The sequence below is a fragment of the Myotis nattereri genome, assembly GCF_964212035.1.
Source record: "Myotis nattereri genome assembly, chromosome: 2".
In the NCBI taxonomy this organism is placed as follows: Eukaryota; Metazoa; Chordata; class Mammalia; order Chiroptera; family Vespertilionidae; genus Myotis; species Myotis nattereri.
The window spans coordinates 189,260,232-189,548,589 of NC_138076.1; the positions used below are offsets into that span (position 1 = coordinate 189,260,232).

At 40.6% G+C, this 288,358-nt stretch overlaps 2 protein-coding genes and 1 pseudogene across 4 annotated transcripts; 2 read left to right on the top strand and 1 right to left on the bottom strand.

Annotated features, from left to right (window-relative positions):
- The first annotated feature begins 23,630 nt into the window (after positions 1 to 23,630).
- PLBD1 (phospholipase B domain containing 1) lies at positions 23,631 to 76,493 on the top strand. 2 transcript variants are annotated; one of them, XM_081082963.1, is made up of 11 exons: positions 23,631 to 24,221; positions 33,330 to 33,549; positions 45,471 to 45,554; positions 46,923 to 47,061; positions 50,009 to 50,149; positions 50,903 to 51,047; positions 67,551 to 67,751; positions 67,860 to 68,000; positions 71,257 to 71,442; positions 72,110 to 72,216; positions 75,032 to 76,493. In XM_081082963.1, the coding sequence occupies exons 1-11, from the start codon at positions 24,131 to 24,133 to the stop codon at positions 75,212 to 75,214; spliced, it is 1,638 nt and encodes a 545-aa protein (XP_080939089.1). In that variant the 5' UTR covers positions 23,631 to 24,130; the 3' UTR covers positions 75,215 to 76,493. The 2 variants fall into 2 exon arrangements, with proteins under 2 accessions (XP_080939089.1, XP_080939090.1); XM_081082964.1 differs by lacking the exon at positions 67,551 to 67,751 and having other exon boundaries at positions 23,955 to 24,221.
- Positions 76,494 to 79,673: 3,180 nt separating this feature from the next.
- ATF7IP (activating transcription factor 7 interacting protein) lies at positions 79,674 to 183,229 on the bottom strand. Its single transcript, XM_081082962.1, has 16 exons — positions 183,090 to 183,229; positions 145,873 to 146,001; positions 125,560 to 127,211; positions 116,443 to 116,526; positions 114,435 to 114,580; positions 112,871 to 113,008; positions 108,947 to 109,012; positions 107,028 to 107,107; positions 105,251 to 105,339; positions 101,804 to 102,436; positions 100,604 to 100,665; positions 95,415 to 95,493; positions 92,471 to 92,626; positions 90,491 to 90,670; positions 84,906 to 85,018; positions 79,674 to 80,759 (listed from the first exon to the last, which is right to left on the bottom strand). Exons 2-16 carry the CDS (start codon positions 145,911 to 145,913, stop codon positions 80,340 to 80,342), a joined length of 3,939 nt encoding a protein of 1,312 aa, XP_080939088.1. The 5' UTR covers positions 145,914 to 146,001; positions 183,090 to 183,229; the 3' UTR covers positions 79,674 to 80,339.
- A 77,532-nt stretch (positions 183,230 to 260,761) lies between these two features.
- Positions 260,762 to 261,090, top strand: LOC308514484 (large ribosomal subunit protein eL30-like; annotated as a pseudogene). The gene has a single exon. The product of its transcript is annotated as a large ribosomal subunit protein eL30-like (transcript).
- Positions 261,091 to 288,358: the final 27,268 nt, after the last annotated feature.

Sequence of the window (288,358 nt, forward strand, 5' to 3'; positions counted from 1 at the left end):
TCTATCAACAAGTGAATCTAAGAATCAAGTGAATAAATAATCAGATGAACAGAATGAACTGGTGATTATAATAGAATCAGGGACATAGAAAGGGAATGGACTGACTATTCTTGGGGGGGAAAGGGGTGTGGGAGATGCGGGAAGAGACTGGACAAAAATCGTGCACCTATGGATGAGGACAGTGGGTGGGGAGTGAGGGCGGAGGGTGGGGCGGGAACTGGGAGGAGGGGAGTTATGGGGGGAAAAAAGAGGAACAAATGTAATAATCTGAACAATAAAGATTTAATTAAAAAAAAAAAAAGAATTATCAAAAACTAGCCCTGACCGGCTTGGCTCAGTGGATAGAGCGTCGGCCTGCGGACTGAAAGGTCCCAGGTTCAATTCCGGTCAAGGGCATGTACCTTGGTTGCAGGCACATCTCCAGGATTGGTTATAGAATTTTTCAAATGTACACAAATTTAGAAGGACTATAGCTAATGAATCCCTTTATAGTCATCATCAGTTTTAAGAATTATCAAAAACTAGCCCTGACCGGCTTGGCTCAGTGGATAGAGCCTCGGCCTGTGGACTGAAAGGTCCCAGGTTCAATTCCGGTCAGGGGCATGTACCTTGGTTGCAGGCACATCTCCAGTAGGGGGCGTGCAGGAGGCAGCTGATCGATGTTTCTCTCTCATCGATGTTTCTAACTCTCTATCCCTCTCCCTTCCTCTCTGTAAAAAATCAATAAAATATATTTTTTTTTAAAAGAATTATCAAAAAATAATGTGAAAAGGAAATTTATATTCATTTACAGCAATATGATTGCTTTAAGGTAACCTAGGATAATTGATATAATTGCCTCATGCTAGTAAAAAAAATCTCAAAAAATCTTTCCAATATTTATTTTTTAAAATCCATGTGTAAGTGGACCTGTGCAGTTCAAACCCATGTTGTTCAAGGGTCAGCTGTAGTTGCTAAAAATACCATTATAGTGGTCCCCCGTTGCCTGCAAGAGATGTGTTCCAACACCCTCAGTAGATGCCTGAAACCATGCATAGTACCACAATCTATATATCCTGTTTGTTCGTATACACACAGGGGTGGGCAAAAGTAGGTTTACAGTTGTAAGTTGCACAAAGTACAGTTTATTCTTGTATTATTATTCATTAATTATTGTATTATCTTCTATACACACAACTGTAAAACTACTTTTGCCCACCCCTGTATATACCTATTATAAAGTTTAAGTTATAAATTAGGCACTGTAAGAGATTCACAATAGCTAACAATAAAATAGAACAATTATAACAATACTAGAGGCCTGATGCACGAAATTCGTGCAAGGGGCCCAGCCCTCGCAGCGGCAGATGCTTGCCTTGGCCCTCACAGGCCCAGCTTCTACCACTAATATGCTAATTAGACCATGATGAATGTGATCTCTCTCTCTCTCTCTCTCTCTCTCTCTCTCTCTCTCTCTCTCTCTCTCAATATCTTAATGTACTCTGCTCACCCTTCCTGTGATGATGTGAGGTGCTCATGTGATGAGATGAAATGAGGTGAATGACACAGGCATTGTGACATAGCATTAGGCTAGTATAAGGGTTACTTGAACACAAACCATGCCAGTCAATCTGATAATCAAGATGGCTACTCAGTGACTAATGGGGCAGGCAAAGGGATAATTTGTCCATACACAGCTGGACAAAGGGATAATTCACATTCCAGATGGGACAGAGTGAGGTGGTGAGAGTTTTTATAATGCTACTCAGAGCAAAAATTTAAAACTACAAATTGTTTATTTCTGGAATTTTCCATTTAATAGTTTTGGACTACCATTGACTGTGGATAACTGAAGCCACAGAAAGTGAACCCATGAGTAAGGGGAACTACTGTTTTTATTCTGTACTTTTATAGAATATAAACCTTTATTCAAGTGCTTACACATATGCATATACTATACAATGCAATCCCAGTTTAATGCATCTATCCCAAGATAAAATGCATCTTATCTTGCACCTTTAAGTAACTGCAATTTTATATCATGTAGCTTATTCCATCAAATTATTTAAGGTATTAACCCAACCCAGGATAGATAGAGTTATTGGCAAAAAAACAAACAAAACAAAACAAAAAAAAACAACAGTAACATGCTCCCTTGATTGTGTCCTAACATTTGGACAGAGTCATGACACCTTTGTTATAGAAAGCATGAATTATCACTTTCAGTTCTATATTTCTTTGGAAATAAATAAAAACTTGAGGTTTATGAAAGAACAGACTCTTGTAAAACTGGAAATTGTACAAGAGCTTCTTGCATCTTCTAAAGAGATCCTGATTATCCAGTCACCCATTCAGCTCAGGCACAAAACCAGCAAGGAGCAGTGTTTCTCCAAGCACCCTGTGCTTACCTGCCTCACAGCACTCACCACACTGGCCAAGTGAACTATTAACCTTCTAGACCCCTCAGACCATGAACTCTTCAAAAGCAGGGGCTGTGGTTCATTCATCTCTCTATTCACAGAGCCCAGCACAGTGCCTGGAATACAGTAGGCACTTTGCACATGTTTGTTGAAATCTAACTATGGTTTAAGCTATTTGATTTTAACTATCCTTTAGCTTAAGGTGAATTGGGCCTGATATTTGCCAGGAGCCCCACTGGGCTGGAAGAGAGAGAGCTGAGCTGCCTGTTGTTGGTATAGCTGATTAAAGCAACAAACCAAAAATGAAAGAGTTAAACCTCTAATCACTGACTGCGATGATATAAGCAAGAGTCTGAAACCAAAAAACAACAACAAAAATAAAATACTGCCTCCCCCTGTTCCATTTTCCCCCATGGAATAGCATGCTGGTTGAGGGTCATATGTACCAGCACAGATGTGGAGGTAGTCTCACTATTCAGGGAGCCCCAAACAAAAGGCTCTGGCAGTCTTTAGGACTCTGGGCTTGAGAGAGGGTATGGGAGACGGCTAGGAATGGAAAATTACTGGGTCGTGAGTCAGAGTGGGGAAAGGTGTCTTCAAAGTTCCTTCCTCCTGATGAGGAGGTCTCCACAGAGGCACCTGGAGGGGATTCCTGGCCAAGGCCTCGGATAAAAGACCGATAGGAATGAAGGAAGCAGGGCTTGGAATGAACTATACCAAGAGCATGCCTATCCGGGGGCCAGAGTCCTGGACTGCACCTCCCTCCAGAGCCTGGAATGCATGGGCTGTTACCAAACCAAAGTCCATGTGCCCCACTCTTTGAAAGGCCAAAATTCAAAACATTTGAGTTTGGAGTAAGGAAAGGTTTATTGTTTGAAAAGGTGCCAACTGATAAGATGGGAGTTCTAATTCTCAAATCTTACACACTGGACTAGGTGACGGGTTGTTAAGGGGTTGGAGGAGTAGGTATGCAGAATAGCTGGTGGGCAAGTTTTAACTGGAGGACCTTGGAACTTGGCCATTTATGGTAAAGGGATGTCGACACTAAATCTTCCTGGACAAAAGGCCCTTGGCTTCTGGAAGGATTCCGGCGTTCAAGTTCTGGTCCTTTGGTTCCCTGAGTGGAAGGGGGAGCACATGAGACTGGTTCCGGGCACAGTTGGAGATCAAAGTTCTCTCTTCTACACATGCATGGCCTGCAGTGTTGGTCTGTTGTCTCTGAAAAGCAACTTGGAATCTCATTAAACAGGATAGGACCATTTGAGTTGGTTCTGCAGTTACATGGGGAGGGCAGCTTTCCCTGTGAGGCCTGCTAGATAAAAAAAAAAAAGTCTCTGTAATCGTGTAAGGCAGTGGTTGACAAACTCATTAGTCAACAGAGCCAAATATCAACAATACAACGATTGAAATTTCTTTTGAGAGCCAAATTTTTTAAACTTGAACTATATAGGTAGGTACATTATTATTAACTTAATTAGGGTATTCCTAAGGCTTAGGAAGAGCCACACTCAAGGGGCCAAAGAGCTGCATGTGGCTCGCGAGCCGCAGTTTGCCGACCACTGGTGTAAGGTCAGGTCTGAAAAAATCGCACACAGGTTTTTAACCAGAAGCTTACTTCCTCAACATTAAAAGCCAAAACCCAGAAACAATGACCTAGAGGGAGCATGCTCTGCTTTTGCTGCTGAGAAACGAGTCAAGTTAGGAAAAAATAAGGGGGTATTTTCCCAGTCTTACTGCTAAATTATCAACAGAACCTGAAGCTTGAGAAAAAACAATAAATATATTTTTGAACTTTCAAACTTTCCTGTAACTTTTCGATCCCACCTTAGACATTGTATAGATTATCATCAGTATGATATGCATTAGTGCCTGGATTCCAGTCCAGCATATGGTCTCCTTAAAGAAAATTTCTACATTGAGACAGGCCAGGAAGCTAGGACAAGTGGAACAGGGAAACTGACAGCTGAACAAACTGGCCGAGCAATTCACAGCCAGACACAGAAGGTCACCTCCCTGGAGATAACATCCAGGCCTCAGTTGTATGTCAGGTTCAGGCCCAGAAAAGCAGCAAAACCAGGTGTGCCACACCAGGACCAGCAGCAATAACTAACGACCCCCTGCCCTGACACGGACCAATCAGTGGAGACCACGACCCAGAATGAGCACACCCTGAAAATGGATGAATATTTTGCTGAAACCTCCCATAAAATTCTCACCAGAGGGAAATAAAAGCCTCAAAACAAAGGACCCAGGGTGTACACTCTCCCTCTGGGGAGCAGCCCCTGACTTTCTCTTTCCCCCTCTTTTCCCCCACAGCTCACGTCTTCTAAACGCTAAGGGACCCCACAAGACTTGCAACTGAGGGAGCAATAGGCAGTGGTGGCTTGTCCCAGGCTAACCCCCTGACCCTGTCTCCATAGGACCCTTTTCTCTGACTTCCCAGTGAGCTAAGGCAGCCCAGTCTAGGCTCTCCTGTTGCTTCTTCTGTGTTAAGCCCTTTCTGGTTTTGCTGTCCCCAGCTTTAATACACATACCCTCATAGTCACCTGGAATTATGTTATGAAATTTTTCCTACACAAAGTAAAAAACCCACACACTACCGGCTGGCCCTAGGCAGACCTACTCAGGGCCAGGTCCCCTGTCCAGGAAACAATATCATCTCAAAAAGGAGGCACAGGCTCTCTCTCTTTTACTTTATTCATTCCCAAGGCAGAGAAATTTAAATCTGGGTGAAAGCCAATGAGCAACTAGAGAGTCTTGTGGTGTTACTAAACTGAAAGAGTTCATCTCCCCCAGGCTAGCAGAGTTAAACACTGGAGAAAAAAAATTGCAGTGGAGAAAGATTGGTTATTTTATCATGAATGGGGCCAACCAAAATAATGGGAAGTGAGTACTCAAAAGCCTGAACCCTTTGGCCCAAGCTTGTTTGGCTCAGTGGATAGAGCATTCGCGCTCAGACTGAAGAGTCCCAGGTTCAATTCTAGTCAAGTGCTTGTACCTCGGTTGCAGGCTCGATCCCAGGCTCAGGGAGAGTGTGGGAGGCAACTAATTGATGTATCTCTCTCACATTGATGTTTCTCTCTCTGTCTCTCCTCCTTGCTTCCACTCGCTCTGAAAATCAATGGAGAAAATATCCTCCAGTGAGGACTAACAAAAACAAAAAACAAAAAAAGCCTGAATTCCCCAATGGCATGTAGGTAACTTTAAATAGGTGAAACTGCAAGACACTGTGGGTTGGGTGTATGATTGTCACCGTGGGTTGAGAATCACGCTGGGAACTGATTGGTGGGAAGTGAGATAAGTGTAATGAGTCATTTCTTCAGGTCTTGAGGATGGTCTGCTCTGGTGTCCCTCTGTCTGGTTTGATGAGAAAGTAGACTGGAGGTCATTCCACTGTAGGGCTCAGGAATTGAAACACAGTTTAGGTCAAGATGTTATCTTTAGCCTGCCAGAGGTCTGAGCCATCATGATCATTAGCCAGGTCGTGACCATGTCAGGTCAGCTACTGGTATGTGCTGCCCCAGGGATTTCAGATTATCTGGGGAAAAGGCTAGGTCTCGGGGGGTGGGGGTGGAGAGAGAGTATATCTATAGAGAGAGAGAGAAGATTTCTAGAGCTAGAATTTAAAACTGAATTTAATCAAAGTCATAAGAACCCTCAGAATAAGTGAATGCAGATCCTTGGTCTTCTTTCCCCCCGCCTTCTTGACTCTTTGTTCCAGATCTCTGTGACCAGAAAGACCCAGAGCACATGGGTAAAATCCATAGGAAAGAACCACAGTGCTGGCTGCTGGCCATAGAAACTTAGCCTTTAGAGGAGAGGGCAACAGAAATTGAGATTCGTTAAGTTCAGCTCAGTTAATACGAGTGGCAGATTAGATAGAAATTTGAGCTCCTCTTTGGCATTTTATCATCATTATCTCATAAACTCCCATGGAGATACTGCATTTTGTAACTAGGAAACTATGACTCAGAGAACTTACAGCTATTTGCCACTACTTATTGGTGGAGAGAGGATTTGAAACCAGGTCTGCCTGGCTGCAAGGTCTCTACTCTTTCGGTCAAGCCCAGCAGGGAAATTAAATAGCATTCTCTGAAAAATGGCTATACTCAGCAGAAGTAGCTACCTATGCTGTTGTAAGGGAAAACCTCCTAACCAGGAGAGTTCTAGGACTGTGGGAAAGTCCTCTCCCTTTTTCTGGAGATCCCACAGAACTAGAAACCTTTCCCCAACTCATGCATTTCTCTCTGTGACTCCAACTTTCTTCTATGTTACTGTTTATTAAACATTACTGGGTTCTTGCCCTGGACTGTGTGCTCTCAGTGGTTAGCATGTCAGCCCACCCACTGAAGGGCCACGGGTTCCATTCCTAGTCAAGGGCACATACCTGGGTTGCAGGTTCATCTCCAGCCCTGGTCAGGGCACGTGCAGGAAGCAACCAGTCCATGTATCTCTCCCCACCTATAATGTGGATACTAGCATTATTATTCCCATGCTGGAAACAAAGGCGCGGAGATGTGAAGTCACACTCCTGCTTTGTGGCACAGTGAAGGTTTAAAACCATATGATTTGAGTTCAGTGGTTGAGCATCTACCTATGAACCAGGAGGTCACAGTTCAATTCCCAGTCAAGGGCACATGCTTGGACTGTAGGCTCGATCCCAGTAGGGGGCATACAGGAAGCAGCTGATCAATGATTCTTTCTCATCATTGATGTTTCTATCTCTTTCTCCCTCTCCCTTCCTCTCTGAAGTCAATAAAAAAAAATATTTTAAAATAAAACCATATGATTTGGTTCTAGAAATCAAACATCTTACCCACTGTGTTTCACTTGATTAGGGCAGGTAAGGAGAGAAGTAAAAATGTTATCTCCTAAGCCCGTGGTAGGAAAACCGTGGCTCGCGAGCCACATTCGGCTCTTTGGCCCCTTGAGTGTGGCTCTTCCACAAAATACCACATGCAAGCGCGCACGTACAGTGCAATTGAAACTTCGTGGCCCATGCGCAGAAGTCGGTATTTTGTGGAAGAGTCAGTAGAGCCGCATGTGGCTCGCGAGCCGTGGTTTGCGGAGCCGCAGTTTGCCGACCACTGTCTTAGGCCATCAAATCCTAGTGTCAACAAGAGGGGAAGCCTGGAGAGCAAAATGGATCAAAAGCGAACTGTCATTCTCTGAAGGGCATCAGAATTTCTCTACATGGTTGAGAGGAAGAGTCTTGGAGATTAAAGAGCAAGTGTATTGCTCTTCTTACCCTCTGTTGTTAGTCTGGAATGGCTTGGTGGAGCCTCTTTTTGGAGCATGTGCATTGAAAGTCATTCTCCTGGTGGAGCCATTGCATGTCCATCACCCATGCTGTTAGATGATCCACCTACCCTGAAATTCAATTCCATATCCCCACATATCTCACTGTTTAGGGCTGCTCTGGGGGAAAACTAAATTCATTTAAGATGTGCCTTCAATGTCAAGGTATTTAAGAGGAGTACACACACGAAATAGAGACGAATGGCCAAAATTAGTGTATAAATAATAAGTGCAACAATACTTCAGGGAAGGAAATGTCAACATGGGTCAACACAGCTTCAGGGTAGACTCATTCCTCTCTGAGCCTCATAGAACTCATCCTTGTTGTGTGGCACTAGTATTATTGTCTTTCATTGTGGCAATCTGTGTCCTTAGCTAAGTCCTACTACCAGATATTGAGTTCTTCCACCAGGGCAGTTACCACAAATTTTCTAATTGGGGATATTATATTATCTAGCGTAGTGACTTTTTTTAAAAAAAAACAAACTAAGCCCTCCAAAGTGCTTCTTGAACTTATCTAAATTGGGGCTAGAGCTGAGCCTTCAGTAATAGATTGATTTGTAAAAGGAAGTGAGGAAAAGAATAAGCTAGGATAAGAGCTTCATCAAAAAAAACGGAAAGAAAAGGTAAGCTATTTCAGACCCAGTGGTAGCCCAGCATGAGGTTTGCCCAGGAGAGATAAAATGAGCTAGAAAGGCATCGAGAGTCATATTGTGAAGGCTAAGCTGTAAAATTTGAACTTTCTCATATAGGCTGGTGGCTTTGATTCATGCAGACTAGAGGGATTTTTTTTTTCTTTTGGACTGACCCTGATAGTTCTTATTATGTTTGCAAGATGCCCTTAAGCATTAACCATTAGGAAGCTTTGGAGAAAAAAAAAGAGTTTATTACTTATAGGCTCTAGAATTTACAAAGTATGCCTGGGGACACATAGCCAGGATAGCTTAGTCTGGTCATGAGACTCAGAGACTGATGAAGAGACAGCTAGAGAGATAGAGATAGAGATAAAGATAGAGGTAGAGGTAGAGGTGGAGGTGGAGATGGAGTTAGAGACAAAGGCATAACAGTGACAGTGACAGAGACAGCCAGGCTAGGGGGAATTTGAATCTTCTGGGAAGGTTGTTAAAATCCCAGCCCAAGCGTCTCCCTCCAGGGAGCATGCCCATGCCATTCCCTTCCCCCTCTTCTTCCCACACAGGCACATGTCTTCTGACCTCTAAGGAACCAGGAGAGCAATGGGCAGTGGCAGCTCATCCCGGGCTAACACCCTAAACATGTCTCCAAGGCCTCCTTTTCTCTGTCTTCCCAGTCAGTTGGTCTAAGTATTTTTGCTGAGGTCAATAAATTCTTGCTTGTTTTTCTACCAAAAAAAAAAAAAAAAAAAAGAAAGAAAGAAAGAAAGAAAAAGAATCCCAGCCCAGAGAAGATCAGATAGTAGGGCATTAAGCAACCATGAGTATTTTGAAAATTCTTCCTGGATGATTTATACACCCAACTGTTGCTTTTGGCAATGAGAGGCTTTGAAGAAAAAAAAAAGTGTAACAACACCTACAAAAATGACATAAATTGAATTGTTAATTAAAATGTTTTTCCAAAGTGAAAAAGCTTTGATCTGAAATATACTTTATGTTGCCAAGTGTACAATAGCCAATTTAAAACTCCTGGTTATAATTACAGTTTAGTAAGAGGATTTATTTAGTCAAGACAACTTCAAATACTTTTATTTTGACTAGATAAAATAAAATATTCTATGGAGTTTTAAAATAAAATTTTTAGATGAGAAAACTACTCTTTTTCTATCATAGAACTTTTTGAAACTACTGACATGTGGGGAAAATATCACTCCAAATCCCACAACACAGAGACATCCATTATAATATGCTCACATAATTATTTCCCTTGCCAAGCCTGCTTCTCTTCCCCAGGCCCCCTTAAAAATTGTGTCCATTTACATATATATATATATATATATATATATATATATATATATATATTTACACACACACACACACACACACACACATATTAGAGGTCCGGTGCATGGATTCATGCACAGGTGGGGTCCCTCAGCCTGGCCTGCGCCCTCTCACAATCTAGGACCCCTTGAGGGATGTTGGAGGCCTGGTGCACGGATTCGGCCCGTTCCCTGCAGGCCAGGCTGAGGGACCCCACCGGTGCATGGGCCTCTAGTATGCATATAAGATCTTTGCTTAATTTCTTCCCACCCTCTCCCATTCTCTCTGAGATTGATCAGTCTGTTCCATGTTTCCATGCCTGTGTATTGAGAGTCTGCCCCCTCGTGGCCAGTACACATCATAGCTACCAGTGGAATGGTTGTATATATATACTAGAGGCCCAGTGCACAAAAATTTGTGCACTCAGGGGGTCCCTCAGCCTGGCCTGTGCACTCTCGCAGTCTGGGACCCCTAAGGGGATGTCCACCTGCTGGCTTAGGCCCGCTCCCCATCTGCAGTTAAGCAAGTTCCATTATGATACAATTGGCAATTGATACCCATCCTCCACCCAGCCACCATTTTTATTTCATTAACCTTGCAAAACTGTTTCTCTTATACTAAACCATTTAATTTTTGGACTTTGCTCTTAGAATTATGGTGAGGTTTCACCGTACATATTTATTTTTTTCTTAATAGGATAATGCAATTTGGCCCTCCCTGCTGGTTTTATATAGTGAAAGCCATGCTGACCTGGAAAGTTTGCTTCTTTTACCTCACTCCATAGCTCCTGCTGTCATCTGGCATCCGAACAATTCTCTAATGGCCCCAAGTCTCAAAAACTTCTTGAAATCTGATTCTTCTACCTCTGCCTGAAGGCCCTTTCTCTTCCAAGACCTCAAACAAGGGTAACAGGCAGACAAGTTATGTAAGAGACACCACACTTTTCTCTCCATTCCTTCTTCCTTTTTCCACCCACTCCGCTTTCCCCCAAGAGCTCACAACAAATCTACTTCTTCAGTTTCCTTCTCAGTACAAATCAACTCAGGTAGATTTATACATGTGAACACATGCATTCATCAGACACACCCAAATGTAAATCCTAGTTTAGCTCAGCCAAAGACCTAACTCTGCCCAAGTCTAGGTAACAGGATCATTCCCTAGATGAACAATAAGAGGATGGGCTTTCTGACTAGTAAAGATTGCCCCTGAGTCTTTTGTTTTTCATAGCCAATATTTGAAAAACATGATCTGTTATTCAAGAGGAGTTGTCAGGATGCTGGCTGGGTTGGTTAGAGCATCGTCCTGATACACCAAAGTTGCTGGTTCGACCTCCAAGTCAGGGCATATTCATGAAGCAATCAATGAACGCATAGATAAGTGGAACAACAAATCAATGTTTCTCTCTCCCAAATGAATAATTTTTTTTAATAAAAAGAGAAGTTGTCAGGATGTAGAAAATCATTGCTCAATTTATTTGGCAACAACGATGGCCACTATGGTTTTATGCAATTTTGATTTGATTGTGTAATCCTTGTTGACACAGTGTTTCAACCAAATAACTGGATTGCAAATGCTGAACAGGAAAGCACCCACAAGTGCTTCCAGTGGTTATCAATCACAACAAGGAACCAATCTGCAACATGAAGAATACAGCTTGAGAAACACACCTTGTGTCAGGAGGCAAGAACAGGAAGCGGAGGGAAAGCACAGTCCTGCCGGTGGAAGCACTAAGGAGCAAGCTGCCCCCTACGTTGCACAATATCCTAATAGAGAAGCAACTTGATTCTTGAATTTGAGGTCCTGAATTTACTGAACTGTGTGAGAGATTCCCCTCTACATCATGACTTCCCTATTCAGGCCTTGGCTTTGACTTGTCACTTAGTTGAAATACATTATTTAAAAGATTCAAAGAAGTTCTATTTTCTGAATCCTTGAAAATGTGTTACCCTAACACATGAACTAAAATTAACTCACTAGAAAATATCATGGCCACAGCCTTTTCCCTCAAAAAGTCTTTAGATGATTCTCCATGGGAAAAGTCAATCTGATTCTTAATACTTTCTAGGTAACATTTTCCATCTCCCCCCCCCTTCTCCCCTCCCCCCACCCCCCACTGGAATGTTCACAGTGTTTTTGCTTGTTTTGTTGGGTTTTTATTTTATTTTATTGTTTAAGGTATTACAAATAGTAGTACATATGTCTCATCCCCCCCCCCCCGCAATTGACTTTCCCTTGGCCTCCCCTATCTGCCTGCACATGCCCTCACTCCCACCCCCCAGTGTCTTGCATCCATTGGTTTTTGTTGGTTCATTTGTTTTTGTTGGTTCACTTTTGTACCAGTTCAGTATCTACTATTTTCTTACTAACTAGTATGCAATTACTCTTACTGAGAGACTCACCTTTGTTGAGAGAAGGCTTTGATAAGCCTGAAAGGTGAAGAAAGGTTTAGCTCCAGGGCCCCGGGACTGATGTGATGGATCTAAACTTGAGATACATTGTGCTTAAGAGAAGGAATGTGCTGACTGCTGAGAGAGGAGAGGTAGGAGGCTCCCAGAGCTTAGGTATTGGAGGAAGCACAGAAAGGGAGGTTTGGGAGATGTAAAAGCCAGCTCAGAAGCCAATGAAAAAAATAGCCATTAAAAGCTATCCCTTAAAAAAAATGTTTGCTGAAAGGATTCTTGCAGGAGGGGGCACATTTATTTTACGTCTTTCCATGGGTATATTTATTATTTTACCAAACCATTTGAAAGTCAGTTGCAGACACCATGATATTTTACCACACTTACGTATGTCCCCTAGAAACTAGGACATCCTTCTGCATATCCACAATACTGTTTTCACACCCAACAATTCCAGAAATATTCAAAACCATCTAATATATGGTTCTTATTTATTTAAGTCTTTCCAAATGGCCCAGCCAGTATGGCTCAGTGATTGAGTGTTGACCTATGAACCAGGAGGTCACAGTTCAATTCCCCATCAGGGTACCCGCCCCAGTAGGGGGCATGCAGGAGACAGTCAATCAATGATTCTTTCTCATCATTGATGTCTCTATCTATCTTTTCCTCTTCCTTCCTCTCAGAAATCAATAAAAATATATTTTTAAAATGAATAAATAAATTTCTCCAAATGTTCTCCCCAAAAAGATCTTTTATAGACACACACACACACACACACACACACACACACACACACACACACACACCATTCATGATCCAGTTAAAAATCACACATTGTTTGTCACGTCTTGTTACTGCCTTTAACCCAGACGAGTATTTCCTTTATGTATTTTTCCTAGGGGGTGGGAGGTCGGAGGAATGCCTTGTCTATTAAGCAACTGACATCTTAAAAAATAATATAATCTAGTTTTCTTGTAGCTAACAGTCTGGATTTACCAGATTTAGAAATGGGTAAATAGTTTGTGAGGCCCAGTACAAAATGAAAATGCATGGTGCTCTGTTCAGAAATTAGTAAGAATTTCAAGACAGTGAAAACAAACAATTAAAACAAGCATGGGTCCCTCCTAAGGGTGGGCTGTATTTGATGGCACTTGCCACATGCCCATGAACCTGGCTGAAGCCAGATTTTATCTTCATTATTTGATTCAGGGTTAAATATTTTTGCCAAAACTACCACATAGGTGATGTGCACCTTCCATTACATCATTTTAGAAGAAACACTCAGACTTGTTTATTTAGCTCTGGAAGGTTTTCTTCACAGTATTTTGACCAGTGCTTTGATTCCAATTAGTTCAATTTCATCTTCAGGAACACATATTCTTAGGATGATTTCTGAAGTCATTTGTGTCTCTCATCTTCCTTTTTGTATTTTTCTTCTCCCTCTAGTTTTTGGAGGCCTCATCAATCTGTCCTTCAAATTACTGGCTCAATTTTCAACAGTGTTATATTTTGCTCTTTATTATCACCCTCCAGTAGCAAATGTAAATTCTACTATTAAATTTTAGTTTCCTATCAACCAACTGTTTCTTATTCTATACATCTCCCTTTTCATCTCATGAACTTCCTTTTCAACCTGTTTTTCTTTATAAACTTTCTTTTTTTAGTAAATAGAGGCTATATATTTCTCATATCTTATAGAAGATGCTAAAACACGTTCTAAATTTTTTTTTGTTCCGAAAATTGGTAGCTTTTAGAAATCTGAGATTTAAAGATGACGTCCCCTACCCCTCATTTTGCAATATTTTTAAAATATTCCATGTTGTGCTGGTTCTTATTTCTGATCACTCATCTTTAAATTGAAAGAGCTAGCAGCATGTGGTTCTCAACGGAGTATTCAAATGTTCCCTGGCACCACTCCCTCCGAACGCCCTTCTCAGACTACAGTTGTTTGGAAGATTGATACGCACAGTTTTAACTCAGCTCTCTGTATCCAGGAGATGCTCATCTAGTTTACCAACTAAACTGAAATAGGATCTTTTCCTAGTCACCTTTTCTAGAATTTTGACCCTGGGTTACATTTAAATGTTAATTTCTAGCCACTTTCCAAGAATTAACTGCCTAAGATCTGTCTTCTTGTTGTCTTCATTTTAAAATATCAGTAGCAGGCAGATTCATTGAATACTTATCAAGAACTTAAAAAATAAAATCCTCCCCCAAGAACAACTTAGAGAGGAAAGGATGGGGAGACAGAGAGAAAGAGAGAGAGAGAGAATTAATTCGTGTGGTAATTACATTACTGCAACATGTACGAGTCAACGTTTATTTTTAAATTGCTGGTGCACATCATATGTACCAGCTGGTCAGTCAGTAGGACAGTTGGATGTACGTATGGTCAGTTACTTAGCCTTTTATATATATAGATTGTTATGTACCATTCAGGCTTTAGTCCTTTCCTGTAACCTAAGAAAGATTGGGGACATTTAATATAAGAATATTGTGCATCTACTAGTACAGTCAAGGTTGAACACCAATAAGAAAGAATTGCGTTTTGCTTATTGTTTTTATTTGGCATTTGTACTACTGTCCATAGAATGAAAGCAGATAGTAAGATATTAAGAGTGAGAGCCTTAGCTGGTTTGGCTCAATGGATAGAGCGTTGGCCTTCAGACTGAAGGGTGCCAGGTTCGATTCCAGCCAAGGGCACATGCCTGGGTTGCGGGCTCAGTCCCCAGTAGGGGGCATGCTGGAGGCAGCCAATCAATGATTCTCTCTCATCATTGATGTTTCTATCTCTCTCTTCCTCTCCTTTCCTCTCTAAAATCAATAAAATATATTAAAAAAATAAAAGAATTTTTTAAAAAAGATATTAAGAGTGGGAGAGAAGAAAGGTAAATAGAGGAAGTTGGTGGCAGCTACTCCAGGATGCAGCCACTCAGATTAGGAAAGAGGTGGAAAAGAGGAAGAGAAGTTATGAAAAAGGAACTGTCAGGCAAAAAAATTACATCCCTTAAACAATGCAGAAAATGCTTGTGACCCTAAAACTATTCCAGCAGTTTTTCAGCCTCTTGGGAGGTAAATGATGGGGACGAAGATGCCTATCAGCAGGGTAAAAAGTTCATGTTTGTCATGTAGAGAGAATCTATATATATAAAAGCCCAATGACCGAACAGCAGAATGACCAGAACAGGTCGACCAGTCGCTATGATGCACACTGACCACCAGGGGGCAGACGCTCAACCAGATGCCCCTGGTGGTCAGTGCCCTCCCACAGTGGGAGCGCCACTTGCTGACTGGGATGAGTGGCCCTCCCACAGCGGGCCAATCCCGCAGGCCACGCCCCCCACCAGTGCATGAATCCATGCACCGGGCCTCTAGTAAAATTATACTAAACCATCTAAGCAGTATTCAACTTGTACAGAAACCTCTCTTAACCAGCACCTTTCCTACTACAGTCAACCCATTCCTGGTTCACATCTCACCCTATACCATGGTCCTCAAGCCAGGACATGCTAGTGGCCTTACAGTCACTAACCAATGACAGATCCTCTTTTGTGTACTCAATTTACAAGACACCAGCAGTCTGGAAATTATAGTGGATGGCAGCTTATATAAGAGTTAGGCAAATAAAAAGCAGAGAGGTTAGCACAGTGATGGCGAACCTATGACATGCGTGTCAGAGGTGACACGGGAACTCATTTTTTTGGTTGATTTTTCTTTGTTAAATGGCATTTAAATATATAAAATAAATATCAAAAATATAAGTCTTTGTTTTACTATGGTTGCAAATATCAAAAAATTTCTATATGTGACATGGCACCAGAGTTAAGTTAGGGTTTTTCAAAATGCTGACACACTGAGCTCAAAAAGTTCGCCATCACTGGGTTAGGAAGTCAGTACAGAATTGTTTTATAATTGCTCAAAGCAAGCTCCACAGGCATCAAGCCCAAACCCAGGATTTCTGAAAAATGTCCATTCTTTCTTTGGTTCTGCAGCAATCTAAATGTAGTATTCTAAAACTTAAGGACCAAGCGCTAAGTTTAACTATCAAAACAACCTACACACAATAATGTAGGACAAAAACATAGTCCATAAAAGGAAAATTAATTACAGAAGTAAATATACAGAAGAACACTTGAACAGTAGTCTAAAATACTACCCTACACATTTTTCTTCTGAGAAGTTCTTGTTTAACTTAGTAAATCTTCCACCATCAAATTTGTCTATGGCTTATTGCTCAAGGGAAGAAAAAACAAAACTATTGAAAGATGAAAGAATAAAATGTGAAGCTTTCTGAGGTCTTAAGTGGAACGAAGCCATAGTGTGTGTTGAAGGCCATTAAAATGTAAAATCTATGCATCTAAGAGAGAAAAATATTTTGATATTCAAAGCTTGGCTTGGAAAATTGAAAGACACAGATTGAAATAAAAGGACATAAAGTATACTCAACAACATTACATTGGAATATGTGTTGGATTAGTTTCTAGCCAAATAAGTAAAAAGTTTGTAGCATTGCGAAGAAAATACAGCCCTGGCTTGGTAGCTCCGTTGGTTAAGAATGAAAGAAATTTTTAAAGTAAAAGAAAGAAGATACATAGTGGGTTGATGAAAGGGCCAGCACCACCCTTCCTCCAGGGCATGAGTTGCCTGCTTGATGGGTGGGGTGGGGTGGACTGGGGACATATTTGGTCATTGAAATTCAAGGTAGGTCTAGAAATACCAGAGCTGAGGAGATTGTGTTTAAACTTTCCAGAATGTAGCCACAAGCGTGCAAACCTTGAGAAAGAGTTCTGTGACCCACATGCTCTTGAGTTGTAGAGTAGCAACAACTGAGAGAGATGTTTGGGGAGATGAACTCTAAGGTAGTCTCACTGTTTGGCACACACTAAAACCAGAGTATCTCTAAGTTCCCACTGCCATACCTGAGGGCTCAGAAGGACCTGAGAATGAGCCAAAGGACCCAATAGAATCCAGGTCTGCATGAAAAGGTGGCCAAGAGTATCAGAAATAGCTGAGTGCCTACCAAAATGTGTGTTCTTGTTTCCATACCAAGAGGTGACATCCTGGCTGAAGAGTGCATTTCCCAGCCTCTTGAGCATATACTAGTAGGTATGGCAAGATGTGTGGTTATTGCCAGTAGATTATGAACAGAAATGATCAAGAAGTAGGAGTCCTGTCCCCATACTTCTTCCGGCTGGAAGAAAAGACTCCAAAACCATCGACTTTCAAACTGTAGACTAGGAGAAATCTATCAGACTGCAGCTGCCGCCTTCACTCCATCTGAAGATGTTCAAGACAGACATATAGAAATCTTGACCGCCTGCCTTCCAAACTCAGAAACTGAGATTATACCGGTAGTCTGCTTCAATCATTAACCTTTGTTTTTCTTTTATTTCCATAGAGATGCCTCAAATTAAATCCTCGATTGTTTGCAAAAATAAATAAATAAATAAATAAATAAATAAATAAATAAATAAATAAATAAATAAATAAATAAAAGACTCCAAGCCAGGCCAGTGTGGTTCAGGGGTTGAGCATTGACCCATGCACCAAGAGGTCACTAGTCTGATTCTTGGCCAAGACACATGCCCCAGTTGCGGGCTCAATCCCGAGTGGGGGGCATTTGGGAGGCAGCCAATCAATGTTTCTATCTCACTGATGTTTCTATCTCTTCCTCTCTAAAAATAAACATATTTTTAAAAATAAAATAAAAAGATAGCATGCTTGAAAGAAATAGATTGAATGAAAATAACACAACAGCCGAAACCGGTTTGGCTCAGTGGATAGAGCCTCGGCCTGCGGACTGAGAGGTCCCAGGTTCGATTCCGGTCAAGGGCATGTACCTGGGTTGCGGGCATATCCCCAGTAGGAGATGTGCAGGAGGCAGCTGATCGATGATTCTCTCTCATCGATGTTTCTAACTCTCTATCTCTCTCCCTTCCTCTCTGTAAAAAATCAATAAAATATAAAAAAAAAAGAAAGAAAGAAAGAAAATAACACAACAGATATTTTAAAAAAAGACTCCAAGCCCTAAGATCATGGCTCCTGCAGATAGTTTGACAACCACAGTGAATTCACTGGGGATACATAGGATATATTAAATATTGGCAGGAAAGTGTAGTATCAGTAGAAAACACTATAATGAACCAAAAGTGGTATTTGAGATACTTTCTAAGACCCCCCAGTGGATGCTTGAAATTGCATAGTACCAAACTCTCTATACATTTTTCCTACATGTGTAAGAGACTAACAATAACTACTAATAAAATAGAACACTTGCAACAATATACTGTAATAAAAGGTGAATGTGGTCACTTGTTTCAGGGGAACCCTTGCTGAAGTCTTCGTATGGGCTCAACGTTTTCTGGTCTAATACGTTGCTGTCAATTAGAACAACTTTTCTGTTCATACCTTCCACAAATGTAATGCCTGTTCCTTCCTAACTAAGCACTTACCATGCACTGTGGCTATAACTTTTGAGTTTGAGGTGTGACAGCAAAATTAGCAAGAATTTCTTTCTCCTTCTTCATAATTAGACAGATACAAGATTGGCACTTCCCATAGATCTCAGCATGTGATTTTTTTTTTCCTTATTAAGTTGAGAGCGTTCACCTTTTCACTTAAAGGAAGCACTTTACAGCTTTTCTTTGGCATATTCGAATTGCAGCATCACTGCTCTTGCACTTTGCGGCCATTATTAAGTAACATACGGGTGGCATGAACACAGCGGTGCTGCAACAGTCGATTTGATACCTGAGCAGGCTGCTGAGCGACTAACAGGTGGGAAGTGTATACGGCGTGCAGATGCTGGACGCGGGGTGACTCACATCCTGGGCAGGATGGAGCAGGATGGCATGAGATTTCATCACGCCACTCAGAACAGCACACAACTTAAAACTTAAGAATTGTTTATTTCTGGAATTTTCCATTTAATTTTTTTTAAACCATGGTTGACTGTAAGTAACTGAAACCATGGAAATCGAAACCACAGATAAGGGGGTATTATAAATTTTTGAGGAAAACATAGTACTACCCAGGACACTGAGCAAATTACTACTATTATTAAATTGTCCCTAACTATTTAAAGGAAGTGTTAGATATTTCTTTTTGCCTGCAGCCCCAAGAATACTATATTGAGATTCTAAGGGCACTATGAACCAAGAAAGATTGGGAACCTCTGCTTTAGGAAACAATGGGACTACAAGATAAAAGGAGGCTGGGTTCCAAAATTCCTACATGCAGGAAAGCCACCTACCAGTTAAGAACTCCCACACGGAGTTTGAATATCAGCCAGAAATTAACTTCTGTTGCATTAACCTAGGAGTTAGTGGTGACTTAGAAGAACTTTTAATGCCATAACTTGTGGCCCAACATATGGATTTTTGCAGCTTGAGCTCTGAAGCTGCTGACAAGGCATGGCCTTGCCCTTTGGGGCCCTGAAATCACCTGCAGGGCAAGCAGCCCCCTGGGCTGATTGTGCTGTTTAGTAAATCATACTTCCTGTGCAACTGATAAGCAATACTCCTTGTACTGGAACTGCTGGATCCAAGGCCTTTGTTCTGTGGAAAACAGTATGGAGTTTCACTAAAAATTAAAAGTGGAATTGCCTTTTGACCCAACAATCCCACCTCTGGGAATATATCCTAAGAATCCAGAAACACCAGTCAGGAAGAATATATATACTCCTATGCTCGTAGCAGTTATTTACAATAGCCAAGATCTGGAGACAGCCCAAGTGCCCATAAATAGATGAGTGGATAAAAAAGATGTGGCACATTTACCCCATGGAATATTATGCAGCTGTAAAAAAGAAGGAACTCTTACCCAGCATGGATGGACCAGGGATTATTATGGCAAGCAAAATAAGCCAGTCAGAGAAAGACAAATATCTATGACTTCACTAAATATGGGAAATAATGAATAATATAAAAGGACAAACAAAATAGAACCAGAAGCATGGATACATGGAACAGACTGGCAAATGTCAAAAGGAAGGAGGGTGCCCTAACCGGTTTAGCTCAGTGGATAGAGTGTCAGCCTGCGGACCGAAGGGTCCCAGGTTCGATTCCAGTCAAGGGCATGTACTTTGATTGCGGGCACATCCCCAGTAGGGGGTGTGCAGGAGGCAGCTGATCGATGTTCCTCTCTCATCGATGTTTCTAACTCTCTATCCCTCTCCCTTCCTCTCTGTAAAAAATCAATAAAATATATTTTTTTTAAAAAAAGGGAGGAGGGTTTGGGGAAGACTGAATAAAAGAAGGTGAAGGGATTACATACATGTGTAGCCCATGGATACAGATAGCCATGTGGTGAAGGCCGAGGGAGGGGGATCCGGGAGCTGAAGGTGTGCAAAGGGAGGTGGGAAATGGGGGACATCTCTAATAGTGTCAACAATAAAAAAAAATAATAAATACCTAAAATAAAAACTATGTTCTTCTCTCCCCTCCCCATTCCTCACTCCCCACCTTCCATCTCAGAGGGTGTCTTTGGTTTATACTGAGGGCTTCATTCTCTGATTTGCAAATCATATGTGAATAAAACTCTTTTAATTTCTTTTGGAGTTTTTGTTAACACTAGCATTACCCTAACTAATACACCAAGTATGTAGGAATCTAGACCTGAGGCCAAGGGCGGGAAATGTTAACAGTGGATTCCTGCACACCGCAATGAGGACAAGAAGAGAGAGGCTACATTTCACCGGAGGCCACTAAGCAAAGAGAATGACTCACAGAGTAGATGCCCTTTATCCAATATCAGGTCATGCATAAGCCTCTGAAACTAAAATCAACCTCAAGGAAAAGGGAGAAGGATCAGGAGGAGGCAAAGGATGCTAAGGATTTAGCCCAAACAACTTAAATTTGGCATTATAAAATGTCTACCATCAGTGGATAAGTGTTTGGGGGCTAAATTAATTATACCTTTTGGAAAAGAAACACATTTACATTATATATGTTGCATTCTGGAAATGTAAAATTTCGAATCCATCATATATATGTTACAGCAAGGAAAGAAGCACAGAGGCCGCTGTCTCTGTTCTACAACTGGTCACCCAGCTGAAGATATTCATGATTCTTCACCTTCTTTCCATGCCCCCCTTGCTTTGCATCAGCATTTCAGCTTATTGGGGTTCTTTGTCCATTGGGTGGACCCTAAGTCCCTGGTGGTGCTGCCTAGATGAGGTGACGGCACTTTGGAATCCATTTCAATAGGACATGGTGATACAAAGCACCCCCCTGAGCTCCTTTTATTGCTTCCTTCTCCTTCTGTGGAACAATGTTCATTCCATTCAATAGTCAGGCTCCATCACTCTAACACTATAATCCTATTCTTGCCCATCCCCTTCCCCCCTCCCCCACAAAAAAAACAACAACCCAATAGAGACCAGGCAGCGATTTTATATTCCAATTCCATGCAATCATTATTGTGTCTCTTGGTGGAAACATATTTCCTCCCTTGTTCGCTGAAACTTCTAAACCAGTGGAGTCCACATTCATGAAAAATTGGTACCCGGTGTAGGGTAATGGATGGTAAGCAGCCCCGAACCACAGATGTCTACTACGGAAGTAATAAAAACATTTCATAGTCAACACCTCCGTGGATCCTCCTCTCAGCTTTGGTATAAGTTTTGCTGTTCATTTCCTTTCCAGATATACAAACCCTGCACAATTTAAAGGAGGCAAGGTTCATCTTCATCTAATTCAGTCATTTTCAACTGAGGGCAATTTTGCCTTTTAGGGGAACTTGGTAATATCTGAAGACATTTTTGATAGTCACAACTTGGGAGTGGGGGTCATACTGGCATCCAGAGGACAAAGACCAGGTGATGCATAGGAGAATCTCCCACAACAAAGAATTATATGGACCAAAATGTCATAGGGCTGAGGTTGAGAAACCCTGGTCCAATTAATTTATTTCTACGTATAATTTGTTTCCCCCACTAGAATGCAAGCTCCGTGAGGGCAGCAACTTTGTCATCTACCGTCCTATGCCTGGACCATGGAAGTCAACAAATATTTGATCATTAAATAATAGATGAATAAGTGTCTCGTAGTTCACATCAGGCCTTCTCATATACATGATGGCATCTGAACACCAGGCTCCAGAGATTGGAAGGGTAAGGTAGAGAAGGGAGTAAAGGATAGCAGGACTACAGTATTTGGGTAGAACAACTTCCATGAATGCACTATTGCAGTTCTCTTCTCAACATGGCACAACCAAATGCTCATTATTTTCCTTCACTTTTATTTTCTGACTTGAAGGAAAATGTACAATTTTTTCAATGTCTTCAATTCCTTCATTCATTAAATGATATCATTATCCCAGTATTATGATAGGTTACTGAACAAAATTATGACTCAGGACTTGTGTTTAACAATTTGCTCCAAGGTTTGGAGTAATTGTTTTGTATCCTTTCTAACAATTTTTAAAATTGAGTCTATTGGGGTGACATAGGTTAATAAAATTATATAGATTTCAGGTGTACAATTCTATAATACACTGTCTGTATATTGTACTGTGTGTTCACCACCCCAAATCAAGTCTCCTTCCAACATATTTCCCGGTACAGGAAATAGGTTGTCTTTCCTTCACATCTCCCCTTAACATTTCAGTTAAGCTTTTGAGAAAGACCAAGAGAGAAGAGTGGGTGCCTAGGCCCCACCTTTGTGGTGGCTTGTCCCACCCTGGGTCCCCTCACTATACTTTCAGCACAGCTCTATTCTAACCTTTTGTTGGCCGTGCCCCACCTAAAATCTCTAAAACCCTGATGTGCCCCCGCCCCGTCCCCGTGACATATAATTCTTATTATTCAAAAAGTGAACTCCTATTCACGTGGAGGAAGCCTAAAAGGCCATTAACTTGGTCTAAACAAGCTTCCAGAGAACATGACATCCATGAAAGAGAAAAATAGAAGAATGTAAGGACAGTTGAAGTACTGAGGAAGAAATCACTAAGAAATTGTTTAAAAAAATAATAATATGAAGTGATATGAAAAATAGCCATTTCAAAACATAATAGAGAACTGAAATGCATAAAGTGTCACAATATATATTTATATACTGTATATGAGGCCCCTAGAACCATAAGAAGTGAAAAAAAACACTTATAATAACTCATTCTCGAATTGCCCCCCTGTGGGGCGTGTGCCCCACGGCTGGGAGCCACTGCACTAATGGCAGCCTTGGAGTACCTGTGTGTTTGTATGGCTCTGTCCCTCCTTGGCTGTGGTAGGGCATGCTCTTGTTATAAAACCACTGGCACCTGACCCACAGGTGGCCTCAATAAATGCTTCTTGAGTGAATAAAATACCTTTTGCCTACTTCACAATGTCACCCAGGGCACCCTCCGCCAACTTCACAATGTCACTCAAAGGCACAGTGTTTGCCTACTTCACAATGTCACTTGAAAAGGACTCTGCACCGAAATGGGGACTTCACCACCCTGCCCGGATCACTCTCCAGTGGTGACTCCAGCCGATGAAGAGAAAAGCCAACGATCTAAAGTCTCCAGCTGCAGCAGATGGATTTGGGTTAAACAGCCTGGGCTGGAGGGGCGCTAATCCCGGAGGGATCCGGGACCTGTGAAGACCTGTCCGGAATGGCCAAGAATCCCAGCTGCGCGTAGGCAGGGGCATGCCTTTCCCCATTGCCCGGGTGCCTCTTCCCGCTGCTGCAGAGGAGAGGCCGGCCCTGGAGACGGAGGCTAGCGGGGTTGGCCTGAACTGGTTTGTACCAACCTGGGGCTGCAAAACTGCCGACGAGTGCAGAGAAAGTGGTGCGTAACGTTGCCAGGTCCCACAAGTGCAGCTGGGGAACTTTCCCAGCCCGGCCCACTGGGCGCTAGAGGGTCTGAAAGGACCCGCCTTTCCCAGACTGGGGCACCCTGGGGCGAAGGTTGTTCCCAAGGCCACGTGAGGCTTCCTCGACCTCAAAAGCCACAAACCAGCAGAACTAATGAAAGAGGAAAGTTAAGGACGCTCCAACTCTGAGACGGGCGCCACGCTGCCGGCTCGCGAGCCGCTCTTCCAACAGCTGCCACTGCCGGCCGCCTCGTCCAGCCCAGCCGAGGTCGCGGCCGCAGAGCGATGTCCCTCCGGGTGCCCGCGCCGTCGGCCCCGCCGCCGCCGCTGCTGCTGCTGCTGCTGTTGGCCGCGGCCGTGCCGCCCAGCCTGGCAGGTGAGCCACGCGCGCCCCGGGAAAGGCCCCCGCGGCCCGCTGCCCGCAGAGCGCGCCCCGGGAAAGGCCCCCGCGGCCCGCTGCCCGCGGCGCGCCCTGATCCAGCGCCGCCGTGCGCTCCGGCCGAGCCCGGGGTCCCGCCAAGTTTACTTCCCGCGGGTGTCGGGTTCTGGGTGGGAACCAAGGACGGCGCCTCTGCGGGGGACTGACAGGGCTCGCTCCCGCGCCGCGTGGCTCCGAGCCGGCCCGGGAGAAGCACTAGGGTGTGTGCTCCTGCGAGCGTAAAAAGTGCTGGCCAGAGTTCTTGGCAGACAGATCGGTTCACTCCTGCACGACTCGGCTTGCTGAGCCCGGCTGGTCCTCAGAGCGCCAGCCAAAGGACATCTAAATATATGTATTCACCTCAGAGAGGTACGATTCCGGGCTGTCTTTCCCCCACCCCACCCCTCCCCCCTTAATTGTCAATAATCTAAATAGGATTATTATCCCCATGCTACAGATGAGACAAATTGAAATTAAGAGAACTTCAGTAATTTGCTTAAAGATACACAGCATACTACTCCCCTCTTAGTAAAACAGGTTTTATCCCCTACAGGTATTGGCAATTATCTGTACCTTTTGCAAAAAACACACACACAAAAAAAACCCAACCTTGGATCTGTCACTTCCACTCCCAATGAATAAGATCAATATTAACTAAAGAAACTTGAAAGACTTCAAAAGTAATATAAAGAGAGGATTGCTTTTGCTTTATTTCATAATGTCTTTTCTGCGCTGACCTTGGGCAAGAAGAGGGTGGCGTTTAGGAGTGCATACCCCTTCCCAAATGCGTGTACTGATTCTTGTTACATTGCCTTCCATCAAATCTCAAGACGTTTGTTTTCACAACTTTCCCACTTACTACTATTACATTTTCCCAGTCTGTTACACTGCCCAGGCTTCTGAGATCGGAAACGATGCACCCCCAGGCTCCTGGCTCTAGATTTACTTCCACATTCTGTTCTTTCCCTGGAGCTCTCCTGGACATCACCTCTTAGCACAGGGAGACTGTTCATTCACACGTTCCCGGGGCGAGCTAGAGTGCCCCAGACATGGAAAGGGTTTTTGTGCCTTGGACACTGGCTGAAACTTCCCTCCCTTTTCTGTTCTTTTGCACTGTTAGGATTGTTTTTAAATATTTCTGTAGATGGGAGGCGGGGCAGCCTGAGGAATGAGGAGGAGGAGACTATTTTTCTGAAGATGGGACACTGTTTATTCAAGAAGATATCGCCTGGCAAGCAACTGCTTCTTAAACTGAGTTCCCCAAATGATAGATAAGCTGACTCCAGGCCAGGTGGGTTGGGAGTCAAGGTGGAGAGCGAGGGCATTTCTGCTACTAGTCATCCTGCCAATCCCTGTGCCCGGCAGTACGGACAGACTTCTTAACATGGCGTCGCAGGACAGCTGGTGATGGCCACGCTGGCTGTTTCAAAAGATGTGATCTCTATTTCCTTTGTTTCACCCCATTCACCAGTTTTCCAAGGCAGGTTTTTGGCGCTTTGTCTTACCTTCTAGATTTCTAGCAACTGAGGACAGAGAACAGGTCTTTGCCACCACTTGCTTTTCATGTTTTCTCTGAAGTGCCCTGCTCAGTACTTTGAATTTAGTGAGTTCACAATAAATACTCAAGGGAATGCATTTTTACCCCCTTGGATTTTATATCCACTAAGATGCACCTATTTATCTACAAACAACCTCTTTAATTTTTAAAGACTACTTTGTACTTTCATTCTTCTAGAAATTGGCAAGCAATTGCACGTTCATTCTAGCTCTCTCTCTCAAACTATTACAGATTTTAGATGTATAATAGTGGTGGCTTCATCTTTCCAGACTGAAATGCTCCATATTTGTTTTTAATATCTTGGATAATTTTTCTAAGCTGTTTGTATAGTGAAGTCAGGTTCTCACTAGGGAAAGGGATGGGTTGGTTGCCAAGAGACTTGTAAGATGGCACGAGCCTTGGTAAAACTGGTTCCAAATCTGGCCCTCGCACTTGCAGGGCTAGACTCCAGAAATCCGTTCTTTCCAGTGCTCCAGAGCTTATTGGATACAAGGAAGTTGATTTCACCCTGATAAACACACAAGTCTACTCACTAAAATACCAGTTAATTTTTAGCAGACTGGATATTTGCATAGCCTGCTCCAGGCATGTTCTTATACTCAAATTGCATTGGACAGATAATATGAGGGATTCAAAGATGGAGGTCTGATTTGTCTGCCTCCCAGTAGGACTCGCCACTTCCATCAGCTCCTCCACTGGCAGTGCTCGCCTGGCATGCTAGTTCCTGACTGTGGGCACTGCCTTTTCCAGGCTTCCATGGCTCACCAGTGTCCACCCGAGACTAACAGACTGCCTCTCTAGGTAGGTAATACCTTTATGTGGCTGTCAAGGAGTTTACTGTCCTGTCAGTCTTTCAGTCTCCTTAAGGTGACTTAGCAGACCTTTGGTTGAGACCAATCTCAATTACTCCTTTAACTCTGAAGGCATTCTTATTTTGAATTCACTTACAGTGGTTGCTCCATATGTTAACTGTAGTGTTAGAGAGGTAGTATTGAACTCCACAGACAGAAACCGTGGAGTCAGATGTCCATGTTTGAATCCTGGCACCAATACTTACTGTGTGACCTTCAGTAAATTATCTAATCCTCTATGCCTCAATTTCCTCATCTGTAAAATGGGTATTATAACACTACTAAAGGCCCGGTGCACTAATTCGTGCATGGGTGGGGTCCAGCTGGTCCACCCCGATGCGGGGGGGGGGGTGCCGATCAGGGGTGGGGGTGGGATGGCCAGGGGGAGGGGCTGTGGGCAGTTGGCCAGCTGGCCCCACCCCCTGGTCAAACTCGCGGTTGAGGGGACAATTTGCATATTAGCCTTTTATTATATAGGATATCTCTTAAAGAGGTTGTGAGGAACAGTGCCTGCTATATACAGTAGGGGTTATATACAGTCATATGCCACATAATGATGTTTTAGTATACCACATAGACAATGGTGATCCCATAAGATCGTAATGGAGATGAAAAAGTACTATTGCCTAGTGATATCGTAGCCACTGTAACTCATAGTGCAGTGCACCACGCAGATTGCAATTGCCTACAGTATGCAGCACAGTAACATGCTGTACAGGTTTATAGCCCAGGAGCTGTAGGGGCGCAGAATTTGTCATAGGATTACTTTAGGTTGGTTAATTTAAGAAACAGTAGACAGAGAACTCATGGACATGGACAACAGTGTGGTGATTTCAGTGGGGAGGGGTTGGGTGGAGGCGGAAGAGGGCATGGAGGGGATAAATCGTGATAGAAAAATAAACTAAAAAGACAAATATATATTTCAAAGCAAAAAACAGAACAATGGATGAAGAAAGAAAGAAAGAAAGAAAGAAAGAAAGAAAGAAAGAAAGAAAGAAAGAAAGAAAGAGGGAGGGAGGGAGGGAGGGAGGGAGGGAGGAAGGAAGGAAGGAAGGAAGGAAGGAAGGAAGGAAGGAAGGAAGGAAGGGAGGAAGGAGAGGTCTGAAAACCAAATAAGTTACCCTTTCTAAAATCTGCTTTTGGAAAGGTGTCTCCCTCACTAGACCAGGAAGAGGGGCGTGACCTTATCTCTAGAAATTCTCATCAGTGCATCAGGCAACAACTTGAATCTGCGTAACCACCTGACCTCCTTACACTGTGCTTTCCCTAGCGACTTTCTAATGGAACCCCACTCCAACAGCATCTTTTGTCCTCAGCTGAAGGTGACAGTTAAGGTCATTGCTTTAGCCATTTTTGTGAATTACTCTGTTTTTCTGGGTCTCTCTCATATATGTAGGAGGTTTACATGTTATTAGATTTTTGTTTTTCTCTTTCTAATCTGGCATAAGGATTATTTCCTGGATGGCTCAGTCAAGAACCCAGAAGAGAGAAAATTATTTTTCTTCTCTACAGAGCCTAGGTGTGTAGTAAGGTCTCAGGGGAGATTCTCAATAGAATATTCATCAGCTTTCCAGGTGTGTCCTTTCAGGGTGGTGCTCTCTATTGATTGATGGGCACTAGGGTAGGGGGTCATTATTCATTGCATCTGGTCCTGATGTCAGCCAAGCCGTGACTTCGTCTGGTTTTGCTGCTTTTCTGGGCCAGGAGCTGAAACACAACTGAGGCCTAGATATCATCTCTAGTTTGACAAAAACACTCTTTGGTCAACAGACCAGAGGCTTTGTTTCTAGTATTGTTTGATGCTGATCAGAACCTCATTGCCCTAAGGGCTTAATGCTGAAGGGAGTGGTGGTACAGCGGAGTAGTAGACCGGTGGGTCAGGGTGTGGGATGGGAATCAGCTATCTGTCTCAGTTTTCCCATTCTACTGGCCAAGGAATTTTCCTACTTTTTACTATTCTGCCTCATTTGTACTACTAAAAAATAGGAATTTACTTAATGTGGTAAAAAGTGAAACTAATAGAGGTAGTGAAATTATGTGGAAACTTTAGTCTAAAACTTGAAACTGTGTCAGAACAAACCACAGGTATGTTATAATCTTCCAATAGAAAGTTGTGAAAGTCTCTTGTTTGAAAGGCACAGCTTGGCCCTAACCGGTTTGGCTCAGTGGATAGAGCATCATCCTGTGGACTGAAGAGTCCCAGGTTCAATTCCGGTCAAGGGCATGTACCTTGGTTGCAGGCACATCCCCAGTAGTGGGTGCGCAGGAGGCAGCTGATCAATGTTTCTCTCTCATCAATGTTTCTAACTCTATCCCTCTCCCTTCCTCTCTGTAAAAAATCAATAAAATGTATTTTTAAAAAAGAAAGGCACAGCTTGCTCTGAAATTTGTCATTCTTGCAAGTGCAATCACAATACCAATGTAAGGTAGTATCAAGTTATGCAAATCAGCATTTGCAAACCTAAGATACCAAAATTCTAATTCACAATTAGAAATCAAGATTTAGCCCTAACTGATTTGGCTCAGTGGATAGAGCTTGTGGACTGAAGGGTCCCAGATTCCTTTCCAGTCAAGGGCATATGCCCAGGTTGCGGGCTCAATCCCCAGTTGAGGGCGTGCAGGAGGCAGCCAATCAATGATTCTTTCTCATCATTGATGTTTCTATCTCTCTCTCCCTCTCCCTTCCTCTCTGAAATCAATAAAAATATATTTTAATAATAATAATAAGTAAATAACTATAATGGCTCACAAGTTAATAAAGGATTTAAGAAAATTAAAAAAAAATTAGCATGGTACTCGAAAAACCAGAAAGATGATACATGGAGAAAACACTGAGGAATGGAGGACATTAATTAGGTGTGAGTCAAGAAACTCAGATTTTGGCTTAGTTCTCAAAGCATCTGCTAAATTGGTCAGCTTGTTGGCAGTAAATTTTTATCGTTGAATTCTCATGAGGACTGGGTAAGGGTTTCTTCATGCATGGGGACACACTAGTGTCAAAAACCCCCCACAGACTTGCAGAAGTTTATTACTTGTGGTCAGGAAGTAGGAAATTAGGTAGTACCAGTAACAATGAAACCATGGCCCTTGAGTGCTTCAATTGAAAGCAAGCCAAGTGTATAACAAAAAGAGCTGCTAGAATAGAAGGTGAAAGGAAAGGAAGGCCAGGATGCTGGATGAAAAATGCCAACATTTTGGAGAAGGGAATAAAGCTAAAACCATGCAAAGTGGGCAGAGCTGAAAGAGAAGAAACTGACACATCTTACCTTCCTTTTTTTACAGTTCCTGTTTATGACCACACCCCTGCTGCCTCGAATTGTGGCTGCTTTTTATTTAGTCAGCCATGCTTTCTCATTTCCCTACCAGACTCACTGGAGGTGAGGTGCAAGAGAATGTGTGAGAAAGGCTGAGGAAGGGCTGAGGCTATGGCCTTTGTGGCCCAAAATCAATTTGGAAAGCATATTTATTGCACTTGGCAGGAGAAGGGAAGTTTCTATGGATATTGCCCACAATTGTCAAGCTATGGCCAATTTATGGCTTTATTAACAACTAGAGGCCTGGTGCATGAATTCGTGCACCAGTGGGGTCCCTCAACCTGGCCTGCAGGATTGGGTAAAAACCAGCTCTCCAACATCCTCCGAGGGGACCTGGATTGCGAGAGAGTGCAGGCCAGGCCGAGGGACTCCACCAGTGCATGATCAGGGCCGGGGAAGGAGGTGGGAAGTAGGCCAGCTAGCTGGGGAGGGACCGCAGGAGAGCTCCAGGGCATGTCCTGTCCATCTTGTTCAGTCCCAATCAGCCAGACCCCAGCAGCAAGCTAACCTACCAGTCAGAGCATCTGCCTCATGGTGATCAGTGATGTCATAGTGAGTGGATGAGCAGCCTTAGCATATTAGCATATTTACGCTTTGATTGGTTGAACGGCTGACTGGTTGGCTGGACACTTAGCATATTAGGCTTTTATTACATAGGATTAGACTATTTGTTTGGCACTGGGAGTCTGTTGACAAAGTAGTCTGCACCTACCTCTGATAGTCAATGTCATTACCTCCCCTTAACCATTTTTAAAGGAAGTCCACCATTGTGGTCATGATGCTCTAGGATTAAGATTGTACTTCCAGTGCTTATTAGATAGATAACGTTACAGCCAAAAGCAAAATGTTGAGTCAGCTTTGAATGTTGACAACAGATGCGATTACATATATATAAAATCTGAGCTGGAATTTCAAGTATCTTAACCACTAAAACCTTGGTATGTCCAAAACTATACCTATATTTCTTCCTAGTCCTTTTGCTCACCTGCTCCCTTTCTCAATGAATCATACAACATTCATCCACTGATTCTCAGCCTACAGCCGGAGTCATTCTGACCTCCTCCCGTCCCTCCGATGGCCTGAATATAAAGTTTGTCTTTAACCTGAGCAGCTATGCAATGGTTTCTTAGGCAGAGAAATTAATGCATTATATACCATTTCTTTTTTCTGTATGTTTTTTTTTCTCTCTCTACCTAAGTCTCTCTTCCTTTCATAAATATTTATTGAGTATCTGCTATGGGCCAAGCACTATTCCTAATGCTGAGGAAACAATTTTGGGCTTCAGGAGTTCATAGGCTAGGAGCAGGGGCAGACATATAAGCTACAGTACAAAGGGATAAGACCTAAGCTGTATACACAAGGTACATTGAGCTTGTAGAGCAAGTCAGCCCCTTTAGAGTGGGTGCTGTTTTCTGAGTCTTAAGTTGCAATTTTGAGATTGCTGGGTAGTTAACAAGACAGAAACTCTCAGGCAAAGGAAACAGCATATGCAAAGTCACAGGTGTTGGAACAGCTCCTGGCAGGTTGGAGCGTTGTATGTAATGGTTTCCAGATCGCAAAATGCCTGGGGTGGTGGATGAAGCTGGATAGGTAGGCAGAATCCAGACCATGAAGGCAGATAATATGAGCTGAAGAATTTTATTTCTAGGAAATAAAAGCCATTGAAGATTTTGGGTAGTCAAGTAAACAAATCAATCTTGTGTTTAGGAAAGGTCACTCTGGCAGAGGAGAAGTTAAGGCTAGTTGTGATATCTAAAGTAGCACAGAAATGTAGAGCTGGAGAATGGAGGGTGAGATGTTTAGGAGGTTTTAATTAAACATGAGGGGAGAGGAGAGAGAGAGAGAGAGAGAGAGAGAGAGAGAGAGAGGAAGCCTGCATGGACTGGGGTTTCAGGCTAAGAAATCACAGAGACAGCAGAAGATGGAGGATGGGTTGGGAGAGAATATGAGTTTCATTTTGAATAATGTAATTTCCTAATGCTTATAGAATCATCCAGACGGTGTTATCAAGTGTGCTGTTAGGTCTACAAGACAGTCAAAGAAGGAGGAGATTCAGAAGAGAGTGTTGTCCCAGATGCATGGGAGGAGTTTTAAGAATGACTGGTCACCAGGGTCAAACACTTTCAGGCATTTGTGTGATGTTGCGAGTCAAGGATTTCATTTGTGACCCAGCCAGTGGCATGGTGGGGGTGGGTGCCAGCCTGCCACAGGCCCAAGTGAAGAAAATGAGGAAGTGAAGTGGATGGGACCTGGAAGTGAACCTGTCATTGTCATAACTCTTTCACCAGCACCTAGCAGAGCTCCCAATACAGAATGCTCTATAAAAATTGTAATAGTTTTATAAAGGGAGAGATTCTAGCAGTAGCCAAAGCTGCTCACAGCATCTCTACAGAGAGCTTCTGTGGTTGGTTTGCTTTGATCTGAGACAGTGGAACACATTAATTTACTGAACAGGGAAGAGCTGCAGAGAGAGAACTTCAGGGAACAGGAGCAAGAAGATTTAGGATGGAACAGAGTTCCTAAGTGAGAGGGGTGGGATCCAGAGCATGCCTGGGGAGAGGGATTGAAGTGAAGAAGAAGAAAGACATGAATATAGGATTTGTGAGAACGAATTCACAAAATTATCAAGAACTTGAGGGGGTCACAGGTGATAACTTTTATTTTTTTTCTGCAAAATAAGAATTCAGCAGGAGAAATAGAATAAGGAGCCAGAGAATATGAATGCTTTGGCCCAACTGCAGAGGGGAATTGGAAGGCCTTGCTGAGCAGACATGAACCCTATCCTTGGCCCAATGAAGAGGTGGGCAAGGGTTCCAGCTCTGGCATTGGCCAGAATCCCATCTCTAAGGATGGAGCTCTTAGACACACCTCTATGATGTTCAAACCATGCCCCTACCTTTAGCTTATACTGTCTGCTATGGCAGCGGTTCTCAACCTGTGGGTCGCTACCCCTTTGGCGGTCGAACGACCCTTTCACAGGGGTTGCCTAAGACCATCCTGCATATCAGATATTTACAATACAATTCCTAACAATAGCAACATTACAGTTATGAAGTAGCAACGAAAATAATTTTATGGTTGGGTCACAACATGAGGAACTGTATTTAAAGGGCCAGAAGGCTGAGAACCACTGTGCTACGGGCTCATCCCCCTTGATCAAGGCTCTGGTTTTTTCTCCCATTTGCGAGGAAGACAAGCTATAATGGCAGATTTCCCAATTTTGATGGAATGGAATTCTTTAGAAAGCAAATGTGTTGGAATTGTCGGTTACATAGAAAAAATAATGCATCAGTAAGTCAGTTGAATGGCATCCTATCATTATTCCCTTTTCTGTTTTTTCAAGGAGTCGACTATGCAACTGCGTACTGGATGCCTACTGAAAAGACAGTGGAGATCAGAGACATACTGGACAAGAATGGAGATGCCTATGGCTTTTATAACAACTCTGTGAACACCACAGGCTGGGGCATCCTAGAGATCAGAGCAGGGTATGGTTCGCAGTCCCTGAGCAACGAGGTCATCATGTTTGTGGCCGGCGTTTTGGAGGGTTACCTCACTGCCTCGTAAGTACCGCAGTCCTGGTGGAGAACGATCAGGCCACCCCGTCTCTGGCTTTGCCCAGCAGTGTAGCCTTTGCTTCCTGGCATTTGCACATTAGTAGCTGAGGTCCTTCTCATATGATGGAGACATTATCAGAATTACATTTGTACCTATAATCAGTACCTGCTGATAAGGATCAAAGCCCCCAGTTATGGCACTAGTCAAATCTCATGGCTCTTACCTTTTTAAACCTTTCCTTCTCCTAAAAATATATTCAGAGACAGCTAAGCCATCTCATCTTACTAGTTATTTATTGTCTGGTAGAAAGCAAGAGGTGGAGAGAATCTTTGAGAATCACAAAACAGAGAAGATTTATTATAAATAAAAAGTAACAGCATTTGCCCTGGCTGGGTAGCTCAGCTGGTCAGAGCATCATCCCGATACACCAAGGTTGTGGGTTCAATCCCCAATCAGGGCACATACCTCGTACAAGAATCAACCAATAGCCTGGCCTGCATGACTCAGTGGTTGAACGTGAACTTATGAACCAGAAAGTCATGGGTTTGATTCCCGGTCAAGGCACATGCCTGGGTTGCAGGCTCCATCCCCAATAGGGAACATGCAGGAGGCAGCCTATCAATGATTCTTTCTTATCATTGATGTTTCTATCTCTCTCTCCCTCTCCCTTCTTCTCTGAAATCAATAAAAATATATATATTTTAAAAATCAACCAATGAATGCATAAAAAGTGAAACAACAAATCAATGTTTCTCTCTCTTGCTCCCTCTTTCTCTCAAATCAGTAAATAAAACATTAAAAGTTATAAGAGCATTTATTTTCAACAGTTTTAGAACAATACTTTCAAGTATGTTGAGATTTTAAATTGAAATTTTAATGTCTAACATACTAGTAAATGTTCCTTCCAGTCCTATTGTTACTTGATCCTTGTGTCCTTCCTTTGTCTTATAAAAGCAACAAAAATGTAGTTGATGATAATGTAATCAGAAACTGCCCTTTTTAGAGCTCTTTAAGGAAAAGAAAGTTGTAACTGATTTAATCAAGCTTTATTCTTTCTTTGATGAGTTGGCTTTCTTTTTTCATTCTCTGTGACCTAGATTGTTGAGTGCAGCTTAACCAAACCTTATTTTGCACTGTTACCGCCTTAGTCATAGTAAGTGCAATGAAGATCCTAATCTGTTTCTGCATTCTAGAGATTATATCAAATGTCGAATGACTAGTTATTGGGTTCTGGCTGCTCTTTTATAATTTAAAATAGAAATTCCTGTCTTTATTTTTATACCAAATTTTTGTTACCCTACCATTGGAGTCCCCTTCATATAGTATACTACTCAGAGATATATAAAACTTTATAAACTGTGTAAGATTTTTAAAACATGTTTAAGACTGTGGCGCATGTATGAATATGAACTTTTCACACTTCACTTCAAATCTTTATTCACATGTGTATCCACTCATTTGATTGCATTATTTAAATTGAGTTGCAAATTTGGAGAAATAATTTGGACTGAAGTTGTGTGAATATAAATATATTAGATGAACTCATGAGTGATAGACATAATGGGTTGGTAAGGAAACGATTTTTCTTTATTCGATCTGAAGGCAGCAGCTCTGATCTCAGAGTCTGTAGTGAGGATAAGCATGTCTGCCTTGGATGTTGGGGTCCCTACTAGAGAGCTCGGGTGTGACCGAGAAGGTTCTGACAAAGGTGGCACTTCTGATGCTCTTACATCTCAGGGAAAACATGTTTTAACATTTCACTTTTGGGGGTAACCTTATCATTTCACCCTTATTCTTACTATAAAGTGTTGATTTATCCTTGATCACCTTTATCCATTTGCCAGGAACATCCATAGGAAAAGAAGCCATTTTATGAATAACTTTTTGAATACTTCTATTTTAGAGTAAAAGTTACTTACATTTTATTTCTTAAAAAAACCACTTAGCTACTATCCAGTAACTGTTTTTATTGTTTGCTTTGCCTTTTGCCATGTCTTTTCCAAAACAATTCCACATGTATAAGCCAGTCTTTTAAGATTAAAATAAATAAACAGCTCCCTGCATGCTGTGGTCCATTTTGACGACCTGGCAACAGAGTCAGCCTCCCTTCCCACCAGTAGCAGCAGCCTGTGGGGGTGTGATCAGGAGCGAGGGAGAGACCAGCCTAGCAATCTCAGTCAATGCTGGTCCTTAAGGAAGAGTTGGGAAACTCTTGGCAGCATTTCTGCTGCACAGAACAACCTGAAAAGAGGGCTTTAATCCTAAACCATCGGAGCCCGAGAGGAAGGCACCCAGTGGGACAGAGCAGTCAAAGAAGGCTTTGTGGGAGGAGTGAGTTGTAGGTCTGGTACTTGATAGATGAGAACCATTTGGCTTGGTAGGGAAGAAAGAAGAAATCATCTGGGCAGAAAGCAGAACAGAGTACTGAAAAGGGCACTGAGTCTGAAATGCATACATTGCATTTACAATGGGCGAGAAGTAGAGTCTCCAATTGAGCCAGCAAAGGGCAACAGGGTTAAAAGGCAAGTGGGGGCCGTACTGTGGAAGGCTTGGATGGAAGCCCATTGGAAGGTCATTGACCACTATTTCAAGCTTAGAGTGCTCAGAGGTTCCTTGAATATGAAAGACGACCTCTCTATTCATCTTCGTATTATATTTATGACTGGTAATTCTCCCCGCCTGCTCAAGGATGGGTTTCTTGTATGTGTGGTACCAAGAGTCAGAGGGATTACTGCTCTGTAAAGACTCTGATGTATCTCATTGAACAGGAGATGCTGGTGAGCAGGAAGATGAATGATAAAGAACTGAAGGGGCTGGGAGGGAGAGAGAAGTCAGTATTTGCATATTTGAAGAAGGAGGTGGAAAAGAGAAAAATAAAGTAGAGGAAGACTGAAGGAAGGAAGGAAAGAGGGAGGGAGGGAAGGAGGGAGGGAAGGAGAGATGGGACGCTGAAGGGTTCATGGGATTGTGACTCCAAGGCCCAAGGTACCAGCAAGGACTTTCTGCAGTCAGCACCCCAGCTGCACAGCCCATGGTGGGGACTGAGCAGGGAGAGGCACTGTGGCTTCCTCTGAGCAAAGGTCCCGGCATTCTCTGAAGCAAAGCAGAAGAACTTCAATGTCAACCGTCTGGAAGCTGTTGGCACAGAACCAATAGTAGAGACGGAATACAAGTCACAGGCTAGGCTTTCTGTTCATTTGCTGGCCTGTTTTTTAGGGTGGCTTTCGTGTATTTTAGTAGTATTTCCAGTTTGGTCCTGGGAAAGTGTCAGTGTAGGTTCCACTTTCTCCACCGCCATTTTTAATCTCGTCCAAATTCAGGACTTATAAAGTCTTTATATCAGTTGAAGTCTATGGATGCTGCATTACTGTAGCTTCCTGGTCGGTCTTGCCTTCCTCTCTGCTCCCACACTTTTCAGTCTTTTTTAACAATGCAGCTTAAAGATGAGCAGAGACATTACCAAGCTGGACATGCCTGTTTGCTGGCTTGTTTTCCGCTACACATGGGCAGTTGTCTGCAAAGTAATAGCACCTTCATATACAAGTATCATTTTATCAACTTAAACCATGTAATATACTGCTGGGGACTGTTACTTGTGGTGCTTTGCCAGGTATGATGGGCTCCGCATACCAAGACACAGCCTTGGAGCAAGGACTTCTGAGCCTGAACTGGGAGATGGGGTAGGAGGGGGATTGTGCCAGAGGCCAAAAGAAAGAGCCATCTTTTCTCGTTTCCCTCTCAACTTGGAAAGCTGCTCAGGCAGCAGAGTGGGGGTGTAGGGCTGCCTCTTTTCCCCACATGGCCACATTTAAGATGGGGTGCTGTTCCTTAGATTCTTCTGATTCTTGGCAGGAGGAGGTATATGAGAAGATGGATATTGTGGGGTGAACAGTTGAGATATTCAGATAAAGAGAGTGGTCTACCCATCCCCAAAGATATAATTTGCTCTTTTCAACTTTTGACATACTTGAGACACCAAACAAAAACACACAGAGAAATATTCTCACATCCTCCATCATTTCCTTTGAAGTGTTCAGTAATTTGTTGTCTCCTTGAACTTTTACAACCCTTCCAGATAACAATTTGATCCTGGGCCCAGCCCTCTGTATTTTTCGTGCAGCTCAAGGCCATATACCTGTGCTGCTCTTGTGAGTTCTCCCATCCTACACAGCAGCAGCAGATTTGGCTGGACCACAGCTTGGATTAGGCACTAGATATTTTTAGAGGCTTCTATCACTGTCTTGCCCCTCGTGCTCTCTTCTTTTCTCCCTCTTCTTCCACTGTCCCCACCCTGACCCATCACCTGAGGAGTCACACCCTGCAAGCTATTAGCCTTACCAAGCAAGCATTCATTCCAGATGGGCTGCTGGGCTGTGCTGTGGAGTCCCTTCCGCCTCTCACACAACCCCTTCCTAGCAACTCTTCCAACCATGATTCCTGAGAGCCAGATGCTACCTCTCCCATCTCCACCGATTGAAACATTGCTCAACCTCCTAGATCCATCTCAGATGCTATCTTCCTGACGAAGCTTCCTGATTCCATCCCCACTGGATCAGAGCTCCATCTCTCCCCGCACCATCTGTTAGTGCCTGGAGGGCACGGTCCCTATCTTATTCCTCGTTGTATATCCCCAGACACCTGGCCCAGTGCTTCTGACCCCAGCAGTTATTTAATTACACATTTATTAGGTTTAACTGAATCTTGTTGCTGTTCCAATTTTGTTGGAGATGAATCAGAAGTGTGAGCTACATATTTCCATGCATTGCAGTGTCTAGCAACCTTGACCAAACAAACAGAGCTTCTTTCTTTGTTTTTAAATCTGTGGACTGGTTCCTAAGAGTTCCAAATTCAGAATCTCTGATGTTTCATTCATGATGTAAAAGCTGCTAAATAGTCATAGATTGGTTTTTAATAAAATGAGTCATGAAACCTTTCTGGGTGTAGGGACCTGGTCTGCTCTAGTTTTTAATGAAGTGGCTGATTCTTGTGCTGCTGAAGTGGCTGCTGAAATGACCTCTGGAATTGCCCAGGAAGCATGAGCCAATTCACTGCAACAAACACTTGTTACACTACCTGTACCAGGCTCTGGAAGTAGGGAGAAAGGTAGGGGGAGAGTTAGTTCCTAAGTATATTCTTCAAAGATGACTCCTTTTAAGTTTATATGTTGGCACAACAGTTGCTAAAACTATGAGTAAAAGAGGCTGTAAGCAAAATTATAGCACAAATAGAGAAAGTGGGCAATGGTGGTATCTTTTTTTATGTTTGCCTACCACCGAGAAATAGCTCAAGAATCTCTTCCACAGCCCCATCTGCTCCTTTCTATGTTAGAAACTGAATATGCTTCCAGGTCAAGGCTGTGGGCAAAGGAAAGGTAAGTAAGACACAGTCTCACCCTCAAAGATATCAGTAGACCCATCAATTAGTAATTATCTGGAACGTAACATGAACCACAAAATGATGATGATAATGATGATACTTAGCACTTATATAGCATTTAAAATACACCACACACTTTCAAAGCATTTTACACATGTTAAATTATTTAATCCACAATAATGCTATGAAGTATTTATCATTATTATCTCCATATTTTGATATGAAAGTCACGGAGCAAAGGTTGGAAACTAGGCTATCTAGTTGCAGAATTTATGCGCGCGCGCGCACACACGCACGCAGATTCAAATGGATTAATCTCTATGGGAGATACTAAAGAAGCACAATATAGTCTCTGACCCAGGAAGTCAGAACAATTAGAAAACAGGAGATAGCAGATGACAAGTGAACGCTACGTAATGTGGTATTAACATAATGCAAAAAGATTCAGGAAAAGGTGGGGGAACCAGTGTCTTCATGATTCTCACATAAGAATTTGTGTGAGAAATGTACAGGTGAGCAAAGTTTCATCCAACTTAGGAGGAAATTTACCAATTTTACACACCACAGGAGTCGAAACTAAATCTAACACCTCTATGACATAGATATTAGTGTTAGCACTGATGGATGAGAATTCATAATGTGGAGAAATTAGCAATCTTGCTGTGGTGACAGAGCCTAGAAGTAGTGGAGTCAAGCTTTAGTCAGAATTTAAAGCCTGTGTTTTCAGCCCAGCCAGTGTGGCTCAGTGGTTGAGCATCAACCTATGAACCAGGAGGTCACAGTTCAATTCATGATTTCTGGTCAGGGCATATGCCGGGTTGTGGCTCAGTCCCCTATGTGGGGCATGCAGGAGGCAGCCAATCAATGATTCTCTCTCATCATTGATGTTTCTATTTTTCTTTCCCTCTCCCTCCCTCTCTGAAATCAATAAAAACATATTTTTTAAAAAAGTGTAGGATCCCAGGCTCAGGGATCAGAGAAGGTCCTCGCCCTGAGGCACCTGCAAGTGGATTGTATTCCTCAGGGCCTTGAATAGAGCAGCATCATTTGAGGCCTCCACTTCAGATATCAGGGTATAAGTTTCACTTTCCCTGCTCTGAAGGTCCGAATTGAATAAATCTAGTCTCTGCTAAAAAAAAAAAAAAAAAAAGAAAGAAAGAAAGAAAAAGAAAAATTGTCAGTAGTTCTAGTCCAGTTACCCTCCCATATCACCATCTGTCTTGTCTACTGTTATATGCTGACATTTTGGGTTGAATTCTTCGTTGTTGTGGGAGCTGTCCTGTGCATTGTAGGATGTGTACTCACTAGATGCCAGTTGCACCTTATCCCCTAGTGCACTGGTTGGCAAACTCATTAGTCAACAGAGCCAAATATCAACAGTACTTCTTCAAAATAGACTCGCCCAGACCGAAAACCGACTTCTGTGCATGGGCCACGAAGTTTCAATCGCACTGTATGTGCGCGCCCGCAGGTAGTATTTTGTGGAAGAGCCACACTCAAGGGGCCAAAGAGCCGCATGTGGCTCGCGAGCTGCAGTTTGCCGACCACTGCCCTAGTGCGACAACCAAAAATGTCTCCAGACATTACCAAATGCCCCCTGGAGGGAAAAATTACTCCAGTTGAGAAACACTGCCCTGTATTGAAATAGACTGAAAAAATTGAGTGGATTGGAACTCTGGATGGAGCTAGGCAAGGAGACTCTCAGTAAAATGTATGAATTTTTTGTTTCCTTCCCTGAAAGAGCATGGTAAGTCAATAGCCCACAAATTGTTTTTTCCAAAAAATATTATTTTATTTTCACATAAGTCATTTTAAAAGAGCCCATTCCTTCTGATACCTAGAAAAATGTTACCGTAGTCATTCCATATAAACAAAATAATTTATCATTTCAGCTGAGTCAATTCAGAATTTCCTACTTTTTCCCAGAATGGATTGGTCTTACTGAGGCTTCTTGAAGGGAGGGGGAGTTGTTTAATCGGTGGGTGTCCTGTGTCTTTCTCTGGCATCCACCCAAGAGAAACAATCTCACTTAGTCTTTGGCTTAGATGTGTCCCTATCTGATATCTGATGAAGATTCCATGGTCTCCAGCTGCATAATCAGTGCCATTTGAGGTTGCAATATTCACCACAAGTGTAAGTCCTCTGCCCAACCAGGTCCATTAGCCCCCAGTGTCCACTTATTTCACCCTAGGCCATATAAACACATACACACACACACACACACACACACACATCATTTAGCTATGCTCCAAAACTCATGGAGGTGTTTAGGGGTGCTGTGTTTGGCTCATGAGCCCAGACAGCCATCTATACTTCCCCATGCTGTCTTGGAGTAGGATACTGTAGGTCTGTAGCCTCCCTAAGCAGCTACATCAAGTCATCAAATTCATTTGGAATTTCTGCATTTCATTCACCTGAAGTGTGAGACCAGGGCAGAGCAGTCCTTCATTGTCACCCACACACCTGTCTAGCTTTCTTGTTATTCTCTCCTCCAGTTGTAGAGGTGGTAGACAGGGAAAAGTGACCAACTTGATTATAGATTAGATGTAGCAGTATAAAAGATACATAAACAAAAGTTCAATGCGATCATTCAACTTAAAAAAATATATTTACAAATAATTTGAAGGGAAAGCTCTCGTGAAGTAAAGTTTGCTGAATTCAGGACCATAAAATAAAAGAGTTCAAAGGATTTTAATGTTGTTTACCTAACTGGCAATAAAACTATATTCTCACTCTATCAGTTTCAGTTCTGGAAACTATAGTAAGTACTTAAGGTCATCGATAGGTTCTTGGAACTGCAATGAAATGAATTATGAGGAAACCAATTTTACCATAGGCTAATGGACATAAAGTTAAGTTCCTTATACTCCAGAGAGTATAAGGGGTTCACAGTTTGACTGATTTTGCTCCAAACTTACAGCAAATAAGAGATAAAATATATAGAAAGAGAAATACAGCTAGATTAAGCATCTCTTGACCAAGAAGTGGAACAGAAAACAAAGTGACGAAGTATGGATCTGCTGGGCCTTGTTCTGAAGCAGGCAGAGGCAGCACCGCTCTGAGTGAGCTGAGTCACAGCTAGGAAGCGGAAGTTTCCTTGCTACTTTTGACTGTTTATAAACTAGGCAGCCACAGAATAACCTCTACAGATGTGCATCCTAACCTACAGATTTACAAGAAACTATGAGCTTGGAGAAGGAGGTGGGGAAATCTAGAACCAAATCATCCATGTGCTGGTTCACTTACAGATACAGCTGCTGTATTCCATAGGAAAGAAGTTCCCAAAAGTCACTCTAAGATCTAGTTCTCAGGGAGTCAGAGAGAGGCACTAAGGGGGGGAGGGAGTCTCAAACAAATAAAAATGCCTGCACACCGAAGTTCCAAAATATACAAATTGAATACTAAGAAAAAGTCAACAATAATATCATGAATACACTCCACATTAATTTCATAGAACATTTTTACAAAGACTTTAGGTCCCAAAGGATATTTTCAAACATATAAAGGAAAGTGTTTGATCACCCACAGACTTCCATTAAACAAAGAATAAAATTTTACTTTAAAAATTAAAAATTAGCCCTAACCAGTTTGGCTCAGTGGATAGAATGTCAGCCTGCGGACTCAAAGGTCCCAGGTTCGATTCTGGTCAAGGGCATGTACCTTGGTTGCAGGCACATCCCCAGTAGGGAGTGTGCAGGAGGCAGCTGATCGATATTTCTCTCTCATCAATGTTTCTAATTCTCTATCCCTCTCCCTTCCTCTCTGTAAAAAATCAATAAAAATATTTTTAAAAAATAAAAATCAAAATCATTCTCCCCTTGAATACATAAATAAATAAAAATTAAAAATTAAATGGTCATGAGACACTGGGAGGTAGGGGAGGCCAGGGGAGTGTCAAGGGCGGGGAAAAAAATGGAGACATATGTAATACTCTTTGTAATACTTTAAGCAATAAAATAAAATAAAATAAAATAAAATCAGCTAAAAAAAAATTAAAAATTAGAGCCCCAACTGGGTGGCTCAGTTGGTTGGAGCACCCTCCAGTATACCAAAAAGATTGCGGATTCGATTCCTGGACAGGGCCCATAGGTTGTAGCTTCAATCCCTGGTTGGGGTGTGTATGGGAGGCAACCATGTTTCTCTCTCTCTCTTCCTCCCTCCCTCCCTCACTTTCTTTCACTCAAATCAATAAAAACATATCCTTGGGTGAGAAGTTTTAAAAAGTTAAAAACTAGAAAACAATTTAAATAGAAATATATTTTTTAACTAAAAGAAGCAAACCTAAATCTTTGAACAATAATATGATGGGGGATGTCAATAGGCAGTTAAAGCTTGCTAAAATATGCATTATGTTTGGAGGAGGAGAGAAATATGAAATTCACTTAGACTTTATAAGGAAATGAATAGTTATAAGTGGTTTTTAAAATTTCAATGACTACTGAAAGAATAGAAATACCTTTTATGGCTTCTAAGTCAATAGAAGTTAAGAAAAAGATAATGAAAATATTATCTAAGCAAAGAAAATAAAAGGTGGGGGGGGTAAACAAAAGGATGGTAAATGAAAAACAGAAAAGATTATAGAAATAAATCCAAATACACAAAAATTACAGTAAATGTTAATGGATTATTTTCATCAATTAAAAAGTGTTTAATTGTAAGATGTTGTTAGGGGGACCAGCTTGCAACTAGCAAATAAATAAATTCTGGAAATCTAATGCACAGCATAGCGATTATAGTCAACAACACTGTTTTATAAACATCAAAGTTGCTAAAAGTCTATATTTTAATTGTTCTCACTACAAAAAAAGAAGTGATAATTATGTGACCTGATAGAGGTGTTGGCTAACACCACAGTGGTAATCATATTATAATATACTAGAGACATGGTGCACAAAAATTCATGCACTGGGGGGCGGGGGTGGTCCCTCAGCCCAGCCTGCCCCCTTTCACAGTTCGGAAACCCTCAGCAGATGTCCTACTGATGGCTTAAGCCCAGTCCTGGCGGGGAGTGGGCCTAAGCTGCAGTCTGGCCTCCCTGTGCAGGAGGTGACCAGCCAATCAGGAGAAGGCAACGCCCCCATCACACTGCTGCTACTACCACTGCCAGCCACAGCGGCTGCCTGAGCCTCGGCTTGGCCCTTGCAGCAGCAGCCGCTGCGGCTTTGTCTGGAAGTCAGGAAGACGTCCAGTCTAATTAGCATATTACCCTTTTATTAGTATAGATAAGTGGATCGAATCAACATGTTGTATACCTTAAACTTATAAAATGTTACATGTCAATTGTATCTCAATAAAAATGTTTAAGCATATGAGACATTTAACTTTTTTAAAGTAATTTTTAAAATAAGGAATATCAAATATCCAATAATCCTATGGTGAATGGAAATTAAAACAACAAGAAACCATTTAAAACCCACTAAATTGTTGAAAATGAGATCTGACCATATCAAATGTTGGTGAGGCTGTGGAGCAAAGCGAAGTCTAACATGTAGCTGGTGGGAATGTCAATCGGTACAGTCACTGTGGAGAACAACTTGGCAATATCTAGTCACTGTAGATACTTAGAATATTTGCCCCAGCAATTCTACTTTTATATATTATACAACCTAGAAGAACATCCAAGTGTGTAAAAAGAGACATTTTACAGCAATATTTTATGATACATTATGATAGTGAAAAATTAAAAACCAGTTAAATGTCCGTCAGGGGTATGTATATAGGAATTGTTATAGTAGTCATACCATGGAATACTACCAGCAGATGAAAAGAATAAATTTAAGCTGCAGGTGACAACATAGATATTTCTTTAAAAATGCAATATTGAGAGAAATAAGTTAAAGTGCTAGATAATATGATCTTATTTATACTTTGTTCTGAACCATGATAAATAATACTATACATTGTTTTTGGATACATCTATATGTGGTGATGGTATAAAAACATGGTGGTATAATAAATCACTGATTCAGGATTGTGGTCACCTCCAGGGAGAAGGGAGAGTAATTAGCGTCAGGAAGGTGTGCACAGTAACTTTAAGTCTATCTAAAGTTTATTTCTTTTTAAAAGTATATGGAGCAATAAATTTAATTAAAAATAAATGAAATTGTGCAGTTATTCAGTGTCTGGTAAGTTAATGTTCAAGAAAAACATATTAATTTTTATTAAAATGTTCTATTACTTTATGTTAATGATTACTCAATTATATTCAGCCTTTTGTATTCAGCATGTCTCTGTCAAAATAAACCTACGTTTCTGTGAAAAAAAAATAAATGAAAATAAAAAGTAAGTTATATAATGAAAATGCAGTAAATATGGCAAAATAGAGTGATTTAATAAAGTTATATAATGGATACTTGAGTGTTATATTCTATGTTTTTCTATATGTTGGCAATATTTCCCAATTTTAAACTGTGTGTTTGATTTATTAAAAAAAATATTAGAGGTTTGCAATAAGGGACATCCTAGTTAGCTAAAAGGTTGGGTCATTGATTATGATGGGGAAACCCAAGAAGAAAAATAGGAATGTAACCATTTTGATCTTTCGTTTCAGGCACATATATGACCACTTCATAAACCTCTACCCACAGCTGATTAAGAAACCTTCCATCGTGGATAAAGTGCAGGAGTTCATGAAGTATGTATAACAGCTTTTCTCTTCTCATTGTTATGAGGCTGCAAGATGTGGATGTGTCATTTCAAACAGTGATTTTTCCTTCGCCAGTTTCTTTTTCTGTCTCTGAGGCGGGACTCTGCAGTTGTCTCGTAGTGAGGTAATTACCTTTTAGTAACAGCATGAAAACTGGTGGCAGACAACATGCCCTGTAATTTGAGCCCTTTTGGAGGTCAGGTTGACTATCACATTGTCTATTGCTGGCACAGCTGGGGAGGACACCATCAGTGAAAGGAGGCAAAATCAAATCCCTGGATGTTTCCCTCCCTGGGAGGCCCCTCTCTTTCCTGCAGGGATTCCTCCTCCTCCCTCTGTAAGGTGTTTCCTTTTCACCAGCCAGTTGACTAATCTGAGCTGGAGTGTTAGCTCATATCTAAAGTCTTAATTCTTAACGTTCTCTGAGAATATTTCCACTTTAATAAAATTTTCTGAAGGCTAATAATTCTCAATATTCAGAAAATTTATATGTTTGTGGGATGACAGGCTATGAAATTAATTTGGGGATAGAAGAGCTCTAATTTTGGCCGTCCAAATTATACACTAAGGAACATCTTCATCGCCTGCTGAAGTCCTACAGAGCATCAGTTAAAAAGCACTGGGCTAGATCCCATGAAGTAAGAACATTGTATTCTAAAAAATTGATCTAGAGGTAACTTAAACAAATCAGAAATGACTTCCAGTATACAATTATGTTAAATCACCCCCTATGAAGTGCAGAGAACTACTAGTAAAAGAGGAGAGACACAATGAAAGCACTATGAAAAACAAGGCTTTTTCTTTCTCTTTTTTTTTTTTTTTTGTTAAGCATGCCAGGACAGAGGCATTGAGGCAGTTACTGGCAACAATTGAAATAGAATGAAGCAGAAACTATGAAATGATCTGAATGAAAAATAAACGTATGCAAATGATTCAGCTCTTAGAAGTTTTTATTTTTTCCTGTTGTTTAACTTTATCTCTTGTATACACCAAAGTAAAGTGAACTTATCCTTACTGATTTAATGAGGTGTTATGATTTTATATGAATGAGTTTGGACTATCTTTTACTTTCTTAGGTCTCAGTATCACAGATAGATAACATTACACCTGTGTTTCGGTTCCTGATAGAGCTTTGAGGGAGCTCTAAAGAAAGAGTCATAGTTCTAGGAGGAATTAAAAATCATTTCAGATTTTCCCTGATAGTCTTTCAAAGACTATCAGGAATGTTACAAGATCCAGGATTTAAATTATACTATCATAATTATCTGAATATATTATCTCTAAATGCCTGGGTTTAACTTAGCTTTTGATGAGCAACCATAGAGACCTATAGTACAAATCTAATTTGTCTTTCAGGAAGCAAGATCAGTGGACACGGAATAACATCAAATCTTATCAGGATGACCCATTTTGGAGACATACAGGCTATGTAGTGGCACAAATGGATGGGCTGTATCTAGGAGCAATGAAGAAGGCTATATTAAAAGGGGAAAAGGTAAGATTTTTAAGAAGCTATTTTATTAAAGATATATGAAAAGTGTGAGGAAACAAAAAACACCCAACCAGAAGAGCAAAAAGAAAAAAGAATCCAAAAATATGAAGATAGTGTAAGGAGCCTCTGGACAACTTCAAGCATACCAACATTCACATTATGGGAGTGCCAGAAGAAGGGAGAGAGCAAGATATTGAAAACCTATTTGAAGAAATAATGACAGAAAACTTCCCCTTCCTGGTGAAAGAAATAGACTTACAAGTCCAGGAAGTACAGAGAACCCCAAACAAAAGGAATCCAAAGAGGCCCACACCTAGACACATCATAATTTAAATTCCAAAGGTTAAAGACAAAGAGAGAATCTTAAAAGCAGTAAGAGAAAAGTGGTTAGTTTTCTACAAGGGAGTTCCCATAAGACTGTCAGCTGATTTCTCAACAGAAATTTTGCAGGCCTAAAGGGATTGGCAAGAAATAGTCAAAGTAATGAAAAGCAAGGACCTACAACCAAAATTACTCTACCCAGCAAAGCTCTCATTTAGAATTGTGGGTCAGATAAAGTGCTTCCCACACAAGGAAAAGCTAAAGGAGTTCATAACCAGTATTACATGAAATGTTGAAAGGTATTCTTTAAGAAGAGGAAGGAAGAGAAAGAAGAAAAGGAGGAGGAGGAAGAAGAGGAGGAGGAGGAGGGGGAGAAGGAAGAAGAAGAAATATGAACAATAAAATGACAACAAATACATATCTAACAATTTAATCCAAAAAGCAAAATACAAGGAATCTAATGAACAAAATAAACTAAAGAATAAAATAGAATCAGAGGCATGGAAACATGGAATAGACTGATGAATCTCAGAGGGAAAAGGGGCAGGGGGAGATTAACCAAAGATCTAATATACATACTAGAGGCCCGGTGCACAAAAATTTGTGCTCTCGGGGGGAGGTGGGGGGGTGGTCCCTCAGCCCGGCCTGTGCCCTCTCACAGTCTGGGACCCCTCGGGGGATGACCACCTGCTGGCTTAGGCCTGCTCCCTGGGGGATAGGGCCTAAGCTGGCAATCAGACATCCCTCTGGCAGCCCGGCAGCCCTCAGGGGATGTCCACTTGCCAGCGGGGAGCAGGCCTAAGCTGCAGTCAGACATCCTTAGTGCTGCTGAGGAGGCCGGAGAGGCTCCCACCACCACCGCTGTGCTGGCATCCGTCAGCCTGGCTTGTGGCTGAGCAGAGCTCCCCCATGTGGGAGTGCACTGACCACCAGAGGGTAGCTCCTGCATTGAGAGTCTGCCCCCTGGTAGTCAGTGTGTGTCATAGTGACCAGTCATTCCCAGTTGTTCTGCTGTTAGGGTCAGTTTGCATATTACCCTTTTACTATATAGGATAGAGGCCTGGTGCACAGGTAGGGGCTGGCTGGTTTGCCCTGAAGGGTGTGCCAGATCAGGGTGGGGGTCCCGCTGGGGTGCCTGGCCAGCCTGGATGAGGGGCTGATGTCTGTTTTCAGGCTGGCCACACCCCCTTTATGGTGGGGGTCCCCACTGAGGTGCCTGGCCAGTCTGGGTGAGGGACTGAGGGCCATTTTCAGGCTGGCCGGCGACTGAAGCTCCCAGCCTCTCCTTTTTTTCTTTTTTCTTTTTTATTCTGGGATTTATTTACCTTCTATAATTGAAACTTTGTTGCCATCACTGGAGCTGAGAGCCGGGCTCCTGCTCGCTCCAGCTCTGAGGCCACGGCCTGCTGAAAGCAGGTATCTGGGGTTTGTTTAGCTTCTATAATTGACACTTTGTTGCTTTCAGAGCTCAGGCTCAGAGCCGGGCCGTGGCAGGCGGGGAACCTTGGCTTCCTCCATCACTGGAGCAAGCAAGCCTCCTGCTAGCTTCAGCTGCATGGGTGCTGGCTGCCATCTTGGTTGGGTTAATTTGAATATCTCGCTGATTAGCCAATAGGAGGTGTAGCGAAGGTATGGTCAATTACCATGTGTGTCTATTATTACATAGGATGTGTATTTCCTATGTACAAAAACAATTGGGTGTTGAAGACCTGGAGCAGGGAAGGAACTGGGTGGAGGGAGGCAATGGTGGTGGTGGTGGGGTGGACATCTGTAATACTCTCAACAATATTTTTTAATTTAAATTCTTTATTGTTTAAAGTATTACATAAGTCTCCTTTTCCTCCCACTGACCTCTTCCAGGCCGCCCCCACCCCCAAACAATAAAGATTTTTTTAAAAATCAGTGAAGACCCTAAAATTTTTAAAGTTAAATAATTAGATTGGGACTTTTGTTTTTGTTTTTTGTTTAAAATGCCTTTTATGTTTGTCCTCCCACCACCTGTTCCTGAAAACCAGTTTGTATGTAGATGCCCAGCCCTGGGCTACTCTGGTGGATTGAATCCTGCTGGAGGAATGCTGTCTAGTTAGCACATGTTCAAGTCTGATCATTGCTTGAGGGTTAATGCTGTCAAGTCAGTTCTATGTTAAACACAGAATCAAAAGCATCTTAGTTGACTGTTTTTACTGTAAAGCAGTGATTCTCAGCTAGGGGCGATTTCCCTCCAGAGAGTATTGGGCAATGCCTGGAGACAGTTTGGTTGTCAGAACTAGGAGGTGCTATTGATGTGTAGTGGCTAGAGGCCAGGGATGCTGTTAAACATCCTACAATGCACAGTCCCCCCATCCCCACTCCTGCCCCAGAAAGAATTATCACTAGTGCCAAGACTGAAAAAACCTAGAGAGGCATGCTGTCTTGGGAGAATCTCCCCAGACTGTGGATATTAAAACATGCTAAAATACCTCATAAGCTATAACGTTAAGAAAATCATCATTTATAATAAAATCTAGTGCATCTGTTACATTAGAGACCCTTCACAAAGGAATGATTTAATGGGTCCCTAATGAGAGAAACAATGGAAAATGACACCTGTTACAAATCAGTGTTAAGAGCACACTCTGTCTTTTCCCAGCCCATGACCCTATTTCAGATTCAGTTCCTGAATGCTGTTGGAGATCTGTTGGATCTGATTCCCTCATTCTCTCACACAAAAAACTCCAGCCTGGATGTTTTTAAGAGATGGGACCAGGGACACTGCTCTGCTCTTATCAAGGTGAGACACACACAACAGCCTTTCTCTTTTTCCTGGTTCTGGTCCACACAGACTTTTTCCGTATGACACCCAAGTATGTCAACATCTCATCACTGCTAGGGCTGTAGTTATAGATCAGCTCATGGGTTCCTCTATTGTGGACTTTAAGAACTAGAAGGAACTGATGGAGGGACTTGGCTGTATGTGATGTTACCTCTGTTTCTTCCACCATTCTTCCCATGCTGCATGTACGTGCCACTCCCACTTTCCAGAATCTTCCATTTAGCATGCTAGCTCAGAGTCTTTTTTGTGCACATTAAAGGTTAATTTCTGGCAATAAATATAGCAATAGACACCTGAATTGACATATCCTGTACACTTGTTTCACTTGTAATCAGTTATCGATATATATATCTCCCTGTACACTTACTGTATAGCAGTGGTCCTCAACCTTCCTAATGCCGTGACCCTTTAATACAGTTCCTCATGTTGTGGTGACCCCCAACCATAAAATTATTTTCGTTGCTACTTCATAACTGTAATTTTGCTACTGTTATGAATCGTAATGTAAATATCTGATATGCAGGATGTATATAGGCAACCCCTGTGAAAGGGTCGTTCGACCCCCAAAGGGGTTGCGACCCACAGGTTGAGAACCGCTGCTGTATAGGATGGTGTCAATTTGTGTCACAGTTGTGTTAATCATTTATGACAAATATCTGTATGTTACTTGTAGTCAGTTATCTATATCATTCACTATGATTCTGACTATAGGTTCTTCCTGGATTTGAGAACATCTATTTTGCTCACTCAAGCTGGTACACATATGCAGCCATGCTCAGGATATATAAACACTGGGACTTCAACATCAAAGATAAAGACACCAGCAGTAGTCGCCTCTCTTTCAGCAGTTACCCAGGTAAATAAATTTAGAGGGACATCTGAGTACTATTTCAGGATGAAACCCTGGTGATTCAAAGTAACTGGAGTGGGAGAAGTGTTTAGTGGTTAATAAACATTAATGAAATTTAATTTTCAGAATGCTTTTTGAAGAAATATGGCTTTAATGCTTTTTTAATAGAATAACATAGGCTAGCCGGTGTGGCTCAGTGGTTGAGTGTCAATTCATGAACTGGGAGATAGAGGTTTGATTCCCAGTCAGGGCACATGCCTGGATTGTGGGCTCAATCCCCAGTAGCGGGCATGCAGGAGGCAGCCGATCAAGGATTCTCTCTCATCATTGATGTTTCTGTCTGTCTCTTCCTCTCTGAAATCAATAAAAAAATATTTTTAAAAAATAAAAATAGAATGACATAAACTTAGTTAATAGAGTTGACAAAAATTACTTCAACAAATGCAACTGAGTTATTTATTACGTACAAGGCTCTTTCTATGCTCTGCTGTGGAAGCAAAGATGAGCAAGACAGATCCTGCTCCCCTTATCTCCTTGAGGCTCTGTCTCTGCTTCTCTTATTCATAGCAGTATGCACAGCACCTAACCTAGTGTGTGCACCCTTAGTACTTAATACATTTTTGTTGAATGAATGTGTAAGCTTATAAATGTGACACTGACAAGATAAATACAATACAGATAAGACTAATATTATTACTGGAAAGGAGGCCAACTGCTCAGCTCCCACTGACTGTTGTCACCAGCAATGTGAAGATCAGTGTTTCCAGATCCTCCAAGTTCTCAAGAAAAAAACAAAACCCACTATTTGATCCCAAGAAAGTACATCTGCTAGCTGGAATTGCCCCCTCAATTGCAGATTTGCAACCTCTTCAGGAAACATCATGAGCAAAGGCAAGGGGGAAATTCTTACCAAACACCTGAGAGTCTGAGGAGGACGTGATTTGGGCACTTTTGACCTTTAATTACATATCTGTAACTTGTAGGGTAGTTATACCAACCACCTGTCATATCTATTTATTGCTCGTTATGACTTTCTATGTGTTCCTGTTGTCCTAGCCAGAATACTTGCGGGATAATTACCCAGTAAGAATTGCCAGAAGAGCACTCCCAAAATTGTACTCCAGCACAGAGGAATAGAACAACAGTAATCCTTTGCAATACATTCATCAATATTACAAAAGGATTTACTGTCCCCAGCACACCCAGACTTATCTAAGCCGATCTCATGCTCCGTGTGCACCAGAACCCCAACTGACTCCATGCAAATAGAGGTGGTTCGGCCAAGGAAATGCATTACTATAATAACCCCATCTTAATCTAGAAGGGACTTAAGTGATTCAGTAGCTTCATAGGCTCAGTCTTTTTAAATCTGTTTCCTTTTACCCTTGGGGAAATTGTTTCACCTAAAGATGCCAACATGAAATGTCCTGCGGAAGTCAAAAGCATACCAAAAGTGCACCAGGTGCTGATAACCTCCACAGTGCTCTTCAGCCTGGCCAGTGAATTTCCAGCTGCCTTCCCCCTCCAGCCCCCTGAGACCAGGCAGGCTAGAAGTACTGGGGCATCCTGGCTGCAGCCAGTGTGTCATGTGTACCTAATTTAGGAAGGACCTTTCCAGAAATTTTCTAAATATCTTTCTAGTACCTAAGACCAGCCAGCATGGTAAGGCCATCCAAGTGGGGCCAAGCTCAGAAAGGCCCCCATGTGGGTCCTCGTCTCTGTATCTTTCATTTGGGGGAGCTTTTTCCCTCTACCCACACCCACAGGCAAGTTCAACAAGATGCCATGAGGACTATGAGGGGGTCCTGGTGAGTAGATCCTTTCTGCTGGCCCTCATAGTGTAATTTTTATATCATTGAGCTGACAGAATGTTGGTAACATGTTGAGTTTGGGTGAGTCTCACGTCAGACACAGCATGTGTTCTGGGCTCTAAGCTACCCGAGGTCATGCTTACCCTTGTGCTTCAGCATGTGTTCTCATTGCAGTGCCACCTTCCTTCTCCTGCACCCAAGGGCAGCAGGGGAAGTGACTATTGATCTTCATTTTGTGTGCTCCACTGCTGTCACCTCATCCCGCTGCAGTCCTCTGGGGAGAGCTGGGCCAGGCCCCTGCCAGGGCTTTGAGCACCTTGCTCTATAGCACAAATGGGCCTTTCAACAGATCTCATGCCTTTAGTTAATGAGGTGGCCTCCCACTGTCACAGGCCAGTCTTAACCTGCTTGGATATTCCTTGTGCGAGTGGAACTGCTCTTCTGGCTCTGCCCACAGGCTTTCACCTAATTGTGCCCACTGGTGGGGGTGTGTGAAAGGTGGAGGTGTGTAAAGAGATCACAGACTAGGAATGCAAGGGTTACGGCTGAAAGAGGCAAGAGCAGAGAGTTGGAAAATATGCTGATCTAAGCTTATGCTGTAAAATTCTGAATTTAACTTTAATGACCATAAATAATCATTCACATTTCTCTTATCATTCTGTGTAAGACTTGAATTTGTGGTCATTATTAACAAATCACAGTAAAGACCTTTGAGACCTTCATAACAGCCAGTATTGACAGGTGGCACCACTGATATTGCAGAGTCATTAAGTAAATGGTGACGGAACTGCAGAGGCAAAGAAATCTATGTTTTTTCAGTACAAGTAGGTTACAGAGTCGTGGCTTTGTGAGCAATAACAGTATTGCTACCTTTTTCTCATGGTGGGAGATATAATAGATAATATAGAGAGGTGATACTTGGACACTATAAAAAATCTTTATATGCACTGATTGGACAAATACATTTTCTCTACCATTAATAAATCACTATATCTTACCTAGGCCCATGAATTTTAGAATATATTTCTTAATGTAATTGTTTATAAAGGCAGGGGTCCTGAAAGACATACTTGCCTGAGGTTCTGAAAACTCTAAGGAAGGTGGCCCTGGATAACGTTGTTCTAGAAGTTTTCCATCCCTTACAAGGGTTTTGAATAGCAAGGGCTATTTTACCTAACAACTGATAAGGCTAAGGAAGATAAAAGCCCCACACTAACCCTACCCCCAGGAACGCCATCCACAGTGTTGAAGGAAGTAAGAGATGGAGAGAAATCCCAGAGGGAATGACAGCCACTGAAAAGGTAGCCAATACCACTGTATGAAGACCTCATCACAAAGGTCTAATGATTTCAATTGCATTCAGTCCAACAGATTCAAAGAAAATCAGTGTCACTAATACTGAGTCTTCCAATCCATGAATATAGTATCTCTACTTATGTAGATCTTCTTTTATCTGAACAATGTTTTATAGTTTTTAGTATATGGGTCTTACATACTTTTAATTCATTTGAATCCTAAATAATGTTTGATGCTCCTGTAATCAGAATTGAATTTTTTACTCCCTATTTCAATTGTTCATTGCTTATATATATGCATTTGTTATCTATTGCTACATAACAGATCACCCCAAAAAATTAGTGGCTTGAAAAGACAATGATCATTTAGTATCTCATAGTTTCTGTGGATCAGGAATTTAGATAGGGCACAGTGAGGATGGCATGTCTCTACTTCACTATATCTGGGGCTCCTTGGAAGACTCACAGACTGAGGGGCTGAACTCTCTATAACTTAACTGAAGCTGGAAGATGCATTTCCAAGGTGACTCACATGGTTGACAAGGTGTGCTGACAAATTGGTTCCCACCACTTGGGCCTCTCCACAGGACTGCTTGAGTATTCCCATGCCAAGGTGCCTGGCTTTCCCCAGATCAAGTGATCCAAAAGAACAGAGCAGAAACAGCAATGCCTATTATGACCTAGTCTCAAAAGTCATATACTGTTACTTCCACCACATTCTATTCATTAGAAGCACATTATTATGATCAACCCACAGTCAAAAAATTTGTGGAAAGATAAAAATCACCACAGTATAGAAATAAGATTTGTTTGGTACATTTACTATTTATCCTGAGAACTTTCTAAATTTATATATCAGTTCTAATAGATTTTCTATAGATTTATTGGGATTTTTCTATATTCATAATCATGCCATCTTTGCATAAAAGGTAGTATAGTTCCTTCCCTTATATGTCCTTGATTTCTTGCATAATTGCACTGGACAAGATCTCCAGAACAATGTAGATTAGTAGGGCATGATAATCCTTTCCTAGTTCCTGATCTTAAGAGAAAAATATTCAGTCTTTCATCATTAAGTATGTTTGTTGTAGGATTTTTGTAGATACCCTTTATAAGGTTAAGAATATCCCTTCTGTTCCTATTTGCCAGCTTAATGTTTTTATTATGAGTGTTTTGTGAAATTCTTTCTCTGCTTCTATTAAAGTGATCATATAATTTTTCTTGCTTATTAATATGATTAAAGTTTTTTTGGTTAAACTTAATGCTATTTTGTTGAGGATTTTTTCATCTATATTCATGAAAGGGATTGGTCTGTGGTTTTCTTGTAATAGTTTTGGTGTCAGGGTAACCTCGTCCTTATAATCTGACTTTGGAATTAATTTTTCCTTTGATGATTTCTGAAAGAGTTTGTGTATGACTGGTAAATGTTTAATACAATTAATTGACTAAGCTACCTAGACATAGAGTTTTATTTATTGGGAAAGTTTTTAATTATTAATTCAATTTCTTTTATTGCTATAGGACTATTCAGGTTTTCTAATTCTTCTTGAGTCAGTTTTAAAAATTTGTGTCTTTCAAGGAATTTGTCTACTTCTTTTAAGTTATTTTTATTGTCAAAGTTATTTATAATATTTTTATTACCTTTTAATGTCTGCAGGGTCTGTAGTTATTTTATTTATTTATTTAATTGCATTTATTGGGTAACATTGGTTAATAAAATTATATAGGTTTCAGGTGTACAATATACATCATCTGTATATTGCATTGTATGTTCATCATCCCAAGTGGGAAAGAATTATATAGATGCTCCTCAACCTACTATTGGGGTACCTCCCAATAAATACATTGTAAATTGAAAATATTGTAAGTCAAAAATGCATTTAATATACCTAACCTACCAAACATCATAACTTAGCCTAATTTACCTTCAACTTTCTCAGAACACTTATATTAGCCTACAGTTGGGCAAAGTCACTTAATACAATACCTATTTTATGATAAAGTGTTTAATATCTCGAGTAATTTATTGAATACTGTACTGAAAGTGAAAACAGAATCTTTGTATGGTTATTCACCATTAACATACACAGCTGAAAGCACACTGGGCCTGAAAAATGTTTAAAGCATTAAATAAAATTAATTGCATCACCTGAGAGATCATACTGAATACTGTTAGCCTGGGGGGGAAAAAATTTAAATATTATTTTCACACCACTGTAAAGTTGAAATATCAAGTCATTGTAAGTCAAACCATCTATGTGTGTATATATTCATGTAATCTTTGGCTTTGTGATATGCTAGCTCTGATTTTCTTTGTATTTATTATATTCGGGGTTTGTTGAGTTTATAAGATCTGTAAATTAATGTTTTTCCTTAAATTTAAGAATTTTCAGCAGTTAAAGCTTCAAATATTTTTTCCATCTTCTTTTCACTCTTCTCTCTCCCTGTGATTCCAATTACTTATATGTCAGAATGCTTAATCTTATCCCACAGGCCTTTGGGGATTTGATCATTTTTCTTCATTCTTTTTTTCTCCCTCTAGTCTTCACATTGGATAATTTTATTGATCTACTTCACCTTTACTGATCCTTACTTCTGCCATCTCAAATTTACTATGGAATCCATCCAGTGAATTTTTTTTTTCAATTATTGTACTTTTCAGGTCTAGAATTTGCCTTTTGTTCTTTCTTTAGTTTCCATTTCTCTGTTAATATTCCCTCTGATAACTTTTAATACCATATTTCCCTTTTCTGAACTGTTTTAAGTTCAAGTCTTTTTCTGCTAAATCCAATATCTAAGCCCACTTGAAGACAGTTTCTATTAATTTTTTTAATGTGTAGGTCGTGTTGTCCTAGTGGCTAGGGCCTAGCCGGTTTGGCTCAGTGGGTCCGAGGTTCAATTCCAGTCAAGGTCATGTACTTCCGGTTGCAGGCTTGATCCCTGGCCCCACTGTCAGGGCACATGCGGGAAGCAACCAATTGATGTGTCTCTCTGTCTCTCCCCCTCCTTTCCACTCTCTCTGAAAATCAATGGAAAAATATCTTCAGTTGAGGATTAAAAAACAAAGGAAGGAAGAAAGGGAGGGAGGGAGGGAGGAAGGAAGGAAGGAAGGAAGGAAGGAAGGAAGGAAGGAAGGAAGGGAGGAAGGAAGGGAGGGGGAAGAAAAAAGGAAAGGAAGGAGACAGGCAGGCAGTTCATGGATGACCCATCTGACATGAACATGGTGGGAACTATAAGGGAGAAAGAGATGAGGGCTGCCTAAGACATCATCGCCCCTATCACAACCTCATTGTTTTCTGTTTGTGCTGCTCTCCTTTCTATACCCTTGATTTTAAAACAAGAGGCTAAAATGTTCAGGAATTGTTATCAAGGCATTTGATATGGAGACCTATATGTTCAGCACAAAAGTTGGACATTGAAGCCAACCATTGTAATCACCCTGATTATAAATGGCATGAATAGGACATAGCTAATTTTATGGGAATTAGGCAGCACTCAAGTTTTAAATAAATTACTATAAACTTGTTTGTGCTCACTTTTTACTAAAATTAAAAGAAAAAAACCCTAATACTTTAGGCTTAGTCCTTACTTATGTGCCTGCCACTGTGACTGACACTGTACTAAACAGTTGGTATATAATATGTCATTTAGTTTTCTTAAAACCTAATAAGGTATTGTATCTACATTTTTTAAATATATTTTTTATTGATTTCAGAAAGGAAGGGAGAGAGATAGAGAGATAGAAACATCAATAATGAGAAAGAACAATTGATTGGCTGCCTCCTGCACGTCCCCTACTTGGGGGATCAAGCCCACAGCCCAGGCATGTGACCTTGGCCGGAATTGAACCTAGGACCCTCTAGTATGCAGGCTGACACTCTATCCACTGAGCCAAACCAGCTATGGCTGTATCTACATTTTTAAAAATATGTTCTGATGTTTTAGAAAGGAAGGGAGAGGGATAGCGAGATAGAAACAATGATGAGAGAAAACATTGATTGGCTGCCTACTGAACGCCCCTCACTGGGGATCGAGCCTGCAGTCAGGCATGTGCCCTGACTGGGAATTGAACTGGTGACCTCTTTGTGCATGGGTTTGTTATAAGCACCTCTCACCGACACTAGAGAGGTGTTACCAGACAGCCCCCTGAGTCAGTGGGAGAGGGCTGTTCCCAACCTCATTCCTTGTCTTCTCATATAAATGAATTTATATGAGAGACCTTCACTGCGTTATGAAAAGTCAATTGATTAAAGTATGCACCTTTATTGAAAAAGCAAAGCAAGCAAACCTGTACATCTGGCTTAATGAAGCACAGATGAGCTCTCAGCTAATCTAAAGAGCAAGTTGGGTGGGGGTCCAAGGTGTTGTATACCCTCCTGTCTATAGGTCTCAAAATTCCTTTGCTGAATGTTTTGGTGCAGATTAATTCTCAAGGTCCTCCTTTTTACTTTGTTATGGCCTTCCCAGAATTTATGAGAAGCACCTGAAACTTTACCTTGCCAAGCCTTGAGACTGCTGGCTTCTCTGTTTAGGGAGTAAAACTGCCCTTTTTTCCTTTCCCCTTTCTTTCTGCATTCTCTCTTTAGGAAGGTTTTTTTTTAACCATTTGCTCTCCTGCCCTTGGCTGGGGACGATAATGACTTGCTAGTTACAAGCTGGCTGTAAATTGCCCACACTTTTTGGCCTTGTTTTAACTTTCCTGTCTCAGTTTCCCTATTCCTCCTGCCTTAGAATCCTGTAACAGGTTGATGCTCAACCACTGAGCGACACTAGCCAGGCTACATTTTTCAAATAAAGAAACAGGTTGCGAGAAGTTAAATAGCATGCTCAAAATCATACCACTCAGATTTGGGGACTGGGATTCAAATAATATCTCTAACTATAAATATCCATTTCCCCACCTCCCTCCAGAAATGGTTCCATTTGCATTTAAGTTAAATGATTAAAACTGAAAAAACCATGAACTCAAAGGGCTACCTGTCACACCAGGTGGGTGGAGTGTTTGCGTGGGAACAAAAGCTGGAATCTATTCAAAGTGTTTTAATTGAGGATTCCAGTAATGATTATCTACATAAGGCTTAGGCTTCAAGCTTAATTATCTGTCAGAGAGGCTTTCTGGCATGCACTTAGTGTATTTCACGAGCATGCATGTGTTCCTACTTTGTATTACATCCAGGCACCTCATCACCTCCCCCACACAGATATACCCACCCCATAAACTTAAAATTTCCTGTGGAGCTTGCAAAAAATGCAGATTCCTAATGCCATTCATAGAAATCCTATTCAGTTGATCTGGGCATTTGTATCAAGGACCCTAGGTGATTCTAACATACTGGGTCCAAGCCCATCCTTTTTGACTCTGGCAGCCCTCCTAGGCTGGGTAGCAAAGAGTTTGCTCAGCCTTTTCCTGTTGGAAGATAAAAGAATAGTCTCAAAGCCCCAAGATAATTTAGTGAAGATTCCTTCATAATCCATAATGTTATTACTTTCATAGTTATAAAACTGCCTATGTATGTTGTTAATATTTTAATGTACTATTACTTTTATTAATTTCACATTACTTATTTTATGTTAGATACTTTATTTTGTTTTTTAATATATTGTTATTGATTTCAGAGAGGAATGGAGAGGGAAAGAGAGAGAAACATCAATGATGAGAGAGAATCATTGACCAGCTGCCTCCTGTACTCCCCCAACTGGGACGGAGCCCACAACCCAGGCATTTGCCTTGACCGAGAATCGAAACACAGTTCACAGGTCAACATTCAGCCATCGAGCCATGCCTGCTGGACTATGCTAGATATTTTGGACATAAAGCTGAAATATATACAATCTGTGAGTTAATACATGCCAAGCAAGATTCATGTCTTCCACCTTTAAAAAGTAGAACCAAGGGAGGAAAAGAAATAAAAGAACCAGGGCACCTATTCCAAAGGATTATAGATAGATTTTATAGCACTTAATTTTCTACTTCCTTAAGTACCTTTTCTTTTGTTCTTTATGTCCTCTTTGTCACCATCCCAGGACACTAATGACTTCTACCAGGCCACACCTGCCTTGATCACCGTTCTCCACCTAGCTCAAGAAGCTTCCTCCCTTCTATCTTTCCAGAAATCCCACCTTATTTTCCTTACTTTTCTTGACTAACTGGTCATAAGGTGATTTTCTCCAACTCCACCCTATCTAAACATGCAACTCCCCATGACTCACTCTCTCCTAATTGCTCTACTGCATTTGCTCCATCATGTGTAAGTGTCATCACCATTTACATGACTACGTATCTGCTCCCATCACATTTCTCAGATATTTGGAAGAGTGAGAAAGGCAGAGATTTGGTCTTAGATTTATTTCTGATAATGATGTTTATTCGCTTTAAAATAGCAAATTTTTAAAAATAGCTCATCCTATATAATAAAGATGTAATATGCAAATGGTTGTTATGCCATGAAGCGTAACGACCGACTGCATAACGATGGGATCACAGATCAGCAGGAGGGTGGGGCAGGGAGCTACAGGAGGGGGCAGGGCAGCAAGCCATGGCGGGGGGCGGGGGCAGAGGGAGCTACAGAAGGGAGGAGCAGTGGGCGGAGAGCTACAGAAGGGTGGCAGCAAGCTACTGGCTACAAGTGGGTGGCGGAGAGCTACAGGAGGGGATTGGGCAGCAAGCTATGAGGGGAGCAGGGAGAGGGAGGCAGGGGGAGCTACAGGAGGGCGGGACAGTGGGCGGAGAGGGCAGCAGCGAGCTACTGGCAAGCTACTGGCACACAGATTTTTGCGCAGGGCTACTAGTCTAAAAATAATAATAAAAAAACATAAAAATAGCTCATCTAATCAATCTTTTGTGAAGATCAAATAATGGTATCCATTCTTCTAAAGCAAGGTATCTGGTGTGTGGTAGGCACACCATAAATGTTAGTCACCACCATCTTCTCTTCTATAGTGCTTTATCGAGCACCTACCATGTGTTAAATCCTTTACCTTTGGATCAGAAAAAGTAGGGAGCTTCATGCTATGGGAGAAATAGAAAATAGTAAACAAATAATATAAAGAGCCAGAGTCCGTAATGACCAAAGGCTCGACCTAACACCGGAAGTCAGTGCTGGGTTGCTGTGGCGACCTAGCACTGACTGCAGCCGGTGCTGGGGCAGTGACCCAGCACTGACTGCTGAGGGGACTGCAGATTAGGCCCAGAGAGAGGCCGGCAGAGAGAGAGGCAGGGTCTGATGTGCAGCCTCAGTGGCAGCTGTTGATCAGCCATTGCCTCTCTCTTTCTCTCCCGGCTTCACTAGCAGCCATGACTCTGTTTCTCTCGGGCCTAAGAGATAGGCCTGGAGATGCTGACTGGCATAGAAACCAACCACTCAGAACCAAATCTGGGTGAAGTGTGAGGAGCCAAAGGCTGCCTAGGAGGCGGAGCTTTTGACACTGACTGGCATAGAAGCTGACCAATCAGAACCTAATCTGGGTGAACTACGAAGGGAAAACCTAAGATGGGGGAGTGAGGAGGGGTTTTAAGAGCACAGCTATTTTGTGTAAGGTGTAAGAAAGCGGTTTGATTTGTTAATGACCACTTTGGCAGTATAGTGCGTATGGCTGCCTATCAGTCCAAATATAGGGATTATGTGTTTTTGTCTGCCAAGAGCATCTCCTCCTGCTGAAAAAGGTTTCCACTCTCCCCCATTTAAGCAATCCTATCCTATATAATCTATCTATACTAATAAAGGGGTAATATCTAATTAGACCGGGTCAACCGGCCATCTTCCGGATGTCCGACTTCCTTCTGGACAAAGCCATGGTGGTGGGGGCCGAGGCAGAGGCAGTTAGGAGCAATCAGGCCAGCAGGGGAGGGCAGTTGGGGGCAACCATGTCAGCAGGGTAGAGCAGTTGGGGGCGAGATCAGGCAGGGGATGGCAGTTAGGGGTGATGAGGCAGGCAGAGACAGTTAGGGGTGATCAGGCTGGCAGGGGAGGGTAGTTAGGGGCGAGATCAGGCTGGCAGGAGAGGGTAGTTGGGGGTGAAATCAGGCCAGCAGGGAAGGGCAGTTGGAGGCAACCAGGCTGGCAGGGGAGGGCATTTGGGAGCGAGATCAGCTCGGCAGGGGAGGGCAGTTAGAGGCAATCAGGCAGGCAGGCAGAGACAGTTAGGGGAGATCAGGCCGGCAGGCAGGTGAGCGGTTAGGAGCCAGTGGTCCCAGATTGTGAGAGGGAAGTCTAACTGCCGGTTTAGGCCTGCTCCCCTCGGGCATCAGTAGGACATCCCCTGAGGGCTCCCGGACTGTGAAATGGCACAGGCCAGGCTGAGAGAACCCCCTACCCCCAGGGCATGCACTGGGCCTCTAGTATAATATAAAGTAGATAAAATAATTTATTACTTGCCAAAAACAAATTTCAATTTGGTGTGGATGATAAGAGAATGTTGATTAAATATAAGCCCACCTTCTATTGATTCCATATAAGCTTTAAGAGACCTATTTTTCCTGTAGAGGAACCCCTGCAGGACATTTGGAGTCCACAGCACGGGTTTCCTGTGTTTGAATACATAATAGTATGAATCCTCCATTGACCACATTCCTACCGCAGGATTAAGCAGAAATGTCTTCAAGAAATACTTGCCTGATTGATGTGGCTCAATGGTTGAACATCAACCCATGAACCAGGAGGTCACATGGGTTTGATTCCCAGTCAGGGCACATACCTGGGTTTCAGGCTCAATCCCTAGTAGGGGAAGTGCAGGAAACAGCCAATTGATTCTCTCTCATCAATAAAAACATTTAAAAATACTTACTTGATTGAGGAATAATCACTGGCAGGAGAAGCGGGAACTGATTGGTACCAGTTAGGATTTGGGCGAGAAGAGAAGCAAATAAATGCCATTCTGGAAGGTGGGAAGATGGGTCCATTATGGAGCTGATGAAATAAACAGCTGCAGGATTTCGTGTCCTGGGATAACAGGGCACCCACAGGCTTCCTTTTCATAGAGTGAGAACGCAGAAGGTTCTCCTGCTACGTACAGCAATGTGAGAACAGGGGTTCTGTGGAGTCGCAGAGGGAGCAGAGGTGGGCAGGAAGAGCAGTCTGTGCTTGCACCTTTTTAAAAAGCTCCTGAGAGCCCAGCCAGCGTGGCTCAGTGGTTGAGCATCGACCTATGAACCAGGAGGTCATGGTTCAATTCCCAGTTGGGGCACATGCCTGAGTTGCAGACTCAATCCCTAGTGTGGGGTGTGCAGGAGGCAGCTAGCTGATCAATGGTTCTCTCTCATCACTGATGTTTCCCTCTCTCTCCCTTCCTCTCTGAAATCAATTTTTAAATAAAAAGCCCCTGAGGGAATTCCATCTCTGGGCTGGAAACCGTTGCACAGTGCTTGGTTGGTGCTTTCCACAGGTCTGAGAAGTGATACTGCCTCTGTTCAGCAGTGGGTGCAAAGTTGTTACTTTTTCTTTTTTAAAAACAGGAAAGGACAGAGAGTTCCCAAAGTGTCCCATCCCTCTGTGTTAAAGTCAAATGGCAGCAAGGCATTTTAAAGCAATGTCGTATAGTTGGATTACTATTACTCTATGTTAACTATTGAAGGTTATAGCAAATAACCTTCAAAACTTTGTGGCTGGAAACAATATGTGAATATTACTGCGTTTGAGTCCACAGGATTGCTAAGTGATTCTTTCTAGAGAAGTAAACTGGCACATTCCCTGCATCTGTGGTTGGCTGTGGGTTGGTGGGCAGCTCTACTGTTCTTGGAGGAACTCTTGCACATTTGGGGTTGGCTGGCTGGCTAGAGACTGGTCCTCCTCCGTGTGGTCTCTCATCCTGGAGTCCAGGCAGACTGGGCTGCTTGCACGGCAGTAACAAGGTTACAATAGAGTGAGCGGACGTGTGCAAGGTCTCGGAGGGCTAGCCTCAGGACTGGCACACTCTGTTAGATGAAGCAAGTTCCAAATCCAGCCCAGATTTAAGAGATGGGGAAACAGGCCCCTTGATGGGAGATGCTGCGAAGTCTCATTGCAGGGAATGTGGGCGAGAGGGAGCGGTGCAGAAATGCAGCACAGCTATTTGTACAAGCATGAGTCATATCACTGACCCTGCGTTGTGCCTTATTTACTTCTTTGGTCAACGCTGATGCTACCCTTTTGGAAAAAAAGCGATGTGTTTTGGTCTTTGGAGCTCTGGAGCAATTCATGCATGAGGTGTGCAAATGGGTCCATTTTGAGTGCACTGATAGGCTAATAAGGGTAAACATTCTGAGCAGTATCTAGTGGCATCAGAAGGTAGTGGTCACTGTTTACTTTTCTGATTCAAGTGGGTTTTATGTTTTTTGGTTTTTTTATTTTTATTTTTTGTTTTTGGTCTTGAAAGGTGATTTATTCACTGTAAGAGTTCCCTTTTAGTTCTTAATTAAATTAAGCAAGAAGCTTACTATGAAATGCTATTGGCAGGGTGGCTTTTATCCTGGAGTGTTTTACTTTCTCCTGATCTAAAATGGTCCACCTTCCAACAGAAACAGACTTACACATAGAAAAAACAAACTGCTGGCTGCCAGAGGGGAGGATGTTGGGGGACTGAGTGAAAAAGGTGAAGGGATTGACAGGCAGTTACAAAATAGTCCTGGGGCTGTAAAGTACAGCATAGAGAATATAGTCAATAACATTGTAATAACTGTATGGTGCCAGGTGGGTACTGCAAATATCAGGGGAACACTTTGTAAAGTATATGCTGTACACCTGAAACAAATACAAAATAATATTGAATATAAACTGTAATTGAAAAAAATTTTAATAAAAAAAAGTCTACCTTCCAAAACTGCCCATTGCAGATATGAGCAAAAATATAATTTTACACAAAGAACATTTGTTTCTCTTGCAATGCAGTATTTCAGGACTTGGTCCCCTCTCTGTGCCTTTTCCTTTTTTTTGAAATTGTGCCTTGACCAGGAATTGAACCAGTCACTTCTTGGTTCATGGGTTGCCGCTCAACCCCTGAGACACACTGGCTGGGCTCCTTTTTTAAAAAACCTTAAACTCTAAACTATAGAATTGGACTCCTTGACCAGAAGGTTTACAAGCCAGTTCATCTTTGTTCTAGAACTCTGGGTGGCCTACATTTTTCCATCTTTAGTCAAGTCTTGCTCTTGAATGAAAGATTACTCCTTACATGTTAGTATTGTTCACTCGCCCTCTTGTGTCCATAGAGATTGTAGCACTCTATGGGGTGAATGAGCAAGTTTATCATGCAGAAATACAGCATTTTCTGCTTAGAGAGCGTTCTCGTGGCTGCCAAATATGGTTGTACAGCTTAGTAAACACTGGGAAACAACCCCAGCCCAAGAGGTAAAGGAAAGGTCATTGAAACCTCTGCACATTTTACTTGTGAAGCCATGCATCCTATGTCCAGGTTGTATCTTCCCAGAGGGGTTGCCAATTAAAATCCATTCAGGGGTGCCTGCCATCCAGGCTTATACCACCTGGAGTGAGCAACATTCTCTCCTGTATACAAACTTCTGTACAGCCTTGTGGAGGCTCAGATGAGTTAGTTGGAGACTGCTGTCCACATGTCACTTTCCTACTCAGAAATTAAAATCAGACTGTTAGAGCTGAATGACATCACTTAGCCCCAGTTTATCAGAGGAAGGGATTAAGGAACAGAGAGGCAAAATGAGAAGTGGCAAATTGATTAGTGGTAATACTGAAATGTGGCCTTCTGGCTCCCAATTCATGCTCTGAAGTCTTACTTTTAGCTTCAGGTGACCCCTGTATTTGACCCCACCCTACCTATCCAGGTGTTTGCTGAGTGAATGATGACCCAACTGTATTTCTAATGTTTCTTTGCCCCCACCTCCCAAAACTCCCACTCTCCATGCCATATCTATTCCTACCATACCCCTTTGTTCATATTTACTGTTCCTACCTGCAATGCTCACTGCTCTTTACCTGGTCAATGTTTAGTTCCAGGTACACTTCCTCTGAGAAGCTGTCCTCCCCCAGCCTTCACTAAGCCAGAAGAGGAAGGGCCATGAGGCTGAGCACAGGTGTTCAGGCTTAGTTGAAGAGCAGTGGCCGGGATGCAGGACCTGCATTCTAGATCTGCCAGGAGATGGCTGTTTGATCTTGAATAGATGCCCCCACCTCTCTGAGCCTCATTTTGCTCTGCCCAATTATGAAAGCATCAGACTACATTGGTGTTTGTTGCTGAATGTGTGGCATGAATAGTGCTGGTGAGGTGGTATTAAGTGGTTCATGGACAAGTATTTTGGGCATGTTAGTAGAAATGAATTTGTTTCATTAAACCCATCATTCCCTAAATATTATACTAGAGGCCTGATGCACGAAAATTCGTGCAAGAGTAGGCCTTCCTTCCCCCAGCTGCTGGCACTGGCTTCCCTCCAGCACCCGGGTCCCAGGCTTCCCTCCTCCAGCCGCCAGTAGGCACCCAGGACCCAGCTGGCTTCCCTCCGGCCCCAGCGTCATCAGGAAGGACATCCAGAATGACGTCCAGTCTAATTAGCATATTACCCTTTTATTATTATAGATGTGACAAGGCTAGATATTTTAAGCTTGAAAGAGAGTTGATTTAAGGAAAACTCTGATGTAAACAAGTAGTAATCATGTGACAGAAGTGGTAAGTATCAAAGTGTGGAAGTTTGTGAAGCCCCAGAGGAGCCTATACCCAGCTTCTCACTCTCGCTTGGGCCCTTCTCTCACAATGGTTTAGCAATGAGTTGGTTACCACTGTTAGCGGCTGATGACAATGTATCTTCTCTCCTTGTTACAGCTGCATCTGGTATTCCCTGATCTTCACCACACTGATTGTGGTATAAAGTACAAAACAGGTCTTTAAAAAAAGACTTGTGGCTTCCCTGAGCTTTGTGTTGCCTCCATTGTTTATAAAAAGCATTGACCCAGAGTGTTCAAAACCATGTTCACTTTTATAAATGTAGATTTTTATTTATAAAAGTCACTTAAACTCCTTATGTAAAATTTGGAAATACAAAGAAGCAGAAAAAGAAGAAAGGCGGCACCCATATTCTTACAATCCAACAATGAACCCTGTTTATATCCCTCCACAATTGGAAGTTGTCCTGCAAAAATCCTAGCAAGTGGGGATCTATTTCTGCTCAGCGTTATGGGAAATTGGAATATTCCTGATTTAATATATTTTTGTCATCACAAATCATAAAATCAAAAAAATGTCAATGCGGAATCCAGGGGTGGGGTCCAATGGCATGCTTATAAGCAGCAGTTAAATAACTGCCACAGAGGTGACCCGTTCTGGGAGAGGCTACTGCAGGTCAAGGGTAATAACAACTAATATTCTTTGCAACGTGCATCACGTGTCTGAAGCTCTTTGCTAATAACGGTGGCTAAGTATTTCACGTGTGTGTATGTTGACTTGCCGACTTGTCTCTCCTGCAGGGTTTTTAGTGTCTCTGGACGACTTTTACATTCTTAGCAGTGGTTTGGTACTGCTGCAGACCACCAACAGCGTGTATAATAAAACCCTACTAAAGCTTATGACACCCGAGGCTCTCCTGGCCTGGCAGAGAGTCCGTGTGGCCAATATGATGGCCAGTAATGGCAAGCAGTGGGCAGAGATATTTTCAAAGTACAACTCTGGTAAGCAGCCCTGCAGAGTACCTTTTCAGGAATGTACATATGTTTGGATTTCGAGTTAACCAGTAAAGCCATACCCATGCCCTGCTTCCTGTCTCTCCCATTTTTCAGGCACCTATAACAATCAGTACATGGTCCTGGACCTGAAGAAGGTAAAGCTGAGGCACAGCCTTGACGCAGGCACTCTGTATGTTGTGGAGCAAATTCCTTCATATGTAGAATATTCTGAACAAACTGATGTTCTACGGAAAGGTATCTTCTTCATACTAGAAGTCGGAAGGATGATGAGTGTGTGTGTGTGTGTGTGTGTATACATTGTGGGGAACATGTGGTGTGTGAGTGTATGATGGAGGAACGTGTGCTGGGGAAGAAAGGATGGGAATGCCACTGCTAGTTTCACTGGGAAAGAATTTCCAGGTTCAGCATAATGTATAAAACCTGCACCTCGAACTCTTAAGCGACCATGTGTAGACTGGGACAGACCAGGCATTCGCCATCTTATGACTGTCATGGTTCTAATATTACCTTCTCTCCTGGGTTCCTGAGTTAAGCTTTTAGTTCAATTCAGTGAATATTTATGGGAGCGCCATGCTGGCCCAGGAACCAGAAATGTACAGATGCAGGTACAAAATCCCTGACCTTTAGGAACTCACAATCTGGTAGGGAAGCAAGGGACAGAAAGCAGCCATTTTAGCTAGCACCCAGACACCAAAGAACGATAACAAACAGATTTAACTAAAGATTTCACAAACCCCCGTGGTGAAACCAAAGGAGCCGTTATCAGTGGGAGGAGTCAAGGGAGGTGGTTCTGGAGGACAAGAACGTAGCCCAGATGTTGAAGCCAGGGTTTTGGAGTCACACTGTCTCGATGTGAATCTCTGCTCCTCAGAATCTCAGGCAAACTATTCACTCTCTCCAAGTCTCACTTTCTTCATCTGCAAAACATGACAGTAATGGGACAGGTCCACAGTCAAATTTATAATTTTGAATTCTCAAAATCTCAAAACTCTAAAACCAAGGTTTGTGGGGTTTTTTTGTTTTATTTTGTGTTTTTTTTTGTTTGTTTTTTGTTGTTTTTTTTTTGGGGGGGGGGGGGCAGGGGGAGGCGGGTGTCCCTAATCACTTGATAGCAAAATATGACCTGATCTGAACTTATTTGGAAGCAAGAGCTTGAACCGTCTATTTATATCTTTGTTCCCTCTTCTCTACAGAGACTGTTTATATATTAGGCTACAGAAAGATCACTGTGTGTGTGTGTGTGTGTGTGTGTGTGTGTGTGTGTTAATCCTCACCCGAGGATATTTTTACATTGATCTTTTAGAGAGAGTGGGAGAGAGAGGGAAAGACAGAAGGAAATATGGATGTGAGAGAACCGCATCTATTGGTTGCTTCCTGCCCTGACCAGGGCCCAGGCTGGGGAGAAGCCTGCAACCAATGTACATGCCCTTGACCAGAATCAAACCCAGGTCCCTTTAGTCCGCAGGCGGACACTCTTTACACTGAGTCAAACCAGCTAGTGCGGAAGATCACTCTGAATACTAGGTGCTTCCCACAGAGATTGCAATGCCATATCTAATATATGCATGCCATTGCTGTTCTAAAATATTAAAAAAAACCTGAATTCTGAAACACATCTGGCCCCCAAGAGTAAACCTTTATAATTTCACAGGGTTGTAAAAAAGATTGAGAAAATTCTTGTAAATTCTTGAACACATTGCTGGATTTATGAGCACACACAATAAGTCCTCGCTGAATATTTGTTGAATGAATGAAACTGAAGATGATGTTTGACTGGGGGTTTAAAGCCCAAACAGGAGCTCACTAATTTGACAAGGGGAAGGGTCAAGCAAATGAAGCCTGAGAACTGGTGTGACTGAGAAACTATTAGCTTAAGATAGCCAAAGGAAAGGCTATGAGGTGTAAGATAGGTAATCAGGGGAAAATATCAGCCTTGTATAGCCTGCTAAGCAGTTTAGCCTTTATGCTTTAGGACACGGACGTTTCTGAAAAGGGAGGGTAGACTGGAGAGCAGAGAGAAGACAGGAGATCAATTAGGAAACTATTGAAATAGATGGGCTGACGGATGAGTAGGTACAGAACCAAGATAAGGTATCGACCCTGGGGATCATGGCCTGGTCCTCAGTTTCCCAGGTCCCCAAATCAACTTTGTAATGACACCTGGAGTGAGCCATCTCAGCAGGAATGGCTCACATCAATGACGTGTACACTATATGCATAAAGCAGAATTAAGGTGGAAACTTTTATTGCTAAGCAGATACGATACTACCAGGTAGTAGACCTACGTCCTTTTTGGGGAAGAAAAAGTCACCTGAGAAGTTAAATCATTAGTTGGTTACTTGGTTAGCATGACAATTCGAAACTGAGACCCTCGAGGTCTGACCTTGAAGGCTGGTCCATCCAGCTCTTAAGAGCCTGACAGTAACAGAAGGCCTCCAAAGAGAGATCTCTGAGTGGTGATGTCCCTATGTTGACTGATCATCCAGGCCAGTATAATCTGGGATGTTCCTGAAATGATTTTACTATGGTTGTGTCACATGTTTGATGCTTAGTGACTAGTGGCCTTGGCACACTTCCCAGTTTTGAATGAAGCTGAGCCTTTCTGAATGCTTAGCAGTGGTTCTCAACCTTCCTAATGCCGCGACCCTTTAATACAGTTCCTCATGTTGTGGTGACCCTCAATTTCATTGTTACAAATTGAACATAATTAAAGCATAGTGATTAATCACAAAAACAATATGTAATTATATATGTGTTTTCCAATGGTCTTAGGCAACCCCTGTGAAAGGGTTGTTCGACCCCCAAAGGGATCGCGATCCACAGGTTGAGAACTGCTGGCTTAGAGTCAAAGGAGTTGAAAGCCTACTGGAACCTTAAAGATCATCTCCATTCCTCTCATATTACTGACTCTCCTTTTCTCTCCCACTGCTAAAAAAAGGAAATGAAAACAAAGAACAAACAAAAAACCAGTGTTAATTAACTGCCTAAGACCTAGTTGTTCAGCCCTGAGCCTAGAATCCTTCCAGGTTTTCTGGTCCCCAGCACTTTGTTCCTCCACTTTCCTGGCATATTATATTCCCTGTTCGGACCACGTTGTGAAACCACCTTTTGGCGTTTCACTAACCAAGTCCACTGAAATGAGCTCCCCAGACCACTTGGTGTTATACTTCATTTTGCTCTATAAATGCTAAGATTATTTCCTGGTTAAGAGATTGCTTTAAGAATTTTGGGTGAAAACCAAAGAATTCTGGTGCTCTTTCCCCCTAATGGAATAATGTAGAGGTATACCAATTCTGTAAATTATAATGATTGGTTTGACTGCCAGGGTTCACAAAGTTTTATTTTTTATATAATATCAATATCATGTAATTACACACCTATGCCAGGTTTCAAAAGAAACTACCATAACATTTCTTTTGTCCCCTCTCTTTCCTTTTCTGTCTCCCTCCCTGTCAATCCCACTCCTTCCTTCCCTTCCATTCCAAATCAGGATATTGGCCTTCCTACAACGTTCCTTTTCATGAAAAAATCTACAACTGGAGTGGCTATCCATTGTTAGTTCAGAAGCTGGGTTTGGACTACTCTTATGATCTGGCTCCACGAGCCAAAATCTTCCGGCGTGACCAAGGAACAGTGACTGACATGGCATCCATGAAATATATCATGCGATACAACAGTACGTAGCACATTTCTCAGGAATCATTCTTCAAAACTCCTTTTCTTCCCCATGGATAAAGAATCCATGTAAGTTTATCATCTCTGTACTAGAAGGAATTATAAGTTAATGAATTAAGTATTTTGTATTCAATTCATATTATACATATTTTATACTCAACAAATAAAATTTTGTCCACCTTCATAAAATGACAGGGGAAAGATTCTATAGATTTTTTTTTTAATTGAAAACTTATATGTGAAACACAGAAAAACCCGTAAGATGTACTTTTTTTTACTATCACTCCCATCCCCCAAGCACAGGTTTCCTTCCAAGGACAAAAGCAGCCAATAAAGCAAAAATTATTCATAAATACTTTATTTTTTAACAGTATCAAAATCAAATTTGTAATTATTTTGTGGAAAAAAATTGCTGCACATTTATCTTGTTAATCTTTCATCCACTCTTCACTGTGCAAGGTTCTTGAGAACAGGCTGGGCCTGGAGCAGGGAACTTACAGTTGCCTCTTCCTAGTACAAGCCAAAGGAGACTTCTGTATCCGGGGGCACACTGGGCTGCAGAGGCCTCACTGATTATCTAGCTTTTAACAGGTCCAAAAAATGTATTGTGGATCAGTGTTACCTCAGAGTAGTCTGTGCTCACTCTTGTCCCAATCTCTGTTTCCTAGATTATGAGAAGGATCCTTACAGTAAGGGTGATCCATGCAACACCATCTGCTGCCGTGAAGATCTGAACCCATATGACCCAAGTCCTGGAGGTTGCTATGATACGAAGGTAACATGCTACTGACTTTTGAATTTAATTTCCACCAGCACCTACACCTATTTAAAGGCAAAGCTGCAAAGGTTTTGGTGGCATAGAGCACAACAATGTTTCTACCCATTACTTGATTCAGGGTTCACCTTTTTCAGATATTCTGGTGATAGGTGCCATTGCCTAACTTCAAGTCCCTGCTCTGCCACTTAACCCATTGTACGCCATAAGTATCTGTAGAGCAAGCGGTGGACCTTCCCCACACACCACACGCGTCTATAAAAAAAAAAATGTTTTCCCTAAGTGGCAGCCCTGACCAACTTTAAAATAATTTTTCGTGAGAATTTTCAGCTGAAAATATTCAAGAACACCCCAATTGTGAGTAATATATTTATTTTTATAACTAGAGGCCTTGTGCGAAATTCATGCATAGGTAGGGTCCCTGGGCCTGGCCAGCAATCAGGGCCAATCAGGGCCTTCTGGCTGCCAGCCAGGGCCTTCCTTCGTTCCGCGCTGCCCCCTGGTGGTCAGCTCACATCATAGTGAGTGATCAAACTCCCAGTCGAACTCCCGAGGGGACACTTTGCATATTAGCCTTTTATATATATAGATATTCATTGCAAATTGAATTTTTAAATTAAATTCAAAATATCATGGCATGTGGGGATGGTTTCTGTTTTGGACATGTGGCAGTTAACTGTTAATAGTAAATCACATAATCTTATAATGCTTCTGTTTCCTCATCTGTAAAATGGAAGCAACAGTACTTGCCTCATATGGCTGTAGAGAAGAACATTTAATATCTATAGACTGTTTAGAACAGTACTTAGTGGGTTATTTGAAAATGTACACATCATGATGATGTTGGTGGTAATAATGTGGATGTCTAAAGTTTTCCAGACTGGCCCAAAGTCCAAAGAATATATTGAGAGCAGTGTGATTTTACATTAAGTAGAAATTTAATTTAGCTGAAGGAACAAGTATTGGACCAGACACAAAATCATTAAAGGGTTTTTAATTTTTAGCATGCTAGAATTGGTAAGTGCTATAATGTATCTTATAAGTAATATGTTTGCAGTGGTGGTCTGAAATAGCTCATATAGATATGAGGACCAGTTGTTAAAATCAGTTGACTGTGTTGATAGCTTGAATTCAGCCATGGTGGGAGTATTTACACCCTGGAAATCAGCAAACATTACAAATCAGGGCCTTTTTTTTCCCCCTCAGAGAGTTAGTTGTTAAAAAATTTACCTGGATACTCCTGGGTTTGGGAGATCCAAGGGGGTAAGCTAGTTATTTTAGTTGGTGGAGGGAATCATTTTACCACATCCTTTTGTACTTTTGGTTTGGGCATGTGTCTTTTCATTTGCAACTCTAGTTCTAAATTCTGGAAGAAATCTGTGAGAAGAGTTCTGTTCTATCTTCAGCTCTGAAACTGTAAGAATGTCAACAGCTCCCCCCCTCCCCGCCCCCCCCGCCCCCCCCCCCCTGGCCCCACACACACACATTTTTTTTTTCTCCTATCAGCCTAAAGCCTAAATAGGAGATGCTTTAAAATAGCCTCAGTTCCAGCCCACCCTACATTATAAGTATGTGATGATGGCAAAACTTTAGCCTTAATGACTCTCAATATGTTATGAAATGCAAATAAATAAACAGTGGAATCTAATGAACAAAATGAACAAGCAAAATAGATACAAACAGAGCAGGCTGACAGCTGTTGGAGAGGAGGGGTATTGGAGACTGGGTGGGGCATGGTAGAGGGATTGAGGAAAAAAGAAAAAACTCATGGACAAGAACAACACTGAATTGCCAGGGGGAGGAGAGTATGGGGGGGGGGGAATAAATGGTGACAGAAGGATACTTGACTTGCGGTGGTGAACACAATACAGTGTACAGATGAGTTGTGGAACTGTGTACCTAAAACCTACATAAATTTTTGTTAACCAGGATCACCCCAATAAATTCAATTAAAAGGGGGGAAAATTAGTGGGTACAGTGCTTGGCACACATGAAGCCCCAATGAATGTTTTTGTATTTATTTTTTATGGCATTTGCAAACATTCAGTGAAGTGTGTAACATGTTAGTTATATCCATTCCAGAATATACAGAGAATTACCCTCTGCTGCCTTGCCTAGAATCCAAGCCGACCTGCCATTTGTCAGATTTTACTTTCTTCTGGAAACACCTGCCAATTTTTCATCAAAAAAAAAGTTCTGTTGAGGATATACTTTAAAAACATTTCTCTTGAGCCATTCTGAATATAGGAAAAATCCTAAGTTATGAGACATTTTCTTCTTTCCCCTCTAAGGTTAAGAACTGCTGCTATCCATTGTTTAGGTGTTTTTGAGAACCATGGGCATTTTTTGATATTGAGCTCCATTTTATAACTTGCTACTGTACTGATTAATAAAACTTTTATTGAGAAATTAACATTTTTTTTTGGCACTGCACCAAACACTTACTTTCATTAAACCTCATGACAACCCTTCTGTGAAGTAGGGTTATCAGCCTACTTTACAGCTGAGAAAACTGAGCCATATGGAGGTTATTTTTTAATAAATTTTGGAGCTAGAATTTTGATTATGAGTAGTTGATTACAGATCTCACACTTTGGCTACATTGCTAATACCCTCCTACTATTCAATTCATATGTGAATGCCAAATGAAGACAGAATAGCAGATTGTGGAAGTTGGCAAGATTTTGTTTTAAAGGGGCTAATATTGTATTGTGACTTTGGAAATGGGTTGGAGGGGGAGGAGAAAAAATAGGGATTTAGTCCATTTTTTTTCCAAATTGTTTTTCTAAAATGTCTACCTCTTCTCTCTCTCCAGGTGGCAGATATGTACCTAGCATTAGAGTACACAGCACATGCCATTAGTGGTCCCACAGTACAAGGCGGCCTTCCTGTTTTTCACTGGAAGCGGTTCAACAACACTCTCCATGAGGGCATGCCAGAGGCTTACAACTTTGATTTTATTACCATGAAGCCAATTTTGAAACCTGACATAAAATGAAGGGCGATAAGAAAATAGAAGGCTGCAAATAAGATACCAAAGGCACTATTTTAGCTATGTTTTTCCATTCACAATTAGTCTTAATAAAACGTATTAAATTTAGTCTGTTACTGTCATTCCCCACTGTTGACTGTGTAGTTAACAAGCATTCACTGTAGAAGAAACATTACATATGATTAACAATACTAGAATTCAGCATACAAACTTATATACAAGAGGGTATGGCAGCCCTAGCTGGTTTGGCTCAATGGATAGAGCTTCGACCTGTGGACTGAAGGGTCCTGGGTTTGATTCTGGTCAAGGGCACATGCCCAGGTTGCAAGCTCAATCCCCAGTAGGGGGCATACAGGAGGCAGCCAATCAATGATTCTCTTTCATCATCCATGTTTCTCTCTCTTTCTCCCTCCCCTTTCCTCTCTGAAATCAATAAAAATATATATTTTTTAAAAAGAGTAGGTATGGCAGAAACTGTTCCCTTGCTCATCAAAATCCATATTCTTTTATGCCTGGCCACACAGACCACACATCCCAGGTTCCCTTAGGTAGTTGTGCCACATGACGAGTTCTTGTCAGTGGAATCTGACATGAGTGCCTGTTTCAGGCCTGGTCCCTAAGAACCTGTGCTCCTCCATGCTCTTTCCCCTTCCTTCCCTGGCTGGATATACTTAGTGACAAAGCCCAAAGGAAAGGTGGAGCTGTGTTTCCAATAGAAGCTCTTACAGAAATGCAAGGAGTGATATTTCTGGCATTAACAGGTATCAGTTGAGTCTTTTTGTGGTGCAGGCTAGGCACACAATATAGCAAACCTTAATGTTGTCTCCCATTACTGAAAAGCAGCACATCTCATCTGAGAGCAACTCTGTGTAATAGCTTTTCTTTCAAAGTTTGAGAACTGTGTGTACTTTTAGTGCTGTGGTATTGTCAAATAGGCTAAATAAATCATACTATACAGTCTAATGAGTGATCCTTAACAAAGCAAGAGACTTTCGAAAGAAACAAACACAAGGGGCAAGAATAATCAGAATGAATCAGAGTACTCAGAATGTTAAAAACCCATAGTTTATTTCAAAGTATAAATTTCAGGCTTGCTGGACAAATCCCACTACAGTTAACACTTAAACAGACACCAGTCTACTGTACATTTAGAAAAGAAAAAAAAAACACAAAAACCTTTAAAACCTAATAAAAATAGGACAACTTTCTATAGCCGGTTTATATTAGACATTAGGAAGATCTTAACATTGTCTTATTATTTACACTTTCAACTGCAATAAAGAAAAATCAGAATGCAAGTTTCCTACAAAGTATTTTTATATTAACTTTGAAATGGCTGATGAAATACTAAAGCCAAGATTTCCAAAAGGTGTTTGATTGCCCAGTTACCTTATTTACAAACAAAATAAAACAAAAATAAAAAAGACAGCATTTAAATATAAATGCTTGGTATTTAGCTGACTCTACAAATTAAAAAACTTATTTAGCATGATAAAACTATTTGTATGGTCCTATTCCTCCCCATTGGCTGGCTCAAGAGAAACAGATTTTAGGAATTACATAAGTCTGCCACACTAACAAAACACCTCATGAGAATTGTTCTAATCTTTTCCTTTGTCCCACAATGTAAAAAAAAGGGGGAGGTGGGGTGGGAGGACTGGACACATCATTTGCCCAGTAAGGAAGGCAGAATCATACATTAGTTTTAGATAAAGTTATTTGCAATAATCTAATACTGAGCCATGATTTTTCTGGAAATTAGAATAAAACAGGCCAATAACAACTGGCCAATAATAAAATAACGAATGAATCATAAGATACTGAAATAACCCAAGGTTTTTGCAGTACTCTAACAGTGCTAAGATCACATGTATAAAAGCAAGAGAGGACGATACCACAGGCATTATTTTGTTAATCTTGTATAGTACTGGGAAATTCGTGGAACAAGATAAATGCATGTCATGCAATATTAACACTCACCTTGTTGCATAAATAATTCAGAAAATATAACCAAAAGAGAACAAAAACTTAGCTAACACTTATGCAATACAGTAAGAGAATTCTGTATGGTGCAGCCCACCTCAGGAGTTCCTAAGATTCTAAGCTCCTTGTTCTAGTACTTGTTTTTCAAATAAACCTTTCATTTACCTGACATTGGGGGTGGGGAGAGTGGGGAACATCTCGCTGTGAGGCAAATGGTACCCCAATAAATATCTTTCAAGGAAGAAAGCTCTCTTCACTCTTCTCATTGACTTCTACTGTGTTAAACAGTAGACAGTATTCTGCATATTTTAAAAAGTGAGTCCAGAGAAATAGAGGGATATAGTTACCTCATCAAGGTAACTGTTAATAGCATGTTATCTTTATATGTAATTTATAAATTTACTGGCAATAACATAATTTTGGAAAGAGGCTTACTCACACCTTAAATAGGGCGAAAATTAACAGAGTACAAAGTAAAGAGTAACAAACATCACTGTTACCTTTAAACGCCACATAACAATTTTGGGTTGAAATTTCATAAATTTCCAGGATTTCCAATAAAGTGACATTTAACACAAGTATTGTCAGGCTAAAAAATTTAGTAAACTTGCATTCCCAAAATGGGATAAACAAGCTTATTTGTAATACTTTGTGAAAAGGCACAACAAAATAAAAAAGGTATCATGGGGTGTGAACTGCTACAAAAAATCTGTAATCAGTAGCTATTTCTAGCTGAATCTTCCATTCTCTCTCCTGAATAAAAAGTGTCCATCAACATTAAAACCTGCCCCAAATAAAAGACTAGAGTTCTAGCCTACCACCTTTCAGTTAATCCAATATTGCTGCTGTTGCCTACAAATCCCATGTCAGACTAATTTGTGGAGGCCAATTTATAATATGCTTTTTCCGCAAATAATTACAATATTTCTTTGTACCTTCCTCCCACCATCAGGAATAAAAAGTTATTTTACTATAGCAAAATATTTTTTAAGGTTACTGTTCGAAAATTTTTTTGACAGAAAACACAGTATACACTAAAATAATGAAATATTTGCATTCTACTGGGCTTTCTTCACAGGATTATATAGTGCTACAAAAACTCTTTTAAAAAGGGATTAGTGACTATAAATAGAAACATTCACCAAGGGAACCATTTCAAGGCTAGGTAGGCAAATTGTTATCACATGACCAAAAAAAGGCCAATAAAGAACAATTTTGAACATGAGCTTTCTATTCTGTAGACAGGAATGATCTTGAGCACATAATCAATGTTGCATCCACGGCAGGTAGAAACATATATACATGCAGGTATCGATAGGTATTCATATACATCTATCTCCCTTTCGAAATTTTCATTGGCATGACATTGGCAACTTCTTTACCATCGTCATTAGTCCTAGAACGAGTAACAGCTACATGGTTGGCAAATTTGATTCATGGAAACTTTAATTCTCATTGTGGCCTTATTTTCTGAAAGTGAAAGGAAGGTTTTGGAGCATTTATAATTTGGCAACCTGTAGGCTTTCTTCAGCATCAACCAAAATTCACACATAACATGACATACACTGACTGGTGAAAGTCTATTTAAAGACTTTACAACTAGAATGCTTCCAGTTTCAAGCCACCAATGTGGCAAACAAAGCATTAATGGAGAGGATTGCTCCCTCCTATAATTTCAGGAGGTATAATTTGAGAAGGTACAAATATGAATTCAAATATGATAAGGGAAGATGATAAATTATTTCACGAACTCCTTGAATTCCTTTCAAAATATTCCCAACCGTACTCTCATCCCCAAGTGTACCCAGGAAGTCCTGTCCTACACTATCTACACTCAACTATCTGATACCAATAGAGCTCGCACTCGTATTGAAAATGCAGGACACCTAAGCTGACTTTGATTAATTTTGAAGAGGAACAGAGAACTAAGTTATATCTAATTGTTACATAAACTGACCCCAAAGGATATGCTTTGAATTCTATCCAAAGCTGACATAGGATAAATTACACAAAACTTGGCACCATCAAAACAAAGTTAAAAGTTAACAAAAGGAACAATGATACAAGAATAAAGAGATAATGTATCTTTCCCTTTAATATTTTAGCTCACTGTATTTTGTAAATTTGACTATTTCCTTTGAAAGAATATTATGCTTTGGGTGATAAACTATAATTGCTTTCATAATTTCTGACACCGTGTGAGCACAGATACTGAAATTTTTGTAGGAAAAGTTTCTTACACAGTTTGGTCTTCTCTTGGTCTACTTTACATAAAGTAAATTTAAATGGTGACCAAAAATAAAAGCATTTATATTCTTAGGAGAAAATAGCAAGTGAAAATTTTGGAGTTAGATATAGTAATGCCACTGATGAGAATATGTATAAAAGCCTTGTTTTAACATTTACTTGAGGGAGTGTGCTATATTTTGTGGAGATAAAGGAAAAATGAAGGGCTGAAAGCTGAAAGGAAAGAAACAACAATGGGCAAATGGCCATGTTTATTTTTGCAGTTAATGTTTAAGGCACAAAATAAATGTAAAAGTAAGATTAGAAAACGGAGGGGCCATTTAGATGTTTTCGCCTATTTAACAACCCAGAAGAGACAACAAAGATGAAACAGATCCTTTCCTGTGTTCAAATTAAGCTATTTTAAGCTCTTTAACCATTTTGCTTTTTATTTTTTTCTTTGGGTTTTGTTTAGATTCTGTTTAAATCATTTAACTATGAAACTACAGATCCCTTAGAAATAGAATCATGCCAGTTACATACCTCAGATGCTTTGCTCTACTTTATGCTAGAAGAGAGGTATTTGAGAATGAAAATGGGAGATTCCACTGCAACAAACATATATAAATAGAAAAAAATAAAACCACACAAACACCCAAACATATTATTCCCCAGCCTCAAGACTAAAGGAAGATGCACATTTACATTTCAAAACCTTGAAGCTTGAATTGTTCAGGAAAAGGTTCTTGCTTTATGAGCTAAGTTTATTTTATTCTCTGATTATAAACAAACGTAGTGTATATACACATCTGTCCAAGAAATCTCGCACAATGTAGATTTTTACAATGGGTATCATGCACAAGATTAAAATAAGACCAAAAAGTGGAACTTTTCAAAGAAGAAGAGAGAAAGGGTCCAAGGTTTAACTGCTCTGGGAAGAAGAGATCACATCCGTTGACTGAGGATCGCAGAAAGGTCCAAAACGTCCATAAATATCCTTGGCCCGTACGGCAAAGTAGTATTTGCTGCCAGATACAAACTGGGTCAGAGTGCATGCCATTGGCAAAGGAAGTGCCTTTACCTCTCCAATCTTTTTCCATTGTGAGGGCACAGTGGCACTGGGTTCCTCATGGTAAGCATAGAGATGGTAGCTGTCAACAGTGGCACAGGTTCGATCCACTTCCAGGACACTCCATGACAGTACAATGCCATTTTGACTCTGAACTCGTGCTAACTTCAAGTGCGGCTTCTGAGGCAGAGATGTGCTGGCAGCTTCTGGGGGCAGGCGCGGTGGTTGTGGGGCTTCTGGTAAGGGTGCTGGGTGCACAGGGCGTGGGGGCTCCTAACCAAGAAGAGCCATGTTGATTTATAATGACCACACAAAGGGCTGTTTTTGAGAATTAGAACTAAGACATCCTAGAGGTCACTTACTGAGAACATTTTATATCAAAATACAGGGAAATACCAAATATTTGGCACGTTTTATTTGGTGAGCTGTAACCAACTGTACCCCAAACAATGATGCTGAGGTAACCCCTGCTATTCTTTCCAGACCTACAGAGTTTTCCTTGGGAAATAAAAGCCCTTGCTGATGGAACATCATCTTGACAGATTGAAATAATCATCTACTTCTAACAAAATAATGTATGATTTAATTCTGTATGCTACAGCTTCTTTTTTCAGTACAATGTAACATTTTAAAATATTATTATGTGTCCCTGGCCAGTGTGGCCCACTTGGTTGAGCATCATCTTGTGCTGCAAAAGGTTGTGGTTCGCTTCTCAGTGAGAGCACATACGCAGGTTGTGGGATTGATCCCCGGTTGGGGTATGTATGAGAGGTAACCAATTGATGTTTATCATGTCAGTGTTTCTTTCTCTCGCTCCCTCTCCCTTCCTTTCTCTCAAAAATCAGTAACATTTTTTTAAAAACTTTAAAAATAAAATATTATGTGTTTCAGTCTACCATAGAAAATTTGAGTATTTAACTCTACTTTCATTTTAAAGCTGTTTTTCCATATAAAGACTAGCATATTCTTACAAATAAGAAATAAGCACATTTAATAATGAATGTACATTATGCTTTTGATCAGGCTACATGAAATAGGTGACATTTAAATTAGACCCTGAAACAGGGAATTTAGAAATATAGAAAAAGTTGTGTACCATTCTGCCAATAGGTAAAGCATGAGCAAAGGCATGCGGGATTTATGGGCAAAAACCAGTGATAACTTTTTACTCAGATATAGGGTATATGAAGAAGAAAAGATAAATTTCGAAAGGTAGGTTAAAGCTAGATAATGAGAAAGGATTAATACTAAGCTTAAGAAGTCAAATTCACTTATCTAACATTGGACATTAGTATTATTATATTTGGGTTTTAAGATTACAGTGATAATTTTTCCAAAAAAGATTCAAGTGAGAGCCAGGAAATAGAGATATTAAGTGATTTTTTTTCTTTCTTTCTAGTGAAACATCATTATTCCACTGGCTTTAGGAAAGTGGTATTTTGGTGTGTTTTTTTGGTTAATCCTTACCCGAGGATATTTTTTCTATTGCTTTTCAGAGAGAATGGAAGGAAGGGAGGGAGAGAGAGAAATATCAACGGGAGAGAGACACATCAATTGGTTGCCTCCCACACTCACTTGACAAGGGGCAGGGAGTGAACTGGTGCAACCCAGGTACAGGCCCTTGACTGGGAATTGATCACAACACCTTTCCATGCCCAGTCTGATGCTCTAACCATTGAACAAACTGGCCAGGCATGCTCACTGACTTTAAATTGGAAGTCATGAAATAAGATTTCCTTAACTGAAATTCATTTAACAAAAATTGTTTTAATATATATTTTATTAAATGGATAATTTGCATATATTAAATAGTGAATTCTGTGATAGTCTGATACCATCTTTTTAATTCCCATGCCTCCTCAAAACTTAGTACCAGAAAGATGTACATAGGAAGAACTCAGAAAGGATATGCTGAATAATGTCAAGGAATATAAATCTGCTGAAATTCTTATGCCTAATGGAAAAAAATTCAAACATGTCTGGGAAAAGGTATAATCTCAATTGAAAAGTTAAAATAAATATAAAGTTAGAGAGAAAAAAATTTAAACTTAAATAGATAAAAACTGAAAGCTGAAGAAGTAGAACTAAGTTGAGCCCTGGCCAGTGTGGCTCAGTTGGTTGGGCGTTGTCAAATCAAAGGTGTGATTCCCAGTCAGGGTACATACATGCCTAGGTTGCAGGTTCGATCCCCCGTCAGGGTGTTAAGCAGGAGGCAACCGATCAATGTTTCTCTCACATTGATATTTCTCTCTCTCTCCCCCTTCTTATCTCTCTAAAATCAATAAAAACATATTTTGAAAAGTAGGACTTATTTGAATGCTAACCATGTTGCTCTAATTCAGTGGTTCTACCTTCCTAATGCCGTGACCCTTTAATACAGTTCCTCATGTTGTGGTGACCCCCAAACATAAAATTATTTTCATTGCTACTTCATAACTGTAATTTTGCTACTGTTATGAATCGTAATGTAAATATCTGATATGCAGGATGTTTTTTCATTGTTCATGACCCACAGGTTGAGAACCGTTGCATCTAATTCCTATCTCAAATTGTCTTTTTTCCTAAAGTCACTTAATCGTTTTAAAAGTAAAATTAAATAAACATATAGCTAACAATGTAAGAGACAATGGCTGAAGCCATACTTGACTGGATGGAGCACAGGAATTTAAGAAGTTTGACAATAGTTTAAATGGCCTGTAATATACCTTCTAGTTCTTAAAATTCTAGGATTCTGAATCTGCTCATGTCCCAAAACTAAGTCAACTGAGTTGTTATATTTTTGTTGTTGCAATGGCTTTTACTGAAGTTTTATAGATAAAATAATGTGATATCAGGAATTTGCTTCAAAATAGTTGGTGTGTACATGGTTGTGGAAATAAGTGGCTGGTACCATAGATGAAATAAGACTGGCCAAGCACTAATAATTGTTGAAGATTTGTGACAGGTATACAGAAATTGTTACTCTATTTTTTCTACATACATTTGAAAATTGCTATTTAAAAATATTTTTTAAATTAATTAAAAGAATGTTCCTCCTCTGAGATGCACTTTATTCTAAGACAATACACATGAATGGAACCCAGTAAAAAAAAAAAAAAAAAAAAAAAAAAAAGACCCCACCAACACACACACACACACACACACACACACACACACACACACACACACCCCACAACTCTGATAGGTCATCAAATTTGCAAAACTATAAGATTTTTGCTGTACTTTTAATGAAAGACTAATGAATGAAAGAAATTATTTATAGACACAAACAACAGTAATGGTAAATTTGCCACATACCCCAATAGGACCAGACTAGAGGGCTGAGATCGGACAGCCTGAGTTATAAAATGGTTTTGCCTCTGACACTAGCTTGGGTGTTTACAGAGTAACACTACAGAGTAATTGGCTCAGCCAATTACAGAGTAACCACTAATCTTTGTTTGTGACACAGCATCCTTTTCTATAAGAAATTAATAATCCTTGTAAAATTGTGAGGATTAAATTAAAGCACATTAAATTAAATTGGAGTACCTGGCATATTGTAAGTGCTCCATTAATATTAATGTTTTCATTGTAGAACAATAAAAATAATAGCTATTAAGAGCACAGGCCCTAGAACATGGGTTTCTACAAAGTATGACCTTGGGCTGCTTAGTCAGCTTCTCAGTGCATTAGCTGTCATATCATTAAAAAGAGAGAGCAGGAGTCCTAAAGGAGTCCCGTGTGAGAACTAAGTATATTAACAGTGTCTGGCACATAGTAAGCACTTAATAAATGCTAGCCATTATTACATGTAATAAAAAAATGAATGATCCTTTGCTTGGTAAGAAGTGATATGTCTCAATCTCCTCCCTCCTCATAAAGCCAGTATATTTCCATTTACATGGTATACCAAACCAAATACTGTTATAATCATGTCACAGGATAATGTGACATTATTTTGGAGACTACATTACATCTAAGGGGAAATCTTGTGATTTTCTGTTATCTCTGAGCAACGAATTCCGAATACCACTGAATTATTAAAAACAATAAAGTGGCAGCAATGTAGTAGTTAGAACTGGTATAATGTTTTGAGGAAAAGAATAAAGTTAGAGCATCAAAAAATGGTTTTTAAAATATGCTTTTTAATACTCTAAAATATTTTTAATTTAACCATGAGTTAAAATAGTCTATCTCTTTCATTTCACATGCCCCACCTGTGGACTCTTTTTATACATTATAAGCCACCACAAGCTCTACGATCCTTGACCACCATCATCCCTTAGGAACATTTGTTCATAATGTAAGATCTAGTCTCTTAAATAAACTTCTGCACAAAAAATGGAAGTTCTGTCATTTCCTTTTGATATAACTAGTTTAAAGAAAAATACTTGACAGCTTCATAGCTAAGAATTTTGAGTCACGATCAACACTTACAGTGTGCACCTGTGGTGGTCGATGATGCACTGTGAGCTGAGGTCCTGGGGATCCCAGGGCTATTCCATTGTTTACAACATATGTAGTTGCTTGAGGCACTCGAACCGTGACACCTACAAAAGAAAATTAAGAAATAAATTAGAACTTTATTCTACATTTGGCAGAACACTGATTACATACCTGAAGTCAGTAAAATGATATTTTTAAAATATGAAAAGAAAAATATTTCTAACCTAGAAGTCTACACTCAGCCAAAGTATCATTCCAGCATGAAGACAAAGAAGTTCTCATATATGCAAACAACCAAAAAAAAAAAAATCTACTTCTCAAGTAGCCTCCAGAGGATGTGTATCACAAATATAAAAGAGAAAATAAAGAGGAAAAGAGTAGACACAAGGAACAATAGTTCCTGCACAGGAGAGAAACAAATGGAATCCCTACTAAAAGGACTATGAGCAAAATCCTAGAACACTGGAACACTGGTGGCTCACATGTAGAAGGCAAACAGCCCAGAATGGAGCAGTGTGACCTTAAAGACAGAAAACATAAAGCTATCGCCACAAAAGTCTCTGCTGTCTTGTTTGTTTTGTTTTTAAATATGTTTTTACTGGATTTAGAGAGAGCAAGGGAGAGGGGGAGGGAGGGAGAGAGAAACATTGATAGGTTGCCTCTAGTAAGCATCCGGACTGGGGACTGAACCCACAACCTGGGCACATGCTCTGCCCAGAAATCGAACAAGTGACCTTTTTGGTGCACAAGTCGATGCTCAGCCAATTGAGCCAAACTAGCCAGGGTATGTCTTTTTCACTATAAAGAATGGGAAAAAAGAAGGAAAAAACCCTACTAAGTTATTCCTGCCTTCTGTTATGAAGTTCCTCTCTTTCTCTCCATGCCTTCTGCTAATCAGTTATGGATACTCACTTTACCCAACAGTAAACTGTTCTGCCGTACATCAGGGTAACAGAAGCGGAAAATTTACAGCTACATACTTCCCTGGGCTATAATTCTGGCAGGTACTCTGAAATCAATTAAAATATGTATGTTTTTAAAAAGAGTGATCTACTGAGCACAGAAAACAGAACCAACCAGATAGAGGAAAGAATCAGTGATATCGAAGATAGGAATCAAGAAATTATGCAGAGGGAAGAAAAGAGAGACCTGAGAATAAAGAAAAATGAAAGAGCTCTATGAGAACTATCTGACTCCATCAGAAAAGGCAGTATTAGAATTATAGACATTGCGGAGGAGGAAGAGTGGGGACATGGAATGGAGAGTCTATCAAAACAAATAATAGATGAGAACTTCCCAAATCTATGGAAAGAACTAGATCCTCAAATCCAAGAAGCAAATAGAACACCTAGCTACCTCAATCCAAAGAAGGCCTCTTCCAAGGCACTTGGTATTGAAGCTGTCAAAAATTAATGACAAAGAAAAAATTTTCAGAGCAGCCAGGGAAAAGAAGGAAGTGACCTACAAAGGAAAACCCATCAGAATTTCATCCAACTTCTCAGCAGAAACTCTACAAGACAGAAAAGAGTATAACCAAATATTCAGAGAGAAATTACCATCCAAAAATAATATATCCAGCAAAATTATCCTTTAAATGTGAAGGAGAAATAAAGATGTTCCCAGACATACAAAAGCTGAGAGAGTTTATCACCAGAAAACCATTGCAGGAAATAATCAAGGGGTTATTCTAGCTCAGGGGTGGGCAAACTTTTTGACTCGAGGGCCACAATGGGTTCTTAAACTGGACCGGAGGGCCGGAACAAAAGCATGGATGGAATGTTTGTGTGAACTAATATAAATTCAAAGTAAACATCATTACATAAAAGGGTACGGTCTTTTCTTTTTTTTTTTTTAGTTTTATTCATTTCAAATGGTCCGGATCTGGCCCATGGGCCATAGTTTGCCCACGGCTGTTCTAGCTGAAACAAAGAACATAAGGTCACAATACTATGAGTAAAATCACCAAAAAACTTACAGCATAAACAGTGATAATTTATGACAACAAAAACATACATGGGGAGAAAGCAAAAGGTCTGAACTGGCAAAGGAAGATGAAGATCAGATGCACTCAAAAGGAACAAAACTATGGTATATATGCAACTTTATTTTTATAAACCTAATGGTAACACACACAAAAATTTCCAAACCAGGACATATAGATTAAAAAGAGAGGAAAGATGTATGGAATGCCACCAAACAAAAGCAATAGACAGAAACATAAAGGTAAAGAAAGAACCAATGGAGGCACAGAGCTAACTGAAAACAAAAGATAAAATGGCTATAGGAAATCTTCATACATCAGTAATTACCCTAAATGTAAATGGTCTGAACTCATCAATTAAGAGGCACAGAGTAGCAGAGTGGATAAAAAAAGAAAAAACACAAAAAAACCAAGCATATGCTGCCTTCAAGATACACATCTAAGCTGCAAAGACAAAGGTAGAGTCAAAGTAAAAGGGTGGAAAATGATTCTCCAAGCAAATAACAACCACAGACAAGCCATACTTATAGCTGACAAAATAGATTTAGAGACAACAATGGACACTTTATAATGATAAAGGGAACACTACATCAAAAAAACATAACATTTCTTAATATATATGCACCCAATCAGGGAGCACCGAAATATATAAAATTACTCACAGAACTAGAGAAGAACAGATCAAAACACAATCATTGACAGCTCTAGACAGATCAACCAAACAGAAAATCAATAAAGAAATAACGGCCTTAAATGAAACACTACACCGAATGGATATAATTGACATTTATAGAACCTTTCATCCCAGAACATCAGATTATAGATTCTTCTCCAGTGCAAATGGAACATTCTCAAGGATAGACCATATCTTGGATCACAAAATTAACACCAACAAATTCAAACTGAAATTATACCAAGCATATTCTATGACGAGGAAAACTTGAAATTAGAAATCAACTGCAAAATGGAAGTAAAGAAACCCACAAATACATGGAGATTAAACAACATACTACTAAAAAATGACTGGATAAAAGAAGAAATAAAAGATGAGATAAAAAGATATATACAGACAAATAAGAATGACAATACAACATATATACTCAACGGTGAAAAACTGAAAGCTTTCCTCTAAGCCAGTGGTTCTCAACTGGTGGGTCGAGACCTCTTTGGGGGGTCAAACGACCCTTTCACAGGGGTTGCCTAAGACCATCGGAAAACACATATATAATTACATATTGTTTTTGTGATTAATTACTATGCTTTAATTATGTTCAATTTGTAACAATGAAATTGGGGGTCACCACAATATGAGGAACTGTATTAAAGGGTCGCGGCATTAGGAAGGTTGAGAACCACTGCTCTAAGCTAAGGAACAAGAAAGGATGTCCACTCTCACCACTCTTATTCAACGCTAGAGGCCTGGAGCACAAATTCGTGCTCCGAATTTGTGGTGGAGTCCGGCCTGCCCTCCGATAGGAGCCCATGGGGCTGAGTCGGCGGGGGGGGAGGGGCCACGGGCAGTTGGCTAACCCCGCGTCCAATCCGGCCTGGATCAGGCTGGTTGGCTGCCACAGTGCATGTCATAGACACTGGTCGATCTGGTCGTCCCGCCATTCCAGTCGCTTTTAAATATAAAAATAGTGCTAGAAGTCCTAGCCAGAGCAATAAGGCACGAGAAAGAAATAAAAGGCACCCAAATAGGGAACGAAAAAGTCAAACTGTCACTTTTTCAGACAATGTGTTTCTGTATATACAAAACCTTAAAGACGCCACCAAAAAAAATATTAGAAACAATAAACAAAAGAAGTCAAGTTGCAGGATACAAAATTAATGTGCAAAAATCCATTGCCTTCCTGTACACTAACAAAACTTCAGAAAAAGAAATGGAAAAAAAACAAACAATTCCTTTTGTAATTGCAACCAAACCCAGCTATAAAAAGACATGTATATGGGACAGATAATTTTTGACAAAGGAGCCATAAACACACATGGAATAAAGATAGTCTCTTCAATAAATGCTAGGAAAACTGGAAAGCCACATGTAAATGAATGAAACTGGATTACAGTTTGTCCCAATGTCCAAAAATTAATTCAAAATGGATCAAAGATCTAAATATAAGATCCGAAACAATAAGTTACATAGAAGAAAATTATAAGGACCAAGTTTATGGACCTTGGTCACAGAGAACATTTTATGAACTTGATCCCAAAGACAAGGAAAATAACGGCAAAAATAAATGAATGGAACTATATCAAACTAAAAAGCTTCTACACAGCAAAGGAAACTGACAATAAAGCAAAGAGGCAGCCAAGCAGATGGAAGATGATATTTGCAAACAGTAGCTCCAAAAAAGCTTTAATTTCCAAAATATATAAAGAACTCATAAAACTCAACACCAAACAACCCAATTAAAAAGTGAGCAGAGGACCTGAAAACACACCTCTCCCAAGAAGACATATGAACAGCCAATAGATATATGAAAAGATGTTCAACCTCACTGGCAATTAGGGAAATGCAAACCAAAATTACAATGAGATACCACATACCACCTTACACCTGTTAGAGTGGCCATTATCAATAAGACAAGCAATAACAAGTGTTGGAGAGGTTATGGAAACAAGGAAACCTTATCCACTGCTGGTGGGAATGTAGACTGGTTCAACCACTATGGAAAGCAGTCTGGCAACTCCTCAGAAAATTAAGAATAGAGCTACCATACGACCTAGCAATCCCTCTCCTGGGTATATACCCCAAAAACTCAAAATCATGTATTCACCAAGATATATGCACCCCTATGTTCATTGCAGCACTATTCATAGTGGCGAAGACATGGCAACAACCAAAGTGTCCCACTATAGAGGACTAGATAAAGAAGATGTGGTACATAGACAGACACAATGGAATACTACTCAGCCTTAAGAAAGGATGAAATAGCATCATTTGCAACAATATGGATGGACCTTGAGAACACTATGCTAAGTGAAATAAATCTGTCAGGAAAAGCTAAGAACTATATGATTTCACTTGTATGTGGGATATAAAACAGAAACTCCTGAACACAAAAAGCAGTGCGGTAAATGCCAGAGAGATGGGGATAAGGGGAGAAGAGAGTCCTAATATAAGGTAATAGGAGAACATTTCACTCTGGGTGGAGGGTATACAGATCTTGTAACATAAAAAGCCACACCTAAAACCTATATGTTCATGTTAACCAATGGCACCCCAATCAATTTAATAAATATTTAAAAAACCAACATTTCATTATGGCAAGATCTTTAAATAGCTAAATTTATCCTTGCTATTAAATTTTGGAAAATTAAATATTTTTACTGAAACCTACTATGGAAGTGGCAAAACCATACCGCAAAGCACAAAGTAAGGATGACGGTTACCTCTGATGGAAAGGGAGAGAGACGCAATTAAGGAAGGACATAAAACAGGCTTGTAAGATTCTGATAAAGCTCTATTTCTTAGCCTGGTAGAGAGTTCAATGGTGGTTCACTTTATTTTATTTTTTTATTTTAAAAGCTACTCCAACTAAACGCTAAAGAACTATATACAACTTGGGCCATATACAAGAAAAGAGTCTCTTACTATTTTGGGGATTGACCTGCCGAACAGCAGGAGCCTGCATAACAGTTCCTCGCAGGGGAGCCTGAGCTGTTGGTGCAGGGAGAGTTGTATAAACCACTTGGTTTGCAGGAGCTCTTGGTACAGAAAGTCTCGTGGTCACCTGAGTTGCTGGACGATGTGTTACATTCACAGTGGTTGGAGCTAATAAAAAGCAGAAAAATATAATAAGAATACAGTACAATCTATGTTAAATGAAGAGTATTAAATGTTAATTAACTCTGTACTAACTCTAATAATAGATATAGAGACAACAGTCTCCTTTTGCAATCGTGATAAAGCCAACCAAAATTACTAATATTACTACAAACTTCAGAGAAAAAGAACATCTCAACCCTGTCCAATGCCCTTTCCACTTTTTTGTTTTTCCTCACCTGAGGATATTTTCTCCATTGATTTTTAGAAAGTGGAAGGGAGGAAGAGAGGAAAGGGGAAAAAGAAAGAGAGAGACATTAATGTGAGAGAGACACAATGATTGGCTGCCTCTTGCACATGCCCTGACTAGGGCCAATGACTGAACCTACAAACCAGGTATCAGCTTCTGACTGGGAATTGAACCTGAGACCCTTCAGTGTGCAGATGGACACTCTGAGCCACAATGGCCAGAGTGCCCTTTCCACTCTTTAGTTTGACTACATAATAAACATGAAAGAAAAGGTTTAGACTCGCAATTACTAACTTATAGGAGTGACTTAAAAAAGCAGATTTTTCCTCCTCTATGTTAAAATGTTCTTAGCAGAGTGGAATTTTAGGCCCTCCAGACTATCTGCAAATGAGCATAAATCCAAGAGTAACTCTGTATTCCCACAGTTCAAGAAACTGGTTGGGTATTATAACTGACATTTTCTTCGGGGAAGCCAAACCATCTATTCAAAACAATAAAATATCCATTAAAACACAGACTTCTTCCTTCTCTACTATGGCATTCTTCCTAACCTATGCATAAGAGCATTAATGTCTTGAATGACGTTAATATATATTTGTCAAAACTGAATCTTAAATGTTCACTCACAGCATGAACTACAATGCTGACTTTAGGAGTTAGCTTCTTGTTAATAACTCTCTGAATTAGAATCACATTTTACAAATAACCATATATTAACTTTATAATAAAAAACAATTAACAAATCTTTCATATGGAAAAAATGGGTTCTATAAATACATTTGGAGGTAAATGCTGGGTGCAACAAAGATAAAAAGGTGTCTTTACTGAAGACTCCTTAGTCTTTACATAGACTCATTTTTTGAGTTAGAAATGGAAGACAGTCTTTAGTCCCCATTTTTGTTACCTATACTGCACTTGGGTTTACATGATGATATTTCTTTCTAAATTAGGTGAGTGTCATTTTAATTTCACTGGAAACAATTCCATGAGAATTCAATGTTTTCCTTAATGAAAATTGTGTTTATGTAAATATTTTGCAGATAAATCTATAAGCAATGGTTTACTGTATGAAGAAAAACTGTCTTGATTGGCTTCCAAACAGTTTAGGAGATATAGGCTATACCTTGAAAATGTCTGATTTACAGCTTCTTGAAGGTGCAAATAAAATATTAGTGTTATATCTCCTGTTGATAGTGTTAAGCCACTTAAAACTAGTTCAAGTTAAGAATTATTTTTAAATTCTTATTTAATTAGTCAATTATACCTTCTTGGTTATAACCAGAATGAATCATTACACCCATCCTTCCTAAGAAAGGATATTCATTTCTGCTGTTTTCAGTAGCAAATGACAAAGGCATATAGTTTAAGCCTTCTATATAACCATTCTATATAAGTGCTGCTACTTAATGACAGGAAAACTCAGTTATACAGCGTTCAAAAGGCACGTTATCTTCAAAATAACAATAAGAATTTTTTGTCTAATCTTTCCACTTGATTCCATAGTCCTATTTCACTGTAGACAAAACTAAAGCTTTGGTTTAATGATTCAGCAAGTTTACCTGTAGGTAGTAAGTGTATTGTTGTCTGAGATGGTCCACTTGTTGGCACCCCAGATGGCTGAAGAGGTGGTGCTGGCTGGATAGGTTGCAACGGCCGAGACACAGACTGAGAAGAACTCATGGCTGACACTGGAGTGTGAGTTGGCTTTTTAGTGTCTGTTAATTAAAAGTGAGACATTATGATTATTAATAGAAAAAAATTAGAAATACAGGACTTCCTTTATGGGTAAAATTTACTTTTGCCTGCCACCAAGTCACATTTACCGCTAACAAAACAACTTCTTTCTATTTAACTACCAGAGGCCCGGTGCACGAAATTTGTGCATTGGTGGGGGGGTCCCCTCAGCCCAGCCTGCACCCTCTAGCAATATGGGACCCCTCGGGGGGTGTCCCTCTTGCAATCCAGGACTGCTGACTCCTAACGGCTGGGCTGCCTGCCTCATTGCCCCTAACCACTCTCCCTGCCTGCCTCATTGCCCCTAACCACTCACCTACCTGCCTGATCGTCCCAACCACTCTGCCTGCCTGCCTGATCGCCACTACCTGCTCGCCTGCCTGCTTGATCGCCCCTAATTGCCTCTGCCTCAGCCCCCGCCACAGCGGCTTTGTCCAGAAGGACGTCCAGAATGATGTCCAGAAGGTCGTTTGGCTATTTGGCCTAATTAGCATATTATGCTTTTATTATTGTAGATGTGTATTTGCCAATCTGAAAACCAAGTCAGGACCTTAAGTAACTCACTGTTAGTTCTCTCACAGATCCTAATTAAAATGTACAAAAAGGTAGTTTTATGTTTTGACTGTTTTTTATGAGTCAATCCTTTTTCTGAACTCAATACAATATCACGTCAATTAGAATAATTTCATTTTCTACATTAATATATATTTGTAATATATATATATATAGCTATATCAAGGACATTCCCCTAGACCAGTGTTCGGCAAACTGTGGCTCGCAAGCCACATGCAGCTCTTTGGCCCGTTGAGTGTGGCTCTTCCACAAAATACCACCTGCGGGCACGCACGTACAGTGCGACTGAAACTTCGTGGCCCATGCGCAGAAGTCGGTATTTATTTTGTGGAAGAGCCACACTCAAGGGGCCAAAGAGCCGCATGTGGCTCGCGAGCCACAGTTTGCCGACCACTGCCCTAGACAAATACCTATAAACTGCTGAGTTTTTCACCAAAGATCTTGAATTCCAATTACTCTACTGTTGTTGATTCTCTTGCTTAACACAGATGGCTATTTATACTATCCAGTCTTTAAAATATAATACACAGAGTGTATATCTCAAAAAAAGTCTACAATAGCCTATGAAATTAATGTTTGCATCTCAGAAAAAGCCCTTGAAAATAGGTAACCACTATATGGTGTATTATAAAGAGGGTAAGCCAAAAGCTCTGCTATCCAAAATGATTCCCACTGATTTCAGTCCTATGTAATTCTAAAATGTAAATAAATTTCTATGTAAATAAAATTATAAATTGTAAATAAAATTTAAGGCTTTAGCAAGTAAAATTTTAATTGGGTGCTGATGGAAAATAATGCACCTTAGAATAAGAGAATTTAAGGTACATTTAAAGGTGAAGTAATGGAAAGAGTGCCCATGAGCTAGGGATGCTAGAAAGAGAAACTGCAAGAGCACTGATAATAAACGTTTATTTTTAATTCAGAATAACCCTACCTGTGTCCTCTCAAAAATAACCTATATTTATTTCTGTCCTCTAGGAATTCATTACATTTAACTTGTCTATGAAATAATAGTGAAAAGATTACAGGTAACCTGAAACTTTTTAAGAATAGCGATACCGGTATGAATTCAACCTTGACAAATGATGGCATAAATCTTCCAAAATTACAGCAGTTTTACACCAAAAAAAATAACTGACTTTTCTGTCCCATAATCAATTGTAAAGCCACTTAATTTTGTTTTCTTAAAACCAAATTAACTATCTTACCCCCTAAAATGCAATTTTTTTAAATGTTTAGGTTTTTTAAATTTAACGTCTTTAAGGCCCTAATACCTCATGATACTAGATTTTCCACATGCATTATATAATTATCACCAGAGGTTTATAGATACGTCCATGAACAAAGTTATTTTGTACAGTCAAATATGTTTGAAAATTACTTTATATCTTGAATCACTGAGAATTACATTATAAATTTGCAATGGCTTAGAGAAGTCTGTATTAAGAAAACACATTAGGGGGGCAAAGGTGGGGTAGAGGGAGTCAATAGGGGAAAAGGGAGACATACCTGTAATACTTTCAACAATAAAAATAAATTAATAAAAAGAAAAAAACATAATTTTGTTTACTAAGCATTTACTAAGCATATTTAACTATGAAACTTTTTACTCATTGAATGTCTATTAAAATGCAGAAGAATACTTTGGAATATTGGGTAATATCTACCTAATACTATTTCTAAATATTATAACAGAGCAATATTGGGGTGTGCATGCTTTTTAATATTACTTTCATTTTCTTTTAAATAACACTAAAGGAAATTAAGTCAAATAACCAAATTAAGTGTATATACACTTAAAAATACCTAGATTAAAACACACATGCACACACCATTTAGAGTCAGAAGTCCTGGGTTGAATTTCCACTTCCCTTACTGATTCATACTCTGTCAATCTATCCTCAACTCTCAAGTGGGCATTACATGGCTATTACAAGGATCATGTGAAATAACAGATATAAAAAGAGGGATGTTCCATAAGTTAAATATTCTCCTAATTGCTCCGTTTTCCACTATGCCTTTTCATATTCTTTCAAGATTTTATTTCTATTTTTTAATTCTAATCTAAAAAAAACCTCATTCTGGAGAGGATACAAATACACCAAGAATAAACTATCTTCACTGAGTATTAAATTGGATTAAGAGAAAAAAATGGCACCAAAGCATCACTTAGTATGATTACTTATATTTAAATACCTTGTGAAGTTCCACTCTCTTCATCATCCATTGTAAGATCAATGACACCACCTGAATCACTGGCTGTGGCTTTTCCACTCTGAAAAACAACACACCTTCATTTTGCAAAAGAAACGTTGGCAGACATAAAGGAAAAATGAAATAATACTGAGGAGAAACGAAGATAATGAATAACCTGGTTCAATGATTGCATGACTTTCTCTTGTGTACAGTAACACGCTGTACAGGCATGCAGCTGAGGGGCCACAGGCTATGCCATGTACTCTAGGTGTGTAGTAAGCTATACCATCCAGGCTCGTGTAAGTATTCTCTGTGATCCCCTAAGGTACCTCAGTTAAGCGGCGCATGACTGCAAATGCTAATCATAATTACTTTATGATAGATTACACCGCAGATTAACTAAAATCAATTTTTCATCTGCAAATCTCAAGTTTTGTTAAGTTAAAGAAAACTAATTCTTCAGGGTACAAAATTCAGGCCCAATCCCAAGACAATGATATAAATTCTAAGTCCTACAATTATAAACCTTTCTATAACAATGATTTCATAGAAAATGACTTGTTAAAAAACACAAATCTGTAAAACTCATATTAAAAGTACTTAACAAAGCCTCAAAGAATGTAACAAAACCTAGTCACTACAACATATCTCTAAGGTTCACATTTCAAAATTTACTAAATTTTATATTTATCAAAAATTTCCCCACAGTGAGCCAGTGGCCAGCCCCGCCCATCTACTTCCTTCCCTGGACGCCCTACCGCAGCCTCTCTAGACCTGCAGAAGCAGCTCTTGCTGCGGTTGAAGGCGGTGGCCCGAGGCCCCCCACCGCCCTGGCCTGGGTCCGAGAGCCTGGCCCTCATCCCTGTGTGCCTCCACCCTTCCACCGGGGCAAGCCCAAGATGGCTGCCCCCCACCCCACCCCCACCCCCGCCCCCGCCCGCCAGGCCCCACAGCCTCCGGCTCGCCCTGCCTCTGCCTCCAATCCCCGGGTTCTGTGAGCTGGAGATCAGAATTAAGGCGCAGATTAGGATTAAGGACCTGGAGCTGCTCACCATCGCTGGGGAAGCTTCGCTCCCAGGCTGCGCGTGGCTGTGCGTCTGTGCGCGACCACCACGGGCTGCCCGGCCCGGCCAGCCGGCCGCCTGGGCTCCCGCCTGGGCTCCCCGTCCTGGGCTGCGTGCCCTCCCATCCCCTCCCCCACAATATGGCCTCGGGCTCAGACTCCGGCACCTAGGAGTGCCGGATCCCAAATCGATCCCAAATCGGTCCTCCGGGACTCAGACTCCCCCATCCTGGATTTCAACCGACTCTGTTCCCCACCACAAATCTGAACGTCACCGACCTTTTGTCCCCAAATCCATCTTCCGTCCATCCTGAGCCCTCAGGGTATTCTGGACTCAGAGCCCCAAACTTGGAACTCCATCCGCCACACCGCCTTTGTGAACTTTAAGCCTCCTGCACAGTAATATTACTACCCCTGGAGCTCCACCCACCACAGACCACCTCCTGCAGATACCGGAGATTGAGTGTTACATTAAACTGGGGTCCTGATGGGAGGTGGGGGAAGTAGGTGAGGGTCAGTTAAAATGCCTGCAGGGAGCAGATGGGGATTGTGCAAGACACAGGGGACCCACATAATAACAATAACAACAAAACCAACAACAAAAATTACTAGACAAATATGCAAAGACCAGTAGAATACAACCAAAGACAAAAGGTAGTTAATGGAAAATGGTTCCAAGAGAAGCCAGATTTTGAATTTAGCAAAAACTGCAAAGTAGCTGTTAAAAATATATTCAAAGGCCCTTGCCAGTTTGGCTCAGTGGATAGAGCATCTGCTTAGGGTTCCGGGTTCAATTCCCGTCAACCGCAGGTACCTTGGTTGGAGGCTCCTCCCTGGCCTGGGCCCTGGTCGGTGTGTGCAGGAGGCAACCAATTGATATGTTTCTTTCACATTGATGTTTCTCTCTGTCTTTCCCTCTCTCTTCCACTCTCTCTAAAAATCAATGGAAAGGTATCCTCTGGTGAGGATGAGAGAGAGAGAGAGAGAGAGAGAGAGAGAGAGAGAGAGAGAGAGAAGAGAGAGAATTAAAGGAAATATATTAATGAATGTGCAATTAAGAAGTAGAAACTGAAAAACAAAAATAAAAGGGAAACAGGAGAATTAAGATAAAATGTTTTTAAAAACCCCATAAGATTAACACAAAATAAAGAGAAAAAAAAGAAACCACATAGAAACAAAATTTAGATGAAACAAATTTTTAAAATTATAAAACAGAAGACCTAAATACAACCATATCAATAATTATACCACGTGCCCTGACCGGTTTGGCTCAATGGATAGAGCGTCGGACTGAAGGGTCCCGGGTTCGATTCCGGTCAAGGGCATGTACCTTGGTTGCGGGCACATCCCCAATAGGAGGTGTGCAAGAGGCAGCTGATCGATATTTCTCTCTCATCGATGTTTCTAACTATCCCTCTCCCTTCCTCTCTGTAAAAAATCAATAAAATATATTTAAAAAAATAATAATAATTATAACACGTGTAAACAGACTAAAATTTCCTATCAAAATATATGGATTGCCACATGGGATAAGACATCAAGAAATAACTTTGTTTCTTTCTCCTAGATACTCACTTTAAATATGAAGACATAAATACACTGAAAAAAGTAAATATACAAAAGCTGCTGTGACCATGTAAATATTAGACAAGATACAAAGAGGGAAACTTTATAATAATAAAATGTCCTATTTCCATAAATTTGGTAGCCTTCGTGTCATGTTTTGATGCTTTATTATGAGATGCATATTTTCCTATAATGTATACTCTCTAATAGGACAAGAAGGTCTACAATAAAATCTAATCTATATTTTTATTGGTCACAACCTAACATACAACTTACTATCTATTATTATATATTACAGGTAGTTTCCTAGCTATGTTTTTTTCTTGAGAAATAAAATTGGTAATTATTTCAATAATTATTAATAGCAATTATAAGATTAGAGTTGACACTATTGCTATAGGGCTCTGTGTTAAATGTTTTATATTGATTAACAAATTTAATTTTTATAGTAATCCTATGAAGTGGGAAATAGCATTACCCACATTTTATAGGTGAGAAATCCAAGGTATTAAGTAACTTGCCCAAAGGCTATCCACTAAAAAGTGACAGGAGCCAGGCTGTCTGACTCTAGGGCTTATTATTTCTATGCCACTAGGTGCAGATTTATAAACAGACACATATACATATACATAGGTACTTTTACATTTTTTCTGATATCACTTCTGAAAAAACATATCTAATCAGAGAAATCACACATTTATATCTGCATTTACAAATCTTACTAAAGTTCTCAATTTAAAACTATAAAAAAAAAAAAAAAACCCTTAGTTGTTGTCAAGTAGGTTTTATACTAAGAATCTATTTTATTAAAAGTTATCTAATGGTGTATACTTCTCCAATATGACCACTCTCATTAAGTCAACACTAAGAAAACTTCAAGAGAGGGTTGTTTTTTGTGGTTTTTTTGTAATGAAACAAACAAAAAGAGCATATATGAAAAATTACAGTAGGGCACTTCACCAATTGTGAAGGAACTTAACACAGAACACCTGGTTGTTCACTTTTTGCACATCTCTCCAAGGGAACTTGGAACTATAAATGAGACTTGATTAGCTACCAAGAATGTGGCCTTTGAAAAGTTTCCATTAATGATTAATAATTTTCTTCTGAACACCTTGAAAAGTGGAGTTTGTCATACTGGCTTGTCAAGATTGATTCGCACAAACATCAAGATTTTTGATGTATGTCTGATTTTACTATTGGGGTTTTGAGTTTCGACTGGTTACATAGAAAGATATTGCTATATGACCAGCCCTTTAAAATACCTCAGACCTTGAGAGTTAGTCAGGCTTCTTTGGGCAGAGACTCTTGGTACTTGTCACTGAAGTTAATAATAAGAGAGAAAGCACATGCTATGTGATGATGGATAGGGGAAGATTTAGAAGCTTGTGTCTAACCTCTCTGAACCCTACTTGATGCTTATCTTTTCCCTGTTATTTTTGCTTTCTATCTTTTTGCTGTATAAACCGTAAGTACCCTGCTATGGGCCTTATGAGTCTTTCTAGAACAGTGGTTCTCAACCTGTGGGTCGCGACCCCTTTGGGGGTCGAACGACCCTTTCACAGAAATCGCCTAAGACCATCGGAAAACACATATATAATTACATATTGTTTTTGTGATTAATCACTATGCTTTAATTATGTTCAATTTGTAACAATGAAAATACATCCTGCATATCAGATATTTATATTACGATTCAGAACAGTAGCAAAATTACAGTTATGAAGTAGCAACGAAAATAATTTTATGGTTGGGGGTCACCACAACATGAGGAAGTGTATTCAAGGGTCGCGGCATTAGGAAGGTTGAGAACCACTGTTCTAGCAAATCAACCAACTTGAGGGTGAACCTGAGTCCCTCAAATCAGCACTATAATTACAGACAGCAGCATAAAAAATTCTACATTGTTTTATAATATATGCTGATAATTTGAATAGATAATTTTTACACTATATTAAATATATTGATGTATTATATGAAATGAGATATGTGAAAAAATATGTTATAATAATACATTCTATGTGAAATATGTTGACAAATAATTATTTGGAGGACATTAGAGAAATCTTCATTCAATGACTACAAAAAAAGATAATATTTTACCTATTTAACGAGTTCCTAACTAGGTCTGATTAAACAACAACCATTTCCATACAGCCCATTCAGATTTCTTTGAAACTCTACTAACTTTAAAGTTTTCAACCTAGTAAGATTTGTCACAGAAAAAAATAAGTTAGCCATAAGTAATCAGAAAGGGACACTCTAAAGAATCACAGGCTGTTTCACAGTGTTTTATATTTGCCACTTAGGCAAACAGCTGGACTATCAATTATATAAGCCAAGCAGTTAGTCAATATAATAAAATAACATTACCTCTAGGAGAATTACTAAGCAAAGAAAGTCAGTTCTTGTTCAATATTACAGAGAAGCTGTTTGGAAATCTTTGAAGAGTTGTAAAGAACACAGAATAATTTTCATTGTATTAAAGAATACTGGTAGAAATCCATTGTCTTGTGGACTATAATTAGAATTTTAATTTGAAACAGAAGGAAAATCTTACCTGTGATGTGCTATCAGCTGCTTTCTTAACAGAAGCATCTATTGTTTTGTTTGTCTGGTTTTCTGAGGAGTCAAAATTTAAAAAGTCAGCCATTTTTAAAAGCACCTAAAAATGTGAAAAGTTGGGTTGTGCTTTATATACATAAACATGCATACGTATATACACACACACACACACACACACACACTTATAATTTAAATAACTATAAGAGATTTGTTACCCAGCATGCACCTCTCTTTGACTTAAATTGTCTCTAGGCTAAGCATTAATTATTCAAAAGAACAAACTGATGGTGGCCAGATGGGATGAGGGTTGGGGGAAAAAGCTAAAGGGATTAAAAAATACAAATTGTAGTTACAAAATAGTCATAGGGATATAACATATACCGTAGGAAATGTAGTCAATAATATTGTAATAACTATGCATAGTGCCAGATGGTTACTAGACTTATCAAAGGAAACACTTCATAAATTATATGAATGTCTAACCACTATTCTATAACTGAAACTAATATAAAATATTGAATGTCAACTATAATTGAAAAAAAGAGAATGCATACAAAATGTAGTTAAAAAAAGAGTTTAAAAGATTTTAAATACAGATACAATCAAGCTCTCCCTTTTGCAATACTTCAAAGTACACATATATACAAACATAATCAGAAAATATGTCATAGGGGAAAATATACAACAGAGAAAACAAGACACAATCAAGCACTGCGAAGTAAACTAGAGAGGGCAGAACCTATTTTAAAACTGTTCAAATTTGGAAGATGTGAGTGATGAGCACATAAATGGGTAGGGAAAATATGTGATGTTTATTTTCCTCTTTTAAGCATACATTAGGTCAATTAGATACTTTAAAATAAATTTGTTCTATTCATATATTCCTGGCAAATGTATTATAAAATAATGCTTGCTACAAAGCCTAAATAAAAAAATTCACCCAGATTAGGAAAATGCCAAAAAGTTAAATACAAATGCTAGCCTCTCACTCAAAACAAACTCTCTCTCAAATCCCATTTTAACAACATAATTTCTTATGAAACTAAAAACTTATTAAAAATAACCTCCAGGATATTCCATTTACTTTGTTTTTCTAATGATGCTAGCCACTTCTACAAACAAACAGAAAAGTTCAATTATCTACAGATCATTAGCAAGCTTTTATTTCTATTATTAAAGCTACACAGTGACTTACCAATTCTTGGGGTAGTAGTGCTGCTCTGTTCTGCAGGAGATGAAGTACTAAAAGCAGAAATTGGAATTTTCATCTGTATAGGACCGCGATTATTTGATGGACTGTAGAGTCCTGATGGGCCTACTGTGGGTAAAGAAGTCCTTGTGGCTTGTACAATAGAGTGCGCTGTTGGAACAGCCTGTACAGCAAGTGTTGTTCCTAATGGTGCAGCACTGGCAGGAGAGTTCCTTTGAATACTAGAACTGGGCACAGAAGTAATGTTGTTTGGTTTAGTGGGATTTGGCAAGGATGGCAAGGATACTGGATTTTTGGTGAGACTGCTCACTGTAGGTGGGCTCTGTACAGAAATGAATTCAACGTTGCCAGATGGTTGATTAGTTACTAAAGTCCCGGGATGGCTCTGTAGGAGTTGAGGCTGGGAGGATACCGCAACAGGTACATGCAAAATCACTGGTAATGATTGTAAAGAGATTGTAGGTTGAGGATTTCCACTAGGCACCTGAGTAGTAGCAACTACTGTAGCTGTGTTGGGTGCAGGAAGAATTGATGTCAGAGAACCCGAAGTCACTGGAGTCTGCAATTTAGGTTGACTACTGACAACTGTTGAAGGAGTGACAAGATTGGTTGAAGACACTATAGAAAGAAAAAAGAAATCTCAGTTTAAATGGCTATCTCCATTTATCAGCTAGGATAATATAACACAATAATAATTTAATGGATTGCAGTAGATACAGTAAAGTCCTTCATAATGAAATCTTTTCCAGATTTAAATTCTTGAACTTCTTTGAGTTAAATTTGTAGAAGCATTTTGCATCTATGATCAGTATATTATGAAAACATCACATGGTTTATGATTAATATGGAGGACTGCTATCTCCTATCAAAACAGTGTCTGAAAATACTGTAATAACTATAGCATAACTGAAAAATAACTGAAAAATTGGTAATATTGTTTAGATATTTTTGAAACTACAGTTAAAACATCACAAATGCTTTGGGACACTAGCAATATATAAACTCAAATAGAAAGTCTAGTAAGCATCATCACTATTAATGAATAGGCAAACTTGGTCATGTATCTTATCATTTGGACCATATGAAATCAGATCTACGGATCAAGTTGTACTGAATTGCCTGGGAGAGGAACTAGAGACAGAAGGTTGCCTACACTGATATTCTATTAACATTATATAATACTAGAGGCCCAATGCACAAAATTCGTGCCTCATGGCCCTGCCCTGCCCCCCCCCCCCCCCCCCGGTCATTCCAGAAGGTTGTTCCACCATCTGGTCTAATTAGCATATTAGCTCTTTATTTTATAGGACTAGAGGCCCAGGGTACAAAATTCATGCACAGGTAGGGTCCCTAGGCCTGGTCAGCGATCAGGGCTGACCGGGGCCTTCCAGCTGCTGGCTGGGGCCTTCCTCCAACTGCCGACCGGGGCTTTCCTTCCCCGGCTGCAGGCCGGGGCCTTCTTTGTCCCATGCTTCCCCCTGGTGGTCAGCACACGTCATAGTGAGCAATCAAACTCCTGGTCTCCTGGTCGAACTCCTGAGGGGACACTTTGCATATTAGCCTTTTATATATATAAATGGAAGATGGCAGAGTGTCGATGGGAGATGAAATAAGGAAGCTAGATGGCTGTCTTTCTCATTGATCTGTAGTCTTTCTTCCAAAATCACAGGCATACTGAGAGCAGCAATTTTCAAGGTATGGTTCAGTGGGATACTTGGGGTAACTGAGACCTTTTCAGGAGCTTGCAATATCAAAACTATTTTCATAACAATAATAAAACATTATTTTACTTTTTCACCAGTAGATATTTGCACTGATGGAGCCAAAGCAATGATGAGTAAAATTTCTGATATTTCAGTACAAAAATCAAGTAGTGGTACTAAAATTATCACTACATTTTTTACCATCACATGTTCACAGTAAAAAAAAAGCCAACAAAATAGCCCTATATGGCTTGGCTCAGTGGATAGAGCATCAGCCTGCAGACTGAAGGGCTGCAGGTTCGATTCTGGTCTCTCTCATCATTGATGTTTCTCTCTCTCCCTCCCCCTTCCTCTCTGAAATCAATAATAAATAAATAAATAAACAAACAAATTACTACTTGATTTTCAAAGAAAATATCCACAGTTCTCTAAAAGAGCTAGCCTTTTCCAACCACATATTTGTATGAGGCAGAATTTTCTTCATATATTTCAATCAAAACAACAAACTTCAACAAGGAAGGCAGATATAGATATAAGAATCCCGCTTTCATAGGGATCATAATGTTTTAAGTGAGATAAAAGAAATGTATAAAAATGTAAGACAATCATACTCTTTTCATTACTTTTTTAATCTTAGAAGTTATTTTTCATTAAAACACGTGTTGCAAAATAAGGTGTTAATAATTATTTTTTAATTTGTTAATCCTCACCCAAGGATATTTTCCCATTGATTTCTAGAGTTGAAGGAAGGAGGAGAGATAGAGAAACATCAATGTGAGAGAGATACATCGGTTGGTTGCCTCCAGAACTCACCCGACCAGGGCTGAGGATTGAGCCTGCAACTGAGGCACATGCCCTCAGCCAGAATCAAACCTGGGACCTTCAGTATGTAGAATGACACTCTATCCACTGAGCCCAACTGGCTAGGCAGTGTTTATTAGTTTTTAATGAATAAGCAAAACATTTTTTGAATTTTATATTCTTACTAGAGTAATATCAATTAACATAACCCACACAAACAAAAACTTTGGGATTCTTAATAGTTTTTAAGATTATACAGGGATATGGTGACAAAAAAGTTTGAGAACCACTACAGTAGAGATTTCAATTTCTGTATTTCCATGCATATATGGAATCCTAATCTCTCTATATAAAAAGCCAGCAACCAGAACAAAAGACCGTAATAACCAGAATGACTGGTCATTATGATGCCCACTGCGGCCAGCGAACCGCCTGATCAGAGGGGCTCGTTGGCCAACCTCCTGCAGCCCCTCCCCCCGGCAGGCCCCACCCCCAATGGGCCCCCACCACCCTGATCAGCCCACAGCCCATCCCCCTGGTGGCCCTGCCCCTGACTGCACACCCCCCCTACTTCAATAGGGGGCGGGCGAGCCAGCCAACCTCCTGCAGCCCCTCCTCCTGCCTGGCCCCACCCCAGATCGGCCCCCCCACCCCAATGGGGACGGGCCAGACAGCCAACCTCCCGCCATCTCCTCCTTCTGACAGGCCTGGCCCCAATCCACCCCGATTGGGGCCGGGCCAGCCGGACCCCACCCGTGCACAAATCCGTGCACTGCGCCTCTAGTGTTTAAATAAAATTATATACTTAAGCACTCAATTTTAGATCAATATGCTCAGTTTCTAGCAAATTTCATCCTCAAAAGAAAAGAAAACCAATGCCTCCAATTACACTAAGAAAATGTATTTCAGTGTTAAAAAATATTGTTACCTGTATTCACAGAGGTTTGAATGGATGGTGGTGTACTCTCGCTTACATTTCTTTTGGACTCCAGCAACTGTCTCACTGTACCTGTGTTTCTATGAAATATATATACACAAAAATAGTCAGTCATGAATATAACATTGTAGGGAACATCAACTTATGTATAGATAAAACAGTGGCCCATGGGGAAAAAAAAAGAGTGGCTAGACATAGCTATTGCAGCATTAAATTTCAAGTGAATGCACTGAGGGAAAACTACCACATAGACTTCAGAACGCTAGGGGCAGGAGGGGAGGTGTCCTATGACATTAGGGAAAAGTCTTCCTCTTCTATTCTAATGTCCTCAATACTTTTACCTGAAAACCAAATGTAGGTCCTAAAATCTGCAGACACTAGCTTTTATCACCCCTGACCAAAGCATTTCTCAGTTACTTGAGAGAATACTATTTAGTACAAGTGATAAAAGAAATCTGCAATGACCAAAAAAAGCCTTATAATAAATTACCAAAACAATATCCATAACAAAGAAAAAAGGAAGGAAATACATTTAATTTGGTATACCACTTGTCTCTATACAAATACCTAAGATTAGATTCCAAGATGTTTCTGCAAAATAAAATCAGAAACTTGTTCTCTTATTTTATTACTTTATTTTTTTTAAATCTTTATTGTTGAAAGTATTACATCTGTCCCTTTTTTCCCCCCACTGACCCCTTCTAACCACCCCACCCACTACCCCAGGCCTTCACACCCTATTGTCTGTGCCATGGGTTATGCATATATGCGTACAAGTTCTCTGATCTCTTCCTACCTACCCGCACCTTCCCACTGAGATTCTACAGTCTGTACCATGCTTCTATGTCTCTGGGTCTATTTTGTTCAACAGTTAATTTTGTTCATTAGATTCTACATATGAGTTATTTGGAAACTTGACAGACTTGCTATTTAAAAACCTTGCACACTATTGATGGAAATGTAAGTTGGTGCAGCCACTATGGAAAACAGTACAAAGCTTCCTCAAAAAATTAAAAATAGAGCTACCATATGATACAGCAATTACACGTCTGGATATTTGTTTGAAGTAAACCAAAATACTAATTAGAAAAGATATATGCACAACCATTTTCAATGCAGCATTATTTAAAATAACCAAGATATGGTAACAACTTAAGTGTTCACCTATGGATGAATGGGTAAGCAAACTTTTATACATATACACACATAGGAGTATTATTTAGCCATAAAAAAAAATTTTCCCATTTGACCCCCAACATGGATGGATCTTGAAGACATGCTGATAAGCTAAGTTAAACAGAGAAAGAAATCTAAAAAAAACAAAATTTACTTTAAGAAATCTAAAAAAAAATATGTATTTTTTAAATCCATATAGAGAACAGATTGGTAGTTGCCAGAAGTGGGGGCTGGTGGATGGGAAAAATGAGTAAATTTTATTTTTAAAAGGTAGAAAAAGAGGCCCTGGGCAGTGTTCTCAGTGGTTAGAGTCGGCCCATGCACCAAAGGGTCGCAGGTTCCATTCCTGGTCAAGAGCACATACCTGGGTTGCAGGTTCAGTCCCCACATGCAGGAGGCAACCTGTCAATGTGTCTCTCTTACATCGATGTTCTCCCCCTCACCCCAGTAACCCTCCCTCCCTTCCACTCTAGCTAAGAGCAATGGAAAAATATGCCCAGGTGAGGATTAACACAAGAAAAAGGCAAAAAAAAAAAAGGGGGGGGGGAGGGGGGAATAAATACTTGACAAATAGACTGTTTATTATTCTCACCTATAGGGCACACTGTTATTGCTGTTGACATCAACTATAGACTTTCCTGGTGATACAGGTACAGGTGGGTTTGGTGGATTCTGAGGGAGAAAAACACCAAGGTAAAATAAAACCCAATATAAAGCAAATCTTTAAAAATAAGACCTTAAATGCTTTATCAATATATTATCTGTTACTTCTATAATTCCATGAAAAATATTATTAGTTGAGACAAGAATTTGAATCTTGGAATTGCCACTTGTTAGCTGTCTTAAGCACAGTACTTAATGGAAACAACTGCTTATTATACAAAAGACAAATGTAATAATTCTGATACCTCAGTTTTTTGAGATGAGGAAATAAAATGAAGACTATGAAAATGGTTTACATGCTGTAGGGCTCAATAAACAAAATAATAAAAATATTAATAATAAACCAGATACACTCATTCAATAAATATCTAGTGAATGTCTACATATACTTTACTAGGCATAGCAAATAAAAACGGTTCAAAAAAGATTTATACAAATTTTCTAATATAAGAAATAAAATAGCTCATTTTACACATTATGACAAAGAAACAAAGTTGAGAAAGTGGAATTTAAAATCAGGAAATTATGTAATTAAAAAAAAAACTATAATAAAAAATCTTTGGATATGTCTAAGTGAGTTTGGGGAAATTAGTCTATATAGAACAAAGGAAAAAAACAATTGTCAGTTACTCAAGAAAAAAGAGAGAAAACAGAATTTTAAAAGTTAAGTAAAAACAATATAGAGATGAAGAACAAATTATTAGTTGCGGGGGGAAGGGAGTCAGTGGGGGTGGAGGAACAAGGTAAGGTTGAAACTATAAAATTGTTTTTAAGTCAAGTGAGAAAATGAATCAAGACAGAAAAATCTTGTAGAAATAGTGATTAATGAAATAATTATTATTGGCAATTATCATGTGCCAGATAATGGATCTATCAATACAAAAAGAAATGTGAATTGCTCAAATGGGGAAAAAAGTCAAGAGGAAGAGAAAGAAATTCAACTGAAAAACTATAAAGCAACATGCAAATGCTATATTAAAAATATGTACTGCATGCCCCAGCTGGTGTGGCTCACTTGGTTAAATGTCATCATCGTGCACCAAAAGGTAGCCAGTTCGATACCCGATCAGGGAGAGCACATGCCCAGGTTTCAAGCTCAATTCCTGTTGGGATGCATACAGGAGGCTACCAATCGATGTTTCTCACATCCATGTTTCTCTCTCCCTCTCCCTTTCTTTCTCTCTAAAAATCAATAAAAACATATTTTTAAATTTTTTTAAATAATGTACTACAGAGTAACTAAGGAAACAACAAAAAGAAAAACTAGACTATAGAATAGTGTTTATGTTGTGCTACCATGTTTGGACTTAACTTACATAGTATAAGAAAGGAAGGGCAGAACGGGGCTATTGAAGGCAGTGGAATACTAAAACAATAACAAGACTAGACTAGGACAAATCCCAAAAAACATAATTTTTTAAAAAATATATTTTTATTGAATTCAGAGAGGGAGAAAGAGAGAGAGAGATAAAAACACCAATGATGCGAGAGAATCATTGATCAGCTGCCTCCTGCACACCCACTACTGGGGCTCGAACTCGCAACCAGGGCATGTGCCCTTGACCGGAATCAAACCCGGGACTCTTCAGTCCGCATGTATAGAAAATACGGCTTCAAGAATGCCATAAAATAAAAGTAATTGATATGTGTTAAAATGTGAAAACAGTAATTGAAAATAGGAAAGGGTTAAAAATTAATTATAGAGCTGCAGAAACAACATACAGTAAGTACAGTGAATGAGAGCAAACTTCAGAACTGTAATAAAGGAAGTGTTTCCTCCTAATTCAGCATTAACTAAGATTATCAGTTAGAGCTAAATATTAATTGTTCAACAACAGAAATTCTTACTTCTTGTCTTTTCTTAAGATCTTCTTTGGCTGCTCCAAAGCGTTTGGTTAACCTGGCTATCTTGGCCTACAAAAAGCAAAAATGGAAACAGAACCCAAGTGGCACTTTAGCATTAAAATGGAACCCATATAACAAGAAACTCATAGATAACAGGATCCTCAAAGATAGCAAACAGCAAAAAAGTAAATAAAGTAAGCTGATTGTAAAATATATATTTGAAAAACACAGAAAATTATAATGAAAACTAAAATGGCCTTAAATTTGATACCCACAGGTAAACACTCCTATAAGGTTAGCGTTTTTCCTCCTAGAACTATGGATGCTTGCTCACAAACCAGTACATTTCTGAATATGTATGATTTGTTATTTTTAAACATAGTTGTAATCACACTTCACTTTCTCACAAGAGAATTTTGTAGTAGCAAAAATAAGCATATCTGTAAGTAATAAAGATCCCTTGTCAATACTACTTATGGGTACATGTATAATATATTGAATCAATATATACCATTGACTTTATATATATACAGGCAGTCCTCGGATTACATCGGACTCGATGGACATCGTTTCATGGTTACATCGCCATCTCCCATTTATTTTTAAAAAATAAAATGAAAATAAAGGTATGTGCTTTATGTTTTTTATTATTTATTTACCACAAGTAAAGGTCAGGAATTATCTTTCTTTTAAATTTTTTTTTTTACTGTTTCACTTCATTACTGCTGTGTATGTGCTCCATGTGAGTGACATAGGTGCTTAGTAGGTGGGTTCCGACTTACGGCGTTAACATCGCGCTGCTACGCCGTGCCATAGGGACGGATCTCCAATGTAACCCAAGGACCTACTGTATATCATATATATTAAATCATATATATTTCACTTTCCAGATTGATGTCAATGTTCCTCAATGTATTGCCATAGTCAAATAACACTGCAATTAATGTTTGTTCTTTCACATGATTTCCATAGACAACATTCAGAAACAGAATTCCTAAGTTAAAGTATATTTTTAAGGCTCTTATCTAAATGTTTTTTCAGAAAGGCTTTGCTCATTTATAATTTCAATAGCAGTTATATGAGTGCTCATGTAGTATTACTCTGAAACATTTAATTTCATTATTCTGTTATTCTTTAATAATCTGACAAAAATTTTACCTTGCTAGTATTAATATATCAGTGAAATTATTTTATCATTTGTACTGCTTACATAAACTAACTAAACACATATTTTGCCCAAATACATATTCACAGAAAATTTTAAATTAGAACAGAAAGAAAAAAAACTAAAAAAATTATCACATCACCACATGTAAAATCTTTATATTTCCTTTAAGTCGTTTACTAAGTGATATTCAATTTATTTTTTATTTTTTATCTTCACCCGAGGATATGTTTATTGATTTTAGAGAGAGAAGACAAAGGGGTGGGGGAAGAGAGAGAGAGAAAGAGAGAGAGAGAGAGAGAGACGTGAGAGAGAAACACCGATCAGTTGCCTCCTATGTGTGCCCAGACCAGGGATCAAACAAGGAACCCAGGAATCAACCCTTTTGGTGTATGAGAAGAAACTCCATCCAACTGACTCACCCAGCCAGGGCAGTCAATTCTTTTTACTACTATTGCTACTGCAATTTTATATCTAATATATTTTCAAAAATTATAAACTAAGCTCCTAAATGTATTCATGAGGCTTAAGGAAGAGCTCCTCCAGGGAATTTCTTCTAGCTAATATAAGTACATCACTTTAAAAAATGGTATTATCTATTTTTAAAGTTCCTTTCAGAAAGTAGTCACTTCTAAAGGAGACCCCAAACCTTCCAACTTATTTAAGCCCACTCACAAGCCTAAACAATCACCTGTGATTCCCAAAATGAAGATTTTCCTTAGGACTTAGTTATTTATGATTATTAACACCCAACGATAGAACAGAATGATTTTATATTCTTAATATGGATTTACCTTTCTGTGACTAAATTATTTCATGCAATTTTTTCAAGAAAGGTATGTAAAAAGATGTTTTTTATACCCCAACTTATACAAGAATCTTTCATTTTTAATTTAGTCAGACTTCCTAGTGGATATTCTATAAATTGTTTTGTATGTAACGTAATACTATTTTTATTTAAAAATGAAAACTAATTAAAAAATTATTTTTTAAAATTTCTTTTTGTTTGCTATGTACAGGCGAATGTCTACAAGGATAAATACCAACGTAAAAGTGGTTACCTCTACAGATTTGGATCGGCAGACTATGAGGGAGAATATACAGAGAAGGACTTCATTTTCATATCATATACATCTATAGTATTTAAACACTTTTTAAAAAAGAATTTTATCACTTGAAAAAGTAAACTATTAGCAGAGAACGAAAACCAAAGTTTTGAACATGGACTTACCTTTTGTCATTTATTATTCTTAAAAGAAAAAAAATCAAAGAACAGTCTTTTTGTTGTTTTAATCTAGGAAAATAACAATTTTTTCTAAATTATAATTCTAAATATTTGCCATCGTATGCCTAAGATTGAATTTCTATTTTGGCAAGTACTCTGTGATTCTTTTTTTAAAGGCTACGAACAGCCCAGCTGGCATGGCTCAATGGTTGAGCATTGACCTATGAACCAAGGGGTTATGGTTCGATTCCTGGTCAGGGCACATGTCCGGGTTGCAGGCTCGATCCCCAGTGTGGGGCATGCAGGAGGCAGCCTATCAATGATTCTCCTCAACATTGACGTTTCTATCTCTCTCTCCCTTTTCCTTCCTCTCTAAAATCAATAAAAATATATTTAAATAAAAAGAAAAAGAAAATAAAGGCTACGAACATTTTTTTTTAGTTCAGGACAGTCATAGTCTATTATTATATATTTGATGACTTCTATTTCATTTGCTCTTGGTTTCCCCATTCGGGCATATCTATAATTTCCTGGTAATGGCATAATGGTAGCTATTTAATATAAGTTGCACAACTGTTGGGATTCAGACACATTGGACCTTGTTTAGCAAAGTGGATTAATATATAAGGAATAACAACAAATATTACTTAACTAGAGGCCCAGCGTGCAAAATCGAGTGGCCCCGCCCACCCATGTGCACCTCCCCACGCCTGCGCCCGCCAGCTAGCAGCTACCAGCTCTGCTGCAATCGGGGGCCTGTGGGCTGCAGGGGAGGGACTGAGAGGTGCTCCATGCACTTCATGGTGACGGTGGTTTGGTCGTTTTGGTCGTGACAACTCTGGCCTTTTATTATTATGATTAGGATACTTATGGCAAGTGAGATGATATCAGCCTTTCTTCAGTGACTAAAAAACTATTTAAGAAGTACTAAGTATATAATTTCTGAGGCTCTATTATGGGTTAAGCTGTGTATATCCAAATCTCATATACTACATCCAAACCACAAGTATCTCAGATTGTGACCTTATTTGCAAATAGGTAGGTGCAGAGGTAGTTTATATGAGGTCATACTGAAATAAGGGTGGTCCTCAATCCAATGTATCCTTGTAAAAAGGGGAGATTTGGATACAGACACAAAGAGGTACAGACAGAGTCATGTGAAGATAAAGCCAGAGATCAGGGTGATGCATTTGCAAGGCAAGGAACACTCACAACTGTCAGTAAACAAAGCATCAGAAACCAGAAGAGACACATGGAACAGATTCTTCCTCATACCTCTCAGAAAGAACCAGTCCTGCCAACACCTTGATCTACAACTTTTAGCCTCCAGAACTATGAAACAATACATTTCTGTTGTTTAAGCCACCCAGTTAATGGCACCACTTTTATGGCAGTCCTAGGAAACTAACAGAGGCTCCTCTTACTTCTAAAATTTAGAAGTTATATTTTATTGTCAAGTTCAAAAATGTATCACAAACAATGTTATAAAATACATATACAAAAAAAATTCATATACAATTCAAGTCAGTGTACAAACCTGTAGTTCAGTAAGAACTGTTTTATGCCTCTTATTACATTCGATCTTTTCCACTCGTGTTTTCAACTCTGCCAAAGTCTTATCAAATACAGCACACTGTAGTGCACGCAATTTTTCTTCCAGCAACCACTGTACAACCTAAATAAATACACATTCCTTTGTTACAAGCAAAGAAGGCATTTCAGCAAGCACTGAACAGTAAATATCCCTAAGTACTATGTAAAACTAGGTTAATGAAAAAAAACAGGCTGGGATCCATAACACAATGGATGCGCTGAAATCCTCTACTTCTAGATATAGATCTACTGAAAAAGAATAATATATGAAAAAAGTAGAAAATTTTCAGAGGGTGAAATTTAAAAATAATTTGAGGTTTTATTATTTTCTTCCCATACACTCAATCATAATTTAAAGGACACAAATTAAAGAACAAGATTTTTAAATTTCTAACCTGTTCCAGATATTTTTGTGAGATACTTATAGTGCACTATAAGATTCCTATAAAACATTTCTAAATGCATACTCATAATTTCCATTTTTATCTCATTATGGACCTATAACAAAGAGGAAACATGGTACATGTCCATGAATCATACTTGAATGACACTGTTCAAGAGAAGTAAACTCTCAATACACATAAAAGTTTTCAAAATTCTTTCACAAAGCTATCTTCATATTTCTAACAGCTCTATAAGAAATACTAAATAAACATTATTTATCTTCATATGACAAATAAATAAAAAAAACTGGAAGAAAAAAAGCTACTTTTCTTACTGCCTCACTATTCCTTTTCCTAGTATGGATATTTATATTTATCTTAGTGGACGCATACTAGTCTAAAAACTAGATTACTTATAAGTTTTATCATTAAATTGATAAGAACCTGAAAAATTAATTTCACCTGAGTTGCATATTCCTCTCTTAAAAAGGAATTTATCATAAACATTGGTGTAAACATTTTGAAAATATATTAAATAATGCGTATTTTCAGTTGTATGTATAGTTTAGCAGATTGGGGGGATGTCAAAATCTGAACTTCACTCTTCCTCCCTAGTCCTTGGAAAGCTTTGTCTCTACCATTTTTAATACTAAGTCTAAAGTACATAACAAAAATTTAGAATGTAGGGACTTACAACCATGAAACCAGCTTATTATAAAGATTAAAATAGTAACATATAAGACTAATGTTTCTATTACAATAAAGTTCAATATAGCAGAAAAGATAAAATCTGAAAACTAACAGTTTTGTTACTAAAGTAAATACAAGACATCATCAAATCTCCCTTCCAATTTGATAATTACTACCATATCTAAAATAAATTATGTAGCTTTAAAAAGAGAAATTTTAGGCACCCTCTTAGCGCAACAGGCAGCGTGTCAGTCTCATAAAAAGAGAAATTTTAAAATTAAATTATTAAAAAGAATAAGCTCAACCACTTTAAGTTCTCTTTTTCTGTGACCTGACTATTTGTAAAATACAAAAAAAAAATTTTTCAAGACCTAGAAAAATAAAGATGGTGGTGCTTTTTACTTAATATGGTTTTCAATTTATAATCTATAACACCTTTTGCAGCTTCTGGTTAATATCTCCTTTGGCTGTAATCTTTACTTGAAATTCTGCCTCATATTCTTCTTCCACGTATCGACGACGTTTGGACTGTACATTGTCCATGTCCTCAGATTTAGAACGTTTTCTTCTGGAAAATTCAACTGAGGACAAAAAGCATAATCATCTGTCAGGTGTTTTTTATTATATAACTTAATGCCAATTCTCCATCCTAAGCAAAATATTATTTCTAGCTATCACAATAGCATTATCAATCAATTATTTTATGAATTACTTTTGAGATCAGAAAAATAGACAGGTAGCTTTTAGCTTTCAACTTGAAATGATTTTCAATATGCTAAAAAAGAATTTCCTAATGGCTAAGCAATGTACACTGTAAATACAAAATATCTTATCATTGAAATCTTCCTATTAAGATGGAGAATCACTTAAAAATGTGATTATGAAATGAGAAGAAATAATCTTATACTGATTCCCATTGCTAAATATTATAGTGAACACTAATCTTCTGACAACATACAGTATTCAGTCTCCAACACAGATTTTTTAACAACTGTGTGCAGCTTTAACTATTTAATTCTTCCTCAGTAAATAGTTCCCTCAGTAAATCTAGAAAAAAACTCCTACTTAAATATCAGCCTCAGGCAAATAACATGATAAATGTTATTTTTTTTAAAAAATAATAGAAATTCTTAACATATCCTAATGAATTTCAAATATATAAAAATAATAAAATTAATGACAATTATAAAAGTGTATTTGGTAAAGAATAAATATTCAAAGATCTTCACTTAGAAAATTTCAATTTCAAATAGTGTTAATATTCATGAGCTCATAAGCAAATTTTAACTTGTTTCTTTTTCAATACATAAAAAGTGAACCCCTGGCCAGGTGGCTCAGTTGGTTGGAGTGTCACCCCATACACCAAAAGGTTGTGTGTTCAATTCCCAGTCAAGGCACATGCTTATGCCGCGGGTTCAATCCCCTGTCAGGGTACACATGGGAGGCAGGCTATCAATGTTTCTCTCTCACATTGATGTTTCTCTTTTTCTCTCCCCCAACATCCCTTACTCTCTCAAAAAATCAATGAAAACATAATCTTGGGTGAGGATTTTGAAAAATCAAGTGAAAATATTAAAATCTTTACACTTATTAAAGGCAAATGCCCTCATGTGACCACACCTACCAGTATACACTTTACTCTCTATCCATATCTATGTGCCTATTTTTAAAATCCAGTTATACTCTATGACAGTGATGGCGAACCTTTTGAGCTCGGCGTGTCAGCATTTTGACAAACTCTAACTTAACTCTGGTGCCGTGTCACATATAGAAATTTTTTTATATTTGCAACCATAGTAAAACAAAGATTTATATTTTTGATATTTATTTTATATATTTAAATGCCATTTAACAAAGAAAAATCAACCAAAAAAATAAGTTCGCGTGTCACCTCGGACACACGTGTCATAGGTTCGCCATCACTGCCATGACTTCACTTATAATCATAACTTTAAGTCATACATAGAGAGCAGTATGAAGGGATAGTTACAGAACCCAGGTTTCCTGACTTCTAGTCCAATGATCTTCCTATAAACTTAATAATACTCAGTCCCATCGTTTCCCACAAAGTTTAAGAACCTTAAGGAGAGTGAGACACATACTTCCATTCACTAACATCACCCCAGAAAAAATCCTTATAGTCTCATGCTTTAAACATAAATCTAAAACAATTTCTCTCAAGATATTAAGACAGTACCTAAATATTAAGCTTAAATCTTTCTTATGGAACAAGAGAAAGTATAAATAAAATAAAACACTGAAGTTTATAAAATAATCTTTTCAAAGATCCTTAGCCATCAACAAAATGATTTAACGGTGGCTTACTTAAATTGCAAAATTTTATAATCATCTCATGGACATAAAAGTATAGTCCACAGTCTTCAAACTAGAATGAATGATTTACTATTTTTCAAACCAGTTCAGTTTTTTTGTACATGCTTACTTTTCTTAGAAGTTCTTTCATCTTCATGTACTACTACTTGCTCTTCTTCCTCTGGTTTCCTGTCCTTTTCATTATTTTGAACCTCTGTAACAAAAAAGAGAACAGAAAACATTACTTCCATTAGAATTCATAACAGCACATGAAAATTTACACTTTTGGTATAAATATTCAGTTAATAATTGTTTATGAAATCAGTCTCAAGATATGAAATTTTAGGAATTAAAAGGGAGCATAAACTGGTAGAAATGAATGACCAAGTCCACTTTCAAGTGTTCCTACAAATTCATAATAATCTCTTAACATGGACAAAAATTAATAGTACAGATTTTTTAAAATAAATACTCCTACTTAGTAATTTACTGTCAGCCACAGATTACTAAAATATATTAAGAACTACCATAAAGCAATTAGACTCCTTACATTTAATTACTAAAACTAAAAAAGGGATTATGACTATTACAAACCACCGGCAAACTACTGCCAAAACACCTAATTATTTTGACCAGACAGGTTGAACCATTGTTATTCAATGGTTATGGGACAGTTCATAAAGGAGGAATGGAAAAGCTATCCTAAAAATAATGATCATTTTACTTAAAAGTAATAGCTACTTTGATACCAGTCCCAACAACCAAGCTAGGTGCTTAACATAATATTATTTCATATACTCGGTATAAGTTTACACTATACACAATATTTTTGTCATCATATAGATGAGGAAAGTAAAGTTCAGATAAGCTGTTTTCACTAGAGGCATTTAAAATACAACAATTAATGAGTGCTACCCAAAAATATTGTTAAAAGTGTCTATACAATTTCACTGCTCTAACAAAATCCCAGAGGTACCACAAATAGCCTTTGGCCAATCAACCTATATCTCATCTACTAATCAATCATTAAATGGGAGAGAAGAACAAATCACAAATATGTTTGGGCTTCCGTTTTATCCCCCTTTACATCACTGCAACTGGCTCCCTAGTCGCTTCAATAAGGCATGCTGTTTAATCATATTCTGCAACCAAAATAAAATAAGCAATCACAAGGTGCACTATATAAAAATTTTGATATGGCATTTCTTATGCAAACACCAGGGTTTTCATCCCAACAGCCCTGTGGGTAGAAAGTCGAGTTAAAGAAAACTTAAAAGACCTTTTAAGTGGAAACAGGCAAAGACCAGGATCACAGATGAACCTATTAAAGCTCTTACAAATACAATTTTCACACTAATAAAACAATAAAGTTGTAAAATGTGACTATAGTAAAACAAAGCAAAATAAAACAAAGAAGCTAGCACTATATATATATATATGTATATATATATATATACATATATATATAGATTAAAACTATTTTTAAACTTTAAAATAAATGAGTATTAGAATATTAACTTTCCATTTATCATCCTATGCTCATTAGAAATGTTTTTAAAATCTCATGCCTCAATCCTAGTTTCAATTAAATGAAAATTTATTTTGCTCCCTTGTAGGCTACAAACTCATTACAAAGCATTTTTTCTATATACAGTAGTATTTAGTTTTCCAAATATTTCTGATGTTAATACTGAAAATGATGACAGGTCCTGAGTTTCCTAGTCCCCAGTTTCCAGACACACGAGTAAACTGGGTTGTCCGTAATGAAGGTTTACAGTCTTTGTTGAGCAAATCATCTTATAACTCAAAGAACAAAATTAGCCATGGCTCCAATTAGGGTAACTGCAAGCCAGATAATCTAGAACACAGCAGAGGCAATTGGCCTGGTTTAGTCTACCTCTTTTATGCATATATTAGCTCCCTCTTGTCTTACAGGTATATCAAGCTTAGCTTAAGATTCTTTCATTTTACTCAAAACCTCCTCCTATCACCTAATTTCCATTTTCCATATATGCTTAGAAGATATGCCTGGATTCTCACCCCTTAAAATACTCATTAGGATTTTAGAATAGACACATAGAATTAAAATTTATATTCTAGTTTTATTTAAAGAACTCTGGATAAGAAAAATGGTATTAACAGATTCTACAGAAAGGAGTAAGGCCCTATATTTCTTTAATTTTTTGTTCCTAAAGTCTCAAGAGAATCTGAGTGTACCTCCTTCAACCCAGAATAATAAACAAAGGCCCATGTACATACATTTTTATATATAATTTAAAGTAGTTCCTGAGACTTCTGAAACTCATCTGGATGCTTAAAACTGCCTTCATTCACAGATAGTTTCTGCTGTAATTCTTCTGGTATTGAGTATAGCCTCATTACAAACTGCCATGTTTAATAAACAGTTCTAAGTGTGGGATTCTTTCAATCAGACTAGACCAGCAATTTTCAACCAGTGTGGTGCAGCATACTGATGTACTATAAGAATTTTTAAAACATGCAATGCCTGCCTTGGCTGGTACTGCACAATGGTTAGAGAGTAAACACATGAACAGAAGGGTCCTGGGTTTGGTTCACAGTTAATGGCACATACCTGGGTTGCAGGTTCAATCCCCACCCCACAGTTGGCATTCGAGAGACAACCAATCTATGTGTCTCACATATCAATATTTCTCCCTCCCTCCCTCCCTCCCTCCCTTTCCTCCCTCCCCTTCCTCCCGCCCTTTCACCCACTCTAAAAATAAATGGGTAAAATATCCTTGGGTGAGGATTAACAAAAGAAACAAAACACACAACAAACAAATATGCAATACCTGACTATTTAGTCAGGGGTACTGACCTCTTTTCCCTTAGATTGTCAAATAAAAAAATGACAACAGCAAACATAATACCCGTCCATTGTGCATGAATCAAAACTATACCTGTTTTTAATGTTACATTGACAAAAAATATAATATATATTTTGGTATGCCACAGAATTTTAGTAATTACTTTATATGTGCCATGAGATGAAAAAGGTGGAAAATCCCTGGACTAGACAGTAAGCTCCTTAGGAGCAGGTACTACATCTTAAAACTTTAGTAATCCTAAAAATCTATGGGAAAAGAGCTGAGACAAAATGTTTAATATCTATCTGATAACCATTATTTTAATAAGATTCCATTAAATAAAGGTAGAAAAGGTATGCTATAGAGGATTAAAAGACAGAATTTATAGCAGGAAATTAAATTTCCCATTTTCAGAATTACCTTCTATAGAACTTTACTCCAAGAAAATATAGACAAAACTGTTGCCTTGGATCAGGGTTTGGCAAACATTTTTTATTTAATCAATGACAAAAAAAAAAAGGTAAACAAGTGGGTCTGGCTATATCCCAATAAAACTTTACTGACAAAAACACACAAGGCCTAAGGCCATAATTTGCCAATCCTCTGCCTTAGATTATTGGCTCTGTAAGAACATTTAAAACAAAACAAAAAATTCCTTCCCAAAATGGCAGCAGAGTAAGTGGAAGCTACAAGGACCAAACTGGAATTACAACTAAAATACAGAAACACCATCCAGAATAATCAATTGAAGACTAGCTGGAGGGAACCCTGATAACCAAGGACGGAAAGTAGAGACTGCATAGAGACTTGTAGGAAGTGCAAAGGTGCGAAAGGACTGTCGAGGCTTCCACAGACAGCATCTGAATTTCCAGAGAGATGTCTCAACTGTGGGGCATTCCCACTGAGAACTCTAGGGTCTAAACCACAAGCTCAGTGGCCCAGCCCAGAGCACCAGAACTGAGAAATGTGGCCATATAACAACTGGCTGTGAAAAGCAGCAGGATTCAGATGACTGGAAATGCAGGCACCCACTAAAGGGCCAATGCACAAAATTTGGTGTGCAGCCACTAACTTAGGGGTTCAATCCTCATCCTATATAATAAAAGACTAATATGCAAATCGACCAAACAGCAGAACGAACAGTCACTATGATGCGCACTGACCAGCAGGGGGCAGACACTCAATGCGTACCCACAGGGGGAGCACCGCTCAGCCAGAAGCCGAGCTCATGGCTGGCAAGTGCAGCAGTGGCAGCAGGAGCCTCTCCCGCCTCCACAGCAGCGCTAAGGATGTCCGACTGACGGCTTAGGGGAGTGGGCCAAAGCCGTCAGTCAGACATCTCCTGAGGGCTCCCGGACTGCAAGAGGGTGCAGGCTGGGCTGAGGGACCCCCCGAGTGCACAAATTTTGTGCACCAGGTCTCTAGTCTTGGATAAAAACTCTCAGCAAACTGGAAATAGAGGGATCATATCTTAACATAATAAAGGCCATATATGACAAACCTACAACCAACATCATACTCAATGGGCAAAAACTAAAGCCATTTCCCCTAGGAACAGGAACGAGACAGGGATGCCTACTTTCACCACTCTTATTCAACATAGTACTGGAAGTGCTAGCCACAGCGATCAGACAAGAAGAAATAAAAGGCATTCAAATTGAAAAGGAGGAAGTAAACCTCTCATTATTCATGATACAATATCAATATCAGATACATGATATTGTACATAGAAAACCCTAAAGATTCCACCAAAAAAACTCCTAGATTTAAATGAATTTGGCAATCTAGCTGGATACAAAATTAACACTCAGAAATCAATGGCATTTTTATACACCAATAATGAATTCTCATTAAGAGAAATTAAACAAACAATCCCAATTACCATTGGAACAAAAAAATTAATATACTTAGGAATAAATTTAACCAACAAGGTAAAAGACTTGTATTGGGAAAACTACAGGACATTGAAAAAAAGACATAGAGGAAGATATAAACAAGCCGAAGAATATACCATGTTCATGGATTGGGAGAATTAACATCATTAAAATGTTACTACCCAAAGCAATAGATTCAATGTAATCCCTATTAAATTACAGAGACCTCAAAAAACAACATTAGACAAAAGAGGCAAGAGCATACAATGGAGTCAAGATAGTCTCTTAAATAAATGGTGTTGGGAAAATTGGACAGACACATGCAAAATAATTAAACTAGATCACCAACTTACACCATACACAAGAAAAAAATCAAAATGGATAAAAGACTGGATGTGAAACCATAAAAATCCTAGAAGAAACCATAGGCAGCAAAATCTCAGACATCTCTTGTAGCAATATATTTGAGGATACATCTAGGAGCAATGGAAACTAAGGAGAAAATAAACAAATGGGACAACATCAAAATAAAAAGCTTCTTCATAGCAAAAGAAACCATCAACAAAATGCAAAGCGAGCCTACTGTATGGGAGAACATATTTGGCTTGATACATCTGATAAAGGATTAATATCAAAAACATATAAGGAAGTCAGACAATTTAACAAAGGGAAGACAAGCAATACAATTAAAAAGTGGGCATAAGACCTGAATAGACATTTCTCTAAAGAAGACATACAGATGGCCAAAAGACATGAAAAAATGCTCAAAATCACTAATCATCAGAGAGGTGCAAATTAAAATGACAATGAGGTATCACCTCATTCCTTTCAGAATGGCTACCATCAATAAATCAATAAATGATAAATGCTGGAGAGGATGTAGAGAAAAGGGAACACTAATACACTGCTGGTGGGAATGCAGACTGGTACAGCCATTATGGAAAACAGTATGGAGTTCCCTTAAAAAATTAAATATGGAACTGCCATTTGACCCAGTGATCCCACTTCTAGGAATACAACCTAAGAAACCCAAAACACCAATCAGAAAGAATGTATGAACCCCTATTTTCATAGGAGTACAATTTATAATAGCTAAGATCTTGAAACAGCCCAAGTACCTATCAGTAGATGAGTAGATAAAAAAGCTGTGGTACATTTATAACATGGAATACTATGCAGCTATAAAAAAGAAGAATCTCTGACCCTTTGAGACAGCCTGGAGGCACCTGGAGAGTATTATGCTAAGTGAAATAAGCCAGTCAGAGAAAGGTAAGTATCACATGACTGCACTCATATGTGGAATCTAATGAATAAAAACTGTTGAACAAAATAGATCCAGAGACATAGAAGCATGAAACAGACTGTTGAATCTCAGAGGGAAGGTGAGGTGGGAAGAGATCAACCAAAGAACTTGTATGCATATATGCTATCAGAATGCTTTAGCCTTAGAACGAAGGTCCTCCTTGATATACATCTCTTAAAGCACCAAGTATTCATTCACTCCACAAATATTTACTGAGCACTTACTATAACCCAAGAAGTATTCTGGCTTGATAGTAGGGGCTTAGCATAGGAATAAAAGCTGTGAAGATGAATTCTAGATCTATTCTGAAGATAAAGCTAACAGGCCATCCTGATGGACTGGATATGGGATATGAAGGGGAAAAAATGGCTCCAAGGTTTCTGGGCTGAGCAGTAAGGACAAAGCTGCCAAAAAAAGGAATACTCTTCCTTAAAGTCCTGTTATACAGATAGTGAAAGGCAAGTGCTTTCCTGAATACATCTTATATTCTCCTGTAAAAACCCAAAATACCAATTTAACATAATTACTATATTCATAGCCTTGTATTTAATGCCCTGTGTTTTAATTATTGTCTACACCCTGAGGGCAAATACTAAATTTTATCTTTAAATCCCCAGAATCATAAAGAGCCTGGCTCTTTATGAATAAATGCTCTTTAGAAATAAAGTCATCATTTAATAATAAAAAATCTCTACCTCCAAAACCTGATATAATATATTGGGGGGGAAGAGGGGAATCTTCTGTGTCTCTGAGTTCTGCCTCATGTTTTCATTCTTTGAACAAACTAGGACCCAGAGGCTGTGTTTCATACTATAAAGTCACTCCTCTCAGTGACGGGAGCCGGTCCCTGCTTGCTGTTTCAAGGGACCTGGCATATATGGCATACTGTTCTTAATATGTTTGCTCCCCTTAGCGCTGTGTGTTTTAACCAAGGTCACCTCTCCGAGAAAGGTTGTTTCCCCAGGTAGGAATTTTTCCCTGAAGTCAGGGAGGGGATGCCTCTCCTAGAAAGGTTGTTTCCCCAGGTAGGAATTTTTCCCTGAAGTCAGGGAGGGGATGAAACTCCTTAACTAAGTGCCAGGTGGGTAATTAATCACTTTAACTACAAACAATCATGCTTAAGCTACATAATCTTTACTCCCTGGAATTGAGATAAGAAACGCCCTAACCTTTGTAATAGAGATTGATAGGATTGAATCAACTGGTATAAATACAGATGTAATAAGACAGCAAGACACAGAACTTAGGAGACAGAAAGAAGACAGCACCTACACAGAACCTACAGACAGAAGAACTTCGCTGGAGAGAACATGGCAAAAGATCCTGGACTGAACCTGACTACAGAAATTGGCAAGAGAACCTGACCAGAACCTGGACAGAACCTGGCTGGAGAACCTAGGGAGGGAACATGGCTACAGAACCTGGCTGGAGAATCTGGAGAACCTGGCTGGAGAACCTAGCAAGAGAACATGGACACAGAACCTGGCTGGAGATCCTAGCCAGAACTTCGCTGGAGATCCAGACCAGAACTTGGCAGGAGACCCTGACAAGAGAACCCGGCTATGATGATCAACTGAACGCTGCCTCCGTGTCATTCCTTCTTCGCCGACTCCGTCCACACCTTTGGGGACCCCCTGGACCCACTGGGGTTGGACCCCAGCATCTCAGAAAGCTCTAACACAGCAGTTCTCAACCTATGGGTCGAGACCCCTTTGGGGATCGAACGACCCTTTCACAGGAGTCGCCTAAGACCATCGGAAAACACATATAAATTAAATATTGTTTTTGTGATTAATCACTATGCTTTAATTATGTTCAATTTGTAACAATGAAATTGGGGGTCACCACAACATGAGGAACCGTATTAAAGTGTCGCGGCATTAGGAAGGTTGAGAACCACTGCTCTAATAGCCTTGGGCAGGTATTAATAAAAGTCATTTAAACATTTTAAAGAGCACTCTAACAGAATGCAATAGAACACAAAGGGAGCAACTTCTGAAAGGAACTAAGAAAATTTCATATATGAATATTTGAGTTTGACCACAAAAGCAAGTGGGATTTTCCTCATCTCTCCTTGCGCAGTGGTTCTTAACCTTGGCTGCACATTAGAATCACCTGGGGATCTTTTTAAAATCCTGATTTCTGGGCCTCATCTTCTGGAAATTCTGTTTCTTTGTTACTAATGTTGTGGCCTCACCCCATAACAAAGAAACAGAATTCTGGAGGATGAGGCCCAGAAATCAGGATTTTAAAAAGATTCCCAGGTGATTCTAATGTGCAGCCAAGGTTGAAAACCACTATTCTAGAGATTTAGTTTATAGAGATCATTCAAAACATGAGAGGGAAGAAAGAAGATTGGGTAAAATCAAGAGGGCTGTGGAAACAAATGGATGAGGTCTTCATCAAATAGATAACCAGGTTTCAAGGTTTCTGAAAACTTCCAGCAATGATGGTGTCATTCCCCAAAGAATATTAAAAGAAATCAGATGTTAATGGGAAAATTAATTGTAAAATGTGATTTGTAACACTTGAAGCAAATAAGCTAGTAGGTTTTTGTATTCTAAGTTATTTGGTTGCTAAGTGATAGCAAGAACAATTCCTAGGACTTTGATCAAGTATGCACTGACTTGAAATTGTTGTCTCATAGTGTTATCCTCTCTCTCTTCCTAAACATAAATACCTTAAGGCAGCGGTTCTCAACCTGTGGGTCGCGACCCCTTTGGGGGTCGAACGACCCTTTCACAGGGCTCGCCTAAGACCATCGGAAAATACATATATAATTACATATTGTTTTTGTGATTAATCACTATGCTTTAATTATGTTCAATTTGTAACAATGAAAATACATCCTGCATATCAAGTATTTACATTACTATTTATAACAGTAGCAAAACTACAGTTATGAAGTAACAACGAAAATAATTTTATGGTTGGGGGTCACCACAACATGAGGAACTGTATTAAAGGGTCGCGGCATTAGGAAGGTTGAGAACCACTGCCTTAAGGGCAAGGTGCATATTTTCTTCTTTAGCTCCCTTAGGGCTTCACACAATGCCATTCAAAGTGGATACTTTGTAATTCTGAATTCTGTGAAGTTAAGAATCTATCAAGTTAAGAGATCATTCTAGCCACCATCAATCTCAACTTTCTCTGCAACTAAAAGAAATATGTCTTTATGAGAATGTTTTATTTAAGTTTATTAAAGCTAATCAAAAAATTTTTAATGTAAATAATATGCTAACCTGGAGAGCATGACTCATTTTGTGACACAGCTTCAGACTCATCTTTTTCACCTGAAATATCCTCTTCATCAGAGAGGACCAAAAAGGCTTCTTTTGGCAAACTCTCACTACTTTCTTGTTTAGATGGTGAACCAAAAGAACTTTCCATCTTCTCTTCCAAATCTGGATTTGTTTCATCAATTGGAAGAAGACAAGTTTTAGAAAAGCAAGTAAGTTCATCTTCAGCAGGTGCAAGCTTTTCCAAAATAGGAATAATTTCATCTGTCTCCATAGAATCTGTACTTTCTAATATATTCTCATTTTTGTCATCTTTTATAACATTTTCACTAATGGTTTCTGCAAGGTCTGCAGAATTTTCACCTTCATTCTTTTCACTTTGGTCAATTTCCATACTGCTAGATATATCCTCCTCTCCAAGAACAGGTTCTGTGACAGCATCTTCCTCTACCTTTTCATTTTCAGGAGGTGGAGCTGAACAAACAATTGTATCACCTGCTTCTAGAGTTTCTTCAGCAGCATCAATATTACTATCACCTTTTTTACTCTTATCAAATGAGAAAATTTCATCTAACTTTTCATCATCCCCATTTTGTTCAAGAAAATCATCACCTTTATTGCTACTAGGTTCTGTATTGTCAGTGTCAGGAACTGGCACACAAACTGGTACAGAACTCGATTCAAAAGTGGAATCAAAGGCTGATTCAGAAGTTGGTTTATCAGCAATTGGTTCATCAGAGATCAGATCACCGGAGGCCAGATCACCAGAGACCTGATCACCAGAAGTTAGATCACCGCAGGCTGGACCACCAGAAGCCAGATCACCAGAAGCTGCATCATCAGAGGCCAGTGTTCCAGAGGCCAGATCATCAGAAGCTGAATTATCAGAGACTGGATCACTGGAGACTGGTTCACTAGAGACCAGTTCACCAGGGACTGGTTCACTGGAGACCAGTTCACCAGAGACTGGCTCCCCAGACATCGGTTCACCAGCGACCAGCTCACTGGAGTGTTGACTGGCAGCCATATCTGGGTTTTCAGTAAAGACCCGCTCATCGGAGACGGGTTCAGCAGAGGCTGGATCACCAGAGTTGGGATCACTAGAGGCAGGCTCATCAGAGGTTGGAATACCAGAAGTGGCATCACCAAAGGTGGGAACACTAGAGGTGGGATCACCAGAGGTTGATACTTCAGAGGCCGTATCTCCAGAGGCTGGCAGATCTCCAGTATCCAAATCACCTGAAGGTGGATCACCAGGAGCTGGTTCAGTGGTCACTTTAGAGTTTAGTTCAGGAGTTTTACTACTAGGAGACAAAGATTCATGCTTTAAATCATCATCTGAATTGTTTTTTACATTAACATTTAAGATACAAGGTGTTTCTTTCCATTCTGATTTACTTTTCTCAGGATTAAAACAAAGTTCTTCAAGGCCATTCACCTCATCCTTGTCATTAATATAATCCATATTCTCCAAAGGTGAGGTTGGGTCCACATCTCCATTTTCATGATTGCCATTTAACAGCTTGACATCAGTTTTCAATAGTTCTTCTTTGACCTTGTACACTGCATCCAGTTGTTGACGATCACTCACTCTCATTGTTTTTCGAGCCTTAAAGACTTTTTTCTGAGGTTCTTCTATACTATCCATTTTGAATCTTTAAAAAGAAAGAGAGAGACAGAGTTTAATAATTGAAACAAGAGAACCAAGATGGCGTAGGTAAACGCCAATACTCACTGCCTCCCACAACCACATCAAAATTACAACTAAAATACAGAATCACCATAATTCAGAATCACCTGAAATCTGGCTGAATGGAAGTCCTACAACTAGAGAAGTAAAGAAGAATGTACACTGAGACTGGTAGGAGGGGCAGAGGTATGGACCGGGCTGGTCAAACACCCACATGTGGCATTTTTGTCATCAGAAAGATATCTAAACAGTGGAGGTCTCTTGTGAGGAGTAAGGGGTCCCAGCCCCACACCAGATTCCAACCCAGGGTTGCAGGGCTAGAAAGAGAAGTCTTTGTAACTTTGGGCTATAAAGACCAGCAGGGAATGTGGCTGCATAACATGGAGGCTGCTGGAGACCCAGCCAGTTCCTCTTAAAGGGCTGGCAGATGGACTTACTCGGACTCACTACCTCTGAGGACCAGCACTAGCATAAAGGCTTGAGGGGATCCAGAGAAAAATGGGGAGGAACTGGACTGTCTGGCATAGGAGCAACAACTTGGGGGCAGTTTTCTGCCAAACAGGGGTGTTTGCAGCGTCACTGTTCCTATGCTGAGACCTCCTTCATCACAGAGTTGACTGGCAGCCATATCTGAGTTTCCATCAGACTGGCTCACACTGTTCACTCCACCCTGGTAATTCCCTGAGACCCCACACCACCACATTTGCAGCCTCACTCAAGCTGTTCACAGAGGCTTTTCCATATGAGTGGCCTGTCCTGGCTCAGGTATCAAACTTAGCTAAAACCTCTCAAACAAGCAGCAGCAGACATCAGCACGCCACTGACCTATCAATAAGAGGCCTAAGACCCAACACTAGCAGCAGCTTTCCTTGCTTCACAGCTTGGCCTTGCCTGGATACTTCCATGCCCACCACAAGTAGCAGCCATTGGCAGATCACTCTGTAGTTCCTGACAGGTGGCCCCGGGCAGTGGCTAATTTTGCAACTCCCTGGAGGTCCTGGTAGACAGCTTCAGATTTCACCAGATTATAACTCTACACATCCATGAGCAACAAACTCAAGGGGCAGAATCAATGAGCACCAAAGCCCCACTGACGCAAGTCCTGCTCCACAGGGGTGTCCCATACACAACAGCTCTTCTGCTGTAGTCGCAGCTGGTCCTCACAGCCAATTGGCCTGGAAGTCAACTCCTCCCAGTGATGCCAACAGCAATCAAGGCTCAACTACAACAAGACTGTGCACGCAGCCCACACAGGGGCACACTTAGAGTGCCCAGTTCAAGTGACTGGGGAGGCTGAGCCACTGGGTCCTATAGGAAACCTACTTTAAAAAGATGCTCAACCAATTCCATTAGACATAGCAGCTCTACCTAATCTAGAGAAACAAACATAGGGAAGCAGCTAAAATGTGGAGACAAAGAACTATGTTATAAATGAAAGAACAGAAGAAATCTCCAGAAAAAGAACTAAATGAAATGGAAGCAAGCAAACTACTAGATACAGAGTTCAAAACAATGCTTATAAGGATGCTCAAGGATCTTTATGAGAACGTCAAAGACATGAAAAAGGATCAGTCATGAATTAAGCATATACTAACTGAAATAAAGAATAATGTACAGGGATTCAACAGTAGAGGATGCCAAGAATCAAGTCAGCGATTTGAAATATGAGGAAGCAAAAAACACCCAATCAGAAAAGCAATAAGAAAAAAAAAAAGAATCCAAAAATATGAAGACAGTGTAAGGAGCCTCTGGGACAACTTTAAACATAACAAAATTCGTATTATAGTGATGCCAGAAGGAGAACAGAGATAGCAAGATATTAAAAACTTATTTGAAGAAATGATGACAGAAAACTTCCCCTACCTGGTGAAAGAAATAGACTTACAAGTCCAGGAAGCATAGAGTCCCAAACAAGAGGAACCCAAAGAGGGCCACACAAAGACACATCATAATTAAAATGCCAAAGGTTAAATAAAAAGAGAAAATCATAAAGAGATTCAACCTCAAACAGCAAGAGAAATACAGTCAGTTACCTATAAGACAGCACCCATATCAGCCGTGGGCAAACTACGGCCCACGGGCCAGATCTGGCCCGTTTGAAATGAATAAAACTAAAAAAAAAAAAAAAAAAAAAAGACCGTACCCTTTTATGTAATGATGTTTACTTTGAATTTATATTAGTTCACAAAAACACTCCATCCATGCTTTTGTTCCGGCCCTCAGGTCCAGTTTAAGAACCCATTGTGGCCCTCGAGTCAAAAAGTTTGCCCACCCCTGACCCATATGAATGTCAGCTGAATTCTCAATAGAAACTCTGCAGGCCAGAAAGGTGTGACAAGAAATATTCACATGATGAAAAGCAAGGACCTACAACCAAGATTACTCTACCCAGCAAATCTATTATTTAGAATTGTAGGTCAGATAAAGAACTTCACAGACAAGCAAAAGCTAAGGGGTTCATCATCACCAAACTAGTAATTCATGAAATGTTGAAAGGTATTCTTTACGAAGTGGAGAAAGAAGAACAAGAACAAAAATATGAACAATAAAACATACCTATCAACAATTGAATCTAAAAGTCAAAATAGACGAACAAGGAATCAAATTAACAAAATAAACTGATTAATAAAATAGAACCAGAGGCATGGAAACATGAAACTGAATGACGAATCTCAGAGAGAAAGAGGTGGGGTGGGGTAGGTGGCGGGGGAGATTAACCAAAGAATGTATATGCATTACCTATGGACACAAATAATACGGTGGTGAGACAATATGATGGTGAGGCCTGTGGCAGAACCAGGTTGAGTAGGGCAATGGGAGGGAGACATCTGTAATACCCTCAACAATAAATTATTTTTAATTGAAACAGAAGCTACCTAATTATAGACTCACTGCAAATTGATCTTACAAGCATTACTTCATGTACTTTTGAAATAATGATCTATAGAAAGCAAAATAATCCTTGCTGCATATTAATTTTTATATTTATTAGATTTGTGTATTATAACATTGAGAACAGGTACAGTCCACAGAAGATCAATTACTGGAAGTATTAGAAAAAAGTTGACTAACTTCTAGTTTTCATTCTCAGTAAGCTAATGGGTTTAGAAAGTCCGATGGTAAATATAAGCTTAAGAAAGTAGATGGAAGTAAAAAAAATAGACGGAGAAAGAAAAAGAAAACTGTAAGAGAGTGAAAACAATAGAGGAATGGGAAAGAGGTATAGAGATAAGGAACAATGGAGGGAAATTTAAGAAACACATAAGATTGTATTTACAACCAAGCATATCTAGATTAACAGAACTAAAAATATAGCAATAAGAGACTGCCATTAAGAAAGTGAAAAAGTAACTTATACAATAGAGGGAAATATCTGCAAATCATATATTTGCAAATAATGTATTTGATATGATAACTTGCATTTAGAAAATATAAAATGCTGTTACAGCTGAATAACAACAAAAATTTTTAAATGGGCAAAAAACTCAACATTGCTCTAAAAGATACTCAAATAGCCAGTAAGGCAATAGAGAATAAGGAACATTAAAAGAGGCTTAACATCATTAGTCACCAGAGAAATGAAAACTATCTAATCTAATAAAAGAGAAACATGCAAATTGACCATACCTTAGTTACGCCCCAAGCCATGCCCACCAGGCAATCAGAGCAACTATATGCAAATTAACCCAACCAAGATGGCAGCCAGCAGCCACGGAGCTGGAGCAAGCAGGAGGCTTGGTTGCCCCGGCGATGGAGGAAGCCAAGCTTCCCGCCTGCCCTGGCTGGCTGTGGCCTCTGCTAAAGGCAACAAAGTTTCAATGAGAGAAGATAAATAAACCTCAGATACCTGCTTCCAGTCAGCCTCCACTGGGAGCTTGGGTGGCTGGGGGCTGTGGCCAGCCTGCAAACAGCCATCAGCCCCTCACCCAGACTGGCCACACCCTCAAGGGGTGAGGTTCCCTGCTGGGGGGCTTGATAAGCCTGCAAACAGCCTTCAGGCCCTCACCCAGGCTGGCCAGGCACCCCAGCAGGAACCCTCACCCTGAAGGGGCTGTGGCCAGCCTGCAAACAGCCATCAGCCACTCACCCAGGCTGGCCAGGTACCCCAGCAGGACCCCTCTCCCTGAAAGGGGTGTGGCCAGTCTGAAAACGGCCCTCAGCCCCTCACCCAGGCTGGCCAGGCACCCCAGTGGGACCCCCACCCTGATCCGGGACACCCTTCAGGGCAAACCAGCCAGCCTCCACCCATGCACCAGGCATATAATAAAAGGGTAATATGCAAATTGACCCTAACAGCAGAACGACTGGGAATCACTGGTCACAAGGACACACACTGACCACCAGGGGGCAGACACTCAATGCAGGAGCTGCCCCCTGGTGGTCAGTGCACTCCCACGGGGGGGAGCTCTGCTCAGCCACAAGCCAGGCTGATGGCTGCCAGCACAGCAGTGATGGCGGGAGCCTCTCCCGCCTCCTCAGCAGCGCTATGGATGTCCGACTTCAGCTTAGGCCTGGTCCGCCGAGGGCTCCTGGGCTGCCAGAGGGATGTCTGACTGCTAGCTTAGGCCCGATCCCCCGGGGAGCGGGCCTAAGCCAGCAGGTGGACTCCCCCAAGGGGTCCCAGATTGCGAGAGGGTACAGGCCGGGCTGAGGGACCCCCCTCAAGTGCACATATTTTTGTGCACCAGGCCTCTAGTCCTATATAATAAAAGCCTAATATGCAAATTGTTCGACCGGGAGTTCGACCACTCACTATGACGTGCGCTGACCAGCGGGGACGACGTGGAACATGGCAGGCGTCAGCCACGTGATGCTGGCAGCGGGCAGCAGTGGAGGCACTACTGGCCCCAATGGGCCCCGATGAGAGTGGGACCACGGCAGGATGGTGGAGCAGGTGAGCAGGTGGCGCGAGGCCAAGGTGGGTGCGAGCGGGGACCCAATCGCCCCACAGACGGCGACCAGCAGTGGCAGTGGGGGGCGGGGCTGCCGCCTGGCTCCCAGGCATTGAGGGAGCTGATCGACCCACAGATGGTGACCAGCGGCTGGCAGGCCCTGATCGCCCAATCGGGGCTGAGCCCCGGGCTGGGACGGGGAACTGGGGGTGGGTGGCAATGACCAACCTTCCGTAGTGCCCGAGCAGGGGGCTGTGACCACTCGCCAGCTACCTGGGGGCGGGGGTGACAGGGATGAAGGTGTGGTGAGAATGCGGGATGTCTGCCAAGCTCGCTCTCACTCCCCCTGCTACCCTTCCCCGGGATACCAGGGCTCATGTCCCCAGGGAAGTTTCATGGCTCAGGTGCTGGACACCCACGAAGAGCCCGCCCCCACACACCATCTTCTGAGTGAGCCAGGCCACAGCCACCGGGACCACAGGGGCTGGTCGGGCTCCCCATGGGTTCATGCAGGAGTTGGTCTGCGAGGCTGGTCAGAAGAGAGTATGCTGCCTGCCCGGTTTCCACGCAGTGCTGCTGGGTGTCCCAGAAGCCCACACTGCGCCCCAGCCACGGTGTCCGACCGCACTCACCGCATCTCCGCGTGGGGACTCGGGCGCTGTGACTCAGGTGGAGGGGGGCATGTGGGGACCCGAAGGCCCAGGTGCTGCCCACGGCCCAGAGGTCAGCTGAGACCTGTCCTTCCACGCCAGATGCTCGTGCTTCAATCGCGGGCCAGGCCTAGGGACCATACTCATGCACAAATTTCATACACTGGGCCTCTAGTCTATATATAAAAGGCTACGTGACTAACGGTGCATCCGTCCGACCATCCGCTACATATAACACGCACTGGCAATTTAAAAATAAACACTGACTCGTGCATGCACAATACATATAAAGCTCTCACTTGTGCCAAATCGCACACATGTGTTTCGATCTGTCATTGTCGATCATGAATTTAGTTGTTTTTGTTGAGATTATAGTAAAAGTTGTAAATTAGTCAAGCACTCTGAAAGTGTTTTTACTCTTAATATCATATACAGGGAGATAATAGAATGAGTTTAATCAATTTATCAGTCATTGTTTTTATCAATGTTGTTTTTACATCATGTTTTTGTTTTTATATCATGTCTTTGTTGTTATATCATGTTGCTATTGTTTATTTATTAACCAATTTATATATTACGTTCATATGCATTTTAGTAATTTTCTTTCATCTGACACTTCTATTATAGAGAAATGGCGAATATTGATATTAAAATATTTCTTCTATTTAATTTCCTTTCAAAGTGCACGAATCCGTGCACTTGGCTGCTAGTAATGACTATAATTAAAGAGAAAAACAGGATGTGGACAAATTGGAACTCTCATACAATGGTGATAAACTCACACAAAGTTGTACAATGGTGCAGCTGTCTTAGAAAACAGTCTGGCAGTTCCTCAACAGGTTAAACATTAACCATTACTTTTCGATCATTCCTTTTTTTAAAGTATGTATGTAAAGCTATAAATTGCCCCCTAAGCACTGCTTTAGCTACATCCCACATTTGGATGTGTTATATTTTCATTGTTGTTCCGTTACAGTATATTCTAATTTCTATTGTAACTTCTTTCATCGGTGAGTTATTTAGAAGTATATTCCTTTAAAAAGTAATACATTATGACCCTGTGAAGCTCATTAAAAAATATAAGGTTGGTTTCATATTCAAAAATCAAGCGGTACAGATTACAAGTGAGTCATAAAGCATTGTGGCTTTCTTTTTCAGGCCCAACCAGGTGTTCACTTGATAAAAATTAGAGCCCTAAGGCCTAATACCTCAGAATGTATCCTTATTTGGGATAGGGTCTTTGCAGAGATAATCAAATTAAAATAATATCATTACAATGGGTCCTAATTCAATAGGACTGGTACAGAGACACACACAAAGCAAGAACACCATGTGATGATTAGAGTTAGGCTGCCACAAGCCACAACTAGAAGAAAGGTCTGGAACAGATCCTTCCTTAGCTCCTTCAGAGAGAATATGGCCCTGCTGACACCTTGATTTCACACTTCTAGTCTCCAAAACTGTGAGACACTAAATTTCTGTTATTGAAGGAGAGAAAAGCAATGTGATTCATCACATAAACAGAATAGAGTGTGAAATAAACAAAAGATCTCAACAGAGAATATTCATTCATTTGACAAAATTCAACACTGACTCATAATTAAAACTCTCAGGAAACTTAATAGAAGGAAACAACTCAAATATAATAAAGGATATCTGTTAAAAAAAAAAAACTACAGAAATCATACTTAATTGTGAAATAAGATCAGAACCAAGACAAGGATGCTCTTTCTCAGCATTTCTGGCCAGTTCAGTAAGGCAAGCAAAAGAGGGCAACAGACTTGGTCCCAGAGAAAGACAGTCACCAGTCTATAGTGGAATAAAACAAAAGTCCTTTAAGGACTAAAATGTACAAGGAGCAAGAATAATGCTTTCACATTCTACTACCCAGTAGGAATGATGGTAGGAACACTTGCCTTGGCTGAGAAGGGAATAAAGCAGCCTCTGAGGTATCGGAACTTATCTGAGGCTCACAGGCAAGCCTTAATGTTACTATACACTGACTTGATGCTTACGACTAAGTCATATTGTTCTCCTGTTGGACATAAAACCATCCCTACATTCAAATTAGGTAAGGTCACAATGCAACCCATAAAATATCAACCATCTCCCTCTCTAAAAAACAAGTAATGGCTACTTCTTTATCAATTGCAGCTTTATCCTCACTGTAGTCTGTCCTCACTATAGATAAGACTTATTGAGATATCCAAGCATAGAATAGCCCCCACATTCTGACAGCACCCAATACAGAGTGAGGTTCTAGTTTCTCAAACCTTCCCCAAAATAACCCAATCTATGACCAAATCCTATACTAGAATTTCTTCTAACACCCTCTTACTAATGTGCCTCACAGTTTCCCCTGGTAAGCATTCTCTGTCACTGCAACAAATAATAAACCCAATTTGTTCAATTATAGGTATGTTCCCAGTATTCCATTGTTCCCTTTAGTTGCAAGTCATCAAACAATGGCCTAGCGCTGGAGGTCAGTACAGCTTGAGAATCTACCACTTGTCATAGTACTTCTAGATTGTGATACATTATGCATCTATTCTGTCAAGATACATTATGCATCTATTACTGCCCTGACCGGTTTGGCTCAGTGGATGAAGCGTCAGCCTGCGGACTGAAAGGTCCCAGGTTCGATTCCGGTCAAGGGCATGTACCTTGGTTGCAGGCAACATCCCCAATGGGGGGTGTGCAAAAGGCAGCTGATCAATGTTTCTCTCTCATCAATGTTTCGAACTCTCTATCCCTCTCCCTTCCTCTCTGTAAAAAAATCAATAAACTATATTTTTTAAAAAGAAAATTACTTATATATTCCTTAGCTTGCTAGCCTTTTAATTTAAATTATGAAACTGAGTAAAACTATTTTTTAAAAAGTATCTTACAACCAAGCAGAAACTTCAACGCAAAATTATTATAGGACTATTTTAAGGATTATTAATTGCAGTCTAAAATTTAAATTTCAAGTTTCCCCCCCATCCATTCCAAACTCATGCTAACTGAAAATTTTTCTGTAAAGATGATACAATGCAAATTTTGTAGTCACTTTTCTCTGCTGACTCCAAAGATACAAAAGAAATACATTTAAATAGAAGTATAATTATCCTTTAAATATTTTCAAATACTAAACGGCAATTCTTTTGGACTTTGACCTCATAATATCCACATTTCTCAGCTGTTATAGGAATAGTTGGCAGTTATTACTAGTTGCATTAAAAGCAAGCATTCCTCTAAAAAAGTATACTTTCATAATTTTTAGTAACTCCATTAATAACAGGTTCTATAGACAGAAACATGGATTTGAACTCCAGTTCTCCCATGTACTTATGTGACATAGGGTAAGTTACCTAACATTTCCATTTTTAGTTTCAGCTACCTTAAAAAGGGAATATCAGTCCTAACCGGTTTGGCTCAGTGGATAGAGCGTCGACCTGCGGACTGAAAGGTCCCAGGTTCGGTTCTGGTTAAGGGCATGTACCTTGGTTGCAGGCACACCTCCCCAGCAGGTGTGCAGAAGGCAGCTGATCAATATTTCTCTCTCATCGATGTTTCTAACTCTCTATCCCTTCCTCTCTGCAAAAAATTAATAAAATATATTTTTTTAAAAAAGGAAATATCTGTACCTGCAACAGAAGTTGTGGTGATAATTAAATGAGATTCTATACATTAAGCACTTAGAATGATGTAAGCAATTCAAAAAATGCTATCATAATTGTCTATGTATATTCAGAATGTTTTAAGGCATAAACTAGACAACCTGAGACAAATTTCTCTTAAATATTTTTATTTTATATATTAATTAGAAAATCCAACATGCAAACATCAGCCCCAAATAACATTTAATAAACTGCCACCACCAAATAACATTTAATAAAAATAAATACAATACAAGCAAGCTGGTTTTATCTACAAAATTGCCATTCAATTCAGAAATAATAAAGTACTGTACAAAGAATTACAGAATAACTACCATCTATACCCACAAGGGAGCACACTACAGCCATTTACCAGATACTTCATGGGTTCTAAGTACAATGAAAAACAGACAAAGCAATAAGGAAGTAGCATGAACAACCAGTTCAAACTAGTTCAGCCATATCCATGCAAACCAATCAGCATGTTTTTAAAAACCTATTTTGCATAAGCAAAATATATTTAAGAAAGACACACATTAGAAAAGGGTGTGTTATCTGCAAATAAGTTTCCATGGCTGTATTACCAGAACAAAACATTTTTAAGGATCATTTTAAGTACCGTCATCTGTAACAGATGCCATTCACAAAACTATTCTACAAAAGAAATACTACCTTTTTTAGGTGGCAACACTACAACCATGAAGTTCTCACATGACTGTAATTCATTTTCCCAAAAAAAAGCATTTATATTTTACAGTACAAAATGTCTGCCATATCTAGATATAAATGTGTAAAATGTGATGAACTTTCTGCTGAAAACATTCTTTTATGAGGAAGATAGTCAAAAAAATATTTTTAAGGTAAATATATTTTCATAAAGAAAATAGTTTTTAAAAATGTTTTTTAAGTCTTTATATATTTAGATTCAAGAACTCTGGGGAAATATTACTAATAAAATATTTTTGTACAGCATTAACAAAAGTTTCACCTTTACCAAAGGAATTTATATTTAAATAACCAAGAAAGGTGTGTTACCTGCAAATAAGTCTCTATGTCTTGGAATTATTTTTCAATTTTAGGGTAAATTATTTTTAAGGAAAGCCAAATGAGCCTCTTCTTCTTTAAGTGAAAACATTATTTTCTTCTCTGCTTCATCCCCCTCCACCCACTCCTTTCACTGTACTTTCTAGCAAAGAGATCACAGCTATGAAACAAGAAAGAGAAGTCTTTCCAAAAGCTGTTCTGTCTTAGCCTACAATCTGCCTGCTCAGAAAGCTCAAAAATTTAAGTGGCTGTTCAAGAGCTGCTCACTAATTCAGCCAATCAGTAACCAGCATTCTGATTCCTGCCCAGCAACAGGAGACAGACAATAAGGTCAGAGAAACATAGTTAAAACCTGGACCTGCAATATTTCGGTAAGGTTCTTTTTCTTTGTCTGATATAAGTAATCTAGAACATAACTGCATAAAATCCTAAATACATATAAAAAACATTAAACATACCCTATACGTAAATAAGATTTACACCTTTAATGCTATTTTAATTTATCTTCATTTAAATGTCCAGGCATGTTTCCAGAAATACAAATCAATTCCCTACCTGGGGAATGAGTCAAACATGGACATATATAACAAGAACATACTTTTTTACACAACAGGTTAGAATCTGCAAAATTCAAATGTAAATTTCTTTTAAAAAATCCAGTCACTATTATTTATAAAACATTTATAACTAAAAATCCAGCGACCCCTTAAACCTAAATAACACAAGATTGTTTTCATACCCACCTATTGCTATTGTTAAAGATTGTCAATTCCAAAAATCAACAGTATTCTGGACCCAAAGGTTTATTATGGATAGCAATATAATGTATTGTTGTCTACTGAACTATGGATATCTATTTCTTAACAACCTATATTGTATTGTAAGTACAATTACTACATCCTTTTCTCCTTAACTGCCTTTCACAGCAGGTTGCAAAAAGGTTATATGAGCTCTCCCCGTTGAAAGCAATAAAGCAAAGGTGTAGATTACAGAGTAAACATTCATGTAAATTGAGGGGAATTTTTTCTTTATTACAAAATTCTACATTCCTTTAAAAGCACAACTGTAGAATAAAAATAGGAAATCCATTCAAAGAATATATTTTCTCAACTTCACTACCTATCAAATTTTCTTAATAAACAAGTTTTTTAAATCTCATTTTTTTCTCTCTCTGTTACAGATGAACCTTGTCATTTTTCAAAACATACCCAAGAGGGAACTTGCTGCAGCCATACTCTTAGTTTATTTAATCTCCCCATAGGCAAAATAAATCAGCAGCTGCTTGAATGCTTCAGTCCTGAGAGACATGAAATTCACTATCTGATTGGCTCAAAGCAGTAGTTGCCTAAAACCAATCAAATACATGCAGCAGAACCTTGCCCAGCAACAGGGGAAGCAGATGCGGGCAAGTACTTTATCAAGAATCCAAATATTATGAAATGTGAAAACGTACGTGAACAATGAAACTGAAACATATTTGTAACATACCCTCAGTTCATTGTCTGAATAACGCTCTAAAGCAGGATTTTCCTGATTAAATAAACAAGGGTCTATACAACTGCTTTCCAAACAGCTTAACTGACAAAACAATAGGGAGTGCCAGGACTGTTGGTTCAAAACGCACAAACATCAAACACTATATTAACTCAAAGTTATGGATACCTGGTGAAGTACATTTAAAAATAAAACTTAGCAAAAACTTACAAAATGTTAAGCAAAACCACTTAAATGAATTTGACACTTCTATCTTTGACACAGCACTCCAATTGCATTCACATTGTTAACTGACATTAATATAACATTATTCTAAAAGGGGTACTAAAAATAATTTTATTTAAATTTTGAGTTTTCCTTAAATGACTTAAATAAATATTAGTCAATAGACCTGACTAATCATGGCCTATTCATAAATAATCACTTTTTGCTGATTTCTATACTCTTAGAAATACAACTCTGCTACTAGACTTTTAATTGCTCAGGATGAGAATTGTGTGATTTTATTTTGCATCCCTAAATTTTAAGTATTTCACAACAATCCTGAAAATAAAATCATGAAGAATAATCAGTGTATTGCACAATAAATGTTAATAACCTGATTATTGCTTACTGCTCATTAGTGAGACTATTGAACCTGATAATACAATGTTTCATCCACTTTGATACTTATCTACTCAAATTTCATATGTAGACTTTCAAAATTTTTATCTTAAACACTGGATATCTCATCATCTATTAATACTTATTTTTCCAAAACTATTCATAAAACATTATCACTACTTTCACTACTTCTGTTTCATATGCTGATTCTTTTGCTTTCTAGATGTCCTCTCTCCCAATCACAAAGCACTGGCAATATTTACTTGAGGACCCAGGGCACTAACGAATTCAGTACTCAGTGATCATGACACTTCAAATAACTGAATAATCTGTCATCAATCTAATAATATTATCTGGGTATCAAAATGTGAAATGGAATATCCCCTAACTAAATTTTTTAAAATTTACAAAGGAAATGAGTCTGCTTTACCAACAATTCCCTGGACAAAGCAGGAGTAAATCATGCTCTTGAAATTTTGGTTACATCAAAACCAGAATGGTCACTATGTTAATTTGTTGTATTCATTGCTTTGTTTTGAGAAATACGATGGTAATCTACATGAAAAAATTTCAAGATACCTTAAAATCACTTTTCCAGGTGTATTTTGGGTATCATGCTGTTATACAAACAAATTAAAACTAACTGACCATATTTTTTAAAATGCAATTTTAAAATACATTTATCAAATTACATCTTCTTAGAAAAATTAGTTATTCATCAAGGCCCTACCTTCTAGTTTGTCCCACTTACCAAAAGCCAATACCACCTAGGCTGACAATGAGTGAAGTAACAGAAGGCCATGTTTTTATCTGATGCTTATCAAGGGGCAATTATATATCAGACACTATATCAAGGCATTTTCTTTTCTCATTTAAGTGACAATTTATATAAATTTAACTTTACAAGTGATCTGAATACATAATAGCCATGCTGCTATTATGCATTCCATTAAATAAATAATAATTTTAACTTAGTAAGGACACCCCATTCAACATGAAGTTGTTTTTATTAGCACCAGCACCCTTTCTTATGCATTTCTGCCTTAAAACTTTGCTACCAACGGGTGTTCTATTTGATCAGCAATAAACTGTATGATGTTAAGCAATAAACTACATATTCACCACAATTGTCTTCTCTCTTTGAAAATAATTTAATATAATTGCTAAAGCAAATCTATAAAAACAGAAAGCAGATTAGTGAAGGCCCTAAATTGGAGGGTTGGAGAAGAAATGGAGAGTAGCTGCTAAAGGGTACAGGGTTTCTTTATAGGCTAAATAAAAATCTACACTAATAAAAGGAAACATGCAAATTGACTGTCCCTCCACTATGCCACCAGCCAATCAGAGCGATATGCAAATTAACTCAACAAAGATGGTGGTTAATTTGCATACACAGGAATGGAGTGAAGACTGAAGACAGTGTAGAAGGAAGCCAAGCACTGCAGAAGGGAGCGAAGTGGCAGAGAAGGGAACGGAGCTGAGGCAGCAGAGACAGGAGGAAGCAAGGCAGCAGAGATGGTAGGGAGCGAAGCAGCGGAGAAGGGACGGAGACGGCAGGGAGAGAGGCAGCGGCGAAGGGAGGGAGGGAGCCAAGGCGGCGGAGAAGGGAGGGAGGTAGCTGAGGCAGCGGAGAAGGCAGCCGGCATCGCTCCCTTCTCTGCTTTGCTCCAGCCTCAGGAAGCCCTATTCTTGCAGGAATCTTCCTGCAACAGGCCTCTAATCTATAATAATAAAAGGGTAATATGCTAATTAGGCCAAATGTTTTCCAGGTGTCATTCTGGACATCCTTCCTGATAAGACTGGGGCCAGAGGGAAGCCAGCCTGGGTCCGGGTACCTGCGGGCGGCTGGAGGAGGGAAGCCTGGGTCCCAGGTGCCGGAGGGAAGCCGGTGCTGGCAGCCGGGGGAAGAAAGGCCTACTCTTGCACAAATTTTCGTGCATTAGGCCTCTAGTGTTCTAAAGTTAGCTGTAGTGATGAACAACTGAATATTTTTTATAAACCACTAAAGTAAATAAATGAATAAATAAATATTTAAAACCTAGTGAATTGTACACTTTAAACAGGTGAGTTGTATAGTATCTCAATAAACTCGTTTGGAGTTTGTTTTTGTTTTTTTAAGTAATAGCAGAAAAACAGTTGAGTATTTTTTGCTTTTCAATTGTTTTTAACCTAACCTCCCTTTACTGGATCATACTTCTGACATGGACAAAACAACTATACACAGAGAGCCAAGTAATAGTTCATATTTTAGGGAGTTTACATTTCTAGGCCAACAGGTACACCTGTGCTTTCATGGTGATGAAAGGAATACATATAAAATAACAGCAGCATTGTTTTCTATGTGCTCATCTTAGATGAAACAGTTCCTCATTTCTCCTATCCTAAATGGGACATAATTCTATAATATGCTTATCTCATGTGAGGGTAGCAATGAGCATGAGATACGCATAAATGAACACAACAGTCCTAGCCAGTTTTCTCAGTGGTTGGAGCATCAGCCCTCAGACTGAAGGGTCCCAGATTCAATTTCGGTCAAGAGCATGTCCTTGGTTGCAGGCTCGATCCCTGGTCAGGTTGGGGTCAGAGTGCATGCAGGAGGCAACCAATCAATGTTTCTCTCTCGGTGTCTCTTCCCTACCTTCCACTCTGTCTAAAAATCAATAGAAAAAATATACTCAGGTGAGGATTTAAAACACACACACACAACAAATTTTATCAACCAAAAAACAGCACTGAGCAATGGTACAGATGAACCCTCCATGTACCTATTATTAACAACACCTTCTACACACAGAAAATGGAAATAACTATTTTTTACCAGAAGCACTAGACAATCTTAAGTGAAATAGAAGCATTCTCTTCTATTATAAACTGGTACTGTAACCAAAGGCTTCATATGTAATTAATGTTGATAAATTTATTTTAAAATGAGATAGACTCACTAAACTTTCTGGAGTTACATAAGGCTTAGTCACATTTTACAATATTGCTTCATATGATGTATGTGGCTACCATATACCACATTTGCTAGTACTTTAGATGTATCTCTTTAGAAATAATTACCATAAATGGACTTTAATACTTATATTTATTTATTGTTTAATCAAACACTTTGGCACATCTCATCACGTACCTATTATAAGATTAATACATTAAGTATCTAAAGTTTTGTTTTCATAAAACACCTTAAAATATGTTGATATCATTATAATGTGCTTCAGAGGTCATTTACCAAAAAAATAATAAGTATTCTGTTAATGAGCTACACAGTGTGGCACATAGTATATACTTAGTAAATATTCATTAAAAGAATGATGAATTATACATATATAACTAACAATTCTTAAATGAGAAAACTGATTCTTTTAGAAAACAAAGGTAGTAATCTAGAATATTTTCAACAAAATTGTAAACAAACATGCTGGCATGTTCACATACAGTAAGTTTACACACAAAGGACAACCTCTCTTTGGGGAGTCAGGATGCTTATTTACTAAAAAAGGTAACAATGTATGCCCACATGTACATAATATGTATTGCACACCATTAAAATTAATCAAATATGACATAAGACTCATTTTTCAGCTTTTATAAAACTTGTTTAGTTTGATTTCATATTTCAAAAAATAAAACACCATTTTGAAAGAAATCTACTTTTGCTTATAACTACATAATAATGAAAATCTTCTTTAAAATAATAAACATACCCCAAATGGAGCCCCCTGCAGCCATCTTATCTGTTCTCTCACAGCAACAGAAACTGAAAGACAATTTGCATAGTCACTGTGGTTGGCCAAAGAAAACAAGCTCTTATAGCCAATCAGAAAGCTAGAAATTGGGCAACCATAAGAGGAGAAGTTTTAAATCTGCCTGGCAACAGCCTAAAAATAGAAACAATATGCTAGTATGAATCCCAGAACAGATGTGACTATAAGAGCAAAACTATCCACAAAAACACTATTTTCTTAGGGGGAAAAATATGTGCTTTATATTTCATCATCTAAAATATTAACTTAAACTTTCCTAAGTGGCAATTAAAGAAAATTAATGCTAAGCTAAATAAATAGGTACTTTCAAGTTACATACCATGGTCCATATTATTTTATATGTGCACTAGAGGCCCGGCGCACGAAATTCACCGGCTGCCCGCAGCCAGCTCCGCCCCCTACCACTACCCACCCCCGGTTCCCCTTTCGCCATAGTGCAATTGGAGCCTGCCGGCCAGGGAAAGAAACCAAGAGGTGGTCAGTGCGCCTCATAGTGACTGGTCAAGTGGTCTTTCTGCTCATTCCGCCATTAGGGTCAATTTTTATATTACCCTTTTATTATATAGGATATGTGTGTGTGTACAAAAATATTTAAGTGTTTTTCTTTTTTCGGGAAAATAATGAGGTACTTTAATCACACTTCTAGTATCTCTAATATCTGAAGTCTCTCAAAATCTGAACAGATTGCATTTGTTTTCTAGCACCATTTCCCCTGCAATTATTTGGGAATCTGAGTTACATGTAAGAGATTGTTTGCTATGTATTAAAAATAAAAAGATTAAATAACAGCAGATCTTTAAATAGGGTGAGAATTATGCTTTACTCATTTTTAATACTAAGCTATTCCAACATATAGTAGTGTCTTCCATATAGTAGGCACTCAATAATTATTTTCTCAAATTAAAATAACTCCTGTCAGTGAGGGAAACAAATTATTGAGGCAAACAATGTACAGGCTAATGTAATAACTATGAAGGTTATGGGCCAGTAAGAAATGACCAAATCAGGGGGAGAAAAGAAGGATAGAAAAAAAAAACTTTTAATTTCAAGAATTTAGCCCTAGCCAGTTTGGCTCAGTGGATAGAGTGTCAGCCTGCAGACAAAGGGTCCCAGGTTCGATTCCAAACAAGGACACATACCTTGGTTGTAGGATCCTCCCCGGTTCCTGACCTGGTCAGGGCACGTGCAGGAAGCAACCAGTTGATGTATTTCTCTCACATCAATGTTCCTCTCTGTCTTTCCCTCTCTCTTTCATTCTCTCTAAAAATCAATGGAAAAAATATCCTCAGGTGAGGATTAAAAAATATATATATTTTAAAGAATTTAAATAATAGCTTCTAAAATAAAAGGCTAGTTAGACAGTCAAGTCACGTTAAAACAAAGTTATTTATTAAAGTGCATGGTCTATACATTTCTTATATCAACGTTCATCAATGTGTTTTAATGAAATTGTAAATTAATTTTAAGATGTTTTTTGGCCACTGTTATCCAAAATACAAAATGAATTCACATATTCAATACTAGGAAAGTTTAAAAACTTAATTATGGCCGAAACCGGTTTGGCTCAGTGGATAGAGCGTCGGCCTGCGGACTGAAGGATCCCGGGTTCGATTCCGGTCAAGGGCATGTACCTGGGTTGCAGGCACTTCCCCATTGGGGGATGTGCAGGAGGCAGCTGATCGATGTTTCTCTCTCATTGATGTTTCTGACTCTCTATCCCTCTCCCTTCCTCTCTGTAAAAAATCAATAAAATATATTTTAAAAAAAAAACTTAATTATGAAAATTATATATAAAGGACTTATTTTAATCATGAAAAAAGCTTATAAACAATGCCTTTGAGACACATAGAAATGCAGATAGTTTTAAGTAACAAAAAGAGTTCCAGTGAAGGATGGAGAAAAATCAAGTAAGCAATCTACCATGTAATAATATTTTAATCAATATTTAAGGATAGCTAGATTCTAAAATTAAGTTTAACCAAGCATTTTGAAATATACTGTTACTTTAAACACTGGTCTGGATGAAAAGTAACTCTGCTTATTGTCTTAGTTTATTAATGTTGTATTCATATGTGACGTGGATATCCAGACTCTAACTACAATTGTATTTACATCTTTAAGGTAACTTAAATCTTATACACATAGATCTTTACTTATCAGAACAAATATACTATTATTTATCAGATAGGAAAGTAATATGAACTAATCCAAGTTACAATTAGTGGTGAAGAATATAACAAATGGGTCAAATTTTATTAACAAGGCAGTATAAGTAGGAAAAATTATTTTTAATTCCAGATGTGTAAATCAAATATCACTTTAAATATAAATTTCAGCATTTTATATTTTCTTAGGTATTATTTAAAGCAGTTATATACTTTTTAATTTTTACTTATACTGCCCAGTTTTATTTTAAGAAAACAGAAAAAGTGCAATATCTGCAAAACATTATTTCAAGTAGTCACACATCTGAATTTTGGGTGGACTGAATAATCAATGGCACCTTCATATTAACAATTAGTACAGCAGATAAAATACCCTGTAAAAGTTTCAGTAGTTCCAGAAACTTCACACTCCATCTCTCCATTCTCTTGTTTCTTCAACCCCTTCCGCCAAGAACCCAGAGTTCAAAATGCAGCTGAGAGCCAGATGTTCCATGGCCCTAGCCTATGTGTACAGAAGTCTAATTTTAGTAACAAATATAACTAAAGGAAGAACCCTAATCTTCTTTCTTACCCTGGAGGAAACTCAAATTCCTCTTTGTACCTATTATTTTCCTCTTCTGTAGCAAAGAAATACTGCTGGTATGTTATCCCTCCTTGTAGATCTAATTAAAATTATACTTGCCACAACTTTCTGAGCTAATCCTATTTATAGATCTATATCTTTCTTCAGTTGGAACTTATGGACCAGTATTTCCCCAGGGAGCAAAAGGAGAAAAATTACATTCCCATTCTAAAATTTTCTGGGCAAACAATACATGAGAATACAATCTACTTGTTTCTGGCAAATGTCCCTAAAAAGATTTTAGTTTCACAGGTTGGTGATGTATGTTAAGAAAATACAGAGTTCCAATATCCAAAACCAAGAATTATCACTCTGTTTCTTTCATCTTTTTAGAATCTAAAAATTATCTGCAGAGATCTGAGCAAATAACACTACACTTTGGAAACTCTCTTAACTGCTGTCCCAATGAGCCAATACTCTCTACCCATTTTAATTGACTAATAATCACAAATACACTGAGTTCTCATGTTTCTCTGCCCTCATCTAAACTATTCATATTAGTTGTACTTGTTAATGAATTCAGTTGTACATTTTCATTATAAATCATAGAATACAATTAAATCTTGTGTAAACTGATGAAATGTAAGTGCAAAAACTAAAGAGCTGCTAAATAAGCATCAGTAACAGATTACTGCAGAAAAAACACAGTTTAGGCACATCACTTAACAGCTTTAGGTCTAAAGTTTTCCATCTGGAATAAATGGAAATTTTATTAGAAGACCTGAAAGGATCCTTTAAGTTTTAAGCCTTATATAAAATGTTAATAAATTCCATTGCTCTACTGAGAAATGGTGAAGACAGGTTGGTGTGTTCATGTATTCCATATTTATCAAATGCCATGTAGGTCACAATTATAGCATAATTTTTAAGACACTCTAAAAAACAATGTGATCGAAAGTACAAAAAACATAAACTAACATTAAAGTGTTTCTGCAGCCCTAGCCGCTTTAGCTCAGTGGATAGAGTGTCGGCCAGTAGACCAAAGAGTCCCAGGTTCAATTCCAGTCAAGGGCATGTACCTTGGTTGCAGGCTCTTCCACAGCCGGGGCCCTGGTCGGGGCTCATGAAGGAGGCAACCAATCTATGTGTTTCTCTCACATCAATGTTTCTCTCTGTCTTTTCCTCTCTCTTCCACTCTTTCAAAAAAAAAAAACCACAAAAAGTGTTTCTGCATGTAGACATTAATATAAATGTGGAAGAGATATATAAACAGTAATGCAATGTATGGATATCTTTCTACATGAATGACCATGAAAATCAAAAGTTCTCTATTTCCTATTAACTGACATCTCTCCAATATACTGTAGACTGTTTAATCCTAATAATAAAAAACACATGTGTAATTACAAACAAGACCTTTACAGATACCTTACTGTCTTCCTGATCAGGTTACTACTTATTCCCAATTTTGGTGAGCCAGAGTTCTGAAAACTGACTCTGCATGAAGAATCACTCAAATTCAAATGGAAGGGGGAAATAAGAGTATGCCTTTCTTTCCAATCTCAATTTCAACTGCACTTCTGTTCATAACTCTATTTATAATTCAGTTATATCTACAAGACTTCACAAGTAGTTGCTAAGCAACAGCAACATGCTGAGTTCAGGGCTATTGGAAATCTGGCTTTCTGCCACATGAAAATATTTAACTGAGTCTAGCGCCTCCAGAATTTAAAAAAGAAGAAAAGAATGGAGAGGGAGGGAAATGCAGTTAAGTCACCAAGCTCTTAGCATAGGTTCACAAATTGAGATGAGGAACCTTATTTTGTATTTACAGGTATTTATTATATTTCTCTATTAAATTTATCATCTTTCTAATGTTGAAATTAAAACTGTGAAGCTATTCTCCTGAAAAATGGGAGACATTATGATTAGCCATGTCATTGTTAATGGCATAACAATTGACTTAATAAATATATTGTGTAAAAAATAGCTCTTAGACTAGGAGAGCAGTCTATGGGAAATGACAGATTTTCTATGTTGGATCTTTTAGGCCAGGAGACAAAAAACGGTACATGTTCTTCAAATTCCTTTATTCTCAAATGCGTAGTTAACTAGTAAGAGAAAAGATAAATTTTCTACCCCAAACAGTAGTTTTTTCATTTTAAATACCTCTACTCAAAAGTTAAGCTTATTCAAAAATTATTAACAACCCAAAATAGTTATAAAAATTAACTGTTATTTTTCAGAATAGAAAAGGCATTGGATATGGTTCAACACTCATTCACTGAGAAAAATTAAAATTAAAAACAAAAACATTGCTCCTTAAACTGATAATGGCTACTTCAAACCAATAAAAAACTTCATATTGTGTGGTAAAACACCATAAGCATTTCCATAAGGGCAAAAACAAAAGCTGTGATACTATATTTGATGTTGTTCTAGCTGTCCTGAAAAGCAGTAAGAGCTCAGTCAGAAGATAAAATCAAGAAAAAATTTACTTCAGAATAGCAAGAAAAAGGTATCTAGAAACATTACATATATATGAAAAAATTCAAAGGTATGAAAATATGTGAAATATTAGAGCTATGTTGGACCTAAAACTCAATATAGACAAAATATCCATTTCAAAGGCACAGAAAGTAGTACAAGTAACAACAAATTTTGAGAAAGAATTGAAAAATAAAAAGCATAGTGATATGGGATTGGTATCCAAAAAAAAAAAGAACATCTATTAATGAATAAAAAAGACAAGCAATTCAAAAAAAATAAAAAAACATAAACAGGCAATTCATAAAAGAACAAATATAGTTCTACCTCATAATAACCAAAGAAAGACATAAAACAACAAATATAGTTCCACCTCACTAACTATCAGGGAAAGACAAAATGAAAATATATTTTTATACATCAGATTGGCAATTATTTATGGTTAACAACAAAATACAATAATGTGTAGTCTCATACACTGTGGGTAGGAGACCTGATGGTCATAACCATTTTTAAGGGCAAATAGGCAAGAACTGTGCATTACTTTGACACACCAAACACACTTTGATATATCTATCTTAAGATACACTAACATGCTTTAAAATATGATGTATCAAGACTAACTACTGCTGCACTAAATAGCAAAAAAACAAAGAAATTTAACATTCATCACTAATAGTTTTTTAAAAATAGTAGAGCATCCACACTAAAGAGTAAAGGACACTAAGAAGTTAGGAAGAATGTGGTTCTTTCTCTTTCATGGGCATGAATTTAACTGTACAACATAGTAGCTGTAGAACTCATAGTACTTAGAGTACAAACATTGGAGCCAGACATACCTTCATGAATACTGGTACTATCATTTCCTAATTAAGTTACTTGTCCAAGATATTTATCCTCTCCTTGTCTCAGTATCCTCATCTACGAAAGGGAAAATATAATGCCTGCTCTCCTACAAATTTTAAGGGGATTAAATGAGAAAATAAATAGAAAATAATTAAATACATATCTAAGCAATCAATAAATGTTTCCAGTTTTATGCCATGTTTTAAAACATAAAATAATTTTTATCTCTAAATATTTATATATGTATTAAAGTGATATTTGAAAGTCTGGAAGGATAAGTGCCCAACTAGTTATAGCAATTCACTAGGGGTGAAGAAAAGAACAAATAGAGACTTTCACCTAGACTTAATATGGGAGTTTCAATTTTCACAAGAAAAAACATTCATTTAGTAATTTGTACCTTAACAGTTAAGCTCATTCAACTTTCCCCAATCTCTTCTATGCTAATGCCAGGGCAGCAGTGACATTTATGAATAGGGTAGTGAATAGGGTAGTGGCTAGGGTAGTGAACCACACAGACACTAAGCTCCAGAACAGACAGGGAAGGGAGATTACCATCCAAAAGACAAATTCCCAGCATATCCCATAAGCAGCCAAGTACTACTTGCCCACCCCTCCCACCACCTGAGTCAGCATCTATCCAAGGTAAAATAGGAAATCGCAAGTACAAAAATGAGTATAATCAAGAATAATTTTTTAAATAAGAAGATTAAGTCCCAAATCTTACAAACAAAAAAAACACTAGCTAGTTGGTAGCAGAATGAACCGAAACATTTTTAAATGGTATATTAAATATTCTCAAAGGGTATAGGATGTTATTTTACCCATAAGAACAAGCATAAAAAGAAATCAACCTGAAATCTTAGAAATTCAAAATATAAGCTGCATGGATACAACTGAAGTGACTGAAGTTAATCAAGAACAGATGTTTCCTCAAAATATTACACAAAAGAAAAACAGAAAAGCTAAAAGACATGAGGACATACACAGAAGCAACAACTTTCACTTTAGAGGAGCTTCAGAAAAAAAGAACTGAGAAAAAAGGATTAAGAAAATAAGAACAAACAATCCACAAAGCTAACTAAATATACTTTCCATAAAAAGGGCCTACTAATTACCAAAACAGACTAAATTAAAACAAGCAAAAATGTTTGGACATGAAGTGCTAAAATTTCAGAAAACAAGTATGAGGAAGTGCTAATATTTTAGAGTAAAAAATTATTTAGCTACAAAGAAATAAGAACTAAATTGTCATCAGACTTGTCTTTAGCAATACTGAATGCTAAAATAAAGTATCCTCAAAGTTCAGGGGGAAAGATATTTTTTGCCTAGAATGCTATGGTCAGAAAAACTAGCGATCAATAAGAATAGAAAAATAAAGATATTCTGAGCAAAGACTAAGGAAACAGACCATTGTTAATATAATTTTATAGATATACTACAGATACAAGACAGCAAAGACCCTAAAAAAAAAAACTCAGATAAGAGAAACAGCAATGCTCCAAAAATGAAAAAAAACTCACAGGCAGGATGAAATAATTAAGGATCCATCATCTTTAAAATAAATATTCTGAAATTAAAATCCTAGATAATTACAAAATAGAAATTAAGAGATTTAGGAGTTGTAGAATATGGGACAAATATAAGTAAACTATCCATCTAAAAATAACAGGCTTCAAGATGGATAAAATAACAAAAATGTCATCAAATCTTACTATAAACAAGAGACACACCTTGTAATAATAGCATAGAAAGACTGAAAATTAAGAAATAGAAAATTATACAATAGGCAATTGCTAATAAAAAAAGTATGTATATATAACATTCAAAAAATAATTCAAATTGAAAATAAAGTAATGAAATAAAAATATATTTCCTATTGATAAAAGTTACAATACACTAGAAATATGTATCTTTGATGTACCTAAATAATGTTACTTTAAATCACATAAAGCAATACAGGTTTAAAATTTTCAGGAAGAAAACTAACAAATCCACTATTAGAGATAAACACACCTCTTTCTAAAATCTACAGATGAAGAAACAAAAGTAATATAAAGAATGCATCTCTCAAACATCTGGCAAAAGGTAGAATTGTATATTCAACAAACCCAGAATATGCACTTTTATGAACACATGCAATATACATTAATATTGACCATTCGTGCGGTGACAAGGAATTAATAAATTCAAAGACAAATAAGTAAATAAATAAATAAATCACACAAGCCACATTCTCTGGCCATAACACAATAAAGTTAGATAAACAATAAAATGAGAGGAAAACTATCTCCTTATAATTTTTTTTTTTCATCTTTTGGCTTAAGGACAATATAAGTGGTGAAATAACAACAAAGTATTAACAGAATACAACCTAGGTTTTAAACTAAAATCATACTCAGATTAGCCCTGAACCTAGGATGAGATAAATGTAGCAGTACCATGAGTTCTCTTATTAGGAAGTCCAGGAAGAAGAGTTAGGCCTCAAGCAACCAAAATGCTGAGCTAGTTGTAGGTTTTGCAGTTGCAATTCTATTCTATTCTTTTTATTTATTTTTGTATTTTTTACTTTTCTTTTGTAGCCTGTCTCACAGCACTGTGGGGTAATGTACACACTTTGGGCTGGTTGATAAAGAGGAGAGAGATCCAAAGAGGCTCTTCTTTCTTTGGAATTATTTATATTGGATATATTTTCAGTGGTGGAATTTATCAATGGATTAAAATGTAGGAACACTTTAAGACTCAAGAAATCAGCTCTTCCATGAAGACAGCTGTATATGTAAGGGGTAGAGAAATAAAGTCTCAACAGAAAAAATAAAATAAAATGATACTCAAAGGAAGGGATTTTTAACTTATTGTAAACAAGAAAATTCAATAGTGTTAGGTGGCTGACAAATATGTCAGTGCAGAGTTAAAGTGTAGAACAGAAGTATACAGTCAAAGAGAAGGGAGCCATGTTCTAGTATTACATTTATTACATTTAGTTCTAAACATCATAGATAAACAGGGACTTTTAAAAACAGTAAATCAAACAAAAGGATGACCAGGCTAAAAAATGAAATACAACAACATGTTGTGTAAGGAATAGCTGGGAAAATGGAGGATATATAGCCTAGAAAACACAAGGGAATTTTTATGGCTGTTTTTAAATAATGCAGACCTGTCAGGTAAAAGAGATACAGATACAGAGACAGACACAGGTGGGGAAAGGCAGTAACAAAAACAATGGAAGGCCAACTCAGTCTCAAAATCAACAAAGGTTAACTTGTTCATATGTCCAATAAAAGAAGCTGTCTTGCCCTGGCCAGTGTGGCTCAATGGTTAGATGCTGGCCTGCGCACTGAAGGGTCTCGCCCTGGCCAGTGTGGCTCAATGGTTAGATGCTGGCCTGCGCACTGAAGGGTCTCAGGTTCAATTCCTGCTCAAGGGCAAATACTCTGGTTACAGGTTCAATTCCCAGCCCCGGTCAGGGCGCATGCAGAGGCAACCAATCAATGTGTTTCTCCTACATGAATGTTTCTTTCCCTCTTTTTCCCCCTCTTCCATTCTCTCTAAAAATCAATGGAAAAAATATCCTCAGGAGAGGATTAAAAATAAAAAAGAACTGCCTTATGAAACCAGAGATGCTCCCTTCTGTCATTATAAATGATGAAGCAGAAACTAAATCATTACCTGTCCAGAAAATCAAACAGTGCAAAGTGAGATGTTAAACTATTTGACCACTTAGGTCCATTTATATTGAAAATTTTGTGATTCTACACTGCTTTGCTAAATAAATTCTGTTGCCTAAAGAGAAACACAAAAACAAAAAACTTGAATTTTTCCCTCAGATTTTTGGATCATTCACACTTGATCAACTTCAACAGTCTCAAAGATTACATATGTTTATGCTCATGACTTTTATCATTGTCATATATGCTTTCTTTTAGGTTTGTCTATATTTGCAATACTCCACTGTCTTATGACCCCCAATTCTAACAGCATTCAATAAATTCCACTATTATGGTCTAACAACTCCGTGTCTTTTTACCTATATATTAAAAACAGTCATTCCATCCAAACTATCTTCCCAACCCAACATTTTCCTAAACAATGGCTCAAGAGAAGTCTAAAAACATTTCCCAACTTTTAGATTTGTGTGTTCTCCACACCAAGAAAAGTACAACCTTCTCTCCATCCAACCTCAAGCACATTAATCAAAACTATTGTCTTTCGCTTTAGCTGGTATGGTTCAGTTGGTTGAGTGTTGTCTCTGCACCAAAATGTCACAGTTCCATTCCCAGCCTGGGTTGCAGGTTCCATCCCCTGTTGGGGTGTAAGAGGAAACCAATCGATGTTTCTCTCTCTTTTTTTTTCTCTCTCTTTTCCTTCCTCTCTCGAAAATCAATAAAAACATATTTTTTAAAATTTTATCTTTCTACTATACCATTTCTCCAATCCAAATGAAATTATTTACTGAAAAGAAAAATACAAAAAATACATATTTTATAGTTTAAAAGAACATACATTAAAACAATTTTTAAAAAGCAAAGCAACACTGTTCAAAGGCAACGGGAAACAGTGTGCACCTGAAACACGATTGTGGCTTCCTCACAGTTGGCCTCTAATTTTTAATTACCCAACCATCCTATATAATAAAAGCCTAATATGCTAAGTGTCCAGTCGTCCAGTCATCCATTCAACCAATCAAAGCATAATATGCTAATGACATGCTAAGGCCGCTCAACTGCTCACTATGATGTCCACTGACCACTAGAGGGCAAAAAGTTGACCAGTCGACCAGTCACTATGATGTGCACTGACCACCAAGGGGCAGACGCTCCGACCAGTAGGTTAGCTTGCTGCTGGGGTCCGGCCAATCAGGACTGAGCGAGATAGGCCGGACACGCCCTGGAGCCCTCCCACCATCCCTCCCCGGCTGGCCAACCTCACGCGTCCCTCCCTGGCCCCAATCATGCACCAGTGGGGTCCCTCGGCCTGGCCTGCTCCCTCTCGAAATCTGGGCTGAGGGACCCTCCCCCCCACCAGTGCATGGATTTCATGCACCGAGCCTCTAGTGTAGTAATAAATGACAAATTGCCTTTCAGAATCAAGAGAAATGGAAGTCCCACCTAAAAATAACACTTTTGTGTTGCAGAAAGAGCCTACTGCTTAACTTACATAGAAGGGGTGCAAAGAGCAGAGAACAGCCTACTATAATTACTTTCCTCCTCCACTTCTCTAAGCTAGACTCACTACCACTCTTCACTTATCCTACTTATTTATGTCTCCACACTCAGCTCCAAAATGATATCAATCAGTAATATATTTTATCATTGGTCATAGTGACATATACACAACATACTTGCATTTCTTTATACTAATAAACATAAAAGTTCATATGTTTACCATAATGATCATAGTCTTTATTTTATATAGCTCTTCATTTTTGTTTCATTTAGATTTTTGTATGCAATTTTTCATGATACAAGATAAAGAATAATATAACAAATGCCTATGCACCCTTCACCTAGCTTAAGGAACAAAAATATTAGATTCAATGGAATTTTTAATACATTCACTTTAGTTTTAGACTCTTTAGTTCACTTTGTTAAAAGGTGATAAATTTAAATATGTGGAAATGAAAATGATAAGGGTGGTATTGGAAAACTTGGCCAAGTTATATGTATAAATATATACATTATCTAATGAATGTCAATGAGCCACTTGTGAAAACATAAGCACTGGTTTTGATGATGAATTCAAAGTGGTACATTTACACTAAAACTTTATAGTTTTAAGGTCACAAAAATGTCATCTCTCTATATGTACCAGGTGGTGTCACCACAATTGAGAACACAGTAATAGGACTATTATGAAAAGAAATCTAAAACTGATTTCTATGTAATATAAACATATTGTATGTATGAGTAATATTCATATATGAAACCCACTGTTAGTTCACTTCAATTTAAACTTGAGGAAAAATAGAAGATAAAAATAATTTTTTAAGATCAAATTCAAATATGGCATTCAAAATTCCTGAAAATTAATATTCAACAGTCTACCAATCCTACTATTACTAAAACTAAAACAAAAAACTTCCCAGTGGTGAGATAGAGATGTAAGGCCTGAGGGAGTAGGGAGAAAGGTTGAGGTGCGGGGGAGGAGGAGATTACAGAAAAAGGACCTGAATCTCTTACCTGTGGGCAGCTTGATATTGTGAAAAGGATTTCCTCTTCTGTAAACCACTGCTACTTATTTCATTTATATAAATATTAAAAGCCGATGCAGACGTCTAGATCAGCCTTCTTGAACTTAAATTCCTTGTTTGGTTCATATTCATAAGAAAAACAGGAATACAGTAGATTGGCTACATATTAAAATTCCTTTCAAACAGTGGTTCACATCTGTTGTGTAGTTTGTGCAGCAAACATCCCATTAACCACAAAAGCAAAATAAGAACGTCAGACAGTATGTCAATGAAGCTCACAGAACACACAAAGTACATTTTTCCAAAGGACTATTGTAAGTGAAGATGTCTAGAATCAGAATTCTTTTGTACTGCTTTCTATGCTGCCAACTATTAGGTTTGCAGCAACTGTGTGCAGTGAAGTACCTCCCACATATTACCCAATAGTATCAATAGGCATAAATCTATATAAAAGAAAAATTAAATTTTAAAAGGCTTATATGCCTTTTCATTATGCCACATATTTATGTGTCAACTGTGCAGGTCTCAGTACTCCTATTCTAATGTATCAACTCTGTTCTTTCAGCCCAAAAGGCTGAATTCTTATACTCTCCAAACTGAAAATCCACGCCACATATTATTTGCTGCCCTAGCACAGGCAGACTGCAGTTACAGCTAGCTGGCGCCAGTAAGACTGATTTACATAAAGCAGACCTCATTTCATGACCAAACTAAAGGAGAATACTGCTGAGTAAAACCTCCCCCATTCGTTACCCTCAGGCACTAACTGGCTCTAGAATGTATCTAGTTATCTATTTATTAATATGATTCAAACCCAGGTAATAGAAGAATATTAATTTATAATTCTTATATAACATGAAATTCTACCCCCACTACACCAAAAATGTTTAACCCTCAGAAATATTCAAAATCTTAGTTTATTTGTGGCATGGACCAATATTGATTACACTAATCCAATGATTCCTATTTTTAACTATTATTAAAAATATAAATAATTTACATTAGCTAAAAGCTGTCCTCATTTTATTCTACAACTGCCTTTCAAATTTCAACTAATCACTTAGTGATCATTAAATAGATTTGCTTTTAGAACCATAGTGCGTTATGTTTCACCAAATAATAAGACAATGCATCTTCAGGTATGACTACTACAATGGTTAAATAATTCATATTTACCACTCGTTAATATTACTAAAGCATGTGCTCAATATTAAACTTAAGCAATGTTAAATTTTGTGTATTGTCTAATTTGGCCTGATATGACTGAGCAAGAGTTGAATCATTATCTATAAAGTTCTTTTAAAAATTTTTATTACTTTATGGCCTACTAATAAATAATTCTATTAACTCCACTTCTATTTCTCCACTTATTTTATTGAGTATAAATATATTAAATTTCATTTTTAAATAATAATCCAGTCACTAATTTAGAGCCACATCTAAAATGATAATAAAATGAAAAGTACTTGGTATGCTAAGGGTTATCCAAATGTGTTCCTTATTTTTAATCATATTTTCAGGCCTCTTAAAGCAGCGGTTCTCAACCTGTGGGTCCCGACCTCTTTGGCGATCGAACGACCCTTTCACAGGGATCTCCTAAGACCATCCTGCATATCAGATATTTACATTACGATTCATAACAGTGACAACATTATTGTTATGAAGTAGCAACGAAAATAATTTTATGGCTGGGTCACAACATGAGGAACTGTATTTAAAGGGCCAGAAGGTTGAGAACCGCTGTCTTAAAGCATAGTCTTTAAATTATCCTTATTACACAATGAAGAAAATGAAACCAGTTCTAAGTAAAGGGAATGATAAAGTTACGTATCAACAGGACCTGGTAGACATCTAATAACTGGATAATCCTAAGTGTTACTTGGGGTTATCTTTGATAAGCAGTAATAGATTTCCTCAAATAACTATTTTGTCTTGTCAGGATCTGTGCTCCACAAACAGCACATGAAAGGACAAGGACAAATATGACTAGTACTCATGTGACTATTGGCTCCCTGTTTCACTCAACACCTAGCATTCTCAGTCCTTCAGTATTTTTACCTTCTTATATTTACTGTCTTCACATGTCCCCTAACCCAATGTAAACTCATTGAGGGCAGAGATCTTGTACTCCAACCATGAAAATAGTGCCCAGCAAATAATAGGTTCATAATAAGTATTTGTTAAATTTGTTGAATCAATTGATTAATCCACAGTCCATTTTTGTTTTCACTCTATCATGTTACCTTAGCATAAATAAGAGTTCTTGTTTTGTCCCCTTTGGGTTCTTTAAAGTATTCACATTGACATATAAACACCTTGCTCTCTGGTATTTTTAATATAAATCAGCCAGGTCCCTAACAACCTCCTCTCCCTAAAGATCCTTTTCTAAGTATCCAGTAGTCCATATTTCTCCCAATTCCATAATGATTGGGGGGGAAGGGGAAATAAAACAGAAAAAATAAAATAAATTGTGCTGGAGAGAACCCTGTGAGGAAAAAGCAATCAATATTTACTCACAACTTAAGTTGTCCTACACACTGCACTAGGTGCTTTATATTTGTTCTGTTCATTTAAATTCCAATAGCAACTCTGTATGGTAGACTTCATCCCTATTTAAAGTTACGAAAACAGGTTCTGAAAATACTATAGCTTCATTCCATAAAAAAATAATACATAAAACTTATTGAGCACTCACATGAATAGGCATTATACTTTCAGCACTATATATACACTTCTCATATAAACCTTTAACTAGTGAGTGGAAGAACATGAATTCACCTTGACTCTGTTTAACACCAAAATTTGTGTCCTTATCTAGTCCAACCACCTCCCACATTTAATGGTCAAGGAATGGCATTAAGAGCATAAATAATTTATCCAAAACAGATTACTTAACAGTACCAGAACTAAAAATAATTGTCTCCTGACTTCTATACTAATACTTTCTTTCCACTTCGCATGCCCCTTCTATGTCTACAAAGGAAAGCACCAGGTCAGATGGCTCTGCTGGGCAGTTGGGTCTGGTTTACTTCAGCAGGCAAGGTTAAAGCCCTTAGGCAAACGCTGAAGCAACTCCTCAGATTTCTCTCTTGGTGTTAATTCAACTCCCTCTTTCACTAAACTCAAAGATTCACTGAGTCAATAGCACTGTTTCATCATTTCCATATTCACACATTAATGACTAATAACAGACTGTTACAACAAATTATTAATAGAGAACATTTTGTGAAAGTTCTAACCTGAGCCATTTTTTAAAATCCTTATTTGAATAAACTTAAAGCTTTCTCCCAAATCACTTTCTCTTTTGGGAGTGTGAGGAGTAGGAAAACAGGGGAGTCAATGTTTCCTGTGCAAGTTAACTGCTTTTTCAATTTTCACTAAAGTTTTCTCTCTAACTTGAAAAGCATTTTCCAAAAAATAAGATTCTTTTAGCACTTTCCTAGAGTTACCACTGGCATGGCATTACATGAATGCTAAGAAGCTGGCTTTCACTCTGGAAAATGTAAAATTCAAATTCACATCAGATCATGATTATAAATTACCATTTTTCATAGGATCAAGGTAGTCTTCATTCACATAGTTGAGGAAGTGAATGGAATGCAAACAGTTGCAAACTTTTAACACAAATAAGTTTATAATAGCCCCTGACAATATCTACTTTAATGCAGTTAGGAAAACTTCTATTAGGATCTTACTCATTTTAAGTGCTAAAATCTGATAACTCAAGATTTTTGCCTATATTTCATTTATCTATTCAGTAAACTGCATATCATGATTATTTTTTCTTTTTTACTATCATCAAGTTGATAAACAGTGATTTTTTTTAAAAAGATAACTTATTATATTAAAAGACTCTCAAAGTACTTATTTGTTTCTAATTAGTATTTCTTTAATCTCTTCTTGCTGATGTCACTGTATCTCTTCCAATCAGCCAACACAGTACTCCAATATAAAAATCAGGACAAGGCTAAAAGTTAGCAAATGTGCCATATCTTCTAAAGAGTAAATTGACTTTATATATACTATCTCTCCTACCAAGTGAAGTAGACTAGATTTTACTTATGCTTACTTTCTTCTGGTCTAGAAACTGTATTTTAAATATTAAAGGCTGCCAACAATCTGTCAACTAAGTAAAAGGATCACTTACAGAGCCCAGCAGGTAATGTGAATTAATGAAGAGAAGAGGACCAGATGTGAAGACAAGGCCCTATTTGAAGGAGACAGTAGCTACTCAACTGTAAATTATTTTCTCAATCAGAAACACACTCCTAGCACTGCTTAATCTTCTATTTTTCAAGAGATGAGACAACCACATTTTTGTGTAAAATCTAACAGCTTTATTTTGTTAACAACTAGGGAAATAGGGTAATGGCTAAGGGATAAAACAAGTCAGCTGGCTGCCAGTCTGTGACCACTGAAAGAGAACTGCAGTTACAATTCTCTTTTGTACCGAAACAGAAAAAACTCTAGGCTCTGAATTCAAGTCATCTCTTTTTTTTTTTTTTAACATATTTTTATTGATTTCAGAGAGGGAGAGATAGATAGAAACATCAATGATGAGAGAGAATCATTGATCGGCTGCCTCCTGCACACCCCACACTAAGGATGGAGCCTGCAACCCTAGCATGTCCTCTTGACTGGAATTGAACCTAGGACTCTTCAGTCCGAAGGCTTATAGTTTCTAGACCAGAAGAAAGGCCTACGCCCCATCCACTGAGCCAAACCAGCTAGGGTTCAAGTCATCTCTTTACAGAAATATTTTTGTCACTATATACTTGGAGCACTCATCCAGACCAGAAGTGAAACATTTCTTCTACTCCTCTGTGTAATGCATTCTATTCTCGCTAAGTTATTCACAAGAGTAAAGCCCAGTAGTGAATATATCATATTACTAAGTCGATATACTTATATTAGTTAGCACTTCCTGCTTCTGAGCATATTATATAAGAAATTTCCCACATTCCCTGATCCAATCACATTTGATAAAGCATATGACATCTGAGAAACAAATGAACTGAAAAGTATTCATTCCTGGAAAATTAGCATGCCAGATATTTGTTGTGCATTTCATGGTACTATTTAGAAACTTTATATAAATTGATCTTCAGCATATCCTTGCCAAATGAATAGGAATTTCCCCCCATTTCATAGGTGAGGAAACAAAAGTCAAAAAATGGAACATGTTGGCCAATATGAAAAAAAGGTAGCAAAAACAGAATTTAGTTAGGTTTGAACTCTTGGGCAATGTTCTTTCCACTATCTCAACATTCCTTGTAAAGGCCTATGTTAATGAAATGGCTTATGAAAAAGGGTAAACAAATGGGAAGGAAAATAAGTGATAACAATAACATAAACCTCAATTATCCAGCTCCCATATTTATTATGCCCTCAGTTATCCTATATAATAAAAGGCTAATATGCAAATTGACCAAAGGGGGGAACAACCAGTCACTATGACACACACTGCCCACCAGGGGGCAGACGCTCAATGCAGGAGCTGTCCCCTGGTGGCAGTGCACTCCCACAGGGGGAGTGCCACTCAGCCAGAAGCCAGGCTCATGGCTGGTGAGTGCAGCAGCGGTGGCGGGAGCCTCTCTGGCCTCCACAGCAGTGCTAAGGACCCCTGGGGGGATGTCTGCCTGCCAGCTCAGGGGAGCAGGCCTAAACGGAGAGGCAGACATCCCCCAAGGGGTCCCAGATGGTGAGAGGGCACAGGCCGGGCTAAGGAAACCCCTCCACCCAGTGCACGAATGTCGTGCACTGGGCCTCTAGTTCAACATAATAAATAACTTGGAATTCAGCACAGAAAATTTGAAACTGTCACCAATCCCAAAGTAATAATCCCAGTGGGGTCTAGTTTATGCTCACAGTTGCAAAAACACAACAAGATGCCGGGAGCCAGTCCATGCTTGCTGTTTCAAGGGACCTGGCATATATAGCATACTGTTCTTAATATGTTTGCTCCCCTTAGCGCTGTGTGTTTTAACCAAGGTCACCTCTCCGAGAAAGGTTGTTTCCCCAGGTAGGAATTTTTCCCTGAAGTTAGGGAGGGAATAAAACCTCTTACCCGCCTTAACTAGTGCCAGGCGGGTAATTAATCACTTTAACTACGAACAATCATGCTTCAGCTACATAATCTTTACTCTCTGGAATGGAGATAAGAAACGCCCTAACCTTTGTAATAGAGATTGATAGGATTGAATCAACTGGTATAAATACAGATGTAACAAGACAGCAAGACACAGAATTAAGAAGACAGAACCAGGAAGCACAGACCTACACAGAACGTTCTCTAGAGACAGAAGAACTTCTCTGGAGAGAACATGGCAAAAGATCCTGGACAGAAACTGGCCTCAGAACCTAGAGACAGAACCTAGCGAGAGAACATGGCAAAAGATCCTGGACTGAACCTGACTACAGAAATTGGCAAGAGAACCTGACTAGAACCTGGTGACTGAACCTGGCTGGAGAACCTAGCGAGGGAACATGGCTACAGAACCTGGCTGGAGAACCTGGAGAACCTAGCAAGAGAACATGGATACAGAACTTCGCTGGAGATCCAGACCAGAACTTGGCTGGAGATCCTGGCTGGAGATCCTGGCTAGGCTGCTGATCAACTGAACACTGTCTCCGTGTCCTTCCTTCTTCGCCGACTCCGTCGACACCTTTGGGGACCCCTGGACCCGCTGGGGTTGGACCCCGGCAACAAGACACTGAAAGAATTAACATTAATATCCTGAGTAACCACAGAGTGTTGCTGTTTCCCCATGTACACGTAATAATCAGTGGAGTCACCTTGTGGGGGGTGGAGGTAAATTTTATAGTCCACAACAGAAGGCAAAAGAGTGGATCATTAAAATTTCCCTGAGGTCCTACTCTAAAGAGCAACATAAATTGATCAGTAATTTCAACCTAGCCAGTTTTTCTAAGTACATGACTTGTATTTTTGAAATTTCTGAAATACAGTGAGTTATTCATACTATGAGAGGCATGACAATAAAGATTAAGATCACAGCACATTCACTTTCTTATATCGTACTCAAGGGCACAACCTTACTGAAAGGCATGATGGCTAGAACCTCTCACACCTATTGAATTTCTTCTTGTTCTCTTTTAGGAGACTTACGTAAAGTAATGTTCAGATTATGAGAATCTACCATATTACATAAGAATTCCCAAAACTTCACAAAGTAATTACTGAATGTGAAATAAACATGTTAAAATGTTGATGAAACTGAGCGAGTGATCCCAAACATCTTAGGTCACTGAACATTAAGTTAGAAAAAAAAAATGGATTAAAAAGAAAAACTAATAGATATAAACACAGTTTTACGGTAAGGCAGCAACTTTAAATTGTTAAATACCTTCATGAAAATCACAAAAGAACAAATAATATATGTTCTAGAATACTCTCAAAACTGAATTCCGGTTCCTTAGCACCTGGAGCTTTACAAATAACAACCTAGATCCTAACACTAATATAAGACCATAACTGTCATGTATGATCCAGTTTCAAACTTTTATTTTCATCATAACAGCCTACTGTTCTCATTTTATTAACAGGCTTATAAGAACTGTTATAAATATACATTATAAAATAAGTACACCAAAATAAAATAATATGTATCCCTTTTATATAATGGGAGCCTTCATAAGAATTTAATGTGCAAAAGTTGCTGTTTTTTAAAAGTTGCTGTTTTTAGAAAGTTTAAAACTTACTGTTCTATGTCATATTAGTCAGGGATATATTCATTCTGTATTGAGAAACCTAGAGAAATGTACTATACCACTTAGAAAAAAAATTTTTAAGTACTGCAGTTTAAACATTAGTGCTAATATAACTGTTCTGCTATCTGAAATATTACGTGAATAAGAATTTCATTCTACCTTTCTAGATCACTGCAGATATACAATATCTCAATAAATGTTTCTACTTCAGAACAATACTACGAAAGCTTTTTGAAAATTTTAAAACCTTACAAAACTATTGAGTTATATTAATTAAATATACCACAACTTTAAACTAAGACTAAAGTAAACATCAACAATTAATCAGTTAATTAAAACAACTGAGTATTTACTTCAGCTTTGTTGCATTAGAACACATTAGCTATAAAGAAAAGGGATAACCAGACCTAGAAGATGTGAACTTAATTTCTAAGTTCAAAATCTACATTTGAATGCCAATTTAAGCAAAAATTAATTAGGATACAAAGTTGGCACCATTAAAAATGTGAAAGAATTGGATGGCTGCGAGGAGACAGCATAATGAGAAAGATTGGGATCCACAGTACAAACAGGCTAACAGTGCTAAAAAAAAAAAAAAAAAAAAAAAGTTCTGTCTGTAACTATGATTTATATCCATGAATTAACATTCTTCCCAGAAATCTACCAAACAATACCTCCAAAACGCACACACACCAAGAAAAATTGCAAAACAAGGTTTAATTATGGCTTTTCAAAAATCTATTCAGATTAATATAGTTTTTAATTTCTACAAATAAATATCAAAAAAACTAAAATATTCAACACAAAAGGAATATTAAGTTAATTAGAGCCAGAAACACACTACTGAGTGATCAAATGTCTGGCAATGACAGAACATAAAATGGTGAGAAATGACATGAATTTAACCTTTGACCTCACCATCCTATGCACTGTTTCTTTAATAGAGGCTTAAAGGTTCTATTAGCAAACACTTCAATTTCCTAGGAAGCAAGCTCTAAGTTCACCTTCCTGTATAAACTCAGTAAAATTCAAATGTTTTTAATTAAAATCTTCAAAAATAAAGAGTAATTGGTTCTTACCTCTGGTTCTGATGCATGTGACAGTCCTCACACTTGCATAGTTGCTGCCTAAGCAGCTACAAAGACCAGGCTAGCAGCCATTTTGAGGAGCTGCACTGTCTCAGTTGCTCTGAGTGTAATTAAGATGGCTGCAGTGTGCACTCCAGAACTCAGAGTGACAGCTCAGTTATGTATCAAACAAAGCCCCTCCCACTTTGTCAGCCTGCAGGAAACTGAACACAGACAACAGCTAATGCATATACTGCAACAAACAATACAGCTACTCAGGACACAGAAAACAGAAAAGGCAGCAAGCCAGTTTTGTAACATAATGCCCGTGAATCGGACTTGCAATACAGACTTTGGGCACATCCAGATCCCCGACAGCTGGAAGTCCATGCCACATATTAGCAGCTACAGAGATGGAGCCAAATCACCCACAGCAAACATCAGGGAATTCGCTTGAAAGAAAGCCTCCATTTCAGTCCAGAAAAAAAAAGTCAAACTCTGCTCAAGACCCTTTTTAAAAAATCTTTTTTTATAGTACTTTTATTACAAAAAGAATGTCAATTTTTATAATTTCTGGAAAATTACGTTATTTAAATCCTGATAGTCAATTTCCATTTTTAGAAGACTAATTAAAGATTTTTTCCCCAGAATCTAAGCCCCAATGTGCTCAAATCTAGCAAAATGGCTAGAGGCTGCAATCAAGTATTTGAATCTTGACAATAATTTTAAATAACTGCTGGGAGGGACTAGAGTCATTATAGATATAATGGCAACAAAGCTTATTTTGATTAATCTGCCATAAAGATAAAACCTTCTCTTCTGTAATCCATGTGGTCAAAAACACATCTCCAGGTAAGTGTTTGGTCCCAGAGCAAATTAAATTTCATGCCCTGCCACAGACCCAACATTTTAATATAAGTGAAAAGTAAATAAAAATAGACACCTTTGGGGGAAAAAACAAATACGGAGAACAAAAAGGTAAAATTCAGTCTGAAAGTAGATATATTAATGAGACAGATTTGAGAGTGATCCCAACAAATGTGTCTTAGCAGTAACCTACCCATCAAGAAAAGTGAAGGGCAAAAAGAAAGAACCTGTGTTCTTGATAGCTCACATCAGGTAGGAAATGCACCTTTTCCTTCTCTCTTCCTTTGTTTACATTCCTAAAATGTAGTTGCCCAATGCTATCTTGTCTCTATTCACCACTTGATGTAGGTATTCATTAAAACTTCTTTAAAAGGGGGCAGAAGTGTTAAGGGTATAGCTAAAAGGAGACTGGCCCTATAAATGGATGATTGTTCAAGCTGAGTGATGGGCACATGAAGTTCATTATTTCTCATTCAATTTCTTTATACATTCAACATTTTCCAATAATAAAAGTTAAAAAAGAACAAAACACTCAGCTTTTAAAAGGTCCTTATTTATTCTCCAGGAGGCAAACTGGACAATGTATGTAAAAACTGCTTTAAGTGCCGAAACCGGTTTGGCTCAGCGGATAGAGCGTCGGCCTGCGGACTGAAGGGTCCCAGGTTCGATTCCGGTCAGGGGCATGTACCTGGGTTGCGGGCACATCCCCAGTGGGAGATGTGCAGGAGGCAGCTGATCGATGTTTCTCTCTCATCGATGTTTCTAACTCTCTATCTCTCTCCCTTCCTCTCTGTAAAAAATCAATAAAATATATTTAAAAAAAAAAAAAAAGAAAAAAAAAAACTGCTTTAAGTACGTTATCAGAAAAAAAAAAATTTGATCCAAGCCATATTAATCCTTCAAAAATTATAACCAATTCTCTGAGGTGGCTCAATCTATTCATTAAAAGTAAGAGTTGGTAACCTGGAAAGATCTGAACAGAATAGACATTATTATAGTACTGGAAGGTGACTAGAGTTAACGGGGAGACAAATAGCCAAAACATTTAAAGGTCCCTGATGAACAGCTTCTGATATTCAGGAAGCAGATTCTTTTGGACGTCTGTTCCACAAATATTTAAATTATGTAACACACCCTCAAATATTCTAGTCATGATCCAACCTAAATTATCTTATTGTTACCGTTATAATTAACCTTGTTATTAGTAACAGGAAAGAAGTAAAGGGGAGGCCAGACATTATAGGCATGTCATTTGGGCAGCTTCGCCAGGAAGCTACTTTACACTCCTCAGGGGTCCGACAAAGGGGAATCAGACACACGCCAGTAAAGTTGGGGTGACAGGGAAGGTGCCTACTGTTAGTCACACATGAGAACAAAGGTCATTGGCCAGAATGGGCATGACCACTGCAAGGGCACAAAATTTGAAATATTTAATCCCCTAAACAAAGGAATTCACTCTCTTGTTGTTCTTGGTTCCTCTTATGTCCTTGCTACTCTAGGGACTCTTGGGACTTGTGTGACTCTGGGCTTGTGGGCTCTTCTGCATTTGCTCACATGGTCCACAGCCATGCAGACCTCACACACAATTGACTAAATGGACTACAACTAGTCTGATACTAAACTGGACTCAGCTCCAGCATGGAAAGAAAACTCTGGACACTAGCTCTGACTTTAGCTTTACTAAAGAAATATAATTCCATGGAAATAAAGCTTTCTACCATATCTCATCCTCCCGTGGGGATCTCTAATTCCAGCGATACCCCAAGAACCCCACTTTCACTAATAACATTATCACTGACAATCCTTTCCTTACTCTCCTTTCTCCTCATTATGCCTATCCCCCAAACAAAGTGTAAATTACTCTTTCAAGATCTTTTATACATACCATAATTTTACTTATTATATTGCATTACCTATATCTTTACATATGAGTTTCTAAAGGACAGAAATCATATCTTAATTTGTTTCCCATTCACTTCATTAGTATCTATTTGCTTAATAGATGGTGAGTTGAAACATTCCCAGTGTTTCATTTCAATCACAAAAATCTCCGAAAATTCTATATCTTTAAGAACCTTCACTTTTTTAAATATATATTTTATTGATTTTTCACAGAGAGGAAGGGAGAGGGATAGAGAGTTAGAAACATCAATGTGAGAGAAACATCGATCAGCTGCCTCCTGCACACTCCCCACTGGGTATGTGCCCGCAACCAAGGTACATGTCCCTGGCCGGAATCGAACCTGGGACGCTTGAGCCTGCAGGCCGACGCTCCATCCATTGAGCCAAACCAGTTAGGGCAAGAACCTTCATTTTTAAGATCTCAAGTCTTACATTCTAGTAAGAAGAATAAGTCAATTGGTAAGTCAACTAACTTTTTAGTCTTGGCCTAAAAACTTCTACACTTCAAAAACCCAAGATAGAAAAAAATATATACTTTGTAGAACATTTTTCAGTTTTTAGTTTTTATAGTCATTTCATAGGAGCTACTATGTGCTTAAAAGAGTTGAACTCTAGAGAAAGTCTATAGAAAATTATAAAACATAGGTATATTATTTACTTTTAAATTTTAATATTACTAGAAATATAGCTTGATTATATAATGTCATAGATTATAAGAAATTTGTTTTAGATAAAGTGAGTCATAATAAACCCAATCATTGTTTATTAGTAAAAGCAAACATTTGGAAGCTAGTTCTAATGTCAGTTAAACATTTCCATGATTGCCCAATGTTTTAGCTCTTCATAAATAAAAACTAGCACTTTTCACATTGTTTCATTTGACTCTTAAAATGACCATGTAAAATAACAGTCTGATAAAACAAAATTTTTTATTTTATTTTTTTTTCCCTTTTTCACCCCTGACCAGAATCAAACCTGGGACCCTTTGGTCCGCAGGCCAACGCTCTATCCACTGAGCCAAACCGGTCAGGGCTAAACCAAAATTTTTATGACCAGAGAATGTAATCATTTGCCAGAGGTCACACAAACAGCAATGAAAGAAAACTGGAAGATTACTATACTTTTTTTTTCCTAGTCAATTACTATACTTTTTATATATCATACATTACACTATTAGAAAACTTTCTATATGTTGAAAATTCCATAGGCCCTAAGTTAAAGGTTTCACTGTGTTTGGTAGGAAGTTAACATACTTTTCATTTATTTAGTCAATATATTTTAATTACACGTTATTATCAATATTATACTTATTAAAAGAAAAGAAACATCAGAAGGGTATTAAGATGGTAAACTAAACAACACCTAATCTCACTCCCTCAAATCCCATTTAAACTATAGTAGAAGTATATATTTGAAGTAAAAACCTCAAGAATGGGTAGAAAAGTAAAAGAAACAATAACTAAACTTTGGGGAGATGGGAAATAAGCAGAAACACTGGTAACTTACCTAGCAATTCCTACAACACCATATTCCAAGCTGCACTGGAGACAAGTTAAAACGAACCAATTTGATAAACATGGCAGCAACTTCAAAAAACATAGGAACTAGATGAACTAGGTACCTTTGGAAATAAGAGTGAAGGGAGCAAATAGCAGGATGGTGTGACTAAAAGAGAATACTAGTGAAAGCCCTCACCACATTCCACTGAATACCTGTTCTCCCCAATCCTAGCAATATCTAAAAACATCTAGAGCAGTGGTTCCCAACATGGGGCATATACCCCACCAGGGGCAATTTGATTTTTAAGGGAGAAAATTTGAGAATGAGTTATTAACAGTGAATTTTTTACATTTCTTATGGTTCTAGGGGGTCCCATCTACAGTATTTAAGTATATATTGTGACATTTATTGCATTTCAGTCTCTATTATATGTTTTGAAACTTTATTTGCTATTTTTTCATACCACTTCATATTATTATTATTAATATATTTTATTGATTTTTTACAGAGAGGAAGGGAGAGGGATATAAAGTTAGAAACATCGATCAGCTGCCTCCTGCACACTCCCTACTGAGTATGTGTCCACAGGCCAACGCTCTATCCACTGAGCCAAACCGTTAGGGCTTATTTTTTTAACAACTTATTAGTGATTTCTTCCTCAGTACTTCAACTGTCCTTTCACTCTTTTATTTTTTTCTTTCATGGATGCCATGTTCTTTGGAAGCTTGTTTAGACCAAGTTAATGGCCTTTTAGGCTTCCTCCACGTGAATAGAAGTTCACTTTTTGAATAATAAGAATTATATGTCACGGGGAAGGGGGAGCACAGGGGGGCCGTCAGGACTTAAGAGATGCTTAGGTGGAGCATAGCCAAAAAAAGGTTGGGAACTACTGATCTAGAATTAAAAATGAAAGCAACATAACAAGAAGAGAGGACTGTCTGCTGAGTAGAGAGACCCCTAGTCCTCTTGCTCCATTAATCTCCAACATTCTTGGGTTAATCTCCAAGAATGCTGGCAATCAGACTTTGAGTCTCTATGTACAAACATGGAAGACTATTCTCTGGTGGCATCTAACAAGCCCAAAATACAAGACCTTAAGAGCTTGGGAGCTCTCCAAAATTAGCCCACCCAGAACGGCCTATAGTGAAGTTCAACCTGACAAGTTTAAATATTCTAATCTATTTAAATATTCTAATTACTTTTAATCTTCCATAACATATTATGTAATAAGACAAAGAAGAGGAACAGAACTAAGAAAATTCTAACATGGAAGGCAAAGACTAAAGAAAAGAAAATAACACAAAGCAATCAACTGTGCAGGAAAACTTTAAAAGTATATAAGAAAAAATGTCACATTTATGTTTCAAAAGTAAAATACTATAGACAAGGAATGAAAAACACAAAATTTCATAGCAGCACAATTCACCATAGCTAAGATCTGGAAACAGCCTAAGTGCCCATCAGTAGATGAATGGATTAGAAAACTGTGGTACATCTACACGATGGAATACTATGCTGCTGTAAAAAAGAAGCAACTCTTACCATTGCAATGGCATGGATGGAACTGGAGAGCATTATGCTAAGTGAAATAAGACAGTCAATGAAGGAAAAATACATGATCTCACTCATTCATGGATAATAGAGACCATTATAAACTTTTGAACAATAATAGATACAGAGGCAGAGCTGCCTCAAACAGATTGTCAAACTGCAGCGGGAAGGCCGGGGAGGGTTGGGGGGGCAGGAGGGAGGGGGGTAAGAGATCAACCGAAGGACTTGTATGCATGCATATAAGTATAACCAATGGACATAAGACACTGGGGGGTAGGGGAGGCTAGGGGATTGTCAAGGGCGGGGGGGAAAAAAGGACACATATGTAATACCCTTTGTAATACTTTAAGCAATAAAAAAATAAATAAATAAATAATTAAATCCAAAAAAGGGCAAAAAAATAAATAAAAATAAATAAACTGCTAAAAAAAAAAAAAAAGAAAAACACAAATTAAGAACACGATACCTCTGGCCAGTGGTGCTCAGTGGTCAGAGCATTGGCCCTTGTACTGAGGGGTCTCAGGTTTGATTCTCAGTCAAGGGCACATATGTAGGTTCAATCCCCAGCCCAGGTTGGGGCACATGTGGTAGGCAACCAATCGGTATGTCTCCCACATCAGTGTTTCTCTCTCTCTCCCTCCTCCCCCATGCCCGCTCCTCTCTCTCTCCCACACTCTCTAAAAATCAATGAAAAAATATCCACGGGTCAGGATTAACAACACAAAACAAAAAAGAACGTGATGGAAAAAAAATAAAAATCTCAATAGAAAAACTGAATGATAAAGCTGAACAAATCTAACTGAGCAAAAATAAAGTTGTAAATAAGACAATTGGAGTACCCAACCAAAAATTCACACTGTAATGACAGAATGGCAGAAGAAAGATATCACCAATGAAATTATTTAAGAAAAATTTTCAGGTTAAGAGTTACCAAACTGAAAGGACCTGATGATAAATGCCAGCCAACAATAAACTTTCAGAATACTGGAGACTATTAAAGATTCTACAAGCTGTTATTAAGGGGCAAATCAGAAATAAGAATGGTTTCATATTTCTCAGTAGTAATAGAAGATAATAAAACAGTGCCCTTAAAATTCTGAAGAAACATTATTTCTAACCTAGATTTCTATACCTAGCCAAACTATCACGCATAAAAAAATACAGGACAATTTTCAGACATACATAGTCTCAAAAAATATCCCATATATTGTTTCTCAAAAAGTTACTAGCCAATATGGTCCCCTTCCCTCTAATGATAGAAGTCAATAAAAAGACATAGCATAAAAAACAAGGGTTCTGCCCTAACCAGTTTGGCTCAGTGGACAGAGCATCCGCCCATGGGTTCGATTCCAGTCAAGGGCACATACCTCAGTTGCAGGTTCGATTCCTGGCCGTGGTCAGGGCTCTTGTGGGAGGCAACTAATTGATGTGTTTCTCTCACATCAATGTTTCTCTCTGTCTTCCCCCTTCCTTCCACTCTCTCTAAAAATCAATGGAAATATATCCTCAGGTAAGGATTAACAAAAAATAAAAATAAAAAACAAGGGTTCTGCACAGAAAGGAGTGAAGGAAACCCCCACAATAATGAATAAAATTCTAAGGATGACAGTGGTACGCCAAATGTAGAGAATTAGGCTAGACTGGAGCAATGCAACTCAAGAAACAAAAATACCATGGACACAGACAATAGTGTGGTAAAGGCCTGGGACAGATGGGTGTGGGGTGAAAGTAGTCAATGGGAAAAAAAAACAAAGGGGGCATCTGTAATACTTTCAATAACAAAGATAAATTTAAAAAAATAAAGAGAAACAAAAATGAAACCAAGATCCTTGCTGCCACTATTCCTAAAAGGGAAAATGTGTCTTCTACGTAAACACCAAAAGATCCTTCTTAATAAAGGACTTTACCAAATCATCTTAACTATTACTATATGCAAGAGACTCATAGATACAGACCTCCTGGTATAAAGATGACATTACCTCTATGAATCGACATATGTCAAAACTGTATCAAGAGAATGGGTCAAGATTCCCATGATTCTGTTAGTCTGGTGCAGACAATTTTGCGTTAAATAGATTAACTTTAGAGCAGTAAAACAAGAATTACCTAGGATTAAATGAGCTGATTTAATTGTGGTTAATATTTTAATATTTATTGATTTTTTTAGAAAGGAATACCAATGTGAGAGTGGAACATCGATTGACTTCCTCCTGCATGCCCCCTACCAGAGATCCCACCCTCAAGCCAGGCATGTGCCCTGACCAGGAATGAAATTAGCAACATTTTGGTGCACGAGACAACATCCAATCAACTGAGCCAACCCACAGGGAAATATTTTATTTTTAATGGTCATATCAAACCTGCAACCTAGGTATGTGCCCTGACCAAGAATCAAAACCACAAATTTTGGTTTATGAGATGATGCTCTAACCAACTAAGCGACCAGGCCAGAGCTGGAATCACCATTTCATATATAAGCAATACTGTTGGGAAACACTAATTGCCCATGTCCCACTACAAAATTACTGTTCTTTTCACTTTACTATATTATTAACTGGTTTTAGGGAAATACTTTGTCCTTTCCCTTGTTCTTTCTTTCCTCGTTTATTCATTTATTTGTTTTTATTTTCCAACTTTTAAATCACTTTAAATAAGTTTGAGAGGCAAAGGAATTACACAAACTTAAAACACAAAATTATGTCATTTCATCTTTTTATTACACCCTTATTTATATGCATACATATGTCCTTCAGAGTTATATTTTAGAAGCTTATTAATAGGTAAGCAATAGTGTTTCCTCATTTTCTTAACTTTCTTCTATTTCTTAATGAATAATTTTTTTCTAAAAGTCGTTTTACTACTTATAATTTTTCATGTGCAAAGTGCATGTCTAATCTTTGAAAATTTATCCAGTGGGTGCTTAAGTAAATTACATGTTCGATTTTTTTTTTAAGTTCTAACATCTATGGATAATGAGTTAAATGAAAGGAAAGAACTAGATTATCTGCCTCCCCTTTTTTTCACCTCCACCTAAAACAAATAGGTTCTATTCTTTTGATGAGCAAATATTTATTGAATATCAAGGTAGGAATTGTGGAAAACAATCTCATAGTTATAACAGTGGTCTTACCATGGTTTAAGCATACCTAATTAGAAGAGATCTGTCTTTAAAGTGTGACATTTTCCAGATATATCAATAAGATATTACTAACTGCAGAAAGCTTATAAAGTACTACACAAATAACTCTAAGCATAAAAGTAGAAAGAAATGCCTTTAAAGGATATACAAAGTAAAACGAGAAATAAGAGAACTTCCAGCTGAGAATAATTTAACGGATCCTTTATTAGGTTTATTATATAGGCACCATGGCAGCAATGACTTATTAACAAAAATCAAGAATTTATATTAGGGGGCTATTTTGAGTCCTCCTAACATAACATTTCCTTGATTTCCCCACAACAGAGTCCCATATTCTGTGCCTTGCACAAGCATCTATTGTTTTATTTATCATCTACAGAAAGCTACTTTTAATTACTTAATTAATCATGTAAGTTTTCCCAATAAGCAAATAATTCACCACCACAATCTTTTTACTTAAGTATATTACAAGGCCTTCAAAAATCATTATTTTCCACACTGGACGGTGTGGCTAAATGGTTGAAGCGTCATCCCGCACCAAAGGGTCAAGGGTTCGATTCCCAGTCAGGGCATACACCCAGGTTGTGGGAGACAATTTACCCACTGTCCTTCATCCTTTTAAAATAAACAAATTAACTGGCAAGGTTAAAATATATTACAGTTGTTTTAAAAATTAAATTAAAATTCCAACTCTTGCAAAACTAATCACGATTTAATGTTTTCAAAGGGAAGGAAAAAAGAGGAAGAATTCTACCAAATAAGATAAATACTTATAATTTAGAACCTCAGCCACAAATCATGAACACAAAGCTCTCAAAATCCCATTTCAAAAGATACAGTTATAACTGGATCTAACTTAAAACAAAAGTTTTCAATATCAAATTATCAATTACTTAGAGAGACTACTTCTACAGCTTTCTTTTGTAGCAGAAAATGCTAGTTGTTCTCTAATATCCATTTCTCTCCTTCATTTATAAAGCTTTCTAATTTTAGCCAACCTTATGGTTGTCCCAATGTGTACTACATTTCCCAGCCTTCCTTTCCCAGCTATGTATGTTCCAATGATTAAATTTTCACCCATAAAACATGAGTCAAAGTGATATGTGCCACTTCCAAATCATGTTTTCAAAAGAATGAATGAGCATTCCCACTCACTGTCTTTTCTCCCTTGCCCCTGGCTAGTGAAACTGTATAGTAGTTCAACCTACAAACCATGTTCAACATATGGAAACCATGTTAAACCAAAGCCAGCTGTAAATTCTAAACAGTCTTCTGCTGTATTGTTATATGAGAGAAATAAACAGTTTTCATGCTTAAACAATAGTAATAGAGTTTCTTAGAGAAGTTTAGTCTTTACTGTAATCCAATTAGCTCCTGATATTTACCACTTAAAAGGAAATAAAAGTTCAAAGATAGTCTTTTTTCTCTTCCATGCTTTCCGCTATTTCTTCCTTTTCTTAAGATATTTAATCTAATATTAGGTAGCAGGGCAGATACATCTTAAACTCCAAAGCCTTAGTTGAAAATGAGCTGAAACAGTCAAGTCATTATTGTCTCACCAAACACTTTTTATCCTGGTCCTCAAAACAGCAGATTCTCTTTCCACCTTCTAGGTTTACCTTTGTACAAAATGCAAGGTTATTATCTTTGAGGATTACCAACTCCAAGAGAATTCTTTTTACATCATGTCAGTTCTGAGAATCACTATTCTAATGTACAATTCAAATTTCTCATTAGAATGTAAAAGTGCCATAAAGAGCTACACACATAATTCTTGGTTACCCATGAAGGCACTAATTCCCCAAAGTAGCACAGGGTTATACAAACAAAGGAAGGAAGACATTCTGACACTGCCACCTCACATCACCATCATACAAAGGGGCCCTCTCTCACAAACAAAAGGGTTCAAGCTAGTTATTCCTAGCTACTAGATACAAAATACACAATTTTATACTATTCTGAGCAATGAAAAATTGCAGACATGAATAAGTAAACATTTCTGATGGTAAAGTTAATAGGTCATCTTCATTTCCCCGACTTTCGTGTTTATGTAAGTCCAATTATAAAGACTGCCAGGGAGGCACTATCAACTATACCCATAGGCCTAAGCCTGCCACGCTTTTTGAAAGGTGGCCAAGGTAATGCTTCAGTCATCACCTTGAAGACTCAAAAATCCAAATGATTAAAATTCAAAACTGAAAACATTCATATTGTATAAATGAGCATTATCCCCTCTCCACCCGCTCACCCACCCCCCCCCCCCGCATCTTCTCTTTTTACAGGACTTAAAAAACTGAAAATGCTGCCCAGCACTCATACTCTATCCATTAGAGAATGATTTGCACCGTACAACTTGAAACATATATAAACAAAGTCTAATTTTGTGGAACTCATTGCTCCCTGTTGAACAAACTAACATGACAGGAGAAACTACTGAATTTACGTTGTAGATTATAAGACAATCTAAAAAAGAACACTGTGAAATAATAATATTTAATTTTTTAAAGATTTTTTAAATTAATTTTTAAAAAGAGAGGAAGGGAGAGGGAGAAAAACATGGATATGAAAGTGAAACCATCAGCTGCCTCCTGCACAACCCCAATGGGGGGATGGAGCTTGAAACCTAGGCATGTGCCCTGATCCATAATCAAACTGGCAACCTTTAGGTTTCAGGGATGAAGCCCAACCAACTGAGCCACACCAGCCAGGGCTATGACGTAATTTTTGAAGTCTAGGGCTCTCTAGAACACATAGCAAGATCAAATAAGCAAGAGTTGTTTTTTCTTAAAGAAGCTCCTCTAGTAGGTAGGTAATTTCTACATACTCTAGGGAACTTACAAGAACAAAGAGCTACTTGATGATATACTTGCAATCTATTATGTAAATACTGTTAAAGCATCACATAATTTTATCTATAATATGCCCCACAAATATTAGAAACTCAAAGGTAAGAATTTTATCCTCAAAATTCTTTCAGCATATGCCAATGTATGAATTTTCCACATACCTCAAAACTTAAAAATATACAAATCTTTTTAAACTAAATCATATACTTTTTTGCCTTCCTGAACAAGTTAAACATATCTAAATATTCTGTATAATTCAGAATCATTAATGAGATTGTCAATTATCACAATGACTACAGATTATAAAATAATTACATAATTATTGCATAATAAATACTGATTCAGTTCTAGATATACAGATTCCCAAACTAAATAACCTCAAAACTAAAATTTTAAATTCTTGCTTCTAACACTTGAAATCTGACACCTCTACACTATCAAGATGCTAGCCATCATCTCTTGCTACGATCCATATATATTTCTCTGGTAGCACTTTTCCTGTCCCAAATTTGCTAAAAACAAGTATCATTTGTCAGAACTAGGAAAAATTCTCAGGTAAGAGCAAAGGTCACACAAAAACAGTAAAATATAAAAACTTCTTGTTCCATCGGCATGGCTCAGTGGTTGAGCATCGACCTATGAACCAGGAGATCATGATTCGATTCCAGGTCAGGTACAAACCCCAGTAGGGGATGTGCAGGAGGCAGCTGATCAATGATTCTCTCTCATCATTGATATTTATACCTCTCTCTCCGTCTTCCTTTCTCTCTGAAATCAATAAAAATATTTTTAAATAAAAATAAAATAAAAAATTCTTAGCAGTTTTCCTTGAAAAAGACCTAAGATGGGAATTTTTCATTAAAAAGAAAATGCTTAAGAGAAACCAGTATCTTAACAATTCTACCTATTGCCTAAGTTTATTTTTATAAAACCAATAGTATTTTGAGTTCTATCTTTACTTCCTTGTTTTCTCCTTTTCACTAATTTCAAGTTTAAAGAGTTCAATACAAATGTTTGGAAATAAACTTACTTTCTTTCCTATAGCCATTATGTAAGTGATAAAATAGAATTATAACTGAAAGAGATCACTAATAAGCAAGATTATACTTTTCAGTGCAATCAGTACAAACAGTAGATTTAATGGAGATTTAACCAAAATTCCTCCATTGAAAAAAAAAAAGTCTATGTTAAACAAAGAAGAAAATTTTAGTTTAAAAATTGTAGAACATTTTATCATATTTTTCCTACTTCTAACTTCGTAATTTGCACTATTTTCAGGTCATTATGTCCTAAAGCAGATTAAAAATAGAAATGTAGTCCTATTACACACACCTGAAAGGTCTCAGGTTCGATTTCTGTTCCCAGCACATACCCAGCTTGTGGGTTCCATCTCAGGTCAAGGGGAAGCAACAGATCAATGTTCATTACAGCATCATTTACAATAGCCAAAATTTGAAAGTAGTCCAAGTGCCCATCAGTAGATAAGTGGATTAAAAAGCTGTGGTACATTTACATAATGGAATACTACTCTGCCATTAAAAAGAAGAAATTTTTACCCTTTGCAACTGCATGAATGGACCTGGAGAATATTAAGCTAAGTGAAATAAGCCAGTCAGAGAAAGACAAGTCCTCATTATGATATCACTCATATGTGGAATTTAATGAAGAAACTGAACTACCAAGCAAAATAGAAACTGACTCACAGGTAGAGCACAGGCAAAAAAAAGTTCAAGTTTACTAATTATAGAAAAGAAGAAGCTAATAAGATACTATTTTCAACCATCAAACTGATAGTACAGTGGTTGGCAAACTGTGGCTGCGAGCCACATGCAGCCCTTTGGCCCCTTGAGTGTGGCTCTTCCACAAAATACCGACTTCTGCACATGGGCCACAAAGTTTTAATCGCACTGTAAGTGCGCGCCCGCAAGGGGATATTTTGTGGAAGAACCACACTCAAGGGGCCAAAGAGCTGCATGTGGCTCGCGAGCCACAGTTTGCCGACCACTGTGATAATGGTATGGGAAATGCTATTCAAATAATCTGTTATCAATTTTGTAAATTAATTTAAAAGCCCTTTGAAACAGTAATCTACACTAATAAAAGAGAAAAATGGTAATTGGCGTACGGTGCTACCGTTTTCATTGGCTAATCAGGGCTATATGCAAATTAACTGCCAACTAAGATTGGCAGTTAACTGCCAACAAGATGGCGGTTAATTTGCATATGTAGGCACAATGCAGGGAGGCGAAAGGGAAAGCAGGAAGAAGCCCCCTGCCACTGACAGTGATCGGAAAGCCAGGGGGAAGCTAAGAGCTGGGGGGCCCCCCAGCCATGATTGGAGAATCAGGCGCCTTTGCCGCCCTGGCCAGTGATAGCAAGAAGTAGGGGTGGAGCCAGCGATGGGAGCTGGGCACGGTCGAAGCTGGCAGTCCCAGGAGCTAGGGGTCCCTTGCCTGGGCCTAAAGCAGAGCCCACGATCACGGGGCCGCTGCAGCTGCAGGTCCCCGCTGCCCGGGCCGGACGCCCAGGCCAGAGGCGTTAGGCCTGGGCAGGGGCGGAGCCTGCAACCGCAGGGAGCTGGGGAGGCGGAGCCGGGGATTGGGGGGATATGATGGTCCCCTTGCCCAGGCCTGAAGCCTGGGTCAGAGGCGTCAGGCTTGGGCGGGGGGTGGAGCAAGCGATCAGAGGGAGATGGGAGTCCCCTGCCCAGGCATGATTCCTGGGCCAGAGGCCTCAGGCCTGGGCGGGGGCCAGAGCCAGTGATCGGGGGGAGATGGGAGTCCCCTGTCCAAGCCTGACATCTCTGGCGGAGGCGTCAGGCCTGGGCAAGGGGCCGATCCTGCGATTGGAGGGTGATGGGGGTCAACGCCTGAGGGCTCCCAGTATGTGAGAGGGGGCAGGCTGGGCTGAGGGACACCCCACACACACACCCAGTGCACGAATTTCGTGCACCAGGCCCCTAGTCTATAATAATAAAAGTGTAATATGCTAATTAGACCAGACGTCCTTCTGGACATCCTTCCGGATGAAGCTGGGGCTGCGAGGGAAGCCCGGGTCCTGGGTGCTAGAGGGAAGCCAGTGCTGGCAGCAGGGGAAAGAAGGCCTACTCTTGCACGAATTTCATGCATTGGGCCTCTAGTTTCAAATAAATTATAAAAAGTAGATCATGACTCATGTTCAAGGATGTTCACTTCAATTATAATATCAGTTATAATAGAAAATGGGCAATAAGCAAAATGGTCAACAAGAGAAGGTTTAGTATGCTCAGTGGTTAGAGCATCAGCCATCACACTGAAGGGTCAGGGCACATACTTGGGTTGCAGGTTTGATCCCATGTGTGGGAGGCAACCAATTAACGACTCTCACATTGATGTCTTTCTCTCTCTCTCACTCTCTCTCTCTCTCTCTCTCTCTCACTCTCTCTCTCTCTCTCTCACTCTCTCTCTCTCTCTCTCTCTCTCTCTCTCTCTCCCTCTCCTCCACCCCTCCCCTTCCCTTCCACTCTCTAAAAATCAATGGAAAAATATCCTAAGGTGAGGACTAACAACAACAAAACAGGTTTAGTAAGTCACAGCACAATCTAAATCTATATAATAAAAGCCTAAGCGACCTTTACAGCGAAACAACCAGAACAACCAGTCGCTATGATGTGCACTGACCACCAGGGGGCAGACACTCAACGCAGGAGCTGCCCCCCTGGTGGTCAGTGCACTCCCCAGTCAGAAGCCGGGCTCACTGCTGGCGAGCGCAGTGGTGGTGACAGGAGCCTCTCCTGCCTCCACAGCAGCGCTAAGGAGCAGCAAGCAGGCAGGCAGTAAGGAGCAAGGGGTCCAGGACTGTGAGAGGGCGCAGGCTGGGCTGAGAGACCCCCCCACCCCCCAGTGCAAGAATTTCGTGCACCAGGCCTCTAGTAGTGATAATATTATGTGGCCATTTAAAAACATTTGTTGAATATTTAATAATTTGGGATATTTTCACTATATATCATATAACCATTAAAAAAACGCATTCTAGCCCTAACCGGTTTGGCTCAGTGGATAGAGCATCGGCCTGCGGACTCAAGGGTCCCAGGTTCGATTCCGGTCAAGGGCATGTACCTTGTTTGCGGGCACACTCCCAGTAGGGGGTGTGCAGGAGGCAGCTGATCAATGTTTCTCTCTCATCGATGTTTCTAACTCTCTATCCCTCTCCCTTCCTCTCTGTAAAAAAAAATCAATAAAATATATTTTAAAAAAAAACACGCATTCTAAAAGAATAATAAGCCTGGCCAATGTGGCTAAGTGGTTGAGCGTCATGCTTCGACTCCTGATCAGGGCATATGCCTGGATGCAGGCTCAATCCCCAGTAGAGGGGGCAGGCAGGAAGCAGCCAACTGATGTTTCCTCTCATCAGTTTTTCTCTCTATCCCTCTCCCTTCCACTCAGTAAAAACCAGTAATAGGAAAGTTTTAATAGAATGGGAAAATATCCACAATACTATAATACAATCAATTATCACAAAGGTCACAAAAATCACCAAAACATTTAGAGCATTTATTTCTAAATGTTAATTAATTTCAATATGTTCCTAATGTGCTATAAGTAAAAAAAAAAAAAAAAAAAAAAGTTATACTTTTTATCATACATTTAATTATTAAAAAGCCAATTTTAATGGTTTATGGCTTCATCAAACCTTATCTGAACTAAATTCTACAATGCTTAAAATTCACAAAACAACCCCAGTAACTTTTATGCATTCCTGGAGTAACCTAGTTTTAATATTTATATATGCTGCATAACGTGTCAAAATTTTGCAGCATCGTAACTATCAAAGTAAAATTTCAAAACAAGCTTGTACTGACAGCGCACGGATGAACAAAGAGTGAAGGTTCACACAATTCATTAATCTTAGTTTTAAGTTTATAGAACTGTATTTGCCTTTCTAACAAACATGACAGCAAAATTGTCCCACCAATAAATATTTACATTGTTCATTATGTTCTTCAGTGTTTTCAAGTACCTCTTATGATCTTTAGCATTAACCTAAGAGGCAATCGTTTGTATATTCAAATTAAAACATCAGCTTAAATATATAAACCAAAATATTTCACTTTTCTGGAAATGCAAAGTGTACCATGCCGTAAGATCAAAGTTCTTTTCTTTACCTAAATATGTATTTCTCTACACATATCACACATACAGTCACACAAATACAGACAGTACAACATATTTTTAACTCTAATAAAACATCAGAAACAATGTCAAAGGAAGTGTGAGAGGGGTCTGCTGGGTAAACCACTCCAGAAGCATAAAAGGGAAAATTGCACAAGTGCCCTCTAAATATATTTCTGTGTAGGAGACTCCAGAAGCCCAGGAACTATATCAGCAACAAATTTTCTGTGAAGAAAAAATATTTCCTATCACTCCATTCTATCTCATATGTGATATCATTTCTTAAAAATCCACAACCACAAGTATTCTTTTCAACTACATCTTGTTAGTACTACTAATGGTACTTATTTTAGGCAATAAAAACAATCCTAAAGCAACCAAGATTACAAAGCAATAGCCACTTCTTCATTTGACAGGGGACTTATTTAAACTTATCGAGAAAAGAATTATTTTGTATACAAACCATAGAGGAAGCTTACGAAAACCATTTACAAGTTTTTAGCCCAGTAAGAAATAATTTGCACAATGGAAGAATTATATTAAATAGTATAAAACTTCTCCCAGAGGTGTTATGTAAGATTAAAATATAAAGACACTACCATTTTAAACTAAAATAATCACGAGCATACTTATAACTACCTTCTTTACGAAAGTAAAACCAGGAACAAACTTACAATTTTAAAAAATCAAACACAATATTACCTTATACATATGTGGTCAGTGTATTTTTGTAAATCAACTGATTTTATTTTTATTGATGGTTCACTTAATTTCCTCACAAAGGCCTCAGTGTAGTTAGAAGTTCTTTACAGAATTCTTTATCAGAAAAATTCATCACGTTTTATATTTTACATATCATAAACAAAATGCTAAGAAAATGAATTAATTTTAAAACAGTAACAAAAATGATCTAACTGAAGCAATAATGGGCAAGTGATCAGAGACCGAAAAAATGTATAACTCTAATGCAAGTATGATCAGAAGCACACAAACTAATTAAAATTAAATCTTCACTGACTCAGGATGAAATATTTTCTAAAAATAAATACCCAAAGGAGATTGAGATTTCATTTTAAACAACATCACATTGTCTTTCCAATGGGCCCTCCCCCTCATATTTCCCAAACTCAAATTGTTTCTATTTTGTAAACATTCACAACACTGGTAAAAACAGGGTTAAAAATGTATTTGCAAATATGCAGTTCAAATAAATGCATTTCCTGTATGACCACCACTAGGTGCTGATCTTCACCTGCCTAAATATAAACTTGAATCCAGCAAAACTCTAAAAGTGAAATCATAATCCAGAACCATAGGTGACAATCACTTTCACAGAAAATTAAGTCCACAGCCTCTCAGAGAATCAGAGAAACAGAAGAAAACAGCTTAAGGTCAGTTTAACGCTTCAACATCAGTGAAGCGTTTTTCTTGAAAAATGTGGGAATTTGAGGGTAACAAAATGTAACCCTCTCAAGAATGAGGAAAATTAAATCTAGAACCCAAATGGCGTCCCACAAGAACATTAGATCTTGAAAATGCATATTGCGCTTGCGCAGCCACCGCCCCGCCAGCTGCACAACTGCAGCTAGAGGCCGACCCCGCAAGATCACGTGCTCCCATGCAGCGCGCGCCCGCAACCGCGCACGCGCAAACGCAACTCCCGCGGCCGCCATAATGCGGTCTTGACTCTTCAGAAATACAATAGTAATTCAAGAAAACATGGTTATAACAGCCCCTAGGATGCACATATACCTTTCCGGGCGGAAGATAAGGGAAGGGGAACTAAGTTCCTTCCCACAGCGCCGTTCCGCGCTGCCGTCCCCAACGCTGCCGCCTCCGGCTCGCGCGCGTCAGTCGCCACCACCGAAGCTGCTGCCGCCGCCGCCGCTGCCGCAGATTCAAAAACAAACCCGCTTCTCCCTTGCACGCGAGGCCGTTATGCAAATTAATGTAGGCGGGGCTCGGTGGACGTCTTCTTGGCCACGCCTTCTGTGCTATCAGCCAATAGGCTCACAGATTGCCTGATCTCCATGCAAATTGCCTGGTTTTTTATTTGAATGAGGAAAATTAGCCCCGCCTCCTGCTGTAGGAAACGGAAGGTCTGAGGTGGTGGCGCTGTGTCTTTCGGTTGCAGTGTGAGGTGTCTTTCTCAGAACTTCCCTCACCCAGTGAGGAGCACTTTGTGAGCGCCCTCTATGAGGCTTAGAAAGAAGGAAGTGAGGAAATAGGTAGGTGGAAGTTACAGAGCTGAGGGAAAAGGTTTTCAAAAAAGGCTCGAGTGTGTTGATTTGTTCATTGTTTATATTAAAAATTCACAAAGTGTGCTTTAAATTGTATGAGTAATGAGGCGATGAGGAACACACGTCTTTTCTTTCAGTTGTCCTGCGCCAGAGCAAGCACTTCTGATCATACCTTCCCACCGGAAGGATCCCTCTTCCTCAGTCTTACGTTGGGAGCCGACCCTTAATGAAAACCAGTGGGACGGGGAAGGTGCTACTCGGTTGGGACTTCTGGATTCAAATCCAAGTATTGGAGGGACTTGCCTGTTACTCGGAATAAGTGTGTCACTCAGTTTTCTCATCTCTAAAATGGTGATAATGCCTACAGTTAAGATCCGTTGCGAGGACTAAATGACAGGGTAAAAGTAAATGTGTTTTGTAAAGCAACAAGAGCCTGACAAATAATAGATCATAGAGTTCGGTTGTTGATTTTTAATGTAATTTCTCCCTTAAATTAATCTATTCCTTTAATATTTAGTTAATAATCACTGTGTACCAGACCTATATTAGGCGCCTGTCCTCAAGAAGTCTGTACTACAGTGGAGGAGGCAGAATAGTAAATGGGAAATGTTTGTGAGTAATAAGAAAGTAGTGCAAAGTAGTGCTGATTTTTATAATTTGGGCCTCTCAATTTAGTTGATATAGGTAGGAGAATCACCTAATTCAGACTTGGAGAATCAGTAATGCCTTCCATCTCTAATGTGAGAACTGATTTAATAGATTTCTTACCTAAAAGCTGAACTTTATTATGAGAGCAATGAGAAATCACTTAAAAGATTTAAGTCAGGAAAATACAATTAGATTTTTTAATTGAATTTATTGGGGTGATATTATTTAATAAAATTATATAGATTTCAGGAATACAATTCTATAATACATACGCTGTATATTGTATTGTATGTTTACCACCCCAAGTCTCCTTCCATCACCATTTATCCCCTTTTTACCCTCTTCTACCTCCCCTAGCCCCCTTTCCTCTGGCAATCACCATACTGTTATCTGTGTCCATGAGTCTTTCTTTTTTTATTTAATCCCTTCACCCATCTCACCTAGCCCCCACCTCTGCCCCCCTGACAGCTGTCAGTCTGTTCTCTGTATCCATGAGTCTGTATTCACTTTGTTAGTTTATTATGTTCATTAATAATATGCACTCCTTGCATATAAGCATAACCAATGGACATAAGACACTGGGGGGTAGGGGAGGCCAGGGGATTGTCAAGGGCGGGGGGAAAAAAGGAGACATATGTAATACTCTTTGTAATACTTTAAGCAATAAAAAAAAAAATTACAAAAAAAAATAATATGCACTCCTGTGTTCATTGCAGTGTTATTTATAATAGCCACGATTTGGAAGCAGTCCAAGTGCATAAGAGTAGATAACTGGATTAAAAGTTCCAAGTTCCATATGATTTCACTTTGCCGGCAAACTGCAGCTCGGCAAACCGCGGCTTGTGAGCCACATGCGGCTCTTTGGCCCCTTCAGTGTGGCTCTTCCACAAAATACCGGCTCTTCCACAAAATACCGTCTTCTGCACATGGGCCACAAAGTTTCAATCGCACTATACGTGCGCGCCCGCACGTGGCATTTTGTGGAAGAGCCACATTGAAGGGACCAAAGAGCCGCATGTGACTCGTGAGCCGCAGTTTGCCGACCACGGGTCTAGGCTAATGGCAAAAAGAAAAATAATCCAGCATTAACTCAACAATTCATTAATTTTCTTAGGTATGCTCATATTCTAGACTTGTCTCCCTCAGACTCCAACTAGGATATTTTATTATATTCAAATATCCTTAAATATCCTCAACCATTTATAGTCTCTTTAGCCAGTCTACCTAATAGTTGACCTAACTAATGAATTTGTTGTTTCATTCAGCAAATATATGTATGTACTCACACTATTCTAAGCACTGGAGATGCCCAGGGGAAATGACATTGCCTCTAATGGGGAGTCATATATACAGATAAACCATATGAAATCACTACTATCATGGAGATATACACTAAGTATAAAAGAAATATAAAACAGGAGGACCTAAATCATCCTCACAGTATATAGGAAAACTTCACAGAAAAGGTAATATTTGACCTGACTCATAATGCAGAACTAAAAATACTGTCAGAATAGGAATGAAATTCAAGTTAGATAAGACAGAAATGCAGAGACACTGAAGAGTTAAAAAGGAATATCTTCAATTTCCACTAGGATGATATTCAAAATAATTGTGAATCCCTGTGGCACCAGGCATTGACCTATTAGAATGGAAGCAGCCTTAAAGACCCCCTACTTAGTCAGATGTTAATCTTCTAGTTGGAGGATTGTGGAGAGGTCCAGGGGTTCTTCAGCTGGAGAGTAAGGTATTATGTTGTACACCTGAAGCTAATATAAAGTTACATGTCCATTTATCTCAATTTTGAAATATTAAAAACTTATGTGCATCAGAGGACACTATCAAGAAAGTGAAAAGACAAGCCACCTAATGGAACAAAATCTTTGTAAATCGCCCTAGCTGGTTTGGCTCAGTGGATAGAGCGTCGGCCTGCGGACTCAAGGGTCCCTGGTTCGATTCCAGTCAAGGGCATGTACCTGGGTTGCGGGCACATCCCCAGTGGGGGGCGTGCAGGAGGCAGCTGAATCGATGTTTCTCTCTCATCGAGGTTTCTAACTCACTATCCCTCTCCCTTCCTCTCTGTAAAAAAATCAATAAAATATATTTAAAAAAAAAATCTTTGTAAATCTGAACTAATATTGAGAATTATAAAGAATTCCTACAACTTAACAAGAACAACAAAACTTAATTCAAAAATGGGCAAAGGATTTGAATTGACACATCTCAAAAAAAGATACACAAATGGCATATAAGCACATGAAAAGATGCTCAATACCATTAGTCATTAGGAGAATGCAAATCAAAACCACAATGATATACCACATCTCACAAGTTAGAAGTATCATCAAAACTCAAAGAAAATAAGAATGTTAACAATAATGTGAAGAAATTGAAACTTGCATGCAATGGTGGTGGGATAGTCTCCATGAAAAACAATTTAGCATTCTTTCAAAATGTTAAACATAGAATTACTACAGATAAAGCAATTTCATTCATAGGTTATATTCCTAGTAGAATTGAAAGCAGAGACTCAAAGAGATACTTGTATACAAATATTTATAATAGCACTAGAGGCTCGGTGCACAAAATTAGTGCACAAGTAGGGACTCTAGGCCTGGCTGGTGACCAGGGTCAATCTGTGGGGTGACCGGGAGGGTGGTCAGGGGGCCCCCACTGGCACCCGCCTTGGCCAGCCTGGTGCCACCCACTCACTGGCCCCATCTCCCACCACCGCTGCCGGTTGCCTCCCTCTGCAGGGCAAGCAGCAGGGCAATTGGAGGGCCCCCACTGGGACCAGCCTTGGTTGACCTGGGGCCAGCTCCTGCATTGAGCGTCTTCCCCCTGGTGGTCAGTGAACATTATAGCGTCCAGTTGTTCCACCATTCAGTCAATTTGCATGTTAGGCTTTTATTATATAAGACTAGAGGTCCGGCGCACAAAAATTTGTGCATTCTGGGGGGAGGGGGGTCCCTCAGCCGGCCTGTGCCCTCTCACAGTCTGGGAACCCTCGGGAGATAACGACCTGCTGGCTTAGGCCTGCTCCCGGGTGGCAGAGGGCAGGCTCAATCCCTAGGTGCAGCCCCTGGTCGGGCTCAGAGCAGGGCCGATGGGGAGTTGGGGCACCGTCCCCTGTCATGCACAGAGCAGGGTGATCAGGAGGTTGTGATGCCACCCTCAGTCATGCTCAGGGTAGGGCCGATTGGGGTGTTGGGGCACCATCCCCTGTCATACTCAAGGCAGGGTCGATGGGGAGGTTGCGGTGCCACCCCCTGTCACGCACAGAGCAGGGACAATCAGGGGGTTGGGGCACTGCCCCCTGTCACTCACAGAGCAGGGCGCATCAGGGGGGTTGGGGCTCTGTACCCTGTCACGCACAGAGCAGGGCCAATCAGGGGGTTGGGGCATTGCCCCCTGTCATGCACAGAGCAGGGCCCATCAGGGGGTTAGGGCGCCGCCCTCTATCACCCACAGAGCAGGGCCGATCAGGGGGTTGGGGCGCTGCCACTCTCACACTCAGGGCAGAGCCGATGGGGAGGTTATGGCTCTACCCCGTCACACACAGAGCAGGGCCCATGGGGGGGTGGGGGGGTTTGGGACGACGCACCCTGTCACACACAGAGCAGGGCCGATCAGGGGGTTGGGGCGCTGCACCCTGTCACACAAAGAGCCACAGGGCAATCAGGGGGTTGGGGAGCTCCCCTCTATCAGGCACAGAGCAGGGCTGATCAGGGGGTTGGGGCACCTTCCCCTGTCACGAACAGAGCAGGGTGGATAGGGAGGTTGTGGCCCCGCCCCCTGTCACACACAGAGCCGCAGGGCGATCAGGGGGTTTGGGCTCTGCCCCCTGTCACGCTGATCCTGGTGCCAGGAGGCCTTGCGGCTCCGCTGATCCTGGTGCTGGGAGGCATATTACCCTTTTACTATATAGGGTAGAGGCCTGGTGCATGGGTGGGTGTCGGCTGGTTTGCCATGAAGGGTGTCTTGGATCAGGGTATGGGTCCCCACTGGGGTGCCTGGCCAGCCTAGGTGAGGGGATGATGGCTGTTTGCAGCTGGCCACACCCCCTTCAGGGTGGGGGTCCCCACTGGGGTGCCTGGCCAGTCTGGGTGAGGGACTGAGGTCTGTTTTCAGGCTGGGGGTGACTGAAGCTCCCAACCGCTCCTTTTTTTCTTTTTTTATTTTTTTATTCTGGGCCAGCTTTAGCTTTGAGGCTGTGCTCCAGCTCTTAGGCCTCCGCTGCTGAAAGTAGGTTTCTGGCCTTTGCTTACAATGTTGCGATCCTGCTGGCTGAAGCCCGGCGGACTAAAGCAGGTTTCTGGGGTTTTGTTTAGCTTCTATATTTGTTACATAGTTGCTTAGAGTTGCAGCTCAGAGGCCTGCAGCGGCAGGTGGGGAACGTTGGTTTCCTCCGTCACTGAACCAAGCAAGCCTCATGTTAGTTTCAAGCTGCCTGGCTGCCGGCTGCCATCTTGGCTGGCAGTTAATTTGCATATTGCCCTGATTAGCCAGTGGGAAGGGTAGTGGTCGTATGCCAATTACCATGTTTCTCTTTTATTAGATAGAACTAGAGGCCCAGTTTATGAGATTTGTGCCCAGGGGGTGGGGGGCCCCTCAGCCCGGCCTGTACCCTCTCCAATCTGGTACCCCTCGGTGGATGTCTGACTGTTAGACATCCCTCTCACAATCCGGGACCACTGGCTCCTAACCGCTCGCCTGCCTGCATGCCTGATCACCCCTAATTGCCTCTGCCTGCCAGCCTGATTGTCCCTAATTTGCTCCCCTCCCAACCGGATCACTCCTAAACACCTCTGCCTCGCCCCCGGCCTAAGCTGCAGTCTGGCCTCCCTCTGTGGGAGGCAACCTGGCCAAGTAGGGGAAGGCACCACCCCCATCATCCCACTGCTGCTGCCACTGCTAGCCACTGCTGCTACGGCTGTGAGCCCGGGCCCTCACAGCTGCTGTGGCTGCCTGAGCCACAGCCAGCCCCTCCCACGCAGCACTGGCCCTAGGCCCTCATAGCCACTGTGACTTTGTCCAGATGTATGTCCAGAAGACGTCCACTCTAATTAGCATATTGCCCTTTTATTAGTATAGGTTAATCACAACAGCCAAAATATGTGAAAAAACATGTCCATCAACAGATGAACAAATAAAATATGATATGTACATTCAATAATATATTATTCACCCATAAAAACGAATGAAATTCTGATATATGCTACAACATGGATGAACCTTGAAAATATTATGCTGTCCATACTACCCATTATTCAAATCAATCTACAGATACAACACAATTCCTATCAAGATACCAATGTCATGTTTCATAGAACTAGAACAAATATTCCCAAAATTTTTATGGAATCACAAAAGACCTCCAAATAGCAACAGTGATCTTAAGAAAGAAGAAAAAAGTTGGAGGAATCATGCTACCTAATATCAAACTGTATTACAAGGCCATGGTAATCAAAACAGTTTGGTACTGGCATTAAAACAGACTTATAGATCAATGGAACAGAATAGAGAGCACAGAAATAAACCCATGCATTTATAGTCAATTAATATTTGACAAAGAGGCAAAAATATAGTTGCTAATTATACATCTGATAAGGGGTTAATATTCAAAATTTATAAAGAACTTATATAACTCAACACCAGACAAAGAGTGAAAAATACAACAACAAAAATCTAAACAAGAAGATCAATCCAAGAGGTTCAACATCCATCTAGTAGCTCAAAAAGGATCTAAGAGAGGAGATGAAATTTTCAAGATATATGAAAAGAAAATTTCCAAGAGCTAAAGGATACAGGAGTCCAAATTCAAAGGGTTCATTGAAATTCAGTACAAAATATAAGACATGTTAGCTAAGTGATTCACTTTGAAATTTCAAGATTTTGGAAATAGAGGAAAAATCCTAAAAGTTTATGGCAGTGCAGGTGCAGTGGGATAATAGGCAGGCTGAAGCGGGTCAATGGGGGAAAAATGGGGACAGATGTAAAACTTTAAACAATAAAGATTTTTTTTAATGTAATCTAAAAGAAAGCAGGGGAGATTAAAAATGGCAGCAGAGAAGGTGGATGCTACATGGACACGCTCCCAGGAACAAACTAGATATACAACTAAAATACAGAAAAACTTCCTGAATAATCAACGGAAGACACACTGGAGAGAACCCTGATACCCAAGGACCAAAAGTGGAGACCACATAGAGACTGGTAGGAGAGGTGGAGGTTGGAAAGGGCTGGCTGGGCACCCACAGACAGCAACTGAAGTTTCAGAGAGGTATCACAGCTGTGGGAAGGTTGCCATTGAGAACTCTGGATTCTAATCCTCAACCTGGGCCCCCCAGCAGAGAGCACCATAACTGAGAAAGGTGCCCACATAATATCTGGCTATGAAAGGCAGGGAGGTTGCTGTCTGCCAGGGAGAGGTAGCTGGAAATTCAGGCACCCTCTTATAGGGCCAACATACAAAATTCCTTGTGGAGCCACCCACCTTATGTTTCAGCAGGAGAGGGCAGAGTGCACTGGAGCTGTGTGAGCAGAAGCCAGGATTGGGGATTTAGGGATTAGAGCTCAGAAGGCAGACACCCTTGGTTTCCTGTGCTGAGTCATTCCCTCATACAACAGAGGACATCTTTCCCACACAGACATTTGCCTTGCCTGGTGAGGAATACAGTTGACCCATGCTATTGGAAAACAATTTTCCCTGAGGCCTCTTAAGAAACTAAAAATAACAGCCTCCAGGCAGTAGCAACTGCCTCACCCTGCTGAAAAAAACTCTCGCCACACCTGAGGATGATTGCCTGGAGGCAATTCAAGAGGAATCCTATCAGTCTGTAGGCAGAGGTAGTCTCCGGAGGCTTTGAGTCTTTGCCTTTTCAAATTAGTCAGAGCATTTGACACTGTCCTGTAGTAGAGATTGAGAGCCATAGAGGATCTACCTAAAACATAGTCATAAACCCAAACAGGAAGCCAAAATGAGGAGACAAAGAAACAACCCCCAAATGACAGAACAAGAGAATTCTCTAGAAGAAGAGATAAGTAAAGCAGAGATAAGAAATTTATCTGAAACAGAGTTCAGAGTAATGATGGTAAAGATGCTCAAAAGCATGAGAAAAGATATAGTAAATATGAAAACAGAAATAAAGAATGACATAGCTAAGCATAACCAATGGACACAAGACACTGGGGGGTAGGGAGCCAGGGGAAGGTCAAGGGGGTGGGGGGGAACGACATATGTAATACTCTTTGTAATACTTTAAGCAGTAAAACAAAACTTTAAAAAAAAAGAATGACAGCACAAATAAACAACACATTGAAAGAAATACACAGCAGATTAGGGAAAGCTGAGGATCGAGTTAGTGAATGAGAAGACAGTTGAAAAAAATCACTCAGAGAACCATAAAAAAAAATAATTAAAAGAACAGGAGAACATCTTAAAAGAGCTGTGGGACAATGTAAAACGTAACAATATTAGAATAGCAGGTGTGCCAGAGAGGCAGAAGGGGAGAAAGGGATAGAGTGTGTGTTTTAAGAAATAATGGAAGAAAACTTCCCTAACCTGGTAAAGGAAAAAGTCACATGAGTTCAGGAGGCACAGAGAACCCAAACAGACCTTCGTTCAGTCACGTCATAATTAAAATGCCAAAAATTAAAGACAAAGAGAAAATCTTAAAGGCATCAAAAGAAAAGCAAACTGTTACCTACAAAAGAGCTCCCATAAGGCTGACAACTGATTTCTCATCAGAAACTCTACAGGCCATGCCCTAGCTGGTTTGGCTCAGTGGATAGAGTGTTGGCCTGTGGATTGAAGGGTCCCAGTTTTGATTCTGGCCAAGGGCCCAGAATGCACATGTTGTGGGCTCAATTCCCCCCAGAACAGGGCATGCAGGAGGCAGCCAATGAATGATTCTCTCTCATTGATGTTTCTATCTCTCTATCCCTCTCCCTTCCTCTCTGAAATCCAGAAGGGAATGTCATGAAGTACTCAAAATAATGGAAAGCAAGTATTTGAAACCAAGATTACTATATCCAGTAAGGCTATAATTCAAAATAGATGGTCAAATAAAGAGCTTCCTGGACACAAAAAAAGGCTACAGGGTACATCACCACCAAGTTAGCATTACAAGAAATGCTGAAGGGAATGCTGTAATGAAGAAACAGAGAGAGAAATCTAGGCATACAGAATTAAAATGGCAATAAGTACCTATCAATAATAACCCTAAATGTAAATGGATTAAATGCTCCAATCAAAAGGCATAGGGTAGCTGGATGGATACAAAAAATGATCCAACTATATGCTGTCTACAAGAGAACCACCTCAGAACAAAAGACACACACAGGATGAGAGTGAAGGGGTTGAAAAAATTTTCCATTCAAGTGGAAAAGAAAAAAAAGCTGGAGTAGCAATCCTCATATCCGATAAAATAGACTTCAAAATGAAGGCCATCACAAGAGACAACAAAGGTCACTACATAATACTAAAGGGATTGATCCAACAAGAGGATATAACCCTGATAAACATATATGCATCCAATATAGGAGCACCTAAATATATAAAAAGCTTCTAGAGGACTTTAATGGAGAGACCGACAACAATACAGTCATAGTAAGGAACTTTAACATCCTACTGACTTCACAGGATAGATCTTCCAGATAAAAACTTAACAAGGAAATAGTGACTCTAAAAGACACGCTGGATCAGATGGATTTAATTGACATTTATAGAACATTTCAAACCAAACCAGCAGAATATATATTCTTCTCAAGTACACATGGATCATTCACAAATATAGGCCACATGTTAGGACACAAAACAAGTCTCTACAAGTTCAAGAAGATTGAAATCATATAAAGCATCTTCTCAGATCACAGTGGAATGAAGTTAGAAATCAATTACAGTAAAAACACCAAAAAATATTCAAACACATGGAGGCTAAATAGCATGTTATTAAACAATGAATGTGTTACCAACAAGATCAAGATTGAAACCAAAAACTTCCTGGAAACAAATGAAAATGAACACACAACAACCCCAAATCTCTGGAACACAGCAAAAGCAATCCTGAGAGGGAAGTTCCTAGCACTAGAGGCATACCTCAAAAAAACAAGAAAAATCAGCAATAAACTATTTAACCCTACAACTTAAAGAACTAGAAAGAGGACAACAAGAAAAGCCCTGAGTAAGGAGGAGGAAGGAAATAATAACGATTAGAGCAGAAATAAATAACATAAAAACTAAAAAAAAAAAGCAATACAAAAAAATCAATGAAACCAAGTGTTGGTTCTTTGAAATTGATGAGCCGTTAGCCAGACTCATCAAGAAACAAAGAGAGAGGACCCAAATAAAAAAAATTATAAATGAAAGTGGAGAAGTAACCACTGACACCACAGAAATACAAAGGATTATAAGAAAATACTGTGAACAACTATATGCCAACAAGCTGGACAATGTGTATAAAATGGACAAATTCCTAGAAAAATACAATTTCCCAAAACTGAATCAGGAGGAATCAGAAAACCTGAATAGGCCAATAACAACTGATGAAATAGAAGTAGTAATCAAAAAACTCCCAGCCAAAAAAAAAAAAAAAAAAAAAAAAGCCCACGTCCAGACAGCTTCATAGGGGAGTTTTACCAAACATTCAAAGAACTAACACTTATACTCCTCAAACTATTTCAAAAAATCCAAGAGGAAGGAACCTTCCAAACTCTTTTTATGAGGCCAGCATTATCCTAATTCCAAAACCAGATAAAGACACTACAAAGAAAGAGAATTACAGGCCAATATCCATGATGAACACAGATGCTAAAATCCTCAACAAAATATTAGCAAATCGGATCCAACAATATATTTAAAAGATCATACACCATGACCAAGTGGGATTTATTCCAGGGATGCAAGGCTGGTACAAAACTTGCAATTCACATAAACAAATTGAAAAACAAAAATCACATGATCATATCAATACACACAGAAAAATCATTCAACAGAATCCAATATCCATTGTTGATAAAAACTATCAGCAAAGTGGGAATAGAGGGAACATATCTGAACATGATAACGGCCATACACGACAAACCTACAGCAAACATCATACTCAATGGGCAAATACTAAAACCATTTCCCATAAGAACAGGAACAAGACAATGGATGTCCATTTTTACCACTCTTATTCAACATAATACTGTAACTGCTAGTCACAGCGATCAGACAAGAAGAAAAAATAAAAGGCATCCAAATTGGAATGGAGGAAATAAAACTGTCATTATTCGCAGATGACATGATATTGTACATAGAAATCCTAAAGACCCCACCAAAACACTACTGGATTTAATAAATGAATTTGGCAATGTAGCAGGATACAAAATGCACACCCAAAAATTGATGGCTTTTTTATATAGCAATAATGAATTCTCAGAAAGAGAAACTAAACAAACAATCCTATTTACCATTGCAACAAAAAAAATTAAGATACTTAGATATAAACTTAACCAAGGAGGCAAAAGACCTGTACTCAGAAAACTACAGTATGTTGAAAAAAAGAGATAGGCAAAAAAAAAAGAGATATAGAAGAATATACTGTGCCCATGGACTGGTAGAATCAACATCATTAAAATGTCCATAATACCCAAGGCAATCTACAGATTTAATGCAATCCCTATTAAAATACCAACAGCATATTTCACAGAGCTAGAACAAACACTCCAAAAATTTATGTGGAATAAAAAAAGACTCCAAATAGCTGCAGCAATCTTGAGAAAGAAAAACAAAGTTGGAGGAATCACAATACCAGATTTCAAGTTCTACTACAAAGTCACTGTAATAAAAACAGCCAGGTACTGGCACAAGAACAGACATATAGATCAATGGAACAGAACAGAGAACCCAGAAATCAACCCAAACCATTACGGTCAATTAATATTTGACAAAGGAGGCAAGAGCATACAATGGAGTCAAGAGAGTCTCTTCAATAAATGGTGTTGGGAAAATTGGACAGATACATGCAAAAATATTAAGCTAGACCACCTACTTAGACCATACACAAGAATAAACTGAAAACGGATAAACAACTTAAATGTAAGTTGTAAAACCATAAAAACCCTAGAAGAAACCATAGGCAGCAAAATCTCAGACATCTCTTGTAGCAATATGTTTATGGGTACATCTCCTTAGGCAAAGGAAATTAAGGAGAAAATGAATGGGACTACATCAAAATAAAAGCTTCTGCATAGCAAAAGAAACCATCAACAAAATGGAAAGGGAGCCCACTGCATGGGAGAACATATTTGGCAATGATACATCTGATAAAGGGTTAATATCCAAAATTCATGAGGAACTCAGACAACTTAACAAAAAGACAAATAATCCAATTAAAAATTGGGTCCTAACTGGTTTGCCTCAGTGGATAGAGCGTCGGCCTATGAACTGAAGGGTCCCAGGTTCAATTCCTGTCAAGGGCATGTACCTTGGTTGCCGGCAAATCCCCAGTGGGGGTGTGCAGGAGGCAGCTGATTGATGTTTCTAACTCTCTATCCCTCTCCCTTCCTCTCTGTAAAAAATCAATAAAATATATTTTGTAAAAAATTGGGCAAAGAACATAAACAGATACTTCTCCAAAGTGGACATACAGATGGCCAAGAGACATGTGAAAAAATGCTCAAAGTCACTGATCATCAGAGAGATGCAAATTAATATGACAATGAGGTATCACCTCACACCTGTCAGAATGACTACCATCAACAAATGACAAGTGCTGGCAAGGATGTGGAGAAAAGAAAACCCTATTACACTGCTGGTGGGAATGCACACTGGTGCAACCATTATGGACAACAGTATGGAATTTACTCAAAAAATTAAATATGGAACTGCCATTTGACTGGCAATCCCACTTCTAGGAATATATCCTAAAAAATCTGAAGCACCAATCAGAAAGAATGTATGCACCCCTACGTTCATTTTACAATAGCTAAGATCTAGAAACACCCCAAGTGTCCATCAGTAGATGAGTGGATAAAAATGCTGTAGTACATTTATACCATGGAAGACTATGCAACATTAAAAAAAAAAAAAGAAGAAGAAGAATCTCTTTCCTTTGAGATAGCATGGAGGGACCTGGAGAGTATAATGCTAAATGAAGTAAGTCAGTCAGAAAAAGAAATTATCACATGATCACACTTATATGTGGAATCTAAGTAACTTTTGTGAACACAGTGGATCCAAAGACAGGGAAGCATGGAACAGAGCGAGGAATCTCAGAGGGCAGGCAGGGGAGAGTAGGTGGGTAATCCACCAAATATCTTGTATGCATAACCCATGGACACAGACAATAGGGTGCTAAAGGCTTGGGGTGAGCTGAAGGGGGTCAATGGGGGGAAAAGAGAGACATATGTAATACCTTCAACAATAAAGAATTATAAAAAATAAATAAAGGAAGGCAGGAAAGGAGAAAAAAATAAAACTGGTCAATAAGAAGAAGCAGAATATAAAAGATTAGTTCTGAATCACTCCCCCCTTCCAAACATACACACACACACACACACACACACACACACACACACACAGACACACAAGAAAAAGGTGGTAAAATAATCACTTAAGCTCCAGAAAAATTTCCTGTTCCATACCTAGTAAGGCCCTAATGCATCCTGCTTTGGTTTTCCTTGAAATGGGCCTAAATAATTCCCATTACATTTCCCCATCTGCCCATGTTAGTTTGGTAGATTTTTGGTTACTAGTGTTAAAGGATAATTTTTTTAAATGATAGAAGCATGATTCTCATAAAAATATGAAAATAATATATATCAAAGATTTTACTAACTCTTAACTTAAATGAGGAAACAAGATGATACAATAGGCTTAAAGGAGAATCCAAAGAATAGACATTCATTGATCAGAGATATTGAAATAAATTTTCAAATGGCTGCCAAATTGGCTCTTGAGAGAGAGGGAGTTGTCATCCCACCAGACAGAATTTATTTGCATGGCTCTGAACAATAATTATTTGTACTGCTACCTGTTTTCTCCACATTAATTTAATCTCTAAAGAGTTATAAAATATCCTAGTCAAAAGGAAAAGTGAATATCTTTATATGATCAAATAATCCCAACATTATAACATTAAAAGTATATTCAGTAATCTTTTTTGTTTTTCCAATGCCTTAAGCATTTCTTCATACTGCTGAGGCAGGATAATAAGAAGCTAGAAAAATTTCTTGGCAAGTGGAATAGGGAAACTGAGACAGATAGTTAAACAAGTAGTATGCAGCCATCTAGTAAATCCTATCTTCCCTAAACCGAGGATACTTAAGAGTAAATGGTTTGCATTTCTCCTCCCCAACCAGAGGATAAATAGCTTAAATCACTCTACTCAGGGAGATAAATAGCAGATATATCCAATTAGTGCCATTTGCCAACCACTTTCAAGGATAGATGAAGTTAAGAAAATCTTATTTTGGCTCATTAACATAAGACTGATGAATATTCTATTGAGATCTTCCTCTAATCTCCCAAACCTTTAAAAACCCTGGAAGTGAAGGTTCCAGTGTGTGCTCTTTCCCCTCCATCCCCACCCCCACACCTTTTCTTTCCCCTCCTCTTCCCCCACAGGCATGCATCTCCTAAATTCTAAGGGACCCCAGGAGGCTTGCAACCAAGGTATCAATGGCAGCAGCAGTTCTTCCTGAGCAAACCCCCTGAACCAGCCCCCAAAGTCCCCTTTTCTCTGACTTCTTAGTGAGCCAAAACAGCCCCGCCTGGACTCATTTCCTCACCTAGTCCCTCTCCTGTCATCCTAGGCCCTTCCTTTTTCACTGTCCCATCTTTCATAAACATCCTCTAAAATTCACCTGGACTTGTGTTGTGAAACTTTTCCTGTACAAAGTCAAGAACCCACACACTATGGACTGGCCCTAAGCAGACCCACTAGGGGCCAGATCCCCTTTCTGGTAACACTAGTAAACAAATGATTCCTATACAGAATTTTTCTCTTATCTCTATGTGAGAAACATACTTTTTTTGTCAAAGACCTGAAGAGACAGGAAGGGAACCCTTGTGACCTCAGAAGGTGAATCAACCCTAGTGACCAAAGGATAATAGAACCCCTACTATCCAATCTCTTCAACTGGATTTTAAGCAGAAGACTTGCCTTATGCTGTTTACCTTCACAAAGTGGGTTATAAGAATTAGGTTACAGAAATATTTGCTAATTGATTGCTTGAAGTTAGCAAATTGAAACAAGAAATTGGTAATTGTGCTTGAAGATTTTAAATAACAATGACAAAACAACATAAACTAAAAAATACTCTTCCTAGCCTGCTATTATGAATAGTCAGAAACTGTAGATTCTTGTGATGTAATAAAGGAGTGCCATTGAACTCATTATCAAACCCTAGAGGCTTTGCTATTATACTATTTCAAGAACAATTAAAAGCCTCTATAAAACATATGAACAAATATACAATAAAAATCACTTAGGTTATAGTTTGTATATATAAACGATAGATGCCTGTAAAATAAAAAGGGCAGCGGGGGTGGGGTGGGGGGTGGAGGGTGCCTGTGCAAAATACTAGGGGAAATAGGCTAATTCTTTGTTTTTTTTTATTTGTTTGTTTTTCCCCATCCCTCTCCCTAGCCCCAGGAAGCTACTGTTAATGTGAAAAGATAAAGGATAAAAGAGACTTAACAGTGGAGGTTGCTAAGCACCACCTAAATACAGCTAACAATGATACCTTGAAAACTGGGGGGAGGTCTTCCCTAAGGGGAGCAGACTGTTGGGGTCAGAAAGCATGCCCTCCATAGAGATTAGCTGGCCCAGTTTGAGTGAGGAGGCCAATCACTGACCAGGAATCTCCATCTCCAACAACTGCATGAATGCTTAGGCATCCTCTGGGAGCTAAATGTTAGACTAATGATCATAGAAAGTAAACTCAGAATGTTATGGCAGCTGGTTGGGAACCCACACATGGGCCTTAGGAGACTAACCAGCCACAGGGCCTTGTCTCAGTGTCAACTCATGGTCTCCTTTCTTCCTTTCTTGCCTTCGAATGCTGCCATGTCTCATTTTTCTGTCAGGCTCTAAAGACAAACCTATGACCGGGGCTTTCTTCTCTGCAGGAGTTTTGTTGTTAGTCAGAACCAGGAACTAAATTAGTGTGAAAAACCATGACAGAAAAAAGGGAAGCTACAATGTTCTTAGAGTAGTTTCCCACTTAGTAAGTAACCAGTGGAAAACTATTTTTCACCCTCTACTTTTATTTCTCCAACAGGGAGGAAGGGTAGAATTTTCCTCCTGCCCTAACCTTTTACTCCGCATTTAGATGTAAATGAACCTGAAGATAAAATCCTTTTAGAACACCCGGGAACTTTTCCTTGCCTAGGCAGAATCCTTTTAGAGAACAATATAATTTTTATTTTTCCATTAATTTTTAGAGAGAGTAGAAGGGAGGGGGAGAGAGAGAAAAACATGAATGTGAGAGAGACACATCAATTGGTGCCTCCTGAACATGCCCCAACCAGGGATCCAACCACCTCAGACTTAACTGCACTTATCTTTTACTTTTGAAAAACTTTCACCTAATAGATCTAGAAACCCAGCCTGTGACCCTGATGCAGACTTGACTGAGTAAAATAATCTTTATTCATGTCAAATGAAAGCTAAAAACTCTGATCCCAAAGGGGAGCCTCAGATACTCAGCAGGGGCAGTTGGATGCCATAATCCTGAGATGGGCACTAAATGCACAGTAGGTCACTTCCAACCAGCTCAGTGCTGACACATCTGGTAAATCCAGGGACCAGTAATCAATGATGTCAGTCAGAAAATTTGCTTTCCTAATATGGGCAGATATAATTTATGATTTTTATTGTTGTGTTTTGCTTGCTTGCTTGTTGGTTTTTGTTTTTTTACTTTTCTGTTTATTTATTATTATATTTAAGATCTTTTGACTTCAAAAACTCTCCTACTTTTTCCTCCCTCAAGCTTCATTTCCAAAAGCCTACTTAGAGTGCCCAAATGGGTTCCTTTTCTTTGCAGTCACACTTTTTCACTAAGGCAGGGGTGGGGAAACTTTTTTCTGCCAAGGGCCATTTAGATATTTATAACATCATTCTCAGGACGTACAAAATTATCAACTTAAAAACTAGCCTGCTATATTTGGTCAAATACTTAATTACTCACCCCTAATGCCTTGGCAGGAACAAACCAAACTATTTCAAGGGCCTTATATGGCCTGAGAGTAGACATTCCCCACCCCTGAAAAGGTCTCTATCTTTGGTCTCTAATAATATTTTTTTTTCTTTAAAACCTGTGTGAAATAAAAGACTTTACCTCTTTTTGAAGGAATTTCTCATGTCAAGGAACAGAGAGAACAGTATTCGAGGAGTGCAGTAGTGAGTAGGCTAACACTTCCCATGGCCCCTGAAATGTTAACCTATGATTGTAACCAGTTGAGAATCACTAAATCTTTTCCTTTTTTAACCATTAGCAAAGATTTGGCAAATTTTAACATACTGTTCTTTGTGTTATTAAATCAATATTAACTTTTATTTGCTCTCCAAGTAGAATAGTATAATATAGAATATACTTATTTACATTATACATATACTTAGAGGTACAAAAAATATATTAGTCATCTGTACTTTGCTTTTATTATTTAACATTCGTAAGATATGCTAATAATATAAACTTAAGAAAGTATAGAGAACATTGGTTTTACTTCTTAAAATTCCATTTCAGTTTTCTTTTTTTCAAATATATTTTTATTGATTTCAAAGAGGAATGGAGAGGAAGAGATATAAACATCAATGATGAGAGTCATTGATCAGCTGCCTCCTGCACACCCCACACTGGGGACTGAGCCTGCAACCCCGGCATGTGCCTTGATGGGGAATTGAACTGGGGCCACCTGGTTCATAGATCAACACTCAACCACTGAGTCATGTTGGCTGGGCCAGTTTTCTTTATGTATTTAGTTTGTACCCTAATATTCCTTCAAGTAGTTTCATGCTCAAAATATCAGCTGGGTTTTTTGTGCTGGTAATAATAGGAGAATATTAAGAAGTGGAATGTTAGGTTTCACTTCTATATAGTGAACATAAAAGATTATTCATTGAAGGTGGGAGAGGCTATGGTGTGTGGGGGCACGAGGTACATGGGAACTCTCCATACTTTCTGCTCAAGTTTGCTGTAAACTTAAAACAACTCTAAAAATGTCTGTTAAGGAAAAAAATTATCTGAGATTAAAAATGGCAGCCAAGTGGGAGGATGCTGCACAGACATGCTCCCAGGAGCAAGCTGGAATTACAACGGAAATACAGAAAGGCTTACTGAATAATCAATTGAAAACTCACAGAAGAGAACCCTGATACCCAAGGACCGAAGGTGGAGATCACATAGAGACTGGTAGGAGGGGTGGAGGTGCAAAAGTGCTGGCTGGACACCCACAGATGGCAAATGAAGTTCCAGAGAGATATCTCAGCTGTGCGGGGGTGGGGGATGCCACTGAGAATTCTGGGATCTAATCCTGAAGCTGGGATCCCCAGCAGAAAGCACCAAACTGAGGAGGGTACCCACATAACATCTAGCTGTGAAAAGCAGTGGGGTGCTGTCTGCCAGGGAGTTTGGGCACCCTCTTAAAGGGCCAATGCACAAAAAATTCCCTGTGGAGCTACTCACCTTGTGTTCTGGCAGAGGGAGGGTGAAGTGGACTGGAGCTGGGAGAGCAGAACACAGGACTGAGGATTTGGGGTATAGAGCTCAGAAGGCAGACACCCGAAGTTTCCTGGGCTGAGTTGTTTCCTCACACAGCAGAGGACATCTTTCCCACATAGACATCTGCCTTGCCTGCGGAGAGGGGAAGAGGGGGTGGGTGGGAGAAGACAATCAACACACCCTATTGGAAAACACCTTGTCCTGAGGCCACTTAAGAGATTAGAAGTAACAATTAGCCTCCAGTCAGAAGCAACTGCCCCACCCCGTTGAAAAAAACTCTCACCACACCCGAGGATGATTGCCTGGGGGCAATTTAAGTCTGAAACCTATTAGTCTGTAGACAGAGGCTATCTCTGGAGGCTTTGAGTCTTTGCCTTTTCTAATTAGTCAGAAACAGCATTTGACACTGTCCTGCACGAAAGATTGAGAGCCATAGAAGCTCTACCTAAAACAGAGTCACGAACCCAGACAATCAAAATGAGGAAACAAAGAAACAACCTCCAAATGAAAGAACTAGCGAATTCTCCAGAAGAAGAGATAAGTGAAGCAGAGATAAGAAATTTATCTGAAATAGAGTTCAGAGTAATGATTTTAAAAATGCTCAACAGTATGAAAAAGATATAGTAACTATGAAAAAAGAATAGTGTGAGATAAAGAATGACATAACACAAATAAAGAACACATTGGAAGGAATACACAGCAGATTGGGGGAAGCTGAGGATTGAAGTAGTGAATTAGAAGACAGAGTTGAAAATATCACTCAATTAGAGAACCAAAAAGAAAAAAAACAATTAAAAAACAGGAGGACAGCTTAAGGGATCTGTGGGACAATGTGATGTAACAATATTAGAATAGTAGGAGTGCCAGAAGGGGCCGAGAGGAATAGAGAAGGTGTTTGCAGAAATAATGGCAGGAAACTTCCCTAACCTGGTAAAGGAAAAAGTTACACAAGTTCAGGAGGCACAGAGAACCCAAAGCAAGAAGAACCCAAACAGACCCATGCCCAGAAAAGTCATAATTAAAATGTCAAAAATGCAAGACAAAGAGAGAATCTTAAAGGTAGCAAGAGAAAAGAAAACTGTTCTCTACAAAGGAGCTCCCATAAGGCTGATACCTGATTTCTCAACAGAAACTCTACAGGACAGAAGGGAATGGCATGAAGTACTCAAGGTAATAGAAAGCAAGGATCTGAGACCCAGATTACTATATCCAGCAAGGCTATCATTCAAAATAAACGGTCAAATAAAAAGTTTCCTACACAAAAAAAGGCTAAAGGAGTTCATCACCATCAAGCCAGCATTACAAGAAATGCTAAAGGGATTGCTATAGGGGATTGCTGAGAAGAAGAACAGAGAGAGAAACCTAGTCATACAGAATTAAAATGACTATAAATAAGTACCTCCTTATAATAATCCTAAATGTAAATAAATTAAATGCTCCAATCAAAAGGTATAGGGAGGCTGAATGGATACAAAAACATGACCCAACTATATGCTATCTATAAGAGACCCACCTCAAAACAAAAGACACATACAGGATGAAAGTGAAGGGATGCAAAAAAAATTTTCATGCAAATGGAAAAGAAAAAAAAATCTGGAGCAACAATACTCATATCTGACAAAATAGACTTTAAAAGCATCATGCTACATGAAATAAGCAAGTCGGAAAAAGATAAATATCATATGATCTCACTCATTTGTGGAATATAATGAACAACATAAACTGATGAACAAACATAGAGCCAGAGGGGGAAAATATTCTAGTATATAATAGAAGTAATCTGTTAGTTGCAGATTTTTAATATTTTCTACAACTTTTATGTTATCATATTATTTTATTACAGTTTTGATAATATTATACTTAAAATCTTTTTATTCTTGAAATATTAATGTATATTGCATGTAATATTATCAAATGTAAGATCATTTTTCTTGAATAATTGGTGTTTATTGCATATAAACCATTTTTCTTAATGTTTATTGCATGTAACATTATTATATTTAATATCATTTTCTTGAAATATTAAGGTTTATTGCATGTAACATTATATTATATTTAAAATTGTTTCTCTTAAAATAAAAAATAAAAAAAAACGGAAAAAAATTTATCTGAGGAGGAGTGAAACAAAGCACCTTGTGTAGGGTCTTCCCTGGGCCACGTCTGCCCTTTGTTACCAGATATCTGTTCTTGGCTTCCCCTTAGTAATACAACTCTCAATCTCTCAATTTTTAGCTGGGCATTTGGTTCCCTAGAATAAAGGCTTTATTTTCTAGCGGCCCTTGCAGGTAGGCACATCAAGTAACTATGTTTCTACCCATAGAGCACAACTGCAGCTGGTGAGCACTTTTTTGGGGCAGTGTAATGAGAGAGAGAGAGAGAGAGAGAGAGAGAGAGAGAGAGAGAGAGAGAGAGAGAGAGAGAATACCACTTTTTGGTCTCTTCTTCCTAATAGCTTGGCAATTCAGCTATATTCCCATACCTAGCTGAAAGCAGACCATACGCTGACTGATGCTGTAGCTTTAGGGAAATGATAGGAAAGATCAAAGATTTTTGTGTGTATTGGCTGCTGCTTGACACTTCTAGCAAAGCCTTGCAGGCTAGAGACAGGCAGTTATAGAAGCAGAGAGGGAAGGGGCTACAGCTTTGCTAAGAGAGCTGCAATCTGTTTGAGGCCTGCAATCTAAGTTGATAATTTGGGCTTTTGAGGATGAAAAGGACAACTGCACTGCACCCCAAACTGAAGCAGTTACAAACAGTGGCTAAAACCCTGACGCTTGAGCAGGAGATAAAAATAGTGCCTATTCATACAAAAGCATCAACCGGCTGCAAAGAGTAGATTAAAAGTTCTTTCTTTTCACCCAGGCCTGTTTTAAATGACTTCTAAATAGCTCCATTAAATTGAGAGAGAAATAGATGGGCAAAATACTATTAACTAATAAGCAAAATACCAGTGATTAGGCTTAAGAAAAAGATGTCTAGCCAAGATCTTTGGCTGCAAGTTAAGGACATGGAATTGACTGAAGATAAATAAAAAGAAATGCCTATTTGAAAGAATTATATTGGAGGAATTTCTGAGATAGCAAAGCTAGGGACCATGAGTATTGTATTAGTCTTCTAGGGCTGCCATAATAAAATACTACTGACTGGGTGGCTTAAACAACAGAAATTTATTTTCTCACAGTTCTGGAGCCTAGATGCTCAGGGTCAAGGTGTTAGTAGGTTGGGCTTCTCCTGAGGCATCTCTCCTTGGAATATAGATAGCTATCTTCTCACTGTGTCCTCACATGGCCTTTCCTCTGGTGTCTTTCTCTTCTCTTAAGAACACCAGCCATAATGGATTAAGGGGCTACCCATATGACCTCATTTAACTTTAGTCACGTCCTTAAAGGTTCTATCTCCAAATACAGTCACATTGTGGGTTAAGGCTTCAACATGTGAACTTAGAGGTGGAGTGGGGGACACGCAATTTAGCCCATAACAACAATATTAAGTGAAGGAGTTCATCACAGAGAGCAGAACCAAGGACTGTCTGATAGGTTAATCAAGAAACCCCATTCCTAGGCTAGGGAATTGTTGTAATGTTTGATAATTTCCATGGACCAGTACCAGTGAGTGTTGTGCAAAAGTTTTGTGTTTTTTTTCCTTATCGCATTGGAATTTTAATTAAGGATATCCTATCCTTGTTTTAACATTAAATATTCAGTATGAGTGAGCAGGTTGTGCAAATTACTTTTACTTTATGGGTTTCTGGACTATGAGTGGCTAAATCCTGCCATGATGAAGATGACTAAATATCACTTAGTGTTTCTGGACTTTGAACTTAATGCAGTAACCAGATGGCACTTCGGAGTTATGTCTCAAAGGGACAGCGTCTCTATATTAAAAAAGGGAGTCCTTGGATGAGCATACTATGACAAGAACAGCTATTTGTTCTTTATCTGCTTTCTCCTTCTTTTAAGTTTTAGCTGAATATAAGATTTCCTGAAGTAAAGATTACTATTCCCAGTATCCTTTGCAGCTGTGTGACTTTTCCAGGAAGTAAAGAATGGACAAAGCTTGCTTTACCTACTTTTTTCTCTATCTAGAATGAAAACATGAATTTTGGAGCTTCATTGCCCATCTTAAGCTATGAAGTAAAGCTGCCTGCTGTGGTAGTGCACAAAGATCTAAAGAGCCAGATCCCTGTCATTGTGGAATGACTACCTCTAGGCTGCTTTAACAGAAAGAAATTATACTTTTAAAACCAGTATTATTTGGGATATGCTGAGTTGTTCTGCTATCAATTTGACTAATCTGGGAAATGTGTTTCCCATAATCATCTTCCCTGTATGATTCAAGGGTTAGAGTTGACCACCACAGGAATTTGCTCATAAGTGCGTTTAGCTTGCTTGTCTGCTCTCCACTGTTTTATACTAGGTTCTTCTTCCCAACCACTAGTCCTGCTGATCAACAACAGCCATAGGCCCTCCATCAGACACTTAGCAGTAGATGGAGAGTACACAGAGGTTGTAGCTATGAAGAGGCATTGCTTCCCATAGCGTGCTCAGCAAGCTCCCCATTCACAGGCCCACTTTGGCTGATGGACGTGCTTGGCTTCTCAGATTTTCTTGCAAGCTTCAGCTTGTCCACCCACTACAGGATTTCAGAAGGATTGCTTAGTGACTATTCCTCTAATTTGTCCTTCCTGATCTTTACTTCCTTAGCTCTTCCCACAGTTGTGGGAACTCTAATTCTTGTAATAAGTCACTTGTCCAATAAAATATGTAGTAGCTCTATTCCATCACTGAACCTTCACTAATACATTAGGTTTTTTAAGACATCTGTAGATAACTTTTTTCCCAATGGAGTCACATGTGTTATCCCTTCAATCTTCCTAAGAACCATAGTTAGTGGCACTATTATTTCCTCCATTTTACAGATGTGAAAACAGGTTTAGAGGAGTAACATTCTCACTCTCATGCAGCAAGTAAGTGGTGAAGCCACATTTATAACCCGGTTTACCTGATAGAACCTGAGAGCTTAATAATATATACACTTACTGTCCCAGAGTTCTATTGTGATTCTTATCCATTCTTTAATAATTTTTATGTTAAAAGTTTATCATGCTACCTGATCAGACAACCATATTATATGAACAACAATCAATAAAGATTGCAAATATGTCACCAGGATATAATTAATACTAGCTTGGGAAAGAATCAGTTTTATTGAAAGTCTGTTTGTCTATTTCCACTTCAGCTCCCCCAAAGTAGAACCCCTGATTAGGGAGAGCTCCACTAGGCAAGGGTTAGGGTCCACTTTTGGGTTTGTTTAATATTTAAAAGCTGAGGAAAGATTAATGACATGCTCTTGGTATATTGCCTACTGAAGCAGAGACTTTGGGCTAAGTTGCCACAATCAATCTGGTGTTGCCAGGGCTGACCAGCAGATCCTGAGTGGATTACTCTGACACAACGTTTGCTGTGAAAGAGAGAGCTAAAGGACTGCCTGGCTAAAGGAACCAGGCAGCCTTGATTGCCTGCCTTGTTAGGCTTTTATAGCAGCAGCAGTTTGATATAAAGTTTATCTTTTACTAGTAGATACAATCAGCAGGGTAAGTAATATTGGGAGGACACATGTGTTTGTAATGTCCTTTAAGCAAGGACACCCAAAAGATTAAACACAAGGATTCCAGTAAACACCCAGGGGTCTGCCTGTACACAGACTTGTTTGGAAATGTCAAGGAATAATTAGGGGCACTGCCTTTGGCACTCCCCTAAATCGGGATTGTGATGAATAGGATGGGTAGCCTTCTACATACTTCCCTTTTCTCAGAATGTCCTCCTTACAAACTTTCCAACCAAGAATCGTGTGCTCTCCAACATCTCCCCCTTTTTTGTTTTGCTGAATGTAGAAGACAGAGGGAAGTGGTGAACTTTCTGCTTTGGAATGTCAGGGTCCATGAAGCAAATTTACTGCTCCAGTTCTGATTTTACAGACTATAAGAAAAACAAAAAGAGCAATGGTTAGTTAACTGGAATGTGTGGAGTGTGAGTACACTCCAATAATTGCTCAGCCTCTGCCATCAGCCTCATCATTTTTCAGGTTATTCCGGGGTCCATCTGTGCCTGGGGATGGCATAACATTTGGTGCTGTGGAGTCCCCAGGCCCAAATTCATTTCTGGAAGAGGATTGGCCCAGTGCCATGCCATGATAGGGTTTAATCTGGCAAGCTGGAATCCACAGTGGCCCTGTGGGGGTAGAAACACATGCATATCCTCTCCCCCATGTTAATAATTCATTGGGTCCCATCCAGTTATTACTATCCACACCTTGCCACAAGACTTGTGGTTTCTGAGGTGGTGTTACTGAGGATTGAAAAATGATCATTCTGATTTTAAAAATTAAGGATAAAGAATGCTTCAGATAGTAGTATAGCAGGCTCCTTGAGTACCATATTATCCCTTTTTTGTTTCACTAGCATACCCTTCAGAGTAGCATGGCCACGTTCAATGATGGCCTACCCTTGTGGATTGTAAGGGATTCCTGTGAAATGCTGGTGGGCCAAGTTCTACAAAAGGTGGTGAAGCCATGGCTACATTATCAGTTTTTATCTTGGTTAATATAGCTATATTTGGAAACAGGTCTTATTGAATTCACGCAAACAAACTTTTTAAGAATTATTAAGAATTAATAAAACTTATTAAGAATTGCCAAATACTGGAGGGATGGGTAGGGAGAGAAATATGTAATTTACCAAATTGTTTTAAAAATGCTTCTTTATATCTGAAAAACAAAAAGTTTAAGAATCAGCAGTACTTCAAATGACATGGAATCTTGTCTTTTCTGCAACACACAATATTCCAGAATAACAATCAGAGCTATAAATGAAAGCATAATATGGTTATTATTATTACTTGACAAAGCTTCCCATATACCTTAAGCAGAAAATTTTCCTTCATGAGAGAGAAAACAAATACTCAAGGCATTCCAGAGCCTATTAGAGTGATCTAAAGCCAATTCCAGGTCAAGAAAATGTTTCTTAAAATTCAAACCCTGGAAATTTATTTTGCCAAAAGATGATATATCTAAGTGTATTAGACACTAAAATAGGCTAGCAAACTTCAGTTTCCATGATTAAAAGATGACTTTAAAAAATACCTGATTAATATAACTTATAACCATTTTAATAATTTATAGGACTAGGAGAGAAGTAACTAAATTAAGGTTTATTCTCTAACTTCATTTGTCCTTGGGTATAGTCAGTGACACTAATTGGATTTCTGCTGTCAGTCTCCCTGAGTACATTGATATAAGATATTTACCCTCTGGTTAGGGAGGCAAAATGCAAATCATTTACTCTTAAATGTCCTTGGTTTAGGAAAGATAGGATTTACTAGGTGGCTCCAAATTGCTGTTTAACCGTCTCAGTTTCCCTATTCTACTTGTCCTGGTTAACTGGCCTGTGTCATTTATATAACTTCTTTTCAACATTTCTCTTTACAAACATTCTACAACTTTCACAAACCTTTCTTCAGAACCCTACAACTTTCAGAAATAACCAGTTTTAGAATCCACTTTCTTTTTCCTTCAAAATGCATCTCCATGCCTCATGCTTTATTACACCAAAGCCATAATTTCTTTCTAATTAGTTAGAATTCTTAACCCTTAGAAACCTTAATTTTTAGGTGACATGTAATTAACATTCCTCAGATTAGCAATACATTCACATTTTAAGAGCTATTTCAAATAAAATACAAGACTTATTCATTAACAGATTCAAATCCTTCCTCTAGATCAGGGGTGGGCAAACTTTTTGACTCGAGGGCCACAATGGGTTCTTAAACTGGACCGGAGGGCCGGAACAAAAGCATGGGTGGAGTGTTTGTGTGAACTAATATAAATTCAAAGTAAACATCATTACATAAAAGGGTACGGTCTTTTTTATTCAATAGTTTTATTCATTTCAAACGGGCCAGATCCGGCCCGCAGCTGCTCTAGATTCTCCATACAAGGCAAACTGAGATTAATTAATTTTTCAGTAGCCTGTTATTTCAAAATACCTAGATATTTAATAATTTTCACTATTTAATTCAGCAAACTCCAAAGTTTTAAGTTAGCAAAGACTTTGGAAAAATTAGACATATATAATTACCACTGAAAAAGCTTTATCATATACCCTTCATTTTAGTTATATTTATTTTGCCTTGACAACTTTGAGATTTTAAAGCCAATTATTATTACCCAAGGCATTTTCTTGGAAAGTTTTGTAACAGGGATAACTCACTGACCTTCAGTGGCTTTGTTAAAGTACTCTCTTTTTCTTTTTTGTTACAAAAATGGGAGTGGCCCCCACACTGCTATTTCTGCAGCCTGCTGGAGGGCACTTCTACAAGTCTGATCCTTCTAGGAAAAAGACTTGGGGAGTTTAAATGATTATTTCCTAAATATTTTTCTTTCTGAGTAGACAAACAAATCTTGCATATAAGAAGAGATATTAAAAACAGAAACAGAAAAAAAAACCCCTACAGTAAATAAAAGAGTACTCATAAAAGAGTGGACTGGGACAGTAGCCTTAGAATCTTATCTCACCCTGACCCAGCCCCGCAAATGGGTTCTGAGTGGCGTAAAGCCCAAACAGCAGAGACAGAGGATTCCCTATGTTCATAGAATGGCTAAGCATAAACTGAAGTCCCCCATAGGTAAGAAAGCAAGCAAAGGCCCTAACCGGTTTGGCTCAGTGAAAAGAGCATCAGCCTGCGGACTGAAAGGTCCCAGGTTCGATTCCGGCCAAGGGCATGTACCTGGGTTGCGGGCACATCTCTAGTAGGAGGTGTGCAGGAGGCAGCTGATCGATGTTTCTCTCTCATAGATGTTTCTAACTCTCTATCCCTCTCCCTTCCTCTCTGTAAAATATCAATAAAATATATTTAAAAAAAAAAAAAGCAAGCAAAGAACATCAATAACCAAGTTACATTATAAACAGACAAGAACTTTCACTAGCTAAGAGTTTCCTGTGGCTGATAACCTGAGAGGGAGAGAAGGAAGGATCTCCAAGATTAAGAATTCTTGGCAGCTGCTATGTGTTCAGCCTGCTACAAATAGCTGGGCCCTTAGCAAAGTGAAATATGCCTCATCTTTAAACAAATTAAACCAAATAACAAAGACACATAAAACAATAATCAACAGACACTCACCGGCTCACATAACACAGAGATAAGACTTAATAAATCAGAGTTCTTTTCATGGATCTTTCAGAAGATGTTTTACATTGCCCGGGACTTAGAGCCAGATGTGGCCCAGAGGGCTCCCAGGTGGGGTTGCCAATGAATACCCACAAACAGTCTGTTGTTCACAGAGCTCATCATATTCTGCTTTCCATAGCAAATATTGACTGGCATCTAAAGTCGTTTTAGCTAAAATCCGCCAGTACCAAGGCATCAAGTGGTAATTTTCAGACAAAGTGTTAAGGAGTCCTTTTGTAAATAGACTGTTAGCCCCATTTTCTCTAACACTTTTTCTGATTTCTTTAAAGGTATTAAAGGACAGTGGTTCATGTATCCAATTACCTTGCTGATTTTGCATAACTGGGCAAGCCAAAAGCTCTCCTTCTAACATAGCTTGCCAGACACATGATCCCATAACTGAGGATCTATCTAGTTGATGAGCCTTCCCACACGGGAAGCGGAGTATCAGGGGGCCTTAGGTATTACAGGCTTTATAGGCTCTACTTTAGGAGGAGGGAGTGGTGGTAAATCCTCCTGGCATTCTGTAGGCTTTTGATCCTCAATATGAAGTGGGCATAGTGCAGCTTTAACAAGAGCCCACATAGTTAAAGATGACAAAGGCATTCATTTTCCCTGGGCCTGATTTCTCTTTAAATTCCTATCTACTTGTTCCCAGAGATCAAGGTCTAATATTCCAGCATCAGGGAACCAAGGGTTATAAGTTATAATAGTCTGCAAAAGGCCCTTTAGTTGTTTCCTTGTAACCGAGGCACCATTCGCTTTTAACAACTGCTTAAGCACTATAATATATTGTTGTTGTTTTATGGACAACTTCTGTCTCATTATGAAACCTTAGCTAAAAAACAATTCCCTCAAACTTGGCAATCCCAAGGGAACCAAGGATTATAAATTATAACAGTGCCACAGGCTTTTTAATTGTTCTTCTATAACTGAGGCACCATTTGCTTTTAATAAATTTTTAAGTAACAAAGAGATCTGTTACTCGGTGGATAGCTGCTCTCCTATTGTGAAACCTTAGCTGAAAAACATACCCTCAAACTTGGAAGTCCCAAGTGGGCTCCAATGACTTACTGTGCAGTTAGTCTTCATTTTCTTCCTCTTCATTTTTGAGGTTTCCACTGCATCGCGTTGCGTTCCTTGGTTCTAACACAGGGCACCACCTTGCCGGAGCTGACCAGCAGACCCTGAGCAATGGGTGAACGGATTACTCTGACACAATGTTTGCTGTGAAAGAGAGAGCTAAGGGACTGCCTGGCTAAAGGAACCAGGCAGCCTCAATTGCCTTGTTAGGCTTTTATTGTAGCAGAAGTTTGAGATAAAAGTTTATCTTTTACTAGTAGATACAATCAGCAGGGTAAGTAATATTGGGAGGACACATGTGTTTGTAATGTCCTTTAAGCAAGGACACCCAAAAGATTAAACACAAGGATTCCAGTAAACACCCAGGGGTCTGCCTGTGCACAGACTTGTTTGGAAATGTCAAGGAATAATTAGGGGCATCGCCTTTGGCACTCCTGTAAGTCAGAATTCCGATAAACAGGGTGGGCGGGCTTCCGCATACTTCCTTTTTCTCAGAATGTCCTCCTTATAAAACTTTCCAATCAAGTCTCATGTGCTCCCCAACATGGTGTGAGTGTGTGCACCAAAGCGGCACTAATTCTCATAATGTTTATTAAATCATCCTTAATTCAAGAGTTGCAAAACAGCTTAACTCTTTAAAGAAGACACATTTGTGAATAGACATATTTGCACACATTCTGGACCTTTGTCTCAACATTTTTGTGTGTATTTCCTAGGAAAAAGGATATTCTCTTATGTAACCACTGTAGAGTTATCCAGCTCAAAAATTTAACATTGATATTTTATTCTATAAATCATATTCTGAGGATCTATCTAGTTGATGAGCCTTCCCACACGGCTCATCAATAATGTCCTCCTTGGCAATTTTTTTTGTTGTTTTCAGATGGAGTCCAGGGTTACATACTGCATTTAGTTGTCATGTTTTAATCTCTTTTGATCTGGAAAACCTTCTTAGTCTTTCTTTGCTTTTCATAACATTGACATTTTTAAAGAATCTATTCTATTTTATAAAATGTTTCTCAATTTGGGTTTGTCTGATGTTTACTCATGATTTAATTCAGATTATGCATTCCTGGCTGAAAAATGACAAAAGTGATATGTCCTTCTTATGATAACAGATCTGGTGGGAACACTAATACTTGGTTTTGTTTTTACTGTTTTCTATTGTGATGCATATAATTTTTTCTTCCCAAACCCAGCCACAATCAGTTCTGAAAAAAAAAACAAACAAAAAAAACCCCAAAAGAACAGGTCAGAGCTTGATATTAAAAATGAAATCAGACCTATAGTATATTTTTGGGCTTTTCACAAGGAAGAGAGAAAGAAGGTAGGCAACATAGAGAATTGCTATAAAGTACTTTTGAATTCTCTCAGATCTCAATACTTGTTAAGGAATTGCATCCTCATTTTCTTGGCCTGTGAAGAAGACATACTCATAATCTATAATGATACTATTGTATCATTATGAGAGGAGAAAGAGAAGGCCAGACATTATAGGCTTGTTCCCTGCTAAATACTAGGGGAGGAAACCACATAGGGAAGATAGACACATGCGGGAACCCCTGAAGGGGGTGTGGCCAGCTTGAAAACAGCCCTCAGCCCCTCACCCAGGCTGGTCACGCCCCCCCAGTGAGCACCCTCACCCTAGGGGATGTGGCTGGCCTGCAAACCACCAAAGGCCCCTCGCCGAGGCCGTCCCATGACCCAAGGGAACCCCCACCCTGATCCAGGACACCCTTCAGGGCAAACCAGCCGGTCCCCCACCTGTGCACCAGGCCTCTATCAATACTAATAAAAGGGTAATATGCTAATTAGACTGGGAGATCTTCCAGGAGACCTTCCGGACATTCTTCTGGACAAAGCTATGGTGGCAGGGCCAAGGTAGAGGCGGTTAGAGGCCAAGAGGGGAGGGCAGTTGTGGGTGATCAGGCCAGGATGGGACAGCAGTTGTGGGTGATCAGGCCAGTGGAGGTGGTGGCTGCTGAGGGTGATCAGACCAGCGGGGGGCGGGGGGAGCAGTGGGGGTGAGCAGACCAGCAGGGGGGCCAGTTGGGGGTGATCAGGCTGGCAGGGGGGCAGTTGGGGGCAAGAAGGCCGGCAGGCAGAGTGGTTAGGGGCAATCATACAGGCAGGAAGGTGAGCAGTTAGGAACCAGCAGTCCTGGATTGCGAGAGGGATGTCTGACTGCCAGTTTAGGCCTGATCCCTGTAAACCGGCAGTAGGACATCCTTCCAGGAGTCCCAGATTGGAGAGGGTGCAGGCTGGGCTGAGGGACACCACCCTCCCACCCCCGTGCACGAATTTTGTGCACCAGGCCACTGTGTGTGTGTGTGTATGAAAACTGTGACCCATGGAGAGATAACATGCCACCTAAAATATGCCATTTGGGCATGTTGATAATTTTGAACTCAAAGCAATTGAGAAACTTTCTTCCCCCTTACTGCCTAAAAACGGGCCTAAATTTCCATAAGAAAGGGGTCTTTTTATATATATAATTTTATTGATTTTTACAGAGAGGAAGGGAGAGGGATAGAGAGTTAGGAACGTCGATGAGAGAGAAACATCAACCAGCTGTCTCCTGCACACCCCCTATTGGGGATATGCCCACAACCAAGGTACATGCCCTTGACCAGAATCAAACCTGGGACCTTTCAGTCTGCAAGTCGACGCTCTATCCACTGAGCCAAACTGGTTAGGGTGAAAGGGGTCTTCTTGATACAAGGAAGAAGGGAAAAAATTCTTCTTATCGGAGACAGAGAATCAACACCAACATGAGTCTGCATAAACAAACCTTACTAAAATAACCCTTATCTTCCATTAGTTTCCCCCATGTTTTTCATAGTCACTTTCCCAAAATTTACTGCCCATAGAAGCCCAACCAAAACCCCTTCCTTTGTCTAGTCATTCCAGAATATAGAGCCCTTGGTTAAAATGGTATGTCAGCCACTTCTTTGGGGTTTTCACTTCTCTATGAAGCCCCCATCCCAAATAAAAACAGAACATCAAATGCAATTTGAATTTTTTTCTCCCTAATTGGTCGTCATCTTAATTCTCAGGGTGCAGTCACTGAACCTAACACAGTGAAGAAAAAGTTTTTCCTCCCCTGCACCCACAAAGCGACCTGCTCAGGAAACCAATCTATTGTTTACAATAAGCAGCTCAGAAAGCTAGCTATAAGTCAGACTGGTAGGAAGTCAGATTGCTATCTCTAGTGATAGTCCAGTAGACAAAGCAATAACCCTGGTGACAATTAGCCCCAAATGACTAAGGCTTGATTAATAACCGACAGCTTCCCTAGCTGTTGTCCCCTCTTCCAACTTAAAACCAATTAGAAAAAGCCATACACGCACCTTTAACCAACCACATAGAATGCTCCACTTACAGATAGTTCACCTAGAGTTTCCTTATGCCAACAGCCTTTATTCAGACCACATTTGAAGCCTTCTCTTTCTTCCACTATGAAGCTTTTTCACTCCTCTGCAAGCCTTTGAGTTTCTGCCAAAACATAAGTAATGGTGGCTTACTCTCTTGCTCTAGCAAGCTGTGAATAAATAACCTTTGCTTGTTCTCATTTGGTTGGTCTTTGTTTATTTCCACAGTGTCCACCCTTGCAATTTTCTGTTTGAGGCTAGTATTTGATATACCTTGTTCTCTCCATCTACACTGTCGTATTATGAATGGCATGATGTTTTAGAGTTTCAAATATAATGATGCTTTTCATAACTGGATAAGATTGCATGTATTTGTTTATTTTTGGTGTGCATGTGTTTCTAATTTATGTATAACTGATATATAACATTAGTTTCAGGGATATGACATAATGATGTGATACTTGTGTAGACTGCAAAATGATCACAATAAATCTAGTGCACTTTGATTTTTAATAAAGTCTGCACTTTAAAAAATCTTGGCAAGACAGAACACCAAGAGAAAAGGCCATAGGTTTTTCACATGTCCTTTCCCCTCTATCAAATTCACACACAAAAACAATATTTAGATCTTACTGAGACAGGATAGTAAGAGGCTGGGAAAAGTCCTTAGCAAGTTGAATGGGGAAACTGACACAGATAGCTGAACAAATAGGCCAAACCAGATACAGAAGTCACCAGGGCAAAAGGCCCCAGGTGCTCAGCAACCAGCCAAAACCAGTGCCAGACTTGGCCCCCATGGTGGCTTACCACCCCTGGCATATTGGTGGTTATGCAGTTTAGACCCTATCTAGTGATAACATCAGACCTGTTGTATTTTAGCTCCAGGCCCAGAAAAGCAGCAAAATCAGGCGAGTGACGCCATGACCAGCAGCAATGACTAATGACACCCTGCCCTGGTGCTGACCAATCAGTGAAGACCATGACCCTGAAAGGACATACCTGGAAAAGCTGATAAATATTCTCTTAAAATCCTTCCCTAAGATATTACCCTCAAGAGGAAATATCCAGGGCTTACTCCCCAGACGGAGTAAGCCTTTCCCTTCCCCCACTTCTTTTTTTTTTTTTTTAATATATTTTATTGATTTTTTACAGAGAGGAAGGGAGAGAGATAGAGAGTTAGAAACATCGATGAGAGAGAAACATCGATCAGCTGCCTCCTGCACATCTCCCACTGGGGATGTGCCCGCAACCCAGGTACATGCCCTTAGACCGGAATCGAACCTGGGACCTTCTAGTCCGCAGGCCGACGCTCTATCCACTGAGCCAAACCGGTTTCGGCTCTTCCCCCACTTCTTTCCTCACAGGTATACATCTCCACCTAAACTCTAAGGGACCCTATGAGACTTGCGACCAGAAGAGCAATGGGCAGCAGCAACTCATCTCAAGCTAATCCCTTGAACCTATCCCCAAGGCCCCCTTTTCTCTCACTCTCCAGTGAGCAGACAGCAGCCCCACCTTGGCTCACTTCTTTCCCATAATAAACATACTCTCAAAATCACTGGACTTGTATTGTGAAATCTTTCCTGCCTGAAGTCAAGAACCCACACACTACAGGCCACCCGAGGCAGATCGGCTCTGGGCAGGTCCCTTTCCAGTAACATTACCAGTACTGCTTTTATCCCTTATCCTTTGCTCAAGGTGGGAATCTTCATTTGTCTGAAGCTTCCTGGCCCCCTAATCATCCCTGCAGTGTCTGAGGACTAAACTCTTGAGCAGCTGTTACAGCTGTACTGCTGAGTCTCTTTAGAGAACTTGGGAATTGAGGGAGTTGTTCTCCACCCTGTTGGAGTTCATGTGGTATAACTGCCTTAGGACTCGCAGGTTGGTTATTTACTTATTTGTTCTTAACCCTCATTCTCACACTTATTTGCTTTGCTGCATGTTAAGGTTCTGCAATCTACATTTACCAACTGTTTGTGGTCAGATTCTGTCAATGAAAGGGGATTAAAAGACAAGTGAAGTCTGGTTCAGTGGTTGAGCTAAAGGAGGTCACCGTTCGATTCCCCTTCAGTGCACATGCCTGTGTTTTGGGCTTGATCCCCAATGTGGGGTATGTGGGAGGCAGCTGATAATGATTCTCTCTCATCATTGATGTTTTTCTTTTTTTTCTCTCATCATTGATGTTTCTATCCCTTTCTCTCTCCCTTCCTCTCTGAAATCAATAACATATATATATATATATATATACATATATATATATATATAATAACTATCAGACTTTGTACTCTTTGTTTATAAATTTTAAAAATATAAAAAATAAAACAGTAGATATAAAAATATTGGTTATATGGCCAGGGCTAAGCCCCATGTGAAGATGTTCTAAAATATCTCCCATAGGCCCTGGCCACGTAGCTCAGTTGGTTAAAACATGGTCTCAATATGCCAAGTTTGTGGATTTGATACCCAGTCAGGGTATATACAAGAATCAACCAATGAATGCGTAAGTAAGTGAAAGAACAAATCAATGTTTCGCACTCCCCCTCCCCCCCCTCCTCTTTCTCTCTCTCTCTCTCTCTCTCTCTCGTCAATTTTTAAAATATCTCCCATTATACAGGAGTCTGAGGTATGGTGAAGGGTTGTGAAGGTAAATTAATATTTGTCATCCTCAAACAGTTTCCTTCTGTATGAAGCCCTGTTATGCACTAATGTGGAGGCACTGGTTGTTTAAAAATAAACAACAACAAAAAAACTTTTTGGCTATAAGTAAAGAACCACTGACCTAAGTGGCTTGGAGTCTCTACTCTCTCTTGGGGCACTGATCATCCCTGCTCCTTCCCTGGTCAAGTTGCTTCCTAAGGTCAAGCAACTAAAGGGTTAATGACCCTGCTTCAGAACTGTTGCCACGGTTCTCTCTGATTGGTTAATGTCCATGCCAATCACTACTGGGCTGGGCTCAGGCACCCATTGTCTAGCCCACATTTCCAGCAAAGAAAATGAAAAGTTATGTGAAGCCCAGTGGAAACATAGAGCCCCTGATGCAATGCTGGCATTCCAGTGTTCAAGACCTAGGATCCTTGTAGGGACCCGCTTAATGACTCTCACATGACTGGTTACAGGAGCTGCAGCCTTTGTAGAATTTTGACTCTGAGCAAAATGAGAGAAACTTCAGTTGGGCAGGTCATAATATTGGTAAATGCAGCCACAGATAGATAGAGGTCTGTACTCTCTATTGGCGGTGCAGATACTCCCAAAAGAAAAGGGAGGACGAAGGAAAAGAAAATGTTCTTGGGGGCATTTAAGACCCAAGGATGACCTGAAGTATGGGTATCACTTCAATGTCACCTCCATTTAATGTGATGACTTCATTAAAATTCACTGAATGCTCATTGATCAAGGATATTAACATTAATTTCATTAACAAAAATGTTAGTAATACTTACATAGCATTTTCTAAGTGTCAGGTTATATTCTAAAAGTATATTAGCTCATTTAAGAAATTCATCAGCCAGCCCTCGCTGGTGTGGCTCGATTGGTTGAGCATCATCCCATGCACCAAAAAATGGCACATACCCAGGTTGTGGGTTTAATCCGAGGTCAGGGTTGGGTTTTTTTTTCTCTCTCTCCCTCTCCCCTTCTCTCTCTAAACAATAAAATCAATGAAAAACACTTTTAAATGTTTATTTTAAAACATGTTTTAAAAAAGAAATTCATAAACCATATTTTACAAATGAAAAAATTGAAGTGCAGAAAATTATTTAAAATTTATGGGGCCCTAACTCGTTTGGCTCAGTGGTTAGAGTGTCGACCTGCTGAATGAAGGGTCCTAGGTTTGATTTTACTAGTAGTCAAGGGCACATGCCCAGGTCGCAGGCTCCATCCTCAGTTGGAGAGTGCAGGGGGCAGCCGATCAATGATTGTCTCTCTCATGATCATTGATGTTTCCATCTCTCTCTCTCCCTCTCCCTTCCTCTCCGAAATCAATAAAAGTATATTAAAAAATAAATAAAATAAAATTTATGTGGCAAGCCAGTATTTGAACCCAGGCAATGTGACACATGGACACACTTTAATTGCCACCTTTCATCTGGCCTGAAGGATTATCTTTGTTTAAATTTTAAATGATATTTTTTATTTGACTGTTAATAATATCTATATTGAGAATATAAAAATCTAAGTATTACAAAAATTTTAGTGGAAATATTTTGAAAGAATCACTGTTAGTTCAGTGGAAACTGAGAAACCAGTATCATGAATAACACTGCTGGTGTAAAACAAATTGAAAACTTATTTGTATTCCAAGCCACTTAATATAAATTCAATTCAATTGAAATGTTGCTTTGTGCAGTTCTTTCTATGAAATCATGGCTCCCACTGCAGCATCATTTAGCTAGTAAGAGCTGCACTGGAAGATAACATAAAATAGTTTAAAAAATTATGTAGGAATTATTAGAATAATTTGGAAAACAATTCATACCAAGCTTTTGTCATATGTCTAAGGGCCCAGTGCATGAATTCATGCACCTTAAAAGGAACTGTGGGCCGTGAGACTGCGGTGGGCACAGGGGTGGGTCTCAGCCCATCCTCTGCACCCCCACCCCGGCCCCTCCTGCTGTGGCCCTGGTCCCCTGTCTGCTGGCAGCCCCGCTCCCACTGCCACCACTCCCATGTGCTGACCATGCTGGCCCCGCTTGCACCCACTGACAGCATGGAGCAATTGGGTCTGGCACTGTCAGCGGGTCCAAGCAGCAGCTGCCAGGCCTGATCACCCCTCAAGAGCAGGGGGAGGTGGAGAAGCCCTCAGGGGTGATTGGGGCCAGCAGTGGGTGCGAGCAGCAGCCCCAACGTCAGCAGCAGGTACAAGTGGGGCTGCTCACCTGCTCCACCATCACACCACAGCCAATGCCCGCCATGTTCCTTGCTCTGCCGCCTGCTGCTGATACCTGGCATGTTCTACGCGTGCTCCCTGATGGTCAGCACACATCAAGGCGACCAGTTGTTCAGTTGTTCCACCGTTTGGTCTATTTGCATATTAGTCTTTTATTATATAGGACTAGAGGCCTGATGCATGAAAATTTGTGCAAGAGTAGGCCTTCCTTCCCCTGGCTGCCGGCACTGGCTTACCTCCAGGACCCAGGCTTCCCTCCTCTGGCACTGGCAGGCACCTAGGATCCAGGCTGGCTTCCCCTGGGCTGCCCGCAGGCACCTGGGACCCCAGCTGGCTTCCCTCTGGCCCCAGCTTTGTCAGGAAGGATGTCCAGAATGATGTCTGGTCTAATTAGCATATTACCCTTTTATTATTATAGATAAGCAGTTCTATATGCATTCATACCTACATATGAACATATGTACTTGAATAAACAGTTTTATATACATATAGTCGATATATATATAAGAGGCTAAGTGACCAACCACCATCTGTCCGTTTGACTGACTAACCGGCCCATACATATGACGTGCACTGGCAATGTAAAAATAAACATTGACTTGCACATGCGCAATATTTATCCCTGTCTCACACTGGCCTCCCATTTAAATTAATTCGAAGACAGTTTCCCATGATGCCAGCATTTGCGATGACTATTGATACATCACAAGGACAAACTCTAGACAGAGTAGGAATATTCCTACCTGAACCTGTTTTCAGGCATGGTCAGTTATATGTTGCTTTCTCTCAAGTTTGAAGAGCATGTGACATTGAAGTTAAAGTTGTAAATACTTCATCACAAGGGAAATTAGTCAAGCACTCTGAAAGTGCTTTTACTCTTAATGTGGTATACAGGGAGATATTAGAATAAGTTTAATCAATTTATCAGCCATTGTTTTTATCAATGTTGTTTTTATATCTTGTTTTTGTTGTTTTTATATCATGTCTTTGTTGTTGTTATATCATGTTATTATTTATTTATTAATTTATATATTATTTTCATATACATTTTACTAATTTTCTCTCATCTCTGACACTTCTATTATAGAGAAAGGGCAAATAGCGATATTAAAATATTTCTTCTAATTAATTTCCTTTCAATGTGCATGAACCTGTGCACTGGGCCACTAGTAACTTTAATAATTAGAAATGAGGGAATTATATTTTTATATTTATATAGAGAGACATAGGTTAATTTACAGTTTATAATGCTGATCAAGGATGCGAAATATCAACCCCAGGTGGAAATACCAGCTAACCCCATCTCAAAAAGGCTGAAATGTTAAGGAAATAAATGTATTTTTCTCACATAACTAGTAATCCAGGGTAGGCTGCAGGTTTAGTAATGTTGTAGTCGACAGTTAGATAGGCATGAGCAGAGTAGGAATGATAGGCTAGGTGCAGAGGGTCACCAGGGCGGACAGCCTAAGTGCCTAGCAACGGGGGAAAAAGTATAAGCCCCTGCACAAGGCTTCACCTGGGTTTCAACTCCTGCTGGAAGCCGATCCACCCTTGCTGCTTGACGCAGTCGCTGCAGGGAAGAAACATCTGCACAGCTTATGTTTCAAGGGACCTGGCATATATGACATATGTTTGCTCCCCCTCTTAAGCGCTATGTGTTTTAACCAGGACCACCTCCCCGAGAAAGGTTGTTTCCCCAGGTTAGGGGTTAACAGGACTAAGGAAGAGAATAAATCAGTAAATCCCCCTAGTGTTACAGAAATACCATGTACTACTTATGAAGAACTTGGACTAAGACTGTTGGCAATAAATCTGGGACTTGTTGGGCCTGCATCCCCAGGGGTCTGCCCACCAGGGAAGGCACCAAAGCCTATACCCCTGGAGACCCACCGACACAGGGCAGTCCCAGGGAAGGCAAGCAGTGAGGCTGGGAGGACATAACCTTTACTGGGTAGGATAAACTCCTTCAGTCACTTCCTTGTAGCTTAATAGAACAATAGAGTAACCTTGGAATGGAGATAAGAAATGCCCTAACCTTTGGAATAGAACGGATAGGATTAAGATCAAATAGTATAAATACAGATGTAAGAGGACAATAAAGAGGAGAACTTAGCTATGATGATCACCTGAACGCTGCCTCCATGTCATTCCTTCTTTGCTGACTCCATCCACACCTTTGGGAACCCCTGGACCCGCTGGGGCTGGACCCCAGCAAACTCCAGGCCCAGAAAAGCAGCAAAATCGGAGTGACACCATGGTGTCAGGAGCAGCTGCATTGACTAATGATCCCCTGCTCTGGTGCTGACCAATCATCAGAGACCACAACCCTGAGAAGACACACCTGGAAAGCTGAGCCCTCCAGATAAAAGCCCTCTCTCTTTATCCAGAGCATACCCATGCATTTCCTCCCTCTTTGGTCTCTCAAGGCACACATCTCTCTCTCCTGAGCTCCAAGGGCCCTCTTTTGCCTCTGTAATTTGTTTCCTGAGCCCATTTATTCTATGGCTCACTTCTTCTGATACTATTGTAAGTTTATTGATAAGAGGAAAGGAGCAAAGGGGGAAGCCAGACATTATAGGCATGTCATTCGGGCAGCTTCACCTGGAAGCTGCAATTTTACCCTCCCCAGGGAACCAGCGGCCCTTTCCCCACAGACCACTGGAGACAAATGTATGTGCAGTGAAGTCGGGATCACATAGGGAAAATGCCTGCCAGTTAAACCTGGGAACAGAAATCATTGGCCAGAGGGGGTGGGGCCACTATAAGCCCAGGAAAATTTGGGAATACATAATCCCCTAGACCAGTGGTTCTCAACCTTCTGGCCCTTTAAATACAGTTCCTCATGTTGTGACCCAACCATAAAATTATTTCCATTGCTACTTCATAACTGTAATGTTGCTACTGTTATGAATCATAATGTAAATATCTGATATGCAGGATGGTCTTAGGCGACCCCTGTGAAAGGGTCGTTCGACCACCAAAGGGGTCTCGACCACAGGTTGAGAACCACTGCCCTAGACAAAAGAGTTCATGCTCTCTTGGCTCTCTGGTTCCTCTGGCTTTGTTCCTGCCTGTGTTCCCTCTGTAGCTGCATGGCTCATATGGACCCCACATGCAATGGACTGATGGGCTACAGAGGGAAACATAAAATAAACTAGCCTGATGTTGGTTGGACTCGACCTGTTTTCCCACATGGAGGGAAACTCTGGACACTGGTTTGGACCTAGCTCTGCTGAAGCCACACCTATACTTCTCTGGAGGGATGAAGGGAAATGGGACCTTGGAAACTCAAAGGGAGAATTCCATAGAAAGAAAGCTTTTTATAATACCTTATCTTCCTATGGGGGCCTCTGGAAATTCTTATTCCAGCAGCACCCCAAGAACACCACTTCCACCGATAACACTTCTACCTCTGTGACTTTTTAAATAAACTTTCCTTTATCGTTTGAGTCTTGGTTCTGAATATGTTCTTAGCCATTTTACCCCCAACAGTGTCATCAAGGTTCTTTTCATATCCGTTCTGTTTTCTTCAGTGAGGAGTCCTCATAATCTCAATATGGCCATAGAGTTCCCGCTGTCACATGTATGTTGGTTTAAAATATGCCCATAAATTCTTTGCAAAAGTGGAGCCTAATTCCACCCCTCTTAAATGTGGGCTGTATTTATTTCCTGATTCACTTTTAATAAATAAAATGTGGTTGAAATGACAGAGTGTTACTACTCCTGAAATTAGGACACAAAGGTGTTATGCTTTTTCTTCACACTTTCTTTTGGATCCCTCACTCTGGGGAAAGCGTCATGAGGACACTCAGTTAACACATGGAGAGGTCCACATGGCAAGTAACTGAAGCTTCCTGCCAAGAGCTGTATGAAGTGAGATTTTCTGCCAATAGCCACATGAAGGAACCATATTGGAAGTAAGTTTTCCTAGTCCAGTTAAGATTTTAAATGACTGCAGCCTTGGGAAATTATCAACTACAATCTCATGAGAGTCCCTGAGGCAGAGCCAACCAGCTAAGCTGCTCCTAAATTCCTGACTCACACACAAAAAATATTTGTCAAGCTAATAAATGTAAATCATGACATAGCACTAAATAACTAGTGTAATAGTTCTATATAACAACAGCTAGAGAAAAAAGGGAACAAACAACTAACCCTCTCTTTCTTCGGAGAAACTTTTTTTTTTTTATATATATATTTTATTGATTTTTCACAGAGAGGAAGGGAGAGAGATAGAGAGTCAGAAACATCGATGAAAGAGAAACATCAACCAGCCGCCTCCTGCACATCCCCCACCGGGGATGTGCCCGCAACCCAGGCACATGCCCCTGACCGGAATCGAACCTGGGACCCTCCAGTCCGCAGGCCGACGCTCTATCCACTGAGCCAAACCGGTTTCGGCCGGAGAAACTTTTGAGACTTCCCAACAGACTTCTTTCAGCATCCCACTGGGCAGACTTGGGTCATATCCAATGTCTTAATCAATGACTGGTAAGAGACTGTTAGCATGATTGGCTGATGCTGAACAAGACCAGGCCCTGGAGCTGGAGCTGGAGCTGGAGCTGGAGCTGGCTTCCCTGAAACAGAACCCTGTGTACAGATAGCGATTTTTGTTAAAAACAAAGTAGGGTAGAGAAATGGATACTGAATTATTTAATCAGGATTGTCCACCAATTCTCAATGGTGTAACACACTAAAAGTTCATTTCTCATACTACCTGTCCAGTGTGGTTTGGCAAGGAGACCCTGGCTGAAAGAGGTTTCAGCTCAACACTGGCTTGTATAGTCTCCCTACAGCAGTGGTTCTCAACCTTCCTAATGCCGCGACCCTTTAATACAGTTCCTCATGTTGTGGTGACCCCCAACCATAAAATTATTTTCGTTGCTACTTCATAACTGTAAATTTGCTACTGTTATGAATCATAATGTAAATATCTGATATGCAGGATGTATGTATATGCATTGTTACAAATTGAACATAATTAAAGCATAGTGATTAATCACAAAAACAATATGTAATTATATATGTGTTTTCCGATGGTCTTAGGCAACCCCTGTGAAAGGGTCATTCGACTGCCAAAGGGGTCGCCACCCACAGGTTGAGAACCGCTGCCCTAGAGGGAGGGTGGGAAAATAGAAAATTGTTTACTGGGTCCTATAGCTTTTGCCTGAAAGTGACAGACATCACCTTCTCTCCTATCTTATTGACCAAAGTAAGTACTGTATCTCTATTTCAAAGAGGTCAAGTAATACAATCTTAGGTTATAACCAGAAACTGGAGATGCAGAAATATTTGGTGAACAACACTGGTGAGTTACCAACAAAAGAAAATCAGTGTCTGCAAAACCTGCTTGCCGCGGGACCAGAAATTGTCCTTGTAGCACGAAAGCAGACTTTTAACACTACTCCCTGCCATTCCCCGCGCCTTGTAAAGGAATTCCTCTTTCCTTGTCTTTGTCTTTAAGAACTGAAGTGGTTAAACAGATCGGATTTTAAGCACAGGGAGAGATCCTAGCCTAATTATTGATGCTAGATCTTAGCCTAACATGTATGAACAGGTCTTAGCAAACTACTTGAAATGTTTAATGAAAACAGTATTGACTCAGCTTCAGCTTTTAATTGCAGCTCATATCAGGCCCAATAATGTGTAGTTTTGCTAATAACCCTAAAGTTATAAATAATGTATTGAAATTTTAAAGTGTTGTGGTGTTGAAGTCTTCAGGTCAATAGCTCATCTTTCCTTCCTCAGATTCTTCATGCTTGTAGAGTGGCTCTTACATAGGATGCATGGAAGCCACCTGGCCAAGAAAACAGATCAATTCTACTAGGCTAGCCTTTCCATTTCAGGTCTGCAAACTCCTGACCTACTGAACTTCAGGTTCCTCTTTTGCCTTTAAGGTTTTTTATGCCTTCCTGACAGCAAACTTATTGATAAATCTGAAATTAAATTAAAACTCAGTTTTCCTGACTCCTCACTCTGATAATATTCTAGCTAACTCCATTTTATTTTTCAGCACTTTCTAAGAAGTCCTCCAATTATCTCATTGTTCCACCCAGACTTACTGTTGTTCATGTCCCTCCTTTCTTCTCCTACAGCACATCTTATTCCCATTTTTTTTTTTCTTGTTCCCATTTTTATAAGGTAAATATCACACCAAACTGCAATACCTTATTTCCTGGGTATCTTCCTTCTCAGCCTGTAAGCTCTTTGAAAATAGGTTCCATGTTTAATGGGATTTTAAAAATTCACAGGTCTAGAGGAGTGAATAAATAGTAGTAGTACCATGGTGCCTGATTGTTAGGAGATGTTCCATGAATGTTGAATGAACATTGAATATTATAAGGGATTATATATCCCTGAGTTCTAGGAATTTCCAATACTCTAAAAGAGTTTAAAATTTCACTATCAAGATCCATTGTTTCCATTTCCTAAAGCAGAGTAAGCTAATAGTATTTATTTTTGTTGTTGTTGTTAATCCTCACCCAAGGATATTTTTTTTTCATTGATTTTTAGAGAAAGTAGGAGGGGGGAGTGATAGAAATAGAGAGAAACATCGATGTGAGAGACACATATATTGGTTGCCTCCTGTATGCGACTATATGGGGCTGGGATAGAGCCTGCAACAGAGAGGTAAGTGCCCTTGACTGGAATCGAACTCACTACCCTTCTGCAGGCCAATGTTCTAACCACTGAGCAACAGGGCAATATAGTATCTATTGAAATATACATAATTGGCCCTGGTTGGGTAGCTCAGTTGGTTAGAGCATCCTCCCTGAATGCCAAGGTGGCAGGTTCTATCCCTGGTCAGGGCACATACAAGAATCAATCAATTAATGCAGAAGTGGAACAACAACTCAATGTTTCTGTCTCTCCCTTCTCTCTCTCTCAAATCAAAAGAAAGAAAGAAAGAAATATACATAATTGTGGAAAGGACAACAAATTACAATGAACTCCTTCTAAAGGTGACCGGGTACTGGTTCTCCACTTTGTTCAGGGTCGGAGAGGGGTGACGCTTGGCAACAGAGTCTCCAGGAATGGTGTAGAAAAGTGTAGTTTGGGCAAGCCCCTCAGGCAATTCCTATAAATCACCTCAGGAGAACAAGCCCATTCTTCCTCCCGCCTCACCACTGCAGGGAGGCTGATGGTGACGTGTCCAGCTACTTGATGTTGGTCTGGGAGGTTTTATGTTAGACTGGGCTCCTGTGGGGCAGCCAGGGCTTTTTATGACCACGAGGTTGCTGAACTCTTACTGTTTCTGGTTTACATAACTGTTAAAATTACATTATAGATGTGGGCATTTATGGAAGATGGTTGGTTGTTAAGCTTGTAGCAGCTGTCCTTGTTCTCAGTATTGACGACTGCCACCCAGTTGTCACCTTTGGAGACCATCGCTGGCTCAGCAAAGCCAGAGGCCTTCCTCAGCGCGCACAGGGTGCGTGTGGTCCGGCTGTAGTTCACTTGAATGCCTGGAGGAGCACCGTCACCCTCAGGAACACTGTCTTCTTTTAGCCCTCTCAGGAGTTTCCAAATTCTCTGGAGACTCGCAGGGGTGGGGCTGGAATGTTCTCCGCATTCCTCCTCCTCCCCCCTCCTCCTCCCCCCACTCCCCTCCCCCTTCCCTCCCACCCCTTTGCCTTCCTCCTCTTTCTGCTCCTCCTCCTCCCCCCACTTCCCTCCCCCTTCCCTTCCTCCTCTTTCTGCTCCTCCTCCTCCCCCACTTCCCTCCCCCTTCCCTTCCTCCTCTTTCTGCTCCTCCTCCTCCCCCACTTCCCTCCCCCTTCCCTTCCACCCCTTTGCCTTCCTCCTCTTTCTGCTCCTCCTCGCCTCCCCCTCTCTCTCCCCTACTGCCCTCCTCCCACCCCTCCCCTCCCCTTTCTCCCCTTTGCCTTCCTCCTCTTTCTGCTCCTCTCGCCTCCCCCTCTCTCTCCTCCCACTGTCCTTCCCCCTCCCCCTTCCCCCCTCCCCCCTCCTCCTCGGGGCTGCGGCTGCTGGGGGGGAGGGGCGAGTGGCTGGAGGCAGAGAGTGGGAGGATCCAAGTCCTGGGAGCCTTGGTAGCTCGCAGGCCCCTGAGCACGTGGACCTGAAGGCGCTTCACTTTATCTGTCGGATTATCATAAAAAAGGCAGGGCCAGGGCCAGCTTCACAAAGCTTTCCGAAAGGACGCCCTGGTGTCCTAATTACAGTTTTACAGAGAGAGAGCAAGTCCATTCCTGCTTACTAATCTCTCATCTGTAAAATGGGGATAAAATCAAATCAAACAAATATTACCCAAAACAGGAAGCTTGCATAACAGCTGAATTCATTTCCTGTGAACAGCGGAGAGGAACTAAGAAACTGCACTTTGTTGATTTGATTCCAGCCAAATACAAAGACAGGCCCTACACAACGAATGTCTCCCTTTGTTCTGGGCCTTGTAAAGAGTCATTTCTCCACAAAGAGAGGATCCCCTCTGTGCATGCCCCGGCCCAGCTGGCCCGGGGATTACGGAGAGAAAGCTCTCTGGAGCCCTTTCCCGGTTATGGAGACATTGTTCTGGAAAGCAGGCTGGGTTGCCATGGCTACGGCTCCCCGGAGGCCGGCCCCGCCCCTCCCCGCCCCTCCCCCGCCCCTGCCGGCGCCGCGGCCGGGCCCGGGCGGCACTGGCTTCAAACAGCCCTCCGCTGCGCGGAAATGGTAGAGAAATTCCGAACTCCATTACCCAGATGGCCTCTGAGGCCCAGAGGCAGGAAAAAACAACCACCACCACACACACAAAAATCCCTTGCCAGGCAGGCCTGAATTGTCCCTGAAGAAAGTGGCCATTAGATGGAAAGCTTGTTGAAGGTAGGAATAATGTTCTTTCTCATCGCCCGGTCAGTTACCGCTCTCTGAGGCCGTTCCCGGCCCACCGCCCTCCTCCCCGTAGGCCAACACTAGAAGGATCTGGAAAGACGTTTGTCACCGTCTGTCAGGCAGCGGGTTAAAAGCGCCGACTCTGGAGCCAGAGTCTTGGCCTGCCGCTGAAATAGGTAACACCTCACCTTTCCAAACTCCATTTTCCTCATCCCTAAAATGGGGACAGTAAAACCTAAAATATACGGCGGGTATCGGTGTAATGTATGAAACACTTGGGACTGCCTGGCTTATTATGGATCAGGATGATTATGATCATTTCTGCCATTGTCTCTTCCGGGGCCTCCTGCCTCGTCCCTACTGAAAACAAACCAACCCGAACAACCACAAAAACACCTTCTGGCACCGTCGATAGCAGCCCAAGCCTGTAGTTACTAATCAGGTGAATGGAAAAGTGCCGGGCCAGCTGCTTATTTGTGTCATAAGCGGAGCACAGCACGTGACTGTCCCAAGTGTAGTTTATGGGAGATTGTCGCCCATCAAACACGTCTAGGGTGAAAAGATGGAAATAACGCGGCGACATCTTCCAGCTTTACTTTCTCCCTCTCCCCTCCCCGGGGTTCCGAGGGGGTCTCTGAAGCCCACAAACCTGGTGGTCACGGGGCAGCGTGTGCGACATTTACACTCGCCAGGGGGCCCCCCCGGGGCTCCCCACACCCGGGCCGCCTTCGCCTTCAGAAGCTGCCTCAGAGACCTGGGGTGCGGAGGCGCTTAGCTGGGGCCTCGGGGAGAGTGAGTGTAGCAGCCCTGGCCCCCAGGTGTGCTCCCCGTCCTTCCCCAAGCGGCCTGCACTCGGCCCGGCTCCGCACGGAGCCTGCGGGGCCCGGGGCAGAGGCTCCGGGCCTGGGCCTGGCCCGGAAGGCCCGGCTGCACCTGGCCGCCGGAAGTGCTCACCCTGGGCAGCGGAGGCCCACTCTCGCGGGGCCACGCAGGGTGGGCGTGACCCGAGGTCAAGAGGTCGTGGCCCCTGGGGGAGGGGAGGCCGGGCCAGGAGGCCCCTCCACGGCTGCCTGGTGCTGCCGGGCCTCTGGCTGAGAAGGTAGGTGCAGTTTGCGTGTAGCTGAGCACACGAGGGCAGAGCGCACGCCCTGTTGAGTGCGCTCGTTGTCAGTGGTGCCAGAACAGGGCTGGAGAAGCCTGGTCAGTGTATGTGCAAGGGCCAGCTGTACGTGGGGCGCTCCCCCAGCACCCAAGTGCGGAGCTGTCTGAGGCTGTGCAGTGGGGCAGCCGAGGTGCGGAGAGCTGGTGTGAAGTGCAGGGTGTGAAGTGTGGTTCCCTCTCCTTCAGACCCTCCGAGGATACACGCATGCCGTCCCTCAGCGCACACGAAACCGCCCTGCCACGCCACCCTCCCCTCCTCCCCTCCCCCACGCCGCAGCCAGCTTCTCTGAAAGCGGATACCCTGAGGCCCTTTTCCCTCACCAGCCACAATCAGGGGCAGTGAGAGGGAAAACGCGGACCGGATCCGGGCACCGAGGCAGGGCTCTGTCATCTTCCCTTCTGTCACAGGCCATGGTCTGGATCCAGGCCTGGTATTCCCTCGGACTCTGCCACTCCTGGAAACAGCTTGAGGCTCCTGCTGGTGCAGGCCAAGTCCGCTTCTTTCTGCGAAGTCCATGCTGCATTTTCTGTTTCACCCTGGCCTACTCTCCGCGAGGCTGTTGTTCTCAATCCAGCTCCGAAACCGGCTCAAACCGCCCTGAACCGGATTTGGTGGCTGTTGAGACAGAGTTTCTGCCTCTTTGTGAGGGCGGACCCGGCCTCGTCTGCTCCTCAGTTCCCTGCCTCCCGGCTTCCCAGCAGCCAACCGCAGTGCGCCCCTCCCCCGCCTCTCCAGCTTGCCTTTTTTCCCTTGCCCTTCCCTGTGCCAAGGCCCCATGAAATAGGTTAAATTCTTTCATAAAATACTGGATTTAGGTGGTGGTAAACCTTCAGCTTGTAGTCCATGAACGACTCAATTCTGCTTTTCTCAAATGCGTCATCTGCCCAGTTGATTTTGTGCCTTGCAAGTGTTGGCTCTGGTCCTCACATTTTCACTGGGCGGACATCAGTTTCACACCAGAGGCCGACGGTGTGGGTGCAGTGCCCGGCCAGCTTCTGGTTTGTGGGTCTATTTAATTAAAACCATGTCTTCGTGCCTCTCCTGGGAAATGAGAGAACGTGGTAGGTGTAGGATTTTAAACAGCCACCCAGCCTGTGTGTCTGTCACCACCTTCGGTTCCTGGAGGAGCTGGAGGATGGAGACCGCTCGGCCCGAAGGTGTAACGTGCCCCGGGGTCCGGCTCCCCGAGGGCTGCGCGGAGGAGGGTGCGCGGGAACCGCCCGCACCGGGTGCAGGTGCAGGCGGAGCCGGGAACCTGACGGAATACGCCTCGAACGAGGGGTGGGCTTTTGTAAGTTCTCTTTCTAGGCAATTTAAGCATAAAACGTGTGTGTTGGAACCAGACAGAGGAGGTGGTTACACACCATGGCAGATGGGCTCACTGCCACCGAATTGTACACTTTAAAATGCTTCTTTTTATGTGACGTGACTGTCACCTCAGTTCTTAAGCGTTTCTCGACAAGAATTTTTCATTTTCTTTTTGTGTTTCTTGAAAAAATGAGAGGAAGAAAACACACCCAGCAGCCATGATCTGGGTGTGGCCCCCTGGGTGCTGGCCGGCGCGCCGGGCGCCCTCTGCTGGCCACAGTCGGCGGTGCCCCCAGGCCCATGGCCTGTCGAGGCGCAAGTCCGAGGTGGTTTGCTAAGAACTTGTTTCATGTGCATTTTGTCTTCCTCGTGTGCAGGAGCAGGGCTGTTTTACTGAATGCGGGTCACAGAGGTTTTGCTTCCAAGGTGTTGCAAAGGCCTAATTATAAGGTCATGACTTAAGATTCATTTCTAAATCTCAAAGCAAAACCAAAAATGCCATTTCTCCCAGGCTAAACACTACAGTTAAATGGCTCATTTAAGTGTTTAGTTTCAGTAAAGCATAAAGCCCTGGAAAGAAGCCAACTATGACAGCAGATCTGGAAAAGCTATTTTTAGCCGCAAGAGGGGAGGGGATGGCTTTGTCTTTTGAGTCAGGACTCTAAGAAAGACTCAGGGTTGGGCCAAGGTAACCTTACAGATGTATGTAAAAAAAAAAAAAAAAAAAAAGGAAAAAAAGGTGGATCGGTCAAATGAATTTGTTTTTATGGGATTTGAAAATCTTAATTATTATGGGAAGAAAAATAGTATATGCTCTATTGGAGGCCAGGTAATCCAGGTCAGCCCTCGCATTGTTAGCCTAAATCTTTCTTACTTAGGATCCTCACACCTTTTGTTTCACAGGCTTGAAATGCTCCTCCTACTCTCAGGTCAGGCCTCACTGGCAGTCTTGCCTTGTGCATCACCTCCTCAGAGAACCTTCCTGAACACGTGGTCGCCAGCACCTTCCTCACTGCCCCAGCTGGTTGGAGTGGCCGCCCATTCACCGAGAGGTGGCGGGTTTGATTTGTCCACATGGCTCTGTTCCTCTCCCCTCCCCACAAAACCTTCCCTACCATCAGGGGAAACGGTCTACCAATTTCTTCTTCAAAAAAGTCTCTAGCTGTTGTCCAGAGACAGACTCATTCATGCAGATTCTTTATAAAAATTGATTTGAGAGAGAGAGAGACATCGATTTGTTGTTTCCACTTATTTATGCATTCATTGGTTGATTCTTGTATGTGTCCTGACCAGGAATGGAACCCAAAACCTTGGCAATAGTGACAATGTTGAATGAACTACCCAGCCAGGTCTCATTCATGTTGATTTAAATTCCCTGGAATCTCAATTAAAAATAAAAATAAGTAATTAAATAAGTTCCCTGGAATCTCAAGTAGGCTCTTTGCATCTCTGAGAACCTTTAGCTTAGATGTCAGTACTTGTTTGGATTTCAGCCCAACACAAGAATAATCCCTTTGGGGATTTCTTAACCTATGCAAATTAGCTATTATTGCTCTGTTCCAGAGAGCTGTGCTAGGGGTTGGAGGACTTTTGTGATATGTGGCTTTACTCTGTTTTCAGTGAATTGTTTTGATTGACTGATGGTTGTATAACTAGTAGAATTTTTCTAGCTGCTTACCAAATGCTGTAACTTTTCACTCCTTTGAGCTGGTTTAGGGTAATAGTTAAGAAACTAAACATGGAAGTCAGAAAAACTCAAAGTTCTAAAGTCTTGGTTTTCTCATTCATTTTGTTTTTCACCTATAAAAAGGGGATGTCTACTTAACAGAGTTGTAATAATCATTATAATAGCATTTATAGAGCAATTACTTTATGCCAGTTACTGTTCTGTATATACACAAATAGTATTACTGTGATATTTATGTAATATACAGAGATGGACCTTATGATAGTGTGAAACTGACATGTAAAATGGTTAGGCTAAGTTATGATGTTTGTTAGGTTAGGTGTATTAAATTTGTTTTTGACTTAATGATATTTTAAACTTATGGTGGGTTTATCAGGAAGTAGCCCAATTGTAAGTCGAGGACCATCTTGTACATATAAAATATCTGATTATACATATACTAGAGGCCTGGTGCACGAAATCCGTGCACTGGGGGGAGAGGGCCCCTCAGCCCAGCCAGCGTCCTCTCGAAGTCTGGGACCCCTCACTCCTTACCGCCCGCCTGCAGTGAAGGCAGGAGAAGCTCCTGCCACCGCTGCTGTGCTCGCCAACCATGAGCCTGGCTTCTGGCTGAGCGGTGCTCCCCCTGTGGGAGCGCACTGATCACCAGGGGGCAGCTCCTGCATTGAGCATCTCCCCCCTGGTGGTCAGTGTGCATCATAGTGACTGGTTGTTCCACCAGTTGTTCCACTATTCGGTAGATTTGCATATTAGGGTTTTATTATATAGGATATTCATATATATACCCCACCCAAATATATATATTCATTTAACCCCAGCCACCCTTTGGGTAGGTACCATTGTCCCCATTTTACTGCTGAGGACATGGAAGCACAGAGAAGTTATGTAACTTGTCCAAAGTAACACAGTTTGTAAGTAGGTGACAGAGCACATACAGAAACCCAAGTTGTTTGGGTTACAAGTTTATGCTTTTAAAACCTTAGTTCGATTTACCTAGCACAAGATAAATGTTGCTAAATATTCCTTTCTTATTTCCATGAAACTGGTGATTATTTCCTCAAGATATGTCAACACAGAACCAACGCAATCCCCTCTTTTTCAGATGAGGAAATAAATAGAAGTCCAAAGAGCTTTGCCATTTGTACCATGCAGCTGGATGGGAATAGATAGTAGTTCTGCTGATCAGCCTGTGAGGGAATAATAGTTCTTTATATTAATTTGTCCTCTTTCCTTATTTGTGAAAAGAAAGGAAAAGAATTCCTTTTGTGAATCTCACTCCTACCCCCACCTTATTTTCTGCAATTAAATAACATGCTGCCCTAGCAGAGACTTAGCTAGATGGAATGTGCTGCTTCTCTGCCAGAGCACACAGAGGAAGCTAGCAAGAGTTTGCCACCGGCAAAGCCAGGAGAGGGGAAAATTAGTCAGCACTCCTTTGTTCTCCTTCACCCTCTTTCAGACTTGTTTCTGTCTCTAGCTTGCTATTCCCTTTCCTGGATTAGGAGTATCAGCCACCCTAATAAAAATCCAATCCTAAACAGAGACAGGAGTAGTAAGCTTGGTTGTCAGTAGCTGCCTAGTCCCCATCCCCCCCCCCCCCCCCATGAGAATAATAAAGTCCTGAATACCCGTTTTCATTGTGCCATTATCTCAGTACATGCCTTTGTGTAATTTAGTTAACCTGTGCTAGCCATAATTTTCTTACCTTCAGATGAAATACTATAGTTTTTATTTATTTACTTATTTGTTTTATTTAATTTTTTTACTGATTTCAGAGAGGCAGAGAGAGGGAGAGAGAGAGATAGAAACATCAATGATGAGAATCATGGATTGGCTGCCTTCTGCACGACTGATGCTCTATCCACTGAGACAAACCAGCTAGGGCTTATCGTTTTTATTTTTATTATCCTCACCCAAGGATATGTTTTTGTTGTTTTATTTTTAGAGAGAGAGAAGGGGGGGGGGGGGAGGAGGGAGAGAGAAACAACTCAGAGAGAAAAAGAGAGAGAGAAACATTGATATGAGAAGGAAACATTGATGGGTAGCCTCCCATGCACATCCTGACTGGGAATCGAACCCAGAACCTTTTGATATATAGAACAGTGGTCCAACCAACTGAACCCTACCCAGCCAGGGCTGAAATATTATCTTTCAAGGAATTTTGCCTTAGCCATGAAGTTCTGTGATAAAGCTTAATAGACAGTAGTTGTTTTGCTTTATTTTGTTCAGCTTAAAATAAAAATGCTAAGAAATGCAACATAGTTTCACAGTCTTTGAACAGCACTGTTCTAAAAGACCACAATATGTAGTGTTATGCTATAAACACAGAGAATATAAATGTCAAAGGAAATTCATGCTTTTACTATCACAGAAGAGGAAATGGGTTTTTTTCTTCTTCCTCATTTCCTTAGCAGTTTTCTATGAGTTGGACTTTGGAGATGTGAAGGGAGCAGTAAAGGGAGCTTCTGCTGGACTATTTGACACATGTTGAGTAACAAGAGAAATCAGTTTGGCCTGGCTGTCGTGGCTCCGTGGTTGAGCGTTGATCTATGAACCAGGAGGTCATGGTTGGATTACCAGTCAGGGCACATGCCCCAGTTGTGGGCTCGATCCCCAGTGTGGGGTGTGCAGGAGGAAATCAACCAATGATTCTCTCTCATTGTTGATGTTTCTGTCTCTCTCTTCCTCTCCCTTCCTCTCTGAAGTCAATAAAAATACTGATTTCTGGGCAGTTTTAGTTCCTTATATGGTTTGATTACTGGTGTCCTGCATTTCCTGTCTGACACCTTTGTTCTCCTTTGGTGAGAAGCTTACAAAATGGCCATTAAAGTTCAGCTAGCATGGGTTAGTGGTTGAGCATCAAACTATGAACAAGGAGGTCAGGGATTGATTCCCAGTCAGGGCATATGCCTGGGTTGTGGGATCAGTCCCCAGTGTGGGGTGTGCAGGAGGCAGCTGATCAATCACTCTCATCGATATTTCTTTTTTTTTTTTTTTAAATATATTTTATTGATTTTTTTACAGAGAGGAAGGGAGAGAGATAGAGAGTTAGAAACATCGATGAGAGAGAAACATCGATCAGCTGCCTCCTGCACATCTCCTACTGGGGATGTGCCCGCAACCAACGTACATGCCCTTGACCGGAATCGAACCTGGGACCTTTCAGTCCGCAGGCCGACACTCTATCCACTGAGCCAAACCGGTTTCGGCTCATCATTGATATTTCTATATCCCTCCCTCTCCATTCCTCTCTGAGATCAATAAAAATATATTAAAACAAAACAAAATGACCATTAAGGATAATGTTGCCTTGTAAGTCCTAATGCTGTCATATCTAATAATAGACAAGCATGGTAATTGACCATACCTCTGCTATGCTTCCCATGGGCTAATCAGGGTAATATGCAAATTAACTGCCAAAAAAATGGCGGCCGGCAGCCAGGCAGCTGAAGCAAATATGAGGCTTGCTTGCTCCAGCGATGGAGGAAGCCAAGGTTCCCTGCTTGCCGCGGCCCAGCTCTGAGCGGCACTCTAAGCAACAATGTTGCAATTATAGAAGCTAAACAAACCCAGAAACCTGATTTCAGCCAGCCGGCCTCGGAGCTGGAGCCACAACAAAGTTTTAATTACAGAAGGTAAATAAATACCAGAATTTAAAAAAAAAGAAAAAAGGAGAGACTGGGAGCTTCAGTTGCAGGCTTGGCCCACCTGAAGACAGCCCTCAGCCCCTCATCCAGGCTGGCCAGGAACCCCAGTGGGGACCCCCACTCTGAAGGGGGTGCGGGCAGCCTGAAAACAGCCATCAGCCCTCATCCAGGTTGGCCAGGCATCCCTGTGGGGACCCCCACCCTAAAGGGGGTGTGACCAGCCTGCAAACACCCATCAACCCCTCCCCCAGGCTGGCCAGGCACCCAAGCGGGACTCCCACCCTGATCCGGGACACCCTTCAGGGAAAACCAGCCAGCCCCCACCCATGTACCAGGCCTCTATACTATATAGTAAAAGGGTAATATGCAAACTGACCCTAACAGCAGAAAGACTGGGAATGACTGGTCACTATGACACCCACTGACCATGAGGGGGTAGATGCTCAATGCAGGAGCTGCCCTCTGGTGGTCAGTCAGCTCCCACATGGAGGAGCTCTGCTCAGCCACAAGCCAGGCTGATGGCTGCCAGTACAGTGGTGGTGGTGGGAGCCTCTCCTGCCTCCTCAGCAGCGCTAAGGATGTCCGACTGTAGCTTAGGCCTGTTCCCCGCTGGCAAGTAGACATCCCCCGATGGCTGCCGGGCTGCCAGAGGGGATGTCTGACTGCCAGCTTAGGCCCAATCCCCCTGGGGAGCAGGCCTAAGCCAGCAAGTGGACATCCCCCAAGGGGTCCCAGACTGTGAGAGGACACAGGCCAGGCTGAGGGACTTCTCCCCCCACCCTCCCGAGTGCACAGATTTTTGTGCATCGGGCCTCTAGTATAACATAATCATCACACACAACTTGAAGGATGGGGAAACTGAGGTGGGCAACTTGCTTGAGCCCTCACAGAGAAAGCACAATTCCTTTGTAGGAATTTATAGTGTACAAAGTATATGATAGTATAGGCCCAGAATTTTACCTCATCCTAGGGCTATAATTATCAATGTTAGAAATGTCTAAGTCTGTAGAGAATTTTTATAAGAGTTTATTTGAGCCAAACTGACAACATATGCCAGGGCATAGGATCGCAAATGCTCTGGAGTTTCTTTTAAGCATTTGAAATTAAGAAAGATTACTTGAAAGTGAGCGAAAGTAAGGTGGACATCAGATTACAGGATAATTAAGATTATGTGTTCTCTTGAAGGTGGTCAGACAAAAGGGGGTCTTGAAAGGGGGCATTTCAAAGGTGTGTTTACCTAGATGCATAGACACAATGGACAGGGCTTGCGGAAGGTGACTACCCACCATGACCTGCCCAGTTAGGAGTTTATGATCAGATCTCCCTGTGAGGTTACTTTCCATATGTTTGTCAATGTAAGAAACATTCAAACCTGTGAAGAGTTTTTGTGAGGTTATTTGAGCCAAACTGTCGACAGTTGCCAGAAAGCAAAATTTCAACAGTATGAGATAATGCTCCAGAGAATGGCAGTTTTGCCCTTTATTTTATACACTAAACGCCCAAAACTCATGCACTCGGGGGGGGGGGGGGGGAGGGGGGGGGAGGGGGGAGGGTCCCTCAGCCCGGCCTGGGCCCTCTTGCAATCTGGGAACCCTCAGGGGGAGCGGACCTAAGCCGTCAGTTGGGCATCCTTAGCGCAACTGCTGGCTCAGGGCTTCTGGCTGAGTGGTGCTCCCCCTGTGGGAGTGCACTGACCACCACAGGGCAGCTCCTGTGTTGAGCGTCTGCCCCTTGGTGGTCAGTGCACGTCATAGTTCTGCTGTTTGGTCAGTTTGCATATTAGCCTTTTATTACATAGGATTACAATCAAAAGAGCAGACACAAGTGGGTTACATGAAATCCATTGGTGATAGATAGAGAGGTGGGAGAAAGCAAAGCAGGGAAACCTCTGGGATTGGATGAAATGTAAAATGATAGATACATAATATCTTTTACACAGGTGGGTACAGGAGCATTAACAGTCAGTAATGAACTCAGTAACAATGAGAGGATTTGTGGTCATTACAGAGTGGTGTCTGTGCTTTGAGGGGTCCGTAAGAAAGGAAAATTACTTTCACATTCTGAAGATATGCTATCATAGATGCAAAAAGACAATAGAAAGGCTCAGTTAAGGTAAAGATTGACCTTTGTCAGGGAAGATACCGGCCCAGGATATGACTACCCACCATAAACTGCTTTTAATTAAAAAGTTTTAATTTCAGAACATCTATTGTGGTTATTTTAGGTCTCTGAGTTTGTAAGGCCACCTCATAGGCCCCCCATCCCCGCGACCCCCTCCCTGAGCTTGTCAGGTTTAGTATGCATGTTGATGTAAGAAACTTCTAAACCTGCAGATAATTTTTATATGAGTTTATTTGAGCCAAAATGATGATGTATGTTGGGGAGCAAGATCTCAAATGCTCAAGAGAATAGCAGTTGCAGTTTCCTGTATGTATTTGAAATTAAAAAGGGGTTTAAGAAAGATTACAAGGAGGTGGGAGAAAGCAAGGCGGGGATTGGATTACAGGATAATTAAGAGTGTTTGCTCTCTTGAGAGTGGCTACGTCTTATGGCCCAGATAAACCTTTTACTAAAGAAGTCATATGTCTGTGACAGAACTGCCCACCAAGAGCTGCCCAGTTAGGAACTTATGAACAGATCACTCTGTAAGGTTACTTCTCTTAGAACCACTTTTTCATCATCAGTTCCCTCTTTAGTCATAAATCAATCTGAAGGATCATTGATAACCTTTTGGTCAGATAATGTGGTCTCACAGTGCTAGGAAGGCTCATTTCTGGGAAATCTCAGTATCAACATTGTCTTTTTGACCACTAGGGATGAAGGAATACTGTAATCATGGGATCTGATTTGAACTGAATTTTCCTCAAAAGGGAAGGGCAGGTAAATGGAAAATGGCAGTCAGGTCTTATAGTCTTCATTGTGAAAAACACTCTGGGTCATTTTAAAAACACTTTGAACTATTAATGATCTGAGTTTTGCTGTCTGTTTCATTTTTCTATACTTGGCATCTAGTATAATATTTACATACACCATGAAAAGAGCAGTAACAGTTATCTCATACATGTTCAGTAATCATAAACAATTGAACTACATAGAAAAGCCCAAAGAACAAGTATGACTATTATTATGAACTAGAGGCCTGGTGCACAAAATTCATGCACGGGTGGGGTCCTTAGGCCTGGCTGGTGATCAGGGCTGATCAGGTTCCCCGCCTTCCCACCTCCTCCTTCCCTTGCCGCCCGCACACCACCACTACACGTTTCCCCACCTCCTTGCCTGGACCTGATAGGGCGATCAGGACCTGCCAGCCAGCAGGGAGGGTCCAGAAGGTTGGCCGGCAGGCCCCGATCAGGCATTTGGGGCCTGCCGGCCAGGGGGAGGGACAGAAGGAGGGACCCGGGAGGTTGGCCGTCGGCCCCGAGGAGGGAGCTGGCCCTTGGCCCCCCTGGGAAAGGGGCTGTGTCCGCTGCTACCCACCCCTGGTTCCCTGTCCCAGCCCGGGGGCCTGTTGTCCAGAGGGAGGGACAGCAAGGGTGAGAGGTTGGCAATAGTGAGAGGTTGGCCTGCAAGCCCCATCGTTGATCGGGGCCTGCGGGTTGGGGGCAGCTCCTGTGTTGAACGTCTGCCCCCTGGTAGTCAGTGCACATCATAGTGACTGGTCATTTTGGTTGTTCCGGTCATTCTGTCATAACGGTCACTTGAGTTTCTATATATATATATATATATATATATATATATATATATATATATAATCATTAGCAGACAGGTAAAGACAAACAAAATGAATTCTGAGTTCCATATGAATTCATATAGGTATACAGGCCTTGTTGATGTCTTGGGAAGGCTGTCTACCTCTGATGTTAGTGGCTTATTATTGTGAAGGAGTCTTTAATGTTCTTTGTTGAGTGCCAGAGACAAGAGTAGATGTCCATTTGCTGTTAAGCGCCTGATAGGATCCTTTCCAATGTGGTTGAAGAGTGTCTTTTATTTGATGTCCTTTCCAATAAACAAAAATCTCCAGGTTGCAATCAATGATTTTTAAAGGGCTGTCTTCTGGGATCTCACTGTGAAAGGAAGCAGTTACCAACTTGACTTTTTCTTGAAGTGACTCTCTCAGACCTTGGCAATAGTGTAAAATGTCTCCTTTCAATGATGTCAGCTCATAAGTTTCTTCATTTAAGTCTAGTCTTAGAAAATTCTTTTTCTCAAGTTATCATAAGAACCCCACTGCCACAAGCATTGGAGAAATTCCACCTGTGCAATTCTCTGATAGAACTATGATTCATGAAGGGATACAAAAACTAAAAAACAGAGAGTCAGAGAGCAGGGAAGAACCAAATGGCTATGTTGGGTTTTGTATAGTGTCAACTACTTGTGTTTTTTTTGTGTGTGTGTATGTGTGTGTGTTTTTATTTGTTTGTTTTTACAAGTATTGTTTACTCATACAGTATACTCTAAAAGTTTTTCATCACTTATTTTACAACTAGTAGTCCTGCGCACGAATCGGAGTGCCAGTAGCTTGCTGCCACCCTCCAGTAGCTCTCCACCTGCTGCCTGCCCTCCTATAGGTCCCCAGGCGCTCCCTCCTCCCACTTCCCCCTCATAGCTTGCTGCCGTGACCTCTCCTGTACCTCTCCGCAGCCCGCTTGCAGCTCGCTGCTCCACCCTCCTGCTGATCTGTGATCCGGTCGTTATGCGGTCGGTTGTTACACTTAACGGCGTAACGACCATTTGCATATTATATCTTTACTAGAGGCCTGGTGCACGAATTTGTGCATGGTTGGGGTCCCTTGGCCTGGCTGGCAATCAGGGCCATCTCACCCAGTCCTGATAGGGGCTGATCGGGGCTAGCCAGCCAGGGAGAGGGACCGAGGGAGGTTGGCTTTCGGAGAGCACTGATCACCCAGCTGGTCAGGGAGAGGGACCGCGGGAGGTTGGCCGGCCATGGGAGGTGGCTGTGGGAGCGCAGTGACCACCAGGAGGCAGCTCCTGCATTGAGCGTCTGCCCCCTGGTGGTCAGTGCGCATCATAGCTACCAGTTGACCAGTTGTTCGGTTGACCAATTGTAATGGTCGCTTAGGCTTTATATATGTAGACTAGGGGCCCGGTGCACGAAATTCGTGCACTGGGTGGGGGGGGAGTGTCCCTCAGCCCAGCCTGCCCCCTCTCACATACTGGGAGCCCTCAGGCGTTGACCCCCATCACCCTCCAATCGCAGGATCGGCCCCTTGCCCAGGCCTGACGCCTCTGACAGAGGCGTCAGGCCTGGGCAGGGGACCCTCATTTCCCCCCATCACTGGTTCTGCCCCCAGCCCAGGCCTCATGCCTCTGGCCCAGGCATCAGGCCTGGGCAGGGGACCCGCAGACCCCTCCGATTGCTGGCTCTGCCCCTTGCCCAAGCCTGATGCCTCAGCCAGAGGCATAGACCCCCATCACCCTCTGATCACCTGATCGGCCCCTTGCCCAGGCCTGACGCCTCCGCCAGAGGTGTCAGGCTTGGACAGGGGACCCCCATCTCCCCCCGATCACTGGCTCTGGCCCCCGCCCAGGCCTGAGTCCTCCGGCAGAAGTGTCAGGCATGGGCAAGGGACCCCCAGCTCCCCGCGGTTGCAGGCTCCGCCCCTGCCCAGGCCTAACGCCTCTGGCTGAGGCGTCCGGCTTGGGCAGCGGGGACCCGCAGCTGCAGCGGCCCCACGATCGTGGGCTCCGCTTTAGGCCCAGGCAAGGGACCCCTAGCTCCCGGGACTGCCAGCTTCGACCGTGCCCAGCTCCCATCGCTGGCTCCAGCCCTACTTCCTGCTATCACTGGCCAGGGCGGCAAAGGCGCCTGATTCTCCGATCATGGCTGGGGGGCAGGGCAAAGGCGGCCCCAGGGCCGCCTTTGCCCTGCCCCCCAGCTCTTAGCTCCCCCCTGGGTTTCCGATCACTGTCAGTGGCAGGGGGCTTCTTCCTGCTTTCCCTTTCACCTCCCTGCATTGTGCCTACATATGCAAATTAGCCGCCATCTTGTTGGCAGTTAACTGCCAATCTTAGTTGGCAGTTAACTGCCAATCTTAGTTGGCAGTTAATTTGCATATAGCCCTGATTAGCCAATGAAAAAGGTATCTTCGTACGCCAATTACCATTTTTCTCTTTTATTAGTGTAGATTATATAGGATGATTGATATGCAGTTTCAAATATTTTGAGGTGTTCTAGGGCCCTTTCGGGAACACTGAAAAGTAATTCCTACATATATTGAGATTTAAAACCTTTTAACCTCAATTTGCGATGAAAACTAAAAAGTAAGCAATTAGCATTCTTTATTTTGGCTTGCAAATTTATGAAGACACTTTATAACTTCTAGAAACATATTTTATAGACATCAATGTCAATTATAAACATGGACTTATTTTTATAAAACCCAGGTACAATAAAGACATGTCTGTTTCAACTTTAACCTAGCTAGCTTTTATTTACTAAAGATTAATTTTTGATTATGTAAACTTGAAAAACATTTGGGTTAGTTTCTATATTTATCAGAATTTTAGAATACCCAGTCTTTACAAGCATTTATCTTTAAGTTAATTTTAATAATACTATTCAAAGTTATATGCCTGGAGCATAATACCCACCATGATCTACCCAGTTAGGAATTAAATTTTTTTTTTCATGTTTTTATTGATTTTAGGGAGAGAGAGAAACAGCTATGGGATGCTGCCTGCATGCCCCATGCTGGGGATTGAGCCCACAATTCCTGACCTGAAATTGAACAGGTCTCTTGGTGCATGGGATAATGCTCAACGAACTGAGCCTCACAGGCCAGGGCACCAGGATTTATAGTCAGATTACCCTGTGAGGTTACTTTCCATAGGGCCCTTTTTTTGTTGACGCATAAAACCCCCCTTGTTTTTTTATCCACATAATAGAGACAGGTTCAAACTACAGTGTGTCACAATGCAGAGAATGGAGATCTCAGATGATTTGCTGAGAATTAGAAAGGGAAAGGCAATCTTTAGGAAGATTTAACAGAAGTGTTGCTAGAGCTGGGTATTAAAGGAGAATTGGGGGTTTATACTAATGACAAACTAGGTAGGGACATGTCAGTTGATCAGAGGAAGTGGAATATTACAAGTATAGATATCTAAAATAGAATGTTGTACCTGGGGAACATAAAAAGCCATATGAGTGGAGTATAGAGTAATAGGGGGAAGGCAGTGGAAAGTGAGGCTGAAGATGAAACCGGACACAATGGGCCCAAGGATGCCTGTCACTACTTGAGCCAAATTAAGCAGAGACAGGGTTGAATCATATATGAGTGATTATTCCAATAATGCCGGCAGTATGGGGAGAGCAGTTGGTCACCTTGGAAATTCTGTTCTGCTCCCCTTCGTCAGTTGGCTGATTATAGATGGGCATGGAAGAAGATAACTCCGTGAAGCTTCGAGCTACAAGTGTAACTGGGAAAGGAGAGGGGAGGGTCCGCAGTCCCACCTTCAGGAGCTCAAAGTCTGATAACAAGGTGGCTAATCTATGATGTTACAAACAGCTCATCCTCTTTTGAGACCAGAGAATGCTCAGCATTTCTGAGGCCAACTCCTGGAAGGGGTCAGGGTCTGGGCATAGCAACCAAATGAAAGTGTGTCTTGTTTTTGGTCTGTTCTCAAAATGTATTTCTTTTCTGAATAATGGACCCATTGAGTTATCTTTTTAGTCTTGTTTCAACTTCCAGTTTCCCAGGGGCTGTAAGAAAACTTCTCATCTATAGTTAGTGAGGTGAACTGTGGCTCTATTCTGATTATGTGCCCTTTCTCAGAATCAAAGAGGCATTCAGGCTAGATCACCAAGATCTTGGGTGCCATGCAGTTTCTCTAGGCCTGGGGTTTTCAGCAGAGCACTCCTAAAACATAGACATTTTATAGAATTCCAATACATTCACTTACAGAAGCCACTGAAGCATCCTCACAGTACCCTAGAGCAGTGGTTGGCAAACTGCGGCTCGCGAGCCACATGCGGCTCTTTGGCCCCTTGAGTGTGGCTCTTCCTAAGCCTTAGGAGTACCCTAATTAAGTTAATAACAATGTACCTACCTATATAGTTTAAGTTTAAAAAATTTGGCTCTCAAAATAAATTTCAGTCGTTGTACTATTGATATTTGGCTCTGTTGACTAATGAGTTTGCCGACCACTGCCCTAGAGGTTTGATTAATGTAGTGTTTTAACTATAGTTGTCAAAGTGGAGTCACTGCAGAGTTCTAGGTTTGCCCAGGACTGAGTCCCTGCATGAGAAACTCAGTTTTAAAACCTAGATGAGTTGGTCACTGTAGTTTTAGGCAGGAATGTAACATCTAGCATCCAAATGGCTCTAGTAGCAGTTTGGAGGGTGAAATAGGAAGTAAGGGGAAGAAAGGCAAGGGACTAACACTGGATAATATTACGGCCCAGAGAAGTGTTCCATGCCCTCCTGGTATTATAGGTAGGCATCGTTTACTAACAGAGAAATTGAAGCACTTGGACAGTTTAATTTGTGCAAAGTCATGCAGCCATAGGTGGCAGCACTGGGCTTTGTATCTAGGGCTGTTTGAATTCAGTGCCCCAAGTTCTATTCATTATATCCAAAAGGAGGTTGCTGGAGGCAGAAAGAGACCTGCTTAAAACTGTAAAAATGACAGGATGAATAAAAATGTAGAGGAAGAAGCCCTGGTCGGATAGCTCAGTTGGTTGGGGTGTCGTCCTGTACATCAAAGGTTGAGGGTTAGATTCCAATCAGGGCATATACCTAGATTGTGCATTTGACCCCTCATCAGAGTACATACGGGAGGCAACTGATTGATGTTTCTCTCTCCCCTTTACTTTCTCTAAAATCAATGAAACATTTCCTCAGGTGAGGATAAAAAAGAAAATGTAGGCGAAGAAGCGGGTGGAAAACACAAAATAATGGTGAATATCTACATTAGGGTTGGGAAGAGAAAAGGGAGACATATCTCATATGATGCAAAGAGAGAGACAAAAGCCAGGAAAGTATAGTTTGATCAAAACAAATGGGGAAGGTGATTTCATGAAGGAAAGGATGTGCTGAGTGTCAAATATAGTAAAAGCTGAGGACAGTGAGGGCTGTGGAAAGATCACTAGAGTTGGTATTAGGAGTTTTTTAATGAACTGTTTCAGGCAGAAGCCACTTTGGACTAAGTGAGAGTGAGAGCTTCACAATGTTGTCAAGTTGGCGAGGTTGAACTGTATTTCTCTCACTTTCCTTCTCTTCCCTTTTAGCGTGGGCCACAGGAGGGAGCATTTGAGATCTTGCTTCCAGGCAATTGACCTCCGTTTTGGCTCAAATAAAACTCATTAAAAAAAAAAAAAAAAAGGTAGGCCACAGGCGATATTAATCTGGAAGATTTTGACAGCTGAAGTGAAACAGCAGCCATTTTGTTTTTTATTTCAGAAGATGGAGGCAGGTGCTTTTTTTAAAATCCTCACCCGAGGATATTTTTTCCATTGATTTTTAGAGAGAGTGGGAGGGAGAGGTAGAGTAAGAGAGAAACATCCATGTGAGAGAGACACATGAATTGGTTTTCTCTCCCACATACCCTGACCGATGCCAGGGATTGAATCTGCAACCAAGTAGGTACATGTCCTTGACCAGAATCGAACCTGAGATCCTTCAGTCATTGGGCTGACACTCTAACCACTGAGCAATCTGGCTAGGGCTGGCAGGTACTTCTGTGGCTCACATAAATTGTCTCTTCACCGCTGGCTCACTCACTGACATGGGACACAGCCAGGCTTTCAATTGCTTGAGGCAACGTAGTGTTTGCCACCCCAAAATATGCCTATGGGATATTGGTTATTTTAAGCTGGTTATTTTTAAGAAACAAAAGACTCAGAAAGAATCTTTGACCTCTGTCCTAACTGCCTAAAAGAACTTAAATAGGGGACCTGTTCCAGGAAGGGAGCTATCATCATAGGTAACTATGTTTAATAGTTAATTCCTGTGTGATAGACAGGAAGGAACCTAGCAAGGCCCTTTGATCAAAATCATCTCTGTGTTAAAGATGGCCTAGCAAACATTTGTTTACTCAACATTTGCATTACCATCTCCATGTAAATTGCCTTTCTGCCCACTGACTTGTGTTCCCCCACTCCTTGCCCGCCCCCCACACACACTTCTTTAAGCTCAAGGTGATATATAAACCTCAACTGCCTGATTTGTCCTGGAGCCCATATTCTTAGGAAACTTCTATATGTACATACATAATATAATAAATTCGATCATTTTATCCTGTTAATCTGTTTCATGTCAATTTGATTATTAGTCCAGCCAGAACAATTTAGAAGGGCAGAAAGAAAAAGTTTTTTCCTCCCTCAGAGCTCCACCTTCCCCTAAATCAGCTGTTCTCAACCTGTGGGTCGCGACCCTTTCACAGGGGTCGCCTAAGACCATCGGAAAACACATATATAATTACATATTGTTTTGGTGATTAATCACTATCCTTTAACTATGTTCAATTTGTAACAATGAAATTGGGGGTCACTACAACATGAACTGTATTAAAGGGTCGCTGCATTAGGAAGGTTGAGAACCACTGCCCTAAATCCTTCTTCAGCTTCTCAGAGTCATGCATCACTGTGTTTAACTCTGTAATGAAGAATACCAGCTTCTTCCACAGAACACACACATCACCAAGATTGAAGGCAGCAAGAACTGACAAAGGTCCCAGTTTGTGCTGTGGGTTCTAGCTCGTCCTTGCTCTCCCTCACTCTCCCTTACTTTGCATCCATCTTCTGGTTCTAATTGTTTGACCTGCAGTTGTCATATACCAGCATCAGACACAAAGCCAACAGCCGTACAGAGTTTGTTTACCTAGATCTTACAATTATATAAGATCCATATTTTGTGTGTGTATGTATATATCTCTGTGTCTCAATCCCTATCTAGTCTATATGTCTGTGTATCCATCTATATATGTAGGCATCGATCTATTTAATCTTGTAGTGATTGTACTTCTTTGGTTGAACTCTGACTGCTGATACAGGGAAGAGGAGGCAGCAAGTGTAAATTACTCTCTGGAAAAGTATGGTAGTTATACAATAAATATCTACTGAGCCCCTATTATGTGCCCAGGCTTGATTCAGGGAACATAGTGATAAACAACACTGATATGGATAGGAGACTATAATCTCGAGAGGGAGATAGAGGAGTAAAAAAAGTAAATAATCAAATATATGTTAAAAATTTTAGAATTTAAAATTGTAGAATTTTAGAATGCTCTGAAAGCAAGAAAGCCAAACCAAAACACCCCCAAATGACAAGACAGTAAATTCAACACAGAAGGGATACATTGTTTAGATTGGGAGATCAGGAAAGCATTTTCTTTTTTTAATTTTTACAAGAGTTTATTTGAGCTAAACTGATGACATATGTCAGAGAGAAAGATCTCAAATGCTCCCAAGGAGAGCATTTTGTAGGATGCAATGTTTAAGCTGAAATCTGGATAAGTAGGATTTAAGAAGATAATTTTAGGACAAAGGAATAGCATGTATTTGCCCTAAGGTAGAAAAGAATCCCAAGTATTCAAGGAACTGCAAGAGGCCTGATTGGAGTCTAGCAAGTGAGAGAGTGACCTGTAAGACTGGAGAAGAAAGCTCTGTCCTTAGTAAAGGGTTTTGGAATTTATTCCAGTAGTAAAGGAAAGCCAGTTGTAATAGTTAAGATTCCATGGTTGCAAGGAGCAGGAATACAAATTAAAGTAGCTTAAGAGAAAAATGGATTTTTATCAGTTGACATAACCAACTGCAGAAAGTATAGGCATGGAGGTGGTCTTAAGATACGATAGAATAAAGGATATTAAGATCATCAAACTCTTTTTCTTTTTATCATCTTCTCTTTACATGTCTACTTCATTTCTGTAATTTGATTTTTAATGAGGCTGAATCCATAAATCACATCTTTACAGCTTTCTCCCAAATTAGTTTACAACATTGTCCTTACTGCTAAATCTAGTTATAAGCAGATTACACTGACTGGGAAAATAGCTGGCAGCAACTTCTCATGTTCTTTTTTTAAAATATATTTTATTGATTTTTTATAGAGAGGAAGGGAGAGAGATAGAGAATTAGAAACATCGATGAGAGAGAAACATTGATCAGCTGCCTCCTGCACATCTCCCACTGGGGATGTGCCCACAACCAAGGTACATGCCCCTGACCAGAATCGAACCCGGGACCCTTTAGTCCGCAGGCCGACACTCTATCCACTGAGCCAAACTGGTTTTGGCTACTTCTCATGTTCTTACAAAATCTCTTTTTCAAGGGGGTTGGAGGTAGTAGAGGAGAGTATAGGGGGGATAAATGGTGATGGAAGGAGACTTGACTTGGTGTCGTGAACACACAATACAATATATATGTGATGTATTATGGAATTGTATTCCTGAAACCTATATAATTTTATTAACCAATGTCACCCTAATAAATTAAAAAGTAAAAAAATATATTTTAAAATATACTTTTATTGATTTCAGAAAGGAAGGGAGAGGGAGAGAGAGATAGAAACATCAATGATGAGAGAGAATCACTGATCTGCTGCCTCCTGTACGCCCCACATTGTGGATTAAGAATCCACATGTGAACCAAGATGGCGGCATAGGTAAACACCAGAGAATGCTGCCTCGCACAACCACTTCAAAAATACAACTAAAAGACGGAACAGAGGAGAGACAGAAATTGGCACAGAACCTACACAGAACGTTCTCTAGAGACAGAAGAACTTCGCTGGAGAGAACATGGCAAAAGATCCTGGACAGAAACTGGCCTCAGAACCTAGAGACAGAACCTAGCGAGAGAACATGGCAAAAGATCCTGGACTGAACTTGACTACAGAAATTGGCAAGAGAACCTAACTAGAACCTGGTGACTGAACCTGGCTGGAGAACCTAGCAAGAGACCATGGACACATAACCTGGCTGGAGATCCTAAACAGAACTTCGCTGGAGATCCAGACCAGAACTTGGCTGGAGATCCTGGCTAGGCTGCTGATCAACTGAACGCTGTCTCCATGTCATTCCTTCTTCGCCGACTCCGTCCACACCTTTGGGGACCCCTGGACCTGCTGGGGTTGGACCCCAGCATTTTAGCATAACCCAAATTGTCTGGTGACTTTCATATTATACTGGCAGCCTTGAGTTTTTGCAACAGAGACTCAACCTAAAAAGCTAAACTACTTTCTCTCTAGCCATTTACAGAAAAAGTTTACCAATTTCTACTTTGTATTTATGTTATACAGTGACATTTAGTTAATATTTATAGCATAATGTACTTACAGACACATCAGGGAAAGTCCAATTGAGAAGGAGATAGTAGGTAAAAACATTAATGAGATGAGGGAGTGTGCTCTGAAGTTATCTTGCTGAAGAATAGCTTAGATCATATGAAAACTGTTGGCCTTAAATGTTCAAGAAACATCAAGGAGCCGTAACTGGTTTGGCTCAGTGGATAGAGTGTTGGCCTGCGGACTGAAGGGTCTCAGGTTTGATTCTGGTCAAGGGCATGTACCTTGGTTGCGGGCACATCCTCAGTAGGAGTTGTGCAGGAGGTAGCTGATCGATGTTTCTCTCTCATCGATGTTTCTAAATATCTCTCTCGCTTCCTCTCTGTAAAAAATCAATAAAATATATTAAAAAAAAAAAAAGACGGAACGGACATCATACAGAACCACAGGAAAGCTGGCTGAGGGGAAATTCTACAACTAGGAGGAAAGAGAAAAACATACCGAGACTCAGAGGAGACGCAGTGCGGAAGTAAAATACAAAGGTGCGGAGGTGTGTGCAGAGCGGGCTGGCGGCTGAGGGCGCGGTTGTCGTTTTCAATCGGGAGGGAGGCTCAGGCCCTGAGCTCCAGTTCTGGGTGAGACTCTAGGGACCCAGACTCAAACGGGAGAAGCGGGACTGTCTGGCATCGGTCGGAACGCGAGGGCAGCTTTCTCTCCGAGGTTTGCAGTGGTTGCTGGGACTCTGAGAGGCAGAGCCTCTGGGGATGGGACTGAGAGCAGCCATAACTGCTCCCTCCGACCACCCTGTTTGACCCCGGGCGACCCGCACCGCCCAAGCCCTGCACAGAGCCATTTGCCGGATAGCCTCAGGCAAAGGCTAGATTAGCACCTCCCCAGAGGACAGAAGTTTTCCCACTGCAGACACAGCTGACTCTCACAGCCAGTTGGCCTGGAGGTCAAATCCCCCCAGTATTAACTACAACAATCAAGGCTTAACTACAACAAGACTGCGCACAAAGACCACTAGGGGGTGCACCAAGAAATCATAAAAAATGCGGAGACAAAGAAACAGGACAAAATTGTCAATGGAAGATACAGAGTTCAGAACCACACTTTTAAGGTCTCTCAAGAACTGTCTAGAAGCTGCCGATAAACTTAATGAGATCTACAAGACATCTAGTGAGACCCTCGATGTTATGATAAAGAACCAACTAGAAATTAAGCATACACTGACTGAAATAAAGAATACTATACAGACTCCCAACAGCAGACCAGAGGATTGCAAGAATCAAGTCAAAGATTTGAAATGAGAAGAAGCAAAAAACACCCAACCGGAAAAGCAAAATGAAACAAGAATCCGAAAATACGAAGATAGTGTAAGGAGCCTCTGGGATAGCTTCAAGTGTACCAACATCCGAATTACAGGGGTGCCAGAAGATGAGAGAGAGCAAGATATTGAAAACCTATTTGAAGAAATGATGACAGAAAACTTCCCCTACCTGGTGAAAGAAATAGACTTACAACTCCAGGAAGTGCAGAGAACCCCAAACAAAAGGAATCCAAAGAGGACCACACCAAGACACATCATAATTAAAATGCCAAGAGCAAAAGACAAAGAGCGAATCTTAAAAGCAGCAAGAGAAAGACAGTCAGTTATCTACAAGGGAATACCCATATGACTGTCAGCGGATTTATCAACAAACTTTGCAGGCCAGAAGGGAGTGGCAAGAAATATTCAAAGTGATGAATACCAAGAACCTACAACCAAGATTACTTTATCCAGCAAAGCTATCATTCAGAATTGAAGGTCAGATAAAGAGCTTCACAGATAAGGAAAAGCTAAAGGAGTTCATCACTACCGAACCAGTATTATATGAAATGCTGAAAGGTATCCTTTAAGAAGAGGAAGAAGAAGAAAAAGGTAAAGATACAAATTATGAACAACAAATATCATCTATCAACAAGTGAATCTAAGAACCAAGTGAATAAATAATCTGATGAACAGAATGAACTGGTGATTATAATAGAATCAGGGACATAGAAAGGGAATGGACTGACTATTCTTGCGGGGGAAAGGGGTGTGGGAGATGTGGGAAGAGACTGGACAAAAATCGTGCACCTATGGATGAGGACAGTGGGTAGGGAGTGAGGGCGGAGGGTGGTGTGGGAACTGGAAGGAGGGGAGTTATGGGGGGAAAAAAAGAGGAACAAATGTAATCTGAACAATAAAGATTTAATTAAAAAAAATAAAAAAGAATCCACATGTGCCTGGGAATCGAACTATGACCTCCTGGTTCATAGGTTGATGCTCAACCACTGAGCCACGCTGGCCAGGCCAAAGTAAAAAAAAAAAAAAATACAATAATACTATGGGATTAGCAGGATTGGCACATATGCAATTAAAGAAGAATTACTGGATTGGAATAAAAGTTGAAAATAAATCCTGAAAAAGTAAATATTTTAATTTACTTTAAAAAAAAACCCCAAAATAAAATCTCTTTTTCACAATGAATTGCTCCAAAATTTGAAAAATGGCATAATTATGTCACTTTCTTCATGTATGAACAGTAAAGAACATTTTTGTGCCAGACTTTCTGATTCTTTCCTTCCAGTATTATAATCACCTTTGTTGTGAATTTTATTAAATACAGAATTCAATTTTGAATAAATTTAGACATTTTACTTTAAATCAATTCTGAGGGCTTCAGTATTCTTAGAAACTAGAACAGTAGTTTTTATAGGGTTGTAAATACACTAAAATAGTGAAAGCAAACTTGAGATTATGTTGAATTTATCTGCTTTTTCTTTTCTGTCTTTTCTTCTGAGAAACAAAATTGGACCTACCTACATTAGCAGCATTGACAAGAATGGAACAAGAACAAGGTATTCCTACAAAATACCAGCAAATTGCATACAACAATACACTAAAAAGATAATGCATCACGATCAAGTGGGGTTCATTCCATGGGTACAGGATAGTTCAACATATACAAATTGATCAGTGATACACCGCATTAACAAAATGAAGGATAAAAATCATATGATCATATCATTAGATGCAGAGAAAGCATTTGACAAGATACAACTCCATTTATGATTAAAACACTAAATAAAATGGATATTGAAGGAAAGTACCTCAACATAATAAAGGCCATATATGACAAGCCCTCAGCTAATATTATACTAATATGCATAACTGAAAGCTTTTCCTCTAAGATCAAGAACAAGACAAGGATGTCTACTCTTAACACTGTTATTCAGCATCCTATATAATAAAAGGCCAATATGCGAATTGACCGAATGGTGGAATGACCGGTCACTATGATGCACACTGACCACCAGGGTGCAGACTCTCAATGCAGGAGCTGCCCCCTGGTGGGCATTGTGCTCCCACAGGGGGAGTGCCATTCAGCCAGAAGCCCTGAGCTGGACTTATGGCTGGCGAGTGCAGTGGCAGTGGCGGGAGCCTCTCCCACCTCCACTGCAGCGCTAAAGATGTTTGATAGCTCAGACCTGCAGTGGGACATCCCCTGAGGGCTCCTGGACTGCGAGAAGGTGCAGGCTGGGTTGAGGGATGCCCCCTCACACCCCGCCCCTCCCCCCACCCAAGTGCACAAATTTCTTGCATTGGGCCTTTAGTAGTACTATAAATCCTAGCCAGAGCAACCAGACAAGAGAAAGAAAGAAAAGGTATCCAAATTGGTAATGAAGAAGTAAAATTGTCACTTTTTGCAGACAAAGAGATTCTTAGAAAGCCCTAAAGACTCCACCAAAAACTATTAGAAACAGTAAACTATTGTTTATTAGAAACAAACAATATAGTCAAGTGACAGAATACAAAACCAGTGTACACAAATCCAGTGCATTCCTGCTCTGGCCAGTGTGGCTTGGTTGGTTGGAGTGTCATCCCATACACCGTAGGGTCACAGGTTTGATTCCCTGTCAGGGCATGTACCTAGGTTTCAGGTTTGGTCCTTGGTTACAGAAGGTAACTGATCTCTCTCTCTCTTCCCCTTTCTCTCTCTTTTTTTCTCTCCTTCCCTCCCTAACTCTTTCTCTAATAAAAATCCAATGCATTCCTAGATACTAACAATGAAATTTCAGAAAAAGAAATAAAAAATTCCTTTGGAATTGCAACAAAAAGAATAAAATACCTAGGAATAAACTTAACAAAGGATGTGAAGGACCTATACACCAAAAACTGCAAGACATTATTAAAAGTAATTGAAGAAGGCACAAAGAAATGGAAAGATATTATATGTTTGTGTATTAGAAGAATCAACATAGTTAAAATGGCCATATTACCCAAAGGAATATACAAATTTAATGCATTCCCCTTCAAAATCCCAATGGCATTTTAAATTTAATTTTTAATATGTTTTTATTAATTTTACAGAGAGTGGAAGGAACAGGGAGAGAGAGGGAAAGAGAGAGAGAGAAAGAAAGAGAGAAACATTGATCTGCTCCTCTGGCACACACCCTGACTAGGGATTGAGCTTAAAACCCGGGCCTGTGCCCTGACTGGGAATTGAACTGATGACCTTTCAGTGCATGGAGGACCCTCAGCCAACTGAGCCACACCAGCCAGGGCCCAATGGCATTTTTAAAAAAGAAATAGAACAAATCCCTGGCCAGTGTTTCTAAGTGGTTAGAGCATTGCCAGAGCACTGAAGGGTTTTGGGTTCAGTTCCTGGTCAAGGGCATGTACCTGGATTGCATGTAGAAGGCAATCAATTGATGTCAATCTCTTACATTGATGTTTCTTCCCCCCCCCCCCCTTGTATCCTTCCACTCTCTCTAAAAATCAATGGAAAAAAATATCATTGGGCGAGGATTAGAGAAAAAAAAATAGAGCAAAAAGTCATCAGGTTTGTATGGAGCCCCAGAAGACCCCAAATAGCCAAAACAGTCCTGAGAAAAAAGAATGAAAACAGAAGTATCACACTCCCTGTCTTCAAGTTATACTACAAGGTGACAATAATCAAAGCTACATGGTATTGGCAGAAAAATAGACACAGAGACCAGTGGAACAGAATTGAGAGCCCAGAAATAAACCTACAGGTATATGAGCATATAATTTTTAAACAATTAATTTTATTGTTGAGATTATTACAGAGGTTCCTCTCCCTCCCCCCCAATAGCTCCCCTCCACTTGGTTCCCACCCCACCCTAGGCCCTCACCACCCTATTGTATGTGTCCATAGGTAATGCATACATACATCTTTGTCTAATCTCTTCCCACAGCTCCCCTCATCTGTTTCCCTCAGAATCATCAGTCTGTTCCATTTCCATGCCCATGATTCTATTCCATTCACTAGTTTATTCTGTTCATCAGACTTTTTATTCGTTTGATTTTTAGATTCAATTGTTGATATGTATTTGTTGCCACTTTGTTGTTCATATTTTTTATCTTTACCTTTTTCTTCTTCTTCCTCTTCTTAAAGAATACCCTTCAGCATTTCATGTAATACTGGTTTGGTGGTGATGAATTCCTTTAGCTTTTTCTTGTCTGTGAAGCTCTTTATCTGACTTTCATTTTTAAATGATAGCTTTGCTGGGTAGAGTAAGCTTGGTTGTAGGTTCTTGCTATTTATCACTTTGAATATTTCTTGCCACTCCCTCCTGGCCTGCATAGTTTCTGTTGAGAAATCAGCTGACAGTCGTATGGGTACTCCCTTGTACTGATAGGTAGCTAACTGCTTTTCTCTTGCTGCTTTTAAGATTCTCTCTTTGTCTTTGCCTTTGGAATTTTAATTACGATGTATCTTGGTGTGGTCCTCTTTGGGTTCCTCTTGTTTGGGGTTCTCTGTGCTTCCTGGACTTATAAGTCTATTTCTTTCACCAGGTAGGGGAAGTTTTCTGTCATTATTTCTTCAAATAGGTTTTCAATATCTTGCTCTCTCTCTTTTTCTGGCACCCCATAATTTGGATGTTGGCATGCTTGAAGTTGTCCCAGAGGCTCCTTACACTGTCTTTGTATTTTTGGGTTCTTTTTTCTTTTTGTTCTTCTGCTTGGGTGTTTTTTGCTTCCTCATATTTCAAATCAATTTGATTCTTGGGAACTTCTAGTTTACTGTTGAATACCTGTATATTATTCTTTATTTCAGTCAGTGTATGCTTAATTTCTGGGTGGTCCTTTTCCATTTTTTTTTAAAATTTATTTATTTATTTTTTTGGCATTCTCACTAAGATCCTTGAAAGTCTCACTAATTCCTTTGGAGGTTTCTAGAAGATTTCTGAGTAACCTTATAACTGTGGTTTTGAACCCTATATCTAGTAGTTTGCTTTCTTCCATTTCTTTCATTTGTGACATCTTTCTTTGTCTCCAGATTTTGGCTGCTTCCCTGTGTTTGTTTCTATGTATTGGGTAGAGCTGCTATGTCTCCTTGAGTTAGTAGAGTGGCCTTGTGTATTAGGTGTCCTATAGGGCCCAGTGGCTCAGCCTCCCCAATCACCTGAGGTGGATACTCTAGGTGCACCCCTTTGTGGGCTGTGTGCACAGTCTTGTTGTAGTTGAGCTTTGATTGCTGTTGGTGTCACTGGGAGGAATTGACCTCCAGGACAGTTGGCTGTGGGGACCAGCTGTCTACAGTGAGAGGAGGAATTGACCTCCAGGACAGTTGGCTGTGGGGATTAGCTGACTACAGTGAGAGAGCTGCTGTGCAGGAGACACCCTTATGGAGCAGGACTTGCTTCAGTGGGGCTTTGGTGCTCACTAAGCCTGCCCCTTGAGTGTGTTGTTTATGGATGTGAAGAGTTGTAATCTGGTATGGTCTGACACTGACCACTGGGTACACTGGCTCTTGGGTCTCCAGAGAGGTACAAAGTTAGCCACTTCCTGGGGTCACCCAGCAGGAGCTACAGAGAGATCTGCAGATTCCTCCTCTTTGTATCAGGTTTAGAAATGCCCAGATGAGGCCCAGCTGTGAAGCAAGGCAGGCTGGTGCTGGTGCTGGTGCTGGTCCTGGGTCTTGGGCCTTTTATTGATAGGTTTGGGGCTCCCTGACCGAACTGCAACTTATTTGACAGGTTTTTAGCCTGAGAAAGGACAGGCCATTCATATGCAAAAGCTGCTGTGCACAGTTTGGGTGGGGTTGTGAATTGAGTGGGGCAAGGTCTCAGGGAATCACCAGGGCAGAGCAAACAGAAATGGCTGCCAGTCAGCCCTGCAACAGGGGAGGTCCCAGCACAGGAACAATGACTGCTGCGAGCACCTCCATCTGGAAGAAGGCTGCCCTCGAGTTCCTTCCCAGATGCCAGACAGTTCAGTTTCTCCTCATATGTGTCTGGGTTCCCCAGAGCCTCACCTGGCACTGGAGCTCAAAGGAAGCTGGAGCTTGTAAATTCAGTTCTTGGTGCCAGCCTTCTAAGAGGAGCAGCTATGTCTCCAGCAGCCTGTCACTCAGCTCCAATCTACACTGGGTTTTACAGCCCGTAGTTCTTACTGCCTGTAGGGACTTATTTTCCCAGCTCTAGGACCCTGAGCTGTGCTTCTGGTGTGGGGCTGGGACCCCTTGCTCCTCCAGGCAGCCTCTGCAGAGGCGATCTCCCTCCCGGTTAAAAAAGTGGCCCATGTGTGTGCCGGACCAGCCCATTTTGTGCCTCTGTACCTCCTACTAGTCTTATATGCTTTATTCTTTACTTCTCTAGTTGTAGTACTTCCATTCAGCCAGCTTTGTAGTGGTTCTGGGTTATGGTTGTTCTGTATGTTAGTTGTAATTTTGATGTGGTTGTGGGAGGCAGCGAGTACAGGAATTTGACTATGCTGCCATCTTGGTTCTCCTGCCCCCTGGGCAAATACTTTTTCACAAAGGAGCCAAAAACAAACAAACAAAACAAAACAAAAAAACAAACAAACAAAAAACTGAAGAAAAGAAAGTCTCTTTAATAAATGGTGCTGGAAAAATTGGAAAGCCACATGCAAAAGAATGAAACTAGACTGCTATTTGTCACTATATGCAAAAATTAACTTAAAATGGATCAAGATCAAAATGTTAGACCTGAAACAATAAATTACATAGAAGAAAACATAGGTACTGAACTTATGGAGCTTAGTCTTAGGGAGGATTTTATGAATTTGACCTTAAAGGTAAGGGAAGTAAAAATAAATAAATGGAACTGTATCAAACTAAAAAGTTTCTGCACAGCAAAAGAAACCATCAATAAAACAAAAAGGCAAACAACTGAATGGGAGAAGATATTTGGAAACAACACCTCCAACAAGGGGTTAATATTCAAAATATATAAAGAACTCATACAACTCAACAACAAAAAAAATCAAACAATCCAATTTAAAAATGGGCAGAGAAACTGAACAGACATTTCTCCCAAGAAGACATACAGTGGCCAACAGAGCATATGAAAAGATGCTTAACTTCACTAGCTATTAGGAAAATATAAGTCAAAACTATAATGAGATACCACCTCACACCTGTTAGAGTGGCTATTATCAAGAAGACTAGTAATAAGTGTTGGAGAGGTTGTGGAGAAAAAGGAACCCTAATTCACTTGGTAGAAATTTGGCACAGCCACCTTGGAAACCAGTATGGAGGTTCCTCAACAAATTAATAATAGAGTTATCATATGACCCATCACCCCTCTTCTCGGTATCTACCTGAAAAATTTGAAAACATTTATTCACAAAGACATATGTACCCCTATGTTCATTGCAGTATTATTCACAGGGGCCAAGACATGGATACAGTGGAAATGTCCTTTGATTGATGACTGGATAAAGAAGATGTGGTACATGTGTACAATGGAATATTACTCAACCATAAGAAAAGATAAAATACTGCCATTTGCGAAAATGTGATTGGAAGTTAAGAATATTATGCTAAGTGAAATAAGTCAGACAGAAAAAGGTCAAGAACCATATGATTTCACTCATGTACACTAATAAAAGAGAAAAATGGTAATTGGCGTACGGCGATACCTTTTTCATTGGCTAATCAGGGCTGTATGCAAATTAACTGCCAACTAAGATTGGCAGTTAACTGCCAACTAAGATTGGCAGTTAACTGCCAACAAGATGGAGGCTAATTTGCATATGTAGGCACAGTGCAGGGAGGCAAAAGGGAAAGCAGGAAGAAGCCCCCTGCCACTGACAGTGATCAGAAACCCAGGGGGGAGCTAAGAGCTGGGGGGCAGGGCAAAGGCGGCCCCAGGGCCGCCTTTGCCCTGCCCCCCAGCCATGATCGGAGAATCAGGCGCCTTTGCCGCCCTGGCCAGTGATAGCAGGAAGTAGGGGTGGAGCCAGCGATGGGAGCTGGGCACGGTCGAAGCTGGCAGTCCCAGGAGCTAGGGGCCCCTTGCCTGGGCCTAAAGCGAAGCCCACGATCGCGGCACCCCCCGCTGCCACTGCAGGTCCCCGCTGCCTGGGCCGGACGCCTAGGCCAGAGGCCGTAGGCCTGGGCAGGGGCGGAGCCTGCAACCGCGGGGAGCTGAGGGTCCCCTGCCCAGGCCTGACACCTCTGCCGGAGGCCTCAGGCCTGGTCAAGGGGCCGATCTGGTGATTGGTGATCGGAGGGTGATGAGGGTCAACTCCTCTGGCTAAGGCATCAGGCCTGGGTGGGGGGCGGAGCCAGGGATTGGGGGGATACGATGGTCCCCTTGTCCAGGCCTGAAGCCTGGGTCAGAGGCGTCAGGCTTGTGTGGGGAGTGGAGCAAGCGATCAGAGGGAGATGGGGGTCCCCTGCCCAGGCATGATTCCTGGGCCAGAGGCCTCAGGCCTGGGCGGGGGCCAGAGCCAGTGATCGGGGGGAGATGGGGGTCCCCTGTCCAAGCCTGACACCTCTGGCGGAGGCGTCAGGCCTGGGCAAGGGGCCGATCAGGCGATCGGAGGGTGATGGGGGTCAACGCCTGAGGGTTCCCAGTATGTGAGAGGGGGCAGGCTGGGCTGAGGGACACTCTCCCCCCCACACACACACCCAGTGCACGAATTTCGTGCACTGGGCCCCTAGTCTATATAATAAAAGCCTAAGCGACCATTATGGTGGAATGACCAGAACGACCAGTTGCTATGATGCGCACTGACCACTAGGGGACAGATGCTAAACACATGACCTGCTCCCTGGTGGTCAGTATGCTCCCACAGGGCTCATGGCTGGCGAGCGCAGTGGCGGTGACTGGAGCCTCTCCCACCTCTGTGGCAGCGCTAAGGAGCAGTGAGCCAAGTGATAAGGTGCAGCGAGCAGGCATCTCCCAAGGGGTCCTGGACTGCAAGAGGGCGCAGGCCGGGCTAGGGACCACCCCCGTCCAGTGCACGAATTTTGTGCACCGGGCCTCTAGTATGTGGGATATAAAACTGATAGCAGCTTTCTCGCTCCCCGGCCATCTTGGCGGCTGCATCTGGTTGGGGGTTGTCCCGCACTTGAGGCAGGAAGATGGTGGCTGCAAAGAAGATGAAAAAGTCGTTGGAATCAATTAACTCCAGGCTCCAGCTGGTGATGACAAGTGTTAAGTACGCACTGGGTTACAAGCAGATGCTGAAGATGATCTGACAAGGCAAAGCGAAGCTGGTCATCCTCGCCAACAACTGCCCGGCCTTGAGGAAATCTGAAATAGAGTACTATGCCATGTTGGCCAAGACTGGTGTCCATCACAACAGTGGCAATAATATTGAATTGGGCACAGTGTGTGGAAAATACTGGCTATCATTGACCCAGGTGATTCTGGTATTAGAAGCATGCCAGAACAGACTGGTGAAAAGTAAATCATGGGAAATTTTTCTTTAATAAAATTGACCAGAGCTTGGTTTAAAAACAAAACAAAAACAAAACTGATAGCAACAAATGAACAAACAAGATAAACAAACAAAAACTCATAAACACATAGACACAGACAAACAAAAACTCATAGACACATAGACACAGACAGCAGTGTGGTGATTACCAAAGGTGGGGCAAGGTAATGAGGGAAAAGGGGATCAAATAATATGGTGACAGAAAGAGATTTGACTTTGGGTGGTAAACACAATGCAATATACAGATGATGTATTATAGAATTATACACTTGAAACCTATATAATTTTATTAATGTAACCTCAATAAATTTAATTAAAAATTAATTAAAAAAAATTCAAGGTATTCCTCCCTTGGGTGGGAGCTTTACCTAAATGACTAATAATTAAAACTCTTTAGTTGTAACAAAAACTGCTCAAACTGACTTAGAAAGGGAATATGTTGGTTAATATAGCTGAAAAGTTCAGGAGAATTGCTTCAGGCACAGCTGGGTTTTGAGCTGAAATGACTTCACTGGGACTCAAGTTCTTCCAGTTCTTGGCTCTGCTTTCCTTATTGTGGTTTCATTCTGAAGCAGGTTATTTCCATGTGCTGGTCCTTTGCAGTTCAGTTCTAGATTTACATTCTAACAGCTTAAACTACCACAGCAGCTTTACTCTTCATATGTATATAGCCAATATCCAGTCCAGGCATATCTTAAACCTGAACTGATTGTGACTGGGAGGATGGACTATATAGAATATATGTTTGAGCAGACTTAGTTCGAGTGCCTGCTTTGGAACTAGGACTGGAAGAGGAGCAGCCTACTTGAAGTACTTGCACTGATAATGGGATTGGGGGAATGCATTCCAGACAGGCAAATAAAAACAAAATGCTCACGACAGTCAACTCTTGGCTGCTGAACATCATGCATACCCTAATTTCCCCATTTAACATAATGCCATTCATAGGAATAAAAAACAAACTCTTGTCTCCAAGGGACAAAGACTCAGATTATCATTTAGTGACCTTATTCAGCTCAAGGTTTATAGTATCTAGGTGTCATGCATTTCTGTTGTTTGGACTTAGAGATATTTCCCTATGATTTTGACCATCCTAACTCATCTGTTGCACAATTATGAAAGGAGTCTTACCATCATTAAAAACTACCATTTTCAAAGGAGAAGAAAGGGAGACAATATATAATGGCTACTGGTCTGTGGCATAGATAACATCCTGAAAGAATAGGAATAGCAGAACTCCTTGTCCTAACAGTGGCATAAGTTTCTTGGTAGCTAGTCTGTTTGTTACTGGTTCTACTACTGGTATATGAAAATCTTTCCCTTCTCCATTGCCCTGTGTGGCCACAGCTGAGGTGTTCATTAGAGAAGATTCTTTTGTTTTTTGCTTTAGCAGCCAAATTCCTTTGGGGAAGGTTTTGGGGGACTTGAGTATTAGTTTTTAAATTTATTTTTATTTTTAAATATATTTTTATTGATTTCAGAGAGGAAGGGAGAGTGAGAGAGAGATAGAAACATTAATGATGGGAGAGAATCATTGATCAGCTGCCTCCTACATGCCCCCTACTAGGGATCAAGCCCGCAACCCAGGCATGTGCCCTTGAACGGAATCGATCCTGGGACCCTTCAGTCTGCAGGCCGATGCCCTAGCCAAACCAGCTAGGGCTTGAGTGTTAATTGTTTTAGAGGTCGAGTAATCATAAGGCTTTGTTTGTCAGGTCTGGGGTTTCTAAGGCAATACAACTCCCTTATAATATTAGTACTTTTTTCCCCTGTTTATATTCCCCAAGCTTTTGACCAAAATCAGAGTTATTTTTCTTCTCTATCTGAGAAACAAACTCTGCCATGGTTCTGAGGTAGGGAGACAAAGCTAATCAAACTGTTCTTTTCTGGCTATATTCCAATGACAGTCAAACAATTGTCCCTTTTGTTAGGTAGGGAATGAATAAATAACAGGAAGTGACTAGGAGTGTTCTGTGGGTATCAGTATCCTGGCTTTGTTAGCATTCACTTAGCTTGGAATACAGAATGTGGACATTTCTAATCCTAAAAGGTGAGGACTGACTCTCAGCCATCTTGGATTACTCACCATAGGCAAAGCTGTATTTTCTATATTTTCTGTTTTTAGGCAAGCTAGCTTCAAACAAAACTTGCTTTTTTGTTGTTAGACCTTAGCAAAAAGTAACAGTCCAACATAATAAAATTTATATCAAGTCCTGTAAACATATTTTCTACCTAGTGTTTAAACATTCAGCTTTGTTTGTTGATACATGGAGAGTGCTAAGATCAAATAGACAGCAATTAAAGTGGTTGCTTTCCTACCAAAAAGCAAAAATTGATGATCATTCCAATCTGGGGAATGGGGAAATCCTTACTGCTTTGCACCTTACCTCAATTAGCCAATTCCACATTATAAGGTCTGTTATTTTAAATACAATATTCCTGATACTATTTGAAGCAATTATGTCTCCATCGTAAGATTCAAAACTCCAACTCACATTATACAAAAAAGATAATCTATTGACTCATACATGAAAAGTTCAGGGATGGCACTTGTCTTAGTCTGCTAGGGCTGCCATAACAAAATACCATAGAAATGTTGGCTTAAAAAATAGAAATTTATTTCTCATAGCTCTGGATCAGCGGTTCTCAACCTGTGGGTCGCGACCCCTTTGGCAGTCCAGTGACCCTTTCACAGGGGTCGCCTAAGACCATCCTGCATATCAGATATTTACGATTCATAACAGTAGCAACATTACAGTTATGAAGTAGCAACGAAAATAATTTTATGGTTGGGCCACAACATGAGGAACTGTATTTAAAGGGCCAGAAGGTTGAGAACCACTGCTCTGGAGGTTGGAAATCTAAGATCAAGATTTTGCCAGGTTTTGTTTCTCCTGAGGCCTCTCTCCCTGGCTTACAGATGGTCGTTTTCTTGCTGTGTCCTCACATGGCCTTTTCTCTGGGTACACACACCACTGGTTTCTCTTCCACTTAATAAAAGAACACCAGTCATATTGGATTAGGGTCCATTCTTATGACCTCAGCTACCCTTAATTACCTCTTTAAAGGCCCTATCTCCAAATACAGTCACAGTGGGGATTAAAGCTTCAACATGAATTTTGAAGATACATGATTTAGTCTGACTACTATTTTCACATGCATTTGGATTGAGGGCCAAAATGAGGTCATTAGGATTCTCTGTCCAATTCTTATTTTTGCTTTCTCCTCTGCTGGTTTTATGTTCAAGAAGGCCTACATTTGCTGGCTTTTTGACAGCTCTAGGTTATGTCCTTATGATGTAATAACTCCAGTGGATATCTTTTTCTCAGTGATAACAGCAAAAAATTTTGTGGTTTCCTCCTATTGGCCTGGAGTGGGTCATGTGCATTCCTTGGAACAATCACTAGAGCCAGGGCAGTAGGATATGTTGATTGTCCAATCCTGGGCCCTATGACCATAATTGGACTCAGGATGGGGTAAAGTGCCCCAACTTTAACCACAGGAACTCAGAGTGAGGAAGAAGGTATTTTTCCAAATGAAAATCCAGAGACTGGGAACAGATGATGGCAGGCAAAATCCAACAAATATTACTCCATAACATCTAAATTTTCTTCTAATGCCGGTATGCTATGACAGTACTGAATCACTATTTTGAACCATGCTGATCTATTATTTTATAGGACAATGCTGGTATTATTTATAAAATTCAGAATTATTTCCATAATCATTGGAAGAGTAAAGGAAACATGCAATTAATTTTGAAGTTGGCTGTGCACCAAAGGGTCTGGGTTCAATTCCCGGTCAAGGGCACATACCTGGGTTGTAGGTTTGATCTCCAGCCCCGATTGGGATCAGCTAGCCCTGGTGTGAGAGGCAACCAATCAATGTGTCTCTCTCACATAGATCATCGATATTTCTCTCTCTCACTCCTCTCCCTCTCCTTCACTTCCACTCTCTCTAAAAATCAATGGGAAAAATATCCTCTATCCTCGAGTGAGGACTAACAAAACAAAACAAAAAAAACAAAAAAGAAAAAGAAAAAAAGCAGTATGCTGTTGCTATTTTCTATATTCAGAGATAGTCTGTTGACAGTTATTTCTCTGTTTTTCTGAAAAATCTCTGTGCGCATTTGTATAGGTAAATGTTAATCTTTTCCTTTTTCAGCTTTAGCTTCAGGTTACAAATTCTGTGGATATTTGCTATTCTACCTTTGTTTTGTAAAACTATTCCATATCACATGATGCTTTTGTCTTCCTGCTGTTCATAGAATTATCATTGTTTATCAAAATCCCATTAGTATATAGTTACTCTTTTTACTACTTATGTTGTTCCTAGGGTAAGCTGTTAGGTAGGAGTAGAATGATTCTGAGGTACACAGGTTATATGGAAGGGCCTATGTTTGAGCAAAGGTTTATAAATGTAGGTTGCTTCACTTCTTGTCCTCTGTGTGACTGTTAGTTTCATGCAATATCTCCTTTTCTTAAATTGTAAATTTAATCTCTAATCTTATCCTTCACTTATGTGTCATCAGTGCCTTTCTATTCTCTACATGACCAAGGATAAGAGGTATGTCTCTTGAGCAAAATGTACTCTACCAAGAACTGTATCCCTAAATAAATTTTAGGAAAATAATGAACATTATTTAGAGGATTACTTTTTTCCTATTTTCTTCGTTTGTCTATACTGACTGGTTAGCTTCAACCAGGCAGAAATGAAATTTGGCCTAACACCTTAAATAATTCTTTGTCTAGAATAATCTGTGAACAGAAACGATGGGCAGTATACTGTTAACCCTGTTTTGTTTTGTTTTTTAATCTTCACCCGAAGATATTTTTCCATTGATTTTTAGAGAGAGTGGAAGAGAGAAGGAAAGACAGAAAGAAATATCGATTTGAGAGAAACACATCAATCATTTGCCTCCTGCACGTGCCCCGACCAGGGCCCAGGCTGGGAAGGAAGGAGTCTGCAACCGAGGTACATGCCTTTGACTGGAATCGAACCCAGGACTTTTCAGTCCGCAGGCCGATGCTCTATTTGTTAAGCCAAACTGGCTAGGGCCCGTTAGCACTGTTTATTCTGGGGATTAAAAATAGTGATTAGGGTGACTTGGAAAATTAGTGGTATGCTTTGCATTAAAAACTAAACTTCCAGATTAAAGTATCCTATATAATAAAAGCCTAATTAATATGCTAAGTGTCTGGTTGTCCAGTCGTCCGTTCAACCAATCAAAGTGTAATATGCTAATGATATGCTAAGGCCACTCAACCGCTCACTATGACGTGCACTGACCACCAGGGGGAAGATGCTCTGACCGATAAGTGAGCTTGCTGCTGGGGTCCAGCTGATCAGGACTGAGGCTCTCCTGCAGTCTCTCCCTGGCTGGCCAACCTCCTGCGTCCCTCCCCGGCCCCTATTCGTGCATTGGACCTCTAGTAATTTATATTTACAAATGTATACAAATTTTAAGTATATGGAACAATCATTTTACGAATTTTTGCACGGAGAACACACTCCTCTGACCACCACCACTCAGGAAAAAGGACAACAGTACCCTAAGCTCCTCTTGTGCCCCTTCTAATCACTACTGCCTCTCCCCAAAGGTAAACAACTATCCTGACTATTAACAGGTCTAGATTAATTTGTCTGTTTGGGAACTTTATGTGGATTTTATTTCTAGTATGTTATTTTTTTTTAGTCAATATTCTATTTGTGAGAATAGATGTATTTTTGTTATAAGCACTCACATACTCCTTGGTGTATAGTTTTGTATTGTATCCACAACTTTTTTTTTTTTTTTATTGTTTCAGGTCTTTAGTTTTTATAAACTGTGCTCTTAGGAACAGTTTTTCATAATTTTATTTTATAAATTTTTTTAAAAAAATAAATTTTATTGATTTTCCACAGAGAGGAAGGGAGAGGGATAGAGAGTTAGAAACATCGATGAGAGAGAAACACCGATCAGCTGCCTCCTGCACACCTCCCCACTGGGGATGTGCGCGCAACCAAGGCACATGCCCTTGATCGGAATCAAACCTGGGACCTTTGAGTCTGCAGGCCGACGCTCTATCCACTGAACCAAACCAGTTAGGGATATAAATTTTTATACTAATTCATTTTCAACTGCAAACATGACTTAGTTAAAACAAAATAAAACAAATAATAATTGATGAGAATTGCTCTGTATCCTTTACAATTCTTAACCTTTTAGCTACCCATTCTTCATATACTTTTCCAGTTTCTCTTTTTCTTTCAAATGTATTTAAAGTTTAAGGTCAAACCTTAACCTCTTCTGCTTTTCCTTTTCTACACTAGCTTCTTTATAGAATGATTCACTATAAGGGCTTCTTATGTTTCTTCTAGATAGAAGGTTTAAATCTCTGTATCTTCTCCCATCCCATTCCACTTTAGCACTCATTATTAGCCAACCTTTAAGAGCTACATTTCATTTTAGTCCTCTTCTTTTTTTCTTTAAAAAAGAAAAAGGTTTTTAATTGATTTTTTAGAGAGAGAGGAAGGGAGAGGGAAAGAGAGAAAGAAGCATTAATGTGACATTGATTGGCTGCCTTCTACATGCCCCCTACTAGGGATTGAGCCTGAAACCGGGCATGTGCCCTGACTGGGAATCCAACAGGCAGCCAGTGGGTGTGTGGGACAACTCCCATCCTATTGACCAACACTGGCTAGGGCTTCTTTTCTTTCTTTTACACTGTTTTAGCACTAACCCTAAGTCTTTATTATCTGGCTTAATTGTGAAAGAAAAATTTTTTTTTATCCGAGTCCCTGTTCATATCAACAGTTTTAGTTACCAAAAATCAGCATGTTCACCTTATTCTGGCAGCATAATCTTATGGGATCCCACAAAATAACACTGCTGTCACCAGGCACCTTTCCAGAACGGAAGTGGCTATGGGCAAAGCCATGGGACCCCTGTATAATCCCATTGGCATGAATCCAGGAACTCCTTTAGATATCCGGGCAACCCAACTTAGGGGTGGGAAAAGAGGGGGGACATGCCAGGTAGGGTGTTGGAGAGTGTCCTGAAGAGAAGAAATTGGCATGGGAACACTGTTACCTTGGATGGTCCCAGGCATTGGATGGGACTTGGAAAACTTTGAGAAGTCACTCCAAGCATGGGTGGCAGAGAAGGGAGGCCCTGATGCTTAGGACGTAGGGAAGGAGCTCTACTTGCCTGGGTGGAAGGGCGATACTGGTTTTACTATTATATCCAGGGTAAAGTCCAACCCTCTTTGTTTAATGTTTTAATTACTCCACAGTCTGGCATAGTTCTCTAACAGATGTGGAAGAAGGACCTTGATTCAGTGTACACGGGAGCCAGTTCTGACTGGTTCCCAAGAGCCAGTTTGTGGATGTTTCTTCCCAGTTCCATGTTCAGTGGTTACATTGATAACTTGAAATTTGCCATGGTGGCTTATCAGATCATGTTTTTTTTGTTTTGTTTTGCTTGTTTTTGAGAACCAATTAAACATATAGGCATATATCACTGCTTAGATTACTGTTGAAAGGATGTCTTCTTACTATAGTGAAAGGTATGTTTTGATAGACCCCCCCAAAAAGAGATGTTTTCAAAGTATATCCTGAATAGACTATTTTTAGAGCTGAGGAATTTGAAGAGAGAGGAAGGATATTTGCAAGAAACAGACAAAATTCTAGGAAGGTAGGTTTATATAGTTATATTTAATTTTACTAAGGCCTTTGGCATCAGGCAGACAGAAAAGTTGGGAATCTAATTATTTTTATGAATCTGGCTGATTTTAATACCAATACCTGACACAGATATTACAAATAACAAAATTAGAGACTATTATCAGTAGTACAGATGCAAAAATACTATTAAAAGTAATCAAGAAATACGTTCTATTAATAATAAAGAATACCCAATTAGGATTTATTGTAGGATTGCAAGGATAGTTCAACATCAGTGACACTATCAATATAATTAACTAGAGGTCTGGTGCACGAATTCGTGCACCAGTGGGGTTCCTCGGCTTGGCCTGTGGGATCGGGCTGAAACTGGTTCTCCAATATCCCCTGAGGGGTCCCAGATTGCAAGAGGGCACAGGCCAGGCCGAGGGACCCTGCTGATGCACGATTGGGGCCGGGGAGAGATGTGGGAGGTTGGCCAGCCAGGGAGGGACAGCCGGAGGGCTCCAGGGCATGTCCAACTCGTCTTGCTCAGTCCTGATCAACCAGATCCCAGCAGCAAGCTAACCTGCAGGTCGGAGAGTCTGCCCCCTGGTGGTCAGTGCACATCATAGCGAGTGGTTGAGTGGCCTTAGTATATCATTAGCATATTACACTTTGATTGGTTGAACGGACAACCAGATGACTGGACACTTAGCATATTAGGCTTTTATTATATAGGATTAGTGGCCCGGTGCACAAAATTCATGCACGGGTGTGTGTGTGTGTGTGTGTGTGTGTGTATGTCCCCCTCAGCCAAGTCTGCACCCTCTCACAGTCCAGGACTGCTGGCTCCCGAACGCTTGACTGCCTGCCTGCCTGCCTGATCACCCCCTAACTACTCCCCTGCCAGCCTGATTGATGCCTATCTGCTCCCCTGGTGTCCTGATCGCCCCCAACTACCCTCCCCTGCAGGCCTGGGTCCCCCCAACTTCCCTCCCCTGCAGGCCTGGTCCCCCCCAACTGCCCTCCCCTGCTGGCCTGATCACCCACAACTGCCCTACCCTGCAGGCCATCTTGTGTCCACATGGGGGCAGCCATCTTGTGTGTTGGAGTGATGGTCAATTTGCATACTGGTCATGACTAATTAGCATATCTGGGCTAATTAGCATATCCTTCTCTTATATAGGATTATATTGTTTTAAGAAATTGTATCTTATCAATAGATTTTGAAGAGACAATTGATAAATTGTAGTAGTCATTTCTAATAAAACTCTGAATTAATATATTTGATTATAATGGAACTAGTAGCCCGGTGCACGAAATTCGTGCACTGGGGTAGTGGGGAGGAAAGGGGCCCTCAGTCTGGCCTTCACCCTCTCCAATCTGAGACCCCTCAGGGAATGTCCAACTACCTGTTTGTGCCCACACTTTTAACAGATAACAGCTCCATTGTTGTTTCTTTCTTATGCTTAAAACCATTGGAATTAGTAGATATTCAAAGTGTGTATACATTTTGGGGGGACACCCTGTATATCTCTAGTCAGCGGTGAAAGAAACCAACAGCAGATTTGGAACCCCCAGACAGGGAACCTCGCTCACTCCCCACATGTCTCCCCACTTCACTTTCCACCTTCGTGGGCAGCAGGAGAATCAACGTTTTCTCTCATTAATTTGGAAAAGCACGTCCTGTCACCCGCTGCCTGGCAGGAGTGCGCTAGGCCCCAAGCAAGCGAGGCTCAGTCAGGGCAGCCTTCGCTCATGGGTGCTGGCACCCAAAGTGCACCTTCCTCCTCTACAGTCACCCTGACTATCCCACTGTTTCACTGAGAGGACGGAATTCCTCTCCGCCTCTGGGTTCTTGATCTTGAACACTGACCGAAGGCACCTCAGCGAGGGCCACCGGCGCCCACCAGGTGTGTCTGTCTGCATCTGCTCCCATCTCAGCACCTGCATTAACCCCCTAGAGGTGATCTTGTAGCTGCACTGGCCTCCATGGGAACAGGGCATCACCACCCTGCCCTCTCACTGTCATCTCACAGGCACCCACCCTCAGCACCCAACACACCCAGACACTCTCCAAAGGACGTGAGCGCATCAGAGGGGATGTGTGCACATCCTGTGGGGGTGTTAGGCATGCTGGGTTGATGGAAGTGAGGCGGGGGTGGGGGGGGGGTGGGGGGCGGACTTGTGCAAGCCTTGGTTTGCAACTGTTGCAGGCACGGGAGGGTGACAGTGTGCTGGGGGATGTTCACATGCCAGGGGGGATGTGCACACCGGAGGCCTCTGGCTTTGCAGGCCCGCAAACCCCCATGGTGCAGCCAGGAGGACGTCAGTCTGGCCTGCCACGGTGGCTGTCCCTGCGATCCTGCACCTTCTGGGCCAGGAGGTGGATCTTGCGCAGCCACTCCTGGGTGCTGATGGCTTGCAGGCGCTATTTCAGCTCAGCCTGCAGGCTCCGCTTTGCGCGCTCACAGCTGTCACCACCGCCATGTGGGGAGTACAGGCCGCCCTCTGCTGGCCTGCCTCCCCTGTCCAGAGGCTCTCTGCGCTGCTCACCTGCCCAGAGTGACTGGGGCTGGGTGGAAGCCAGGCGTCCTGCCCTGCCCAACCCTGGCCGATCCACCCCTGTGCGAGCTGCCGCCCCGCCGGGAAGGGTCACGGATCCGGGTCCCGGGACCGCAGACAGCCTCAAGCACTGCCCCCCCCCCCCCCCCCCCCGCAGGGTCACAGATCCATGTCTTGGTCCCGTGGACAGCCTCAAGCGCTGCCCCCCGCTCTCCAGGTCATGGATCCGGGTCTCGGGACCGTGGACAGCCTCAAGTGCTGCCCCCCCGCCCGGCAGGGTCACAGATCTGGGTCCCAGACCGCGGACAGCCTCAAGCACTGCCCTCCGCCTGCCAGGTCATGGATCCGGGTCCCAGACCACGGACAGCCTCAAGCGCTGCACCCCGCCCGGCAGGGTCACAGATCCGGTCCCGGACCGCGGACAGCCTTGCCCGCTGCCGCCCACCTTCAGTATGCAAATTAGCCACCATCTTGTTGCTTCAGGGTGGGCGTCCCCATTGGGGTGCCTGGCCAGTCTGAGTGAGGGGATGATGGCTGTTTGCAGCTGGTCACACCCCCTTCAGGGTGGGGGTCCCCACTGGGGTGCCTGTCCAGTCTGGGGGAGGGGCTGAGGGCCGTTTTCAGGCTGGCGGGTGACTGAAGCTCCCAACTTCTCCTTTTTTTCTTTTTCTTTTTTTTATTCTGGGATTTATTTACCTTCTATGGCTGTCACTGGAGCTGAGAGCCAGCTTTAGCTCTGAGGCCCGGCTGCAGCTCTGAGACCTTGGCTGCTGAAAGCAGGGTTCTGGGTTTGTTTGGGTTCTATAATTGAAATACTGTTGCGATCCTGCTGGCTGAAGCCTGGCTGGCTGAAAGCAGGTTTCTGGGTTTTGTTTACCTTCTATAATTGCAACATTGTTTCTTAGAGTGCAAGCTCAGAGGCCGGCAGCGGCAGGCGGGGAACCTTGGCTTCCTCCATCACTGGAACAAGCAAGCCTCCTGTTTGCTTCATCTGCCTCGCTGCCGGCTGCCATCTGGGTTGGCAGTTAATTTGCATATCGCCCTGATTAGCCTATGGGAAGTGTGTCAGAGCTACGGTTAATTACCATGTTTGTCTATTATTATATAGGATTAAAATTTTTCTTCATCAAAGTGAAACTGGACAAAATGGGTCCAAGGCCTCCTGTCACTATTTGAGCCAAGTTAAGTAGAGGCAAGGTTGAATCATATATGAGCATTTATTCCAGTAATGTTGGAAGTATGGGGAGAGCAGTTGGTCACCCTGGGAATTCTGCGCCGATCCCCCTTGCAAGTTGGTTGATTTTTTGTGCATTAAGGGAGAAGATAGCTATGTGCAGCTGCAAGTTGCAAATGTAACATGGAAAGGGGAGGGGAGGGCCTGCAGTCTGACCTTCAGGAGCTTAAAGTCCCATAACAAGGTGGCTAATCTTCAATGATGTTATAAATAGCTCAGCCTGTTCCTGGGACCGAAGAATGGTCAGCCTTCCTGAGGCAAACTCCCGGAGGGATCAGGATTCCAGCACAGCAACCAAATCAAAGCATGTCCTGTTCTTGGTCTGTTCTCAAATGTTTTTTTCTTTTTCTGAGTAATGGATTCATTTAAGCATCTTATCTTTTTACAGCCTTGTTTCATCCTCCAGTTTCCCAGCATCTGTAAGAAAACGTCTTATCTAAAGTTAGTAAGGCGAATAATTATTAAACAACTGTGGCTCTATTCTTATTATGTGCCCTTCCACACTAACAAAAGGATACAACATTGAAAGTGAAAATATAATCTACAGACTGGGAGAAAAAGTTTGCAATATGAGAAAGGATTCTTATTTAAAAGATTTAAAGAACTTCTACAAATCAGTCTGTAAAAGGTAAAGAACTTGAAAGAAAAACTGAAAACAGATTTGAACAGATAATTCACTGAATACAAAGATATTCAGTCTCACTGTAAATTAGTTAAATGCAAATTAAAACAAGATGAAATATCATTACGTATCCATCAGATTAGCTAAATTTCTGAAGCATGGTAATTCTAAGTTTTGACAAGTATGTAGAACTGGAATCTTGTAGACTGCTGGTAGGAGTATAAATTGGTATTACCACGTTGGAGAGCAATTTTGCAGCATCAGTTGAAGCTGAAAATATGCATACTATATTAGACACAAACCTTGTGCAGTCCCTCAGATTCCTGGGACCATAACTTTCTTTCTAAAGGCATTGCTACCGCCCTGGCCAGTGTTTCTTGGTTGAACATCATTCCATGCACCAAGAGGCCCCTGGTTCAATTCCCAGTCAGAGCACATGCACAGCTTGCAGGCTTGGTCACCAATAGGGGGTGTGCAGGAAGCAGCCAATTGATGTTTCTCTCTATCTCTCTCTCTCCCTTCCTCTCACTCTAAAAATAATAATAAAAACATATTAGCCCTGGCAGGTTTGGCTCAGTGGATAGAGCATCGGCTTGTGGACCAAAGAGTCCTGGGTTTGATTCCGGTCAAGGGCACATACCTTGGTTGCAGGCTCCTCCCTGGCCTGGGCCCTGGTCGAGGCTCGTGCAGGAGGCAACCAATCAATGTGTTTCTCTCACATCGATGTTTCTGTCTTTTCCTCTCTCCTCCACTCTCTCTAAAAAAGTCAATGGAAAATATCCTCAGGTGAGGATTTAAAAAATATATATTAAAGGCACTGCCATCTTCTAATTTCACTGATACTGCTGCTTTTACTGGTGACCTAGCCAGACTCCCCAAGCTGGCTGGAGTCTGAGTCAAAAGCCCAGATAACTGCTTGTGCTAAGCCCACTTCACGATGAGTGTCTTCCACATCCAGTCTTGGGTATAATATTACACATGAGTTATAGGATTTGGCCTCTGAGTCACTTCCGAGAAACCAGATGCTGCAACTCTGAAATTCAGGGATAGGAAAAATAGCCCCTTGTGGGGTAAACCTTGACCTAAGGGAAGAGGAAGAAGGGGAGAGAGATGAGCAGATAAATCTGTTTCTTTTTCCTTTTCTTTTTTGTTTCTCCTCTGTCTTTTTCATTCTATAAATTATGCTGTGATGTGCTTTGTCCTTCAGACATTCTGGAAAAATGTTTGAGATGAGATGGTGTGGAGGTATTGATAGAGGTGAAAGAGGATAGAAGGAAGGGGAGCCAAACTCAGAAGGAAAAATATATCTGCCCTTTGAAAAAAGGTCTAAAGGTTGAATCTGGGTATTTTGTTAAAGGTCTTGTTAAAGAACAAAAATTCAACCAAGTAAATTTGAAGATCTGATTGGCTTTATAGAATGATTCATGAACTGGACAGCATCCCATTGTTGTAGGTGGTGGGAAAGGCACCAGGTGGGGTCAGACCAAACCTGGGTTCAGCAGCCGCAGTACTTGACTTCTGGCTAGGAAAGAATTCAGAGCCAAGACTGAAACTATAAGAGAACATTTATTTGGAAAACCACAGTGCTAGAAGTAATTCATAGAAGAAATGGGCTTAGGAAACAAGTTGTAGAGGTAAAGGAAGGGCCTTGGAGCTTGGGAGTGAGGAAGGTGATAGTAAGGTACCTGGGGGAATGGGGAGAGGGAAAGGAAAGGGAAAGGGAAAGGCTCTGGATGCTCCTGGGAGAGAGAGCTCAGTGGATCCTCGGCCTAAGGGTTTCAAGGGTGGATCTTCTGGGGAAGATCTTAATAGAATATTCAGCAGCTTTCCATGAGTGTCCTTTCCAGAGTTGTGATCTCCACTGATTGATTGGTGTGCGTCAGGGCAGGGGTCATTATTCAGTGAAGCTGGTCCTAAGGTCAGTCATGGGGATTTGCTGCTTTTCTGGGCCCGGTGCTGAAGTACAACTGAGGTCTAAATGTTATTTTTTGGGAAAGAAAGGTCAAGGGGTCCAAACTGCATGACCAGTGATATGCTACAGGAGGAAGGGTCACTCTGGGGGCGAGGTCCCATCCTACAATTGTCCTTTGCTACGCACCCAGGGCTTTCCACCCTGATGACCTTCTGTACCTGGTCCATTGTCCTTGCTCTGCTCATGTCTGTCTAACTGCCTACCACACCGTCCAGCATACAAAAGGGAGTTCCAGGGAGCTGTTCAAAATGGAAGGCTTTTATAAGCAGACACAGGGTTGGGGTGGGGGTGGGGCAAGAAAGTTAAAGGAGTGGAATATTTCAGGTAAGGTCACCTTTCCTTGGGAGAAGGCAGTGGGGGTTTATCATGTGGATTACCTCACTAGTACTGACCAGGAGATTCTAGACCAGTGATGGCGAACCTATGACACATGTGTCACCTCGCATTTTTTTGGTTGATTTTTCGTTGTTAGATGGCATTTAAATATATAAAATAAATATAAAAATATAAGTCTTTGTTTTACTATGGTTGCAAATATCAAAAAATTTCTGTATGTGACACGGCACCAGAGTTAAGTTAGGGTTTTTCAAAATGCTGACACGCCAAGCTCAAAAGGTTCGCCATCACTATTCTAGACTGATTAGTTTAAATTCCACTCTTGGGAGAGGCTGAAACTGCAATTAGGTTATGTAGTAAGTCTTGGTAGGGCTTACCACAAGTTACTCCATTTTGGGCCTGTGGTTTCATTTAAAAAAAAATTGTTGATTGATTTTTAGAGAGAAAAGAGGGAAGAAGGAGGGGGGGAAGGAGAGAGAGAGAGAAACATTGATTTGTTGTTCCACTTATTTATGCATTTGTTGGTTGCTTCTTGTATGTGCCCCGGCCAGGGATTGAACCCTCAACCTTGGTGTATCAGGAGGATACTCTAATCAACTCAGCTACTTGGCCAGGGCCTCCTTTCATTTTAACAAGCTCCATGGGGAATTCTGTTTCTCATCTAGATGGAACAGCTAATGCAAACTCTTTGGGGCTGAAGGAGGACAGTGGGGCTGGAGCTGAGTGACTGAGAGACAGGGTAGTAGAAGTGAAGGTGAGAGATCAGGGCAGGGTGGGTGAAGTGGGATACCAAGAGAAATTGAAAGGATTTTGGCTCTTACTCTGAACTGACAAAATCATTTTGCTAATCTCATCTGCAAATCATCTGATCACTTGGGAGGTAATTTGTCAAACCTCTCCTTCCCTCTCTCTGTTGCTGTTATGAGTCAGTCTCACTGTGCTTGAGGCTAAGGGGTGGAGTTTCTTTAACCTTCCTTAGTTGCACAAAGGACTCATAGTTTCCAATCAGAACTGGAAGAACAAGTCAGATGGGGGTCTAGTCTAGCAGGACAAATGGAAAAAGAAAAAAAGAAAAAGGTCAGTCAAGATAAGGAACCAAGGGAAGGGCTTTGAGGCACCAGGCTCAACAAGAGAGAGGAAGGGGCAGCCTTGCTGGCCAGTGGAGGGAGGGATTCAGGAAATAAGGTGCATATGTAACTGTTTAATTTATCTGCACCAGAAACCTTGAAATTACAGCTACTTGTTCTCTCACAGTCTTGTCATCAATCCTGGATTTCAATTTGCTTCTTCCAGTCTTTCACTTTTTTCATGCTGAAGATATTCCCATTGATAAAGAAAATGCAAGTGAAATTGTTTAAATTCCGTTTTGTTTGTCATATCTTTTATTTTTTATTTATTTTTATTTTTTTATTAATTAAATCTTTATTGTTCAGATTATTACATTTGTTCCTCTTTTTTCCCCCCATAACTCCCCTCCACCCAGTTCCCACCCCACCCTCCTCCCTCACTCCCATCTACTGTCCTCATCCATAGGTGCACGATTTTTGTCCAGTCTCTTCCCGCATCCCCCTCACCCCATTCGCCCCCAAGAATAGTCAGTCCATTCCCTTTCTATGCCCCTGATTCTATTATAATCACCAGTTCATTCTGTTCATCAGATTATTCACTTGATTTTCGGATTCACTTGTTGATAGATGTGTATTTGTTGTTCATAATTTGTATCTTTACCTTTTTCTTCTTCTTCCTCTTCTTAAAGGATACCTTTCAGCATTTCATATAATTCTGTTTTGGTGGTGATGAACTCCTTTAGCTTTTTCTTATCTGTGAAGCTCTTTATCTGGCTTTCAATTCTGAATGATAGCTTTGCTGGATAAAGTAATCTTGGTTGTAGGTTCTTGGCAGTCATCACTTTGAATATTTCTTGCCACTCCCTTCTGGCCTGCAAAGTTTCTGTTGAGAAATCAGCTGACAGTTGTATGGGTACTCCCTTGTAGGTAACTGATTGTTTTTCTCTTGCTGCTTTTAAGATTCTCTCTTTGTCTTTTGCTCTTGGCATTTTAATAATGATGTGTCTTGGTGTGGTCCTCTTTGGATTCCTTTTTTTGGGGGTTCTCTTTGCATCCTGGACTTGTAAGTCTATTTCTTTCACCAGGTAGGGGAACTTTTCTGTCATTATTTCTTCCAATAGGTTTTCAATATCTTGCTCTCTCTCTTCTTCTGGCACCCTTATAATTCAGATGTTGATACGTTTGAAGCTGTCCCAGAGGCTTCTTACACTATCTTCGTATTTTCCGATTCTGTTTTCATTTTGCTTTTCTGGTTGGGTGTTTTTTGCTTCTTCGTATTTCAAATCGTTGACTTGATTCTTGCAATCCTCTAGTCTGCTGTTGGGAGTCTGTATAATATTCTTTATTTCAGTTAGTGTATGCTTAATTTCTAGTTGATCCTTTATCACAACCTCGAGGGTCTCATTAGATTTATTGTAGATCTCATTAAGTTTATTGGCAGTTTCTAGAAAATTCTTGAAAAACCTTAAAAGTGTGGTTTTGAACTCTATATCCAGTAGTTTGCTTTCCTCCATTTCTGTCATTTGTGTCCTTTTTCTTTGTCTATGCATTTTTTATGCTTCCCTGTGTTGATAAAGTGGTTTTCTGTGCTGAGTGTCCTCTAGGGCCCAGTGGTTCAGCCTCCCCAATTACCTGAGGAGGACACTCTTGGTGCACCCCCTTGTGGGCTTTGTGCGCAGTCTTGTTGTAGTTAAGACTTGATTGTTGTAGTTATCACTGGGAGGAATTGACCTCCAGGCCAATTGGCTGTGAGAATCAGCTGTGTCTGCAGTGGGAGAACTTCTGTGCTGGAGACACCCCTCTGGGGCAAGACTTGCTTCAATGGGGCTTTGGTGCTCACTGAGTCTGCCCCCTGAGTGTGTCCTTTATGGTTCCACGGAGCTGCAAACTGGATGGTCCCACTCTGACCTCTGGGTTTCCTGGCTGCTGGATCTCTAGGGAGGTGCTAATCTAGCCTTTGCCTGAGGCTATCCAGCAAAAGCCTCCCTGCAGGGCTTGGGTGGGGCGGGTCCCACCGGATCTACAGGGCGGGGCTAGCAGTTATGGCTGCTCTCAGTCTTGCCCTCAGAGGCTCTGCTTCTCAGTGTCCCGGTAATCGCTGCAAGCCCCTCGGAGAGAAAGCTGCCCTTGAGTTCCGACCGATGCCATACAGTCCTGCTTCTCCCGTTTGAGTCTGGGTCCCTAGAGACTCGCCCAGAACTGGAGCTCAGAGCCTGAGACTCCCTCCCGATTGAAAATGACAACCGCGCCCTCAGCCACCAGCCCGTTCCGCATGCACCTCCGCACCTTAGTATTTTACTTCCGTACTGCGCCTCCTTCGAGTCTCGGTATGCTTTTCTCTTTCCTTCTAGTTGTAGAATTTCCACTCAGCCAGCCTTCCTGTGGTTCTGGATGATGTCCGTTCTGTCTTTTAGTTGTATTTTTGAAGTGGTTGTTCGAGGCAGCAAACTCCGGTGTTTACCTATGCTGCCATCGTGGTTTCTCTCTTGTTTGTCATTTGTCAACCTATTTATTCTCCTGTAGGCACAGCAATTTCTCTACTATGCAAATCTGATTATGTTCAGCTTTCACTCACATTTAGGATAAAATCTAATTTTTTTTCCAGTGAGGCTTTCCTAATTTTGTGTTCTCTTTATCATTTTGGCTTCATCTCTTGCTTCTTTCCTATCCCTCCCTGCAGCCTGGCCATTCAAAGAGATGCGGGGTTTACAGTTAGAATAGAGTGTCTTACAGTGGCACTATTTTGGGTCAGATAATTTAATTTTTGTGGGAGGCTGTCTTGTGCATACCTGACCTCTACTCACTACTGACTTCTACTGTAGTAAGTCTACCCAGTATGACAACCAAAACTATTTCCAACATTGCCAAATATCCCTGAGGGACAAGCTCACTTTTGGTTAAACACTGGGATAGAGCATGTCTGCTGTTCTTCCTGCATGGAATCACCTGGTGATCATCCTGGCAAACACCTGCTCATCTCTCAACCTCTCTGCTCAGTCCTCCTTCCTTGGTGAAGTCCTCCATGATTCTCAAGATAGAGTTAGGTGAGCTGGCCCTTCCAGCTATAATAGCGCCTTGCTTTATCAGAGCAAGACCCAATTGTATTCTAATTTGTTGGGTTTGCCTAGCCTCCTATCACACCAGTGGTTTAGTGGGTCAGACGGCTTTTTAACATTTTTTCCTCTATACCTAGCTAAGTACCTGGCCCAAAATATTGACAATATCTAAGTGCATAAAATTGCACAAGTTTAAGATGTTGGATATGATGAAAGCAGTTTAGAAATGACACTTAATGACAGATAAATTTTTTTCCTTATAGATAATGTGATGTCTATGATCCAGGTTTTAATTTGTCACATCTGAATATGATACTGTATATATATTTTGTGACTAGTTACCTCTAGTTATTAAACTTGCTCTTGAATACAATTTATAGATTATGTCACATATCTACAATCCAAGCTTTTTTAATTTAATAATTTATCTAAAGCTTATAAAGAAACTATAAACAGTAATGTCCTCTTATGTGCTGTTTTTCTTTCTGCAGTTTCAATTATCCACGGTCAACTTCAATCCAAAAATATTAAATGGAAAATTCCAGAAATAAGCAATTCATAACTTTTAATTTGTGTGCTGTTCTGAATAGCATGATGAAATCTGCCATCCTTCTCCGTCCAGTCCAAGACCTCAATCATCCCTTTGTCCAGCATATCCATGCTAGACATTAGTCACTTATTAGCTGTTTGGGTTATCAGATCAATTGTCAAAGTGTGGCAGTGTTTGTGTTCAAGTAACCTTTATTTTACTTAATAATGCCACATTCACATAACTTTTATTACAGTATCCTATATAATAAAAGCATAATATGCAAATTGTCTCCTCAGGAGTTTAATCGGGAGATCGACCGCTCGCTATGACGTGCGCTGACCTCCAGGGGTTGGTGTGGAACATGGCGGGCGTCAGTGACACGGCGCTGGCAGAGGGCAGCAGTGGAGGCGCTGCCGGCCCAATGGGCCCTGAAAAGCATGGAACCGTGGCAGGATGGTGGAGCAGGTGAGGGGGTGGGGCCAGGCCACGGTGGGGTGCCAGGAGGGGCTGTGGGGCTGCAAGGCTGGGGGCGTGAGCTGGGGCCTGATCCCTGCAGGCCACCCCGAGGGACCCCACCTATGCACTAATTCATTGTTATAATTGTTCTATTTTATGTTCTATTTTACTATTAGTTATTTTTGTTTCTTTTTTTTTAAAAAAATATATTTTATTGATTTTTTACAGAGAGGAAGGGAGAGGGATAGAGAGTTAGAAACATGGATCAGCTGCCTCCTGCACACTCCCCACTGGGGATGTGCCTTCAACCAAGGTACATGCCCTTGACTGGAATCGAACCTGGGACCCTTGAGTCCGCAGACTGACGCTCTATTCACTGAGCCAGGGCTATTTTTGTTAATTTCTTACTGGGCCTACTTTATAAATTAAACTTTACTACAGTGGGGCCTTGACTTACGAGTTTAATTCGTTCCGTGACAGAGCTCGTAACTCAAATTACTCATATGTCAAATCAGTTGTGAATGAGTGAGACACGTGATGCTGGGCTGATGTTGTGGCGTTCACTGTAACGTTTGCTGCACCAACTAGCGGTGGGGTATCTGAAGCTGGCTCATAACCTGAATTTTAGCTCGCAACTCAAAGCAAAAAATAGGCCGAGAGATGGCTCGTATCTCAAAAAACTTGTTAGTCGGGATACTCGTAAGTCAAGGCCCCACTGTTTAGGTATTTGTGTATAGGAAAAAACTATATATATATGTGGTTTGGTACTATCCTCCATTTTAGGCAAACACTAGGGATTTTGGAATGTATCCCCCATTGATAAGAGGGGACTACTTAATACTATGTATATTTACAGATATGTGTCTCTTGGATTTGAGGATTTTATGTATTCTAGAAACAATAATTCAGTATTTTTGCATTTTGTTATTTAGGACCAACCATGCTTTAAAAAGTTATTTCCATTTAGGAAGTTTGTTACCAATCAGTGATAATTGTGAAAAATCGTTTGAACTGTTAAAAATAGTGCTATTCTTTACCAATGCTGCCATCTCCTGGAAGCTGTTAAGCATTGTAACACTCAAGGAAGCTTATAGGAAGTTCATAGTGGTTTCCAAAAATAATGTGGTATGTGTCTATAAAAAAAAAGACCTTCGTATTTTTCTTAGTTTTTTTTTGTTTAGTTTGAAAAAGAATATATATAGTCTATTTACCCCATCAAATACTTGACTACCTACTTCTTAATCACCTACTGCAGGAGAGAGTAAGGTTGCTTAACGTCAGGGATACATTCTGAGAAATGTATCGTTGGATGATTGTGCATTGTGAAAACATCATAGAATGTACTTACAGAGACCCAGATGGGATAGCCTACTACTTACATGGGATAGCCAATTGCTTCTAGGCTATAAACCTGTATGGCATGTTACTGTATTGAATACTGTAGGCAATTGTAACATATTGGTAAGTATTTGTGTATATAACCATTTCTAAGCATAGGAAAGGAACAGTAAAAATACAGTATACAAGATAAAAAAAGACACACACAAATAGGGCACCTACCATGAATGGAGCTTACAGGACTGGAAGTTGCTCTGGATGAGGCAGTGAGTGACTGGCGAGTGAATGTGAAGGTCTAGGACAGTGATGGCGAACCTTTTGAGCTCGGCGTGACATCATTTTGAAAAACCCTAACTTAACTCTGGTGCCGTGTCACATATAGAAATTTTTTGATATTTGCAACCATAGTAAAACAAAGACTTATATTTTTATATTTATTTTATATATTTAAATGCCATTTAACAAAGAAAAATCAACCAAATGAGTTCGCGTGTCACCTCTGACACGCGTGCCACAGGTTTGCCATCACTGGTCTAGGACATTACTGTACTGTAAACTTTTAAACACTGTACACTTAGACTACACTAAATATATAAAACAACACAAGATTAAAACAAGCAGAAAAATGACGCAACCAAGAGATGCAATGAACACAAGATGTATGAAGCTGCTGTCAAGGTAACACAGCATAATGTACTATAGCAAACATTGTTTATATAAGCAGAAATAGTACACTCTAAAATAATGATAAAAAGTATAGTATAGTAAATATATAAGATAGTAACATAGTAGTTTATTATTATTACTAAGTATTATGTACTGTGTATAATTTTATGTGTAATATTTTTATATAACTGGTAGTACAGTAGGTTTGTTTACACTTGCATCACCACAAACACATGAGTAATTGCTGGGGTCCAACCCCAGCAGGTCCAGGGGTCCCCAAAGGTGTGGACGGAGTCAGCGAAGGAAGGACATGGAGGCAGCGTTAAGTTGATCAGCACCCTAGCCAGGATCTCTAGCCAGGATCTCCAGCCAAGTTCTGTTCAGGATCTCCAGCGAAGTTCTGGTCAGGATCTCCAGCCAGGTTCTGTGTCCATGTTCTCTTGCTAGGTTCTCCAGCCAGGTTCTGTAGCCATGTTCCCTTGCTAGGTTCTCCAGCCAGGTTCTGTCCAGGTTCTCCAGCCAGGTTCAGTCACCAGGTTCTAGTCAGGTTCTCTTGCCATGTTCCATCCAGGTCCTGTAGCCAGGTTCTGTCTCTAGGTTCTTCAGTCAGGTTCTCTCACTAGGTTCTGTCTCTAGGTTCTGTGTCCAGGTTCTGTCCAGGATCTTTTGCCATGTTCCCTCGCTAGGTTCTGTCTCTAGGTTCTGTCGCCAGTTTCTGTCCAGGATCTTTTGCCATGTTCTCTCCAGGGAAGTTCTTCTGTCTCTAGGTTCTGTGTCTAGGTTCTGTGCCCTGTTGTCTTGTTACATCTGTATTTATACCAGTTGATTCCAATCCTATCAATCTCTATTCCAAAGGTTAGGGCGTTTCTTATCTCCTTTCCAGGGAGTAAAGATTATGTAGCTTAAGCATGATTGTTCGTAGTTAAAGTGATTACCCGCCTGGCACTTAGCTGAGGGGTTTTATTCCCTCCCTAACTTCAGGGGAAAATCCCTACCTGGGGAAATAACCTTTCTCAGAGAGGTGACCTTGGTTAAAACACATAGTGCCAAGGTGAGCAAACATATTAAGAACAGTATGCCATATATGCCAGGTCCCTTGAAACAGCAAGGATGGACCGGCTCCCGGCAAGTAATGACAATGCTACTAGGCAATAGGAATTTTTTAGTTTCATTATAATCTTGAGGTACCATCATCATATTTGCAGTTCATCACTGAGATGTCATTATGTGGCACATGACTGTAACAGTTCTAGGTTGTAAAATGGATATGCTAAATATCTTCCTTTTGCCTCTCTAGATCTATTACCCACTCTCTGTACTCTGGTTTGTGTCCTAGGGGTCAAAGGCTGACCTATATAGACTGTATCAACAAGCTTCCTTGATTTTTTTTTTAACTTCTAATTGGATCTGGGCAATAGGAAGCATTCAGAGGAAATCAAAGGATGAGAAGAGAGTAGAGGTGGGGTGTTTATTTGCCCAGTCCCCTCCCTGTGAGGTCACAAGACTTTTCCTGTAACTAAAGGTCATATCTCTGGGAAGGGCCCTTGCCTGAGAGATCGTCTACTCTCATGGAAGTAGTAATCACTTTTTCCCTGTGTTCTTCAGGCCTAAGGAGGGTAACAGTACCTAGGTATTATGAAACCTAGAGCACTTTACTGTTCTCTGTGGCTACTCTACATTCTGCCCATACCTTTGTAAATGATTCTTTTATTAAATACTAGAGGCCCGGTGAACGAAATTCGTTAACTGGGGGTGGGAGGAGGAAATCCCTCAGACAGTCCAGGACCCCCTCACTCCTTACTGCCTGCTTGCTTCTTACTGCTTGATTTGCTGCTCCTTAGCACTGCCGCGGAGGCGGGAGAGGCCCCCGCCACTGCCGCCGTGCTTGCCAGCCTTGAGCCCGGTCTGGCTGAGTGGTGCTCCCCCTGTGGGAGCGCACTGACCACCAGGGGGAAGCTCCTGTGTTGAGCATCTGCCTCCTGGTGGTCAGTGCACATCATAGCGACCAATCGTTCTGGTTGTTCCGCTGTAACAGTCGCTTAGGCTTTTATTATATAGACTAGAGGCCTGGTGCACAAAAATTTGTGCACTGGGGGTGGGGGAGTCCCTCAGCCCAGCCTGTGCCCTCTCGCAGTCTGGGACCCCTTGGGGGATGTCCACCTGCTGGCTTAGGCCCACTCCCCGGGGGATTGGGCCTAAGCTGGCAATCAGACATCCCTCTGGCAGCCCGGGAGCCCTCGGGGGATGTCCATTTGCCAGCGTGGAGCAGGCCTAAGCTGCAGTCTGACATCCTTAGTGCTGCTGAGGAGGTGGGAGAGGCTCCCACTACCACCGCTGTACTGGCAGCCATCAGCCTGGCTTGTGGCTGAGCAGAGCTCCCCCTGTGGGAACGCACTGACCACCAGGGGGCAGCTCCTGCATTGAGCATCTGCACCCTGGTGGTCAGCGTGTGTCATAGTGACCAGTCATTCCCAGTCATTCTGCTGTTAGGGTCAGTTTGCATATTACCCTTTTATTATGTAGGATAGAGGCCTGGTGCATGGGTGAGAGCCAGCTGGTGTGCCCTGAAGAGTGTCACGGATCAGGGTGGGGTCCCTCTGGGGTGCCTGGCCAGCCTGGGTGAGGGGCTGATGGGTGTTTGCAGGCTGGTTACACCCCCTTCAGGGTGGGGGTCCCCACTGGGGTGCCTGGCCAACCTGGGTGAGGGGCTGATGGCTGTTTGCAGCTGGTCACATCCCCTTCAGGGTAGGGGTCCCTGCTGGGGTGCCTGGCCAGTCTGGGTGAGGGGCTGAGGGCCATTTTCAGGCTGGCCAAGCACCCCCAGCAATGGAAGCTCCCAGCCTCTCCTTTTTTTTCTTTTCTTTTTTTTTATTCTGGGATTTATTTACCTTCTATAATTGAAACTTTGTAGCCTTGAGAGGAGCTAGAGCTGGCCAGGGCGGGCGGGAGGGAAGCCTCCTGCTTGCTCCAGCTCCGTGGCCACGGCTGGCTGAAAGCACGTATCTGGGGTTTATTTATCTTCTATAATTGAAACTTTGTTGCTTTGAGTGGAGCTCAGAGCCAGCGGGAAGCTTGGCTTCCTCCATCATTGGGGCAACCAAGCCTCCTGCTTGCTCCAGCTCTGTGGCTGCCGGCCGCCATCTTGGTTGGGTTAATTTGCATATAGTTGTTCTGATTGGCTGGTGGGCGTGGCTTAAGGCGTTGCAAAGGTACAGTCAATTTGCATGTTTGTCTTTTATTAGTGTAGACTAGTGGCCCGGTGCACCTTGAAAGGAACTGTGGGCATGAGGGGGGTGGGGTAGTGGGTAACGTGGGGACAAGGACACATATGTAATATCTTAATCAATAAAAGATATATTAAAAAAAAAAAGAAAGGAACTGTGGGCTGTGAGGCTGCAGTGGGCACAGGGGCGAGTCTCAGCCCATCCTCTGCACCCCTGCCTGGCCCTTCCCGTCACAGCCCCTGGTCTCCTGTCTGCCTGTGCGGCCCTGCTCCTGCTGCCACCACTCCCATGCGCTGACAGTGCCAGCCCCGCTCACACCTGCTGATGGCATGGAGTGATTGGGGCCAGCGCCAACTGCGGGTGTGAGCGGGCCCAGTGCCCTCAGGAGCGATGGGGAGTGGCAGCCACCATCACACCCACTGATGGCGCTGAGCAATTGGGATCAGTGCCAGAAGCTGGCAATGGGTGTGAGTGGTGACTCCAGTGCCGGCAACAGGTGTGAGCGGGGCCGTTGACAGCAGCGGGTGCGCAAGGTGGCTGCCAGCCCCTATCGCCCCTCAGAAGCAGGAGGAGGTGGAGAAGTCCTGAGGGGCAATTGGGGCTGGCAGCCGCCGCTCGCACCTGCTGATGGTGCTGAGCGATTAGGGTCGGTGCCGGGCACCAGCAGCAGGTGCAAGCATGGCCGGTGCTGGCAGCTGGTGTGTGTGCTGGGTGGGATCATGGCGCACGGAAGCAAAGAATTTTCAGTAACCACCAGAGGCTTGCCCCAATGACAGCGACTGGCGTGCCGCCTTGGTCTGGCGCCCTTGGTCACCTGCTCCACCATCCCGCTGCTGCTGATGCCTGCCATGTTCCGTGCGCGCCCCCTGGTGGTCAGCAGCACATCATAGCAACCGGTTGTTCGGTTGTTCTGCTGTTTGGTCTATTTGCATATTAGCATTTTATATATTTAGACTAGGGGCCCGGTGCACGAAATTCGTGCACTGGGTGTGTGTGTGGGGGAGTGTCCCTCAGCCCAGCCTGCCCCCTCTCACATACTGGGAGCCCTCAGGTGTTGACCCCCATCACCCTCCAATCGCAGGATCGGCCCCTTGCCCAGGCCTGACGCCTCTGTCAGAGGCGTCAGGCCTGGGCAGGGGACCCTCATTTCCCCCCATCACTGGTTCTGCCTCCAGCCCAGGCCTGATTCCTCTGGCCCAGGTGTCAGGCCTGGGCAGGGGACCCCCAGCTCCCCGTGGTTGCAGGCTCCGCCCCTGCCCCTGCAGGACGCCTCTGGCTGAGGCGTCTGGCCCGGGCAGCCGGGACCCGCAGCTGCAGGGGCTCCGCGATCATGGGCTCCGCTTTAGGCCCAGGCAAGGGACCCCTAGCTCCCGGGACTGCCAGCTTCGACCGTGCCCGGCTCCCATCGCTGGCTCCACCCCTACTTCCTGCTATCACTGGCCAGGGCGTCAAAGGCGCCTGATTCTCCGCCTTTGCCCTGCCCCCCAGCTCTTAGCTCCCCCCTGGGTTTCCGATCACTGTCAGTGGCAGGGGGCTTCTTCCTGCTTTTCCTTTCGCCTCCCTGCATTGTGCCTACATATGCAAATTAACTGCCATCTTGTTGGCAGTTAACTGCCAATCTTTGTTGGCAGTTAACTGCCAATCTTAGTTGGCAGTTAATTTACATATAGCCCTGATTAGCCAATGAAAAGGGTAGCATCATACGCCAATTACCATTTTTCTCTTTTATTAGTGTAGATTCCTTAAATAATCCAGCTTGAGTATATTTCCTGTTGGGCCAAAAACCAAAACAATGGGAACAATCATAGCAGTTAGCCCATAGGTGTGTTTTAAGGGTTAAATAAAGTAAGACCTGACTAGCACTTAAATAATGGCTGAGACAAGCTTTTTATTTTATTTTGATGTAGTCCCATTTGTTTATTTTTCTCCTTTGTTTCCCTTGCCCTAGGACAGTGGTTCTCAACCTTCTGGCCCTTTAAATATGGTTCCTCATGTTGTGACCCAACCATAAAATTATTTTCGTTGCTACTTCATAACTGTAATGTTGCTACTGTTATGAATCATAATGTAAATATCTGATATGCAGGATGGTCTTAGGTGACCCCTGTGAAAGGGTCGTTTGACCGCCAAAGGAGTCGCAACCCACAGGTTGAGAACCGCTGCCCTAAGAGATGTATGGGCAAACTTACTGCTACAAGAGATGTCTGAGATTTTGCTGCCTATTGTTTCTTCTAAAATTTTTATGGTTTCATGACTTACATTTAAATCTTTTATCCATTTTGACTTTATTCTTGTGTATGGTGTAAGTTGGTGGTTTAGTTTCATTTTTTTGGCATGTACCTGTCCAATTTTCCCAACACTACTAGTATTTATTTATTTTCAAATTTTGTTTAATTTTTTAAATGTGTTCTTATTGATTTTTAGAGAGAGAGACAGAGAGAGACAAAGAGGTAGAAACATCCACGCTAGAGAAACATCATCCATTGACTGCCTACTGCATGCCCCCACTGAGGATTGAACCTAAAA

Coding starts and splice junctions, on each gene's coding strand:
- PLBD1 (XM_081082963.1), top strand. CDS start 24,131: ATGTCCCTCCGGGTGCCCGCGCCGTCGGCCCCGCCGCCGCCGCTGCTG. Junction 24,222..33,329: donor CGTGCCGCCCAGCCTGGCAG/GTGAGCCACGCG, acceptor TGTTTTTTCAAG/GAGTCGACTATGCAACTGCG. Junction 45,555..46,922: donor AAAGTGCAGGAGTTCATGAA/GTATGTATAACA, acceptor TTTGTCTTTCAG/GAAGCAAGATCAGTGGACAC.
- ATF7IP (XM_081082962.1), bottom strand. CDS start 145,913: ATGGAGTGTGAAGTTTCTGGAACTACTGAAACTTTTACAGG. Junction 100,666..101,803: donor CACTACTACCCCAAGAATTG/GTAAGTCACTGT, acceptor TTGACTCCTCAG/AAAACCAGACAAACAAAACA. Junction 92,627..95,414: donor AGAGAGTGGAACTTCACAAG/GTATTTAAATAT, acceptor TTTAATTAACAG/ACACTAAAAAGCCAACTCAC.